This window comes from Cupressus sempervirens, chromosome 7 (assembly GCF_028749045.1).
Source record: "Cupressus sempervirens isolate cs-2001-9-10 chromosome 7, ASM2874904v1, whole genome shotgun sequence".
NCBI lineage: Eukaryota > Viridiplantae > Streptophyta > Pinopsida > Cupressales > Cupressaceae > Cupressus > Cupressus sempervirens.
Genome location: NC_143124.1, coordinates 210525724 through 210814081, shown reverse-complemented (window position 1 = coordinate 210814081; position 288358 = coordinate 210525724). Strand labels below are relative to the sequence as shown.

General features: G+C 35.4%; 1 protein-coding gene across 1 annotated transcript; it reads right to left on the bottom strand.

The window, feature by feature from the left end:
- Positions 1–71999: 71999 nt before the first annotated feature.
- On the bottom strand, positions 72000–176393 carry LOC149546232 (uncharacterized). Its single transcript, XM_089791072.1, has 7 exons — positions 175801–176393; positions 88100–88189; positions 87732–87832; positions 87378–87424; positions 87203–87279; positions 86950–87080; positions 72000–74633 (listed from the first exon to the last, which is right to left on the bottom strand). The coding sequence occupies exons 1-7, from the start codon at positions 176350–176352 to the stop codon at positions 72197–72199; spliced, it is 3435 nt and encodes a 1144-aa protein (XP_089647198.1). The 5' UTR covers positions 176353–176393; the 3' UTR covers positions 72000–72196.
- Positions 176394–288358: the final 111965 nt, after the last annotated feature.

Here is a 288358-nt window from a genome sequence, read left to right as displayed (position 1 = left end):
TTCTAGTAAGCAGTTCCCATGTTCAACCTGTGAGTATTAAAACTCGAAACAAAGGAAGCATACTCTAAAGGTAGCCTCTTCAAGATGTGATGAATCAACTTTTCATCCTTCATGGAATTTACACAATCTTTAAGTAGTGCCCTATACTCATTAGCTTTGTTGATGTAATCCTGAATTGTGTCAAAGTTCTTTGGATCCAAGAGAAGTAGTTCATCCTCAATCTGAAATCCCTTTTCTTCATCCACCTTACCATACAATGATTCAAGTTTGTCCCAAGATGATTTAGATTCTATACAACTGGCAATGTGAAAGAAGAGATCTCGATGTACAAAAATCTTGATAATTCCTAAAGCTTGTTGGTCTTGTTTTTTCCATTCAATGAGTTTTTTAGCATCAGTAGGTTTGGTAATTGTACCATCAACATAAAGATTGTAACCTTTTTCCATTAATCTACTCCATGCAATATCTTTCCATGTAGAATAACTGCATGAAGTTAGAGGTGGACATTTAAATGAACCCATGATGCAAAAAATGAAAAGAGCACAAAAGAGAGACACAAAAACATAGTACACACCCCCCCTTCACTCAATCAAAAGACCCTTGAAAAAAAAAATGTTTTTGGCACTTTATGAGTAGTACATGTATAGTGGGCCACTTGTCAAAATAAAAAAAGTATACTTTCTAAGTTTTCTTTTACAACTTCCTTTTGAGGCTCAAATCTGTAACTAAGCACTGTAGCTCAATTGTACAACAATTTTGAAAAGAAATCAAAGCTTTACAATCTAGAAAAAACCTTAGTTCTAAAAGTGAGAATTTTGTCCACACAGCCCTAGAATCTGACTGCAGATCTAGAAAGTAGACAAAAAAATGTACTTTCAAAAAAATTAAACCTGAAAAAGTGACAAGATGAGCTCGTACCGAGCATTTGAAGTTGCAAAATGTAGGGTTATGTAGGTACAATCACCAAAAAATGCAATTTTTAAAAACTCCTTGCACCAAAACTAGAAAAGAACACCACCACTAGAAAACTCAGGAAATTCTACCCAATTTCAAAAAAAATTGCACCTGAATCAGAATCTGAATGACCAAGTTATGGGCTCACAAAGTTAGGCTGCCAAATCAAAAAGTAATTTGGAGAGGGGTCTGGTAGGAAAACCGTGTGCTTAAATTTGATGATCAAATGGCCATTGCAATAGTTAAAAAAGAGCCTAGTTTTGATGGTTAGATGGCCATCAATTTTAACCTCGTAAAAAGATGACATCAGCAAAAAAAACCCCCTATTGATGTGGCAGCACAACTGTTGACATCACTCATATGGACTGGGCACATGGTGGATGATGTGGAAATATATAGAGACCTATGTATGCACTGACTAGGCCGTACGGACAGCTGACTATACTGCTAACTAGGTTGGGTGATGTCAAACCTATGTTGCTAGTTGAATATGATGTGGTAGTTTAAACAGGTCCATGTAGAGGTGGCTCAGTGAGGGAATGCTAACGTTCACAATCTGTGTGGTGCAAAGCGATGATGTTGCATGTCACTATTTTTGGACACCGTGTGTGTGTAGTCTAGAGAAGATGTGGGCAACTCTCAGCGTGTCGCATGGCAGGTATTAGGCTTGCTGCGTGGACGTTGTGCAATCCAACCTACCAAATTTTTAAAAATAGTGGGCGCCATATACAACTGTTAGATATTGAGAGTTTTCAACACATGAGGGGCTAAAAAATGTAAAAGGCACCAAATTTGGAAACGCGATGGTCAAATTTCTAGCCAAAAGGAAGAGTTGAGATTACAAGTGGATAGACTTTAGTTGGCCGAAAAACAACAATGCGACCAAAGTTTTAAAAATGGTCGTCAGCTTTGTTGGGATTAATCCCACATTGTTGTAGTGAGGGTTTGTACTATGTTTTAAAAACAAACACTTGCCACTGTTTAATAAAAGAGCTGCCAGCTGATGCACGTCGCACTGGCCGGTGAGGTTGCTAGTATATGTTGTTGAGGGGGCCAAAAATGTTTGTCATTCTTGGATAACTTTGCCAAAAATTTGATCCACTGCCTGTTGTGTTGTTCAAATGTGTTTAAACCAATGCCAAAAAATAGTAGAGGAATATTCCTCTAAGTAGGGCTAGGATCTATCAGCCCAGTACTTACAAAAAAAATTCTCTACAACTTTGCAGTAGGGCTAAAAAATTCAAAATAATTGCAGAGAATTAAAAACGTAGACCTGAGTTAAACTAAATTAGGGCCTTTGGGTGCCAATTTGCAAAAAAAAATTGCCTTACGATCAACTTGGGACTAAGTTAGTTGAGTTTATAGTCGATCTTTATCGAATCAATGTTCTGGATGTGATGGCAAGGTCAAATCTAGCTCTAGATGCTCTCAATTTCTATAGTACTCTAGATTCAAGCTGAGGTGTTGAAGAAATAATGGTCTTGAATAGCTATGTGATGAGAAAATATCCAAGCTCTGATATCATGTAAGAATTTTTCTTAAGGAAAAATTCACCCAGGAACCTTGAACTCAAACACAAGCACAACTGTAGACCAAAAAGAGAGAGTATGATCAAAATGATGATATATTCATTCAATATGTGTTATGAAAGTACACTAGGAGTGCCTATATATAAAGGCCTCTGAGATGCATCTAGAATGCCTCAAAATTAGCTATATGATAAGTCATACAATTAGGCACATGTCCACCAGATATGGGTTATCCTCCATTAAGCACAGAAGTAAGTGCAATGATGAGAAGATAAGCCTACAAGGGTGTAACACAGAAATCGATGTTGTAGACAACATGTGCTAAAAAGGGAGTGTGAATAATTGTGTTATCTACATGAAAACTTAGTGAATGATGCAAACTCAACATGATAACTCAAAAAGGTGTGCAAATTCCTAAGTGTCTCACAAAATAAAATAATAAAATAATGCATTGACCTAAGTAAACTTAAGTAAGTGTAAATAGTAAATATGTATTTACACCAATAGAAAAGTAGAGACTTATCTATCATAGTTAGGTGATCATTGTTATTCAAAGGAATCTCATTTAGCAAATTGAGTTACAGATCAGAGATCAGCCACTAATTCATCCTAATAGGTGCATCAGTCAAATCCTTTCACAAGGTAGACTTAATAGTCTCATTCCAAATCTCTTGAAAAAGTGCATACTTCATTTTATGTTGTAAATCCTTTCACAAGGTGGACCTAATAGTCCTTATTGCTCCTAGTAGGGCAGATCACTAGAAGTGGTCAATTGCAAGCTTTAACAGGCTAAATTTATACTACAGTAATAAAGCTTGTGGGTATCCCCACCCTAGTTTTACTTTCTATTTGGAAGGTTTCTAGGTTACCAATATTGTGTCAAAGTGTTATGAATTTTTTATTGTTTTCATTCTTTCATACATGCAATTAGAGCAAATTACACAGTGAATGTTTAATTGGTGAATTAAAAAATAAGTTTCGTTAGTTCCTGATTCACCACCACCACCACCCCACTCCCCCCCCCCCAACCCCCCCGCCTCTCAGTCACTTAGTCTATATTACATTTCCTACATAAGTTTAAATCTTTGATATAGGAAGACATAGTGGAGAAGGAAAAATATAATGCACTATTAATGAGTAGGAAGGAATTCCTAAAGGATTTGAAGAAGGATGAAGGAGTTGGCTATGCCATATTGGTGAAACCAAGGGAGGAGGAAATATCTAAACAATCACCTATGCCAAAAGAGGTGAAACAACTACTAGATCACTTTAAGGACATGATCTATGAAGCTACACTAGCTACATTACCCCTAAAGAGAGTAATCAGCTATCAAATTGATTTTGTTCCAGGGGCATCATTACCTAACAAGGCTACATAAAAGATGACACCAAAACAAAATAAGGAGATAGAAAGGCAAGTCCAAGAGATTTTGGTTCAAGATCTAATTAGGAAAAGTATAGCCCATGTGTTATTCTAGTGTTGTTGGCTCCTAAGAAAGGAGATAAGTGGAGAATGTGTACTAATTCTAGGGCAATAAATATTATAACTATTAGATATAGGTTTCTTATTCCTAGAATAGAAGATTTGATAGATTCCTTAGGGAGTAATAAATACTTCTCCATGATTTATTTAAAAAGTGGATACTATTAGATTAGAATGAAAGAGGGTGATGAGTGAAAGTCAACCTTTAAGACTACATAGGGATTATATGAGTGGCTAGTAATTCCATTTGAGCATACAAATGCACCTAGTACCTTTATGAGGGTGATGAATGAGGTTCTAAAGGACTACGTAGGAGTATTTATGGTAGTCTATAAGATGATATCCTCATCTTTTCTAAAACAAAAGAATAACACATGAAGCACCTACAACTTGTGTTGAAGAAACTCCAAGAGGAAAAGCTCACCATAAACCCTAAAAAGAGTGAGTTCATGAAACATGAACTAGTCTACCTAGAATTTTTAGTATCACAAGGCAACTTGAAGATGGACAAGAGAAAGATTTAGGCCATTTTAATTTAGTCTAATCACAAGATAGGGACTAAAGTCAGAATTTTTAATCGGTTGCCTCAGTTCTATAGGAATTTTATAAGAAGATTTGATAAAATTTGTGCACGGGTTCTTGACACCATAAAAGGAGGACATAAGAAAAAGTTTGTGTGGACCAAGAAAGCCAATGCAAGCTTTGAGAGAGTAAAGAAGGAAGTGGCTACCCAACCTATACTAGTGTTTCCAAGTTTTGATAAGTCATTCATAATATAATGTGATGAAAGTAACATTGCAGTGGGTGTAGTCCTAAGCCAAGAATGCCAACCAATGGAATTCTTTAGTGAAAGGTTAAATGAGGTCAAGTCTAGGTATTTATCCTATGACTTAGAACTATATGCTTTGTAAAAGCCCTTAAAAAGTGGAGGCATTACCTATTGCCTAAGAAATTTATGGTTTACATTGATAACTAGGCCCTAAGTTACATCAAAACTCAAGATAAACTGAGTTTGAGGAATATCAATTGGATGGAACTATTGCAGTCCTACATCTTCACCTTCACAATCAAGCACAAGAAAGGAGTTAATAATAAGGTTGTAGATGCCCTTAGTAGGAGGTTGCTAACTATTTAGGAGATCAAGTTATAAAGCATTGGAGTTGAGGAATTCAAAGGCCTCTACAAAGGAGATGCAAACTTCTCAGAGATCCACAAGGTATGTACTAAATTTGATAAATCATTTTCATAGTGAATATGTTGACTATGCATTGTAGAATGGGATACTATTCAAGGGAGCGTATTTTTGTATCCCAATAGGCTCTATGAGGGAGAATCTTATTCAAGATAAACACAATGGGAGTTTGAGTGGACACTTTGGGTTGAAAAAGACCCTAGACTTAGTAGAAAGGTTCTAGTATTGACCTAAGATGCAGAAAGATGTAAGGAAATATGCGGCACAGTGTGGAGTATATCAAAAGGAAAAGAGGACATTATCAAATGTAAGTCTCTACCAGCCATTACACATCCAAAATAGGACTTGGAACATCAACATGGACATTATAGTAGGACTACCTAGAACACCAACTAGCTTGGATAGTGTGTTTGTGGTGGTGGACAGGTTTAGTAAGATGGCTCATTTTATTCAATGCAATAGAACACATGATGCTAGTCACATTGCCCACCTTTTCTTCAAAGATATGGTCAAGATACATGGCTTACCCATGAGCATAGTGGTAGATATAGATGTGAAGTTCATGGGCCATTTTTGGAAGATATTAGGAACCAACTTGTCTCATAGCTTTACCTATCAACCCCAAATAGATCGTCAAAAAGAGGAAGTCAATAGGGTACTTTTAACTTGTTGAGGTGTTTGAATAAGAAGTATGGACAAGGATGGGAACATGTCATTCCTCAAGAAAAAATTCCTTATAATGATAGTATAAAGATGACTACTGGTAGCAGTCCATTTGAAGTCATATATGGGCTACATCTAAGAGGAGTTCTTGAGCTCAAAGACTTGAAGGGTTATGAAGGAATCAGTGGTCATGTTGATGATTTTTTTGAGTCAATGAAAGAGGTACATGAGCAATTAAAGTAGACCCTAATGGAGGAAAACCAAAATTTTAAAGATAAGAGAGATGAAGGGAGAATAGATCTACAATTTGAGGTAGGTGATTTGGTGATGGTATTCTTGAAAAAGGCTAGATTAAAAAAGAGCATACAAGGTAAACTATAGATGAAAAGGGTTGGACTATGTAAAGTGTTGGCTAAATAGGGATCAAATGACTACAAGGTGGAATTATGCAAGGATGTGTTCATCTCTTGTACATTTAATGTGAAGGACTTGATCAAATACAAAGGACCACAGATGGATCATGAATAGTATAGTATTGAGGTAAATAGGGATGTGGAAGAACTCAAGGTACCTAATCACATCAAGCCACAAGTTGAAAAGATTTTGGATTCGAGGGTGAAGAAGAAGACTAGGCATGAGACATACATGGAACACTTAGTGAAATGGAGACATCAACTAGAGTTAGAGGCTATTTGGATGGCATTAGTGAAGAGTTCTTAACACCATAGGTTCCCTAACTTGTTTGTTGTTGGGGGAATGGTGCAGGAGCACCTTAAAGTCTTTTGAAGATCTTTAAAACATTTTGGCTTGTGGGTTGGTTTAGCCAATTACCAGATAATAAGGATTAAGTTATGAATTCCCAAGTTTTTTGTGGGTGTGGATATCTATAGGGTTGAGTTGAGTCAAGTATTTTGAGTGTTCATTTAGAATCTAGGTGTTTAAGTCTTAGAAAGTCAACAAAGGGTCAAAATTTTCCCAAGACCCCAAAATGGAGTGGCTTTTGAAAATTTGATGGTTATAGTTCTTTTAAGGTCATGTGTAATGCTTTGAAGTCAAGTTGAACCATTGAGTTTATTGATTTGACAAAATTGTAAAAGATGTAAAAGTTGCTCATGACAACTTTGCAACTTTGCAAAGTTATCATGACAACATTTCCTAAAAACTAGGAAAGGGATTTTATGGTGACCAAATACTAACCTAAGGGTCCAAAAATGTGGGAGTGGTATATATAAAACTAATCAAACCCTAATCTGACAATTAATGAACAAACTATACGGATTAAGGATAGTGAAGAGCAAGAAAAGATTGTAATTATGTGATAGAGCCTTCATCCAATCATATATGGATTCAAAGGACTGAACTAATGCATTGAGACTTAAATATATTTTTTGTTCTTACCTATTATAGAAATTAAAAAATTGGGATAAAATTGCAAGCTACATTAAGTATCTCTGCATGAGGGAGTGTTTATCATATAAGATGTACATTCCATATTGAGATGTGATGGTGGTTTTAGCAACTGGGGTGTAGCATTCAAGATTAGGGTTTAACATTTGGGATGGGCAATTAAAATTTGGGGTTAGGGTGACATTTAAATATTTTTTTCTTAATAGTTTGAGATTTTTCTTATATATTTTGTGTTCTTAATCATTTTTTTAAATTTCTTATGTCTTGTTGATTCCCTGTCGAGTTTAGAGCTAGTTGTGTAAATATGCCTCATACTTGAGTTCTCATGGTTGAACTTCCATGGCCTCTTTGAAATAAGTAGGAGACTTTTCAAATAGTGTAAATATGGATTTTGGATTCATGGTTTGTAAGGAAGGAAATTTTTCCATCGAGCCCTAGGTGACTGTTAAGGCATTTTGGCTAGGAGCTTACACAAAATAGTACCAAGGAAAATTGTTAAATGGATTGGGCTAAACCAATCAATGGTGGAAGCATGTAGAGGGGTATGTCCTTGTTTTGTGTATGCAAGGATTAGAGTAGTAGATTTTTATTGAGAAACCATTGGAAGCATAGAAGATAGACTGACATACATGCTCTTGAATCCCTAGAAAATAGGGGTTTCTAAAGAAGCCAATGTACCGATAGTCTCAGGACCTAAGGCCCAAGAAATATTTCAGTCTTGATTGATGGTAGGAAGAAAATACAATTTATTCAAGGGGTTGTTTGGAGGAATTTAGAGATATTCCAAGAAATTGGGTCTGAGGAGGCCTAATTGGGGCAAAAAGCCTATAAGGCCTAAATCCCTAAAAACTTAGGACTCAATAGGAAAACCAAGAAAGAATTCAACAATATGGATCTAATTGGATGAAGACAAGTCAGGAATAGCAAGAACCCCTATTCCTATTCCTAGGAGAAGTTTGGGGAGAAAAATGGCTAAGTTGAGCCCATGAGTGCATAGTAGAGTTTGAAGTATGGTGGATGTTTGAAATTGGTGGAGAGTTCTAAAGGAGATAGGGATCTTGTAAATGATCTCTTAGTTGGGCAAGGAGTAGTACCCTAGTAATACCTGTAGACACCTAAATTTGATTACACCGCTTTAGTAATCCTATTTAGTTATCTCTAAAGGCATCATTAATTAAATTTCTATTTAATTAATCCTTTGTCATCCCCTAGCTGATTAATTTAATTAATCATCTATAGTCCTAATTGATAAATCAAATAACCTATCATTTATCAATTAAATCCTATTCTTCTATCTAATTCCAAAAATTCCCATTTATTAAATAAATCTATTTGATAAATAAAATCCTCAAATCTAAAAACACCTAACTTATCCCTAATCCTCCATTTAGCCTAATCCACCCCATCCACCCATACTAACCTAGCTTAGCCACTAACTCACCCACCCTCATTAATGCCATCCACTTGCACATCTCTAACATCCTTAATCTAATCCTAAACCCAAGCCTAATTCACCCCCTAATGTTGTCACATTCCCTAAGAAAGTTTAAGATTTTCCTAAACTAAATCAAAGTCTCCCCTCAAAAATCCCAACCACCAAGTCATGAGTGCTCTTACAAACCATAAAATACTCTTACAAGCCCACTCATGACTCTTACATCCATCTTCCACACTCTTCCCTCTTCCACACTCATTCCTCTTACATCTCTCTTACATACTCAACCCCACTCATCATGTCTTTAACCAACCCTTTACCCTACCCTCTCACACTCATCCTCCTTGTGACAAGTGTCACCTTCCCATTGGTGCTAAACAAGCACAATCTATGTGCTCTCTTTTGAGTGCATCCTAGCCCTCCTTAAGCCTTCATCTCTCCTTGCATCTTAGCCCTCCATCCCTCAAGCCCTTAGCCTATAAATTGAATCCCCTCCCAAGCCATTTAATCACAACCATTTGAGTAAAGTTATCATGCCCTTTTGAGAGCCAAAATCCATACCCACACCCTTATAATGCCATATTGAGAGCTCACAAAGCTACCAATTTGCCATTACCCATCTCCATTGAAGCCATTTTGAGCATTTGAGCATACATCCCCAATCTATACATAGACACATCTCAAAAACAAGAGAACAAATCTCATTGAGAGAGCCTATCCATGGCTCACATTCTCATTTGAGTTTGTCTTCTCTTTGTCTCTCTTATATGTTATGTTAGTTTAATGTGTAAATGCTTTCATTAAATTAGTATTTCTAGCATATTATATTAGTGTATACATTTTGGCACGCCCAGTGGGACCCCGCTATGGGTCATTTTTTTATCCATTTCAATCTACACTTTGCTTTTAAGAACTAACAATCTAATGATTTCTTGTCATTTGAGTTGTTGCAAGGTGTTTTTTCTTGTTTTTGCAGGTTGGAATTTGCATTAAAGAGAAGGAAACACCCTTTAAAATTCAAAAATAATCAAGAAAACAAAAAAATTTGAAAAAAACTCATGACCCGTCGGTTCATTACGCGTAGTGTCGTCTCCACAAACTAGCATCTCTGCTTGTCGTCTGCGCAGAACGTCGTCTACGAAAGCTCTACCATCGTCTCTGCCATCTCAACTGTCGTCTGCGCAAACTCAATCGTCGTCTCCGCAAGCTCAACCATCGTCTGTGAAAGATAAACCATCGTCTGCACGAGCTCAACCGCCATCTCCGAAAGCCCAAACTGTCATCTGCAAATTTTGACATCTTCGCCTGTTTTTCGGCAGCCTGTGTCGGTAAACTCAAATTGTTGTCTTCGCTTATCTTCTCTGTCATCTCCGCTAACTAGCGTCTCTGTAGTTCAGCATCTCCGTTTATTGTCGTCTCTGTAGTTCAGTGTCTCTGTGGATTGACGTCTCTGCCTATGGACTATCGTCTCTGCCTGTTGTAATATTTTCTCGAATTTGTCCCCTGCTTTTTGGCTGTCTTGTCCAAGTCATTGTCTTTGCATGCTTTCAAAACTCTAACAAATGAACCTGTATGTTTAAGAACACCAAAAAATACTTTTAAAAAAAAAAAGGGAAAAAAAAAAAGAGTATAAATCAAAATTTGACTTTTAGTAGTTTCGTAGGAAATAGACCATTCTAAGCATTTTTACGCATATCAAAAAGAACAAAAAAAGTTTAAAAAAATTTCTCATAGTTAAGCTTTCATTTTAGAAGATTTTGGGTAACTAATCAAATTTTTTTTTTGTCTTATTGCAGGTTGGAGCAATGAACTTAATCATGTTTCTTAGGTTTTCCTTGGAATGAACTTGAATGTTTAAGCATTTTTCTTTGAATGAATGTTGTTCAAAAACAAACTCTTGAATGTCATGGATAAAAATCAACCTTTTATTGGAATGCATGCTTAAAACAAATGAACACAATCTTGAATGCCAAAAATCAACTAATCATTGCAATATCTAACACTTCCAATTTGGGCTTAAAACACTCTAACACAATCTTGAATGCCTAGCAGTCAATGAACATTGCATGGTTTTGACGCATCTCAATGACGCTCGCATTTCTTACGTTGACGAATTCTCGATTTCCATTATGTTGACGACATTGTCAAGTTGGAATGAACATTGTATGCCATAATCACGAGTGTCTTCAATCATAGCTTACAAAATCTAAATCATCAATTGGAAAAGAACTCTGCTTTTTAGCCCAAGGTCATCCAAGTCTTCTCTCCCTTTGTCATCTTTTGAGGCCATCTTGGGTGCATAAGATTAGGATCCAAAACCTTGTTTTTTTTTAGGAGGCCTTCTTGGGGATTTCATCACCCCTTGGACGACCTCAACTCCAGCGTTTCACGAAGTATAAGAACCGGGAGGTGAATCGAAAGACACCTCTCTTGGGATCAAGATTTTTTCACTCGAGCTAAGCCTCAAGGAACTTTATACCCTTGAGAAGTGAAAGAGGAGAAGTGGGTTACCACTCCTCTCAGCTGTGTGACATCTTTTTGGTTTCATCTACGGATGTGGGCCTCACGTACCTTGTGTATATCGAGGACTCCCTAGCTAAAACAAATTTCATCCTTGTAGAAAGCTTCCAAGGATGTTGGTGTGTTTGATGTGCTTGCTCCAAAATTTTGTCTGCTTGTTTGTTCATAGCTTTTGAAAGAATGTTTGCCAACTTTGGTCAAAATCCTAGAAAAGCAAAAATCTCCTAGCTCAAGGCATACTTAGTGTAGTCACTGCCTCATGAGAAAATCATCCAAGCTCCCCTGCCGCAATCGAATCTACCTAGTTCTTTGCTTTAGAATAATCTCAAATCCAAATTCCATCCAAATCACCCCCCCCCCCCCCCCCAGCCAACTAGAAACCCAATCCAAAATCACACCCAAGGCTTTAAAGAGTTGTTGTCACTTTGCCAGATTTTGCTATCCAATCAATCCTACCAATCAACCAATCTCACCAAGTTTATCCCTCTGACAGAGCATTGTCTAGGGTAACCCAGCTTTGTCACTTGTATCCCTCATCACCTTGAGCTAAAGGTTGGGATCCACAAGTGGTCAATCTCGTGTCATGCCCAAAGGATCATCAGTCTATCCTTAAGTCGACACAATCTCCACCAATCCTGCACATAGGAAAGCAAAACTCTCACTTTTTGACAGCATTCCCTTGAAGTCTTCCATCCACAGGAAAGCCAAAAATCTCTATCCAATCCTCCTTAGGTCTGTCATATAGCTTTGACTCTCCCTAGGAAATCCTTCATCAGCCAATCCAAAATCTGAGCTTAATCCAAATCCAACCATGAGCTTCCATGTTCATCCATATGCAAGACCCCATCGCCATCAAACTCATCGTCAAAGTATGAAGTACCAATCCTATCATGATGTGTTCGATCATATTTTCCTTGCTCTTGCCACCTCCTATTCCAATGATGATGAAAATCTTGTTGACTATGAAGGGTATCTTGAGAGCCTTAGAAACATTCCACCAACCATCCCCCAAAATCCAAGAGTTATTCCAAACTATCTAGTCATGCCATCTGATATCCCAGCTTTTCCATCACCCAATCAACCAAGCTTCCAATCTTCCACCCCCATCACACTAGCTATTCCTATCAATTCACCTCCACCTCTGACACACAAGTCTCCAAGGAATCTCCCAGAGAAAATACAAGAAAAGTCGCCTCTAGCAGTCGATAAGCCATGTCATCTAATCCAACCATGTGAAGCAGTTAGTAATGAAGCTTCCCTATCCATAATGTTGTCTCCATCTCCCATAGCTATCATCCCCATACCATCCATCAAATTGCTTAAAATTCGTCCACTTCCCGCAAGCATCAAAATCCCAACACCTGTCAAATCCCTTCAAATCCTATCCACATCACCTCCAAGCATTTCCCAAAATGACCCTTATGCATCCATCCTCTACTCACCCATCTCCACTACCGAATCTCCCCTCTATACCTTCGCTGCCTTTGAAGAATCCATCCCTTCACCTCCTATCGCACCATCCACTCCAAACCAATCCTATCAAGATCCTGCCCAAAAGCATGTTGACATCCCCCAAAGCATAAACGAAGATATCCTCGTACCATGTCTTCCATCCATAGTGCAGTCACCATGCCCTCCATCTCCAAAACCTCAAGCCATACCTCCTCTACTACAGGATATCTTTTCATCCCATCAGCTAAATCAAGATCCTATCCTACCATCTCCTCCGCTCCATGCTTCCATCTTACCACCTATCCAAGCTATTCCACCATCTATAATCTACCCTCTTGGTTCACTTACATTCATCCATGGTGGCCTCCTCTCAGCAGAAGAATTAAGAATAGTATCTCCCTGTTGCAGTACATCTGATAAAGCACTTCCACCATTTTTTGCAAACAAAAAGTATCCTCAGCTAGTTCAAATGCTCAATCGATGGCATTATCAAGGTCAAGGTTTAGGACTAGAAGAGAAAGGAATCAGAACGCCTATTATTGTGCAAAAGAATCCAGGATTTCATGGTCTTGGATATGTATCCAAAGGCTCACCATCTAAAGGTGTTGGTACACCACACCCCCAAAACAAGCCTATCTCCAAACCCACCATGCCAACCTCCCATCATTCCTTCAAGAAATCTTATGTCATCCCCCCTCCACCATCCTTGCAACCCAAAACAACCTACCATATCCCCCCTTCATCCGCTAAATCCATTTTGGGTCCCTATGTCCCAAAATCTACCATCATCCATCCTCCTATCAGCCATCATAAAAATCATATTCCCTCCATTCCTACACAAGATCAACAAAGGCACATATCAGGGCACATCATCCATCATCATCCCCCTACATGCTCTTCCATATCCTTTCCATCTCACAAAGCTTCTCCTAACCATCTTTTCAAAGCTTACCATAGTAATGTGAATGCCAACTTCAAAATGCATAAAGCTAAAAATCCACATCCTAGGCAATCATATGTCTATTTTAAAAGCCATACTCCAAAAAGGAAAAATCCAATCAAAGAATGCAAAACAATGCAAAAGCCTATGAAACGAAAATCCAAAACCATGTGGATCCCAAAGAAAAAAGTTGAAACCCAATGCATAATGGCATCCACCATTGCTAATCCTCCATCCAGTGACTCATGTCCCCCATCTCCTAACTCCATCTTCGGTGCCTATATCCCTAAGCGCACTTCCACAAATCCTCCATCAAGCTCACATCTACCATCTATCCCCCATATGCTCTTTTCACACCTGTCCCAACATGTGCTGATGTTGATCCTGCAAGCATCCCCATCTCATGCTCCTTTCCAACCTTTTCATCCCTCCATCTCCTACCATCAATCCCATCTAATCCAATCTATTGCATAAATCACACATCCGGTGTACCAACAGCTAGCAACAAAATTGAACATTCCAACAGCTAGTGAAAAATCCCAAAAAAGCAAAAAATAGCTGAAGAAAGCCAAAATCATTCTAGCTAAGTCCAAAGTCAAAAAGTCAAAAACAAAAAAATAATAAGAAAAATAAAGCGTCCACTGGTGAAAACTTGGCAATTCAACCACCTTGGACAAGTACCATGATGAAAACTTGGCAAACAAGTGTCATGCATAATCCAGCCTTCCCCAACTTAGCCTATCACCCTCATGCTTTTGGTCATCTCTTGACATCCAACTCCATCTTCCAATCTATCCACCTATCCTCCACCCTCCAGCTTCCATCTCACACCATCCACTTATCTCCTGCAGCTTCAGCCAACCATCACAACTATCATCCATCTCCCTAGCGCCTTCAGCTTTTTCATCCTAGCTTCAACCCTATCACATGCATCATAAGACCTCCTTCCACATGTCATCTTCTAACTGGGGGCATTGTATTCCTTGGAGATCTTGTCTTGTCCATCTTCCCTTGACATTGGTATCTAGCTCTAGGCTATCCTCATGCAAACCCAATGTCAACTCTTTATATCCATTATAATCCTAGCTATCTACCATCCTATCCAACCATCTCATCCTGCTCCTCTAGCTATCCTTGGTCACAAAATCTCTCATAATCATTACGATGCATCCTCCTCAAATCCATATCTTCCGCTATCCCCTCATCCTTAGTTTCTACACCTTGCACCAACTTGAGCCATCCCACTATCCTATCATCCTGAGCTTTTTCCTGCTTGTAACTATCTTGGTCAGCTTCAACTTGTAAATGTGTTGGTCCGTCAGCTTGTACATCCTCTTTAGCTTGGTACCATTGTATCTATCCAGCGTTCGTGTCAGTTCATCCTTGATCAACATCTTGCACACATCGCACAAACCTTGGTTAGCTATTCCAATGCATCCTTTAGCTAGATCTCCTATCACCAAAGTGTTATCTTTCTTAGTTCAACTTGCCAGACACATCACTCATCTAGATCCATCAGCTTAGGTGCTCTCTGATAAATCCTTGCAAGATATAGCCTTCCTCATGTCTGATCTTGGTCTGTTAGTACCTCGTCCTACCCATCTCGTTGGCAAACAGTTCTCTTTTGGATTTTTGCTTTCTTTTGATTTGGGATCTTCCCTTTTGGGTTTTGAAATATCTTTTCCAAGCAATCTCGATCTTCCATATCATGGTATGCTGCGAATGGGGCAATCAGAGCGTAAGGTCTTGATCATGTCTTTTGCTTGTTTTCTTTTTTTGCTTGTGGGTTACCCAGTGTCGTTTCCACGCTGCTTCCTCTGGGATTCATGTGTGATACTGGGGCAATCCTTGCATTTTTTTTGGGTTAGTTTTTAAGTCCTCTGGATGGTTGGTGAAAAGGCCTTGATGTTCTTGGTAACCTTGGCAATTAACCAACAATCCTATAGCAAATCTAGTGCTCAACTACATGGTGGTACTTCTCTTTGAAGTACCCCCCTACTCAAAAGACTTCAATGGATTCCCTTCATCTCCATTATCCCCCATCCATCCCCAGCATCTATCACTCCTACCCCAGCTTATGCATTAGTATCTCTTTGAATCACTCCTCACGCTTAGCTTTAGGGATCCACAATCCTAGTCTTAGGGATCCACCAATCAAATCAATCCACCAAGCCTCATCTTTCGAGATCCACAATCCTAGTCCTAGGGATCTCTGAAACCCATCTTCCACCAATCTGACTCTTTGAAATCCTATTGCATCAGCTTTATAATCCCCTCATCCATCTCCCTATCCTGGATTCCTTTTATATCGCTCCGCTCCTCCATCCCTCCCCCAATCCTGGAAAGTCTTAAGCTTGCTTTACTATTGTGCCTCTGATTTCCCTTTATCATTCTCTTGTAGTGAGAGTTTGAGCTAATTTAGCCCCTTCTCTTCGCCAACCTGTGTCTTAGCTCATCTCAATTTCTTGTACTTTTCAAGAAGTCGTCGAGCCTCATTTCTCTCCTCGTTGCCTTCTTGAGGGGGCATCATCTAAGTCTAGTCTCTCCTCTTCTTATCCGAGACTAGGGAAACCTTGTTGCTAAAACATCTTTCTCGTGTCGTCTTCATTCGAACTTCTTTGAAATAGTGTTGTCTCAACACTATGTTAAAGAGGATCAAAATGTAGACACCTAAATTTGATTACACCGCTTTAGTAATCCTATTTAGTTATCTCTAAAGGCATCATTAATTAAATTCCTATTTAATTAATCCTTTGCCATCCCCTAGCTGATTAATTTAATTAATCATCTATAGTCCTAATTCAATTAAATCCTATTCTTCTATCTAATTCCAAAAATCCCCATTTATTAAATAAATCTATTTGATAAATAAAATCCTCAAATCTAAAAACCCCTAACTTATCCCTAATCCTCCATTTAGCCTAATCCATCCCATCCACCCATACTAACATAGCTTAGCCACTAACTCACCCACCCTCATTAATGCCATCCACTTGCACATCTCTAACATCCTTAATCTAATCCTAAACCCAAGCCTAATCCACCCCCTAATGTTGTCACATTCCCTAAGCAAGTTTAAGATTTTCCTAAACCAAATCAAAGTCTTCCCTCAAAAATCCCAACTACCAAGTCATGAGTGCTCTTACAAACCATAAAAGACTCTTACAAGCCCACTCATGACTCTTACATCTATCTTCCACACTCTTCCCTCTTCCACACTCATTCCTCTTACATCTCTCTTACATACTCAACCCCACTCATCATGCCTTTAACCAACCCTTTACCCTACCCTCTCACACTCATCCTCCTTGTGACAAGTGTCACCTTCCCATTGGTGCTAAACAAGCACAATTTATGTGCTCTCTTTTGAGTGCATCCTAGCCCTCCTTAAGCCTTCATCTCTCCTTGCATCTTAGCCCTCCATCCCTCAATCTCTTAGCCTATAAATTGAATCCCCTCCCAAGCCATTTAATCACAACCATTTGAGTAAAGTTATCATGCCCTTTTGAGAGCCAAAATCCATACCCACACCCTTATAATGCCAAATTGAGAGCTCACAAAGCTACCAATTTGCCATTACCCATCTCCATTGAAGCCATTTTGAGCATTTGAGCATACATCCCCAATCTATACATAGACACATCTCAAAAACAAGAGAACAAATCTCATTGAGTCTATAAACTGGTCTAAGACGTGTTTTTCTGCAAACATACAAAAAATGATTGATTTTTCTTGTGTGCTCTCCTTCCAGTTTCCTCGTGGTTGAGCATCGATAAAATCAGGTTACATGACATTGTAGGTCTCTGTGTTAGCTACACAACCATATAATTTGTTTTTTATTTGAACTATTTCAATCCTTTCATTTATAATTTATTTTGAATGTATGTCCATTTTTTGTCAAAAACCAACATGTACTAATTGGGCTGTAGATTTTACCTCATTCATCAAATTTTGCAAAAACTTAGTTTTTTAGAAACTAGACTCCATTCTACACACTTTGAAAAAAAGAAGTTTTGATTTTAGATTAGCTTTCAATCATTTCTAGGGGGAGCACACAGATATTTCACATTTTTGGGATGTGTCTGATTAAAAAATTCATTAAAAAAAAATACACATCAAAAAATTACCCAAAAAAATTGGGATAAACTACATAGTGTTAGGTAACTTTTGACCGAAGCGATTAAATATTTTCAAAAAAAAAGTTAAAATTTTAGGGGAGCCACACTTTGTACTATGTTATGTTTTTCTGGAATAAACAGTACCACTTTTTGTGGCCCCTTTTTTTGAGGACCTAAAACTAAACCATTTTGAAAAAAAATAAGTAGTTTAGAAACTAGATTCAGAGGACTATGACTTTTTTTTTAGTCATATCTTAAAATTTTGAGCGTAACTATCTTCAAATTCTTGTTGAAGTCCAAAAATTGGTGATTTCAGGAAAAAGGTGTCCACTTATACCCCCCTTTTGGCACCACAACTTGGTGCACTTACCCAACATTGCCTGTGAAAGTTGGTCTGGCGATATTGGAGATTCATATACATGTTTTGCCTAGACCTCTCAATTATAACCTTCTCTTAGAAAGACCTTGGCTACATTCCATGCATGTTGGAATGTTAGATTCATTTATGAAAATCGTATAAATACTCTTCATGTTGATGATGCAACTAATCCTTGTTTAAATGTAGACTATGCATAGGTTTCTCCTCTTATACAATAAGTGAGGAAACTTAAACCTATAGAAGACCCTTCTTCTTCCTCTTTATCCAAAGATGATTCAGAAACCTTAAATTTTAATCCGATTTTTATTTGAGAGTGTAGAATTAATGATCTTTCATTCATGAGAAATCGAGTTACTCCTCTATTTACTAACTTTGTTTCTACTTCTTGTCATGGGGAACCTATTAAACCTAGTATGCCCTTAGGTGATGGGGGGCATAAACATTCTTTCAACACCATTCCCACTTATACATTAGGATGTGTACAAAAATTTGATCCTTTGTCCAAATCATCTCCTTTATAATCTTCTACTAATCAAGAACTTGTGTTTCCTATGCTTCTTCATGCTAAGGTGATTACTAGACCTAAATGTCACAAGAAACATAGTCAAAAAATTATGAACCTTCCATTTTGCATCTATCATCATTTCCATGATCACTCTACTAATGATTGTCAAGCTTTGTATTTTAAGATTTAGAAACTTGTTGATAATAAGGTTATTTGTATATCTCCTTATGATGAGATCTATGTTAATCTACATTTCATTAAATAACATTTAGGTCCCTATTATGTTTCTTTGTCATGTAACATTGTTAGCCTCTCTCTTGAGGGATCATTTTCATGCATGGTACACTTTGTGAGAAGAATAATAGGTCATCTTTTCTTTGTTCCTACACTTGGGGGAAAGAGAACTTTATTCATATTTTTTATTCATTCAAGGATCCATTATTTCCTTTGGTTGAGGGTTATTTTTTTATCATGTCACATCCAATCTTATTATTAGAAAGTGGATTTTCATGGTAGATAGATCACTTACCTTGGAGACTCATAATAATGTGTTATCCTTTTCAAGGATTTACTTTTTCACTTCTTCTATAATGTCTCATCACATTCTACCCTATCATGACCTCATAGGAGCTATGACCTTTTTCATTTGGACTAAGTTTTTCTTGTGGAAGCTATATTAATGTTGAAATTGCTTTATCCTTCTTCATTGCTTCCTTGAGAAGCCAAAATAAGAAAAGAAAAATATCATATTAAGGGGGACCGGGGGGGGGCAAGGGGAGCATACATGTTCCCCTTCTTTTCATATGTCTTGGATTTGATTGACTAGCATGATATGCATACTTTCTTGAACATTTTAACTATCCTTGTGCATTCTCAAATCATTCTCATGGGGTAGTAAATATGAATTATGAGTATTTCTTAGGGTAATTTAGCCTTGTGTTCTTGATATGTTGCCTAGGTTGTTCTCAAATCTATGCATTGTTACTTCATCCTTTGGTTTTGCACATCTTTTCCCTTTATGGATTAGGCATAATCCTAAAGAATGGATTCTTTGTGGGAAGAGAGCATCTTTGACACTGGGTCTCTCTCTCTTTCTCCTTTGTACACACAAATGCTAAATTTTGTCTATAGGCTATGCATAAAAATTTGCTAGTATACATGAGTAACACATCCTTACTAAACCTTACCATGGTGATACGTAGAATGTTGATCTATGGGTGGGCCTTCTGATGGGTTGACTAGTAGCTTATCACCTTGTTGAACTATTTCAATGTCATCTTTAGAAACAACTCTTTTTAGTGAGTCATAGTAGGGTGGGAACTCTACTGGGTGAGATAATAACTCCCCTTCTATCTCTTCTTCTTTCTAGTCAGTAATTTCTCTCTTATTATAATCTTGGAGTTATCAATGGCTTAATCCCTTGGGGGCCAGGGTGATTCTTGGTTTCCTTGATCATAATAAGGTTATCGTATGTCTTGTGCTCTACTTTACCAAGAGTTTGGATCGAGTTCATACGCTCATTAAAGTGGGGTCTAAATGTACCATCTTAAATTGGAAGCACTCTAATTTAATGAAGGTTAAGCACCCATTTAATGTGATTCTATCATTTATTTGCAATTATCTTCTATTTTTCCTCTATTTAAATAATTTATTTCATCTCATTGAACCTTTTAATAATTTAGAATTAACATAAATATGTTTTATCTTTATTTCTCTTAAATATTGTGTCCTTGTTTATTTATTTATTTAAATTAACACCTAAAATTTATCCTATCTTAGATAATATTTTATCTCCCCTATAAATTAATATTATGCGTCTCTTGTTATTTTATAAATTAGGGTAGACCTTTATTAATTCAAATTAATAATCCTTAATTTACTCACCTATGGAATCTCATTTATTACTCCACTTTAAGATGGGTCTCACCTCATTTTAAAGTTCAAGGCATTGTCCACTTTGAGATCTCTATAAAAGGGATTCTTCTCATTTCATTTTCACATCAAGCTTTCACAATATCAAGCATGTCTCACATTAAGGAAGCCAAGCACTCGCACTCAAGAACTCAAGCATTCAAGTCTTCAAGCATCATTTAATAAATTCCTCCATTGAAGATCAAAGATTCAAGCATCAAAAATTTGAAGTAGTTTATCTAGCAAGATCTTCTTCAAGATCCTTTGTTGCATCTTCTACATCCAATATTCATCTTCATCTTCTTGATCCAAATCAATCGGTGAAGTAAGCACACTACATCCAATTTGAGATATAATACTATTGTAAGGTAAATTCATACATATACTTTACATGTTATTTCAATTCAAGGTTAAGTCCTAAACTAGGGTTCGACTAGGGAAAACCCACCTATCAACAACAATCAAACCTTTCTTATTACAGGTTGCGGATCTAGGATTGATGAATATATTACATATATAAGTACCCTTTTCAGCTTTATTTGAAACTATGAAATTAGAATGAGTGTTAGACATTTTCATGTGGGGTGCATTGCACCCCTAATGACCTAGTTCACTCTTGAAAAACTGGCTCACCCCTAACAGTTTTCCACTGAAGATCCAATGTGTCCCTGATGAGCTAATTAGGGTCACAATGTGCCCCTAATTTGACTAGGTCACTCTTGATTTCTCATTGAAAATTTTTTGGATTTTGTCTGCAATGTAGTTTCAATTTATTTTGTTGTAATCAACCCTTTTAGAGGTTTTTTGATAGCCCATTTTTTAAGTTTTTCACAAGGTATATTTTTTCCCTCTTTCATTTTAATACTTTTCATCATTGTTTTATATATCCTAGTTCTACATTGTACATCTACTTATATTTTTCGTAGCTCTTGCTAAATTAGGGTTTTAAGGACCTTTGCATCATATCTCCAACTCTTTGACCATTATATCTTTGATTTCATTAGTACTCCTATATCACTCGGTTAGCATTAATCTTCCTGGATCTAGTTACCTTAGAGTTGGGATTGAGAAGATCAATCTCTTTAACTCCCTCTTTGAGTTGTGTAAGTGTGGTACTGTGATGAACTTGGAATTTTAAATCCTTGATTCACATTTCCCCCTTAACAATATGTTAAAAGAAAGACATTAAAAGGAGAACAATGTCATGTTTTGACCTTGTACAATAGTTGTGCCCATACAACCTACCACTTAAGCATATAGAGTGTAGAAGACATGAAGCAAAACCAAATATTATGCAAAGGTAACATCATGAGGAGTCAGCTTCAATCCCAGTTTGTGGGTCATAAATACCTCCTTAAAAGAAGTTAATACTTGGTAAACATACCAAACATGGCAGTGCAAATACATTTGTAGCAATCCAAGAAAATTAGCAAATCCTTAAACTTGATCAAAATAGAAGTTATATGAATGCTTTGAGATATTTAGTTGTGAAATGAATATTATGTAAATGAAAGTAATAGTGTTTATGAGTTATGGATATGGAAAAATATTGAACTTCAAGGCCTCAAACATCAACCCAATTTCACAAAATAGTTTGTGAACTAGTTAGTCTCTTATCAACCTTGGGTAAATAGAGTCAAAATTTCTCTAGATCTTTATACACAACCCTAAGAGACAATATTCTACCATCCACTACTTTATAACTAAAGCTTCAATTGGAAACACAATCCCTAGTGTAATTGAGTTTAATTTCTTTAGAAAAACTAATTAGACAAAATTCCCATAGACAACATTTTATATGCAAATTCTAATAATCAAAGATTTGTATTAAAATCAACTTCTTCATCATTAGTAGCAATTAATTTTAAAATGAATAATCATGGGGGATAAATCTGAATGAAATACTTTGAACTTCATTTTTCAAGATGAATAAGAAAAATAAGGCTCTTGCATTAATTTCCAAAATAAGTACAATAAATTTGTGCTTTAGATACAATGTCATAGCTACCAAAAACTGCATAAAACATCTATCCTTTTCTATCTCTATCATTTTTCCTTTATTCATTGCAAATTCTTTTTACTTATTTATCCATTGCTCTCTTTTTTTTGCAAATAGTGGATTGACTATTTATATATTTTCATTTCAATTAAAAGATACATCTTTTTGAGACTTAAAAGAAAGTTATATCTTTTTATTGTAATAATCTTAACCTTTCACAACTTTCCATTTTAATGAATTTCTTTTCTTAAATTAACATGCTTCTAATGACACAATGAATTTATCAAACCAAATATAAATGTTCCCCTTTTTAATTTAATATGAAAATATTTCCTTCATTTGGTTCATGCTTTTGTCATGGATATAGATCATATTTTGATAAGTATGAACATATATATCATTGTGATTCATATCATATTTTCTATTTAAGAAAAATCTTTGACATTTAATATTATTGAGTTCCTTAAAAGAGAATTTTTGGTATCATATGTGATGACTTTTGTTTCACTTTTCATCAGTATTAATCCACTACCTTTGATTAGGCACAATTTAAATTGCATTAGTCATAAATCAAATTTTTTTGTGTGTTTGATGGTGGACAACTTAAACATTACACACTAAGCTTGATTCCTAGACTAAAAGTGTTAAATAGTCAAAGTTGATGTTATTTTATTATCTATGTGTAGCTTTTTTTCGTTCACGAATAAAAATACTAGTCTTCCATCTTCGATGCCACTTTATTTTTAATTATAACTATGTATGCATATATGATGATAATTTTGTCTTGCAAACTCTCAATGGTACCTTACCATTCACTACATATACCACCATATTATCTATACTTTCCTCAATATGATTTGATTATCTTTGTTTCATCATCAAAGCTGACAACATCACTAGAATAAACTCATTGTGATATTGTTGTCTTCTAATTGTTCTACTCGTTGGGAGATGTCTTTGAATGTTGTAAACTTTCTTATAAGTTTCCTCGATTTCTTTGATGTATATCATTGCAATTCATTGATTTGAATGCTAGAAAAAAATCACATTTATCGCCTTCAATCCTTTGGGGAACTCCTGATGACTCCTATCTTCTTTCAAGTTGACATGTTACATTCATCATTATGTTTTTCTTAATTTCATATTCCTCAAATTTCTTAATAGAAACACAATATATAATTCAAAAACTCATTCTTTTTCAGTGTCTTCATTTATTACATATTTCTATGTACTTTTCTATAAACCTTTACTACTTTTATGTCACAAACACTCTCCTCATAACCCAAAAATAAATGACACCTTATTGTCATTTGGATTTGATATTGCCATGTAGATTTGATATTGTGACTAAGTAGATAGATATTGTGATTTAACTTCATTCCTTACTTCTTTCATTAACAAATGAAGTATTAATGATATTTCTTAGTTCCTTAAAAAAAAAAAAAAAAGAGTTTGTGAAGTTTTTCTTTTTCTTAAGTAAATAATGACTGAAATTAAAACCGTTATTTTTTTAGTTATACAGAGCTCATTATTGAAGGTGGAAAAACTTTTTTGGGGGGAGGGGCTAGTGGGGGATGAGGGGAGTAATGGGGGATAATCATCAAAGCATGTCGATGGATAAGTTTGGCAGGTATCTTAGTCAAATTTCTCAGTCAGATACAGATACAAAAATTGGGAATCGTAGACGGGTTGGGTGACAAATGATACAAGTGAACTCCTATCTCATGGAGGGAAATATACGTGTGCAAGACGTGGGGATGCAAGAATGAAGAACAAGGAGGTAGCTGGAAATGGGAACTGGAAGAGCTATTGAGAGAAGTGTTGACAACTATTGGATTGTCCAGGTTCTCTCTAGTTTTTACACACACTACTAAATTTCTCATCTTAAATCTTAGAGATTGTATGCATGTAGAAAGATTTTATTGAATGATGGTAGATTGTATTTAAAACATGGTTTTGAACCTGCTCTTATTGTATTAAGAGATTTCCATTGGGATGGATCGAATATAAATATGGATATCAATGATTGAATTAGCTTTTGTGTTGGTCACCTTAGCAATCTTTGTCGAAACATTTATCAAAGTTGTACCTATAGTGATACCTATTACATCAATCCTTGGTGGATCACGATGGTAATGCGTAGGTTATTATGGCAACCTGGGGTTGTGATAATCCTGTAGTAATTTCCCATGCATGAGCTCGATAGGACAATGTCATTCTACTATAGCAGGTTGGGTTGCGGGAAGAGGTATGTGGGAGCCATCCAGTGGCTCAGTACATTGTTAAATCCTTAAGCTCTAAGAAGTGGAAATATACTCACCTATGTTGTATCGCCATGCTCAAACTTTGAAATGAGAGATTCCCAGTGTTCCTGAATTGGTGAACATAGGAAATCGATACTCAAAATTGGGAAAGGCCCAAGTTCTATTATAATTCAAAATTTGATAAATGTAATTGTCGAGTGTACATAGTTGAGTTCCTCCACTGGTGTCGGATGAGCCGTAGGTGATCTTCTGGTCTAGAATTAGTAATGGATGATTATTTAACCCAATTGTGGTTGCTCAGAATGTCTATAATCAGTTATGGAAGGATCGATTTTCTGATCGCGTGGATCATGTTTTAATAGACTCCTATGAATTCATTAAATGGACACCAACAATATTCTATGGTTAAACAAATATGACAAACCTTCAAGCAAATTTCGTACGAATAAAGGTGTCCCTGTGTTAGAAATCATATATATATATATAGTCCGCATTGTGAACTACTGAATCTAGGAAGCTAATGAAAGTGTTATCTTAAATTTCCTTGGTAATGATGATGAATTTCTTTACCTTATTATACGTTGGGTTAGTGACTGAAAGATTATAAGTTACAAGATGACACACCACCCCACATTGCACAGTGGCAGTGTCTAATCTCATGCAACTACTTCCTGGTATACACCGTAAAGTTCTCCTTGGTGTTCTCTTCTTTACATGGAATGAATCATGTTTCTGTTTTGGATCATAAAAGGGTGCATATAACTAGGGTTGGTTTTCCACAGAAATATCCTTGAGAGTGTGTAGAGCTGAAATTTGAACTAATACTATTGCATTGATGTAGGAAACTAGAAAAGGCCTTGATTCTGGAAATATCAAATGTTATGCTTGGCAACACATCATATGATTTTTGTACTATACACAAATATGTGAAACTTAATGTCATTTCTGAAAATGGTTGCCAAACAGAATTTATTGTTATTTCATTAAAATAAGATGCATGTCCATAATACTCACACCCAGTTTTCTATTCACATGGGAACAACATTATGAATTCAGTATTGTGTGATATTGTGATAGTGCATTGAGATTTGTTCATATTGAAGTATTTATAAATGAGACCATCATTGTACTATGTGTTCCTCGGGAATTAAACTTATCATACTTTTACCTTGATTCAATACTTTAACAGTAACAACTTATGGTAATGTCTATGATAGAGCACCTGTTGGAATTACAATAGGAAAAGTAAACTCTAGGGGGGGGGGGGGGTGTTGGTGAATCAATGCTTTAAACTTTAACCCATAAAAACATTCACCATACATCCATCTCGCATATTCAATAAGTAAACCGAAATACCATGTAAAACATATATATCTAAAATATGTATACAACTAAGCATTCACACATATATGACACAATATATGATTACCCAAAAACCCTCCAATGAAAAAGTAAAACTTGGGTGGGAATGACACTCACAAATCTTTGCTACTACAGTAATAAAGTGTATCCAATGAAGGTTACAATGTTTGATCATGAAACATGATCTACCCTCTGAAAGGTATGCCCTGTTAAAAGCTTACAAAGACTAGTAGGTCTTGCCCTATTATAGGATTTCAACACCCTGCTAGAAGTGTGCATGGTTAGAGGACTTCAACTCACAATTGAGTAAGCACCTTGTTAAAGGATTTCAATATAGACTATTAGGACTAATCTATTAAGAGATTTAGTTGATTCACCTGTTAGAATGTTTCAGCAATGATGGACTGTGATTAGCACTTTGTTGCTTGATGTCAGATCACCTCTATCCTATTATGTACTTGATCCTTCTTGATTAGATGTCTCTCTGGTGTTTATTGTTTCCTTCCTATCTTCTCCTTTAACTGATTATGCAATGTAATTCAAATCATAATACCTTGGTCACCATGAATGTTCTATTTGCGCATGCAAAAAATCTCCTGACTCTCTCTCTGATTAGTCATAAAGATTTTAGGGTTTGTCCTCCTTAAGAAGACCTAGGTGACTTAGGGTTAGGTATGAATCAATGGCAATGATTCATCCATATTGCTACTTAAACCTTCCCTTTACCTAATTGGATGCATGTAATACATAGGGATTCACCCTTAAGATTCATCCTTATCAACAAAAGATTGTAAATCAATCCTCAAGTCAGCTAAAAAATGTTTTACATAGTAGTTTGTGCCAATACAAACAACTATGTCAAAGTTGTGTTACTCAACATCTGAAGTCCCTAGTGCTCGGCGCTAACTATGACTTCAATGTTGTCACTCTGCAATTGAATGACTCACACGCATTTCCTGCTCGGCTCCTAAATCACTCAACACATACTGTCTGCTTAGCACTTGCATGACTCATCACTCACTATTTACTCAACATGCTCTAACTTACATGTTGTGTTCGACATATGTTGCTTACTTGGCATGAACTAAGTAAATGACTTAAGTGTATAGACACTCACTTGTCAAAATCAATCTGAGATTAACAATCTTCCCCTTTGACATGAGTGTCAAAAACACTTGGTCATACATTAGTAATCTTATTCTTATGAGCATAGATGTCTATTCAGCTTCTATACAAAATTTTAAAATATCAAAATTTTGCAACATGACTTATACCTCAAAATTTATAACTCCCCCTAAGTTGTTTGATATGTTATGTACTATATACCATATCAAAATATTTCTCCTACTAAGTAGATTTTTCTCAATGTATACTATTTCTCTGTTTCTATTCTTGCTCTTTTATTTCTTACTCCCCCTTTGGATAGATATCTCTTTGTTCTGCTTGTCCACTCCCCCATGGCTCTTGCTCCCCCTTTTTGACACTAATGTCAATGGGTTATACACTAATAGTGTATTTGTCCAAAAATGATTTATGGACCTCAAGTATAATTTTAAGAGTTGCATCCCAATTATCACAAGCTACCTCCAAAGACTTAATTTGGATGGCCAACTTGACAGCAAGGTGGACTAAGTCATCTAATGTAGAAAGATTGGATTTTTTCTTCATAAGTGTTTCTACATAGCCTAGTTCCTTATGCAAAATCTCCATGTGAGGAGTCAATGTCACCTAGATGTTGATCAGTTTAGCCCTTATGTTGGCTTCATCTACTTGTAATGATGCTAACTGACTCTAGGACTACAATAGGGTCCTAAAGTGTTTCTCACTTTGAGTTGGAGACTTGGGAAATGTTGCACTGGATGACTGCATTTGGCTCTCCAAACTTAGAATGTGATTCCTTATCTCTTGTGTGAAGAGTGTAGGATTACATAGTTTGGTGTACAGAGAGAAAATTTTCTCTAGTACCTTATTCACACTATATATCTTAGTTGCCAACGCAACCTATGTCAGTGCAATATCACTAGATATCTTCTCATTTATCTTGTTTTGAAATTTCTTTTTAGACCATTCTAATAGTTTGAGATTAGTATCTAGGTCTATGTCACTAACTATTTCCAATATACTGGTCAATTGCTCAATGATTGGCTTGGTTTCATCTAGAGTAGGCAGAGTGAATGCATCTAAAAAAAATTCTTTCATATCAATCAAAGCTTGCTTCTTCCTATGCTCCCTTTTTAGCAATTCTTGATGTTTCTTCTTTGCTAGGGCCTTGTAGTATACCCATCTACTCAATTGTGATTGTTGCATAATCAAATTTAGGTAGTACAATCTCTTCATCTAGGCTAACATCTCCATAAGTAATTACCTCTTCTACCTTAGATGAGCTAGGATTCAGCACTGAAAATTGTAATGGAGTTGCCTTTGTGCTCAGTCTCTAAAGAGCTTGACTAGAAGGAGTACCAGGATCTAGTAATGTCACCATTACTTGTATTGCTACTAGCTCCTTCAGCTTGGGTGTCAAACTTGTCCTTTTCTGCCTCTGTAGTTTTAGTTGCACCTTGATCTTGTGTTGGAGGTGCAAGTGTATCTACCTAACCTATTTGGCTTTGACTCCCATCATTTTTTGGTGTTTCCACCTTTTCTTCTCCAATTGTCTCAACATTATCTTTTCCAATTTCCTACTCATTTCCTGAGACTAGAGTGTCTTTCATGATTGTACTAATAGTGCAACCTGTTGTCTCCTTCCTTTAATATACAACTATGGGTTATAAAGGTTGTACACTTGTGACTTGAGGAGTGATTATAGGTGTTTCTTGTGTTTTCACTTCCTCCCCTACAATTATGGTCTTTATCTTATGAAGTTCATCTACACTCACCAATACAAGGTTGTCACATAATTTGGCCTGGAGAGTGGACTGGACAAGTATTTTTTCAAATCTTCTTCTGTAAGGGGATTGATGTTCTTATTAGTAGTATCAAAAACATCCTTTATTGTGGCAGTTTCAATGTTTACACTTGTCACTTGTGGAGGGCTGGCACTCAACATTTGTGTATCTTGTACACTCTATTCTATTTGTTACTCTTCCTCAGTTGGTGCCTGCTCATCAATATTCATATTAGTGTCTCCCTCAACTGTGCCTTGTTCATTATCATCTTCTTCATCTTCTCCTACCTCAATAGGTGGTTGGTTATCTTCTTTTGATGTTGTCAATCTATATGTTAACTTTCACATTTGTTTGGACTTCTTTACAATATCCTCTATATTGTTTTGCAATATGCTAAATTCCCTATACTTAGGTACAAATCTTGCAACATATTTCTTTATGGCTTTAGACATTTCATCCTTACTAAGTTCTAGCATAACTTGAGCAAGGGATGTCTCCCTAATTTGTCTTTTAATGTTTAAACAATAATGTCATTTTTGCTCAACTTTATCATATAAACTTTTAAGTATGGAGTTGGCAAGTTCTAGAGGAGTCTTTTTAAATGTAGCCATCATGGCATATACTACCTCTTGTACTTGGTTCTTCTCAATCTTACCAAGATTTTCAAACTCAATGTGAGAGAAAATTGACAAATCAGCATTGTTTCTGACATTCTCACATAAATTTTCTAGATCTAAGGAGGGACTGTGACTGAACACTTGGAATTGGTTGTTGTCATCTGATTGAGTCTTCTCCTCATAAGATTCAGCTTGGGCAACATACTTCCTCTTCAATCTCTTCTATGCTCCAGCTTCCATCTCTTTTGGCTTGGCTACTTCTTTAGCCTTTTGCATGGTGACTCTTGTACTACCCCTTGTGGTAGGTGATGTAGGTTTGGGTTGATTAGGTTTTGCAACCTTCTTTTTTTTTCTCACTACTTGAGTCTTTTCCTTTCCTTTCTTCTTATCAGTAGTCATAAGTGCTTCACCAACTTCTTCTTCCTTGGCACCTTCTATAGTTTCTACTTCCTCCTATTGTTGGTCTTCTCCCTAACCTTGTGTTAGTGCCAGTGGTTCTTGATCCTATGCGTCCTCTTCTTCTTCATCATCATCATCATCTTCCTCTTCTTTTTCCTCGGATCCTTCACCAAATGTTTCTTTCAATTTCTTCACAAATTTTTTCTTCTTTCTCATTGTTGAAGTAGTCTTCAATTCCATTGGGATTTTTTATTTGGCCAAGTCATAATTACTAAATGCTTTGGCTTCCTTATCCACTTCTTCTGCAAGTAATTTTTTGATTGCTATAGAGGCCTCATCAATATTGATTTCATAACCTAATGGTCCTATCCATCTCAACCTAGGATTTTTTCTTGTACATAAGTGAAATTAGTATTAACTAGGAAGCAAACATCATTAAAATGTTTCTCCACTAGTGAGGCTAGTATCCTTAGTCTGTTCTTCATTCTTTGCTTAAAATCTTCAAAATAACTAGTCATCACTAACTCAAAGTTATCACCTAATTGCTCAATAAATTCTCCTATTTGAACTGCAATTGATCTATTCACCTTCCATGCAACCTTGCCAAATGTAGGAAATATATTTTGCACATAGCAGAAAAAACATATCATAATAGATCCAAATTTACACTGAGCACTCTTGGTTTTCCTTATGGCTCCCAAATTCTTAATCAATTGTTGCAACTGCAACTCGGAAAGATCATAGGTATGATCCTTCTTCACAATTTTGTAGCTCATATCCACTACAATGCAAGGTACATTGTTTAATTTTCTTGAGTGATAAAACTTGTGTGCTATCACCCTCACTACAAAAGCTATCAAGAGATTTGTGATAGTATCAATGGTCATTCCCCTTTTATTCCATACAGCCCCTTTGTTCTTTTCAATAACTTCCCTTAATTCGTTTCTCATGGTCTTTGGCTGATCTAGGGTTGGAAACCCTATTACTCTATGAAAAATTTTCTTTGAGATTTTTACTAGCCCATTTTCCAATCATACAAAGCTATTATGAATTATGCTTAAAACAATCTTAATCCACTCTATTTGAAGATGTTAGGAGAATCTAGGGCACAAGTTAACCCTTTCTTCTCGGCAATCTTGAATTCTTCCATCAACACTCTATTTTTGCATAATTTCCCATATGCTTCTTTGATTTCCATGTCTCCTATGCTTCCAATCTTGCATGTGTAACAATTCATAATATTTTGAATCATCGAGACTTGCGGTGGTATCATAGACAATGCACTAAAGGGATCCTGTTTATAAGCTATTTCTAGGATAGCCTTGAAAATAGGTTGTTTGGTTTCATTGCTAATCAATTGAACATTTAAAACCTCTTTTTCCTCTACACCTTTTTCTTTAGAAGAACTAGATGCCATTACATATATCTAGCGTTTGTAAAATTTGAAACCACATAGCTCGGCACATGGTAAATACCTTATAAATCATGTTGGAATGGTATTGAACAGTCGTTTACATCTCCTGCAAATGCTCAGATCAAATTCTCCAAATTGCCTTTAGCTCTTCGAAATCTTGTTCAAATTTGAATAATGTTAAATGAGCAGAAATTGATCAAATAGCCCTTAAAATACTACATTTAATGCTAAGTGCTTACACAGTTGTAAGCTTGGCATCAATTGAATTTCTAGCTCACTTAGTATCCATGTGTCCTTTCATATGTTCAGCAACCACTATGAGCTTAGCCTCAACTAACAAGTTTTCTTAGCTTGACATCAACTAGCATTTCACTCGGCAACCACAATAAACATTTCATGCTCAGCACTATGAAAACTGACAAAACCTAAAGATTTATCCTTGATTTCTAACAACATTTTGCATCTCTATTCATGCGTGTGTAATCTTTTCATAACTAAATCCTTGGAACCGATGTATGGTAATATCTTTTAAATATTAGTCCCACATACCGATTGATTGCTTAATTTGAAGAGGTGTGATCACCCGACCCATTGGGTGAAGTGATCTCATCTACACTTGATGTGTTGCAATCTTCCTTTCTCTTCCATGTCTTATTCATCTCATCTTTGACATTTTCAATATCTGTCTTTTCTTTGCCTTTGTTGAACTCACAACTTGGTGCCTTTGACCTTGTTGAACAATATATCCTTATGTGACCAATCTTCAAACAACTAAAACATGTGGTTTGATTTAACCACCTTTTGTGATCACTTCTGAAGTGTGTTCTAATACAATTCTTAGGAGCATGTCCATACTCTTGACAATAGTGACAACTATACCTTGTATTATAATTCCAATTATAAGAGTTGTCATTATTATTTACCTTTGTTTGCTTGTATGATGACCACTTGGGTTTGGATTTGTATTCAAAAGCTCTATGTCCATACTTCTAACGATTATAACAATATCCTTCAAATCTTTGAGTGTGAATGATCTTGGTTCTGCATTCATGTGCCTGATGACCTTGTTTGTTGCACTTGTGGCAGTGACCCATATTCTTCTGCTTAACATTCTAACTTATAGTCTTGCTCCTACACACATTAGCAGTATGTCCTTTCTTACCACAATTATGACAAGTAGGTTTGGAGTTCTTACCTTTGTTACTTCTTTTTTCGACAACACTTTTAGATGATTCTCCTTCTTTAGTAATAGTGTATCTTAGTCCAGATGTATCATTGTTAGATCTAGGGGATCTCATCAATTGTTCAAAGTACTTGACAACTTCACTGAGTTTATTGAATCTTTTAGCAAACTCTTTTTCTCTTTTTAGATCATTGTTCAACTATTCATTTTGCAACTTTAGTGTTGTGATCTCAATGTCCTTGGCATTCAGTTCATGATTTGCAATCATCATTTGACCCAATGTTTCTAGTTACATGTTAGCAATCCTAGTTACCTATGATGATCTCTCTTCCAGTCTATTGTTCAAAAATATTTTGTCATCTTCAATCATGACTTTGTCTTCCATAGATTTATTTCTTTGTACGGTCACCTCACATAGTAATATGGCTTGTGATTCTTGCTCTCTCTTAAGATTTATGAGCTCTTCAACTAGGGCTCTATTCTTTTCCATTAGATCTACAACTACTGCATCAAATTTGTTGGACTTTCCATTTTCAAATAGATTAGTAGTGTCCATCTCTTGGTATTGTCTGTCATTCTCCTTGATAGCAATTTCCTTCCTTCTTCTCAACAATTTCTTTAGATCTTCTCTTGCTTCATTCAACTGATATAGAATGAATTATATTTCAATCTCTTGGTTCTCAATAACTTTTTCCAACTTGTAGATTTCCATTTCTAAGATCTTTCCTAAAAGTTGCTAAGCTTTGCTTTCAGAGAACTGAACTCTAATACCAATTGTTGGAATTACAATAGGAAAAGGTAAACTCTAAGAGGGGTGGGGGGGTGAATCACTACTTTAAACTTTAACCCATAACAATATTCACCATACATCCATCTCACATATTCAATAAGTAAACTGAAATACCATGTAAAGCATATACATCTAAAATATGTAAACAAGTAAGCATTCACACGTATATGACACAAGATATGATTACCCAAAAACCCTCCAATGAGAAGGTAAAATTGGGGTGGGGATGACAGTCAAAAATCTTCACTACTACAGTAATAAAGTGTATCTAATGAAGGTTACAATATTTGATCATGAAACATGATCTACCTTGTGAAAGGTCTGCCCTATTAAAAGATTACAAAGACTATTAGGTCTTACCCTATTAAAGGATTTAAACACATTTTTAGAAGTGTGCTTGCTTAAAAGTCTTCAACTCATAATTAAGTAAGCACTTTATTAGAGGATTTCAATATAGCTTCTTAGGATTACTCTGTTAAGAGATTTAACTGATTCACTTGTTAGAGTGTCTCAACAATGATCCTATGATTAACACTCTATTTTTTGATGTTAGATCACCTCTATCCTCTTGTGTACTTGATCCTTCTTGATCAAATATCTCTTTTTTGTTCACTGTTTCCTTCCTCTATTCTCCTTTAACTGATTTTGCAATGTAATTTAGATTATAATATCTTGGTCACCATGAATGTCCTATTTGCACACGTAAAAACTCTCCTTCTCTCTGGTCATTCATAAAAAGTTTAAGGTTTGTCCTCCTTAAGAAGACCTAGGTGACTAAGGGTTAGTTATGAATCAATGGTTGTGATTTATCCATATTGCCACTTAAACCTTCCCTTTACCTGGTTGGATGCATGTAATACATAGGGATTCCTACTTAAGATTTGTCCTTATCAACAAAAGATCGTAAATCAATCCTTAGCTCAAAAATGGTTTACATGATAGTTTTTGCCAATACAAACAACTATGTCAAAACTATGTTACTCGACATCTAAAGTCCCTGGTACTTGGAACTAACTATGACTTCAATGTTGTCACTCGACAACTGAATGACTCTGCATGCATTGCCTGCTCGGTGCCTAAATTACTTGGTACATATTGTCTGCTCCGCACTTGAGTGACTTAGCACATGAGTGACTCGAAATTCACTATTTATTTGGCATGCTCTAACTTACATGTTGTGCTTGGGATATGTTACTTGTTCGGCATGAACTAATTAAATGACTTAAGTGTATAAACACTAGCTTATGAAAACCAATCTGAGATTAACAACATGATGACCAAATCTAGATTTATGTTACACTTTATATTGAAATTTGTGGTTCATTGTGATATGAAATGAATGCATTAAGGCAATTTATGTAAAAAAAATTGTTTCCTTTTCCCAAATCCATGACTATGAGAAGATAGAAATTGGATAAATTCTAAACCTAAGCTACTCCTTGATTTAAGGTGAATCATTATATGTTTGTGCAAGCATGTCTTAGTTATGTCTATGTGGAGATAGCACATTAAAATTTGTTAAACATCTGAGATTACTATATTCATAAAATATATGGTTTAGCTTAATGTAGTTGAGTGCATTCATTGTGTTAATATGGAAATACAATATGATTGTAGGTTGTTCTGAGTGGTGTTGTCTTACTCCTTTATTAGATAGATGTAATGTGGCAAAAATGGAGGGTTAGAGATGGATACATTATGTTTTGTTTCTCTCTACCCATCATATTCTGATAGGATTGATTCATTATGTTTTATTTCTGCTTTTAGTTAATTCTAACAAATAAGTGCTTGGCCAAGCCATTTATCTATTGCATTTAAGTATGTTGTTTCTGACATGAAGCATATTTGTTTGACTATGCTTATTTGTATCTTGCATATAACTAGATATGCTTTAATTAAAATAAATGTACATGTGGGTAGATATGTTACAATTTTTCTTTCACTGCATATGAGTAGATGTGTATTTTTCTTTTTTTTCCCTGCTACATTCTTTGATTAGGCTACTTGGCACATAATTATATATAGTATGTTTCAAAGCTGCACCGGATCCATCTGATTCATCTTGTTCTAGGAAGCTAGGCTTCTCGTGCCAAGGTTGGGGCATTCTTCATGTCAAGAAGAATCTCAAGGGAGTAAACACTTTGTGGTTGGCGTGGTAAAAGTGCATGGGCCACACTCCCATCTCAAATAGAAGATGGATGACATTTGATGGTTTTGGAGATAGCGTCACAAAGATGGACATGTGCTGAGATTTTATGTATATCTCTTCTTTTTGGATTGTACAATAATCTTTGGATGATCATTCTGATGTAATCATATAAATGGATAATGTATCTTAATGATCTAATTTTAATTGTTTAATGAGCATTTTGACAGATGTGTGACATGTAGATCAGCATCTTAGATAATGCAATTATGTACTTTGTTATGATTAACGAATTGATTAATCTTGATTATGGTTAAAGCAAATGGAATTTGACTTTTCAACTAGGCTTTTCTTATCTCTTCCACTTTTCTAGCATTTTAAAGATGTGGCATATGTTGAATAGGATATAATTCTTATATTCTATCATTGTTTCTTGTCCTTAAGTTGCTTGTCTCTGATATTAATAATACTCAAGAATTCGCTAAATGTGGTCCTATAGTGAATTTCAAACTATTTTTGGTTGTTGCTCAAATAGATGCTCTATGTACTAATTGAATACTAATTGTGTGCCAATAATGCTCATGAAATATATTAAACTTGTGTTTCTTCATCATTGATTGAAAGAGATGTATTGTCTTATAATAGCCTCAGACATTTGACAAGTCATTACCTGCAAATAAACTCTCCAAATCCAGCTACGAGATCGAATTTGCAATGGGAGTTTGTGATGATGATAACCAATCATCTTGTGTAATACTCTATTTTTTGAACTTGAATGCTCCTTAATACAAAGGTACAACATTCATTGCAAAGAAAAGAAAAGAAAATTAGATAAAAAGTTTGGGTATATCAAAGAAGGTGCTCAAATGGAGGTCCTAATTTGCAAAAAGTAGGGCTCCATCACCTCACTCTAATGGTGGGCATTCTATTATAATGTTGCAAGGGATGGTCACCCTTCAAAAAAATACTACCATTGGTATAAATAGTTTTGCTCCATCTACTAAAACATTTTCTACCATCCCTCCTATGGTGAAATCTCATCCCATTGCTTGTGTCAAGATGTCATATGTGGTTGTATGCGTACAACCTTGAAGTGGTGGAAAATATTGGGTTCTACCAACAACATTGATTATAGGTTTACAACCTTTGACCGTCTCTCTCAGACCTGCATGTTTGGATTTCTAGCTCTTAGCAACCTCTTGTCTTGGGTGATATTGAGCTATATCCATGTACTAAGATTTTTTTAATTGTCTATTTTCTTCTTCTAGAGATACATGATTTTATTTATAACAAGTTGTATGTTTTGAGAAACTATTATCTTTCTGCCAAACCTTGGACAATCTCTTTCAACCCTCTCAGTGAACCACTTAGTGTGTGATTAGTGTGGGTACATCTTCATGATCTCCTACTCCATTTTTGGGAGATTTCCTACTATGAGGGTATTGAGAACTTCCTTCATCGATTCTGAAGTTGGACATACCCACGACAACCTTGAGCCATCCCTTTCACTCATATTTTGGTTTATATGGTTATTTCTCTACCACTCCCTAGTGGTGTGTTGCTCATGGTTAGGGATAGGCCATAGTGTTTTCCTTTCCATTGTCACTGCTACTTCTCTACTAGTCACATGGCTACCAATTGTGCTCTTCTTTGCTGCAAAGGTTATGTTTCTTAGTGTTAGGATGCATGTAATAATCACTTGACATTATAAGCTACTAAGTCTCTTTGGATTCATAGACTAGTGACAAAGTTGAAACGCATGGGTACAATCTTAACAAAGCCCATGCTATAGAACTTGTATGGGCTTTTGTGGCTAATTCAGACCTTTCTTCTAACATAACCCTTTTTGTTGTTCCTACTCTTCATGGTGCTTCGGCTAAAATTAAGAAACCTGGTCATGTTGATCCATTAGTATTTATTTGATTTCCCTCACACCTCACATGAGAAACTTTGAAGGCTAAAATTGGATCATAAGAGGACATTGATATTTTTTCAATAATTTTTTCAACTATGATGCTCTAGGTTATCCTTTCACTATTGCATTAACAACAATATTTGAGTCCCCCTCTAGATGTAGTTTTTCTACTCTCAAATTTGTTGCCATTATTATCGTTGAGAGAGCAACCTACACTTCCACTTTATTATTTGTTCCCTTACAAGTTGCATTTCTCCAAGCATGAATATGTCCCCCTTCCAATCTCGAGCTTCATGTCCAACTCTAGACGAATTTAGCTTGTTCTAAGAGGCCCCATCAAAATTTATCTTAACCCATCCTCTCTTGGAGGTATCAATTATCCTTCACATCTATCCTACTAGCTGGATTAACCCAAAATTTCCATTTATAGACCTATACTCTTTTTATTATTGTTAATATATAATCATATATAAAGATCACTCAAATAAATTATATTAATATAAAACAAAAATTGAATTACAAGAATAATTAGTCATAGAGATAATGACTTGGACAACACATAAGAAGTTTCAAACTTGATTTATATCATGTTTGAAGCCTTAATGAAGATTGACAAAATCATTTATAAGAGATACCAAATATCTCATCATTAAAGTAAGAGACTCATTACTCAACTTTCTCTAATTTGTTATTGTTAAAAATCACTTGCTAAATTCTATGACAAAGATGAGTTGACATACATACATATACATATACATATACATATACACACACACACACACACACACACACATGTGTGTGTGTGTGTGTGTGTGTGTGTGTGTACATACATACATATATGCAATAGGGTGTGTGTGTGTGTGCGTGTATTAGTCATAGAGATAATGACTTGGACAACACATAAGAAACTTCAAACTTGATTTATTTCATGTTTGAAGCTTCAATGAAGATCAACAAAATCATTTATAAGAGACACCAAATATCTCATCATTAAAGTAAGAGAATGTATATGTATATGTACATGTATATGTATGTGTGTGTGTATATATGTATAAATATGTATGTATGTATATGTATATGTATATATATGTGTATGTATATGTATGTGCATGTGTATGTATGTATGAGTTAGACATACAAATTTAATATAATTTAATCTAATTGACGAAGGAAAAGGACACCATATAAGGGGATATTAGTTTAGTTTAATATATAGAAAGAGGCTTTAAGTTATTATAGAGTATATGGAGATTTTATTTTTTTAATTGGATTATATTAGTGCTGATATTTTTCTTTAAATGTTTAATTAGAATATTGTGAAAAAAAAAATTTGAATTCTTTTATTGTATTTATAAATCTAGGATACTTAGTTTGTTATAATTATTTCTTAAAATCTAATTGTGTGATCAAAATAATTTAAAAAACTTAAAATTATTAAAATACAAAGATCCATCAAGTGTTTTAAGCAATAAAAAAAATGTAAGAAAAACTTCGTTTTTTGTTATATTTTTTATTTTGTAATTATTTTTCTTTTGTTCAAAATGTAATTTTTGTTCATATTATTGTGACTCGATATCCAAGGACTATTACAAATCAGCATATATAAGGTACACTTAAATTATTCAAACTAAATCAACCATTCTTATGCAAGGGACAATTTTCTAGACACAAAATCATCTAGTGGATATTGCAATCACTACCAACTTGTCATGTAAGAACCAAAATTCACAAACATTGCCACATACACAAAAACAACCACAAAATGTGGAAATCTAAAGTTTGAAAAGTTAAGATAAATGGTGTATTACAATTTTATTCCATTTAAATTAAGTTGGAAAATTACACATAATGACATTTAGTTGAATTGAAACTGGTATCACATATCATCATTACATAAGCACCATAACTTTTCCATTTTACTAATATTACATTGTTGACCACATGTTAGTTTCATAATAGACAATGTCATAAAGTCTACAAATCAAACAAGTGTCAAAAGTATGTCAACCTATACATTGAACATAGGAATCATGAGTACATTAAATGAGATAAATGTACAATAACATAAAAACACATAAAATAGCATGCCATCAAACCTGTGAGTCCATCTTCATGTAGTCTTGTCTCCGAGCCATCAGAATGTTGTCCATCTGCTATCATAAGACGAAAGAGTGGTCCAAGCACTTTTACCACCCAACCATGGAGTGGTTAGCTCCCTGAGGTTCTAAGGTTAAGAAGAACTACCTGACCTTGGCATGAGAAGGTTGGCAACTCGACATAATTGGATCAGAAGGATCTAATGCAGCCAAGTGTCTAATTCTACTTTACACATATGCTTAGTAAAAAATGCTGGTGTGAATAAGTATTTACTATTTACACTTTACTTAAGTTTACTTAGGATAATGCATATTCATATTAGTTGTCCTCTAGACACCTAGGAGTTTGCATAATCATATGAGTTGTCATGTTGACAAGACAGTAGTTTGCACTCCATTGAGCACATGTTGTCTACTACATCTCTTTATGAGATACACCCTTGCATTCTTATTCTCACTTTGGTGCACATACATTCATTCACAATGGAGTTTGCATAATCATATGAGTTGTCATGTTGAAAAGATAGTAGTTTGCACTCCACTAAGCACATGTTTTCTACTACATCTCTTTATGAGATACACCCTTGCATTCTTATTCTCACTTTGGTGCACATACATTCATTCACAATGGAGGATCATCCACTCTTGGTGGACATGTGCTTAGTTGGTATGCTTATCTCTTTGCATGACTCCTAGTCATCTTGATTGCCTTTATATACAAGGCTCTTCTATGATGTATTCATCCAATTATTTGATATCCATTCTCATTTGATCATCATTTGCCTCTCTTGTGCTATCTATTGAGCTTCTTGATCTTGGCATTGAATTATTGCTTTAGGAAAATTCTTACATGGTATCAAAGCTATACCAAATTCTTACATGGTATCAGAGCTATACCAAATTCTTACATGGTATCAAAGCCATAGGAGTTTCATTGCATATCTATTGGAGAGATTCTTTTTGCAAGTTAAGGTTGGAGCTTTCCGATGCAATTCAGATGTTGGCATCACATTCAAAAGGTCAGAAAACCCCCAAATTGACTTTTGTTTCATCAAAATTGAACATCTAAGGTGAAATCTAAAGTCATTTGATTTTTGGAGGTGTGATGGTAGTGATTCAAGAAAAATAATTATAGAGGTTATTTTCAAACAACGATATCTCCCTCATACAGACTCATTTTTTTGAGAATTTTTTTTTTTTGTTTTGGGGTAGAATTTTGTGATCTACACATTGATGCAAGTTGTTTGCAATCCTTGTTCCTGAATTTTTCTAAAAATCGCAAATCCTAATTTTTGTAACTTCAAAGGCTTAGTTCAGGCTCATCTGGACACATTCAGGTGCTATTTTTTTTTGAAAGTGCATGATTTTTGTCTACTTTCCAAATCTGATATCAGTTTGGAGTAGTGCTAAATAAACATAGTACTTTTAGCATTTGGTCAGTTTTGGCCTATTTTGGCACTTGTAATTAGATCCTTGAGAGATCTTGTGTCTTATCTTTATGAGTCATATAAAGCTTCATTTTTTTGTTGTAACCATAAAAAATAGAAGTCTACTTTGGTTTATTTTGACAAGTGGCAATTGTACATGCACTAAGTATAAAGTGCCAAAGCATCTATTTTGGGGGGGTTCTTTCTTCGCATTTTGGAGAGTGCATTAATTTATTTTTCTTGACATAAGCACATCATGGGTAAAGTCATGGAAATGACAATCCATCCTGGAGTTGTATTTTTTACTAGGGATAATTATGCATCATGGGCAAAGGGAATCATTACATATTGAAGATGGATAAAATTCTTACCTAATCTTTATGGACTTATTCCTAAGCCTAAGTCAAAGTTCAAAAAGTTAGCTTGGCGTGATAGGAATATGCATATAAGGGGATTGATTGCTTATAGCCTTAGTCCATCTTTCTTCTTTGAAGTTGACAGCAAGCTAGAAGGTATTAAGTGCCTAAACATGCATTGGATTATTATTTGGGAACACTTTGGAGATCCTCGTGTTCCTCCATTACCAGAAGATCTAGCTGCAGATTGTCTCCTTCCACTTGATGATGTCGATAACATTCCCTATGATGAGCATACCTTATGGGAGATTCAAACTTTTGTTGATATTGAGAGTCTTGATGATCCAAAGACTCCGATTCCAGCTACTAATTCTCCTATTGATATTTCATCTACTGTTGTTCCTGATGATTATTGTATTCGCACATTCATGGATTCAAGTGATTCAGTGCAGTAGGATATTCATTGTCTTCCAGAATCAATTCTATGGGGTGACTACTTGACAGACATTTCTAGTTTGTTTGTGGAGTCCTACATTACATATTTGGGAGACACTATTGATGACATTCATTTTCTCTTTGGTGACGATGATTCTTCTTCAATTGTTGCGAGGGAACACTCTGACCCTCATCTTCATTCTCTACTTGATCGATCTTTTGAGGTTGACATGAAGGTAGATCCTTTGATACAACAATTAGAGGACGTCACTTTCTCTTTAGAGGAGACACTTGAGTCTTTGATACATGTTCTACATTCATCCTCAGTTGAGCCTAATTTGTCTTTTTCAGAAAAGTGGCATAGTACACATGATTTGGAGGAGGCACCTTTTAGTATTGACATGGAGACACTTGAGCAAGTTTCAGAGATTTCATACATTTTGAGGTTTCTTCCTATAGATAGGAGAGGCTCCATTGGTACACCTTTGGTTCTATTTCTTCCTAAGGGGAGAAATGTTGTTATACACGCATGGAGCAGTTTCTACATTGAGCCTTGTGCATGGCGGTTTATCTTCCTCTTCTTCTCTCTTATGGGGGAATCTTTTCCTCGCATGAGGTCTTCTTCTCTCTCTTTTTCTTTTATTGTACTTATCTCTCTTTTTGGAGGGGGGTTTTTGCCATGTGGTTTTCCCTCTTTTTCCACTTTATGAAAGATTTCATTGCATCTATCTTTTGCACTTGCATTTTTTAGATAGGTACCTAACATGTCCTAGTAGTCCGGACCCATCTTGTATTATTATCTAACTTTTGTGAACTTAAGTATATTTCCCTAAGTTACACTTAAGAGTGGGGGGTGGGGGGGTGTAAATAAGTATTTACTATTTCCACTTTACTTAAGTTTACTTAGGATAATGCATATTCATATTAGTTGTCATGTGGACACCCTAGGAGTTTGCATATTCATATGAGTTATCATGTTGACAACACAGTACTCCAATTGAGCACATGTTGTCTACTACATCTCTTCGTGAGATACATCCTTGTATTCTTATCCTCAAATTGGTGCACATACATTCATTCACAATGAAGGATAATCCACTCTTGGTGGACATGTGCTTAGTTGGCATGCTTATCTCTTTGCATGACACCTAGTCATCTTGATTGCCTTTATATACAAGGCTCTTCTATGATGTATTCATCCAATTATTTGATTAATCCAATTATCTGATATCCATTCTCATTTGATCATCATTTGTCTCTCTTGTGCTATCTACTGAACTTCTTGATCTTGGCGTTGAATTATTGCCTTAGGCAAATTCTTACATGATATCAAAGTTATACCAAATTCTTACATGGTATCAGAGCTATACCAAATTCTTAAAAAAAACACACACATGGATGTGGAAGAGGGAAAAAAAATGTAAAATAACCAATGCATTTCAATCATATGCATAAAAATTTTATCGAGCTTGGTCAAGCTTTAAGAACCAACATAATTGTAAAAGACTAATAGGTAATTTATAAGGAATAAAAATGCAAATTTTGTTAGACACAATAATTTGTACATAGGATTAATTGGCTGTCATTAGATGTTTCTAAATTATTAGGTTTAGGTATTTTGGTTGTGTCAGCTATAGTATTTTTTAGAAGTACGTAGATATTTTTCCTTGTAGGCTAATGCTAGATTCCTCTAGAATATTGTAGACTTGCCTATAAAAATGCACTATGTATTCATTTGAAATCACGGTCAATGAAATACAATCTCTTTTTATTGTGTTGCAGCACATCGAGTATTGTGTTGCAGCACATCGAGTATTGTGTTTCCACTTTCTTGTGCCTTTGCCCATCCATCAAATTGCCAGGGCTTGGTTAAAAGAGGAGTTTGAAGGATTGTGCGTAAGGAGGATTGCAATAGAGAAGGGGATAAAAAGTCATATAAAAAATCTCATTGTGAGGTTGTAAGTTTCTTGTTGCCCTATTTAGGGTTTGGTATATCTATGTATTTTTTATGAGTTTTTATCAAGCATGGCTTCAGGGAGTTTGCAGCATTCAATTCAAATGCTTTTTGGAAAGAATTATGATGATTGGGCTTTTAGAACAAAGCTTATATTTGATTCTTAGGAGTTATTAGATATAATCTTAATGATTATGTTGAACCTGTAGATGAGTCTACTTTAAATGCTAATCAAAAGAAAAAGCTTGATGAAAATAGGTAGAAGAATTAAAAAGCTTTACATATTATTGGACAAGCATTAGATGACTCCATTCTTGGAAAAATTAAGCCAATTGTTACAGTTAAGCAAGCTTGGGACATTCTTGAGATTGCATATCAAGGTACAAGTAAGGTAAAGATTGTTAAATTGCAAGCACTTAGAAGAGAATTTGAGAATTTACAAATGAAGGATTTTGATTCTATAGAGAAATTTTCAAATCGTATTATGAATCTAGTTAATCAAATAAGGATGAATGGTGATGAGCTTATGATCAGATGATTGTATAGAATACTTTAAGAATTTTGCCTCCTAAATTTGATAATATTGTGGTTGCAATTGAAGAATCTAAGGATTTAACAACATTATATATAGATGAGGTGTTTGGATCCTTGTATAATCATGAAGATAGGTTGAACAAGCCTAATGGTAATTCACTGAAGAATGCATTCAAAACAAAAATGACATTTGGTAGACGCAAAGGAAGAGGAAATTCCAGATTTAGAGGAAGAGGGAGAGACAGATATAATTTTCAAAAAGAAGAAGGAAAGAGTCCAGATTCAGGAGGAAGAAGAAACCAATACTCTAACTCAAGGGGATGCAATAACACCCAAACATCATAGAGGTATGATTAAGAAAATGTTCAATGTTATTATTGCAAGAAGTTTCGACATTTTGCAAACGAGTGTAGAAAGAAACAAGCTGGTATGAGTATGCAAAATGTATTTTTTTCTAAGAGTAGTTCTAAGACATTGTTCATTACTTGCAATGTAGCCCAAGAGAGTTCAAATGATTTTTAGTTTCTAGATAATGGTTGCAGCAATCATATGATAGGAAACAAAGAGTTTTTTGAAAGCTTGGATAGATCAATTAAATCAGAAGTGAAGTTGGGAAATAATGAGATAGTAGAAGTAAGTGGAAAAGGGTTTATAAGACTAGATTTAAAGCTAATGGAGATGTAGACAAATATAAAGCAAGGTTAGTTGCTAAGAGATTTTCACAAGAATATGGGGTTGACTATAATGAGGCATTTGCACCTGTAGCAAGACTTGATACTATCAGAATAGTATTAGCTATTGCAGCTCAAAACAAATGGATGGTTCACCAAATGGACATCAAAGTAACATTTTTGAATGGATATTTGGAAGAAGTCTATGTGCAACAACCACCAGGATATGAAGACAAAGTTTATAAGTTGAAAAAGGCACTCTATGGATTGAAGCAAGCTCCAAGAGTCTGGTACAACAGAATAGATTCATACATGGTAGAGAATGGATTCAAGAGAAGCACCAGTGAACCAAGATTAATGAACAAGGTCGGATTTTGATTATTTGTTTATATGTTGATGATTTGATCTTTACAGGCAATCTATCTATTGACATGTTTAAATCTACAATGAAAAAGGAATTTGAAATGGCATATCTAGGATTGATGAAATATTTTCTTGGCATTGAAGTTACTAAAAATGATAAAGGAAATTTCATTTGTCAAAGTTAATATGCAAAAAATGTTTTGAAAAGATTTAGATTGATAAATTGCAGTTCAGTTTTTACACCTATGGTTGTAGGCACCAAACTAAATAGAGAAGATACTAAGAATTTTTTTGACTCAACTATATTCAGAAGATTGGTTGGTAGTTTGATGTATCTCACAACAACTAGATTAGATATTATGTATGGAGTGAGTTTAATCTCTAGATTCATGGACTCACCTAAGAATTCACATTGCTAGGTAGGAAAAAGAATATTGAGATATATTGTAGGAACTATGAATCATGGCATATTGTATTCTACTTCAGATGATTTTAAATTAGTTGGATATACAGATAGTGATTTTGTTGGGAATATTGAAGATAGAAGGAGCACATCAGATATGCATTTCATCTTGGGATAGGTGTTGTAGCCTGGGCATCAAAGAAGCAACCTGTAGTAACTCTGTCATCAACTAAAGAAGAGTATGTAGCGAGAACAATAGCATGTCAAGCAGCATGGATGTGAAGGATTTTGAAAGACTTAATCCAACCTCAAGATGGACCTACTACAACCTATTGTGATAACAAGTCTGCTATTGCACTTTCAAAGAATCATGTGTTTCACAAGAGGACAAAACACATTGACACAAGGTATCACTTCATTAGAAAGCTGGTTAGTAATAGAGAAATTTATCTACAGCATTGCGGATAAGAGGATCAACTTGTGGATATCTTCACCAAGGCTTTAGCGCAGGAACAATTTGAGATTTTGAGGGAAGCATTGGGAATTGTAAATATTAATGATGTCGATAGTTGAAATTAGGGGGGAGTAAGAGAAATAATAATTTCTACTTAGGATTAATTGTTCATCATTAGATGTTTCTCAATTACTAGGTTTAGGTATTTTGGTTGTGCTGGGTTGTAGTATTTTCCAGAAGTATGTAGATACTTTGTCTTGTTGGCTAATGCTAGATTTCTCTAGAATATTGTATACTTGCCTATAAAAAGGCACTATGTATTCATTTAAAATCACAATGAATGAAACTCAATCTATTTTTATTGTGCTACAACACATTGAGTATTGTGTTTCTACTTTCTTGTGCCTCTACCCATACATCAATTTTTGCCTTAAATTACCCTCCTCTTTAAACCCACATTCAACACCCTTCCCAAGAGTCAAAGTTTTATTCCAAATACAACTTTATGTAACCTGATAAACATCTATCTCAAGAGGAAAACTTTAACATTTCCTAAGTTATCAAAGTAAATATACAGCCAAATGATTTCCACCAAGCTCTCAAACAACACGCGAGATTCACTTATCATAGATCTTAATTTTCATTAAAATTTTGTTGGATTCCAAATACCTTCCCTCAACTAACAACCTGGCAACCCAAGAGACATTAGCTACCAAATCCACACATCAAATACAATTCAATCATAAAGTTTAAGAGCTCGTGTAATGAATCTCATCATCTAGATGGAAAGTTGACTAAACTTATGCTAATGAAGAAAAGAAGCCATGACATGTGGCAAACAACCATACACCATTTTTACTTTCATTGCCAACAACCGATAAGAGTTAAAATATTGATTGCAAATCTAAGAAGGAAATTAAAGGAACCTGGAAATGGTTGCAACAAACATCAATGATTCCTTGCGCTTTCTCAAAACAATCAAATCTTCACCTGAGTTGTTTCTCCTTTCCTTGCCGATTGTCCTCCTCCTCCCTAAACCACTACCCTTCGAACAACTCTTTTCCTCATTTAGCTAAGCAATTTACCCCATCCTTTCAAAGAATAATGCCCCTCCCTCTAAAACAACCTCTCCCACCTTACTTTACGCAACCAACCACCCGATTCATAATTGTAAGTCTCCTTCTTAATTTCCCACTACCCATCGAATGAGGATTTCGACTACCACTTGGTGCAAGAAGTTTTAAAAAATTTAAGTTTTATTAATTCATCCACATCTAATTCATGGTCATATATTTCGAATTTGAAAACTATAAATTACAAATTAATAAATGAAGGAGTGCCTTTTCTTCATAATTATACTTATATAAATTAATTTTTTGACTGTATTAGAAAATAAACAATTCCACACTTTTATTCATCATTTATTTCTAAATCAATCCAACTTTGTATTCAAATGATAATAGATTTAATACAAATAAAATAACTACATGTGTGTGTGTGTGTGTGTGTGTGTGTGCATACACCGTACCATCTAAACCAACCTTGCCGAGGAGCTAAACTCCTCTACCTCAACCACTCTTCCACCTTCAATACTTGCACACTCACAACCTCAAACATGCAAATGCATTAGTACTGTCAACTATAGTATTAAGATTACATCATAGAATAAAATACACAAAACATCTCATATAGTAATTCATAATTTCCTCAACATTTATATAATGCGAATTTTTAGCATTCAACTGCCATATACAAACAAATTTGTAACATGATTTTAAATCATCCATTTTTACATAATCAAATAAAAAAATAGCAACTTGTAAATATAACCATACAATATCCATCACTAAATAAATATTACACAATATCAAGAAAATACTAAGCTTAGTTTTAAACATCATAATTAATCCTTGAGCATGTACAATAGCTAGCATAATGTCATCATAATCAATCAACACTAATAATCGAACAAGGTCTTCATCATATAAAATAAAGATACCAAAACCACAAGTTATATAGTCAGAACGCATATCGACCAAGAACATATCAACTATAGTTTTAAGTCGAATGCATAATGACTTAATGTCTAGCTCACACAAATTGATGCAAAGATAAAACTCTCTAGTCGAGGTAAACCAACCTAATTGATTCAGTCAAAACCTATCAACATCATCCTACATAGGAGTCGCACAAAGTGGGTTGTGACATGTCCTAATTGAAATATATTTTTCCCACTTTCTTAAACCACCTCTTTTAGATAGTTTAATTGGTACACATTAACTTATATGCAATATAGACCAAATTGAACACCAAAATTCTTACAACAAAGACAACACCCATGTCATTAGTTCAATCAAATCAAGTGTACATTTCATCATTAGGACAGATTGGACCATAACATTAGGATCTCAATTGCATTATATTAGCACTTGCATTTAATGTTTACTTCAATTTATCATCTAGGTATGTCAATTTTTTGTGTGGTTTTCCTTCTCACCTAGTATATCAACAAGAAATGATTACTATCAAGAAAATTGAGAAATTCCCTCTTATCTATAACCACATTTAAAGACACTTCTTAGAACTTCTAAGTTTCTAACTATATGAATTTGTTATGAGACATTTAGAAGTTTGCAATAATAGAATAAACACTATAGCAAATCATCAAATATTCAACAATATGGTTCTAATTATAACTACTAACTATATTTATAATTGGTTATCAATCATTCAACCATTAAAATCAAGAAACAAAATAAAATTATTTTATTAAATTTTGAACTTTTTTCTAATCTGGAGGATGTTTCTATTTGTAATAGTCTCAATTTTCATTTTCAAGGAGACGCTTCACCATTTTATGGTCAAGTTAGGTGAAATATATGCATGCATTCTTCGTAAAGAATTAGTTGGGAGGGTCACTATACCCCCACGCCTTAGATTGCCTTCAAAGCAAATAATAGTGGCTCTTCATGTGGGAAATCTAGTCATATTGATAGAGGAGAGGTTGCTCTTGATAGTTTCGATGATATTTAGTTCATTTTTTCTATCAATAAAGGCCTTCATACAAATAATCTTATGAAGGCTCTAGCAATCTTATACGACTTTGAGCATATAGCTATGTTCTTGGTTGGACAAGAATTATTTGCGAGTCTAACTCTCAAGTGGTGGTGACTTTTCTTACTAGGCAACAACTTAATGGTGTAAGGTGGCTATTGGCTTTGGTTATTCATTAGATTCTTCGAATATCTAGCTCTTTGAATATGTTGTTTTTAGGGACATTCTTAGGGAGTGGAATGGTGTGATCGATTGTTTAGCCAAATGGATTTCTTATCAAATGCATGCTTGGATTAGTATGTATAAGAGGCAACTGCCTCCCTAAATGGCTAATATGTTAGATCATTTAGTGAGCACTAGTAGGATTCCTTAATGCTTCTTGTTGAGCACCCTATGTTTTTTCTTGTATTTTTCTTGTTATTGAATAAATTTTTACTGCTCTTTTAGTATTAATTTTACTCTAACAATTTCTTAAACATAAATTTCCAGATATAGATTATTTTCAACCCAAGGCAAAGTCTAATATTCAAAATAAAACTTGTGTGATAAGATGGTCATCCTCACTATTACAATAAATGATTAAAAGTATTTTTATAACTAAAACTACAAAAATTCTCCCCACTCTAAAGTGAGAAGATGTACATTTAATAGGATTATCCCGTAACCCTATCTCCTTATTCAAAGTACAAAAGTCCTCCCATTCGGAAAAATAGCCTTTGTCTTGCCCCAAGATTTGAGTCCTCCATCTTAAGAAAGAAGTTAAGTCTTTTCATGGCTATTATAATATTATTGTTTCAGTGAAATAGGTTTAAGTATTTATAATGTTTATGATAATTGTTATGATGGTTAAGTAATGAATATTGATTATTGTATTGTCTAATTGATTAAAATAATAAAACTTAAATAAATGTTAATATTTATTTATTGATTGATTAAGTTTGATCATTTATAATGATTTCATCAAAGATTAAATCTTAAGTAATGAATATTGATTATTGTATTCTCTAATTGATTAAAATATTAAAATTTAAATAAATGTTAATATTTATTTATTTATTAATTAAGTTGGATCATTTATAATGAGTTCATCAAAGATTAAATCTTTTTGAATTTAAAAGCTTTGATGTTGAATGAAAGATTGTGCAAGATTTAGGAGATGAACAAATTATTGGCGTTTAGCCAAAGAAGTATAATCTTTGACTTCAATTTTGATTGGTTTCATATGGTGGTATTAATGGCACGTCGATGCTTGCAAGGAGGTAAGTAAAGACTCCATTTGGAGCAATGATTTATATCAATAAGGCCTATTCTGGTAGCAGACCACATGGAGAGAAATCAATTTCAATACAGGGCAGTGATTAATAACATGTCAATCAATCTGGCCTTAGATGCTCTTTGCTTGCTTCCCAAGTTCCTTGTTGGCTTGAAGGGAACCCTGCATGATCTAATCTACAATAGAAAACAACGGTGTATCTGGAGTTGCATTGCCTATATTTATAGTTGTGTTAAATGCAGCTTAAATTATTCTTTTATGGTCACTAGTTTACAACACGTGAGCCTAGGAGTATCGTTTCTCTTGTAATGGGGGAACAATTCATTCTTTTGTAAATCCTCAGCCTTGAGCAAGTGAGTTGGGTACTATTTTTACATAATTTTAAAAAACATGTACTATTTAAGGCAGGTTTCTTGAAATGTATGTAAAGGTCGAATTGTGATTGTATTCAAAAGATTTCCAAGAAAAATTCATTTGAAGGTGCAAATAGAAAAGTTCCTATTCTAATGAAGGCAAAAGTTGGAAAAGAGTGCATTACGTAGCTTAGTAATTATTAGATAATGAATAAAAAATTAAACTAATATATTTTTAAAAAATTATGAGGTGTTATGTTAGTTGTTGGACTGTTATATAAGTTAAAAGGCTTTGTAACGTCATTGCAATGTAATCATTTGGTATTGAAGATGGATAACTGATTTGTGGCTCCCATTTGTTTCCCATTTTCAATACATGAAAGCTTTAAAATTCTACAATGTAAATTTAGGTAGAAATTGGAGGTTGGCAAGCAATCCCAAACAAGGTGCAAAGGGAATAAGTGTATGGGGGTAAAGTATGGCAAGGGAGTGGACCGTAGAGACTGAGATGTGATTTGCAAGGATTGCAAGATTGTGCAAAGACTGTAGTGTGGAAGAAAACTAAGTCAGATCATTTGTAAGAATTGCAATGTTATGCTAGAACTTTAAAACCCTAAGATGCACATGCCCCCAAAATGGAAATTCAACACAGGCATAATTTCAGGACTAAAAGAAGCATAACACATAATATAAAGCAAAATTTTACAATTATGGCTCATTTAAGGAAATCTCAGAGCAATTGTCAATGATGAGCGAACTGAAGATTAGGGGTAAAATACTGAAGGCAGAAGACATGTAAATAAATGGCAAGCCAGCACATTCTTTGATGATGGTTCAAATCCCTTGGAGCTATGATTCAACCAAGTGCATCCCCTTGCTCATGATAGCGTAACCAAACAGAAACTTCTAGTTTAGATATATGCTCCCTCATAATGTTATAATATATGAAAACAAAGATACCAATATCTATATATAATCTTACTGTTTCCACAAATAATGTTATAATCAAGGTTGCATGGGTACGTGGGTACGGGAACGGGAACGGGTACGGGAGCGGGTACGGGTACGCATATTTTTCAAAATAGGGGACGGGGGTACGTGTGTAAGCCTAATTTTTTCTATATAATTAATATTTTATAGAAAATATAAAAATCAAAATATCTGTCATGAGTCATGACATTGAGCATTCAAAACAAGAAATTTGAAAATATAAGCCATAAGTCAAATATATATATATATGCTATTGCTGAATGTTTAAAGTATTTTTCATAATTGGGGATGGAGGTACTTGGGTATGTCAAACTTAAAAATTACACTTTTATATTTATAAAAAATCTGATTTTATGAGTCATGACGATGGTTTTTCAAAACAAGAACAGTGATAAAGTTTGCAAATGTAATGTACTGTTTTCAGTTTCAGATTTGCTATATGTTTGAAATAATAATACATGATAAATGCTTAGATGCATAACAAAGAAGGCAGACTTTAAACATGAACAAGAAGATCCTAAACCATATGACAATGACATATTGCAAATGATAAACTTTTAACTTGAACAGTGATAAAGTTTATTGTTAATGAGTATCAAAGTTTCAAACTGATTTGGTATTGAATTAAGTTTGATAAACAACAAGCTAATACAAAAACAAAAAACCAAAAAAAAAAATCAGAATCTTAATCAAGGTCCTTAGCTATGATGCTCTCCACCGAGTACCCGGTACGTGGGATACGTGTACCCGGTACTTGGGTACGTGGGTACGAGTACCAGGGGTGTGGGTACGAGTACCCATGCAACCTTGGTTATAATCTTTCTGTACTCTAACAAATAACGAAGATATAGGAAACTAAAACAATGAAGACACAAAAGTAGAAGTAAAGATTTGGAACTCAAACTTAAAACACATAAAAAGCCAAAACAATGTGTACACCGGAACATCACCAATAAAAAAGAACTAAACCCTTTCATACCACTTCCTCTTTAATTTTAAGGTCTGAGTTTTAAAACCAGTAATCCCAAGATTTGATGGAACTTGGGCATGTTCGTACAACACTTAGCATGGAGATTCTCAATATGCCCTTAATCCAAGAATACAAACGTGAGGTATTTTTACCTTGGTAACTGTCACCAGAATGCAGTTTTCAAAAGAGCATTTCAGGTTGTACAAATGCTTCAATAATATCAATATCAAAGGTTACATGGGATAATACAAGAGGAAATGTGTGAACAATAAAGCTCAGAGATCGAATCTTTTTACATGGACAAAATGGTCGGTAAATAATATTAGTTCACATATATATAAATATATATACACACACACATGTTTTTGTGAGAAGAAAGATAAAGACTACTCTTCATTATATACATTTCAATGAATTAGTTAATGTACATTCCATGTAGAATTTTTCCAATAGTGTTTGAAAATATTGCTAAAAATTGATAATTTTTTTGCAAAATTTGTCTGAATTAGCCTTTTGTATAAAAATATTGTACATAAAAAATTAGCATTACGATATCCTTTTTCTCCAAAATCTGGTCTCCATTTCTTCGTGCATGCTTAAACCAAGCATTTTAGGATGTCAAGAATGTACAGGGTTGAAGCAGCATGCTTAAATCGAGATACAGCACAGAGAACAAACATGCCTAGATAGTAGAAAGAGAAACAGTTATAATGATTAAACCTTAAACTAGGGAAGGAACATAAGATATTACTATTGTTCATAACCACCTGAAAGCGTGAGTTTGTTTTCCACAGTTTTCTAAAAAGCCTTGCAGCTAGATTCCAATTCCAGACAACCTAACTTCAAGTTCAATTAGTACATATGACATGGATGTGATAATACTGACCAAAAAACAGATTACGCTGGGTGCATAATAGATGAGATTGGGTGCAAGCTATATGAGGTTTTGTTGAAACCAGGTGATTTTATGCAGAATCGATACCTCTCAGTTTGGAATTTTTTGTGGAACAGCAGTATCCAATGCTTGATCAAAGACAGAACGATCAGTATTTTCTAATGAGAAAATTCTCAACCTTCAAAAGAAAAAATCCTTGATTACATTAGAAAGAATCCATTGAAAAGAAAATCCTTGATAGTGATGGAGCCCTAAAATTCAAAATTTTAGGGCATCCATTTGAGCATATTTTATGAGTATCAGCCTCCATGTTTTAAATCCATTTCTGCGATGCATTTGAAGATGATGACGATCATGTTCACAAACTGGTGGAGTTATGTAAAGGTGGAAAGTTCCTTGACCAAATATTGAAGTCAGAAGGATATGTGCTAACGTAAATCTGATGCAGCCGGCCTGTTCACTAGTCAAAGGAAATTTTAGCATATGTTGTGCAAAGTCAGGACTGAAGAATTTACCTTGATCATTTATCCACTCTATGATGTCAATATGGGCACAATTTAAATGGCAAATACAAAATTTTATCAAACAGCAACGACACCTCCTGAGACTACAAATGACATCGAAGGAAATTGTTAAGAAGCGAGTGTTTGAGATTAAGAAGAATGTTGGTTTGTGTTTGATGGAGCCACTGTGTTGTTAACAAAGACCAAAAATTCACATAAAGACCGTCACAATATTCAAATGAGTACACAGTATTGAAGACCCGATAAAAAACAAATACTTCAATGCTATAATAGATTAGTAAACACAGTGAGTGCCAAAGGCATCCTGAATCATCCATGAATCAGCGGTGGAGTTCTAACAGGTGTCAAGGTTGTGCAGCAACAAAAGCATTGATAGGAATGAAGTTCAAAGTTGGTAGGAAACTCACCCGCTGAAAATTGTTCAGAGATAAGAAAATATTACTGCATATTTGTATCATACGATGATATCCCTCCCAGAATGCAGCTTCAAAGGAACAATCATATCATATGGCTTGCAGTCAATGTAATAATACAATTTCACAAGATAACACCAGACAAAGATGAACCAATCAGTGGCATGATACTCATCAAACGACATCCAGATTCATGTTTGAATTGAATGCATCAGAACTAAATGAGTTTCGATGGAGTATTATGTTCGTAAAGTATCATTCTCAAGTGGAAGGATGTTTATCGTGGGCCATGGTGAACAATTCCAAGGATGCATGATGTATTCAGCGTTTTCCACACGGCTTTTTAGTATTGTTTCCCATCAATCATTACTTATATATTTTACTTACAGCGCTCTGTATATTTTTGGCAGGTGTATGTTTGGATACAGGAGTCCATCATTCGCATTCATATGAAAGTTCCATGCGTTGGAGTCACAGCGGGAGAAGCAAGGGCTGGGACCCACGATTCTGAAGGACACCTGTCATCAAGATGTTCGAAGGTGGATTGGGAAAATGAAGTCACGCGAATCATTGGAAAGGACACACTGTAACATGTCATGGATATGGGAGGAGTGTCTTCGCAGATGAATGACAAATTAAAAGGAAAGCAGCAGGAAGCCTCACATGACAAAGAAGCCAAGTTTGACACCTACATGCCTCCAAGAGACCCCGTCCCTATATTCCCGCACTCAAATGTCTAGAAGTATACACTTGGAAAGACTGTCAATCAAAGCTACGACATGCAATAAAGCCTATGCGGATATGGAGCTTCAGCGATTCGGTTTCTTCTGACAACTATAAAATTTGAAATGGTGGAAAGCATAAAAAACCGATCATTATTAAATGATAATTATGTTAAAATTATATGATCGGTTATTTGCTACAGAAGGGTGCGATGGTTAATAATGCCCCTTCATCCTTTATAAATAGGACAGGAGATGTAAAAAATGACAATTCATATTGATATTTTTTTTTTTAAATTATATATTCCGATGCACTTATGACATATTATATTCTCTAATTGGCGAAAAAATGAATTCTTGTTCAAAGCCCGTGGATTGAATCATTAAGTGAATTGTGTGTGATCCAAATAAATTCGCAGAAGATTGATCCTATGTAAGGAGTGTCTTTTTTATTTTATTTCTGGCATAATTATTTATTTTAAATTTTAGAGTTTTAAATTATTATTAAGTTGTGTCCTTTATAAATATTGTTATTTATTTTCTATAAACATTTTAATGTTTGGATAAGTGGACTGGATCATTATTGCATTTTAAACTTAATAAACATAAATGTGAAATATTCAAATTGTTTTTGTATTTATGTCTAGTTTGTCTCCATATCACAAGAGCTAAAGTGCATCCTAGACTAGTTTAAAATTGTGTTTATATGATTGATCCATTGCGTCTGAATTGTTGAAATTGTTTATAGTTTAAGTACATTGAACTTTATAAAGTTGTACGTTTCAACTTATAATATTGATTCTAATTGCGCATTTAATTAAGCACTGGTCTTTATATTACTCTTGATTCATAATCCATATGCTGGCAATTGTTTTATTTCTTTCTATTGAGGAATTAATATATTTATTTGTTGTGTTCATTCTTTATTTAAAACATTATCACATTTATACAATCATTTACTTTTATTCTTAATTCGTAATTTGCAATCTTAAAGTTTTCTATAATTCTTGCCATTTTGAAAGCTTGCATTATTTTTGCTTTCTAATCAATTTTCTATAAGCATCTTGGGCTCAAGTGTTTTGTTCAGGATTAGGTACACCCGCCTTGGTTTTGCAGAGCCAGAAGCGCAGGGGATTTGGATCACATCGATCAATCCCGTCAAGTTGACCATTACCGGTTAGATATCCCAGCATCGAGCGAGCAAGGCTCGTAGGATTCCAACCTATGGTTTTGAGAACCAATAGATAGCACCATTGGGGTCAAACAAGGCTGTCCTCTCTCCCCTACTTTGTTCGGCTTATATATTGATGAGCTTGAGGACTTCCTTTCGAAATCATCACTCCCAGGTGATGGTTATTACTTACACCAAGTTTTGATCTCCATTCTTCTTTTCGCGGATGATGTGGTTCTTATTGCTTCTTCTCCAGAGAGTTTACAGAGGTTGCTTGATGGTTTGGCTTCCTTTTGTGATCGGCGACAGCTTGTGGTTAACCTGGGTAAGACTCGGGTTATGATCTTTAATTGCTTAAAGACTTCTCATCTTCACTTCTTTTTTCAAGGACAGGAGATTGAGATCACTTCCTCTTACACGTATCTGGGGGTGAAGTTTTCTAGACCTTGGTTCAATATGAGACCAGCAATTCAATCCAGAGTTAATAAGGGTATGGGTTCTCTTGCTATGCTTGAGAAACAGTGGTTTAGACACCACTTTCAAGATACCTCGTCCAAGTTATCCCTCTTAGACCCCCTTGTTCGATCAGCGGTTCTTTATGGCTCTATGGTTTGGGGGCCGACTCTCGTTGGTTCTGATTGGGCCTCGATCAAACGGGTTCAAACTTTGCTCTTACGGTGCATCATTAGATGTCACAGGTTAAATCCTCATGGTATCATTCTTGCTGAGTTCGGCGCTCATCCCTTTAGTCTTGTGGCCATATTTGATCTAGTTTGGTTCCTTCATCATCTGCATGGTTTTGCAGATTCGATTGGTGAACATGATAGATATTCCTACTTGGCGTATTGCTCTTTTGTTTCTACTACAAGTTCTGATACTTGTTCTCGAGCTCGTTGCTGGTATGCACAAGCTTCTTCTCTACTAAGATCGATTGGGATTGATATTGATAGCCTCCCTCTTACCAGTTCTCGCTAAATGCCCTTGCTCATCTCCTCCCCTCGCAGCAGGAGTTGAATGAGCATGTTAGACTAGATATTTACAGACAGTACATTATCACTACCTGGACTAACCCGCCTAGTGGCTTACATATGAGGATGACCTTCTATACGGAGCACTTTTTGGAGATCTATGATGGGATTATTTCGTCCTAGTTACCTATCTCGGTGGTGGTCCCATGCCCTGTGTATCTGCCAAGGGTCCTTCAGAGTTGGTTCTCGTCATTTTCAGGCTCAAGCCGACCATCATATTGATAGTGGGGAGCGGATTTCTTCAATTACTGTGACCAACGGTGTCTTGCACTCTATCTTCAGAAGGCCACCCTGCTCCGTGATAGTACTTTACAGTCACTGCTTCCTCACCGGCATACATCTACTTAGCTCACTACTGCCTTTTTCAAACCCTTATCTCCTTTACTTGGTGTGAAAAAGTCATCTAGTTCTACCCATTTTTTTGGGCATTCCAAGTCTATCAAACCCCATACTAGCTTCTTGCACCAGCGACACTCCTCTATGAGCTCACAGAGACAAATCAGAGCTTCTATCCATCCACAATCGTATCCTTTTGTGACTGATTTCTTTTTGCCAAGAAAGGACTCTTAGTCCTTGTCTTGGCCTCTCTCTTTGTATCTTTTCTTCTGCTTAGTTTTGTTGTACGCTCTTCTCTGACACCATTTGGTGCTCCTGCTGTTGTCAGCTTTCTTGTTGTAATCCTCCAATCTCATAGACCTTTTGTTGATCTTTTGTTGGACATTAATATTATTATCTTATCTTCTCATTTTCATTGGTCGCATTTAATCAATGTCAATTGAGGTTAATTCTTAAAAACTCTGGCCCTATTTGTTCAATACATCATCCTCGGTCAGGCTGGAATCACTATTATTTTCAAAATTATATGATCCTTTATGAAAGACTAATGATGTATGTGTGAAGGCATTGTGGGTCTTCACTGAGACCTAGGCATATATTAGATCAAATTCATATGCCACAATAATGGAAAAGAGACCGAGTCTGGTACTGAATAATCACAGTAAAATTGTCTTTTTCTTGAAGCAATATCTAATAAACACATTCATCTCTCCTAATACACTACTAATAGAAGGCCAAATGATTTCTGCAACGGCACATGTGGTTCTCATTTAAATTAAGGTACAGAGGTTTGAAGAGGATGTGCAACAGAGAAATATTTGCCCTGTAAAATTATATCCATGGGTCTGGATATGCAGAAGTGCATTGTTAACTGTCCTAAACAGGCACAACACTGAAAAACAGAAAAATTATTCCAAGACACAAGGTCAGAATTAATTGAAATGTTTGAAATACAATCTGTGGCTTATACAGTATGTCTGGATCCATGCCATGACCAACAACCATATTGAATATATGCATAAATATAATGAATGCTTGTCTGAAGTAAGGAAGTGAAAAATACGAAAAATCAATTTATTGTCACAGATTTTTGCCAGTGACAAGCAATTGCTCTGAGTTCTGTTGATGCTTGTTGGAAACAAAGATATATAATATCTGAGTTTTGTAAATTGCAGTTTAAATTTTCTCACACAAGTATCCAATGAAAGTCTGAAATGGATAAAAAGAGCAGACCCAGAATCAGATTATTATATATGCAGTTTTTAAAATGAGTTAGTAAAATGTAGAATGCAGTAAAAACGAGCAATTAATGGTCACTGGAGCAATTAGTGCTTTGATGTATTGAACCATTCACAAGCTTTTGTTGCTTATTTGTTACTATTCGCACAGATGCAAACACATCATGTTCACAACAAAGTAAAAGAAGTATTCTTGATATCTTAACCTTAACATATTCTACAGAACAATGGTTAGCAACATGTAACTCAGTTTGAACTATAAATGGGGAATGATTTATGTGCCCAAGATAGTTCAAAAAAGCCTTAAACCTGCCTTTGTTCTTGCAAAACCTCCTATTAGCTCATTCATTGGCAATTTGGCATCCCACAGAGTTTTACTTTCAGCTGGACCTTCAAGTTTAAATAATTTAATGCAATCATACATCCATGAACAGAGTTAATGTTGCTAATGTGTCTTTTCTGTGATGTTGAAGGAATTTACATAACCATGCAGATTGACACTCTTATCAGATTGATCTGTTCACCTTAGTGAAAGCTCCAACTCTGTCTATAATCTTATGAGGAAGTTATCCAGATCTGCATATAAATAACTTCTTGCTTTTATTATTTTGAAAATTATACTCAAGTAGACTTCAATTTATTTACCCTTCCTGCTTCACACTTGGTCAGCTTCTTTGAATAGTTTGATGAGTTTCTCTTATCTGATTTGAACATCCTACTCTAAATCAGGATCGCATCTTCTAATCCGCACATTGGTTAGGTTTACAATTTTATTACATGAATTAGAGGAGTTTAAACTACCATAAAAATCATGATCCATATAATAAAATATAGAGACTACAAGAATTGTAGCTGGACAAGTAAGGGTCAAGACTCAATAGTCGAAGTATAGAGTGATAAGAATCAAGTCTATAGTATATACATAAAAAGAGAATCAATCACTGAATCTTCTTTAGAAAATAGCGAACAGATATGACATAAGATAAGATAAATTTATTAATGTCCAACAAGAGACCACAAAGAGGGTCTAAGGGACTACCAAGTACAACAAAAGAAATCAGCCAACAACAGGAACAACAAACAGTGTCTACAAAAAAGTGTTACACCCCAATTCTTACTTAAGTTTTTTAATTGCTCATATAGCCGTTGTGCTTTCATGTGAAGTTGACAGTTAAAATTAGTTATGATCATGTGAAATAGTAAGATGGTTAATTGTTAGGATTTCATGTGAAGATGACATGTTAGTTAGCAGTTAAGATGTTATAATGCTATCTTGATATATTTGGACGTTAGTTATTCTTTCATGAGAGGTGAAATGATAGTTAGCCATTACGATTTATGATCAATAGTATGTTAAAATGATTTTGATTATTTTCAAGAATATGATATTAGTGTGAAGCATTTCCCTCTTGTAGGAGCACGTCAAAGGGGAGCAGCATTGCTAAGAAAGGAGTCAAGCAAGGGACAACACTTCACATAGGAGTCGACGGTTATGAAATCTAACCACCAAGGCTAACCGGTAAAATGGCTAGGCAAGCAAGAGTATGTTAAGGACTACTATACAAAGGGTGACGAAATAAATGGCAAAGAAGTAAACCGCAACACACTATTAGAAGACAATAGAAACTAGGTGGGAAACCTCACTCTCGCACTGAGGGAGGAGGCAAGCGGGGTTTGAGGGAGAGAAGAAGAGGTCAAGGATGGTGGTGCAAGCGATATCAGTGTAGCCACGAGTGTCAGAGGGATGTAGAGGAATGATAGCCAAAGCAACATATCCGACTCTAACACATCTAGTTCTAGAACCCACGCTACAATAGTGGTATAACCAAAATCATCGTCATGTCTCAAAAATAGAAATTGCCAAAATTCATCGGCAACAAGAAGATTACATGCACCATTGTAGAACCTATGAAAGCATCTAGTCTACCAACAAGGTAACAAACCAAGATGAGTGGGTGGAGCAATTCACAACCACATTGACGAGAGTGACAATAGAATGGTACTAGAACATGGACAAAACTAAAGTCAACTCATGGACAAATTTGAAGAAGGAATTCTAGACCGAGTTGTGACTACTACGGGACGACAATGAAATCATGGCATAATTATACAATACCAGACAGGCCAAAGATGAGATGCTCAGAGAATACGATCGATGGTTGAAGAAGTTGTTGGGAAAGATGGACAATGAAATAGTTGATGGCTTGAAGAAGCAGTTGTTCATCGAAGGGTTGAGACCTTCATTGAAAAGAAGATGAAAATTGTGCCCATGCCATCATACGCACATGCATACGAGGCAATGCACTAGAGCAAAAAAGAAGATGAAAATTATGACCCGCCATCATATGCACATACATACAATAGAGCAATGCACTTGGAGAGAGAGAAAAATAACCAACAAAAGAAGCAAGGATCATCATCCGAGGATGACAATTCCTCCGCACAAAGAAGCGACGTAGAATCAAGCAAGAAGGTGCAGGCCCTTGCTGAGGATGAAACGGCAATTTAAATCTACGAAGGCTAGTACAATCAAAGATGAGGATGGAGATTGGTGGTGTACGAAATGTAAGGAGGAAGGCCACACCAAGGGTGCATGCTCGAAAAAGAACTTTTATGACATTTTTCAGATTATGGGACACTCCACTAAGGAATGCCCATATAACATGAAGGCATGGGGTTAACAAATGTTGTTCACCCACAAGTCGTCCACATCAAGATCAATGAGCAACCCCTTAGCCAAATAACATCACGGCATCCTCTAGCGGCTAGTAGAACAATAGGTGTGGAGAAAGGAATAATAATAATAATAATAACAATAACAATAATAGCTAGAGCCACATTTAGTACAATGCCAAAGGACAACCAATGATCCAATATCGTGCATGCAACCAGTGGGGGCATTTTACCCATGATTGTCTGCAAGAACAAACACAACTCTTGTGTAGATGGTGTGGACCAAGGGACCATGAGGATGCTAGTCCAAGTCAGGTGTTAATCTATTGAATATTGAGGTGGTGGGCACAAAAGAAAAGGTGTTGGAAGTCACCCATGCGCAGGCAAATAAGGCCACATTCCCCAACCCTTGTACAAAGAAGTAGAGAGTATGGGATGCCAAGGTTGACATAGAAAATGAAATGATGGTTAAAAGGAGGGGAACATGCGAAATGGCGAGCGCCTCACTGCAGGCTGATGTTGAGCGAAACATTTTACAACAAATGATGCAGATAGAAGTTTCGGTCAAACTTAAAGACCTAGAGACTATGCCTCAAGTACGCATGACACTTCTAAACACCACAATGGTTCCAAACTGTATGATGCACCATGCAGACCGAATAGAAGATTCTGTCAACCCTTCCACAGACCCAATGTTGTTGGTGGTCAAAAGTGGTACACGTCCTACGATGGTGGAGATGTGTATCCTCAACACCATCCTAACAAACATAACCATGGACAGAGAGTCTGGTGTCAATGTGCTTCTTGAATACACATAGAAGAAGTTAAGGAAACCTACATTGTGGCCACCAACTTTCCACTTGGTGGGAGGAGACCAACGGGGCATCAAGTCGATTGGGACGCTAATGGCACAAAGAGTAATGATCGGCACTTAGTCGCTTGTGCTAGACTTTGTAGTGATTCCACTCAAGAATAAGGGCTATGACCCAATCCTTGGGAGAGGTTGGTTGGTGGCAACAAAGGTGAATCACAATTGGAAATGAAGCACTCTATCCATGAAGAAAGGTAGAAAAAAGTTCATCATTGATCTCAAAATGCAGATGGTGAGAAACGACTTGGCTTCCTTATCAAAGTTCGAGTTTGAAGGGGTACGAAAGGCAGAGATAAAGGCAAGCAAAGGATGGAACCCAATAACGATGGTATCCTGGAATTAGAAGGTTGCTTGAATAATGACCTAGATTCAATGAATGGCCTCTTCAATTGGCAAATGGAAGATTATGAACTATCCCATTGCAACATGCTTTAGGTGGTTGAAGGAGAGGAGATCTTGTTTCCTCCAGCCTATGGAGAATACATCAAAGGGGAGGCCTAAGTAAATAAGACACCGTGTAACAAGCTAAAATTTTCACTTCTATTTAATTGATTTAAATAACAAAATAACATTTCTTTTCAAAATCACTTGATCATATACACATGAAGTATACATACATCCTCAAATTATATATTCAAATGATAAAAACAACAGATTTAACTAGTTCTTAATCCAATGAAAGAATAACTAATTTAACTATAATAATCACCTAAGCAATACATAAATTAGAATGCGGTAATATAAAAGTAAAGTACCCAAAAAGTAATTATCTTGCATGCACATTATATCCTTGTGTTGTGCAAGCCTTGGCATCCAAAAGAGAGGAGAAGCATTGCCAAGGGCTTAATCTCCCAACCGTGGACCCTTAAGTATCCTCACACAATCTCTACTAAGAAAGGACCTCCCTACTTTGGGATTAGGCTTGGGACACCACTATCCAGCCAATAAGCATCTTGGTGTTAGACTGTCAACTAGACAACCAACTAGGTTGTGGATACCTTCCATCAACCTATCTGCCGATTATTAGCAACCCTGAACTCTAGTGATCAAAGCAGCAATCATGCCACTAACCTACCTTGGTCAAGGATTTGTGTGGACACTATGTACCCGATCATCCACCGCTCGACTTGACAATAAGACCTATACAATGGACTACCATGAGTTGACTCAATTTAAAATATTTTCATTACTTGCATACTTTTTACTGACTGTTCTTTCTCTTATCATGCGGGATAACCCGTGGCTCAATAATTATCAGTACACACCCTTTACCTCGCCCTTGTTGGTCTTCCTTGATGAATTCCTAGGGTGACTGCCCAAGCATTGTGTTGTTTTTCTGAGGACCACTGCAAATGTACTAAGCACTGTCATTTAATTTTTGGTATGTATTCTTCAACTGCAGCCTCCCATTATATTTATAAGAGAGTGAGAGAATAGAAATGTCCCTTCATAAGACATGTTTGTTCATATCATAATTAAACTCTTATAGTTATATATAATATCTCTTAATATATTATTGTATATATATACACACATATCTTAATGTAATTTATCCGAGTAAAGCTACAAAACATCAACACTCCCTCTTAGCTAGGGAGGATAAACACATGACCATATATTACCTCAATGTAATATAAGAATATCTTTGATCAGAAGATATTCAACATTTTGATATCACATTTTAGTCTTCTAGAATATCAACATATGATATTCACCAATTACTTAATAAGGTTTGATATCACATCTGATATCATGAGTATTGGTCTCCCAGAATACATAATATTCACCAACTACTCAAATATGTTTGATATCACATCTGATATCATGAGTATTGGTCTCCTAGAATATCAATGATATTCACCAATTACTCAAAAATGTTTGATATTACATCTGATATCATAAGTATTGGTCTCCCAGAATATCAATGATATTCAATAAATACTCTTTGAGTAATAGCCTTCCAGAATGTTGAGATGCAAGATATTTACCAAGTTTTGTGAGTAATATTGGCCTTCCAAAACATCAAGTCCCATGATATTCACCAAGTACTCTGTGTAATGGCCCTCCAGAACATCAATTTGCATAACATTTACCATGTACTTAAAAATGTTTATAAGATATGTGGAAACACATTCTCATAATGCTTACCATATAATCCACCATGCAAAGTATAATCTATAATGATTGTCATAGACATCATACGACATCTATCATTATAGAAAATTAAGTTATTGTAAGATTATCAACTTTCAATAACTTCTGCAAATATAAGTGATAACCATTTAGAAGTCGTCACTTCCTCATGATGTACAGAGGTGTTAGGCCCAAGTAGTCATGAAGTATATTCATAATTTGCAGTCCTCTTGACTACTACAATTTCTTGATCACTGGAGAATCCATCTTGATATAGTCTTACTCCCTCTGAATCAATACGATTGAGATCACTAAAGGTTGACTAAACCATATCCTTTATTTGCCCCCGCTCTTTCGAGGTTGCCTTCTAATGAAACATCAAGCTCCCTCTAAATTCCAATCTCCCTCCTTTTCCTGTAAGAACATTCTTGGGAAAAACAACTCTTATAGTACATATTGAAATAATAAGAGAAAAACTAATATAATATTCAAATAATATAAGATCATTCCAGTAAAATATAGATAAAAATCTAATTTAAATATATACTTTGAACATATATGCATCTATGTATATATATTCAATCTTCTAAGTATATATCGTTAATCTATATTTTAACACATTGTTTTCTATGGTGACCGATTTCCCAATCTATAATCACCTATATTCATCAAAAATTATTTAGAAAATATATTCACTTTATATACATATATAAATCAATTATATTTATATATATAAAAGTCTCTATTACATAAATTGATATAAAAATAAATAAATTCATAAACTTACATCTTGCATCCTTCCACGTAAATCTTACCATAAATTCATAAATTCTTAACCTTACCTCTTATACCCTACCAGATGAACTTTACCTCTATTCCTTCCATCCAATATCAATAGTGGGTCCTTGCCTTTGGACTTCTCCAAGATCAATATCTTCATGGTTATTAGACTCCTTACAAAGCTTCAAATTTTTTTGTCGACCGTATTAAATATTCAATATTGATGCCCCCACTCTAATACTGGTTTAAGGTTTCCATATATACTTTGGAAGTGTCCTCTTATTGATCTTGTTAGTCGATGCGGATAACACTGCCAAAGTGGGAGCACGTGAGTCCACCCAAATCATATTAAAGTTGCATGCCTTCGAGGGCATTTGCATCACTTCCTTTGACGCTTTCTTTGCATTGACCATCATGTCTCCCCTACTCGAGTGTTACATAGATGCCACATAATGATCAAAATTGAATTGTGGCCTCCCTTGTCCATTAATTCTTCTTCCTATTGTCTGTTTGGTGGGTGGTCACTGACTATCGCATCCCGTATTAGCCATCCACATCAGTTTTGTTCCAAATAAACATAAAGATAGTAAGATGTACATTTGCTTGTTGGTACCACTCTCTATGTCTTTCTTTTTCCTCTGATGTTACTACTAACTCTAACTTATGAATAGCCAGCTTAAACAATACCCACAAGAAGATGAGTGACTATAAAAATGCTCAATATAAAGGTATTGATTGTAATATAAGACCCTCCATAAGAAACTCGACTATTATAATGCTCACAATCTATTATTAGGGCCATCCTTGTACGCCGAGAACACCATTTCGACTACTAATACATATATATGTATTTGAATCATATACAATGACTTTATATTCAAATATCATCCAGAGAGGCTTGCTTCCTATTTTGATCCCTGTTGTTAATCTAAAAACATATATATATTTTTAATCTCCCACAATTCTGACTCGATAGAGTTATCAGGACTCATATAGTAGTGGCGATTGACATTTTGTTCTGCTATTGAACGTATCCCTCCTGATCAGTATTCTTGTTTGTCTTCTAAATGTCGCTTTATATATATATATATATATATATATATATATATATATATATATATATATATATATATATATATATATATATATATATATATCAATCAATCTCCAATGTCAATTGATAATATATATTCTGCAATGAGATAATAATATTGTCTTATGTGATATACTATCATGTGTAATAATGATATTATCTTCTTCATATATACGTTATGTGATTGTCTTCAATGAGTACCCAACTATCCAATAACTGTAGATTGTCATGATAATTATCAATACACTGAATGTTTTTCCCCAATAATCCTTGATGATGCAGTGTATTGGTACTTAATAAAATCTCTCCTAAATATATTAGGTTTTGTTCTATTCACAAAAGGATATAATCCCTTGGTCATTGATATATATATATATATATATATCAATCTCCAATGTCAATTGATAATATATATTCTGCAATGAGATAATAATATTGTCTTATGTGATATACTATCATGTGTAATAATGATATTATCTTCTTCATATATATGTTATGTGATTGTCTTCAATGAGTACCCAACTATCCACTAACTGTAGATTGTCATGATAATTATCACTACACTGAATGTTTTTCCCCAATAATCCTTGATGATGTAGTCTATTGGTACTTAATAAAATCTCTCCTAAATATATTAGGTTTTGTTCTATTCACAAAAGGATATAATCCCTTGGTCATTGATTGATATATTATTCTTTGAATGTAGATCATGATGCCTTAAATGATGGTATACCATTGTATTAATCCCTGTTGTCCATTCTACATGGTTTAAAACCGATTCCTCATGCAATCTGATGTAGTTGTTTTTATCGGACTTATTTCTAATGTTCTTTTTCAGCTATTTCATCCGCAACCTTGCTTTGATACCATGTTTTTTTTTGAGGACCGATGCTTATGTATTTTCCAACCGCAGCCTCCCCTTTAGCCTCTGTAATGCGTCAACGACATTTCGAAGGACAATCTTGCCCATATTTGATAAAATGTCTAAAGAAATCTCAAGATGTTTCTAGATGACTGGTCCATCTTTACTACGCAGGACACACTTGGTGGCTTTATTACAAGATTCAAGAATTGGCAGATTAATAGATTTCCGGATGATTGATTGATTAACAGAGGAACAAATGTGTTCCTTATAAAGAATTACAAGGACGTAGATTGAAGACGAAATTAGAAACAAAACTAGAGATAGGATAGGAAACATTTCTATCTAGACTAAAAGATGGACTATAGACAAGTAGTTGACCATTATAGAAAGTATTTATCTAAGGAGATAATATCTTAATACCCTCCCTTAATGGTCAATGTACGGATGTCGAAACATCCTGGGATAACTGAGACCCTCCCTGGATCTACAGAGCTTTGCCAGAAGAGTGCTATGACTCAAAATAGATTGCAATTACAAAACTTCATTTTTTGTGGAAAAAACAGTAAAACCTAGAATCTCACGCAACCTTGCATATTACAGACAACATGAAATGATTTTTAAGGAGAAAATCAACAAACTTAGAAAAAACAGAAATAGATTCAGAAGGTGAAAAATGCAGCTTCGCCTTGATCAGGAAGCTTGACAACTTGTGCTGTTGGTTGGGAAGCATTTTTCCTTGCTTGGGTAGCCAAACATTTCTGGCACTCTAACTTCATATGGCCAAACTTGTGAATCATATACTACCCTCTAACATCAGATTAGTCAAAGATGCCATTTCAAAGAATTCACGTACAAACTTCAACACTGAAATTCAATAGGCACGGATTTCAAGGAAAATTCCAAAAGACCCAAAAGAATTAGAGTGACCCAAAAGAGAGCTCGAAAACCCAAAAGGAATCTGCTATCAATTTTTGGATCCGCTAGCTCGAAAAATGAGGCACCTAGAAAAAACGGACGACAACCTAGTTGAGCTCTCGAAAAACCCACCAAGAATCTACAATAAAAAAAAATTATGACCCCAAAAGTTAGGGTTTCGAGCAGAAAATCCAATCGGTGGCCATGGAGGTCAAAGTTGTAGGGAAAAAACTAGTTTTGTTCTTCAAGAATGGATGTACATGGACGGACGTTGTTGAAGAGGGCAGAACTGACACCAAAGAATGGTGTAATAGGCACGCATTTGGAAAAAAATGTTTACAAAAAATGGCACTCGGTTCACCAAAAAATGTCACTAAAACAAACTCGCAATTTATGTTGATGTCTGGTCATGAACAAAGGAGCCGTGATCACCAAAGACTCGCAATGTGTAGCTTAAACTAAGCCCCCATACAAGCAGAAAACACGAGCAATAACTCGTGTGATTTTAGAAGTCGCGATTTCCAATGCAAACATTCTCATCGAAAAACCCTAGAACGGTTATAGAGAAAAATGATTTGTTGTGCGATTAGCTATGAATTTCTCACAAAAACAGAAACCCTAGACGGGTTATAGAGAAAAGCTCATAAATAAATTTGAAAAATTTGAGCAAATAATTTTGAAAGAAAATATAGATTTTTCAAAAAAAATTGGAGTATTGGCTCTGATACCATGTTACAAGATTCAAGAATTGGTAGATTAACAAATTTTCAGATGATTGATTGATTAACAGAGGAACAAATGTGTTCCTTATAAAGAATTACAAGGACGTTGTTAAACAACGTAGATTGAAGACTAAATTAGAAACAAAACTGAAGACAGGATAGGAAACATTCCTATCTAGATTGAAAGATGAACTACAGACAAGTAGTTGACCATTATAGAAAGTATTTATCTAAGGAGAATATCTTAATAGGCTCTTAGGGATTACATGTAGAGATGCAAGAGAGGGAGATTGGCACTAAACCTGAAGAAATGCAAGTTCATGATACCACATGGGAAGTTGCTGGGGCATATTGTGTAAATGGAAGCACCAACAAACATAACAGGGGTCAAATCTTTCATAGGGCACATAGGGTACTACAAGAGGTTTATAAAAAAAAGCTCAAGTATCATACCCGCTAGACAAGATTACACGGAGGGAGAGTCGTATACCTTGGGGATTGGTGCAAGAACACATGGGAGTCAAAGGAACACCCATGAAGTCACACTAAAGAACCGTGACGATATGAAGATAAACAAGACCTACAAGGTCATTTTGCTATGTAATGAGGCTAATAAATCCATTTATAGTCATGTTTGAGTTATTTGTAATCAAATGGTTGAATGTTGCCAAAATAGGCAAATAAGCCAAAAAAAGGGCTAATGTGTGGATTTGAAGTTACAAGTAGGAATTTGGTTTATATCTTGAGCTACAAGGTCTTTGAATGTCCATTTAAATACATTAAATACATGTAAAAAACAATGTAAGTTGTCACATTGACAATGTTGACAACATAAGTATTAAGAGATAAACGACCAAATATTAGTTTTTAGGTAGTTGCATGGTTAGTATTCAGTTTCATAAGTTGATATGGGTCTACAAAGGTTGTAAAGCCTCGAGAATGGGGAAGAGAGTCAGTGTATAGACATTTAACATCAATAAAGTAAAGGTTTTCTGCATATTCCATATGTTTGCCAGTATTTGACAGTCATAGATAGTGATTATTCATAGTCCAGAAGCTTTCTTTCAGAACATTTATTGTTAGGTCATGTTTAAGCATTGAATGCACATTATTTTGGTCTTTGTGAAACTTCATTTGGATAGATATTAATAGAGATATCTTTGTTTAAATAAAAACTGTCAAAAACCTGGAATAGGGTAAACAGTAAGATAATATAACAACTTTCTTTGTCACGTGTATGGAACCCTCAAAACCTGTTAGAAATAGGGAATGTTGAGAGGGGGGGGCGGGGGGGAGCGGGGGAGAGGCGTGTGAATCCATGTTCTACAAACTTTCTCTCAACTATGGATATTATTATTAATCTTTAAGCATGCATAAGTGATCAAACTAAAAAGTAATCATAATAGCAACACAATGCAACTCGTAATACCACTATTTGTTAACTAGGGAAACCCTGACCAAGGGAAAACCCCATTGAGGATGGTACCCACAAAATGATCCACTAATCAAAAATATCTTGTGCCAGATATTGACCATGTTAGAAGTCTATTACATCTGTATAGTGTATCTATCCTTGTTAGAGGACTAAGCCATGTGAGAAGCCTCAACCCTGTTAGGAGTTGGTATTACAATTTACAAAAGTAGCAAGCTGAGCCCACTGCTCAAACATGCATTTACAATAATACAATCTGTATACAAAAGGTATAGATACAAAAACCTTTCTCACTGAGCTGATATCTTCAATATCTGATTTGTCATTCGTAGCTCTCTTCACAAAACTTCACATGCACTGTCTTTGCTTTGATATAACATAAAATTAGCATCATACAATAATCATATTACAATGTCATAGTCATCACACAACTTCGCATACAAAATTCTTTTTCTTTATACCCAAATGTTTTGTCCAATCGGCCTTCAAGTCTTCACATGTCTCATAAAAATCAAAATGGCCTTTTTCCCTTAGGGTTAACATCTAGGATGTCATCCCATAATTCTTAAGTAATTATTTTGGTCAACCAAAATAATTCCTTAATTCAATTTACTCTTTCCTTCTCTCTGCCATATTTTGTGTGCACAGACCTGTTAGTAGTAAAACAATGATACCTCTATCCCTACGACTCCAAAACTCAATGGCACTTGCAGGTGTGTAGTACACTGTCAATTCTAGCTTCTAGTAACTGCGCATGTGCTAATCTGATCTCTGTGAAGCTTGCCATCCAAAATGCTAACATTTTACATAGTCTACCTTAGTTAGACGATTTTCTAAGTCCACATTACCAAACTATATCCTGATACCTTGCTTTCTTAACATAGCATATGTGTTTTTCCATAAATGACAATACCATATGTGTTATCAGGATATAGTTTGGTAATGTGGACTTATGGAAACACATAGCATATGTGTTTCCATAAGTCCACATTACCAAACTATATCCTAATACCTTGCTTTCTTAACATAGCATATGTGTTTCCAAAACTCAATGACACTTGCAAGTGTGTAGTACACTGTCAATTCTAGCTTCTGATAACTGCATGTGCTAATCTGATCTCTGTGAAGCTTGCCATCCAAAATGCAAACATTTTACATAGTCTGCCTTGGTTAGACGATTTTCTAAGTCCACATTACCAAACTATATCCTGATACCTTGCTTTCTTAACATAGCATATGTGTTTCCATAAATGACAACCCTAAAACATCTGCTTAGCCAAATTGAGAACAATCTCCCCCTTTGGCATTTATGGCAACATATGGGAAAATTAGCTAAGTCCCAAAATCTTCAAAATTACAAAACTTGTAAAGTTCTTCACATGGCCAAACAAAATTTGCAAAATGTGGATCATTTTATATATTTACCATCTTTACATACTTTTACTCTCCCTTTCACTATACTTTATCCTACTTATAACTCCTTACAATAAAGTATAAAATTTTCCTTAATACTCTCCCCCTTTGGCATCAATGGCAAAGGTGAAACAAAAATTTATATACATGTCAAAATTATGGATCTACTTGTTGTCTTCATGCTAATGGTTTGGTGAGAAGTAAAATACAATCAGCAAAACTGACCTTTAGACTGTTAAGACCTTTCTTCCATGCTTCCTTGACAGAATCTGTCACACTGATTAAGGCACACAATCCATAGGATGCGATGTGTACTGCTTGAAGGTCTGTATAAGAAAATGTGGCATAGTGTTCTTTGGCCTTCAAACATTCTGCAAGCTGCTGTTGTACGGGATCAATCTTTAAGGATAGATGTTCTCTAAGTAATGCAAATCTTTTCATTATCTTATCCTTGCTCATTTCCAACTCACTAAGCTCATCATGAGCTTTACTGATTCTTTGCTCTAAATCAATGACTTGAGCATCTACATTTTTTAGCTCACTGACAACACTTGCAAGTTCATACTCCTTGCTCTTTATCTCTGTACTGATGGTTGAAAGATAAGTATATGGGAATGCACACTTTTCATATAACTCTTTACCTTCTGTCAAACATTTACTTAGCTCCTTGATGCATGTATCAAGGGTGGACAAGTCATCTTTAATGTTCGTGCATACCTTGCTAAACATGGTTGCATCATGTTCAGTTTTAGCTTTAATAGTAGCGACCTCAGCTAGGGTAGCGAACTGGTTGTCAAACTCCTGCATAACTTTCTTTGCCTTCTTTTGAGGATCAGTCTCATTAACCTGAATAGAGAAAGTGCTTTGGAGTTTATTAGTTACCTCTGCAAGTGTTCCTTGTAGACTTTTGGCTTTCTTACTCTTTTCAATGATTTTATTTATTGAGAAGGTAGATATTAATCCAAGCTGATCATCTTCATCCATTGGTCCTGTTCCACTGCTTGTTACATTAGATAAAAATGATTCCAAGGAAGAACTAGGAACTTCCTTGCCAAACACCTTTTGTGGTGTTGTCATTTGTATGCGCAGAGCTTGGCTGATTTGTTGCTGAGGTGCCACGCTGACCTGTGGTAGTTTTGTTCTGCCTTCTTGCTGACTGACCTCTTGGATAGGCTCACTCTGGTGAGGTTCAGTAACCTCCTCAGTCCTTTTCACTTCTCCTGATCTTTCCTCTTCTCTTCCCTCCTCTTTGTCATCCTCTATTTCTTCTTCTCCTTCAATCTTTCTTTCTTCTTCTTCTGGACTAGAGCCGGAATAATCTACAATATTCTTAACTGCCAAATTGCCAAGACTGAATTTCGATGTCTCTGCAGAAATATTTGCAAAGGGGTCCTCACTGGTGTCAACAGTGATGAATTCTCCCCCTATCATCAAGTTTCCTTCCTCTTGATGTGGCATATTTATCTGACTATTAGTCTCTATCTGTTCAGGTGTATCCAAGGTAGTACCAATTACCTTCTCTTTTGTTGTTGTCAAGGGGGTTTCTGCTGCTATCATAGGGGTATCCATTTCTGACCTTGTCTCAAACAAACTGGGTGGCGCTGATACAGCCTCTTCAATATATGCTTTGTTTATTGGATCACTTAGAACTTGATTGACAAGTCCCTCTGTTTCCCTCATTACTTCTTGTTTCAGTCCTCCCATGAGTCTTATGACTCTCATTTTATCTACCACAAGTGGATAAAGTCTGTGCATGATTCTTTCCATCTGTGCAGTGTTCTTTACATCATAACATTTCCTAATGATCTCATCTCTTAAGGTTTTTTCTTCCTTCTTGGTTTCCAATCTAGTATTATTCAATCTATCATACATCTCTTTTGGAAGTTCTCCATGGATGCTAAGTAAAGGCTTTTTAAACTTAATCATATATTGAATAATAGTTACATCCAGATTTCTCTGCTCATATGCTAGATATCTATCATAATATTGTAACAACTTCTTGAGATTACCTTCTTTCAAGATTAAATCATTCATGTTCTGTATCTTCGGTTTCCAATTGATTTTCTTCCTACCGCTGCTGCCCTCTTCTTCTTGTGACTGAGCTTGTGGGAGCATTATCTGACCTCTCATTTTCTTTACTGCACCTACTTCCTCTTCTTGACTTCTCTTCTCCTGGCCTTCTTGACAATATAAAACTTTTTGCTTCTTACTAGGTCCAGTAGCCTGCTCCTTTGCTCTCTTAGGCTTAGGAAGGTCTGATTCTTGTTTTATGTCAATTAGGCCAACTGTGGGTATTAATCTTGATGATCTCCTTGTAGCAGTGCCAAGTTGTGTACTTAATATACTCACTTCACTTGATTCCTCTGGCTGATCAAATGTGGTTGACGGTGCAGGAGGTGTTGTTTCCAAAGGTGTTGTCATGGATGCTGCAGATGGTGATGCTACTGTGGTAGGCATGTTGGGTCCTACTTCCTTAGACAAGGGCTGAACTACCAATACATTTGACTGACCACTTGCCCTTACCTCTACTGCTATCTGCTTTGCCTCAAGATATTCCTCAGGTGTCATATTGGTTTCTTTTAACATATCTTTTATGTGAATGTCAACCTTCTTTCTGGATATGAGCAATGTTAGTATGCTAATAGAAACCAAATTTAAATAAAGCCTCTACAAACTAAACAAAATTCATAAACTTCAAGATAGACTAAGATGAGCTCTTAATTGATAATATGAGCCATTAATGGGCTCTCTCAATGAGAAGCTCTCTTGTTGAGTAGCTTTGTCTAAATAGATAGGATGTATGCTCAAGCTTTATGCTTCAAAAAGGGCTTCAAATGGAGTTGGAATTTGGGTGTGAGTGTATGGTTTTGATATAAAATGGCTTCTTAAAATGACATTATGACTTTACTTCATGGATTGTGTTGTTTTGCAAAAAGGAAAGATCCAATTTATAGGCAAGAGGCTTGAGGGATTGAGGGCTAAGATGCAAGGATGGGGAAAAGCTCATGGAGGGCTCAGATTGCATGAGAGGAGAGCACATAGATTGTGCTTCTTTACAACCAATCAGGGAGTGACACATGTCACAGGGTGAGAGGATGGAGGAAAGGGGAAGGATGAGTCAACAAAGGAGGCTCAAGGGATAAAATCTTCATAAAGACCCTCATAATGGCTTGTAAGAGCAATGAAAGGGCTTTGGAAGAGTCATTTATGGCCTAGTGGGCTTCATAAAGTTTTATGGTTGGGATATTTTGAGAGAGATGAGAGGAATTTAGACTTGGGTTTGATTAGGAAGGTTTTAAGCTTGCTTAGGCTTGTGCAAATGATTAGAGAATGGATTAGGATGGTTTAAGATTAGCTTAGGGATAGGCAAGTGGATGGCATTTACTGAGGGTGGGTGAAGGAGGAGATATTTGTTAACTTTGGCTTGGGTTAGTAAGTTTTAACCCATGTTTAGGGAATGTGACAAGGTTAGGAGGGGATTAGGATTAGGTTTAAAGACATCTTTTAGAAGAGTCTAGAACTTCTTAGGATGAGGATAAATTAGATTTTTAGGAAATAAATAAAGTTTTATTTATTTCAAGGGTTTGGGTTGAGGAGATATTTATTAAAACTTTTTTAATAAACATGAGGATTAATATTTAATCTTAATTAAATATTTTGAGTTGGGATTAGGGGTAGGAAATGATGGGATTAGCCTTTAATCAAAATTAAAGAAGGATTAGAAGATTTTGGAAGAGGTTAGTGGTCTTAAAGAAATTGGCCAAGCTTTGGGCAAAAAATAATTTTTTTATTTATTTTGAATTTTTTGGTCAATTTATTAATTAAATAATTAATAAATAAGGAAATAATGTTTAAATAAGATTTAAACATTTTTGGGAGGGATTCCTTAATTAAATATTTTTAATTAAGATAAACGGATTTAATGGCATAAAAATAAATTAATTAATTAATAAATGATGATGTCATCAGGGACTTTTTTCAGAAAATAAAAATATTTTATTTTCTAAAAGATTTTTAGGTGTCTACACTTTCTAGCTACCTTTTCAATCTTAATTTTATAGGCCTCCTTCATATTTTCTTCATAAGCGCCAAATCTTGTGCATTTAGTATCAATGTCAGAGTTCAAAATTCTACGTGCATATCCTTCTATCATTTCCTCAGTAATCTCATATCCTAGAGGGTCTACATACATTACTCTAGGAGTGACTGCCTCCATGATTGTTTTATCCGTGTCAACCATAAAAAAAATATTATCCTTGTACTTTTCAACCATAGACCTGGGAATTCTTGTTCTCTGCCTCATCTCAAACTGAAATGTTTTTATCATTAAAGTTGCACTACTACCAATCTTGTCAAAAGGATGTTTTTTGTACAAATCAGTGATCTTCTCCATTGTGCATTTGTCACTGCTCCAGTCAGACATGTTCATGAAAGGAAATCTTTTCAAAAGGTGGAAAAACATAGAGGTTATCAGTGATTGAAATCTGAATTGAGCATTCTTAATTTTCTTTATCTTTTTAAGATTGTCAGTTAGTTAACTGAATTCGCAAAATCTCACATAAGTTCACTTGTACTTTCTCAACACACAATTTGTAAGCTGCATGTACAAAACCAGCTGCTATTTCATCTTCTCTAGAGCTCGCACACATCTTAGTAACCATGATCTTGCTTACATACCGTACATCATCTTGTTTGATTTGACTTATCACTACACCTCTACCATTATAAATTGTTTTAGTGTTTTCTATCACAAACTTCTTTACATTCTTCTCATTGAGTGGTATTGAACCTTGATTACATAAACCAGTCACATCATGAATTAGTGCAGCAGTTATGTCCTCAACTTTGTCTCCCATCCAAAATTTGCCATCATGGATCCTACTCAGAATGATTCTACTCCAATCCTCATTGTCAAACTCATGATAAAACATATACTTAATCACATCAACTTGACTCAAGTGTTCAAAACCTTGTTTAAATGTCATGTCATGTTTGTAAATGTTCTTGAATTCTTCAGAAACACTATATTCTCCTAGTGTCCCAAATTTGCAATGAATGTAGCTCCTAGTATCTTCTAGGTATAGAACTCCGTCGGGAATTTGTGAGAAAGCTGCGTTAGGGTCATCCTCCATAGGTGGAATAGGGTTTCTCCTAAGTTTAGGTCTTGCAACTTCCATAATGTCATGTAAAAGTGATTCCTCCATTATAACAGCTTAAACTTTCAACAAGACTTCACAAATAAACCTCGCAAAAGTAAAATACCTCTAAAATCACAAATTAGGGCTTTCTGCGTGAACCTTGCTAAAATTGCTTCTCAAACACTTTAATTCACTCTAAATCTCCTCCACAAATTTCCTTGGCTGCAAATTTTCGAATGGTGGCTTATTAGTTAGATTTCTGTCCTTTTATTTATGTGATGCCCCCTTTCTTATTGAGTTTGGAAAGTCGGGACAAATATCTAAATTTATCCTTCTTGGTCAATCAATGTTTGCACTTGAGTCCAATATGTAAGTTACATGAGTTATTGATTACTCTTACTGTTATAAACTTATAAATATATGCAAGACGATATGGACTGAATAGTAATGTCTAATATACACATAAATTTCCTATACATATATTTAGCTTTTCATTTCTATGATAATCGGATGATGGTATATCTGCAGTTAATTACACGTCTATGAAATTGTTTTAGTTTCTCTCACCAGAATAGTAAAAATTTGTATATGATGAAATAATTTAAATAAGCCAAAATGTGATATCCCTGCGAGCGACCTGTTACTTGAATGATATCAAACTACTCGTAACGTTAAGTGCAGACGTAGGTTCTGATTTGACTTTGATTCATCTGTCCTGGGCGTCGTCTCTAATGACTTATATATAGCTTGCAATCGTGATGCTTAATAGCAGATGCGTGAGTGAGAAAATCTAATATGGATAAGAGATAATCGGTTTAACCTTGCACTACGGTGCCTTCTTTAATCTTAACTTCAAACTCATGACATCGATAATACCAAATGACATGTACTTACTTGAGCAAATTATAAATTGGATAAATAAGAAGAGAGGATTTTTCGTATACCTGAATAATACGGATTAAGTCCCTTCTTATACCTTGCCTGATTGAATTGATGCATATGAAAAGGCACGTCCTTGCCTCTTCACCGTGACCCTTCTCTTCATTCACACTCTTAATCGATTTTATGATAATATGTGCTTCTTACATTGTGTCATTGATCAGAATAATATCGATTATCAATAACAATCTATTCCATTTACCGTTGTAATAATCTTGACTAAGTCTATCTTGGCAAACACTGAAACTCTTGATGACGTTTCAGACTTCCTGTACAAAGATGGCCCGAATAGTCTGTATGAAACCACTGAATATTAGTTACGCAAAGGTTCTAGATGAGTTTTTACGTTATCGCTGATGGTCTCTTATTATTATTATTAGAATATCGTCAATCCTTTTGTAAGGAAATGAATTTCTACTCTTCTCGCTATAGTCAATATCTTTCTAGTTTTCATTAGTTTGCTAAGTAGTTACATATGATATTTATTCCTAGAAACAATAAAGGTATTGAATTATAAATGGGTTTTATTCGATACATTTAAACTGATATATCTTGGTCTTTAGCTATGTAAGAATGCTTTGGATTTGTATAAACTATAATTTATTATTGGAAACTTATTTATATATCTATATGTTTATTTGTAATTGTTTATTTTATTTTATTTTATTTTATTTTATGATTATCATAATGATTATATTATTTATCATTATAATATTATAATATTTATTGACAAATTTGTGATGTTATATTATAACATATTATATTCTTTGAATGAATAATATATATTATTATTTAATATATTTATTTATTTTTTGGTTAGTAATAGTAATATTTTATTATTAAAATAAAAATTACATCATTGGTAATTCTTCAATATAATTGAAATTTTTGTTGACTTCCACATTAAGAAACTAAAACACCTATCCATAAACTCACTACTACTGCACTATCCTATCAACCTTAAAGATATAAAATATACATCATATTTTCAGCATAAATACATTGACAATAACCACTATCCATGGCACTGGTTAATACAAACTATGGCAACTACAGATTTCTCAAACCAGTGTCACACGAAATGCTAGATTAAATCCAAAGAAAGTAACAACTGTTACCGGAGCCAAAACCATCCTTTGACTATCACTCCCTTTGTGTCTGGTTCCCTCCAAAAATATCTGCATTTGATTTCTTCCTTGCTTGCTTCAGACTCAGATTCTCCACGGGCACATATCTCTGCAATTACATATCAAAACGTAGACGGCTGCCTTCACTTTGACCTCCGTTGATGCACAAAACCATCAAAAAGAAGCCAAAAAGAGACCTCACCACCCCATTTAAGTCGATCATACTTGTAGCTCTCCTTCTGCATCGGCTTCTTCTATGACGAGACACATTCCTAAGCACAACCCTAGCCCCTTCACGCTCAATCAACTCAAACCTCTCCAGTTCTACCTTCACTCTTTGCCATGCCAATGTTGCATTCTGATACATAAGCGGTTTATCCACTTTCACCCTCCATCTCAGAAACGGCACATACCCATAACTCCTACCTTCATCCTCATCTTCAAAACATTCACACAAGTCAGCTCCCACACCCGGAATTGCCCACTCCAAGATTGAATCGAGCTCACCAAGCATATTACTTTCAAACAAGGCCTAAGTAATCCTTCCCACCTCCTGTGTACTTTCATTTAACACCAAACCCCATGCCACAAAAATGGCAATGACATTCAAATTTGTGCACCGTTTGATTCACCTCTCTTGGAACTGCACACCCAGAACACCAGTGACTGCAGTGATCATTTCATCTGTTTTCACCTTCAACAATCCCTTCACTCGGTCCCTGCTAGTCGGGCCTTTGAAGGACTTCATCTATTTGTTTGAATTCACATTGAAAGATGCCTCCATTTTTACTCCCTCAAGCTTCAAACACAAACCATTGTTCCTTACCAACGTCAGCTACTTACCACTTCCTCAAATGAAAGCCACCTTCTTGTTGAATCATTATATTTCCAATAGCTTGTTTATCACACTATCTCCCCACACGCAGAGTTGTCTCATCAAATTCATCGGGCGATATCATTCATCAACTTGCTGGCATTATTTAAGATGTCACCCATCAATCTAATCCACTCGATGTCAACCTTCAAAAGGTTAAACTAAATTCCATCCCCTATGTCATCTATAATTAAAGACTCGGACATGCTCAGCTTAGTTAACATTTATAACTAAAATTCTCCCTTACAATACTTCATCAAATATAAAATTTCTAAAATTGTCAAAGGCTTCCTATCCAATATTTTTAAAAGATAAAGCCCAATTTACCGATTTGTCAACCTCTTTATTGCCCTCTCTAAGAATGACTTATCTTATAATGTGTAAAACTATTCAATTTGCCCACCGCTTCACTATTTAAATTCTCAATATACCAAGTCTAAGAATGATTATACTTCAAAGCTTCCACAATAATCTTCGAATACCCTTCAAGATGTTATCCAAACCAAGCTTATGCCCCAATCTTACTTCGAGCAAAGCCGCTTGTGCTTCGGCAACATTATTTGTCCCCTCTTGTAATCTAATAGCAGCTATTGCTACAATCTCTCCTATCGAATAACTTGCAATAGCACCTGCTCCTGACACCCAAGGGTTTCCTTTAGAGCAACCATCAAAATTGATTTTAATCCACCTTGATTCTAGTGGGTTCCAAATCACCTCCTTCTAACACTTGGTTTAACTCACCTTAATCCCAAGCCAATGCCTTTGTATCATACTATCCCAATAAGAAAAAGCCCTATTGGAATTAAAATTACTAGTAATAGTGCACATGACTTTTTCTATAGACATTAATTCTATAGAAATTGTCTACTGATTCAAATTCATCCTGAAAAATCCTTCTATCACGCTCCTTCCACAGCTCCCAAATGACAATTGAAGGACTTATAATCCATATCTTTGACATAGTCAATTTCTAAGAATATGTAGGCCAACACTGAAATAAACTTAACAATGAATTAGGTAAGGGGCCAACCAAATTCAGTTCCCCTTTAATCATATCCCAACATGATTGTGTCACTTCACATTGGACAAGGAGATGATCAACCTCCTCAGCTGCCTTTCTACACATCATACACATGGTTGGGCCTACAAATCCATACTTTTTCCTCCTTTCACAAGTTAAAATCTTCTTCTGAATTGCTAGCCATGCAAAGGCTTTGGCTTTTTGTAAGCAATCTCTATCCCAACAAAGTTTATAGGGCCAATAGTTATCATGCTCTTCTCTTGCCAGTAGAATATACCCAAGTTTGGCTGAATAGTTACCACACTTTCAATAGTTCCTTTATTTGTTTCACAAAATATAAAAAGTAAGTTATTGTCCCTGGTATTGTTCTTACGTCAATTCCAAAGTCACCGGTATTATTAAAGCAATAAGGCACTTTTTGTTAACTTGGAAAGTTGTAGTTGTATGCAAATCGTTAATGAAATAAGAGCAATTGATTAAGAAAACCACCCTTGATGTAATTTTAGTTAAGTTCCTGTTGAAGCCACCTTCAATAAGAAGGGAACCTCCCCTATTGCTGAGAGGAGAAGTCTATGGTCACAATTTTGTAACCTGTGATCATAGTGACACACTAAATTTTAGCCAACAATGAGGTAGTGGAGATGGAGGTGGCTATTGCACCAGAGTGTATGAGTGAGGATGTGCCCCGGCACGGGGTGGTGGATTTGGGGGTTAGTGTGGGGACTGCATTGGAGCTGAACGTGGATACTTGGCTCAATCAGTTCTAGCTTGTTTGCATTGGACCTATGAGGCCTACGGTATGTTTACCACAACGACCCACTAACACTGTAGATTTGGAGGTTGGATCTTTGCATGTGAGGGAGGTTCAGATAGAGAAGGTTTTTGGGGTTGTCGATAGAGTGGAAGGTGTCAATGTAGGAGAGACACCACTCCCACAAATATCTTTCCAAGAGGAGGTTCTAGGAGAATCTAGTGACATGGAGAATCTAGTGACATGGACCTTGACCACTAATTGTAAGACATGGTTACAGGTGCTTGAAGGGCGGTGGCTTCAGTGAAATTGTAGGCTTGTGAGGAGATAAATCAGTAGGTGGAGCATCTTCTAGCATTTGTTATTAGAGGTTGTGCAGAGGATTTTACTAGGTTTTTCAGGTCTCGAGGGAGTCTTACCACTGAGACCCTTGCGATGTTGGAGGATTGGGGCCTATGTGAGCCTATGGGAGAGAGTCACACACAGATATCCTTACAAAGAGTTGAATAGATCTTTCGCAAGGGATATTACCAGTGGAGGCAAACTCAGCATATAGCCTAAGGAGATGAAGCCCAATGGTTGGCCATAGTCATAGCTCAAGAGGAGCTAACCAAATGAATGCATTAGGTAGAGGATGAGTTGGGGCAATGCAAAGATCAGCTTGCAAAGAGGGAGGCCATGTTGGTAGAAAGGGAGGCTTGATTGGTCGAGGAGAGAACCAAGCAAGCATCATTGGAGGCTTGTCTCACCATGACTATGGAGTTGGTAGATAAGGACAATGAGATTCTGGAGGTAGTGAATATGGTGAAGTCGCCTAGGGAGGATCAGATGGTAGTTGAGAGTAATATGAAATATAGGAAAGAGAAGGTATATAAGCTCAGGGAGCAGCTAACAGCTTCTACACCACCGATTCATTCTGCAGAGATGCATCCTTGGCCCTTTTTGATGTCTTTCTTGTATATATGGTTGTGTCAAAATTTTGTTTTGTGTCGTCCGGAGATGACTGTATTGGGGGCGAGGTTGATATTGTCAATAAAACTAGTTGTTAACATGCGATTAGTGTGTTCAAAGGGGTAGGCAGTTCAGGTAGTTGGTTGGTCACAACCCTTCGCTACTTTATATTCTATCTAATGTATTTGATCATCATCGTGATTGTAAAAAAAAGAAGTAATGTTGTCATTCTGAGTCCGAATATATGAATGTAAGCATTACCTGAGATTAATAAAGAAATTGGTGAGTTCTTTGATATTGTGTTGTGTTGTACTATATTACTTTCCTTGCTAATTATTTTGTATGTACTAAACTTGTTACCCAAATTGGTAAACACAATTCACTAGAGACTGCCTTAGTGGTATTTTCTATACTGGTTTCAATCATATTTTCACATGATTTTCTACTCCTAAGCAGGGATCTGTATTTGTTGAAGACAGATGTACAGGCAAGGAAAATATATATATGGCATGTAAAGTTAGTAACTATTATGTGTCATATATATTTTTTCCTTGCATGTACTTATGATATAAAGTTAGTAACTATTATGTGTCATATATATTTTTTCCTTGCATGTACTTATGTGATGGATGCATGTTTATGTATATGATCAAATTAGCTTCTATTTGATGATGTTATAGTGTCTTTAAGCTTTACTCAATAATGGGTGAATGAAAGAAGTTTTAAATCGTCAAAATCTGCATATTTCAAGGGTTTTGTCATTTTGCGGAGTAGTAGCCGAGTTACAAGCCAAGTTGACCTTGCCAAGTCACAGTCGAGTTCGAGTTATGGAGCTGTGATAAAAACACATTAGCAACATTAAAAATAAATGCTATTTCATCAAACTTAGGAAAACTATTTGATATCTGGTTAACTGTGGCATTTAAAATTAATTCCACAATTGGCCCCCTTTTAATGATAACATGACCTTCAATTGTAAAAATAATTTATAACTTTATAATAAGCTCTTTTAATAATTTGATATTGCTTTGGCCACTTGAATATTAATAACTCTCTAACTACTTATTATTTCACTCTGTTGTCTGATCGTAGAGTCAACATTGTCGATCCCCATGTGACCAATTGCTGCTTTAAAAATTAGAAAGGGTACTTGTCAAACAACCCAAGGCTTACTATAAATACTAAGTTTGAAGAACCGAGAACCGAGCCATGAAACCCATTTAAGTATCAAATATTCAACCACCAAGCTATGGAGAAGGCAAATATCTCATCTGCTAGCTAGGTGTCTGCAACAAAATGACCCTCTGTCAAATCCAATAATAAATAGGCTAATCCTCAAATTTTGATGCTCATGAAAATGGAGACATGAATTTTTTTTTCACACTTGTGGTGCTTCATGTGTGTGGTGTAAAAATGGAAGTATGAGTAGATATATAGTGAAGAGAAGATGATTAGCATCGAGGATGTCATGCAGAGGTGGATGAATTTACTAAGCACAGCAACATTTTGATTCAGCAGGTTAAAGGAATCTATGGTGCATGTTGGAAGTGGGCTGTGATTCTGTTTTGAAGAACAGTGTGCTTCTACTATGTATTTCTGATAGAGTTTTTTCCAGAGTTAATGATTTTGAGTTGGTGCTCAATTGAGGTTGGTGTCTCAGTTGGAGTTGGTACTCCAGTTGTTCGGAGTTGGTGCTTTGAAAAGGATTAGTGTTATCCAAGAGTTTCTCTCTGAGAGTTGCCGCTCTCTGTGGGTTGGTGCTCAATTTTGTACTCTGGGTTGGTGCCCAGTTTGTTAATGAAAGCTTTGTATGCCATAGTTTCTACTCGCAAGGGTATTCCACAAGAAATTTGATGTCCTTCATGGTTGCAGTTATTATGTTTTATATGGCTTTATGCTTTAAAAATTCTCTAGTTCTGCAATACTGATCATCTCCCCCTCCTAGTATTTCCTACATGCTCTTCAGCAAGGTTATAGCTAGATTAATGATCTAGAATATGCATTTCATTTTATCATAAACAATTATTGATGCCACTATTGCAACCACTGTAATTGCAGACTATAAGATTATTGAAGGTTGTGTACTTTCAGTATGTTGTTGCAATTTAGGCTGATCAGACTGGACGTCATTTCCCTCTTTGATCCTGATCACTGCTCTCTTGGATGAGTGTTATTGCTTGTCAGCCGACTGGATGGTTCCGGCGGTGTTTCTGTAGCTGACGGATTGACTGTCGTCGGTATTTTGTATTTTGTAGCCGACGGGTAAATAGTTTGTAGCGGATGTAATGTTGTGGCCGACGGAACCCTTCGGGAAGGTTCGGCGGTAGTATTTATTTCCCGTCTGGGATCATTGTAAATCATCAATCATCTGCTATTGTGAATATTATGAAGCCTAATGTATGTTCTGGCATATGCGAATATTATTCTGCTATTATATTCCATTGTCTGTATGCATTCATTTACTTTACCTGTGCGGTAAACATTGCTCAGGTATTCGATGCCATTCTTCAATCAAAATCTTCTATCTTTGTATCTCCATCTCTTCAAAGTGAAACAACTTTGGAAGTTGTTGTCCCTAAGAGAATGGTCACAACCTTTCATAATCATGTCTCTTCACAACTAAAATCAGCCGCTGCCTCTATTATTATTATTCTGATCATCGTCTAACATAAACTGCTTCTTATTAACAAAGGCAATTGCTGCCTTTATTATAAATCCTTGTCTACATGATAATTAAAATGCTATTCTCGAGGTAATTGCTGTTTTCTGCTCTTTATTTAGGATATTCGCTGCCTGCATTTGGTTTGATGATCCCCTCTTTAGAACTAATTCTGCCTTAAATATATGTCCTTTGGCTTTATTCAAAAGGAAGTCGATCTTAGTGCAAAATAGATTTAGTTTATTGAAAACATCAATAGGTCGGCTAGCATGGTTAATATACTCAGTTGGCTCCCTTTAAATAAATCACTGAAAATTAATCATGTTCACCTGGAGACAGGGAGACTTGGAGGTCGCAGAGCTGGTACTGGTACTAGTACATCTGTTTTTCAAAAATAGGAGACGGGTACTTGGAGACAGAATTTTTTTAATATAATTTAATAATTTCCAAGAAATATCATAACAGGGAGCTTTGAAAACAAGAATAATGGAAAGTTTAAAGTTTGAACATCAAAACCATTGAATCAAAATATCAAATCTGAAATTCAAGTTACTAATAGTAATATCATTTACTTATTTAATATTGTGTCACATAGTGTCAAATAGTTCAAAACTCGCACTACAAACAAATAGAAAATTTAATGTTTTGTTTTTATTACTTTTTTATATACTTTTCCAGACGAGGCGGAGACGTTAAAATTCATGGCGGAAGACTTGGAGATGTCAAGAAACTCACACACAGTCTCTACCCAAATTTGAAGTTGCTGGGTACACGCAAGGTCTCTGAGACCCATCTCAGCCGCTGAGACATGTCTTGGAGGAGGGAATCGCATCTCCAGGTGTCTATGAAATTAATGTTCTTTTTTCTCGGTCGGCCTCTTACAAAGGAACATTATTGTAATTTATTTCATCACCTGGTTAAGTATTAAAAGGGCTGCAATCTGTTTTGTATAACCCTTGCCTTCATCGTGGGGCATAACAAGAAGATAGAATAAGTAATGGATTTAAATTGACAGGACTTGACAAGGTCAGTGCAAACATATATGCAAAACTCATTCAAGAATTTACCTTCGATAATTGGCCCAAACTGGTTCAAGTGATTTTAATTAAGCCTCTGTGTGTGTGTGTGTGTGTGCGCGTGCGTGCGTGCGTGCGTGCGTGCGCGTGCGTGTGTGCGTGCGTGCGCGAGTGTGTGTGTGTGTGTGTGCGTGCGTGCGTGTGTGCGTGTGCGTGCGTGCGTGTGTGCGTGCGTGCGCGAGTGTGTGTGTGTGTGTGTGTGTGTGTGTGTGTGTGTGTGTGTGTGTGTGAGTGAGTGATTTTAATGTGTGTGTGTGTGTGTGTGTGTGTGTGTGTGTGAGTGATTTTAATTAAGCCTCTGTCTGTGTGTGTGTGAGTGAGAGAGAGAGAGAGAGAGAGAGAGAGAGAGAGAGAGAGAGAGAGTTTAAACTCTGATATTTTATATTTTTCTTACCCTGTTTTCTTATCATTTTCTGATTGATGGATGATCTCATCCTCAAGCAATGTAGAGAATGAGCGAAGGCCAATTCTATCAATTGAATTGCTTTTTGCCAATTGGCTTTGAGCCTTTTTGGCTCTAATTATCTGCATTAGAAAAAACATGCATAAACTTATATCAGGATACACATTATTAATAACTTACAATTCTTTAATAGATAATCTATGAAATGAACAAGAGGCAGTGATCCATTAAGAGAGATACTCACATATTTGTTATTTGTTACATCTTTGTAAAGCATGACAAAATCTCCTGGTCTAAGACCATGTGCTTTGACAAATCCTCCTAAAAGATAAGATTTCTTACAACTGAATGTAAAACAATTCTATAATAAGAAGAGACGTGTATGTCCTCTAGGTAATGAACTAGAGTAAGACACTTACCAGTATTTTCCATGATATACATTCTACTTTTGTTGTTTGGCCAATACCTACTTGTCAAAAAGGCAGTATTTGTACATCAAATTTCATATATTTTAAGAAACACCAGGTCTCAGATGAAAGAAACATGCAAAATTGTCATTACATGGGACTGAAAATCACTAGTTGAATCAAAATGCTATACCATAGAAAAATCTAAATCTTTATCAGAATAACTAAAAAGTTCCTATAAGAAAACTTTCCAATTTACTATTGATTGACCTGTCAACTAATTAAAATTAAAGCCCATCTTCAGCCTCAAAAAATAATAATTTTATTTAGATGTTTAATATTAGTTTTAAGTAATTGATTAATAACCTGTACTTGAAGGTCCATGTTTGATTTGAATGTATCTCCTCCATACATATTTGTATTCCCTCTTTTGCAGTTAGAAGTGGAAGATTCACCTCTGCTTCTTTCTGTGAATTTTAAATCATATCCTTCAAATAACAAGATGACAAACTAGAGATTTTTTCCAATAGCATGCTAAAAAAATTCTTCAAGGGAACAAATAGAACTTTCTTTGAGTTTCACTGATTCACTGACCTTCTAGCTACAGATATTTTACAATCATCATTAGTCTTTTTCTCATGTGAGCAGAAACTAAAATCTAAAAAATCTTTAGAAAAATCAAATAAATTCTCAAACCTATACAATAGACTTCTACGAAGCGAAGAGTTGCTAACCTTAGGCAGCACCATCCTTCCAAGAGGGCTAATATCACTGTTTCGTAACTCCTTTTGTAGAAGAAAATTTAAATTCTTGTGTTTGAATTCCTGAAAAGATCAGCAAAAGATGATAGTAAATATGCAGAAGCAGGAATTTCAACATGGCTACAACAGATCTATTTTTCATATGAGAATTTGAACTGAATATGAAACAACCTCAGGATTTTTTGGACAAAATCCGTACTTATCCAACTGTAGCGATACCTTAATGAATGTTAAGGGCTAACTTCAATTCTGCTTTACAGTTTTCAGAATTTGTTGATAAAATTCAAATCAAAAAGTGAAAATAAGAACAAATCAAAGAAGATAAGCCTTACCACAAAGTACAAATTCAGAAAATTGCTGTTCAATTATGCAATATGCTAAACTACAACAAAAGAAATTCTAATTTACCAATAAATTCATATTAAATAAATTATTTTCTTTAATTAACTTTATAACAGAAAATAAATCGTTTCTCTCACTTGAGCATAAAGCCTTTCCAACAAGTGAATTAACTACCTTAAATTAAAACAAAATAAAGTATAGATAAAAGAAGTCATGAGAAGTGAACAACCAACAATCTATAAGTTATTCGCATGAAACAGAATATAACTAAATAACAGAATTAACTAATTACAATCAAGAGATAACATGAACTTGTATGAAGGAGAAACTATGCTTTGATCCATTCTGGTAAAATTGTATCTGTAATGTCCTCCTAAGGAGAGCATCATCAGAGGCTTTCCCCATCCATTGACCATTGGTCTCCCACACTCTTCCTTCCAAAAGTGGTCCGGCCCTACACAAGAGGTGCAGAAATGAGATTCAATCTTATTGCCATCCGATTCTTTAGTGTTTAGGACCTACAACAATCTTGGTCAGTCACACCTTCTAGACTCCACAGCTATGAGTACCTCCCTGACTAGTCATGTATTTCCGGTTCATGTGACTGACAATCACATGTTATTTATTGCATAGCGCTACCTTGGACAAGGTTTATAAATGCAAGCATTATACTTTGTGCTATCAGTATCACCACCTTACTCATATAATTGTGTCCTTTAAACTCTTTTGGGTCTCCACAACCCATCCCAGACTTGATTTCAGGCAATATTCAATCTCATGACCTTAAGGAGTGGTATCTCACTGGCAACTGCTTTAACATATGTGGTGCTTAATGGCCCAAGACCAACAGGAGACCCTTCCCAACAGTTCTTCACCATGATAATTCATTTACATATGATGATTTTATTTCATTCTTACTATTTTCCTTCCCAGGATAAGAAATGGATGCAATTATGCTTTCTTTTCTTGTTTTATAACTTATCTGATCGGGGTTGATCCATTAATTCAAGTAAGATGATTCTACATTCTTGTCAATGACATGATGTCAAACTCATGCAATAATATAGGTTTACCCAACCAAGAGATCATTCAACATTCATAGGAGCAATAATTGTATTAAATTGTCAAGCTATCTATGCAGATTAAGGAATGAGTGAGTACTACTTCACAGTTGAGGCAACCCTTGAGCAAGCTTAGATTATGCTTGATGAAGAAAGGTTGGGGTGTTATGAGTCATGACTGCCATGATTATCCAAGAAAGGGTTGACTTTTTACAAATTCGTAACTAAATTGCAAATCATATCAACTTCAAAGATTTACAGTTGATATGCAGTTTCATATTCAATGTACAGAATTCAAATCTGAAATGCAGCTTCCTAAGTCATACACAATTGCATAAGAAAATTATGAGCTCAACAAGACACAAATTTCTTATCTAAATTGCACATTATAGATGATTTATGGTTTCATAACCAGACTATAAATTCTCGTACGATATACTGATTGTCTTCAAAATTGCAAACTTTACAAATGGTATTCACATTCATCCATGAAATGCATTTGCATTTTAGTATGCTTTACATGGATATCTGTCTTCTATTCAAAAACACAAAAACAGGGATGCTAATGCAGGATAAGCTCTATATGCAAGCCTGTGATTCAAAGAATATCAAATGCATTATAATGCATCATAATGAAATCAATCCAAATAGACGATGCAAGCTATTTACATACAATGCAACTCTTCATTCCCTATAGGCGATGCATTATAATGATTCTATTCCGATTAATTCTTCTATTCAAAACAAGAATTGATTTTCTAATTATTAATTTGTAAGAATCATAAGCCTAAATTAGAAATAATGTCACTTAAGACTTGTGAAAAGATTGCTTGCCTAAGTAAACAATGAAGAATGATGTAGCAGACAAGGATCAAATCCCTCAATCCTTGCTCAATGAGATTCGTAATGTCCCCGTTTTTGGCTAGTCTGTACAATTGATGGAGTTAGCTCATTACTGTGACCCTCGTCAGCTGACAAGATGATCTAGGGGTCTTGGTTGTGAACTTACTATTTTTAGTAAGTTTATTTCTAGCAGTTGCCATTTTTGGCAGTGCAATATACGTCACTGGAAGTTGGTCGTCTCTTGTAGTGGGTGTGGTTATTTATTGTGTGAACTTATATTTATTACTTAATTTTTAAAGTTGCATTATTATAATAATGTCACTAAGAGATATTATTAGGAGTTGTGTTGGAAAGTTTCTAGAGTTGAGTTCTTTTTGGAAACTCTTGCAATTTCTAGAGTTGAGTTCTTTTGGGAAACTTTTGCCAATAGGGAATTATAAATATTATCTCATTTCATTGGAAAAGCATCCAATTAAATATTATTTATTTTTATTGTCTTGGTGACTATTGAGCTATCGTTTTGCACAATGCTTAACGACAGGAATCCTTTCGAACTCCTCTCTTGAAACGCTAATCTGGGATCAACTCCAAGGTTCCGGGCAATCTTGCAGCCTACTGGAATCCACTCAATTGAAGATAAATGTGCATATTCACGAGGAGGCCTTTGCTGGCTCCAACTAATTTCAGATAAGATGTTTGATCTACTGTTTTGTAAAGTAACCACAAAAGAGATATTTTTGGTATTTTTTGTTTTATGATGAATGCAATTTATCGATGCAACTATATGAATTCCTATTTTAACCAAGTGTTAGCAAAGCAATTAACAAAGATAAGGTAACGAGAGATTAAAGCAAATAACTTGAAAGGGAAATTCCTCACGGACATAAACCACGATACCAACACGTCTGTGAGTTAAATCGTCGAAAAGATCGGGTAGGAAACCAATGAAAATAGGAGCAGCACTTCCTCAATTCCACTGATTCAATCGTCAATGGGAACTGAATAATAACCGAAAGATGTTTCACTTCTCATCAAATTGCAAGGCCACGGAAAGTGCGCTCATGCGAGACAAGAAGCTATGCAGGAACAATAGGTGATATTTTCTCCAACTCGGTACATCAGCAGAATTCGTTAACACGAGGCAAACACCAGAACTAAAAGGTCGCACAATCAAATCAACACAACAAAACCATTGGCTCCATTATTATTCATGAACATGCATTCACAAAAATAACACATTTCGGCAAGAATAACTACACTCAGAATGAGTGCACCAATAGCATATATTTTTGCATCAAAATAACGTCCTAGAGTACATATTACATACATGTATTTATAAGAAACCATCTCCTCCCTTTGTACTAGGAGAGAAAGTTCTTAAAATGCAACTCATGCTAAAAACTAATAAAACAAATCTAATTATATACAAACTGACTCTCTAAATGGTGCTAAGTAGGTCTCCATCCTTGTTTATATCAATTAATGGGTGCATGAGCCTTTACGTGACTTAAAAACAATGAAAGAAGAGATAGATAAGAAGAAGGAAGCTGCAAGAGGATCTGAGAGTCACTGGAAGCTCTAAAAATGGAAGCTTGGCCTTCTCTGAATGTTTCTGGGAATTGAACTGTCGTCAAAATGTGTTTCCGGTTCATGGAATGCTCTTAAAATAGCAACTAGCCATTAACTGTCGGTGCACTACTACTTCAAAATTGTCGGCGTACCTCTGAAAAATAGCACACCTGCACACCTTGATGATAGGTTCCAAAAATCCAAATTTTTCCTAAGTGTCAAAATTGAATTTCCAGCATCTAGGTTTTTTCCTTCCTTATCCCAAAGCGATGTTTGGATGCTTATTCTTGAATTTATCTATGATCTTCGTTACTTGGGAAACCTCAGGCAAATCCAAAGCCCCATACTTATTCTTCATTGTTTGCTAGTAATTGCTAACCTTTATATGAGTTTCCACAAAATCCTCAAGTTTAGTGTCCAATTCCACCAATACCTCTTCAGTCTTAAATGCTTGCCTGATATCTTCATCTGACGAAGCATCCTCGAAAGTTCTTCAAAATTGTTGAACTACTAATTGTACTGAATTGAGCTTAATTTTTGACTCATCTTCAAAAATATCAAGGCCGGCAGCATTGTAATACCTCTATGCTTCCAAAATTTGTTCTTGGGTCTAATCCCTCAACCTTTCTATATCTTCATGCAGTTCATGCATAACTTTATTCCCGATCGAGCTTGTCCAGCTCCTCCGCAATATATACCTCCATGAGCGTACAATACCTTTGACCTTTTATTCATGTCAAAGCCTAAAGGTCTTTTGCCCAGGTATGTACCTCATCCAACAACCCAAAATCCTGGTTCACTATGGACACCAGTTTATCCGCGCTTGAGTGAATAAGGTGTAATAGGTTCAAATTGCCCTGTATTATTTGTACACCCTTTTCCTCAAAATTGTCACGCCATTGCTAACATGCTCCCAAAGATGAATCCAACTATACACTTCCCTTTTCCTTTCTCTCTAATGTCGTAGCAAAAGCGATCTTTGGATTGTCCAAATCTATCGGGCCCACAACTCCATGCAGATAGCCTCTCAAAAGCCTACTGACATTCTTTTGGCATAATCGCCCTCTATGAATCAGATGATTACAAATATAAAACCATCATTCAGTATCATCTACTCCACACTCTGCTCTGAGAGCTTCTTCTTAACCAACTGAGGATACACCACATAAGGCCATGCATTAGCATCTTGCATGCTTCCCTTCTTATAAAGTCTTGGGTAGTCTGTTGTTCGAGCCGCCAACAAGTACACCAAATATGATGTCATGTAGAATTTGGGATCGGCTTTAACAACTACCAACTGCTCATCAAGGTTGTCACTCAGGATTGTAGCCCAGTCAATTGGTATCTTCGCCGTCCTGATTGTCTCTATGAAGTAGACCATCCAAGTTTGAAGATGTCTAGCCGCTGGTAAACCCATCGTTCTACTCAAAAGCACAATTGCATAATCATTATCATCCTTCATGTACCCTCGATTCATGTCGACTTTACCGACTCTGCGGCCTATCGATGTTCTATCAATCAAGAAGGATGATTGAATTATCTCTTTGGCTTCCTTTTCGTTCTCACGGTACCACCTCTCAGCTCCTTCATATATGATTTGTAGGTATTGATCCGCTCATGGGAGATGGAAAACCTTCTCAATTTTTTTTAGGTCGAAGATCGAGAAATATTTCTCCAATAACACTCTTGACAACCTTTTCTTTAGAGACATAGTGTTCCACCAAGGTCATGATCAACTCTGAAGATTGTACTGAAACTTGATATAAGGCTATGTTGACTAGGCCAAAACGCATGAGTGCAAATACCATAGTGGACCTTTCCTTAGGCTTGCTACATATAATGAGGAAGGCATTTCAATAAATGTGTCCAAGCTCGGTGTCTCTGATTTAGGCATGTCCTTTTGGAAACAGTATTTTCTAGGTGCACCTTAGTATTTGAAAACTACAGGTTTGGGAGCAATCTTTTCTGCCATTAAGGATGATTAAGACGCCATTTTATCTACACAAAAGAGGAGACATTAGTTAGGAAAGCTAAAATTTAGACCTAAAACAAATCCTAACCATCAAAAACCTAGCCCAAAACGCCTGAAAATAGTTAGAAACCAATCCAATCCCCCCATAAGCCCTGATATGCAAAATAGCGCACCTAGCGCACCTTTACAAGTGCGCTAGGTGCACAAAATGGTCCCTATATGACCATTTTGGCACAATTGCGCACCTGCGCACCTTGGTGAGGTGCGCACATGCGCAAATGCAGTGCTTTGGTGGAGAAAGACTTTGTCTTTGATGTGCACAAAGGGTGCGCACTTTATGGGGTGCACATTTGTACACCCTATTATACACTTGGTGCTTTGAAAAGGTGTGCATGTATGCACCTTGAGAAGGTGTGCACATGTGCACATTTCTTTAGGCTTACTTGACCTAGTTTTAAGGTGCAAAAGTTGTGCACATGCACATCTTGAATAGGTGCACACATGTCTTGGTTTCTTATTTGTTGTTAGGTTCTCTCTTGTTAAGGATGAAGGTGTGCACATGCGGTGCCTAACCTGTTTGTGTGTCTGTAGGAAGCGGTGGGAGCACAGTAGCAAGGGTGCGAAGGTGCGGCTATTGGGAGAATGTGGAGATTAATGGAATAAGGTAGGGGGTCCAGGGTTTATATAGACCCCGGGCCCTGGGTGCGCACAAGTACGCACCCTTCGAAGGTGCACACATGCGCAAGTGTGCTTATGCACATCTTCGAAGGGAGATAAGTGTGCACTTGCACACTGAGCGCCCCTGTGCACCTAGACAAGGTGTGCTAGTGCACATTTATGCATTAATACACTTAAAATCTCCAATTTTCTCCCAATTTTGACACCCTAGACTTCCTCAGTCAGATACTGAGGTTTGACCTAGACTTGTGACAAGTCCCAAAATGACCCAGGCCCTGGACTAGGGCTCTAGGAAAAAAAAAAATTACTACAGGGTCCCCATTTTTTGGAGAAATGGGGCATGCATTGTGAAACCACAATAGTGACATTCCTAAGGTTCTAAATTTGTAATGCCCTTGTTGAAGTATAAAGGTTGGAGTTTCAAGTTGTGCATTGAATCCAGAGTTGAAGTATTGTGAATCTCTAAGAATTTGTTTTGAATTGTCCTATTGTTCTTACTATTGCTGGAAGGCATTAATCTTGATATCTGGCTGAGGGTTTTTTTGGAATTATAGAAATTCTTCTAATTTGTATTCCCAATTGTTGCTAGGGTATAACAATTGAAATTTATTTTCTTCTATGGTGACTGTAATTGAGAAGGGTACTGGTGTAAGACTCTGATTTAATATTGTAAGCCATATGAGGGTGGCAATTGCATAATCACAACTATGAGTACCGGCGATTTGCAAATTGGTGATCAAAGTGTTGTAGGTTGTCATTCACTGATTTCTCGACAACGTTTATTATCATTGGGGACACCTATGATCGAATATGTAGACTTGCATTCATCAAAAAGTGTGAGTTACTTTGGAGGCCACGCCAAGGGAATTGAAGGCCACATGAATCAATCTGACTGTGTATACCACTCACAGTAGCAGTCTTTTGTCTATTATGTGTTGCGATTAAGACTATAGGGCCTGCATTTGGTATTCAAAGGGCCTACGTTTTGATTTGGGGGAACATACACCTCTGTTTGAGGCACACACAATAGTGTATGAAGGTTGTGAACTGTTTAGAGGCCATTAATGTGTTCAATCTGCTAAATATGGGTAATGGAGGAGATTATTATGTACCACTACGAGCCCGATTGATTAAAACATTACATCTTTGGTTCTACCAATGGTGTTTAGCTCTTTATCTCCAAGAGATCTCCCAGCTACGGGACCATACTTTACAACTCATGTTTCCTCATAGTCAAGCCTCCGATCAACTCATCACCGTCTTTTTTCCGTCATTGCCTCCTTCGTGAGGTATGAAGCAACAACTCACTACACCCATCTCCGGACATACCAAATCAGTTAGACCTCGCTACAATTTTCTTAGACGATGGCACCCTACTTCCAATGCTTCTCTGAGATGGACTCGGACCTCTATTTGTACTGAGCTTTAGCCTTCAATGCTTGACTTCTTTTCACCAAGCAAGGATCCCTAGTCCTTCTCGCCTTTTGTTCCCTTTGGTTGGTTTCTTGTTTTGCGCTTTCCTAGACACCGTTTGGTGTACCAGTTGTTTTGTTCTTTCTTGTACTGTTGTATCCTCCAGTCCCTTAGACCCTAGTTGGTCTCTTGTTTGACATTAATATTATTATCTTATCTTATCTAATTTGCACATTATCCAGGTTCTTTATGTTGACTGTTTTTAATTATGTAATAGAAGACAGTACTAATATTTATGCAAAATTCATCATTGAGCAATTAAGAGGTTGTTCATTCTTGCAAAGTATTTCATAGTATTGCTTTCCTCTTTCAATTTCCATTATTATCTTATATCTCAAAAAAGCGAATAAACCCAAAATACCAAAATTTGTAAACACAACATAAAAGAAACATCTTGTTTCATCGGCATTTCAGCTCAAAACAATTCAAGGTCTTCATAGTGGTACGAGAGCATGCCTGCCAAGTGTTTGATGAAATGTCAAACCACTGATTAGCAGAGGAAATTGGTGTTAATCTAAGCCATAACCAGGCGATAACCAGGCGGGGTTATTACAGTGGTATCAGAACAGTTTCCTGCCAACCTGTAGGAACTGGGCTCATTTATTATTTTGGTTAGTCCTTAATTCTAAAATTGTTGGCATTTGATTTGGGGATTGGTATTCAGCAACATGGATGGTGTCAGGAGAATTGTGTCAGGTATGCACTGTACCCATAGAGGTCATACCACTCCACCTAGAGAAGGTGAGCCCAAGTTACAGTTTGGTTCTATTGGTGGTCCGAGTGGTTTAGCTGGTACAGGATTTAGAGATGTTGATGCAAGTTCTAAGATCAACAAAGAGGCCTTACAGACATTCAAGAACTTGGCAGTCGGACAACAACAAATGGCAAGTGTGTTGGAGCAACTCTCTAACACTCTGCAATGCATAACAGTTCCTCGAGGACGAAGTAGGGAGAGAGCTCAAGATGTTTTTCATTAGTTCTCATAGATCTCAAGTCAAAGATAGAACCTAAGATGATGATAGATATAGAGATACAGATTGGGTTCGAGTTGAGGATCAAGGTGGGTTAGAATACTGGCACTCATAATAGGCTGCACAGGCCCATGTTTCTAAGACCCTTGGTGGATGCGGTCATTTTTGTGTCTAAGGCCGCTCCTTTTGCTGATGACGTGGCAGCACACTTTGCAAAGTGGAATGCTTTACCACAGGCAACTAAAGAGCTTTTGAATTTTGATAGGCTCTTGACTCAAAAACAAGAGCATTCTAGGGCAAGGTTGACACCTAAGAGATAGAGGCCTCGACAGACAAAGTTAGAACAAGTTGTCAATAAGATGACATTGGAATTGATGGTAGCGAGAGAGTTATAGCTCGAGCTTGGATCCATAAGCTCAACATGTATTTGGCTCTGCATCCTATGTAAGAGGTGGACGCTATAACGTTTGGAGTGCTACATTTGGATGGAGTTTCCCATGACTGGTGATACCATGGGTCAGTTTCTTTACGGCATGATCAGATCACTTCCTATTAGGAGATCGTGGATCGTTTGATCGAGAGATTTGATAGGAAGAATCCTAAGGATTACTTTTGCTAGTTGGCTTAGCTAAAGCAATCTAGTTGATTAGAGAGTTAAATTAATGAGTTCCAGAGGCTCTCAATTATGATCTATGACATCTCAGAGCGCAAATGAGTGACGTTATTTATGGAGGGATTGATTGAACCTCTCTGTGGATGGGCGAAGTCATTGGACCCATCTTCTTTATAGGTGGCGATAAGGAAAGTTTGGGACTTAGAATAATCTTCTCCAAGCAAGGTTGCTTCAAATTCTTTCGTTCCTCCACCAGTTGATGAGGAGTCTCCACTAGTTGTTAAGGAAAACGGGAAGTCAATAGGGAAGTCTTATGATACTTCTAGGGAGGATCTAAGGAGACAACTCTGCTATTGATGCAAGGGACCTTTCTCTAGAGGTCATACTTGCGGCAGCAAACCGTGGTATGTGGGTCTACACCGATGTGGCTGAGAATGAGTCATCATAGCAACATGAGGATAATGATGGGGATAGTCATAGTAGCAATAGAGTTTATACTGTGATGAGTATGTACAATCTTGTACTTGACTCTCATGTTCGAGATTTGCATTAGATGCAGTTGTCTGTACCTAAATCAGATTGTTGGAAGGATGGTTGGGTTGATTTAGTTGAGAGTGAGTTGAGATCTTCTACGAGATTGTCTACTACAGGGTTCACTTAGGCATCTTTGGTACAAGTTTTGTATGCCATGATGCAGTTCACTTTATTGGTTTTGGTGATGTTTCTAGCATTCAATTGCAGTATCACGTGCTTCTATGAGATCCTAGTGATGTTTGCAGTGTATTGCCAGATTTCTTAAGGACAAGCAATCTTGGGGAGGGAGGACTGTAATATCCCCATTTTGGTTAGTCTGTGCAGTTGATGGAATTAGCTCATTATTGCGACCCTCGTGAGCTGACAAGATGATTTGGGGATCTTGGTTGTGAACTTACTATTTTTAGTAAGTTTATTTCTGGCAGTTGCCATTTTTGGCAATGCAGCAGGCGGATCTGGCAGTTGGTCGTCTCCTGCAGTGGGTGTGATCATTTATTTTGAGAGCTTATATTTATTACTTAATTATTAAAGTCAAATTTTTATAATCATAATATTTTATTATAATAATGTCATTAAGAAATATTATTAAGAATTGTGTTCGAAAGTTTCCGGAGTTGAGTTCTTTTTGGAAACTCTTGCAGTTTATGGAGTTAAGTTCTTTTGAAAAACTTTTGCCAATAGGGGATTATAAATATCAGCTCATTTCATTGGAAAAGCATCCGACTAAATATTATTTGTTTTTGTTGTCTTGGTAACATTCCTGAGGTTCTGATTTTTAATGCCTTTGTTGAGCTATAAGAGTTGGAGTTTCAAGTTGTGCATTGAATCCATAGCTGAAGTATTGTGGATCTCTGAGAATTTTTTTTGTCATCCTACTGTTCTTACTGTTGCTGGAAGACATTCGTCTTGATATTTGGCTGAGGGTATTTTTGGAATTCTAGAAGTTCTTCTGATTTGTATTCTCAATTGTTGCTGAGGTATAATAATTGGAGTTTGCTTCTCTTCTATGGTGACTGTAATTGAGAAGGCGGCTGGTGTAAGATTCTGATTTATTATTGTAAGCCATCTGAGGGGGACAACAGCATAATCACAGCTGTGAGTACCAACGATTTGCAAATTGGTGATCAGAGTGTTGTTGGAGGTTGTCGTTCACTGATTTCTGGGCAGCGTTTATTGCCATTGGGGTGACCTATGATCCGAAAGATTGTGAATTACTTTGGAGGCCGTGCCAAAGGAATTGAAGGCCACATGAAGCAATCTGAGCGTGTATACTACTCACAGTAACCGTCTCTTGTCTATTCTGTGCTGCAATTAAGACTGTAGGGGCTGCATTTGGATTTCAGAGGGCCTGCGTTTTGATTTGGAAGAATTTCAATCTCTGTTTGAAGCACACACAGCAGTGTATGAAGGCTGCAAACTGTTTAGAAGACATTAATCTATTCAATCTGCTAAACATGTGTAATGGAGGAGATTATTATGTGCCACTAGTAGCTCAATTGATTAAAAAATTGCATCATTGGGTCTGCACATTATCCAGGTTCTTTATGTCGGCTGTATTGTAATAGCAGATAATACTGATATTTATGCAAAATTCAGAATTGAGTAATGAAGAGGTTGTTAGTTCTTGTGAATTATTTCATAGTATTGCTTTCCTCTTTCAATTGCCATTATTATCTTAAATCTCAAAAAAGCGAATAAACCCAAAATTCCAAAATTTGTAAAACACAACATAAAAGAAACATCTTGCTTCATCAGCATTTCAGCTCAAAACAATTCAGGGTCTTCACAATGGTATGAGGAAATTGGTGTTAATCTAAGCTATAACCAGGCAGGGTTATTACAAGATTTAGAGCTAATTGCATCAACTGACTTTCCATGCTTGAGACAGATTCTCTATGTAGTGCGATATAATTGGTTGTTGTATTGTGAAATGGAGAAGTTCAAAGCCAAGTATCTTATGACAAATTTGTTAGTTGATAGCCTCAAGAATTTTGAAGTTGAAAGAGATTTTTTCTCTCACTCATAATCGATGTCTTCTTCTAGACTATTGAGCTCTACCCTATCAAACATTTGAGAGAATGAGTAAATAAATAAATGAATAGAAATCTTGCTGAGCACCAACAAAGCTCAAATCCAAAACAATATACCACATACGTCGCATGATGCCATGTAGATCTCCCAAGGTTGAATGGTTTCCTAAACTAGAACCATTTTCTTAGTTCTAGAAGCTCTCCAACTTAGCCGTTGATGATAGAATACTTGTTCTTGTAGGATGGATGATGGTATGGAGAAGTTGTGGCCTTGTGAGGTGGTGCCCCCTCCACTTCCTTATTACCTTCTTGACACAAGAAACTCTCTCCCCCAAATGACTTGTACCAGCACAATTAGTTCCCCCAAAGGCAAGAAGGAAATACATTATATATATATATATATATATATATATATATATGAATAGAAGATTTTGTGGTTCCCAAGGAGACCATAACCAATAGATGTTCTTGATTTGAATGTACATATACCACCCAACAATCTCCAAATGTTGTTATTCTTCTCAATTCCAAGAATCAAACAACTATCAAGAAACATGAGAGGAAGAGTTCTTCACTTGAAAGTTAATATACTCCAAAATGGTTAGATCCAATAAAATTCAAATTCTTGAATTCACATTTATCTTTTCATTTATGGATATGAAAATAATCATGTACTCTTCAATATGAAAATATAATGTATGAAACTAGCAATGTTTGAAACATAGCATAGTAACGAGACTTGCCGGGAGTAGGGCGAGTTCTCCAAGTCAGCGAATCAATTTACCTCAGCTAGGTCAAAATGACCCATGACCCTGACTCGGCAGGTCAATTGAGCTGACTCGGCTGACTCGGCTGGGTGACTCGGCTGACTCATCTAACTTGGCTAATTTTTATTTTTTGTTTTCAGAATTTTCTTAATACATCTAAAATTTGCATTTGTACTTACGCAATCGATGTATGTTATGTATGTGATCAAATCACCTTCTATTTTATGATGTTATTGTGTCTTTAAGCTTTATTCAATAATGGGTGCATGGAATTAATTTGAATCCTAAAAAATCTCTAAATTTCAAGGGTTTTATCACTTTGTTGAGTCACAGGCGAGTCCAAGCCAAGTCACGAGTTACCCTTTCCGAGTCTGAGCCGGGTCCGAATCTCGTTACTTTGGTTGAAAGGTTAATTGAGAAATAAGATATTCAAGCTTCAATTCAATTGCTTGTATGGTTGATCAAGTGTTTCGGTCTATAGTCAAATAATATGGATTTGAAAGAAATCATGGTCTTTATTTCAATAAAGGAGATCATTATGAGGTTGCTCCATTTAAATCAACAAAGGAGGTGCTAAGGATAAATTCCTTCCATTTATAATGTAGGTATAAAATTCTTACTAAAGAATATTATTTCATTATCATTAATCAACAAACAAGGCAATGACCTCCTATCCCCACCATGACAATAGATGACTAATGGCCAAACCAAACCCTAACACCCAGATGACCAAGATACTTATCTATGGGTTTTGACGTGGATGGCGGTTTCAACCTTTTCCATGTACCTACTTCTCTCCTTGAAGATTCTCTCCCTTGTTTGAGGTAGACAGTTCTCTTGCATCCACTGACATATGAGGTAGCCTGCCACAAATCTGCAGTAGAATGCATATCGACCAATAAACCCTCTAAGTTGTGTCAGGTTCTTTGGAATAGGCCATTCAAGTATAGCACGGAGCTTATCAAGATCCATGTGAACCCCCTCTACACTAATAATATGCCCAAGATAATATAACTCTGTCATACCCAAGGCGTATTTAGACTCCTTGGCATACAAGAAAGCCCTATCCAAGATATCCAGCACTGTATCCAAATGAGTTATATGATCATCGCACGTCTTGCAATATGCAAGAATATCATCAAATAAGACTAGAACAAATCTCCTCAACTGAGTGGAAAACTTTGTTCATGGTAGACTGGAAAGTCACAAGGGCATTAATCAAACCAAAAGGCATGACTAAAAACTCAAAGTGTCCACAGTGACATCTAAATGTTGTCTTCTCCACATCCTACTCCCGAACTTTGATCTGGCGATAAGTAAACCTCAAATCAATCTTGGAGAAGTAGCATGCCCCATATAACTCATCAATCAGCTCATCGATGCGCAGGATAGAATACCAGTTCTTAATAGTCCTCTTATTCAACATCCAATAATCAATGCGTATCTTGAGTGTACCAACCTTTGTCTTCACCAAAATAACTGATGAAGCAAACAAGGACTTACTTGGCCTAATGTGACCCATAGCAAGAAGGTCCTAAATAGTGTTCTCTATCTCATCTTCCAAGCACTTACGGTGTTGGTAAAGAGTAATAATGGGCTTAGCACCCTCCTCTAACTCAATGATGTGCTCTATACCTCTATTAGGTGGCCTTCTAGGTGTTTAGTTCTGAATTGTTGACTATCAAGCATAGTAACGAGAATCGCCTGAATCGGCGATTCCGCGACCAGATTCATGCTGGGCAATTTTTTTTGCATCGTGAATCGGTATCGCCGATTTCTGGGCCATGAATCGGCAATTCATTTAAAAATCGCCAAAAATACCTTTAAAATCGGCCATGAATCGCCCGCGGCATGTAAAAAGGGAAGTTGAAATTTTTTTTAAAATCACTTGTTTTTTTCACTTTGTTTTTGACCTATTCTCTTTGTTATAACCCTAAAGGGCCTTCTATTTGTTAAGCATGAGTAGAAGAGAGGAAAAGTGAGAGAGAAGAAGAGAAAAGAAAAGCCATAGGTTTCCAACCGGCAACAAGGAGGAGCACCAAAGAGATCAGCAAGCCATTTGGGGAGCCCATCAATTGCTTTGGGAGCATTAAAGAGCCAATATCAACACTCCTCAACTCATTTGCAAGAGGTAAGTGCTTTTTTTTTTTTTGGCATGTTAGTGTATTATGCATTTTTTGTTAAATTTTTAGTGTATTATGCGTTTTTTGTTAAATTTCTATAGTTTTCAAGAATTTTAGTGTAAATCTTGAATGTTCTTTATTTTTACTAAGTTGCAAGCTAGGGTTTGTTGTTTTCTAATTTTTATTAGCTTCAAACTTTGATATTTTACATAAAAAAATTTATTGCAGCAGCCTTTGCTCTCATTTTTCGCAAATTCCAATGGGTAAAAAAGATGAATGTTGGAAATATAATGAAAAGTTTCCTGGAAGAACCAAATATCAAACAAAATGCATGTTTTGTAAAGAAAAAATAACTTCCGAGAGTATTTATAGATTGAAATTCCACATTGCTGCTATACCTGGACACGATGTTACAGTTTGCATTCACCAAACTCCTGAGGCAAAATGCACTTGCTTAATGGCATTAGAAAAAATTGAAAAAGACAAAGCAAATAGGAAAATGCAAGTTGAAGGGTTAAGGGGTATTGGCTCCCATGTTCCCGCATCCGTAGCCACATCCACATCTGCATCTGCATCTGCATCAGCTTCCGCATCCGTAGGTTGTGTTGGAGAGGGTTCTTCTAGGCCTCCTTTTTATCCTAGTTCTTCTGCTCGTGCTAGTGCTAATGCTAGTCGATCACATACTGAGACAGAGTCCCACACCAACCTATTGCAGCCTAGAGTGCGGAAAAACAGAATGGATAGTTACTTTGTGCCCTGCACTACTCCTGGTTCCCAACCCACGCTTGAGGGCATGGGTTTGAACAAGGAGATTCACGATGCTGCCAAAAAGGAGATATGCAAATTTTGGTACTTTTGCAACATTCCATTTATTGCAGCCAGGTAATTGATTCTTTTTTCTTTGTTTTCTTTAAAGTTAAAATTAAAAGTAAAAGTAAAACTTTAATTATATCTACTTGTTTTATAATTTGAGTCTTTGACATCTAAACTTTTATTTGTGACAGGGCTCCTTATTGGCAGAATATGATAGATGCGGTTGCTATTTGTGGTCCGAGGTTTAAAGCCCCAACTGAGGCTGAGTTGAGCAAATACCTCTTGGATGAGATGGTAGAGGACATGAGGATTGACCTCGAGGAGAACCAAAAGGAATGGATTGCAAAGGGTTGCACCATCATGACTGATGGTTGGACCGATAGGAGGAATAGAACACTCCTCAATTTTCTTGTATCTTGTGGTGGTGATTGATCATTCTACTTTTCTACATACATTGTAAATTTTGATTTGTTGAATGCTAATTTGTTAATGATCCATTTAATATTATAATTCGTTGTTTTGTTCCGTGTAGGATATACCATGTTCATAAAATCCATTGATGCTTCCGCACATGTGAAAAATGCCACATATTTATGTGAAGCTATTGAGGAAGTTATAGCAGAGGTGGGGGAACAAAATGTGATCCAGGTGGTGACGGATAATGCAGCAAATTATGTTGCAGCAGGTAAACTTTTAACTTTGCAAGTTTTGAAAATAAATTTATTTGAATTTTGAAATTTGAGTTTCTAATTGACTTAAAATTGTTGTAGGTAAACTTTTGATGGAGAGGCACCCCACCATATTTTGGTCCCCTTGTGCGGCACACTGCATTGACCTCATGTTGGAGGAAATTGGCAAACTTGAGTTTGTCAAGTCATGTGTGGAAAGGGCAAAAAACATATGCAAATTCATTTATAATCATGCATTTGTCCTTAGCACAATGAGAAAGTACACAAAAGGCAAGGAGTTAGCTCGCCCAGGTATCACAAGGTTTGCCTCGAATTTCATAACCTTGCAGTCCTTGTTGACATCAAGGGATGGATTGAGGAGCATGTTTGTTGGGCAGGAGTGGATTTGCTCTTCCTATGCTACGACTACTGTAGGGTTAGATGTGGCGGATTGCATATTTGATGAAGATGATTTTTGGAAACCCGCTAGAGAAATCCTTAAGGTAAATTTATTGCAATTTAACATTTAGTATTTTGCTTTTACTTTAAGTTATATTATTTTATATTTAAGTTTTGACTCAATTTTTTTGTTTTACTTTATATGTAGGTCACTGAGCCCCTTGTAGCTTTGCTACGAACTGCTGATGGGGAGAAGCCCTCTATGGGCTACATTTATGAGGGCATGGATAGGGCCAAGGAGGCCATCAGAGCCCAATATGCAGAAGTGCAGGAGAGGTATGGCCCTATTTGGGACATCATCGATAGGAGATGGCAGAATTAGCTCCATCGACCCATCCACGCAACAGCTTACTATTTGAATCCGGCATTTCGTTTCCGTCCTGAGTTCAAGGCGGATGCGGAGGTTCTCACTGGCTTATACACAGTGATTCAGAGATTGAGTAGCGATGAAAATAGCGCTGCTACGATTGTTGAGCTAGACCAGTTCAACAATAAGGAAGGGCCACTTTTCTCTGGCAGGATGGCCATAAATGCTCGGACAACACTACAGCCAGGTAAAAATTAAATAATATATTCAATGTTCATGAATCTAGATTCTAAACTTAAAGTTGATTATATAATGCATTAATTTTAGAGTTGTAATTTGTAAATGAGACTAATTATTTTTGTTTTTTCCTTATTTCAGATAGATGGTGGCAAATGTTTGGGGCCACAACCCCAAACCTTCAAAAAATTGCCATCCACATTCTGAGTCAGTCGAGCAGCGCTACTGGATGTGAGCGCAGTTGGTCCATGTTCGAGCACATCCACTCGAAGAGGAGAAACAGGTTGACAGTGCAGAGGTTGAATGATCTTGTCTTTGTTCATTACAACCTTCGTCTTAGGATCAGACAGATTTTGGGCGCTGACTCCTCTCCGATCATTCTAGAGGAGATTGATCCAGAATCAGAGTGGATCACAGAGACCGTGGACCCAGTCTTCACTGAGGAAGACCGCACGTGGGTTGACCAGGTGGATGTAGAGGCTGAGGCTATGGCCAGGGCAGAGGAGGCAACTAGAGCACGTTCAGGCATTGGTAGACGCACACGCGCATGCACAGACGCAGGCCCTAGCGACGTTATTCATGAGCCCATTGCCCATGCAGGGGACATGGCTCAGCGGTCCTCTAAGACCTAACTTACACGCCTTTCTCATAGGCAAACTGGATACTCAGAGGCTGAGGTTGAGGCTACAGCAGAGCTAGAGGATGATGATGAGAATGATGAGGCTTGAGCTGGAGCCTTGTTTTTATATTTTGTATACACTGTATAGATATTGATAGTGATACTGAATCACTGATAGACATATGTTTCAAACTTTTATGGATCTTCATCTTAGATTTATACATACATTTATGATTTGATGTCTTATAGATCTTCATGATTTCATCTTACTGATTCTATGATTTGAATCATTATGATCATTTGATTTTTATTTACTTCAGCTAGCATACAATTTACATTTTAGTACATAATGATAACATAGTTACGTATGTGATGGATTTTATGTTTCATGTTTATGTATGTTAGATTCTATTTGATGATGTTATAGTGTTTTTAAGTTATATTCAATAAAGGGTGCATGAAATAAGTCTTAAATTGTTAAAATCTTTACATTTAAAAGGTTTTTTCAAATTTGCCGATTCACCGACGATTCACCCCCGATTCACGATTCGATTCGGTCGTGCTGATTCCGATTCACGTTACTTTGCTATCAAGTATCTATCCCATCAAGCATAGGTAACATCCTACACTCTACTGCCCACTCAACTGCATCATAATCAATGAGATGCTACATATGTCTAAAAGAAATCACCTTCAAGTTATTGTCCCTGATAGCCTTAAGGATATGAGTCTTACCATCAATTACAAACTTCATTTCCATCTACTTAAGGCTAAAATAAATATCCTCAATAGTGTGTGAACAGCTCATCCTAAGAACTACATCAGTACTTCCCGTGTCAAAAACATAAAAATCTGCCTTAAACTCATAATTTAAATTATTCAACTTCATGAGAAGCTCATATATTATCTTGTTACACTTGAGAGTGCAACTATCAGCCACCTTAACTCTAATACCCTCAAACTCCTCAGCCTTGATGCCCCTTCAAGATACCAACCGAGAATCAATGAAATTATGAGTAGCACCTGCATCTAGTAAAGCAATAACTCATTGCCCTGCCAGGAGACCTCATAAATTGAAAGATTCTTCCTTTCTCATGCTAGAAAGGTACCCTACCTTAAGGTTGGAATCATCAACAACCTCTTCACAGTTAATAGTTCATTCACGAGTCTCTTGTTTGTTTTCAATTGGCTATTTTAAAAGCATAACTTTGTTCATAAATCCACTCTATAATCTTGTTTTTACCTCGAGGCTTCAAAGGGCAATCATGTTTTCATCATAAGGTCTTGCAATAAAAACAAAGTTTTTTCCTCCTTAGATCATTTAGTCTTTCTTGATCTAAAGGGGCTACCAAAGGTCTTATAGAATCAAAATTTGCTACCTTTGGGGTTGCTTTGCTGTCATAATGTAATGAATGACTGGAAAATAAATGGTACAGCAGAACTAATTCCAGGCTAGTGTCATTTATTAAAACACTTGGTAAGCAATTCCCAAATTCTCAAACAGTATAAGACATCCAATAAATTAATTGAATCTAAATGTCAAACAACACTACAGCCCTTCAGAGATGATGATTTAATTTCCACATGACAGTTACGTATTTCATTAACAGTTTTAAACCCAACCACAGCTCAGTAATTCAAAAACTACCAGTAAAAAAAAAAAAACCAATACATTCAATCCAACACTACACCAGTATTATGCAATTATACAGAATACAGCCCATACCCCATCTTAGTCCCAGAGCTTGCTGTAGATGACATCTTGACCCTCTGAGTTGAACACTCCTCTTGGTGATTGCTGGAAAGTTTACGCAGACTAATCTTGCCTTCTAAATCTGCTCCAGAATGCTCATGTAAGTTGTGTTGATGGCAAACCAACAACCGAACTGCCTATGACATTAATACCAGCGGCATGTATGAATTAATTCTCCACGCTGAAGGTCTAGTTTTTGGCGCCAGGTTCTTTCCAATATTTATCAGACGGCTGCTACAAGTCGTGATAATCCTTGCTTATGAGTCATTCCTTGCTGGGTTCACAATAGTAAGTCGGGTAACGGCTCACGTCCACTTAACTGAGGAAAAATGCCAATATGATAACTACTTCCCCACCCCGATAGTCACCATTCCGGCCCGACGTTTTAGAAGATTGTCCCTGCATTCAAGTTTAGGGTATTTATAGTGAACCGTGGTTCAGATTTAAGGTCACGTCACCAAGCTACAATCCTTGCTTATTCACCCGCAGAAGATTAGAAAACCCGTATAAGGGCAAACACAACCAGTATACGGAAATATGAATGTAGCCAGACGGTTATGCTCCTAGACGTATTGTTCACTGTTAACAGATAGTCTGCAACCAAGACCCTACGAATTAAACTCTACCTGATTGTAATCCTCATCCCAGATGCAATAATCAGATAATATAAAGCTCCCTGTTAAATATTCCAACACTGAATCTAGCTGCCATATTTATGTCCAGACCAATAACATGGATATGATATCCAAAAAAATGACTGCCAGAAGAAACAACAGGTGAATTCACGCCCTTAACAAATTGATAATAACTTACTTAATGCCTGAACTAGAATTCCATTATTTGTCGATTTTTGCCCACATCCAAATAACTGCAATCTAAAGGAAGCATAGGGTAACGTCCAGCTCCTTAGTGTTTTTCAGACTCGAGGGTTTTCATCCTCAAAGCCTCCGACCAGTCACATTAAAGCAACCAGAACCTTGTTATATTTGTTTTCATAAATCTCTTCCGTGTTAATCCCAATGCAAACACGTGCATATATAGCCTCAGAATGAGGGAAAGTACAAGGTACAAAGAATGTGGGATTAAATGACATTTTCGTCCTGTAGTCACTTAAAACTATTATAAAGTAAATAACTTTAAAAACATTAAAGTGACTTAGCTCTGCTATATTTAATAAAGTTCTGGAATAAATTAAATTAAATTCCTCATTGTGACTGGAAAGCATCCTGTGGAAAATTGATATTAATCTATCCGGATGTGGAGATAGATTAATCCTATCACCCGGAACTAATATTGAGAAGGGGACATGACACATAAGAAGTAGATGGTTTAGAGGTAAACTTGCTTCATGGAGTAGACATTTCCAAAATTCTTGCCTTCTTCATGGCTTCCTATAAGGTAGGTGGATCAAAAGACTTAACCCAACCTCTAAGAGACTCAACCAATCCCTCTATAAAAAGCATCACACACCTCTCTGAAATGTCATAAACCATCACTGATAAACATTGAAACTCACTAATAAATTTATGAAGACCTCCAGTCTGCTTCAACTGGGCTAACTCGCGGAAATAGGACTCTAGATCCTTCTTATCAAATTTCTCTACCTATCTATCCACAAACTCTTGGTAGGATGTAATTTGATCATTATGTAATGAAACTAACCCGTGGTACCACTAGTCATGGGCTATACTGTCCAAATGCAACACAAGAAACCGTTTAGCATCCTTCTCAATCATAAGATGTACTACCACATACGTATCGATCTTGCAAACCCAGGCTCTAGCTATGACCTTCCCACTTCCATCGAAGTGAATTAAAGTCATCTTGTTGGTTGCCTGCTCCAGATCATTCAGTCTAGGCCTCTATCTCATATTAGGTCCAGGCCTACCTCTAGAGTGCTCTCTCTTCTGAGTCAAAAATCTGTCAATGTTCTAATTTTGGTCAACTTCATGTGGTTGTGCATCTCACTCTACAAAATGAGCTACCATATCATCAGCAAATGGTGCTGCCTAAGTCTCAGTATAACCACATCTGACTCAAGCCTCATGAAAGTAGGATGTAAAGGACTCTCACATGTACCTGTATGATCCACTCTGTCATCATCTCTAGACCTATGGGAGCTAACTGAAAAATTGCTTGTACCCTTGCCTCTGCTACAGCCTCTAGGTAAAGAGATGCGTTGTTATGTGTTAGTAAAAGAGATGTGTTGTTATGTGTTAGTAAGTTGTTGTAGAACATCGGCAACCTGGTGTTGGTTTGTTGCCAATTGATGTTGTCCCTCTAAAATATCTCTAAACATATCCCTAGCCTCTTTGTCTATGTCACTACCTGAACCACCAGTATCTTTGTCACCCATAGTGCCAGACTGTATCTCTTGTTCACCTTCACCTAGTGGCAAATTTCTACCCCTACGAGTATAATGTTCTCCTGGTATAAATCTTTGTGCCATAAATGAACTTAGTTCCCTATAGGCTAGCAAGAAACCACTCTAATACTACTAGAAGAGCCCTACTGGCTCACACTTTATCTATGTACAAGAATTGATTATTTTTGTGGTTTGAAAGTTTTGTATTTTGAGATTATATGGTTTTTTTCTCTGTAATTTTCAGATTGCAAGATAACAATGCACATCAAATTGTAAAACTGTCACAAATTGCACAGCTTTATTTGCTATAATGAAACTTACTAGTATTTACAAATGCCAAAGCAATATGCATAAACTTTCAAATGCAAGAACTTGGCGGTGAATTTGTTCAATGTTGGATCCTCATTGATGACGAAAGAAATTGAATTTGACCTTTATCAACAAATTGCAAATCCTATATGCTCAAACGCTACCAAAGAAATACTGATCGCAGCCAAGTATTATGAAATGCTGCTTCACTATAGAGAATGCAGCTTGAAGTAACTCAATGCTGCCACTGTAATTTGCACGAAAACTCACTAATATGCATCTAAAGGCATCAAAGGTTGTTTGTAATAGCAGAATTATAACCTCCTTTGATAGTCATCCCTTCTCTCAACAATTAACAGCAGTGATAAACATTTCTTCGCACAGAAAATGTCTGAATAACCCTGGATTGATTAGCAGCAGGAAATCAGAATGTCAGCAACATTCATTAGCATTAAAATCCAACTCAAAGTGCTGAAAGACTGAAGAAATTCTCAATTCCTTCAGCTCACACCCAAACCCTTGAATGTTCACAATTCACAAATTTCACAAAACATAAATGCATAATGAGGTATATCGATTGTTTCGAAGGCATTGTATGTATAACTTTAAATTCAAAAGATTCTCCTTCACAACTCAATGGCTAGAGTCTTCTTGTGCACACTTTTCACTAAAGAGGCTTCTTGGTCACACCATTCAATTAGAACATTTAATTTATTAAGTTATTTGATTAAGTCAAACTTAATTAATAACCTCCATTATGCTCTTATTGTCAAAGCTAAATGAAAATACTGAGATAACCTAACCCAAGGCATCACCATTGTGCACTGTTAAAAATAGAAACCAACTCTCCTAACTTACTATAAATAGTAACTTGACCAAATAGAGACCCCCAAATCCAAGTGTTAGCTCATGAAGGTCGTGATGATGAGCTAACATACCCAAAATGCTGAAACCTGCTAAATTGGGGACATCACATTGACAGATGCATAAATGGCATTGAACTCATACAGAAAGTCACCCTCGGCATCGATTTCCTCTAGGATTCCCTTAAGATCGAAAGATGCTAGTGTAACACTACTTGGTAGAACAAGAAGCTCTTCTTGAACTATTCTCTTTACTATGTCACCAATTCTTTGCTCAATCTCCTCCATATCAACGAAGAAGGGAAGCTCATTAAAAAGGGGCACCGAGTCTTCCTCCTCTTTGTTGTATTCCTCATTCTATCTCTATGAAGAGATTTTCTTGGGAAAAACCTCCTCAATGTCCTCCTACAACTGTTCCTCTACTTCTCTTTGTTTTTCTCCCTCTTCCTTCGAAGTCATTTCCTCTGGCCTGTCAGCAAATAGAAGCTCATGAACAAGTGGCTCTGCATTTTTCTTTAAAACCAATTGTCTTGTCCTTTTCTTCTCTAAGAGCATCTTGCATTGCAAGGAACTGCTCTTGTTGCTCTACGAGGACATTAGTTTGTTGTTGTAACATGTGATCTTGGTAATCAAGCTCTTCTCATCGGTGGCGATATTCGTGCTTCTCTTGAATAGCTTTCACCTTTGCCTAGAGATTTAACAAAATCTCCCTGCAACTGATATTTTCCTAGCTTCTCGCATTTAGGTTGTGCCATCAAAATCAGATTGACATTTTTGGGCCATGAGAAATGCCAAGTGCCTTGAACCTGCCTCTTGAAGGCTGAAAATATTGAAAAAAGGCACTACTTCGTCTTTGAAAGCTCTATCCTACAAACTATGCCAGGAAAACTGCTGATCCTAGATCTAGGCCCTACCTCAATGAGGGCAGTCTAAAAGTTGTTGAACAGTGGAACAAGAATGTGCCTTGCAAAGCAACCTTCGGGATTTTAGAGAAGTGGACTCTTCTCTTGTGGATTTGGGAGAGGGAAAGAAAATTCAAACAAAACCGAGGAGATATGCCAAAGATTTTGAAACCCTTTGATTTCTCGTTAGTGATAATGAAAATGTTATACCCCAAAAATGAGCACCAGACGCTACACACTCTTCATTGATGGAAAAAGAATGCGAAGACAAGATCCTGGACACAAGCCAAAGCATTCATATCTTCCCATGAGAAGCACCTGTCAAAGATCGCATGGAAAATACCCTATAATCCCACTAAAATGAGTATTCTTAGAGCATCTTATTCACTATAATGGCATGGTATATAACTTTAGACCACAAGTATTGAAAGAATAACCAGATATGATCCATTAACTTGTAAACCAAAAAAAAGGTTATAAGAGCCTAAAAGCAACATATGGTAGCTATACTTTCTCATAAATGAAATGAAACCTTAAAACCATCCACAAAACAAAGAGAAATATATAGAAAAAGCAATGCTAGGCATAGTCCAATATAATTTTTCTAGTAAATATGCATAAATTACAAGACTAGGGTCAAAAGAATGCAAATATAGTTATATTACAATGTTATGCTAATGAAAAACCCTCCTAGAATAGAAATCCTAGCTCTGACTGAACTCTTCAAAAGACTCCTTTATTGCAAATTTCCTATAGGCTTTATTGAAAGAAATCCCTCAACTGAATCTCGAAAACACAACTAGAGGAGCCTGGATTTTGCCACCTGGAAGGATCAGCATGCCATTTGTTACAGTTGTTCAAGCATGCAAGCCTTGTAATCATGCTCCTCTTTTTTGTGTCGTCTCTTGAAACTCCTGTTGTAAAGAAACCTAACAGGTTCTAACTCCAACAACATCAAATTAGTTCACTTTTTAGATGTTTGACATTTTGTCAAACACTTTGCATGAATCCTCTATCTCGCTGTCCTGTATTTTCAGATTACTTTTGCTTTCTTGAAATGATGCCAAATGTGATTTAAATACTTTCAAATGGTTGTTAAGATGACCAAGCAATTAACTATACTGCAAATGCAATTCTTTTGACATTTTAAATGCATATAGATGTTATAAACAAAGTAAATATGCACCTACAACAGCTTGACATTAATACAAACATTTGGCATGGAAACAAAATATCACATAACATGTTACATCCCAATTTTTGACCTAATTTAAAATATAGCCGTTGAGGTTCACATGAAGTTAGTTGGCAGTTTAATTTGTTATAATCTTGTGAAATGGTAAGATGGTTAGTCATTATAATTTCAAGTGAGGATAACAAGTTAGTTGATCATTTATCACAAATTCATGGAATTGAAAAGATGGCTAACCGTTATGATTATTTATGATTAAATAATTTATTATGATAATATAATTTAACTATGGAGAATTTCCTTGCAGGAAACACATCGAAGGGGTGGATGTATTGTCAAAAAAGAATTAGGCACAGGAGCATCACCATCACTGAGCAGGTGGGTTGAGAACCTAGCGACTTGAAACAGGATACATCTATGGGACCCGTATGAGCTATTTAAATAAATAAACTGAGAAACATAAAATAATTGAGTTAAAATATAAAACGTACCTCTAAGGATTTAATATGATCTTTCACCTTATTATTATAATAGATATATCTATATACATACATATAGATATAAAAATGAGATGGCACCATTATATTATAGTAATTTAATAAAGTGATGTCACCCCATTAATATTTACATGTACATATATAAATATAAGATTATAATTATAACATTCGAATTATTATAATATTTGAATTATAATCTTCCAACTCTATTCTTTCCATTTTAATATTCTTGCTTTTAACTGATTAACACTTGGCATGATAAATCGATTTAATACTTGGAAATTCGAATTGACAATAATCTTTGCAACTTTATCTTCCAACCTTGTATTTATTTTTCCCTCTTTTTGTTTTAATCAAATTAAACACTTGGGAATTTGAATGGCTTATAATCTTTGAAAAACAGAGGGAGCCTATTTATGTTGTGTGTAGTAGGTGGATAATATATATATTCACACCCAACTTCCTGTCTGCTGCAACATATATATCTTCCAATATCTTTTCTTCCACTCTTACATACCCCCGTTTTCTTATCTATTCTTGTGACGATTTTCCTGCAATATCTTTTGCTTTAAGCTGTGATCAAGCAGCCCTTTTCATATACTCTCTCATACAAGAAATTTTGCTGTGGAGACATCATCAAGCAATTGGAGAGAAACTGATTTTAAATCAATTTGCAAAGTTCTCAGATAAGCTCTGAATTCTTATCAGATGAGTTATCATTGCAGATTTTGTTTTTCAATGTTTTATTTTCAATTTCTCCTGTCGCTGGCTAGGCATAGAAATCCAATATTAAGACTGAGATTATCACATGTAGCTTTGCTGATGGCCTCCTATGAATTTCTTAGAGTTTTCTTTTTTTGTTCTTTATATAATATCATTGTATCTTGAACCACCATTAAGAAGTCCAGTGGTAACTATAGGAGTCTTATAATTTTGTATGAACCATCACAAAAATTATGGATATCAATAACAATAATTATGCAATCTTAATCCATGATAAAAATATAAAGAGTAGAATGCTCATAAATTTTCTAACACCTGGGATTTACCGGCAATATAGCCATGAAATGGTGACAAGGTGTAAATAAAAGGGCAAAAAGCTCATGGGAAGTCACTGGCTATGAAATCACATATAGTGAAGAGGTGGAATGAACCTGCAAGAATATAGAAAAGAAATCAGACATGAATAACTTAAATAAAGAAATACTTATTAGCTCATGCATGATAAATACTTATTAGCTCATGCTATGAAACCACATATAGTGAAGAGGTGGAATGAACCTGCAAGAATATAGAAAAGAAATCAGACATGAATAACTTAAATAAAGAAATACTTATTAGCTCGTGCATGATCCCATTAATTGCATCCTCCTGTTGTCAAGTGGAATGGTGCGTTTAAATACCAGGATGCTCAGTAGATGACAAATGTTCCAAGTCCAATTCCAGGTAGGGAGGGCCTTTCTCATTAGAGATTGTGTGGGGAATAAGTTAAGGTTCGAGGTTGGGTGGTTAAGCCCCTGACAATGTTTCACCTCTTCCCAAGTTGTCGAGCGTACAACTGACAAAGATAAGTTATACATTCAATTGGTTACCGAAAACAGGTATTTTACTTTTATGATGTATATGCAAGACTAAGGTAAGATTAATTGAGTTTTATCATTATTACAATTACTTTACACTTAGTTGCGAGAGCTAGATTTATCAGATGGATTGTTATCTCAGTCTTTTATTTATATGAATATTGAATATGAGCATATCTTTTAATCTTAAGTTATTGCCACAGTTAAGAAATTGGAAGGAAAGGAATGATACAATGGTATTTGAAGCCCTAATTGAATCAGTGGTATTTGGAGCCCTAAATGATACAGTGGTATCTGAAGCACTAATTGAATTTCGTGGTATTTGAAGCCCTAATTGATACAATGGTAACCGATGCCCTAATTGATCCAGTGGTAATTGAAGCCCTAAGTGATACAATGGTATTTGAAGCCCTAAATGATCCAATGGTAATCGATGCCCTAATTGATACGGTGGTTGGTGATGCCCTAATTTTATATAGTGGTATTTAATAGTAATTGTCATCTGATTTTGTTATAGTGGTATTTGTGGACTAATCTGGGTGATTGCAGAAGCCTTCTTACAATGATTTATCGGTTCAAATTTCACGATATGTGGATTTTAATTTCTATGGTAAATTCATTGATGGTGTTTTAAGTTCTTACTTAAGAAATTTTGTCTAACTAATTTTAATAGTAAGTCTCATTCACATGAACATGACTGATATAACTGTCTTCCTATGAAATTGAAGTAATAACTGTATTTCTATGAGTATGTTAGTTGTTAATTAAGACCCGGGAAAATTGGTTGTTACATAACAGCTTTTGATATTCAGCTTTGTGTGACTCCAATGATATTAGAAAATAATGCAATTGTTTACAACATGAAATGTCAACGAAGACAAGGACTTGCAATTACAAATTTGCAATTAATTGCATCACAATTAGGAAATTACAATCAAATTGAAATGAATCTATGGTGAATGTTGTAGATGTCTAATTTGTAGCAGAGGAAGCTTGAAATTTATACACACTAATTCCCACATCCAACTCTCAACAAAGTGCAGATTGCAGCTAGGAAAATAACGCCAATCAGCAGCATGATATGTAGTCCACTAGTAGGGCAATTCAAATGCCCAAAACTCAATGCTGGTTACCAGTGAAACGCTGCCGAGTCTGAAATGAATTTCAGTCCAAACCCATGCCCAAGCTGTAGTGAAAAGTGACACCACAATGCTGAATAGAATTTACATTCTACAACGCAGTAGCCATGGACTAGAAGGCCAATCAATTTTGTATACAACAGCAACAAATTGATGCTCAAATCAAGAGGAATCAATCCTCAAGATTTCGCAAACTTCAAACCCTCAAGAAACTTTGGAAGTGATTAAGCAATAGACAAGAATGGGCAGTTGTCATAATGGGAGCCATATTTATAATCTCTATTGTGCAACAGAGCCTCAACTACACACCTTTCACTTTAAAGCCTTTTTGCTTTATACTTCGGCACATGATATAATTTATTAATTTCCTTTTGGCTCCCAAAAATGACCTTTTCGAACATATCATGATATTCAGACTTGCGAGGTCATTGTTTCTTGTGCCAAAGATTTAAAACTTTTCAACCCAACTCCAACAAGCTATAACACTATGGTGGCCAACATACAGTACCAGCAAAAATAGCAACCTCAGCATATTTACTTGAATAATAATAATAATTTACCCATCTTGTGAAAATGACTGAAGAAGCATCTGGATTGAAATCTATCAACACAAGAGTGATCCTGATGAAGAGAAACGATGAATGAACTGACAAGGTGACTTACTAAAAATAGACACTCTCTCTAAGATTCTTGGAGCCCAAACCAAAAGCCAAAAATAAAAAATGAGAGCATCACTCAACTCCTCTAACTCAACTGAGCTTGTCAGAACCAACTATTGATTTGCTATAAATAGTAAGTCCCTCAAAATGAAGTCAAAATTCACCATAGGCCACTGGAAAGCCTAATAACTCCTCAACTGAAACTATTAAATCCCACTTGTAGCTCACGAGGGTCACGATGATGAACTGACTAAGCCAATTGTAGGAACCTACTAAAAATGGGGACATTACACTTGTCATCATGGCAGAGAACATGCCCTTGTAATTTGGGAGTACCTCAATTTTTTGTTGTTTGGATGAACAAGCGGCATCATATACATCTAAATGGCAAGCCCCATTGGTTCTTCTGGGTAATCCAATGACAAGCCGGACACATGGCGAGCCATCAAACTTTTCTTTGATGTTGACTCCCTCTTTTATCTTAATACTCTACAGCTTTGACACATAGTACTCTCTGCAATAAATGCATTATGGGAAGTATGATGAAAGAATCGTCTGACTCTAAAGGATGTCTAGGTTCTGCACAGTGTTGTTGGTGAAGGTAATCCTTAGATGGCCTGCTTTGAGAACAACAGTGGGTAGACCAACGAGATCAATGGCCAAGATCATGCCAACATAGCCCTGATCCAACTAACAACTACAAGCATTAAATGCCTGTTTAATTACATCAAAGCACCACCTTGTAGGCAATGAGAAATTTATATTGCTTTCATTATCCAATGAAAAAACGTGTAAGGTAGACTAGATGGACTCCATATGTACACGTAACATGATGTGATTGGGTGTTCCTGGACACGTGCAACTGAAGTCTTCTGATTTGTTGAAGATGAGTGGGCACCACCTCCGCATGCTTATCTTACAAACTTGATCAACCCCTTGGTGATGAGAAAATATCCCTTGATACTTATTGTGAGGTTTTCACACCAATGCTCCATTGCAAATGGGGACCCCCTCTTTTGTTCCAAGTCTAAGGACTAGAGCAATTTTGGCAATGATTGAAATTTTTGCAAGCCTTTCAAAGTCGAATTGAAAAAGAAAAAAATAGAAACTTTGGCTAAGCGATAAAAAAAGGAAGAAGGGGCAAAATCTAGCCATCTGAAAAATTTGAAATTTGATAAAATTTGGCTCAAAAGAAATAAAAAAATTGAGAAAAATAAAACTAAAATTGAGCCAAAAATACATGTACTTGCCTAAGTGCATGGTGATCATCACTATACATGTACATGCCCAAGGGCAACGTCTATACAGCCACGAAAAATGCACTTTCATACAAAGGAGAGGACTTAGTCAATTTTTTAAAAAGTTAGAAAAAGCAATGTAAATGAAGTGCATTTTCGTGGCTGTATAGCCACGGGCCATGCCCAAGTGCATGGTGACTTTCGCACACTAAATGTACTTACCTAAGTACATGGTCATTTCCACTTCACTTAACATATGTTTTCCAATGTGTATGGTGACTACGCACACTACATGCAATTGTCTAAGTCACCCTTAATTTCCACCTAGAAAATGTGTAATTTTTCCTAAGTCATGAGTGGTTTCTTTCATGCATAGAGGTTTTGCCTAAGTCCCTAGTGGTTTCCCCTTATTGATGAGTGATTTTGCCTAAGTCACTAATGGTTTCTACTTGATGTTTGATGGTTTTGCCTAAGTGGGTAGTGGTTTCCACTCCAAGATTAATAAGAGATCTCAATTACATAACCACCCTACCTCTCCTAGAGTTTAATGAAACACTTTGAAATTTTAAAATTTACTGGGAGATTATGAAACATGATCGAATTTCAAAGCTGAGTAACACCAAAAACAAATTTAAAAATAATAAAAATATTGAGGAGAGAAAGTGACAAAAATTAAAAGAAAAGTAAATAATAAATAATCAATATTAAAAATAAATGGTTTTAAATTGGGTGAAGACTAAATTTGCCTTAAAATGCAAAATATAGATTGATTTTAAAAATTAATTAATTAATTCATCCATTGTTGCATTAAAATCATCCAAATGGCATCAGTTTTAACAAATGAAAAATTAAAATAGTGGAAAATAAATAACTAGCATTTGCACCAAAAGGTGCAACAATTAAGCCAATAGTATAATATATTGTGTAATATTGTCTATGTAGTCTCTATAATCCAATGTTTGCTTAATAATTTATGTCTTCCAACATCTTCTTGGTAGTAGTACTCTAAAATAAAAATAGCTACTCCAAAGTAATTAGCAACTAAAAATAAATCCACAGTCAATCTAGGAAAGGATCTTCTAGATTTGATAATACTAGAAATCAAAGAACTGAATATACTATAACAAATTAATATCTAAATTTAGATTTCCTATTACATTGATTCATGGAAAAAAAAACTGAAAATTATATTTAATAATTTATTCAATCTTTGAATAACTATTTTTTTAATTCAAGGTTCATATTAAAGGTTCATAATGCTAATTTAAGCTATATAAGCATATTTCATTTTTTGTAGATTTATTATTGTAATTTTTAATCATTTTTATATTTGTGAAAGATGCAAATTAGTTATAATCGATTTAGTATTATATTTTTTCTTTTTAAATTTCAATGTAATATAAAAAATAATAAAAACTTTTCATTATTCATTTTTTAAATGTAATTATCAACCTTTCCATTAACTTTCTAAATTCCCACTTTTAAAATATACAACTTCTCAACTATTTAAATTATATTAGTGACCCCCGCACACACATATTAAACATAATATATTATAAGTCAATACATTGTAATAAATCTATTAACAATTTTATTGATTTATGAACATTAAATTCTCAATATATCTTTTATGAAGTTTAGGAATTTATTACTTGATTTGTTTTTGAGTTTCTCTATTTTAAATTCACATTTTTCTCCATTAAAAAAACATAGGTACTAACCCAAGCTCAATTATATATTCTAAAAACTAAGATGTTTTAGTTACACATTATTTTTAAGTTTTTTTTAATATTTTTTAATTATTTTGAACTATTGCAAACATGATTGAGCAATTGAATTATAATTTTAAAAAGAGAAATTACAAATTTTAAATAGTTATACTCCAAAACAAATTTTTTTAGAAAAACTTCAGTGGGAATGCATACCTACAGGACAGCATTAGAAATTTTAGATCTCTCTTGATAAATATACCTTTTGCCTCAATCTTCAGCTGTATTTCTAAAAAAAAATTGAACTCACAAAACATTTCCTCAAGAAAACCTACACTGAAAATTCTCTACAATGTATTTTCAGGGAACACTCGGATAGGCAACTGAATCATTTTAATGAAAAAAATTATTTCTCACATAAAAATAATCTTGATGAAAATTTGTTGTTGTACACTCAAGCTCTGATGAGCACAGATAAAGAATAACGTATTGTAGATCGATCTTTGCAAAGCGGGGATGTATAATGAATAAAAAATAGGAGCACTCTTTACACCACTCGATTTGAAGATTTTTGTAAACCCTAATTGAATAAGGAAAACAATTTGTGTGAGCCGAAGAAGAAAGAATGTTTGGTGTGCAATCGGTGCAAGAAATAGGTGAGGAGCAAAAAAGGCAAATCCAAGTTTTTTGCCCAAATTCACTTGAAAGAGGGCTACTTGAATTTCAAGTCCGACCCTAATTTAAGAGATTTTGACTATTCTAAAGCCCAATCTTTGGCCAAAGAAAATCCACAAAAACTTAAATGCTTCATCTTGACTCTGGTGACAGGCCAGCATGTGTGACAAGGTGAGCATCAAATTCAATAGCAGGCAAAAATCAAATCCCTCCCCCAGAAGATGATGATGGAGGTCTTGTTAGCTGATTTGATTTCTTCGTACAAGAAAGGAATTCCAAGAGCCGTAGCAGCACCAAAAAACCTACGTGTGGTTGTTCTGGCACCGTCTTCCCATTTCACGACCATTATGTGAAGCATTTGCAATGATTTCTTTTTCTCCTAAGATTATAGTTTCCTAAATTTTGGCTATCTTTTAACTTTTGCAGTTGCTAGAATTGTTTTCCGATATGAGATATCACAAGCACCAGCCAAAGTCTCTCGTATAATAGCGTATCGGCTAATAAATGGTAATAAAATCTATATTTTCCAATCAAATTTGCATTGCCCTATTAAAAAAAAATTGGGGTAAATTAAAGTGACAAGTTTGTGGTGATTTTCTAAGTTTTATTGCAGTTATCATTTAAAATTTTACAATTATTTACAAGCGGTGGTCTACGTTGCTAGTGAAGATGATGAGGTGGGGTAATGGCCTTTTTTCTTATTGGTTATTGGTTGTACTTGAATTTTCTCATTGATCTACTAAGCGGTGGCTTCTTCTACAAGTGCTCCCTTCTCATTGGCCTATTTGTTGGTACATCTTATCAAGTGATTATGCTGAATTTATTTTCTTATTGGCCCGTAAAGACATTGTAATTTTTCATTGGCCCACATGGTGGTGCTTAATTGTAATTGGGTGAGTATTTAATGCTTGTAGCAGGTGGTTATGAACCTTAAATAGGGCTTATGTGGATTAATCTCGGCCCTTGATTTCAAATCAATCTTGGCCATTCATTATATTTGAGCTCCCTATATAAGGATTGTTCCTCTCATTTGTAAAGGAGAAATTTTTGGAGAATTGTTGATAATATAATGTCAAATTTGCTCTACTTTTCATTGTTGTGTCTTGCATGGTTAATTGTTGTGATCAAGTTTGTATTATTGCATGGTTATCCATATTTCCTCACTTAGCTTACGATTTCATTTCATGTTGATTAGAAGTAGTTTGCTTAGATGGAAGTCATTATAGATACTCACTCGTATGACTTGACAAATCCGGGCCTCTAGCATCTTGCTAATGGTAAGAGTGCCTTGTGTGGTAAGTCAATGATCGAATGCACTTAACATCAATTGATATCTAATCTTTAGTTTGCATTCATTGATGGGATTGAAGAGGGTACATATTTATTTGAGAATCATTGGAGTGTATCCTTCGAAGCTTGCACTAGATGGGTGGAGTCATTGGTGAGATTACATAAGGTAGAGTCCAAGTTCATCCAAGATTCCTTGCATTCTTTATAGAAGTGGAAGTAGAAATGGAGGTTAGAAGTTGGAGTTGGAGTTGAAGTGGAAAAGTTGATATATTTTCATTGCACGTCTTAGAGCCAAATCTTTAGATGTGCAAGAGTTGATACCCATTGATTGGATAACATAAGTCCCTTTATGGTAACCAGCATATCACATTATAAAACTGAGTGAAGTCCGCGATTAAGAAAGAACCTTGAAGTCATTTCATGATCTTACTTTGCAAGCTTAGCGTGAGAGATGCCCTTATGTCAAGAGAGGATTGAGTGTTGGTGTTTCTCCTCGAAACATCAAGTATTTGATTCTACATGTGGCAGTGGAACAAAACTCATATCAACAATACTCAACATTCTCAAGTCTTTAATTGTGATGGCTAATATTCCCAAATTGCTTCATCTTCATGAGTCTCTATCATTTGGGAATCTCCTCATTGGAATGACCCTGAACTTGTACTTGAAATATCGATGTCTTGACCTTGATATCGTAGAAGTGATATGGGTGCTTCATGTACATGAATTCTTTAAATTGAACTTGGGTTTCCAAAGGAAATTCAAATTGATCATAACTTCCTTTACTTGTAGGTTTGATCATTTTCTTGCATAACCTAGCCTTGATCTCCATCTTGAACTTGCATCTACACATTGTCCTTGATCTCAAACCATCTTCTTTTCAATCCTCTTTGATGAACAGTTAGCCATTTGGAGATTATCGCTTAAAGTCTTTGAGCTTGATCTTGTCATAGTTCCTCGTTCTCCAAGCATCTCCTTCTTCCATAGTCATCATTTCTCATTCTCCAAGCGTCTCCTTCTTCCATAGTCACCTTGCAAAACAAAAGAGTTAATTGCATTAAGTTGGCAAAATGATGAACATGGATGGATAGGATTAGAATATTGTCAAGACTCGAGATAAAACAACCCTTTTAAAATCATGATTTCAAAGTGATGCTTAGGTGAAAGAAACTTTACTTATAAACCATCTTACAGCAACCAAGCATAATTTTCTATTTCAGACCTGATTTCCTTTCAATTTTTTATTAAATTTTGGCCGACTTACCTCCCCTATATACCTTATTAAAGCCAACCTGATCAAGAATGTTTTAACAAATGAAGGGGTGAATTGATCTTTGAACTTGATTGTAAGTGGAAGTGGGAGTAGGTTCGCTGAGTGTTGGGTGCAAGTGTCCAAGACAAGTGCGGATTCCGCACTGTCCATGGCCAGCTGTATGTAACGGTAGCACGGAATCCACACTATCTATGGACAAGCTCCAAGCCTTAAAACTTTCACAACTTTGTTCCATATTGTCTTTTCATCTTTAAGCTTGAGCTGAGAGTTTATTATGCACTTACCTGATCAGGGATCTGATTTCATATTTTTTATGGAAAATTTAATCCTTCCAGTTGGATCAGACTTGCCTTGGAGGGGAAACCTAGGTTTCAAACTTGAAATTCCCACACCTCAATGAGAGAATCCGCGCAGGATTAAAGTTTTCTCAAACTAGGGGAACAGAAATTGAAGGTTCTTTGGACATGCATATCCACGAGGAGTGTGGATTCTGCACTCGAAGTGTGGGTTCTACACTTCCTTTGGACAACCTCCAAAAAATTGCTTAAAATCTTCCTTCTATCTAAACATCAACTTTCCACTTGCTCTTTCAAATTTTGACCTCCAATTTTCTCCATTCATCCTTTGTTCAACTGCCATACTCAGAAGGTGAACTCCTTTACTTGGCAAATGCCTTCTTTTTCTTGATCCTTTCAGATCTATTTTGCAAAGGTTCGAATTTCATGCTGCCATGCTCAATTTCTGCTCATACTTTGTAAATTGCTCACTTCATCCCATGAGACTCCTTCAATCCTCTCCAATCAGACCTCTCTCTATTCTCTCTTAACAATCAGATTTTGGGCTTCAAGTCAGACTCTCCACTTCCATATCAGATTTCAGTCTAAGGCTCACTCTTTCCTAAAACTTAGCTGAGAATTTTTTGAATGGTCTCATCCATCAATTTAACTATCTATATAGGTTGTGATGACGAGGTGGGTAATGATGTAGAAGGTCCACTAGAAGTATCCTTCCCTTTGTCTTGTCTATGGAAGTGGAAACACCAACATAAGGGTCCAAATTTGGCAGGCCTATAAAACAAACATCCCCAGATTTTGCACTTGCAAGTTTGAATAAATTGTCAATACTGTCAGGATAAGAAATATGTTGACATCAATGACAAAACATTAATGCCAGAACATAAAGTGCAATGATTCTCCTATAACAATCCCAGCAATCTCCTCCTTTGGCCTAGGACATAAACAAATAATTTCCAACATGCCTTGATCCATAAATCATGCTCGCAATCCAATGCAACATGCTAACCAACCAAGTTGGCCAGGAATAAATTAACAAACTTCATGAAATCTTTTGAATCCAATCACATAAGCCAAGGTTAGTCAATTCGGATCAAGGCACCCTTTGGTTAAACCGGACATTATGCTAAATTTTGCAGATCTAAAAGTGTTTCAATTAGTGATGTAAAGGATGTTCAAAATGCTAAAATCAGTGAACCACAGACATAACATCCCTGAAACCCTGAGTGGTGATCTCAAAATAGGCTAAGACACAATGCAAGATTGGGGTTTCGATTGATTTGACCCTTTATCAGGCATGGCCTGCTCTCAAATTTGCTCAAGCTCATCTGACTTGGCTTGGAAGCTTTGAGACAGCAACTAAACTAAGGCCACCCAAGACAACTAGTCTATTGCCAAAGTGAGAAGAGGGGGTCCCCATTTGCAATGGGGCAATGGTGTGAAAAGGTCACAACATGACATGGGCTACAAAATGGACAGGTTTTGAACTGAGTTTGTGATGCATTCAAAACAAGGTGGGTGATGTAAAGAGATATGAGTTAATGAGGTGGAGAATTCAAAACCAAGGGCATAGAGATTAAAGATGGATGTGTGAGGTTGTAGAGTAGTGAATGCTACTGAAATATGGGCAAACCAGCCTGTGAAGTGTATAAAAGGGGTGTCATCTGTACTGAAAAATATACAAGCATTGAAGAAAGGCCAAGTATTATGGAAAGTAAAGTTGTGTATTACTGAAGACATGGTGCAAGGCATATTAAAATATGAGACAGTGAAGATTTAGAGTACTGAAGATGGGGAGTAGGGTATACTAAAAATATGAGCAAGCAAGGTTGTAGCGTGTTGAAGATGGGTGAATTTGAATCAAAATATGGTTAGTGATATTGTAGGTGTTGAAGATGGGTTAGATGGCAGATTGAAACATGGGCAAGTGAGAGTGTTGTATTGAAATATAGTCAAGAAATGCCGCTAAGTTGCCTGTTCGGATCCTGATTTGCATGCGGGTTCGATATTTAGGTTCGACATTTGCTCGAAATTTTTCTGGGCTAGGTTCGGTTCGTTTTGAGTTCGTTTGTACAAGATTTTTTTTTTTAAAAGAAAAATTATATATATGTAAACATATGCTGCAACAAATAAATTTATACACCACTATGCTAATATTATAGCAATTTAGCAACATACTATATATATATATATATATATATATATATTCACAATTTATACACCACTATATCAATTCAAAATACACCACTATTTGAGAATCTGAGATTGATTACAGTCACATAGGTCTGTTGTGTTTGCAACATCTTAGGCAGTTAGACTGGTGCATCCCTTTTGTTGAATAACAAATATAAATATTAGATTATGATATTTATAATTTATTTATTAACTTGTGCCTCTATCGTGAATGGTGACTATGTACCTTTGCCGTGAATGGTAACTGGTGCCTTTGCCGTTAGCTTGTGTGTCGCTGCCTTCAATGGTGACTGGTGCTGCTATCGTTAATGGTGAAGTCACTAAAGGACTTTACAAATGAATCATTGAAATGTCTGGCGACTCAGCCTCTAATTGCAAAATCGCAGCGGAATCAAGTAGCTCCTCTTTGTCAATGAAATGTTTGATTGCATCCCGTGTTTTTTAGGTTTATCACAAGTCTTTACATTATAATATTAGTAAAATAAATTTGAACTATTGCCGTTGAAGTCAACCAAAACAAAAATCGTTTTAAATTCGCTCCCGTGCTTTCACATTCACTAAAAATGGAGCAGTATTCGACCCGGGTCCTTATAACCGACTTCACATTGAATTTTACCTTCAAATTGCAATTTGGAATAAAATATGAATCGACTTCACATATACAACAAACCAACTTGCAAATTTCCAATTGCCAGACTAAATACGATAACTTAGAGAAATGGTATTGTATTGATAGAATAGTTGAAGATGGGGTGTATGAAGTTTAGTGTTACATCCCAATTTTTTACCTAATTTTAAATGTTCATATAGCCGTTGAGATGTCACGTGAAGTCAGTTGACAGTTGAAATTTGTTATAATCATATGAAATGGTAAGATGGTTAATCGTTATAATTTCATATGAAGATGACATGCTAGTTAATCGTTATGATGCTATTATATTGTTATCTTGAAATCTTAGAAAATTGGTTATCATCATGGAAAGTGGGATGATGGTTTATAAATAATAATTTCTTATGGTAAATTGTCATTATATTGAGGAATATAATATAATCGTGGAGAATTCCCTTGTAGGAGCACATCGAAGGGGGCAAACATTGCCAGAAAGGAATTGGGCATGGAGGGGCACTGCCATCACTGAGCTAATAAGTACAAGCCCTAAACCACCTGGGCTAAGGATAACGACTAGGCAGGCAAGAGTGTACGTTGGACAACCATGAGCTAACTTGTTAAATCACATATCATTTAATAGTAAAAGATATTACTAAGCATGAATTGGAAATTGAACGAGTTTGTACCTTTGTAATTGTGTTGTTGGTTGGAGCCTTCTAATGTATAATCATGTCTTATCATATCGACATCATGATACCTACATATCTATACATGTACATACATGTATATGCATACATATGTAAACCAACTTGATATATGTAAGGACGTATATGCATACTTGATATTTGGCGTATACGTAAGAAATATATGGTTGGGGTTTACACATGTACACGTATATGCATACATACATATATAGGTATCTATAGATACCATGATGTTAAATACTAAGACAATATTATTTCTTACACCTTGGCTATGGCCTAATATTATTTCATGCGTGACAACCTTTCATATTCTATTTTATTTTCCATCGAGCCTTATAATTTGAGATGGCCATTTTAAATATTGGTGCCGATGTCTTCTTGTTTACATTTGAAACTCTCATTGTCACCCTCTTCTTGTAATTAACATATGTATGACTTTTCTTTATTATTCTTTCCGCTTTGTGGGAAGCGAGTCTCTTCCTCTCGCAAATTGTTTGAGTTTATATTGTTTTGCAAGGCACAAACTCTCGACATCATGGATTTCCTTCTATTTTTGCATCATTATTTCTCAGAACTTTAGCCAGAGCTCTTACATCTGCTATATACAAATTCTTCCTACATTTTGAGTTCATATTGATCCCGAGTAGAGTCACTGAAAAGTGATGCTTGTCGTGCACCTCGGATTGATTGAACATGACAGCGAATTGTATGAATCGACTCCAAGCGGAGCACAGTCCAAATCATGGTTTGCTTTTCATATTTGAATCTTTATGTAGTCTTTGAAATATATGTATCTAAACTTGAAGCCTTTTCATGGCTCGGGCGGTACAAGCAACCACCCACTGGGTGATTATGTAAGTGCATAAGGTTTTTATTTCTTGAAGCTCTGATAGCGAATCAGATTGCCAAAATCGATGTCAAACTCTAATTCATATCCGACTAATGTCCACAGGAGGATACATCCAATAGTTTGAATAATGAATTACAAATGTTTGCTGATGATTACCATTTAGAAAATTAATCGCATAATGATACATGATTTTGTTTAGTCAAATCTGTGAAATACCTTTAGAATAAGGATCTCTCTACACTTTAGTCATTGATTGTGACTATAATACAGAAATGACACTTAAGCATACACTCAGAAATTCATCCAGGAGAGCCATCTTGGTTGTGATGAAGGGTGAGTTGAAAATCATTGTACTATAGAATTATTTCCTGCATGAAAAGAAATGAACCATTATTAATAATAATTGTAAGCTCAAAAGAAAAGAGATATTAATCAACAAGAGTCGGCTCATGGTAGTCCAATATTCAAATCCTTATGCTTAGTCAAGCGATGGGAATGATACCCTAGTACCAAGATGCTTAGTGGCTGGTTAAGTTGTTCCATGTCTACTTCCGAGTAGGGAGGGTATTTCTCGTTAGAGATTGCGTGGGGATAAGTTATGGTCCGAGGTTGGGTGGTTAAACCCCTGGCAATGTTTCCCCTCTCTACAAGATGTCAAGACATGCATCAGATAAAGATTAAAGGTATTTTTACTTTTATGATATTTATACAAGTAGAGGATATGATGGATTAATTTATATCGTTGAATTTAGTTATTTCCTTTAATGAATGCATCCTTTCTCATCAATGTAATTGGTAACCATTTAGATCGGCGGACCTTCCAATTGAATATGGAATATATCTATAGGATTTTTATTTCAGTATTTCATTTATAAGAATAATGATTATGAGCATTTCTTCTAATCTTATGTTATTGCCACAGTTAAGCAATTGGAAGAAAAGGAATGATACAGTGGTATTGACGCCCTAAATGATACAGTGGTATCTGATGCCCTAAATGATACAGTGGTGTCTAAAGCCCTAAATGATACAGTGTTATCAAAAGCCCTAAAGGATACAGTGGTATTGATGCCCTAAATAATATAGTGTTATCTAATGCCCTAAATGATTCAATGGTAATCGATGCCCTAATTGATATAGTGGTATTTGATGGTAATTGTCAATTGATTTTGATATAGTGGTATTGGATGGTAATCATCACTTGATCCTAAGTGATATTTGTGGACTAACTTGGGTATTTGCAGAAGCATCCCTAGATTGATTTCGGTTTCAAATCTCATGGTATGTAGATTTTAATTTCCATAGTAAATTTATTGAAACTGTTAATCTCATTCACATGAACATAATTGATATAACTGTCTTCCTATGAAAATGAAGTAATAACTATATTTCTAAATGAATTGAAAGATTATTTTATGTATTGAATAAAACAATGAATGAATCACAACGAGCTTACATGCTCATTTATACAAAAAGGATATACAATAAAATAGAAACTATCTACATACGATAGATAGAGCATTATTAGAATATTTCTAATACCTTCCCATAATGCTTAATCTATCAATAACACCAATAGCCTCCCTGAATTTTACAAATTTATCAAAACCGAGAGACTTGGTGAAGATATCAGCAAACTACTCTAAGGTGGGTACATATAGCAATTGAATAGATTTGTCTTCAACCAGCTGACGAATGTAATGACAATGTGTTTCGACATGTTTGGTTCGTTCATGGAAGACCGAATTCTTTGCCAGTTTGAGTACTCCCTGATTATCACAAAATATAGGAGTCGGTCTTGATTGAGGAACATACACATCTACAAGCATCCGCCGAAGCCAAATTGCCTCACAAGCTGCCTTAACTGCTCCCCGATACTCTGCTTCAGTCAAAGACAGGGCCACCGCTTGTTGCTTCTTACTAGTCCATGTCACAGCAGCAAATCCTAAATTAAACACATATCCAGCGGTAGACTTACGATCATCAATAGAGCCGGCCCAATCTAAAACTATGTAGCCACATAGTGTAGAATTACACTTCTAAGTGTATAGAAGACCATAACCAAGAGTACCACTCACATAGCGCAAGACACGCTTTGCAGCTGTCCAATGATTAGTCTTGGGTGCTGTGATAAAGCGAGAGACATAGCTTACAAAAAAACTAATGTCAGGTCTGGTGGCAATAAGAAAAATGAGACTACCCACTAGTTGTCCAAACAAGGATTCATCTACAACGGGTGAATCAGACTAAGCGGATAATTTGAGCCCGGGTTCCATAGGAGTGAGAGCAGGTTTGCAATCCTGCATTCTGAATCTATCCAAAAGGCTTCTAGCATACTTGGACTGAGAAAGAAAGATACTGTGTTCAGTCTGCCAAACCTCAATTCCGAGACAATAGTGCAAGAGTCCCAAATATGTCACATCAAAAGTACTACACAAATCCTGTTTGATTTCCGCAATCAAATGTGCTAAACTTCCAATGATGATCAAATCATCCACATAAAACAAGACATCACCTATATGTTTGATATATAGGTTTGAATCTCATAGACTCCTCTGAAAACCATGGTCGGTTAAATATTTATCAATTTTCATGTACCAAGCCCAAGGAGCTTGTTTCAGACCATAAAGAGCTTTGACAAGTTTACAGACTTTGTGTTCCTAACCAACAACCTCAAATCCAGAAGGTTGCGTCATGTAGACCTCTTCCTATAAGTCACCATTCAAAAAAACACTCTTGACATCCATCTGATGAACTTTCCAACTGAACTGAGCTGCTAGAGCAAGAACAAGCCTATGGTACTCATTTTAGCTATAGGAGCAAAAGTTTCCTCGTAGTCAATACCTTCGCTTTGTGAGAACCCTCGAGCAACAAGACGAGCCTTATACTTGTCTAAGGTGCCATCAGCTTTATATTTGACCTTGTATACCCATTTGCAGCTAACGGGCTTCTTCCCTGGAGGAAGATCAAAAAGAACCCAAGTTTGATTTTTTTGAATGCTCTGAAGTTCAGCTTCCATAGCCTGTTCCCATTCAGGAATACCTTTAGCCTCGTAATAAGTCTGGGGCTCATAAACACTATGAATGTTAGCCATAAGAGCAAAATTAACTGTTTGCTTGCACTTATTTCGAGAAACTCTACCTTCGATGAGCTCATCATCCCTTAGATCACTAATAGTTTTAACCCACCATTTGGGTCAAAGAGTAGAAGAGTTGACCTCTGGAGGAGCTGGGGGAGCTGGAAGAGGTTTAGGAGCAACAACAGGAGAAGGATCATTCTCAGGAGCCTCAATCGGAGCACCAACAGGATCAACATCAGGTGGCCTAGGACAAGCATTATCTATATCATTCTACCCATCAGATGGTGCTAAAGGAAGGGGAACACTGTGAGGCTGTTCCTCAAAACATTGCTCAGAAGAGGACAGAAACGGTCCTCGAGTTTCATCAAAAACATCACGACTAAAGATAAGATGATTAGTGTGGATCTCTATCAATCTGTAGGCCTTATGGTTGTCACTATACCCTATCATCATGAGTCTCTGAGTCTTGGACTCTAATTTGGAACGTTTAGCATCAGGAATCCAAACATAGGCAAGAGAGCCAAAAATCTTCAAGGGGCTGATCTTGGGCTTACGACAAGACCACAATTCTTCGAGAGTTTTGTTCTTGACAGCCTGAGTAGGGGAATGATTCAGAAGGTAAATAGCAATAAACACTACTTCTACCCAATACTTATTAGGAACACTCCTGTACTGTAACATAGAGTGAGCCATCTCAACAATCGTACGATTGCAATACTCAACAACACTATTTTGCTGAGGAGTGTAAGGTGTGGTGAATCGGCGCTTGATGCCATGTTCAGCACAAAAATCGAAGAATGTATGAGAACAAAATTCCCCCCCATTATTTGTTCTAAGAGAAACGATACTGGAGCCAGACTCATTTTCAACCAATAATTTAAAGTTCTGAAATGTACTAAGTGCATCTGATTTTTGTTTAAGAAAGTACGCCCATATTTGTCTACTAAAATCTTCAACAATAAGAAAAAAATATTTGCAACCAGTAACTGAAGATGTATTTATAGGACCACAAATATCAGCATGAAGTAATTGAAGTACCTGAGACGCACGCCAAGAATCTCCATCTTTGAAGGGAGTCCGATGTTGTTTGCCAGCTTGATAGGCGTCACATACTCCAAGATGTTGCAACTGAATCGGAGGTAGTCCAGAAACAAGATCCTCCCGAGATAGTTGAGAGAGATACTGGATGTTGAGATGTCCATATCTCTAATGCCACAAAGTGTTGAGAGATAAATCACGAGCTGCAATAGCTATTTTAGGAGAATCACCAGTGTCAGTAAGCCAATATAAGCCATGATCCTCTAGACCAGTAGCAACAGTAAGACGAGTCTCTCAATCAATTACAGAGCATTTGTGCAAACTGAACACCACATCCAACTGAGGAGAATTTCTCATGATTTGACTCATAGAGAGAAGATTGAGTGCCATACCAGGAACATAACATACATTGAGAAGGATGAGTTAACACCCACCAGACTATATCTGAACATTTCCTCTACCAATAATTTTGAACTCCTCCCCTCCGCCAAACACAATTGAATCGCTGTATGGATAGAAATCCGTAAACTAGTCACACCGATAAGAGAAATGATGTGAAGCACCAGAGTCAATATACCAAGTAGAGGATCGGGGTAAATCGGAAGGGCTTTTAGCCATAAAAGCATAGAACACAGTCTGCTGATTGGACCCTCCTAGCTTCTTCTGTTCGGAAGCGAGTCGCTAACAACAATCTTTCTTCATGTGGCTGTACTTACAACAGTGATGACACTAAACACTCTTCTGCTGAAAACTGCCTGAGGATTGATGGGAACTACCCTATGGAGATGATTGAGATGGCTGAAACTTAGCTGCAAAGGCTTGTTCTGATGAGGGTGAGGAAGCACGACTATCAAACTACTGCTTCCAGCAATCCTACTATAGGAGTTTGGTGCACAACTCTGAAAATTTCAGATCAACATTAGTTGAGGTAATGTTGAGAGTCTCTATGAAATGCTCATAAGATGTTGGCAAGCTTTTTAGGGTAATAACTACGATATCTTCTTCCTCCATTGTCCAACCAATGGCTTCAAGTTGATCACGAATGTCCTTAATCTTTGTGAGATGTTCCTGTAAGGACATACATTCATCCATCATAATGGAAAACAACTGATTCTTTAGAAAGAATGCTCGACTCTTGTCAGATGTTTCATACAGCTCCTTTAAATATTTCCGGATGACTGCAGCCAACTTGCTAGAGGGATTCTGAGGGAGCTAATCATCTATGACAAAGAGCTTGAGAAGCATAACAGCTTTGCGATTCCGATCATCAAACTTATCTTGATCTACTATAACAGAGGTCCCACCAGACGTGCTAGTAGGACGAGTTTTTGTGCCTAAAACAAGTGCATCCAAATGACAATACTCGAAGATGGTTAACATGTGCTGCTTCTAGTGGTTGTAATTGCTGCCATTAAACCGTTGACTGTTTTCCAGCATCAAGTTGGTGAAGGATGCCATGTGCATGACATTCGAGGCAATGATTAGGTTTACCTAGAAAAAACAAGTACCCAGAAGAGTAGACGAAAAACCCAAAAGGAATCTACAGTCACAATGTAAATCTGCCGGCCCGAAAATCAAGGCATGGAAAATGAGGTACACAGAAAATTCTGACGAAGACCCAGATGAGATCTTGAAAAACTCACCACAAATATTAAACCAAAAAAATTCTCAGACCCCGAAAATCAAGGTTTCAAGCAAAATATGTCGGCGGCCAATGAAGGTTTTGAGGGCAAAACAAAATGGCAGATTTGTGCTAGATGAACACCCGAACCAAGAGATATAAAAATGACGGATTGTGTTAGTGAAGAAAGTCATGTGTACTAGATATACGCCAAAAATCCCTCAACAGTGATCTCGGCATTCTTTAAAAAAACACGTTTTTGGCAAACAATGGGCCCTGGATCAAATCCTATCGTTTTTTATTCAGACCCATTCTGAAGAGACGAGGTTGCTAAGAGACGAAGGATTCAAACCCTGGACTTCTTAATGTGCTAATGGCCTATAAAAACCGAACACCCAAAACCGCAATTTTTGCGAAAGAAAACACGCAATTTCCAAAGTGAAAAAAATTCCATGGGTTGCAAAGAAGAATCACGAATTGCAAGTGAAAAAAAACCTTCGATTTGCAGACCTTGAAAGTAAAAAACTTCTAAAAAAAAATCTCCACGATTTTCAAAGAAGAAACCTAGCCAAGTTTCAAAAAAATTGAGCAAATAATTTTGAATGAAATTATAAATTTTTCAAAAAAAATCAAGTATTGGCTCTGATACCATAAAAGAATAGAAAGATTATTTTATGTATTGAATAAAACAATGAATGAATTACAACGAGCTTACAAGCTCATATATACAAAAAGGATATACAAAAAAAATAGAAACTATCAGAAAATAGAAATTATTTACATACGATAGATAGAGCATTATTAGAATATTTCTAATAATTTCTTTGATATGTTAGTTGTTAGTTAAGACCTGGGAAAAGTGGTTGTTACATATGGTATCAGAGCGTTGGGTTCAATGCTGAAACCTTGGGCCCAACACTGTTTCTAGAAAAACTGATAATGTAATGTGGAAAAAGATTTATTTTACGTAACTGGACATTTTACAATCAAGCTGGAAAAAAAACATCACACCGAGAAACCATCCAGAATAGTCGAGGAAGGGCTGAGATGACGGTGTGGTCCATATGAAATGGACAGATGGATAAACTACAATATCATAAAGATGAATCAGAACTAAGAAAATGACACGATTGGCAAGTCGAGAGGTGGTGATCTGGCTGTTCATTTGTCCATCTAAATCCTTGGCCAACGTAGATTAAAGGCATTCTTCCCTAAAATGGATCACTAAGAGGTCGGTAGTGCCAGCTGACAGAGAGAAGGGTTTGTGGAAGTGTATCCTCAACCTTGTCTATTGCTGAGTGGACACTCTAACACCAGGATGCTCGGGTGGCAAGACCAAAATGGTACATGTGCCTTATCCCAAGAGGGAGGGTCATTCTTAGTAGAGAATAAGAAGATTAAACTAGGTTCAAATGCCGAGGCTTGCACAATACAAACCAGCTGCTATAACCTTGATGAGATGTTATCTAAACCTTAATGGTGACTAAATATTTCTTTTCAGTTGAATGTTCTGAGCATTTACTTTATGCAATTATATTCCTATTCATATGAAATGGTAGTAATATTTTGTTATCTATTTTGTACTCAAATTGAAGGAAAAATAAAAATAAAAATTGTGAACCATGAATTTGAGAACTCTTTTAATTTAATAATGGTAATCCCTTCTGATGTTGATTAAATGACAAGAAGGCCATTTTGTGCTCCAATATGGAGTAAACACACTTGCATAACTGAAACTATTAATGCCTATTAATTGATGTAACTTTTGTTCGGCTTAAGTTTTCCTTGAAATATTACACTGACAAGATGGGCATGAAAGCCTAGGTCACACTAATGGAAAAAATAAACTTCCAATTATTTACAGGTGAATGATGAGCATGCTCAGATGAGCTACTCGATAAGAATCTTATGAGAATTTGTTTCAGATGCTTATGATCAATTCATGACCCAAGGATGGGTTGAGCTAAGAAAACTCAGCATGAAAGATAAAGTTCCATGAAATGTAAGAGTTTTGTAGACTTAGAGTCTAAGCCACAATCGGAAGATGGTAGACAAAACATACAAACATTCAAGTTGCACCTCGTCTCAAGAATTGCATGTGGGCATGTAGTGTGGTACCATGTTAAACATAACCTCTATGATTTTGATTGATGTATGATGATATTTCATACTATATCATGTTTTTACCCTTTTACACACTGCTATACATGTATAATACACATGCGATGTTGACTTTACAATAAGGAAATAACAAGACATATTGAGCTATTGTATATTGTTTTAGAGATGAACTATATATTCTATCATGATATGATTATTCTAATAAAATGTTATTGTGATAAGATGGGCATGAAGGCCGAAGTTACATAAATGGAAAAACATGGATCCACTAACCTTTTTCAAGTGATCTGTGAAGGATGATTTATTCATTAATCAGTACCATATGTCAGACGTTATGTATCAGTGATTTAAATTATGTGATCAAGTTATGATCTAGAACATGTTAGCTGAATTACAAATTTTGAATACTTATCTTACCCTCAATTATTGAACATTGCCAAATTCTCTTATATGAGATATTAATATGAGAATTGAACTAACGATATTGTGAGTGTCTACATGAGTATGACAAGAATATGAAATAGAATATCCTACAAAATAATCAACTCAAGTGATGCTGAGGTGATCACAAGTATGGTAAAGAAAACTCAGGTGAGTGTGTGTTTAATTTCATGATATCATGCAGGCATTTTTATGGAAGCATTGAGGTAAAAGAATAATAGACCTTGAATTTTGACCATGATATAGATTTTGATTCAATTTTGAAAAGAAATGATATCATGATGCTATATATACATCTCGTATTTTGAATATTCTTTTAGTGTCTAAAAATTGCAAAGATCATCGAGGACAATGAAACACAAAGGGGAATGGTACGTTACATTCCAATTTTTGACCCAATTTTAAATGTCCTTTTATAATGTTCATTACAATTTCAAGTTCATCGAGGATGATGAAACACAAGGGGAATGGTATGTTACATCCCAATTTTTGACCTAATCTTAAATGTTCATATAGCAGTTGAGATGTCACGTGAAGTCAATTGACAGTTGAAATGTGTTATAATCATGTGAAATGGTAAGATGGTTAATCATTATAATTTCATATGAAGATGACATGCTAGTTAATCGTTATGATGCTATTATATTGTTATCTTTAAATCTTAAAAAATTGGTTGTCATCATGGGAAGTGGGATGATGGTTTATGAATAATAATTTGTTATGGTAAATTGTAATTATATTGAGGAATATAATATAATTGTGGAGAATTTTCTTGTAGGAGCACATCGAAGGGGGGAACCATTGCCAAAAAGGAATTGGGCATAGAGGGGCACCGCCATCACTGAGCAAATAGGTATAAGCCCTAAACCACCTGAGCTAAGGATAACGACTAGGCAGGCAAGAGTGTATGTTGGATGACCATGAGCTAATGTGTTAAATCACATATCATTCAATAGTAAAAGAGATTACTAAGCATGAATTGGAAATTGAACGAGTATGCACCTTTGTAATTGTGTTGTTGGTTGGAGCCTTCTAATGTATAATCATGTCTTATCATATCGATATTATGATAGCTATATATCTATACATGTACATACATGTATATGCGTACATATGTAAACCAACTTTATATATGTAAGGACGTATATGCATACTTGATATTTGGCATATATGTAAGAAATATATGGTTGGGGTTTACACATGTACACGTATATGCATACATACATATATAGGTATCTATAGATACCATGATGCTAAATACTAAGACAATATTATTTCTTTCACCTTGGCTATGGCCTAATATTATTTCATGCGTGACAACCTTTCATATTCTATTTTATTTTCCATCGGGCCTTATAATTTGAGATGGTAATATTAAATATTGGTGCCAATGTCTTCTTGTTTACATTTGAAACTCTTAGTGTCACCCTCTTCTTGTAAGTAACGTACGTATGACTTTTCTTTATTATTCTTTCCGCTGCCTTGGAAGCAGGTCTCTTCCTCTCGCAAATTGTCTAAGTTTATATTGTTTTGCAAGGCACAAACTCTCAACAACATGGATTTCCTTCTATTTTTGCATCGTTATTTCTCAGAACTTTAGCCGGAGTTCTTACATCTACTATATAAAAATTCTTCCTACATTCTAAGTTCATATAGATCCCGAGTAGAGTCATTGAAAAGTGATGTTTGTCGTGCACCTCGGATTGATTGAACAAGGTAGCAAATTGTATGAATCGACTCCAGTTGGAGCACAGTCCAGATCATGGTTTGCTTTTCATATTTGAATCTTTATGTGGTCTTTGAAATATATGCATCTAAACTTGAAGCCTTTTCATGGCTCGGGCAGTACAGGCAGCCACCCGCTGGGTGACTATGTAAGTGCATAAGGCATTTATTTCTTGAAGCTCTGATAGCGAATCAAATTGCCAAATTCAATGGAAAACCCTAATTCATATATGACTGATGTCCACAGGAGGGTACATCCAATAGTTTGAGTAATGAATTACAAGTGTTTGCTGATGATTCCCATTTAGAAAATTAATCGCATAATGATACACGATTTTGTTTAGTCAAATCTGTGAAATACCCTCAGAATAATTACCACTACTCTTTGGTCCATGAGTTAAGGATAGCAAGCAAAATAAGATGCAACTATAGTGTACTTCATAATACTATGATAAGTCTGAATAGGGTATAAGAATTGATTGTGACTATAATACAGAAAGAGCAATTAAGCATACACCCAAAAATTCATCTAGGAGGGCCATCTTGGCTGAGATGAAGGGTGAGTTGAAAATCATTGTACTATAGAATTATTTCCTGCATGAAAAGAGATGAACCATTATTAATAATAATTGTACGCTCAAAAGAAAAGAGATATTAATCAACAAGAGTCGGCTCATGGTATTCCAATATTCAAATCCTTATGCTTAGTCGAGCGGTGGGAATGATACCCTAGTACTAGGATGCTCAATGGCTAGTTAAGTTGTTCCATGTCTACTTCCAGGTAAGGAGGGTCTTTCTCGTTAGGGATTGCATAGGGAGAAATTATGGTCCGAGGTTGGGTAGTTAAGCCTCTGACAATGTTTCCCTTCACCACAAGATGTCAGGACGTGCATCAGATAAAGATAAGTTGAGCATTCAAACATTTATTGGTAATAGGTATTTTTACTTTTATGATATTTATACATGTAGAGGATATGATGGATCAATTTATATCATTGAATTCAGTTATTTCCTTTAATAAATGCAACTTTTCTCGTCAATGTAATTGGTAACCATTTAGATCGGCTGACCTTCCAACTGAATATGAAATATATCTATAGGATTATTATTTCAGTCTTTCATTTATAAGAATAATGATCATGAGCATATCTTCTAATCTTATGTTATTGCCACAATTAAGCAATTGGAAGAAAATGAATGATACAGTGGTATTGACGCCCTAAATGATACAGTGGTATCCGAAGCCCTAAATGATACAATGGTATTGGCACCCTAAATGATACAGTTGTATGTGATGCCCTAATTGTTATAGTGGTAGTTGATGGCAATCGTCAATTGATTTTGATATAGTGGTATTGGATGGTAATCGTCATTGGATCAGTGATATTTGCGGACTAACCTGGGTATTTGCAGAAGCATCCCTAGATTGATTTCGGTTTCAAATCCCATGGTATGTAGATTTTAATTTCCATAGTAAATTCATTGATGGTGTTTTCAAATGTTAGTTATGAGTTTTCCGTTTAAATAATTGTAACTGTTAATCTCATTCACATGAACATAATTGATATAACTATCTTCCTATGAAAATGAAGTAATAACTATATTTCTTTGATATGTTAGTTGTTAGTTAAGACCCGAGAAAAGTGGTTGTTACATTTAAGAATACTAATGGGCGATAATTTGAATGTATGATGCATCAGAATATGGGCTTGAAAATAGAAAAGATAGTGCATGTGGTGTGGTGTATTGAAGCATGAGCAAGTAAGGTCATAAAGAAATCTATATAGTATGTTTGCTACATTGAAACAAAGGTACGTTAAGTCATAGAGTACTAAAGATGGAGCATATGGCATGTGGAAATATAGGCAAGTGATGTTTTAGAGTATTGAAGATGGAATGTGTGGTGATATGGGCAAATGGGGCTGTTGAGCATTGAACATAGAGTAAATAATGTGCTAAACTAGGAGAGAGGCTAACAATTGCAAATAGGGTGTGTAGCATATCATAATATTGGGGTAGTGTAATGTCCCCATTTTCGATTTGTGGCGAACTTGACAGATTTGGTCTAGTATTGGGTCCTTGTAGGCTAATACTGGTGTTTAGGGGACCTTGTTGTGGAGTTATTAGTGTAAAGACCCGAATTGGCTTCCAATTTGTACTACTTATTGTTTTTTCAATTTCCTCAAAGTTTACTAATTATTGTATTTTTTTTCCTTTGTAAATATAAATCGGCAACTTCAAGAAATTTAAAATGAAATATAGATAATCAAACAATAACTGAATGATATACTTTGCACTTTATTTTGGACAAACATCAATCAGCTAATCCATCACGATCCTCAACTCGAACCCGATCTGCATCTCTGTACCTATCACCATCTCAAGTTTTATCCTTGACTCGAGATCTATGAGAACCAACAGAAACACCTCAAGCTCTCTCCCTACTCCGTCCTCGAGGAAGTGCTATCTGTTGTAAAGTATTAGACAACTGCTGCAATACACCTGTCATCTGTTGTTGTCCGACTACCAAGTTCCTAAATGTTTGCATAGCCTCTTTGTCAACATCAACATCTCTAACTCTAGACCTTCCCGAACCGCTTGGACTACCAACAGAACCAAATTGTATCTCAAGTTCACCTTCCCTAGGTGGAGTGGTGCATCCTCTTCGGGTATAGTGCATACCCGGCACAAATCTCCTATCATCGGCCATGATACTGAATAGAAAATAATGGATCAAATACTAACTGCAATTCTAACCAATCACTGACCACTATCATTTGATTCGGAGCCCAATTCCTGCAAGCTAATAGGAAACCGCTCTAATACCACTATAAAGATCCGAACTGGCTTCCAATATGCACTACTTATTGTTTTTGCAATTTCCTCAAAGTTTACTAATTATTGTATTTGTTTTTCCTTTGTAAATATAAATCAGCAACTTCAAGAAATTTAAAATGAAATATAGATAATCAGCCTGTAACTGAATGATATACTTTGCACTTTATTTTGGACAAACATCAATCAAAAGAACAAATTTATTTTATTGGCACCTGGAAAGCAAGTGTTTTCGGCTAGCTGACCCACCAACAATGCCTTCTTTATTATCACATTGGCTCCTCAATTCTAAATGGCAACCACAAATGAAGGTTGCTATCCAAAAATGAATTTTGCACCTTCCTTCAAACACAAATCGATGCCTGAAATGAAATTGCTGGCCGGCCACAATTACGGGTGCTCTGAGTGATTTCGTGACCTCCAAAAGAGCAGCCGCAGGTAACAATTCCACATCCAGCAGCTGGAAGAATGGACGCAAGTCTAGAATTAAGCCATCTACAGTCCCCAATATGCAATGCTGCCCTCTTGGGCACAATACTGATTTCACAAACGCTGCCACACTAAAATGCCGACCTCAGAAACATTCTCCACAATCAGAATTTGCAATTGTCAGTTAATTCAAATTACTACAATTGAAGACATCCACAGATATCTCTCACAAGGATACGTTGGAGACTCAGCCAATCTATTTGCAAATGCAATCCTTAAACCACCTTCAGAATTTAATCTTTCAGCCAAACAATAGCTCCCAACCACAGGAAACACAGTTAGGAAGATATAATAAATTTTCAAAATATCACAAATCACGATACCTCAATAGTGAATTGCCCACTCAACTTTAGACCCTTATACCACAGCAAGGGCGAAGAAATCCAAACTCAGGAAAAGGCCACAAAGGCAACAAAAGCAAATTAATTCTCAAGAGTGCTTTTCCAAATGAAATGAGCTCTCGTTGGCCAAAGTTTCCTAAAAACTCCACTTCAGAAATTGTGGAAGTTTCCCTAAAGAACTCAACACTTTAAATTTTCCAACTTTTTAGAAATCTCTTAATGTTATTATTATAATAATGCAACTTGATAATTATTGAATGAATAAGAGCTCGTGCAATTATTAACCTTATTTACTGTAGGTGAGAACCAACAGCAAAAGCCACCCACTGCACTGCAAAAAATAACAACTACAAAAAATAAACTTACTAAAAATAGTAAATCCACAGCTAGGACCCCCAAAACACCCTGTCAGCTCACAAAGGTCGCTATGATGAGCTAACTCCATCAACTGCATGGCCTTTCCAAATCGAGGATATTACAATTAGGCTCTCCAATGGCCTATGGTGAGTTTTGGTTCTGTTTTGAGGGACTTACTATTTATAGTAAGTCAACAATTGGTTCCAATGAGCTCGGTTGAATTCGAGGAGTTGAGTGATGCTCTCAATTTTTATTTTTGGATTCTAGTTTGGGCTCCAAGAATCCTAGAGGGGGTGTCCATTTTTAGTAAGTCACCCTATCAGGTTTATTCATCATCTTTATTCATCAAGATCTCTCATGTGTAGTCAAATTTCGAATTTGAAGTTTCTTCACTCATTTTCACAATACAGGTGAATTATAATTTTTATTCAACTAAATATGTTGAGGTTGCTATTTTTGCTAGTATTGTATGTTGGCCACCTCAGTGTCATAGCTCATTGGAACTAGGTTGAAAAAATTTTAATCTTGGGTACAAGAAACAATGACCTTATGTGTCAAAATATCATAATATGGTTGAAAAAGTCATTTTTCAAGCCAAAGGGGATCAATAAATTGTATTATTCAATTATGTGCCCAAGTGTAAAGCAAAGAAGCTTTTAAGTGGAGTGTCTTGAAGAAGTTGTTTATTTATTATAAAAGCAATGCTTTGTGAGAAGGGAATTCATTCTTGCCTATTGCTTTTGATATTTTTTTGGTGAGGGTTTGAAGGTTGTGAATTATTGAGAACTGATTCCTCTTGATTCTTGCATCAATTTGCTGTTGTTGTATAGCAAATTGGATTAGCATTCTTGATCTGAATTTCGCATCCAGTTCATTGCTTAGGTAAAGTGAATTGAATTATTTCTTGAATCAGAATTTGGGTGCCTTCATTTAATGTGTCTACTGTTTCTTGGAGGGCCATTTTGTGCTGAAGACTTGGGGTTATATTCTCTTCCATTGAACGATCTTTATCTCTGCAAATAGGCTTTCAATATAATTGCATTTAGCTGCCCAATATCTTTGCATTGTGGCATTAGAAAATCTGTTATTAAAATACCAGCTGCGTGGTATTCTCTTGGCATATTGGTACTGCGATTTGAACAGTCAGATTACCCTATCGGGTTGTTTTGATTGATGCCATAGCTGGGCGGTTCCTTGTTGCATTTATACACCAATATAAGTGTCTCCTGCTGTTTCCATAGAATGCCACTGATTGGCATTATTTTCCCTGCTACATCACCATTTTTGCTGGGCGTTTTGCATTATCACGGCACCCAGTTGGCAGCTGGGTGGGAGTTTCCTAGGATGGTGTTTGCATTTGGAGAGAGCATATTATTGTTTGACAATCAATTTCATTGTCTGCTGCAAATTGAAGAATTTGAATTTGCAGCAGATTTGTAATTTTTTGGGCATTAAAATTATAATTGCAGCAGTAGATTACAAATTAATTAATGGTATTTTGCATAGACAATACTTGTATTTGCATTTTGATATCTCTTCAGCATTTTATGTTCATAGAAATTTCAAGAAATCGTATATTCTGAAAAAAAAAACACAATTGTGAAACAACAAAATAAAGAAGAAACATATTCTCTAGCATTGTTAGTAAGAGCCAGTTGGATTCACTATAGTGGTATAAGAGTGGTTTCCTGTGCTCCTGTGGGGTAGGAAAATATTTACTATTTTGGATCTACTGTTTTAATTTGAGTGACCTGCACTCTTGCACTTATTTCAGATATGGATAGATACAATAAATCTTGTAATTATGGGAACCAGTTGAATAGCAAGGAAAATCTCAGGAAGCAAACAAATGCCTGATGGAGACCACGGAAAGGTTTAAACAAAATCAGAAAAAGATGGAAACGAGACTTTCAGATCCAGCGACAGCTAACAAGGCAGCTAGATATATGGTTTCCATATTTAAAAGGACTTCTTCACCAAGAATGCAAGAGGAGAATCTAGAGGTTTTCATTGGTGAGACATCCAGAAGTCTACACCATGAGTTGTCAGCAGCTTATGATCTTGGCTTTATGCTTAGTGGGGCAGCCACTAGTCCCATCTGTAGATATGATGTTGGAGATTCTACACAAGGACATGTGGATGTGTCTATTTCATCAGTGGGCAAGAGGATTGAGTTTCAGCAGTTTGAGGATTCCAAAGTTAGTGCTTTAGAAGATGCTGAAGACATGTTGACTACCTTTTATTGCAGTCTTACATCAATACGTAGTAGTCGAGATATAGGCCATACAGGGTCCAACTGTCAAGACGCTAGTCCCTTATGTGAGCATGTTGATGATGTTGTGGATAGTGCAAGGGTAGATGACACAATCATTACCTTAGTTTAGACTCTCTTGAGGAGGGGGTTGTTTTTGAAGACTACGTGGAGGAAATGAGCACTGACAATTCTTCTCTTTATGGCAATTGTCACAGTGTTGAGTCAATGCAAGAGGCAACAGTCTTCTCAAATTGGGACAAATGAGGGCATGGAGCTACCCATGTTTACCGTACAAGGTAAATGGATACTTATCACATTAATAGATTAGAATGTAACACAGAACAGATACTTTATTCATATAAGCACATATGCAACTCCAATTATAATGATGATCCATAAATCCATTCGGATGATGTATATATACTTCCCGAAGGGGTGACTCAACCGTTACACAACCTTTTGGATACTAACTCAACCCATCAGCTACAATAAAGTTTTTACAAACAAAATCATCCCCCCCAAAAAGTAAAGTCGTCTCCGAACGACAATATAGAGACAACTTATACATCAAAACTCAAAAGATGACTCAAACTAATAATTACATTAAGACTCATAACAACTAAGAATTAGAGGGATGCGTCCCTCGTGTGGTAGACGTCCCCTATTCTCATAGCTCGTTCAGTTGTGCTCGTAGTTCACGCACTTCCTTGGTTCGTATCTCCAAATCTGCTTCAGCCTGCATCTAAATCTCCAAGGCTGATTTCATCATCTTGGCAATCTCTCCAAGCTCTGCCTCCTTTTCTGCTGACTCCTGTTGCTGACTCTTCTCCTGCCTAGCCTCATCTAGCTGAGCCATAAATCCTATCCTCTCGGACTCCCAATCTGATCTTTTTGACTCTTGAGCTGCTCTCTACAATTAGGTCCACCTTTACTCTTGCTAACCTAGTAGTTGACTCCTCCCGAGCCCTCTTTGTCGCTACTTGGTCTGCTTGGCTCCTCTGAAGGGTATAATATGCATCACAATATATCTGGACTGCCTAACAAGTTAGAGTCTCTATGCGGCTCTCCACAATCGACTCTCTAGTGGTGGCCCAATCCTAGCGCATCATCGAAGTCTCTAGTCTAGGCCACCCGCTTTCCGTAGACTGAAAAGGCAGCTAAGCACTGTTGCCTCACTTTTGTTTTCTAATTTATTGGCAAAAGTGAGTTCTGCATGTTTAAATGAAGTCAGTTTTGTTCCCGTGAATGTTTGAGTCTAGGTCTAGATTCCAAAAGGCTAGGCAGTCTTTATCAGATTTTCCCAAAATGCCCTCTCTATCTACAAAGCCAACTGGGTTGTTTTTGTCTTGTAATTTGTGGTGTGAGTATAGTACCCAATCCAATAGAGATCAATTTTCACTCATTGCAGATGAAGCATACTCACTATTTCGTTCCCATGCTCTTGAAAGTTTTCTAAAATTCACATGTCTTTACAACACTAGCAATGTGGAAATCTAATGCTATGATTTTAGTAAGAATCAGCAGTCAAGTGAAGCCACTTTACGTCATATCAATGGTTGATAAAATAAGCATTTGCAGAAAATCCCATGTTACCTTTTCCACGGTGAGTTTTCAACCCATAAAGACAATTTTCCGCAAAATAGATAAAAGTGAAATACAAGATGTTAAGTGACATCTAAGTGGATCCATGCACCTTAACTAAACATCTTTAACAACCAAAAATGCAGTTATTAAAGATTCAACCAATAAAGAAGCATTGGCGGAAAAATGGGAATTGCCTTCTCTTTGGCAGGTTTCCAACCCATGAAGGCAACTTTCCGATTATGCAGAGAAATCAGGTTAACAAGTGAAATTTGGCTCCCATGTTGAATCTAGTACATGCTAGGATGATATTGGATTAAAACAAACTGTTGTAGAAAGAAGATATGGCCAAGATCTTACTTGGCGGATTTTCATCAACAGAGTACTCTAGGGGCAACTATCCGAAACTGAGGAAAACGGAAAAGTAAATAACGGGTTAATATAAAGTTACCGTTACAACCAACAGAACAGTAAAAAGACTTTTAAATGTCCGTTGAACCTTTGCATTCATTTTTAACGGGTATTTCATTAAATTTTAACTTGCGTGGTGTGAGTTATGAAGTTTAACGGATGAATCAAGGCCCTTATATAAAAACACCCAGACGGTTGAATAAGCTACTTTGTTTCCTTAATTCCTCATTTTTATCAAACTGCATAGCTTTTGAAAGCTAGTAATTGTATCTGTAAGTTTGTTGTTTGGATTTGTCCTATTGAAGTAGTGATTGATCCAGGCACCATTGTATGCAGCCATTAGAGTTGCAGGTTTAAGAGTTTATTGAAGTTTGAAGTATTATCAATTTAGGGTTATTTTAGGGTTTTTGGATAGAAGTCTATTGTCCTATTCGCCTTTGATTCAAAATCCTATCTGTAAGCTATGGCCATTAAGTTCGTGGGTTTTGATAGTTTGACTGGGATCAGGTCTCAACTATAAGACTTCTTACACACGTCCCTCCATTTCTATGATATGGAAGATTTCCAAAAGAGGGTAAAATCCAAACGCATCCATCCTATCACTGAGAAGCTTTGAGGATGTGGTTTGGTCAAAGCTGTTGGTTTCCCGATTGCGGTTCAAGCCCCAGAGCTCATTTACGAATGTGTCCACCATTACAATCTGGAAACCAAGCAGATAGTTCTGCCTAATGACACCATATTGATTTCAATCGACAAACGGTGGTGAATTGCCTTCGTGTGCCAAAATGGGAGGAGTTTTCTGACCTTACTGTCGGTGGGGTCGTTTCAGAATTCTTGGTGAAGAAGATGCTCTGGAGGAAGGAGATCATGTGAACATGGTTCCAAAAGCCACGGAGCGACAAGAGCAAAGTCCCCAAAACTTTGTTCGGAACCAACCTCAAACTGGAGATAATCGACATTTTGGTTCTTCTGCATAGATTGAGAGGTGAAACCGAAGCTCTAAATTTTGTTGAACAGTACTTCTTTTTGGTTCAAGTTATATGCTCAAATACACAATTTATTGATTGGGCGCAAGAGGTAAGTGAAATTTTGTCCAATGCACTCGAAGCGGCCAAGTTTTACAATTCATTTTATATGTCTTCGTTCCTGATTTATATGCTAGCATCTTTGCAATTATGGCCCGGTCTCCCATGCCTAGACGATTTCCCTGATGATGTCAAGTCCTATGAATTTTATCCGTGCCTCCAGCTGCATAATAGTTATGTAGAATATATAAGAGTGAATGACGCATTTACCATGAAAATTTGTAGGGAATTGCAAGGGTGCCCAAAAAGGAGATTCTCCCCTAAAGCCATGGCTGTCATCAGTCAAAATGGTCCGGTACCTATAATCGATACAGAGACAGAAGCCGAGAAGAAGGCAAACGAGCAAAAAGACACTACGGTTCCAATAGCTCTGCAATCTCAAAGCAGTCCAATTCCATCTATAAGTGCAACACTACTCTTACCAAGTAGTCCCCAAATACAAGTAGTTGACCTTGGAGATGGCGGGAGCAACGAAAGCGAATCCACGGAATTGGATGAAGCAATGAAGAAAACATCTAAAGTAGAGAAGATGCCTGAAGCACCAAAATTCATTTCCCCTGCTCCAGGAAATCTTTTCTCCTCATCTTCGAAGGCCTTGACTCCCATTAGAAGAAGGATGTTCAATGTGGACACATTAGGGACTGCATCCAAAGTAATCGGCATTGAGTCATGGATCGAAAATACTTTGGACAGAAAGAGGAAGAGGATAGAAGATGGGCTTCGAACAAAGAGACTTTGTCTCTGGCCATCCGCTCTAGGTCGGCATTGAGAAAAGTGAAGAAGTCGAAGACTGTCTATCCTCGACCAAGATCCGAATACGAGACACCTAACTATGGAGATTGCCGAGCCCACCAAAGAAGGCAAAATCGAGGACCTAACTACAGCTGACTTCCAATTACAGTCTCTGGATCTAGGAGAGGTTAGGCATGATACCAAAGTGGGCTTATAGAGAGCAACTAATGAAGTAATAGAAGAACTTGAAGACCTCAAGCTTGCCAAGGTCAAATTGAAGGCGGAGATCCATGAACTCAACTGCTTCATCAAGCCATTAGTTACCCCATTAGCAAGCATTTTGGGCATACCACCTACCAGTGATCCCATAGCTACAGACATTCAGGCCATCATCTCTCAACTGCAAGAGGACAAGCATTTTGGGCAAATTGGCAAGAGTTGGAGTGAAAAACTCAAGTCTGAAGGACTTGTAGTTATAGATCAACTTGGTAATGCAGTGTTGAGGCTTGAGATAGAAAAGGATAACATCCTAGCTAACCGAGCAACTCTGTCAGCAAAAAAGGAAAAATGTGAAGGTTGCATCTCTCTCCTGCATATAATCATCCAAATGAAGACCAAAGAAGTAGTTGAAGCCAAGATTCTACAGAAAGGAGACGAGCCTTTATTTGAATGGCAACAGAGCTTGCAATTCAAAGCTAACATGATCTCTTCAGCGGAAGAAGGGTTGCAAAAGACAGAAAGTAAAGTTAAATAGGAGCAAGATAAGGATTACGAGTTGTTGAAAGGCCTACACACTGAATCCCAAACAAGTGGACAAGGGAAAGTAGTAGGAGTCACTGTTATGCAAAAGGCTTTCTCCAACTACTTGGATAAATTAACAGACATATCTACTAGCCTTTAGGACAAAGTATCAGACCTCCAACGGCTCAGTAGATGCATACATGTAGCGACAAAGGAAATGCAAGAGCAGTTGAGTGCAATCAAAGATTTGGCCAGAGAACACTCCAAGTGGCTTATTAGATACACCAACGTCCACGTCAACAGACACGAGAAGCTCATTCCAATCATCGTTGTTGCTAAGGCCCATAAGGCAAAATTAGAAAAGGGGAAGAAAGTGAAATGATATTTCTCCCGCTCTTTTGTATTTTGATATGAAATTGTAACTAATAGTTGACTTCTTGTCATTTGTCATTTTCAAGAAGATGAACTGATTCAGTTACTTTTTGTAACGTTTCATCTCAGAATCCTATATGTACTCGATGGAAAGATTAATGAAAGGTCGGCTAAATTTTGGTGTGAAATGCTCCAAATTACAGAGACAACTTGAATGTGTTTTGTATCAATTATTTACGGTTCCATTATATGTCTTAGTTAGAAATGTCTCTTTGATTTGAATTAAACTAATGAACAAATAGAGCTTTGTTCCCTTGTTTTAATACAGCAAACTGAAGATAATCATAGTATTGTTAGAAGTTAAAAGAGGCTTTTTCCAATATTGTTTCTTAAGTTAGTTTCTTGTGTTTTAGAAGTTAAAAGCATTATATTAAGCATCTTATTCCTATAAATAGAATTTACTATTGCATCACCATATTTTGCTGGTTCATAAGATGTATGGGTTCACAAATTTGGTTAGTATTAAGACCCAGATTCTAGTTTGAGTTAGTTCCTGTCTAAGCCTAACTTGGTTTTCCTCTCTTGTTCTCTGGTCAAGAACAAACCCCATCTTAGATTTAGAAACAAACAAATTCATTGCAAATCACAAACTCAAGGGAGTTGTACCTAGAAATTCAGAGGGAATTTAGTTTTTCAATTATGGTTTCCCAACTGTTGTAATCAATCATTGTTCATAAGTATTGGGCATTTAAAGAGTTAATTAAAAAGGAACAATATGTTTACCAACAATCACCCTACTTTCATGAAGGATATGACATGCTCCAACTGCTGTACTACTGAATCTAAAGCCTCTCTTTGTAGTAACACAAATTCTCAACCTCTGGCCAATATTGATAAAATGGTGCAAGGAAAGATTGAGGATGAGCGTGTGAGGCGGGTCCGTGAGCTCAATCTGCGGGTTCGTGGACTCCCCTCTACCTATGATCCTCTCGCAGCGGGACGCTCTTTCCTCTGTGATCAACTTGGTCTTATCGAGATTACGTTGGATAGGTGTTGGTTTGGACATGGGGATGTCCTTTTTATCAGATTCTTTTCACCTGCAGACAGGCTTCAGGCTCTCCGTGCTAAGAGGAAGTTGTTTTCCCTTCCTTCGAAGATCTTCTTGGATGAAGATCTCACGAAGTCCCAGGTTGCAGAGCTTAAACATGCTCGTGGTATTGTTGCTAAAGCTAGCCAGGATGGTAAATGGGTTGTTATCAGAAATCTGAGAGCTATTATTAGAGATTCTCCCCCAAGTGGTTGGGAAAAGAGGCAGGCCCCCAAGGCCAAATGACAGTCCCACCAGCAGTCGGACAAGAGGGAGGCCCCCACTTGCTCCCTTCTTGGTAACTGTTGGAATGGTAATGGATCTTTATGGTCCTTACCTGGTCTTCTTCTTGATGCTGTAGGTTCCGCCGATATTCTTGTCATATCAGAGACTCATGAGAGTCTTGTGCGTCCTCTGCCAGGTGTCATAGGTTTCCAGTGGTTATCCGTTTTTAGGGAGGAGGTTCGCATTTCGGGTGGTGTGCGGGGTTCAAGGGGTGTGGCCTGTTTGATTAAGGATGATATTTTCAGTAGCACTTCTATCGTACACTCAAATTTGTTTGCCAGATTTATGTGGGTCCATATTGATCGTAAGTGTTATCATCAGAGGGATATCTACTTGGCTGCTTGCTACTTTCCACCGGCTGTCTCTCACTATGCTATTCATGGTACCGATGACGGTGATCCTGTTATTGATCTTTGCGAGACTATCACTCAGTTTTCTGCTTTAGGGGACATTATTATTCTCGGGGATTTCAATGCGAGAACCAAAGCACTACAAACTCCACTTTATGATTGTCGCTCTGACCCCATGTGCTCCACCGAGATTGATCCTACTTCTTTAGGGCTTCATAAACTTTCTGAGGATGCTCTTGGGCCGTTATCCGTGTATGGTAGACATTTGTTGCAGTTTTGTGAGTCTTCTGGTTTGGTGATCCTGAATGGCCTCTCTTGCTTCCCTGGTTCTGAGATCTTCACTTGTTGGCCTCATGGTGGTGGTGCTAGTGTCGTGGATTATGTTCTTGCCTATCCCTCCTTCATCCCGTGTTTTCGCAGTTTCACCATTCATTGTAGCCTCTCCCCTTTTTCTGCACCCTCACTCATGTCACCTCATCATTCTTCTATTACCACTCACTTGCCCATTCGCTTCCATTTCATTGATGGTGACTGTGAGCTCTTCTCCGCTCATCTTTCCAAACTCCTCAGCCCTTCGGGGTTCTCTGACTCGTTCAAGGCCACCTCCATGTTTGACTTACTCGCATCGGCTATTCTTAAGTCTGCCACCCTTTCCATCCCTCATCGCCCTCCCTTGCTCCTTCGCAGCAAGTGTCGTAATACTTGCCCCATGAACCAGTGGTTTGATTCAGACTGCAAATCCTTTCATTGTGCTATGCGCTTTGCTTTTGAGGCTCACTCCACTGACTTGGCCAGTATTCGCTCATCTTATCTTCGCTTGCTTCGGAGTAAGAAGCGTAACTTCACTGCCTCAAAGTGTAAGTCACTTTGCTCCACACTGGTTAGCAATCCCCAGCTCTTTTGGCATACTCTTTTCCCCCGTCATCCCCCTCCGCCTTACACCCTTGACTTTCACTCCCTTGCATCGCATACCATGGCTCTTTCTGATATTCCTGGGCAGCCTTCCATTCACTCCCCCCTCGCCTCCTTTCATCCGCCTTTTCACCCCTTCCCACATTTATGAGGCTATCAGATCCATGAAATGTAGTAGAGCTGCTAATGAGGAAGGTTTTCAGGCTGAGCTTTTCAAGTTCGGTGCCTCAGTTTTGGGTCCCTATCTCTCTAGTCTTTTTAATAGAGTGATTCACACTGGGTTTTCGGCTTCCTAGTCTAGGCACTTGATTCATCCCATTCACAAGACTGGGCTTGTCTCTGATCCAAGGAACTACAGAACCATCATGATTGGGCACACTTTTGCCAAACTGTATGCTACTGCTCTTAACATTATGCTATCAGCGGAGCTTGACAGGATTGGTTGTAGGGCTAGAGGTTAGGCGGGCTTTCAGACGGATTATCAGACTATGGACCACATCTTCACGCTACGGGCTATTATTGAGGAGGCCAGACACAGATCGGAAAAGGTATACTGTTGCTTTGTTGATTTTTGCAAAGCTTTTGATTATGTTCCTAGGGTGGCTCTATTTGAGAGACTTAGGGAGATAGGTATTTCCGAGATGCTACGTATTGCTATTATGAGATTATATGAGACTGTGGTCGGCAGATTTCGGACTCCTATTGGCTTCTCGGATCCGATCCATTGTACTATCGGGGTTAAGCAGGGTTGTCCTCTCTCTCCTACTTTATTTGGGTTATATATTGATGAGCTAGAGGACTTCCTCTTGGAGTCTTCGCTCCCAGGTGATGGTTGTTATCTTTATCAAGTTATGATCTCGATCCTTCTCTTTGCGGATGATATTGTTCTCCTTGCTTCCTCTCCTGACAGGTTACAGAGACTTCTTGATAGATTGGCTTTATTTTGTGATCAGAGACAGTTGGTGGTTAACTTGGGTAAGACTCGGATCATGGTCTTTAATTGTTTAAAGACCTCTCATCTTCACTTCACATTTCAAGCCCAAGAGATTGAGATTACTTCATCCTATTTGTATCTAGGTGTTATGTTTTCCGGACCGTGTTTTAGCATGAGACCTGCTATTCAGCCCAGAGTTAATAAGGGCATGGGTTTTCTTGCTTTGCTTGAGAATCAGTGCTTCAGAAATCACTTTCAAGATACCTCGTCTAAGCTCTCTCCTAGATGCTCTTGTTCAACCGACTGTTCTTTATGGTTCTGTGGTTTGGGGTCCTTCTCTCCTTAGCTCTAATTGGGCCTCGATTGAGCGGGTCCAAACTTTGTTCTTGCGGCGCATTATCAGATATCATAGATCTACTCCTCATGATATCATTCTTGCTAAGTTTGAGGCTCATCCTTTCAGACTTGCGGCCATTTTTGACTTAGTTTGGTTTCTTCATCGCCTTCGTGGGTTTGCTGATATGGCTGAAGACCGTGATCGTTAATCCTATTTAGCTTACTGTTCTTCGATTTCTACTGAGTCTGGTGCTCGTGCGCGGTGTTGGTATTCATAGGTCTCTTCTTTGCTGAGTTCAATTGGGATTGATATTGATTGTCTCCCCCCTTTTCAGTTTTCTTTGGATGCCCCTGCTCATCTTCTCCCTTCTCGGCAGGAGTTGAATGAGCATGTTTGTCTTGATATTTGCTACCTGGGTTAACCCTCCTGGTGGATTACGGCCATGGATGTCGTTTTATGCGACACACTTTTTGGAGATCTCAGATGGGATTATTGCCCAGCCTAGCTATCTTTCACGACGTTGGTCTCATGCCCTACGGATCTCTTTAGGTTCTTTCAGAGTTGGTTCCCACTGTCTTCGGGCTCAGTCGGATCATCATATTGACAGGGAGGAGCGGACCTATTTGTTCTATTCTTTAGGGGAGTTGGAGGATGAGGCTCACTTTCTTTTTCGATGCCCTATTTATTATGAGATCAGAAGGAGGTTCTTTTGTTTGTTCAGAGAGTGCTTCTCTCTCTATGATTTCTTCAGCTATTATGATCAGAGATGCCTTGCACTGTATCTGCGTGAGGCCACTATGCTCCGAGATAGCATGATTCAAACTCTACTTCCACACCGGCACTCATCTACTCAGCTCATTACTGCCTTTTTTACACCTTTATCCACCTTGCGTGGTGTGAAAGGCCCTCTAGCCCTATTTGGCCTAGTGAGCTTTCTAGATGCGTCAGATCCCGTTCTGCTTATAGGCACTAGCGACACTCTTCTGGGACAGGTCCGAGACAATGTAGTACCTCTACACATCGACACGTGTACCATTCTGTGACTGATTTCTTCTCACCCAAGAAAGCCTCCTAGTGCTTTCTGTTGTTTGTTTTTGTTTGTTGTTGTTGTTTTTCTATGGACACCTTTGTGTGCTCCTGCTAGCTTTAGCCCTGCTTTGTTGTAATCTTGCAGTCCCATAGACCTGTTTTTGGTCTTTTGTTGGACATTAATATCATTATCTTATCACCACTTGGCGAGCCTAAGTTACCACGTCGGCCAGAAATGTCTCAACATCCTCTCCCATCAATGTCTCCAGCCCTACTGTAGGTTACTGGGTACCCATAACCATCTTCACTGCCTCTATCATCTTCTTTGCAGTGCTATCCATCAAGGGATGTGGTATCTCATCAATCTGCATCGGCCAACTCTCCTCCACCTATGTCTGTGTACAAGTAGGGGCTCCTTCTGCGGCTACTTCTCGTGCAGGTGAAAGAATGCATGACGGTCGTGGTACTGGTATGCGGTTAAACCTCGTACTCAAGTATGTGCTCAATTTCTGAGATTTTCTTGCCCTGCTCGGCTACTTTGCTACTAGCATTGCTAAAAATGTTGCGTCTACTGTAACCACTGCATCCAAGCCCACTACATCTAAATGAACACCGGGTGTCCTCAAATCCTCACTTTTTTCTGCCTGCATAGGTACCTCCATCACAACTTGTTCTTCTTGTGTAAGTACCTCCATCACTTCTTGTTCTGCCTGTGCAGGTACCTCCATCGCTCCCTCTGGTAACTTCATCGCTTCCTCTAGTACAATTGTTGTTGGTGACGACTCTGTCCCAACTATGACCGCAGACTCCAGAATGGTCGAGGTTACTACATCTGGCTGAGCCGCTACGGTGACCAGGGTCATCATCACTAGTTGCTTGAACTGTCCAAACCCTGGGATATGTGTGTTGTGCATACCCACCAAAACCAAATGTGTTGTCACTGAAAGTGCAGATCGTGGAAATAGTAGTGGCGTTGACGTAATCACTTCCACTTCCTCCTCATCTTCTACCTCCTCTCCGTTGGCCCACTCTCCTCGGAAGAATTCTCCTACTGACCACTATCAGTAGCTCCTGCATCCTGTCTTGGTTGCTTTTACCCGACCGTGATCTTGCTGCCAAGTGTGTCCAGGTGTCTCCACTGCATGATATGGAACTCGCCTAGTGCGAGTGGCCCAGGCTTGGCCTCCAGCTTGTTGTGGGAAATCATCTGAGTTGTCACCTCCAAGAATAACCCAATTGTGTAGTGAGGCATGTAGAATGTCTTATGTTGCAATGTCATGAATTCGTACATTCTTTCTACCAATAGTGTAGTTTGCGATAGATCCCCGCATACCAACTGTATTAGTTGCACCTTGCTCTAAATGAAATTACAAGGTTGTGCCCTAAATAGGCGAACGAACTGGTTCGAGGGAACCTATCAGAAGTCTCTATCATCGTACGCAGGAAGCCTTTGTAATCTCAAATGCAAAATATCGGCATTTGTATTGCTCACTCCACCTATGCCTTTCGAATGTTGTTTTTCACAAGATGGTTCTTAGGTGTTTCGTGCAACCATTTCCTGCATTCCACTCCATTCAAGCCCTCAAAAGAGATATTTTGTGATGTGGGGTGATTGGTTGCAACTGGCTGTGTTGCCTACTTGCCCTTCTTTTTACTTGCGCTAGTTGTTGAATCTTCATATTTTTGTTTATGGTTGTGTTGGTTGTTGAATCTTCCTCTAACTTCTTCTTCTAAGCCCTCTTTCTGGCTGATTGCATAACTATCACCTCTTTTATCTTTTTGTGTAAAGAGGACAAAATATGGTTAGGTCAGTTGCCCATGCTCCTTCACAACTCTATTGTACACTTGTTGATGCATGGTACGGCTCCCCATTTTGAGTTTCAACCAAATGCGTTTTTCCCTACTTTTGTGTATGGTGAACTTATAACTTGTTTTGTGGCCGTACACACTTCTTCCCTATGCGCACTTGATTTTGCTAGTCATATGGCTGTACCTGCGGTTGCACTTCCTCCGTTATACTAACATAATTATCGTTCGGTGTCCAAGCATCAGCATGCTTTCATTATTGTCATACGGCCACCCCAATCAATTCAATGTTCTCTACCAAACTTGCCCTATAGTCGTACGGTCGTACGGTACACACCTTGTCCTACATGTTCGTACAGGAGTTTTTGCTTATGGGTAACATATCATATGGTTGTTTTATGCCCTCCTGTCAACATTGTACGATGATGTTGTTTCGTGCCTTCTAGTAGCCTTTTGTTCTGTCCATACAATATCCTTGGTGCCCAGGCCATACGGCTTACTCTACTCCTGGCACTTCACCTGCAACATTTGTACGGCTCAAATTTCTCTGTGCCCTTCCATTCATTTTGTAGTCTGTACTATCAGGCTTCAACTGCCTAAGGAATCATAACGTTTTCATACGGCCTACTATTGACCGATGCGTCAACGAACTATGATTACTTTCAAGCACGATCTGATCCAAAAGAGCCTAATGTGAAACTTTCCTTGCGGTATCACTCTTTCGCATATGCTTGCTACTCGTATGGTGTTGACCTTATGCTATTCACCATGTGACCGTATGGAACCTTTCTCTCTATCTTGGTCTTTCATTGTTTGATCGTACGGTACCTTAGCCTTTCCTAGCGGTAGTCATGTATACTTGACCATACAGTATCTTTTTCCTCTGCTCATACGGTATCTTCACTAGTTTTTCGCTAATCACATGTGTAATTTTTCTTCGTACAGTGCGCTTATACAACTTCAACATGTTCCTCTTGCTGGTCGTACGATGGTATTCCTCCTACTGACCATACGGTGGTAGTCGAACTCATATGTTTGCTCTTTTTACTAGTCATACGTTGTGTTTATTACTCCTTTTTTTATCTCATTACTCACCTGTCTCGTATGATATGTAGATTTACTTTTTACCTCTTTATTTATAATTACTATTTTTATTTATTTATTATTCTTATATTATATTTATTTTACTAATTATTATATTTTTACATTGCCTTTGGTTTATTCATTCAGGGAAGTCTATTTTTCTCTTGGAACCTTTTTTCTTTCGTGGTAGATTTTTTATTTTGACCCATTTACTGCATCGGTCACCTCCTTTCCATCCAACGTCCATAGTTTTATTGCTCTATTATCGCCCACTTCACGAATTTTATATGGCTCGACCCATTTCACCTTGAATTTGCCTGGTTTGATTTCGTTGCACCTATTATATTTTCAAACTAATTGGCCTGGCTGGAACTTGTTGAGTTTTAAGTGTTTGTCATGCCATACATTGTGTTTGCACTGTGAAACTTCAGTAGCCCATTGTGCTTGTAATCGTCGTTTGTCAAGTTTTTTCAAGTTGTGCAATCTTTCCCTTAGACTTTCCATATCTTCCAACTTGTTTTCAATCGCTATTCACAAACTTGGTATCATGAACTAAGTCGGTACTATAGCTTCCTGGCCGTACATCAGCTAGAACAGAGTGTGTCCTTTGGTGACTTTGTACGAGGTACGATATGCCCATAATGCCGATGGTAGCTTTTCCTCCCAATCCTCACCCTCAACTGCACAAGATTTGCATATTACTACAACCAAGATTTTGTTTGTGGCTTCCGCTTGTCCGTTCGCTCTAGGGTTGTACAGACTTGATAGAGTGGTATATTTGGAATTATGTGGTCAGCAGCCAAATGACATGATTGACAAAATGTCCCCTACGGTCGCTTGTCAACTGTAGCAAGATTCCATACCTTGTGATGATTTTCTCGTAGATGAATCTTGTCGTTCTTACTGCAAAATTGTCTGGTAGGGCCCACACCTCTACCCACTTGGTAAGGTACTTCGTTGCTACCGCAATGTACCTGCATCTCCAACTTTTGCTCACCTTGAGGGGTCCGATAAAGTTCAACCCCCAATGTTCAAATAATTCTTGTGCGTGTGAAGGGTTCAGAGGCATGAAATCCCTCTGTAGTGGTTTCCCTGCCCTCTGACATGTATCGCATGCAACAACCCACTCCCTAGCATCGTTGTGCACGCTTGGCCACCATAACTCTGCAAGGAGTATCCTCTGTGCAGTTGTATCTGGCCCCATATGTCCTCATGTTGGTCCTTCATGTGCTTCCTTCAATACCTTTAGGACTTCCTCCTTTAGAACACATCGTCGTAATATCTGGTCAGGTCCCATCTTATATAGCAACCCATTAATCAATTGGAACGTCTAACTTCTCAGCACCAATTTCCTCCTTTCGCTTAGAGGCATTTCCCTAGGAAATTGCCCTGTCGAAAGATATTCCCTAATACTCGTGTACCAAGATGGTAGTATGGAAAATCTGGAATAGATGTGCGTCGGGAAAATCATCGTTGACTCCCTCTAGTGGTTCTCCCGATTTGATCCTTGATAAATGATCCACACTTACATGGCTTTTCCCAGGCCATACTACGATTTTAAATGTAAACTCCTGCAACAATAGTAATCATCTGCTTATCCGTCCTTGGATGATCAGTTTGTTCACGAGATATAACAACGCTTGATGATCTACATAAAATACGAATGGAGTCGCCAGTAGATAATTTCTAAACTTCTGCACGGCATACACCATTCCGAGAGCCTCCCACTCTATTGTATTATAATTCTTCTTTGCTTTGGACAATAGTCGACTTGTAAAGTACACTAGATGGTCCAATCTATGATCGCATGTCTGTGCCAACGTTGCTCCAATTTTGTAGCTCAATGAGTCGACATGTGCATGGAACTCCTTATCCCAATTCGGATAAGCCAAAATCGTTGTTCTGGCTAAGCGTGTTTTTAATCCCTCAAAGGCTTTGTTCTAATCAGTTTTCCCATTTGTAGAGTTCTCCTTGCATGTTAGTTTGTTGAGCGGGTAAGACATTTTTGCAAAGTTCTTAATGAACCTTCGGTAGTATCCTGTGTCCCAGGAATGATTTTACCTCCATCACATCCGTCAAAGGTGGCATTGCCAAGATTACTCGGACTTTGTTAGGATCCATCTTTAATCCTGCTTTGCACACAATGTGTCCCAATAGTTCCCATGTGGCACCATGTATCTGCAGTTCTTCGGGTTTAGTACCAGTCTTGTTCGTCCCCATTTTTCCATGCATTCTCTAAGTGCGGCAGATGCTTGTCCAAAAATGCTTTGAAGTTTTCAACTGACATCTTATCGAAGATGTGCAAGATAATTCTTTGAAACATCGTCGAAGCGTTGCACAAGCCGAACGACATTCTGTTATAGGCATATACCCCATCTTCTACCATGAAAGTTGTTTTGAGCCTATCTTCTTTTGTGATGGATATCTAGTTGTATCCAGAAAATCCATCCACGAATGAATAAATCTCATGCCCCGCAACTTCTTCCAGAATACTGTCAGTGAACAGTATCGAGAACATGTCCTTAATCATTACTGCATTCAAGCATCGAAAGTCCAAATATATCATTATTTGAGTGGTGCCTTTCTTCATAGATATCACAATCTGTGATACCCACTCACTCGTCTGTACCCTAAAAATAATGCCTGATTCAAGCATTTGGTTGATCTCGTCAGTGACCCGTGCGGCATAATTTTTGTTCATCCGATACGGCCGCTTCCAAATGGGTACTGCTTCTATCAGTGGTATATGGTGGATGCATAATTCTGGCAGTACCCCTTTTAGGTCCTTATACGTCCATGCAAAAACATCCTTATATTCCATAAATATTTTAAAGGTTGCCACTTTCAGAACTAGATTCCAATCATCTCCCACGAATATATTTTTCAGGTTAGCCTTGTCCCCTAAGTTCATCGTTTTCACCATGGGTTCTTCATATTTAATAGGCTTTTCCTCACTAAATATATGTGTTGGTGTTTCATTTATTCGTGCCCCTCCTTCCTTCACTTCTCTGTATTCCTTCGGAAATTCATTTTCCTCTCTTATTTTCATCCTCGACCCCTAACATGTGGCATCTCGGAAAGAGTTCATAGTCCTCCATTTGCCAATGGAGTAGGCCATTCACCGAATCCAAATCGTCATCATTGGACCCTCCTTCCAGTCTCAGATAACTTCTTCATTGGGTTCCATTTTTTTTTTCCCTTCATCATCTCCTTCACTTCAAAATCTAATGATGTTGCCTCCTCTCCTACGATCCGTGTATGTAGGTCAATTACAAATCTTTGACCTCCACCTTCCCTGGACAGAGTATTCCGTTTCCAATCATGTTTCACTTTTGCTTGAACTAGCCAACCCTGTCCGAAGATGGCTCGTAGCCCTTTCTTTTTAATGCTATAACCACGAAATCCAATAAAAATGGTTGTGTCCCAATGGTTGCAGGTTGCGTCATCAAAGTCCCTAAAGGCTTGATCCCATGATGATCAATGGTGAGCAGTCAAAATATGACTAGCCATAATGTAGTTGCCCCAACTTCTTCCATATATCTTCCAATAGTACATTCACTCCTAATCCTCTATCTACGATTTTGTCCATGAGGGTGGTTCTGAGAATACCCATTTCTACTACTACAACGTATCTTCCTCTAGTGAGTGCAAGTAGCATTGGGTATGCCGCAGTTGTTCTACTTCCACCTTGTATGTCTTTCCCTAGGTCTTCCATCACCTTCGAGACTGGTGTCATGTTCAGAATTGCAATCCGTAGCTAAGGCATTGTAAGGTCATTCAGCTTCATGGGAACCTCAATTTGCATTACTTGTCGTATTATATTTTGTTCTGCCAAGTTCCTCCTTGAGGTGTAGACAGTGTCCTTTGTTTGTGATTTTTCAGCCTCCATTTCTTTTTATAATTATGCTCGCGCTTGCTGCAACTTTTTCTTTTCCTCTTCCGAATCTGGATACATTTTCACTTGCGCGCAAGTAATGGCTAATGTCTTCTCATCATCACATGTTTCTATACTTAACATGTTCACCCCAAGCTTAGGGCATTTTGAATCCTCATGGTCTTCAGGGCCACACCATCTGCACAACAGCTGTGGTGTTCCCTTCGTAGTACAGTCTCTAGCGAAGTGTCTGTTGTGAGGTTTTCACACCATCGCCCCAAAAGTTTTGGGGACCCCCTTTTTCAGGCAAGCCTTAGCAATATTCATAGGTGTTGGGAATTTTTGGGTTGCCTTGGCAATTTTGGAGTTGTCCAGAAGTTTTTAAATTTACAATTTTACACCTTGGACATCTTCAGGCCAGGAGGGGATTTGGTTTGTTTGAAAACTTGGTGCAAAACTTGATTTTCTAGAACATATGATTTTATCCTCAGGCCAAATAGATTCAACAACAACATTTTGTTTCGATGGTTAAAATAACATTTGGCAAGACAAATTTGCAAATTTTGGACTTAGATGGATTTTTGAAAATTTGATATAATTGTATAAGCCTGTTGTGGACTTAATCGTTTTGGAAAATCTTGAATTTTTTTGGTGAAAAGAAATTTTGATAGTGAAATTGAATTTAGAGCTTGAATTTTGAGTGCCAGGAAAAAGATTAATTTTGTTAAAAATTGAAATTGTATTGCAAAATTGAAATTGGATTAAATTGCAAAATCTCATTAATTTGGTTGAAATTTTTCTTAGAGGATTTTAGAAATGTTCAAGGAAATTGATAATTTGGAATTGAAAATTGATTTTGGCTTGTAGACTCAATGTTAATGATATTTTAATTGCCAATACGTTGTTAAATGAAAATTTTGACATCTCCTAAGCTTACCTCATTTCTATTTTGCAATTATGGATCAAATTGGCAATTAAATGGGTCAATTTTGCTATTAGGCTTAGTTGTTTTAATGTTTTATTTAAAACTGGGTCATCATTGGAAGTATAATTTAATTTTTTGTTTCCCTCGAGACAGGTCGGCCCACTCTGGAGATCAACTGGAGAATATAAGAAGGGGCTTCCCGCCTCTTATTTCCTCATTCATTCTTTCCACCTCCTCTTGCAAGATTGAGTGATTTTCTTTTAAAGGGGCGGGCGAATTTTCAGCTAAGGCGATTTTTGGGGATCTGACTTTGCATTTTTGGCAGCAATTTATTCTTCCTTGGATGGGCAATTTCTGCCCGAGGGCGAATTGGAAGGAGCAGATCTGATTTTGCAAGTTGGGCAATTTCTGCCCTAGATTGAATATGTGAGGTAAAGCCTGATTTTTATGAGATTGGCAGCAATTTTGGGGTCTGATTTTTCTTCCTAAAGCTGCAATTTTCTTCTTCCAGCTATGGCGATTTTATTTGATGAAGAGGCAAAGCGATTTAAGGTCTGATTTTTTGCATTTGAAGGTGAGTTTGGGAAGTCGAAATTCTGATTTAGGGCAGATTTTGCAAGCAATTCATTGGCTAGGGCATCATATTTTGTGGAGAGACTGAAATTCGGAAATCAGATCTAAACTTGAAGAGGCCCGATTATTGGTAAAGGCAGATTTAAGGTAAAATTCTCATTCATTTTTAGAGGTGAAGATTGGTTTTAAGGGCGGCTTTTATTTCTTGTTCTTGTTTGGTTCGTTTCTCTTATCTTCTTCTTACACTATTCATCCACCACTTCATCATTTCCATTGATAGGTAGAAGTTGGGAGATATAAGTGTAAATTTCATAATAGGACACTTGGAGAGGCAAAAAAAAGCTAGACCACTCTAGGATTGAAGTTGGGAGATATAAGTGTAATCCATCCTAAGGTAACTAAGAGGCAGAGATAAGTGGTAGTCCCATCCCTAGGATTGAAGTTTGAAGATTGATAAGTGTACAGATAGAATTTGGAGAGGCAGAAATAAGCTAGATTCCATCGATATAAAGAAGTTTGGAAATTGATAAGTGTAGTCCATATCATTAAGAATGAAGGGGCAGAAATAAGTGTTTAGGATGGTAGATGTTAGTGCAAGCAAGAACCCAAAGGGAACGAATACCAAAAAAGACAAAGAAGACATAATGCCTAAGACCGCCTTCTCGAAAATGAGGCGAATAAGTGACACCAATTTTGGCACGATGAACATGATACAGTTGAGAGATGGATTGAAGAAAGGACAATCCCCCATGGCGAAGAAAATCTACAAGAGCGGAATTGTACACACAGCGGCTTTCCCTCCTACCTTGCCTTGTCCGGAATTGGTAATGGAGTCTGCATCCCAGTTTGATATTGTTAACAAGTCCATCATTTTCGATGAAGGGAAGAGAGTGTTGGCTAACATTAGCAAACAAGTGGTTGAAGAAGTATATAATATTCCCCAGTATAAAGGCATGACAGTGGTAATGATGGATCAAGTGGCCAAGTTATTTTAAGATAATCAAGAGGCCTACTTCATTCATCTAAAGCAGAATTGGTTACACGCAGGCAAGAAGGGAGTTACCAAGTCGTCAAAGCTCACCAGGTCAGATTTCAAATCAAAGTATGGTGACCTTAATGTGCTTCTCAACCGAATCATGGGTGTGGCTCAAGGTATGCAATTCGAGAACTGGATGTACTATTTTATTGATGAAATTAAAAATGGAAAGAGAAAATTTGATTGGGCTAGAATTATAAGTGAAACTTTAGAGTTGCAACTTAGGACAATGCAAAATCAAAATTAATTCTACATGGGATCCTATCTTTTCTATTTGATTGCGAGACTATATGAAAATCTTGGACTTAAGGCCTTAGGAATGATTGGCAATGGGTCGGGGCAATGTTTGGTGCATGAGTGTTATCCATAGCTTCATTTGCACAACACCAAAACTATAAGATGTTTTATGATGCCTTTTCCATGAAGACGATAAAGATACTACAAGGGACACCTACTAGGAGGCTCTCATCGAAAGTGGAAGCAAAAGTTAAAAAGTATGGGAATTGGTTCATCCAATTTTCGCAATTTACATACATTAGAGTGGTAGGAAGTATAGTTTGTCCCAAGAGCTCCAAGGTACCCACCCGACAAGATAATTTTGATGGAGTTGGCTAGGCAACTTAAGCATTATGACAAGATGATGAGCCTTAAAGGTGAGATAGGGATTACCTTCTCATTTGGAATAGGCAATGATACTTGCCCCAATCCTATCGCCTTTGCAGCTACGGAGAAAGAGTTAGAATGGTATCATCTAGGAAGGTACAGAGAAAGAGAAGGATTCGATCTTAATGGTCTTATCAAGGCATCTCATGAAAACATATTCAAACATATTTCTACTATAGAAGATTTTTGGGCCAATGTACAAGATGACTTTCATGTGAGAAAGCTAGCTTTCTCAAGATTGTCAGTGGGCATGATGAGGGCAATCAGATGGCGAGGCCTTGATATTCCCGATCAACTAGAAGATGATGAAAATGTGCTAAGAGAAGATCATGATACAGTGGATGGAACAGAATTGGGTCTAGTGGATTGGGATGATCATCAAGATCCTTCCCTAGAGGCAGATACAAGGACAATTGATCTACACACTAAGTAATGGTACAATGAGGAGTTAAGGCAATTACAAAGTCGGAAAGTATGCCTTACTTATGAGAAGATGAAACCGGAGGAAGAAGGTCCAGCGGAGTCAATCGGACAGAAAGATAGGGGCAATAGCCAGCAACAAAGAGCAGTTAAGAGCAAGAAGAGAAATTTGGAGGTTGAGAAAAGTAAAGAACATCAGGAACCTCCAGCAAAGAGACAGAATGCAACACCATCAAGGGAGAGCATAATTGAGGCTAGGAGCCAAGGGGTTAATACAAGTGGACGAAGGGTCTCGATAGAGGTGAGCTCTGATTCGGAATCCAATGGTTACAGTAACAGTACCGAATACTCTCCTCTCTTGGAGAACCAACACGGAGATGATATGACAGTCATTAGTGAAGAAGAGGATAAGTCAATTGATATTGAGGAAGTAAGTCAGGCGCCTGAGGCCATTGGTGATGCTTTGCTCGTCGAACTGAATCCAGATTTGGGGAGATGCACTGCACCACTGTGGTTAAAGCAAATGCTTATGTCAAGAGGTGAGGTGGTGACTGTCTAAACAGTTGAAGATATTCAAGTGTTAGTGGAAAAGGAAGATAGTGAGAAACAGAAACAAATTGCAAAAATGATGGCAAAGGTAATCAGGAGTGATGATGAGGGTCACCGAAGAGTTCAGATTGCTATGCCAAAGGTTAGCAAGGCAGTGGATGAGATTGTAGCCCAGGAGTATGAGATAGTAGAGCATAACTTGGGAAGAATCACGGATTACATGGAGTGTGAGGACATCCAAGAAGGCATGGTTTCAATTAGAGAAAGGTTGAGGAAGGCAAACAAGAGGATCGTAAAGTTGGAAACCGAAAACAAGTATTGGAGAGACTACCAACCTATCCAACAATTGCATCCAACAACCCTTTCTCAAGACAGTGAGAGCAACATAGAATAGATATCAGCTCAACTGCACGAAATCAAAGAATGAATCTGTGATATAATTCAAGATGGGCGAAATTTCTTGCCTTCCTTTATCTCGACATTCAGGTCATTGGTGGCTATTAGAGACAAATTCAAAACATTCGAAGGGGAGTGGAAGGATTTCCTTCCAGTCAAAGACTTAGCCATTCCCAGGCTATGGACATTTATTGGGCTACCGGAGAGATATTTGGAAAGAACCAAGTTGGTGGATAGAGGAATGAGTACGGTGGAGTCTCGGTATGTTGCCTTGACCATCAGATTGAGAATACTTGAAGAGATACAGAATGAGATTGCACAACACAACCCAGGCGTTGACACTTCTATTTCAACTATGATGAGCGATGTTGGGGTTGCACTTGATTTTGAAGATATCAAAGAGGAGAACATTAATGAGACAGAGTTTGGGTCGAGATTGGATGAGTTGGCGAAGGTTGCCATCAAGAAGAAACATTTGTGCACCCTTGCCCCCCTCAATGCCTTTATCGGATATGCGAAAGAGCATAAGAGGATCATGAGAAGACACTGCAAGTAGCGAGCAACATGATGAATTCAGTTGAGCTCAAGATGAAGCACACGCCTTGCCCTCCCATGAAGGAAGTCAACAATAGGCTAGCCAAGTTCATTGCCTTGGCTAAAAAGATAAAAAAGGGTAGAATTCTATTAGAGGATCATTTGATGTAAGCCCAAGTGGCAATTTCTCCTTTCTTCTTAGGTAGGATAGGTGTCTGATTCTGATTGGCTACCATTTTGGCGCCTTCTCATTAGTTGCCACTTTTCCTTTTTTTCAATGGTTCATTGATGAGGTGGGGTCTACTCATTAGCCAATGGGATGGCAACCCTAATTAGGGTTTCTGGGATTTAATCTGGATCATTGATTTTGCTTCTTAATCTCTACCATTGGTTGTAATTTTGGCCCCTATATATGGCCATTTGCTCTCATTTGTAAAGGGTTGAAGAAAATTGTTGCTTAAGCTAATACCAAAATTGCTTCTCTATCATTGTTGCGTCTTGCATGGTGATTAAGATTACTTGGTGTTATTTCATGGTTTCTACTTCCAATAGTTAGAGTTAAAATTCCATTGAAGTTGTTAAAGTAGATTTGATCTCGAGAAAGTTGTTAAGTAAGAGTAAGAATAGATGGATAGTTGTATGGTGATATTAGTGGATGTTTGATAGGCATCCGTAAACTAGGCCACTAGCATCCTAGCGGCTTGTCAGGAGCCTTGCGTGGTAATCTAATCTTTTTTCCCTTGAATCATTGCATCTATGGAGGTAGAGCCGCTAGTAAGCTTTCATCAGCTTTGATCCCCGTCCATTTGCTAATCTTTCCATTCATAAGAGTAGAAGTAAAGCAGCAAGTAGTTCAGTAATTGGATTTCATTCTTGGAATAACTTTGAAAATTAGAAGGATAATCAAAGGTATAAGTCATTTGAACACGCACCCTCCATCATCATTGCCATAACATCATTTGACACTAGTATACATTGCAACGCTAGATTTCATCACCATCATAGCAAAAGTCCGAGATCCTTGAAAGAACAACGTAAGCCCACCTACATGATTAACCAACAAATCACATAAATATAACTGAGTTAGCATCCACAAGTGTAAGGAACCTTGGAGTTTTTCTCATGTTCTTCATGAGTATTTACTTTTCAAGAGACGGATTGAGTGTTTGATATTCCATATCAAGTATTCAATTGCTATATGTTATGTAGTGGTACAAAACTGACATCAACAGTGTCCCCAGAGGTTGCACGCCCAACATTGTATCATTGGTTGTCCACTTGAATTGTACTGTATTCGGCTTTGGCCCCCATTATTGTTATTATTATCATTGTTGTTACCACCTCGTCCGCGCTGGTTGTTACGGTAGCCTCCTGAGGTTGCATCATTGTTCGTATTCATTCTTGCTCCCGAGGTGGATACTTCTTGTGTTAGTAGTACCTATTGGTGTCCCTTCGTTTTCATATTGAACAGACATTCCTTGGTGGAATGTCCCACAATTTGGCAGATATCGCAAAATTGTTTCTGAGGGCAGGAGCCCTTTGTGTGGCCCTCCTCCTTGCAATCTGTACACCATAGTTCCCCTTCTCTCACTAGGCCAAGATTCTTTTTCATGTTTTTGAACTCTTTCATCTTACGTAGCATGTCCTTTTGTAGTGCCTGAACCTTTTTACTTGATTCCTCGTCGCTGCTGCTTCCAAAGGATGAATCTTCCTAGTCTGATGATCTATCCTTCTTTTTGCTCGTTTTCTGTTCACTCTCCAACTCCATTACCCGATTATATGCATCCAGATATGATGTTGGAGGTACAATTTTCATCTTCTTTTTCAATGCTAGTCGTAGCCCTTCGACAAACCACCTTTTCTTCAATTCGTCCGCTGGTTGGCTTTCCATTTTAGCTACCGGCTCTTTTAGCCTACTAGCGTATACGTGGATTGTTTCATTCTTTCCTTGCTTAGTACCGTAGATTTTCGCTACCATCTCGTTATCATCCCTCAATAGTCGGAACTCTACTATGAATTCTTTCTTGACATCCGGCCATGAAGTTAGCTTCTGCGGATCGACATTCGAAAAACCAATCAATTGCTACACCGTGTAGGGTCGCCGAAAACTGCCGAACCTAATCATCCTACTTCGTTACACCGTTTTCCGTCCAAATTATTTCACATGTTTTACAGTGTCTAACTGGATCGGTCATCCCATCGCCATTAAATTTTGACAATTTTTCTTTCGGTCCTACCATTGTTAATTTCTTCTGAATCTATGGTACTTGTTGTGCACCTACATTGTTTTGTATACCTGTGTTGTTCTAAGTACCCCCGCTGCTCTGAGTACCTGCGTTGTTCTAAGTACCCGCATTGTTCTGCACAACCGTGCTACTTCAAACAATTGCCTTACTATGGACAACCATGTTATTCGGTGTGAAAAGATCTTCAAGCGAAGTTGTTCGATTCTCTACTTGTATCTATTCATTAGGTGTATCGGGAATGAAGAGTTCACCCCACACTCCTGCTCCTTCGGCACCTCGAGCCATGCAGGTTCCTTCCCTTCCATTCAAACTCTTTACCCTTGGCATATACAAGTTTAAGAACTCCTCCCTTGTCTCTTCTACCAAATTCAATCTCTAGCACATTTCTTCAAGCAAGTCCTCGACACTCCTCGGTCTGCTAGGTGAATGCACTCCCTCTCTCTATGCTCCTTCACCACTTCAGTGCTCATCAATGAGCTGCTGAAACTTTTGTCTGCACTCCGCCTGTTGTGTGAGTATTAATGCTTCCCGTGCTTCTCATCCTTCTCTTTTATTTTATTCCCATCCTTATTGAGTAGAATCAGCATTAACCTTCATAACACCTATTGTATACCAGGTTTGACTAGCAACGGCACCAAATGTTTACCATTCGGGGTAAATGGATACTTATCGCATTAATAGATTAGATGTAACATAGAACAGATACTTTATTCGTATAAGCACATATGCAACTCCAATTACAATGATGATCCACAAATCCATTCGGACGATGTACATATACTTCCCGAAGGGGTGACTCAACCATTACGCAACCTTTCGGATACCAACTCAACCCGTCGGCTACAATATAGCTTTCACCGACAACAACCCAGTTATGACACTCATGGTTTGAGTGTTATGGAAGAGTTAGGTGGTGTAGACTTATGCCCTGGAGATGTTGAACATGATGGTGTCGAATCATGTGGTCTAAAATGGACATTATTGATACTAGTGTGGTAGAGACCTCTAATGAATCACGTGTTGATGATTTGTGCTACAGCAAGTCTGGTATTTCATATCAAATGCTTGGTAATAACTTAGAGGGGTTACTAGATGATGATATGCCCCAAGATCGCAATTTAGAGGGACTTATTGATGAGGGGGAAATCGAGACATGAGAGGAGTTTGAAGTTTCAGTAGCTTCCACTTCTTTAGAGGAGGTATTGGTAGAGATACCCAATAGTAGTACCTCGTTTGTTGATGTGTTTGAAGATGATAGCACACATGATGTTAGTGATCTTGTGGTGAGTAATACATATACAGTTTCTTATCACAATGCAATTAGTGAGTCAAAGAACTTAGGTAGGAGCCAAGGTTTGCAGAGACATTATGTGACTAGGCAGCTGAAAGTGAGTGATAGTAGCATCTTTTCATCTCTTGAGCATCATGATGCTATTCGATAGATGTTAATTGTATCTGATTGGGGTGCACCTATGTCAGATGAGCATGGTGGTAGTTCTCTTTCCCTAATAGAGATTTATTCACTTGGAGAGACTGTCAAGATCTTGAAGCATAATTTTTACAGTTGGTAGCTAACAAGGATTACCTTCTTAAGTAGGGTAGCACTTGTTATGAGACATTGTTAGGGAAAGAGGAGGAGGTAGTTGAGCTCACCTCTGAGCTTGAGGTGATTGTCACCTCTTTGTAGTGTACTCAGTTGGCTTTTCAGGAGTCATAGTCACATTTGGATGAGGTTACCATGGAATTGGAGAGTGTATAGTCGACACCATCCACAGATCCAGTTCAGCTACATATAGCAGTGGTTGGTGGGGAGTTGACTTGTATGAATAGGGATAATGGATGTGATGAGGATGTAGTTGCATCCATCCTAGATATGGGTTTAGTAGTTACAGAGGAGGTGAGTGCACTAGTGGAAAACTGCAGAGAGCTTCTTATGGTACTAGGTCCCTCAGTAGTTAGCATGGCAGTAGTGGACTCTTTGGAGGGATGTGTGTCAATTTCTAACACTACTCCCTTTTCTTCACAGGACTTGGGCAGGGCAGCATCTGATTTGGAGAGGAGCTATCATGGGGATTTGTTTCCTTCTACTAGAAGCAAATCTTTTAGTCCATCTCATACAACTAGTAGCATTGGACAGTTGGCAATGCCACAATTTCAGAGGGATCAGTTGCGGATTCCAAGGGAGTAGGTTGATGCATCCTCATAATTTCTACTGCACGAAGTCGTTTATGGAGTATCTTCTTAAGAGTTCGGAATTGCAAGAGGGACCATACAGAGCTCATGAGGGTACTCTCAATTGGGGCTCTCGTTGTATTCGGAAGTTAGTGGGAAATATTGTAGAACCTTGGTTACAATGCTTCCCCACAGGGATTTTAAGGTTGAATTTGTTGAGAGGGTTACCCAGGATCCTTCCCGACCAGTTATTCGGAGTCAGAGATTGGAGACATCTCTTGATTCCCAATTTGATATTAATGAGCCTCTGATAGAAGTTGAAGCTTTTTACTGCAATTACAAAGTGGGGAGTGCTAATCATTTCTCTTTTGACCCACACATAGGGGAATTGGTTTAGTGCAGGTGTAAGTTAGCACCATCCTTTGCAAATGGAATCAGCAACTACAAGTTAGATCACTTACAATATCGACACACCCAGGGAAGCTCAGTAGAGGATGGAGATGGTGGTTGTGTTACAAGCAACTATGGTTGTTACTATCTGCATAGTACAACTAGATATGAGTATCAATAATATTGGGACTCGAGTGTTGACAAAGTCGATGCTTCAGTTATATTGAGTTCTAATGAGTTGTCTACTTCGTCAATGCCTACAATAGTTTCCAAATGATTATGTTATAGATGTCGATTATTTGGGTGTTGGTGCTACAGGAGTCAGTTGTGCACAACAGGGATATTACACAATTTTACCCTTGGAATCCAAGTGGACTGCGATATGCTTTTTTTTTTTTGCTCTGGGAACTTAGGGAGGGCATACTGTTATGTCCCTATTACCTAAATTTTCACCCCTTGGCTCATTTTAGGTAGAGTCATAGTTATGTCAATCAATGGTGCATTTTTTGTTTGAACCAAATACAAGAGTCAGATTTGCAGCAAATTGAAGAGTTACAAAGCAGCAAGGATACATATATAATATATCATTTTGGTCATAAAAGGGAATAAAAATGAAGCAGCAGCTACAGACTCTACCATCAATGGCAGCGAAGTAAAGGAAGCATTTAGAAGTTTCAAATACCATCTACAACAGCTGTAAGAGGAAGCAGAGCTTTTCCTGTATAAAACTTTACCCCAAGGTTTCAGATCTAAAGAGAAATCAACAAAGAGCTTCCAAAATTCTAGAAACGATAACAAGCTTCAAATTTTTTTAAAGTTTGTATTGTATTTTTTTTATAATATTTATGAATGATATTTTATAAATCATTTATTTGATATTATTTTAAAAATACAAAATATGGAAATTGGCTTTAAAATAAAAATAAATATTTTATTTTGCATCATTTAATAAACAATTATTAAATAATTTACAATCTATTATTTTTAATGAAAATTATTATATTAATAATATTGTTAAGTGATTTAATTATCAGTCAATAAATATTATTAATATACTTAAATTTGTTTAAACAATAAATTATAAATTACCTAATAATTGTTAAATAAATGTATTAAATACTTTATAGCTCATTACTTAATTGATATTTATTAAATAAATGGATTATAAGTTATTTAATAATTATTACTTAAAGTGCAAGATAAGATATTTATTTTTATCTCTAAAAGTCAAACAAAGATATTTTGGAGAGTTATGACAAGGTTTCTAAGGTCATATTGATGGGATTTGAAGGTCAGAAAGTGATTATTTTTCAGAGACTTTTTGTGGGATATTTTGAGAGATAACAGTGTGCATTAATGAGGGATCTTTATGTTGATATTGTTGAGGCGTGACTTTTGGGCCATATTTACACCTTTTTGAAAACTTTTAAGAGGCTCAAAATTGGACTCAAAAGCTTAATTCGACCAAGAAGTTGTTGTTTGAATTAATGATGTAGTTGGATGGAAAAAGGCATAAGTATGAGCTGAAGTCTCATTTGTAAGAGGTTCTAGTTTTGTGCAGATTGGGGACTTGTGATATTTTGCAATCCTTCTCCTCATTCTTGCTATATTTCTTGTAACTCGCTTTGAGACATGCAGATTTATAACACCTTTCAGTAGTAATACAAACTGTGTGTCTTCTCATTTTCTTTTTATTGTGTACTTAGTGTTGATGCAAGTTCATGTGATGTTATGTCCTTGGAGTTGTATTGCATATTGGTGCCTTTATGTAGAAAGATACAATTCTTTGCAGGTTATAAGTTGTGTTGGTCCTAAGAATTAGTCTTAGTGTGTGAGAAAATCTTTCTCCTCCTAAGGGTTGCTCTTATTAAACCATCTTATAAATTATTAATGCAAAGACCATGTTATTAGGTTGTGTACTAAGGTTCTTGTATTATCAGTTTTTGTTGTGTGTTGGTTATCTGTTAAGGCTCAAGGATATTTTTAGGTGCATCACCATAGTTTTAAGTTTTATTTCGGTTATCCTCCTATCCCATTTCCTCCAAGATTTAAGTTAAGAGCCTAAGGCGAAAGAATATCATAGGAACCGGCCTAAAACCCGGAGATTTACTCCAATTTTGGGTAACCCACAGACTCAAAAGTATTTTCATGTTTCTCGAAGTGACTGGGTTTTAGAACTCAGTCTAGGTGCAACTTTTAGAGATAGCAATCCCAATTTTTGAGTTGTGGCAGATTCGATGGATTCGCTCTATTCCTGGGTCCTTGTAGGCTGATACTGGTGTTTAGAGGACCTTGTTGTGGAGTTATTAGGCTCTCTAGTGGCCTATGGTGAGTTTTGGCTCTGTTTTGAGGGACTTACTATTTATAGTAAGTCAATAGTTGGTTCTGATGAGCTCAGTTGAGTTAGAGGAGTTGAGTGATGCTCTCAGTTTGTATTTCTAGCTTCCAATTTGAGCTCCAAGAATCTTGGAGGGAGCGTCTTTTTTTTGTAAATCACCTTGTCAAGTTCATTCGTCGTCTTTCTTCATCAAGATCACTAATGTGTTGCCAAATTTTAATTCTGATGATTCTTCAATCATTTTCACAAGACAATTGAATTATAACTATTATTCAACTAAATATGTTGAGGTTGCTATTTTTGTTTGTATTGTATATTGGTCACCTTAGTTTCATAGTTTGTTCGAACCGGGTTAAAAAGTTTCATATCTTGGGCACAAGAAATAATGATCTTGTGTGTCAAAATATCATAATGTGGTTCGAAAGGAAATTTTTGGAGCCAAAGGAGATTAATAAATTCTATTATAAAATTATGTGTCCAACTATAAAGCAAAGAGGCTTTTAAGTGAATGGTGTCTTGAAGAAGTCATCTTTATTAATATTTATTATAAAAGAAATGCTTCGTGAGAAGGGAATTCATTATTGTCTTATTGCTTTTGATATTGTTTTGGTGAGGGTTTAAAGGTTGTGAATTATTGAGAACTGATTCCTCTTGATTCTTGCATCAATTTTCTGTTGTACAGCAAATTGGATTAGCATTCTGAATCTGAATTTTGCATTCAATTTATTGCTGAGGTAAAGTGAATTGAATTATTTCTTGAATCAGAATTTGGGTGCCTTGATTTACTGTGTCTACTGTTTCTTGGAGGGCCATTTTGTGCTGAAGATTTGGGGTTTATATTCTCTGCCATTGAGCGATCTTTATCTCTGCAAATAGGCATTCAATATAATCACATTTAGCCGCCCAAAATCTCTACATTGTGGCACTAGAAATTCTGCTGTTAAAATACTAGCTGGGTGGTACTCTCGTGGCATGCTCGTACTGCGTTTTGAGCAGTCAAATTACCCTATCGGGCTGTTCTGATTGGTGCCATAGCTGGGTGATTTCCTGTTGCATTCATACACCAATATAGGCATATCCTGCTGTTGTCATAGAATGCCACTGATTAGCATTATTTTCCCTGCTACATCAGCGTTTTTGGTGTGGGCATTTTGCATTATCACGGCACCCACTTGGCAGCCGCATGGGAGTTTCCTAGGAGGGCGTCTGCATTTGGAGAGAGCATATCATTGCTTGACAATCAATTCTATTGTCTGCTGCAAATTCAAATTCTTCGAATTATAATTGTAGCAGTGAATTACAAATTAAATGGTGGTATTTTGCATAGACATTACTTGTATTTGCATTCTGATATCTCTTCAGCATTTTATGTTCATTGAAATTTCAAGAATCATATACCATGAAAAAATGACACAAATTGCAAAACAACAAAATAAAAAAGAAACATATTTCTGGCATTGTTAGTGAGAGTCAGTTGGGTTCATTGCAGGTAGTCAGGTTTTCAAATATGAAAGATGGGAAATGTAGCATCTTGAGATATGGACAAGTGACTGTTGAAATGGATTTTGTGATGTTTCGAAAATGGGTTGTATGATATATTAAAATAGGGGTCCCAGGACATTATAAGTATTCAAAATAGGTGCATCGTATATTCAAATAAGAGTTAGCAAGATTGAGCATGTAGTATTTTCAAGTGTGTGTGAATGAGGTTCTGAATTATTCAGAAAGGAGATTGTGGGCAAGTGAGGCTGTGCAGTATTGGAAACAGAGTGTACGGTGATCAATTGAATTTGGATGAGCTGGGGTATGAGCATCGATAAATTAGTAAATTTGGTACAGCGCAATGAAATATGCACAGGTGAGGTTGTGGTATATTAGAAATTTGGGTATGGAGCGTCTGAAGTATAAGTAACTTGTAAGTGAGACTGCAGAGCAACAAAATGGGCGTGTGGCATATTTAAGGCTGGAGTATTGAACAATGAGGCGAGTTAGTTATTGAAAATTAGAACTGAGATAATGAAGTACAATAGACAGGGGAGTGGTGTATGGGAAAATGGGTTACCGGATTGTGAAATATTAAAAATGGGGCATGGGGGTGAATGAGGATGTGAATCATTGATAATAGAGTGAGCTGTGTATCCAAATATGGATGAAGAAGGCTGTGAGTACTGCTTACCGAGGTTATAGAATATATAAAAAATAGGGTGCACTTCTACCCTGCCCAGAAACAAAGAATTGTGCATAATAAAGACCTAATACAGTTCTCCTATATGGCCTAAATCATTTCAAATATAAAATTACAGATAAAAATTTGCGCAAGTATTCAAAAAGCTACTGACCATTTCCTCGTGATCAGGGTAAGCACGAGCAGAATCAAGACCTCCCTGCATCTTGAGGGATGTAATTGGACGAGAACCATTGTTAGGAAAACTAGGAGTTGACATTTGCGACGTTGCAGTCTTACAACCTTGCTTTGGGGTAGTTTCAAGCGGACTTGTGGCACCAATTCGTCTAAACTTTGCCATTTTTCTCCTCATCTTCCGAATAGCCCTCACATTTGCATACGACTCAGCCTTCACCTTCATAGCAGCCATATTATCTTTGTCACCGACAGAAGCTGGCTCTCTTAAATCAGATGGGTATTGTGCTTCCGACATCCCCAATCCAGACCCACAAGAATTTGAGTCATTGACTATGTTTTCTATTAAAGGACTTAAAGCATGCACAGGTTGGCAAATGGGTTTTATTTCTATGGTTGTGTTTGCTGGATCGTCACAAACAATATCGTCATTATAGTTGAAATATAGGCTTCTTTCTAGCTCTGTTGCTGTCTGCCACAGGCACTCTATATTGTTCATGTTGCCAATGTTGCCAATCTTACTGCTAGGCATGCAGATGTTGGTCGTACTGATCCATCCTGTCTCTGCCGTCGATGCCACCTAAGAAGCCTGACAAAAATCATTACTAAGAATTCAGGAAATCCTATTATAAAAATATTATACCTTAGAAGATTCCTAGGATACACCTCGGAAAGGTCCCGATCGAAACTAACGTTTTGTTATTTGTGTTTTTTTGTGTTTTTTGTTTTTTTCGTTTTGATAAGAGAGATGAATTTTTCTCAAGCTTAATTGTTGCGTAGCATTAGTTATTTTAATATATTTGAAAAGTATTTAAAATAATTACTTAAGAGAATTGATAAACATGGGTTGTTACAAATATTTTTTATATATTTGAAAAGTACTAAAAAGAATTAATTAAGGATTACTTTGGGAATAAGAATATGGGATTAGGAATACGTATTCTGGAATTGTTATTGTAGAATAGAAAATAAGAATATTTATTTTCATTCTTGTTTGGTTCAGTGGAAATTTGATGTGGAAATTTGATGGGGAATTCACGAACCCAAAAATTAATGTTTTCAAAAATAAATAAAATTGGAATATGACTATTATTATTCCACCCATTTTGGTAAAATAGCAAATGCTCATTTTTGGGCCAAACTTGGAATACATATTCCTATTCACAATTCGATTTGGTGCACCCAAACGGAGAATTCAAAATTTTAAGAATTTACATATGTCTATTCCACTCATATTCTCGCTCCAAACAATTAATAAACATGGGTTGTTACAAATAATTTTTAAAAGAGAAATATTGTTATTATTGAATATCAAGATAAATTTTTAAAAGAGAAATATTGTTATTAGTTAACTAATATATTTATATTGAATATCAAGATAAATTTTGTTGAAAGGTAAAAAAAGAAAAGATAGCATCAAATTAAACTAGTATAAATATCTCAAATAAATCTATCTAAAAAATGTCCCATTAAATTTTAATTTACTATGTCCAAAACTATTTATATTTCTTTTTATCTCCATTTTTTCCACTAACTTTACCTTTTTACTTTAATTTCTTAAAAAAATGATAATTTATATCTAAAAGATTATAATTTTAACAGATATTTTATGTGGCTTTTATTAAATATTATTTTTAAAATTATATTTTATTTATAATAAAATTTAAAATTTTGGCATATATATGATTGTCAAATTTAACCTAAAAATATCGAAGTTAACATTAACACATTCACACTCCACCCTTTCATTGTAAAATGTCTATCGATATTAATTATATTTTGATAATACCTTCAAAAATAATTTAGCTAATAAAATTATTAGTTGTGTGAAGCACACTCACAAAAATATCATGTCGTCGTTGTGATATTGTTCGATTGGGTCAGAGAATCTTTGTTTGGCCAATCGGAAATAGAGTTTGGGATTGCAGACCCATCTTTGAACGAAAACTTGCTTGCAAGGGCACCACCAAGAGATCTTCCACAAAGCTAATTGCCGAATTATGATGGGGTCACTTGGGATTTATTGTCATCACATGAGGCAACCTACTTGTAAGGGCACTACTAAGAGATCTAACACAAAGTTGCTTGTCAAAATATGATGAGATCACTAGGGATTTATCATCATCACGCCAGCTAAAAAAACTACTTGACATAGAGCTTTTGTCGCTTTGCAATGAGATTAGGAGGGTTAAACACCACAATGTAATGTACAAAGGATGGCCCTCGTTGTTGCCTCAACAATTTTGCATGCATTCTCATTTTCACCTCTGTAGAATTGTACCCATTTCAAATACCTCATATGAACATATGTGTTTGAAGTCCTCAACTTTTTGAATGTTTTTCAAACTTGGTGTGAAACTCATGTGCTTTTTTGGGTTCTTGTAGGACTCTAGCTTGCATAACCACTTATTTGCAGAGAGACAGATGGTAGCAAAAACATTTTACAGCCTTGGAACTATTGCAAGACGTCTTTTGTTAGTTCTCCCCCTATTTGAAATCATTTGTACTTATTAAAAAAACATGTAGTGTTTAATGATCTTTGCAAAAGCTCAAGCTATGATATCTTGTTTGTTAAATACAAAACAAAATATTAAGATTTACTATTTGTAATCATTATGAAATTTTGCCTTCTAATTTATCTAAATTTTCAACTCAATCTTCATCTTCCCCAATCCACTGTTGCATATATATATATATATATATATATATATATATATATATATATATATATATATATATATATATATATATATATATAGAGAGAGAGAGAGAGAGAGAGAGAGAGAGAGAGAGAGAGAGAGAGAGAGAGAGAGAGAGAGAGAGAGAGAGAGAGAGAGAGAGAGAGATTTAAATATTTTATCATTTTCCTTTCTTTACCCAAATATGTCAGTCTTGATTAATGCATTATGATAATCTAATTTTTTTTTCCGGTTTTAAGTTCTACATGATAACTTTACACTAAAACCATAGATACCCTATTTGTAGGCAATTCTCAAGCATTTGTGATCAAATTTTCATATTATTTATGTAATTGTGATGAAAGTAATAATTATATTTGGTCATTTTTTCAATTGAAGTGTCATATGTTAGCTTTTGCTTATATCTATTATTCAAGTGTTCAATACTGCTTATGTTGATAAAACTATGTTTTTTTCTCTTGATTCTCTCTATCACAAAATATCTTATGTTGTCTTAAAATAGAGAAATAAAAGTATAAACAAATTTAAAAAGAAAACCTCAACTTTGTACAAATCAAACTTGGTTTGGAAGGGTACTTAAAACACTTAATTCCAATTCTAAGCACTTAGCTCAGAAAAGAAAAAAATTGTCAAAAGATATGCAATAAGATCGTAAACAAAAGGTTAAACATTTTGAAGTGATTTTTAAATGTGTAAGAATTTAATCATTCTCTTGCCAAGAAGGATATTGTCTAAAAGAAAAAGTAATGATCATCATGCAAAAAAATTATAAGAGAGATAATACTTGGCATAATTATAGCATAAGTTAGTTGAGATTCAAGCTTTTTCACAATAAAATTGTAGATCCCAATCTCATGAACTACCTTGTATGTTACCAACTTTTCCATTTATTTCCATACCCTCTTCATTTCCATGTCCAACACATCATCAACTTTGGGAGGTATGCTTGTTCCATGACATATCCTCATAAAAACATAGAGATTGTAGTTTCTATTGAGAAAACCATATTTAATAACGATTAATAGTAGTAATAATAACAAGAGCTCTAGGAGTGTTTGAGTCTATGCCTTGTGCAACTATTTATATTTCTTTTTATCTCCATTTTTTCCACTAACTTTAGCTTTTTATTTTAATTTCTAAAAAAATTGATGATCTATATCTAAAAGATTATAATTTTAACAAATATTTTATGTGGCATTTATTAAATATTATTTTTTAAATTATATTTTATTTATAATAAAATTAAAATTTTGGCATCTATATGATTGTCAAATTTAACCTAGAAATATCAAAGTTAACATTAACACACTCACACTCCACCCTTTCTGCCATTCTAAAATGCCTATTGACATTGATTATATTTTGATAATACCTTCAAAAATAATTTAGCTAGTAAAATTATTAGTTGTGTGAAGCACACTCACAAAAATATCATGTCATCATTGTGATATTGTTTGATTGGGCCAGAGAATCTTTGTTTGGCCAATCGGAAATAGAGTTTGGGATTGCAGACCCATCTTTGAACGAAAACTTGCTTGCAAGGGCACCACCAAGAGATCTTCCATAAAGCTAATTGTTGAATTATGATGGGATCACTTGGGATTTATTGTCATCACATGAGGCAGCCTACTTGTAAGGGCACTACTAAGAGATCTAACACAAAGTTGCTAGTCAAAATATGATAAGATCACTAGGGATTTATCATCATCACGCCAACTAAAAAAACTACTTGGCATAGAGCTTTTTGTCGCTCTGCAATGAGATTAGGAGGGTTAAACACCACAATGTAATGTATAAAGGATGGCCCTCATTGTTGCCTCAACAATTTTGCATGCATTCTCATTTTCACCTATGTAGAATTGCACCCATTTTAAATACCTCATATGAACATATGTGTTTGAAGTCCTCAACTTTTTGAATGTTTTTCAAACTTGGTGTAAAACTCATGTGCTTTTTTGGATTCTTGCAAGACTCTAGCTTGCATAACCACTTATTTTCAAAGAGACAAATGGTAGCAAATATATTTTACAGCTTTGGAACTATTGCAAGACATCTTTGGTTAGTTCTCCCCCTATTTGAAATCATCTATACTTATAAAAAAAACATGTAGTGTTTAATGATCTTTGCAAAAGCTCAAGCTATGATATCTTGTTTGTTAAATACAAAACAAAATATTAAGATTTACTATTTGTAATCATTATGAAATTTTTCTTTCTAATTTATCTAAATTTTCAATTCAATCTTCACCCCCAATCCACTATTATATATATATATATATATATATATATATATATATATATATATATATATATATATTGTGTGTGTGTGTGTGTGTGTGTGTGAGAGAGAGAGAGAGAGAGAGCTTTAAATATTTTATCATTTTCCTTTCTTTCCCCAAATATCTCATTGCTACATGTGAGTCAGTCTTGATTAATGCATTATGATAATATAATCATTTTTTTCCGGTTTTAAGTTCTACATGATAACTTTACACTAAAACCATAATACCCTATTTGTAGGCAATTCTCAAGCATTTGTAATCAATTTTTCATATTATTTCTGTAATTGTGATGAAAGTAATAATTATATTTGGTCATTTTGTTTCAATTGAAGTGTCGTATGTTAGCTTTTGCTTATATCTATTATTCAAGTGTTTGATGCTACTTATGTTGATAAAGCTATGGTTTTTTCTCTTGATTCTCTCTATCACAAAATATCTTATGTTGTCTTAAAATAGAGAAATAAAAGTATAAACAAACTTAAAAAGAACACCTCAACTTTGTACAAATCAAACTTGGTTTGGAAGGGTACTTAAAACACTAAATTCCAATTCTAAGCACTTAGCTCATAAAAGAAAAAAAATGGTCAAAAGATATGCAATAAGATCATGAACAAAAGGTTAAACATTTTGAAGTGATTTTTAAATATTGTGTAAGAATTTCATCATTCTCTTGCCAAGAAGGATATTGTCTAAAAGAAAAAGTAGTGATCATCATGCAAAAAAAATATAAGAGAGATAATACTTGGCATAATTATAGCATAAATTAGTGGAGATTCAAGCTTTTTTACAATAAAATTGTAGATCCCAATCTCATGAACTACCTTGTACGCTACCAACTTTTCCATTTATTTCCATACCCTCTTCATCTCTATGTCCAACACATCATCAACTTTGGGAGGTATGCTTGTTCCATGACATATCCTCATAAAAACATAGAGATTATAGTTTCTATTGATAAAACCATATTTAATAATGAATAATAGTAGTAATAATAACAAGAGCTCTGGGAGAGTTTGAGTCTTTGCCTTGTGCAACCGTTAGGATGTGGAAGAATGCAAAAATAATGTTCTATAACAAGTTAATAGTAAAAATTAAAGGGGTAAATATAAGATTAACAACTATAATAGTCTAATATCCATTAAAGAAAATTGAAAATCTATATAGAAATGCAACATATATCTCAAGATAATATAGACAAATATACTATTCATAACATGTACTCTTAATATATATGAAATAAGACCTAAACTATACATTCCCTTATTTATATTTTCGCTTTATTTTGTTACATGTCCACCCCCATATAAATGTGCTTATTAATAGATCCAAAAAATATACTTTTAATGTATAATATTAAAACAAAGGATGAAGAAGATCAGACAGCATATGGGAGAACCAAAGTACCTATTGAATGATTCATGGCTCATGTTAACATGAGCTCCAAATCATAATAGTGAGCATGCGCTCTCAACAAAACCTCAAAGATTATGGAGATTAGGTGAAAAGAGTGGTTGGGCTTATGAAGGACCTACATAATTATTTATTTATTTTAATGACAAAGAAAATGAATTAATAATAACAAGCATAAGGAGATGAATCATTGGGATGCACAATATTATGCAAAATAACAATTTAAAGACTAATAACTATGACACAAACATATAAGATAGAACATTTAATGTGCATTGACATTTTTTATGGGAAAATATTGTACATTTCTTCTACTTGACTCAGTTACTATAAAAAATAAAAATAAAAATGTACACCACAAAATGTTGTCATGTATGTCAAAATTACTATGTCGACATTAAGATGTCCTAAAATATCAACTTTTGTCTTACAGTTCATGTCTATCTAATATCTACCACATCACAAACTGTCACAATACCATTGAAGTATTTGTCAAGATGTTATTAGATATAGAATGACCTAATTTGATGTTATCTTCTTTATATCATTCTTCTCTATGTTGAGCACACATGATTACTTAGTCATCAAGGATGTATTGTCAGAGAGATTGACCCAATCTATTGTCAGGAGAATCAAATCTAGTTTTCCATGACCTATTATGTCAGTTAATTACTTGTATTCCAACTACCTTAATCATTATATCTTTACTTGTCCTTATAAAATACTAGATATATGTATTGCCTCTCGTGTTACAGTCTATACCTTGTTGTTTATTTTGATTTGAGATACTTGATACTCTTATTTTGTACCTTATGATGACCTAAGGGTTGGATGTTATACTTTGATTCAATACCATAGATGTTTTACTACTATACTGTTTAGTTTATCATATTTGCATGTTGATGTTATTTTAAGATGAGAATAGATCTATGAGGATATCTGGTTATATGGTTTATTGGACATATTTATTGATTATGTTATGAGATGAATTTTATGCCATGGTTATTTACTTCATACTTGTATCTTTGTGCTTTCTACAAATGTGAGTGATGTAAATGGATTAAATAGGTATTTTAATACATGTTGCTTTGGCTATGATATTATATGCAATTGCATTTGATCATGTATTTTAGAGTGCAAGAATTATATCCCTAGCAGTGCACATGAAGTTAGTGATTCAACTGTTCATATTTTACCAATGTCATCCCCATATGGTTGACGTATCCTTATTTTAATTATTTTAATTAAAACCTTTTGATGATTAGTAAATCCAAACTCATTTGCATTATGTGATTAGACCCGTGAGCGTGTCTGTGCATTTAGAAGTTTGCATTGTCATGAAAGTGTTAAGTGATTTTATGTGATTTTGGGTTTTCAGGCTTTAATCTTTTCAGATTTAATTTTTGGCAGCTTTGCCTTAGGTGAATTTCCGTTACGGAGAATAACCTATTTTCATTTAGGTCAATTCGAAGTCTACTTGCTATAGTTGGCTATTTTCCCTAATCAGCTATTCACTTGAAAAGTGAATAAGTATTGAAAAAGTGAATTCATTATTCACTTCTCACTTTTTGAAATAGAAAATTTGAGAGCTTTTGAGAATCCTCTTCTGAAGGATTCAAATTCTGTTCATTCTGGGAGCTGTAAGCATGGGTTTTTTGTGAGGTCAGTCTCATTGGATCCGGCTCAAGGAGTTTATGCTTTTCCATCACTTTCAGCAGATTTGGCAAGTTATTTAATTTATTGTGCGGGTTTTAGTTTCTGGCCCTTTTGCTGTCAGGTAGAAACTTCCTATTTTATTATTTTTACTCTGTTTTAGCTTTCGTTTCTTATAGCAGTATGTTAGGAGGCTGAGAACTAGTGTTCCTCTCTGTTTATGTTTGTTGGTTCTGCCCAATTGGTCGGGTATGAACATTTTCCCTATTTTCAAGATGGGAGTTTGGGGTTTTCAACCATTATGCTGGCCATTTTTGCATATGGTGTCCAATTTCATTTAATTTTGGATTTTCAAGGTTTTTGCACCCAAAGGCCAAATGGGTTTTAATTTTAGAATTTTTTTAAAATTTGGGGTTTTTACCTCATTTTGCATGTTGTCCTGTTTCTTGGGTTTTCTTGGCATGAGTTGGGTTGTGGACTTGGAGTATCTACTTGGATATGGGTCAGACCTTTATTGCACTTTTATGTTGCATTGGGATGTGTGTTGCATCCGTCCACTCGATTCTATTTTTAGTTGAGTGACTTTCTACTCTATGTTCTCATCCAGTCCTTGTGTTATGATCTTCATGATGGTGGTGCGCCACACACAAGTACATGCGCATACAATTGTCAAAGGACTTGTGGATCTTGACCTTCTATGGTACTTCTGGAAGTTATGATCATTGGGATTGGGTTGGGAATTTGCATGCCTACGGGCACTCATCATTGGATGAGCATGGGTAGGGTAGGGTAGCATATGGAGGGGGCTTCTATCTCGCAGCTCGGTGTTCATAGCACTAGAGGTTGGTAGAGGGAGCTTTATATAAGTGATAACTAAATAAAACATTGGGTGGTAATAAAACTTAAGATAATGAAAAGTTCTACAATCGTGTGATAGTTCCAAGGGAGTCCCTTGAGAGTGTTGCCACACGTGATCCGAGCTTGGAGCATCTTTGATGCCAAGCAACTCTCCATGATGTCAACCCCTACTTAGTAGCCCATTGATATTTTTGACCACAACCTATAGTATATGCATTGTCTTTGTCTTGGATTCAGTCATCATATTGCTTGGCGTGTGTGTTAGTCATGGATGTTGTTTTGCATGTGTTTGTGGTTGGATCATTATCTCCATCAACATGGTGGGTGTGGACCCGGGTGCCATGTGGTTGGGAGGCGTAGCTACCCTCACCACTGCTAGGGACCAGTGTACAGAGACGGTCTTTTGTTCTAGTGCGACCATTGCTAGATGTTGTCACTTGGTACTTTGAGTTCTAAAGTATGCTTTCTTGTGATTTATGTTATCATTGGAATGCTTGTATATCATGTTTAGATGATGTTATTTACTGACACATTCCTTACATTGATGATTAGCATGTGATAGGTGATGTTATCTACTTTGTAGGATTATCTTATGCTTTACACTAGCATGTTAGATTTTCTTATGCTTATGATTATAGTATGTTTTAGTAGTGACGTCCCTATTACGATAGTATCGATGATCTGGTCGGTGGTTGGGATGTTATGCGTGGGGGATGGCTAGGGCCCACGATGGTCTTATGATGCTATTGACAATTGGGAGGAACCACATACTTAGTTGTTTTATTCATTGCAATGTTAATTGTGTTATTACAACATTTCTTTCGTACACTACGATGTTTCATTTTGTACTTTTACTTCTTACTATTTTTTAGATGGTTAGCTGTTGTTCTTTCCATCTTTCAAATTTAGTTTGAGTGTTCTTGCCTCAAAATGTGGTTCCAGTACTCCTCGATGTGGAGGTTTTATACTTTGTTTTACCTTCTTCTTTGTCTTTTTAGTGTTTCTTGCTTTGCCTGGGCGATCATGTGTCAGCATGGTGTGATACAATAAAGTATCGCATGCCCATTAGGATTCTATTGTGCGATACTGGAAAGTATCACATCCCCTAGGAAGGAATATCATGCGATACTGGAAGGTATCGCACCCCCTTTTAAGAACTATCGTACGATACCCTTAATGCATTGCATGCCCTTGTGAGTTGTATTGCCTCATCCTTGAAAGTGTCACCTTGCTTCTTTAGAAGTATCGCCCAATGCTGATTTAAATCATCACCTCAAAATTGCAAAAACCTGTGCGAGCGGGCAACGGACACTTTTTGGTAAGACCCAAACTTTTTGGGAAGTGTTTTGGATACCCTCTTTGGTGTTCTTCAATCCTTTGTTGTCACATTTTGGATTCAGAATGTTTCTATTCGAATTCAGAGTTGCGTTTTTCTATTGTTAGTCATTTTGGTCAGTAGTGGCATTTGGAGATTCATTGATGTCAACATGATTGGTTAGTCTTCCATTGCGATCTTTGTGATCCTATTATTGTTGTTGTTTGCATTCATACTTACTTTTATAAAAAAAATTATCTTGCTTGTATTTCATCCTTGTTTCCAAGGATCTCCGGGCGGGGCATTACAATATATCTCTTTATAACTATTCCCCTCCCCCCTCTTATTGTTGATTTCTCCCTTTTCTTATAAATACATATCTTTCTATTCCTTTCTATGTTTTGTTTATATCTCATCTATTTCTTTACTTCAATTTCCATTTGTATATCTCTACTTTCCTCCCTCTCTCACTATCAAAACTGTGTGTGTGGAGCTATGTGCTTGATTGTTTGCTAACCTAATCCATTTGTATTAACATATTATTGGCATGATTGTTGAGGTTACATAGCTTCATTATCATACTCTTCCTATGTCACCAAGGTGAGTAGCTTCATTGTGATCTTTTCCATAATTGTTAGCAAAGTAAAAAGAAAAATCATCTTAAGAGTTGTCTACTTTTGTCCATAAGACTCAATATAAGAAGTCAATAGTATATAATAATAACATAGTTTAAATTTATGCAATATTACATTAAGATCATATAATTAATCATAATTTGGTTAGTTATTAATTAATTTTCTATAATTAGTATGATTAATTTAAAGGAATATTATAATTTAATAAACATATTAGATTAAGTTAAATAATATATAATATTAATGGATGAATGAATGATTAATCAATTTGTTAAAAAGATTAAAAATAAAACTCAAAATAAATATTTATATGAAAACATTAAAGAAAATGAACTGAAAATACAGTCAGTCAGAAATGAAAAAAGAGTTTGAGTGCTTCATCAACACGAGTTTAGTTTGAAGCAAATTTTATCCTCTAAAAACATGAGCAACAAATGGAGATAAGATGTTATGTCGGTGGGAATGAACTGGAGGAATTCTTTAAAATCATATCATGTCAGATTTTAAAATATTTACTCCAATTCAGACAAATTTACTCTAATTCAATGCAAACTTGTTATCCCCTATTACAAAATAAGGTGTTGAACTGGTAATAGGAATAGGGAAGAAGTTTGATCTTTTGGAGAGCAAGCGGGTAGAAAACTTAGTAAGAGGGAGCAATAAAGGAGTCAGGAATATCATTTGTGATTTGTAGTGGCAAGTGTAGGGACTAATAATAATAGAACATTGAGACACACCTAGATTCAATGAGTGTTAAGTGTTCCATTTATTCTCATGAAAGATGGATTCATGTTGAATCACTACTCATGAAACATGGGTCAATGAGTTTGACTCAAAATCACACAATTAAATCCTGATAGCAATATCACAACATTGAGACATTAGAACAATACATCAATGTTAATAACCTTAGAACAATATATTTTAATATCAATGTTATTCAATATTTATACATTGAATAATATTTAACTTGATAAATTAAGAAGCATTTAATACTAAATATCAATATTACATATGATAAAAGTCATGGTAATTAGACAGAGCGGGTAATCAATCCCCATATAAATTTTTCTAATTTAATAACATGTCATTTGAGAACATATAAAAAGAATGGTCGAGTTAAATAAAAGAAAAGAGAAGAATATAGAGGGAACATAGGAGAATATATAGGGAAGTAATTACATGGGAGCTTAAAACAATAGTTAAAGAAAGATATAAATCTAAATGTGGAATAGAATGGGTCATAATAGAATCTAAAAATTATGGAAGAGAAGAAACAAATGAGGAAAAGATGTATTAAAGAGAACTTTCAATTATAGTATATTAAAATTTAAAATCTCATTGGACCAAAAAGCAAGGAAATACACTTTTACATAAGAAAAGAGGGAGCAAATATTAAGAGAGGAAATAAGTGATACATACACCAAGATTGCAAATGGGTGATAATAGAATCTAAAAACTATGGAAGAGAAGAAATAAATTAGGAAAAGAGGTATTAAAGAGAACTTCTAATTATAGTATATTAAAATTAAAATCTCATTGGACCAAAAAACAAGGAAATACACTTTCACATAAGAAAAGGGCATTGGCTAATCTAGACATGATTCTTTTTTTAGATTCACGAAAATACAATGAAATTTTTTCAAAATTTTTGTTGTTTTTTATCACAAAATATACAGATAATGAAGATCAAATTTTGAAAATTTCAAAAAAAATTATTGTGTTTACGTTTTTTTTTAAAATTTAGTCAATGGTGCAATTTGTAGGGAGGATTGTCGCGTCCTAAGAAAAGAGGGAGCAAATATTAAGAGAGGTAATAAGTGATACATACACCAAGATGAATTTAGAGGGCAACAAGGAAATTATTAAAGATTTGTTGTACTTGGTGTAGGCTAATACAATGCAATCATTTACTCAAATGTAAGCATTTTTTGTTTCAATTTTAAGTTTTGATTTTCTAATGTTTAAATGTAAGATTTTTAATTTTTAAAATCGTCAAAATTCTTTTACTTTAATTTCATTGGTACATATATTTTGGGTGTTATAGGAGCATATTTTGAGGAACCACTACCCATATTATAAGATGATATTTGAGGATGAAATATATATATATATATATATATCAAATGAATAGAACATATTGTTCATTATGATAGTTTTTATATGAGAAAATGTTGTTTTTTAGGATATTTAAATATGTATGTAGTTTGAATAATATTTTTTTTAATCTTAATAAATTTAAATGAATTTTTTAATGAAGAATCAACTCGTTTTCAAAATTTTGGTAATTTAATATAATTCTCTATAAAAGACTTTATACATAATCATCATGATGGACTTTATAAATATAATTATAAAATGACTACAATCACTAGTTCACTCATTATTCTAAATAAATATTAAAGTAGCTAACAACCTACAACATCAATTATTAAACCTCGTAACTAGTTTTTATATTTAAAATCATATGTTTCTTTAGAATATTTATATGATGAATTAAATTCTATACCTTATATTTTCCAAAAGAAAAATTAAGGTATCAAAACAATCTTATCATTCATGCAAATTTAGAACTAAAGAATGGGAACAAACCTAACCAACTCCTAAATGAAACACATATTATGGATATTTAAACAAAGATAAAGTATACTAAAATTTTCAGATTTGTGCAAGTATGAGAGAAAAATACAAGAAAAAAATATTTAAGAATCAATGTAAAAGAAATAAATAATGGTCAAGGGGAAGAGAGATGTGGTAGAACCACACATTGTCATTTGCCTAATTAATGAACAATGGTTTATTTTAACAAAATGATTTTTGAAAAATATTCGCTACAACCATTAAATCCCAAACTCGTCTTCATATTAACTTCTCTTTAACCTAGGGAATGTTGACTATGAACATGCTATCTTTATCTCTTCCATGTGTCATCTAGTATGTGAATTACTTCAAACCCTTTGCTACATTCTATTTTTTTTTTTTCACCCTCCTTGCTACCTTAGAGCTAGCGATACTTTTTTTAGCATTTCCTATTTTTTTGCACCCTCCTTGCTACCATTTCTTCAACACTTCATAGAGGTTTTATTATTTTTGTTTATTGTTTATATGACATCATTCAAATTCAATAATAATTACAATACAACAAATACATTTTTTTACATCATATCAAAATATCAATTTGACTAAATATACTATAATTACTTTTGTTTAGTTAGTGATTACCTTTTGCTACTTTTGTGATTGTTAATTTTTAAAATCATCAAAGCATTTTACTTGAATTTTATTAGTTCATATATTTTGAATCTTACTAGTCTAGTGATATTTGAGGTTGGAATATTATCAATTCATGCATCTCTAACTACTAAATTTTTAATCTTAAACTATTGTAACTTACAACAAATACAAGTCACTATGTGGCACTTGTTCTTTATGTATTTGATGTATAATAAAGAGAAGAATTAGTATGGAAGAATTAGGAAAGGCAAAACTAAATAAATAAAGAAGATTTATGGATAAGAAAAAATATATAACATAAGGAAAAAACATAAAGGATATTCATTCAAGGAAAGTAAGGGAATACAAATAGAAAGAGATTTGTGATAAATCACTTGGCATTTATAAGATAAAAGGAAAATAAGTTAAAAAACTAAAAATTATAATTTGTAGTAATAATAAAGGGACTAAAATTTCATAAAGAGGAATTCTCTCCAGATCTACCATGGATAGAGTTGTGCAGATCAAGCACAAATGATGGAAAGGAAGGTGTGTTGTGAATGATGCTTAAAATGTTTTAATTGTAAGTATGCATTTATTTATATAGATAATTTACATCTATACATATATTTGAATGTATATATGTATATGTAGTTATGAAATTCTAAAGGAATGGTACACATGGATTTAATGTTTAATGTTTTAAGATCAAGAGAGTCCTTTTTGAGGGAAGAGAGTGATCTTAACATAGTTAATGGTCTAAGATCAAGAGCATCCATTTTTAGAGGGAATAGAGTGATCTTAATATAGTTCTTTAAGGCCAAAATATTTTATTGAAGATAACATATGCATATGTGATAAGGGACTTGGATAGAGGGTATCTCTTCTAGGAATGACCTTCAAGGAAGCACTCCATAGAACATGTAGAAGTAATTGAGGATGGTATTAGAATTGATGATATATCATTCAAGACCTGGGAGATCCTCAAGATGGTTATTGATCCCAATGTGGAGACGTCTTTAAGGTTGGGGTTAAGATAGAGGGTAAAATAGTGAAATTAGATGTATTCTTGTATAAAGTTTAACATCAGTTTTGCAAGTATCCTTGTGCTAGCTAGTGGGGATGTTATACTCCATCTCTCAAGAAAAAGGGCTAGTGGATCTACAAGTTTTATGAACTACATATTTATTAACTCATAAATTATTTCCATTCCCATGGGCTTACATAAATCTGCATAATCAATTGAAATTTAATAATATTCCCTACTTAAATTATGAATTGGTAGAATCAATCATAATAATAAAATTGGAATCAACGTGTATGAAATTCAACATTCCAATTGTACACTATGAAAGGTGTTGAGAAAAAAAACATATCCTATCCCTACTTAAGTAGGCCTCCACCATATCATTCTTGCTATTTTCACCATCACATGGGGCAATACCCTCCTAAATATAACTTCTCCTTCCTTGTCCTTTTAGTTGTCCATCAGACTTTAGAGTTTTGCTACAAAAGTGGACATAAGGTGCTACATAAGAGAGGTTGTTAATTTTTTTAATCTATCAGACAAGTTCACAAAATTGTAACCTTTCCAAGGTGCCCACTTTAGTATGTGCAAGAAAAGGATGTGCAATTTTCCTGTAAAGGATGTGCAATTTGCCTTTGAATGAGTGGAGGCTTTTTGGCAAATTGGATGTGTGTATATCTTGAATTTTTAGCATAAGTTAGATGTTGGAGAATAGAACATGACATTGACAAGAATCCATAAATCATGTAACACCTCGCCAAGAGATCCAAAAGAATTAACCTAAAGTTTTACTAAGTTTGCCACACATTTTTTTTTAAAGATAACATATAACAACAATCATAAAATAGTAGAAGCAATAACATACAATCATACATAAGCAAACATAACAGATTACATTCCTTAAGGATCCCAAGACATTGAGTCACATCTAAATTTAATTAATACTAAGTCTAACAAATACCACATCCACATGAAAGAATAATTACAAGTCCAAGTCCATTTAAATAATATACATTTATTTAGAATGCCACCTGATAATAAAAATTGGAATGCACAATCATCCACTGTACATGCCATAGGGTATGAAAGGCTAAAAGAATATACATTCAAAATAGGTTACATCATCCCTTTCGGATCCATGAAACAAAGTACAATACAAAAAGTAAAGATCATCCACCATAAAGATATAACCATCCATCATAATGATATAACCATCTATCATAAAGATATAATTAGCCATCATAATACACAAAGATAGAATAAAAGGAAAAGTAGAAAAAGAACTCTATCCATGGCATCAACAAACGGATCTCAATGGTAAGAGTAAAAAGCACTACCACCTGACCACATGGTAACCCAAAAAGGCCCACTCCCACCACACTAAGGAGATAGTCTCAAGTCCCAAACAGGATATCAATCCAAAAGTCAAAAGTAATATCTAAGTCAAGGAAACCCTAAAAATAATCTAACTCAAAGGTTCCAAGATAAATCGACATCTAGACCTAGAGGCAAACACAGACACGTAGGAAATCTATACTGCTAGTCGGCAAGTGTCATCGCACGAACCAACTCTAGGGTTACTCAGCTAGTCTTTTAATCTTCCAGCCCCCTAGTGACCCTATGCAGCACTAGTATCCTTTTGTACTAACAAGGCATACTAACGAGTCAACTCTAAGGTTACCCGGCTAGTCTTTTAATCCTCTGGCCCCTTAGCGACTTTCTGTGGTACTAATATCTTATTAATTCATTTTAAACCCATTTAATGAAATGTTATCACTTACTAAATAACCTACAATAGGTTACCTTGGCATCCACTTTGGGCCCCTCCCTTCATTACAAGCCACTTCCCAACTTAACATACATATTACCTACCCTAAGTTCATAAAAGTACAGATAAAAGAATCACAATTTTCACCTTAGTCCTATACAAGTGACTGGAAAGCATCAAGAGATAATTCACAATAACCCATCAGTTCTTTACAAGCAACTGGAAAGTATCCCAAAAATACTAATCGAAGACTCAAAAAGGTTAAGTCATAACATCCATATCGTTATCCCATAAGGACACTGAAAGCAATAACCAATAAAATAACCAAACTCATCATAGAGCATACCAACACATTACCATGGTTGTGTTTAAAAGATCAAGATCAAATCATCATAATACCACAATCAAAGAACTCCCAAACCACTGCTAGATGTCCTAAAACTGGTCAACACTCTAGTCAACCTAAACCCAAAACATAAACAACATATAGATAATAGTGAAGTTTCAAAGTTTGGTTTGATTTTGAAGATGCATAGTTGAGTTAACAGTAAGGTTTCAGTTTCCGTTTTAATGTATGCTTCAAGTAGATAAAACTCACAGTTTACCTTTACAAATTAACCCATCCTTATATTCGAATAAAATGCACAATTACCCCTATTTAATTTTAAGTCAATTATTCTAAAATAATTTAAGGGTAATTATTTATTTAAATTATTAAAATAATAATTATTGATTTTTAAATAAATTAATTACAATTTAATTAAAAATAATATCATTAATTAATAATAAAATAACTCCAACACTTCATTAAATTATTTCCATTATTGCTTAAACTTAATTAAAAAAATTTAATTAAACTAATTAATAATTACATAAATTAACTATATTAATCATTTATTAAATTTATAAATATTAATAAAATTAATAATAACTAAAAAATTAAATTTAAAATTATTAATTATCAATAAAGAAACTTTTAAAAAATTTAATTTAAAATCCATTGCATAATACAAATGTGTTTAGATTTAAAAGGCTTGTCAGTCTTTAACCTATGGTGGTGGGTCTGATTGATGCGGCTTTAATGCCAAGCGAGTATTGAGGGGGGTGGTGGGATTCCCCTCCCCCTTCCAATATATTTTATTTATTATTTATTATTTATTTATTTTTATTTTAATAATAATTTCTATAAACAAAAGCCCTTCCCACTTTTATTATATAGTTCTTTTTTAATACAATTCCAGCAATACCCTAATAGGGAAAATACGGCAAACCAGCCAAATTTATTTTCTACGTTTCCATTTCTTCTCAAACCCTTCCCAATTAAAGTAATCATTCTTAAATCTACAAAATGAGGGTTTCATTGATCTTTTAATTCTCACGTATATAGAAGAAATCAACATGCATATCTGTAATTTCAAATTGAAATATTGAAAGATTCATCACAAAGAAATTTGGATAAACAAACCACAGTCACGAAGAAGATTGAAATATTTAAATAATGTAATTAACTGGGTGAACAAAACATAAGAATCTACCTGGTTCTGATGCTGCAATTTGCAAACACCCAAAAGATTGTGAGAGAAATATTTTCTCTCAAAACCTTCTTTGAAAAATTTCTTCTCCAAAATACCCAGTCTCTCAAAAATGAACACTCAATTGCTGATAAGGATTCTCTCCTAAATTTGGGGCACTAATTGTGTGATCACCTGAGGGAACTCCTTGATCACAACATTTTAACTCTTTTTTATCTTTTCAAAACTTCATGCATACTTTATGCAATTTTAAATATCTTTAATAAATTGATTTCCTCTTTCACTTTTTAATTAATTTTATTATATTTTAATCTCATGCATAAACTTTATGCAATTTAATTAAAATAAACTTTATTAAATAATTGCTTACTCTCCCTTAATAATTTTTGAAGCGTTTTTAATTTAATATTTATTAACTTAAGTAATAATAATATTTAACATTTATTTAAAAATGAACTCCTAAATATATTATTATTAAATTAAATAAATATTATTACGCTCTAAAATTAAACTATAATTTTATCTTTAAATTCAATTCTTTTTATTTAATTAATTTTGTAATTTATTAAATATAATTAAATATTGAAAATATCATAATAATTTTCCATTAAATTAAATCATTAATTAATCTTTTAATTTGACTTAATTAATAGAAAAATCACCAAAGACCTATAAGATGAAATACAAAAACCCATCATAAAATACCACATACAAGATCAAACTCAAGGGTTATAATCACGAATTTACATCATACAACACATTTGGAAGGGTAAACATCACATATACTTGTCCTAATTTTCTAGGACAAATGGTTTAAAGGTTAGGATTTGGACTCAAGAATTTATCTCCCCCTCTCTTACCATTGAGATAATGTGATTGGGTACGCTCATCCTGGCAATTCAGGGAAGTGGATACCTAGTACCTGTAATCTACATTAAATCCATGCATGTACAAACACATATATATCTCGTATAAATAGGAAATGGTAGGAAGTGGTGCATTGTGTAGATCCTGACTAGCAGGTGACTATGACTCCCTTGTTTAACCACATCAAAAATGTCATACATAAAGAAAATATACATGCACACCATACACATACAGTATAAGGTAAGTATCCATAAGAAAACACATATGACAATCCCTCTAACTAATCATCATCAATAACTGAAATCACTGTAATAATCATCATCATGCATACATGAAGTAAATAGTACCAAGTAGTCTCATTATAAAATCAATTGAATATGAAACAATATCTGATAATTAGAAAGTTAATGCTACTAATCATCAAGCATAAAACTGGCCTAAAAGAGTTCAGTAATAGTAAAAAAATGTAAACTAGGGGCAGACACTACAAATCAACACATGAAATCCTAGAAAGTAACAGTGTCATGTTCTTAAACATAGGATGCTTTGTTATAATTGCAAAGAGTTATCAACAACATTTATAGGTAGATATGATTTATTGAATTGCAAACTCTTGTTTTACTAATTATTAAATAGTTTATGTTTTTTTCTTTTTATTATATAATCAGTGTAGTATTTGAAGTCTTATTTGTATAGACTTCTTTTATTTGTTTCTATGTCAACATCTCTTATATCTATATAACATACAACCAAATTTGCATGTTTCAATGGAACATGTGATCAAAGTGTCAATTGCTCACTTGTAAACTATCAATTAGTTAAGTAAAATAATGAGGGAATAAACTTATACATGGTAAACCATGGGTTGTAAGAATGATATGAAATAATATTAGTTTAGGTCCATTCAATTTTACCTTTCTTGTCTAACTAATATCAACTAGTCATTACATTTATAAGCATTATGGTTCTAAGAAAATGATCAAAATCATGATTATTATATATCAATTATCCTTGTAGGATTAAAAGCCAAATAATATTAGAGCAGATGCTCCTTGTTTAATTACAATAATCAATTTTCATTATGCTATAGTGATTCTTTATACTTTATAAAGCTCCCGGGTTTCCTTGTTAGTATGATACTAATAGTTAGCTCAAAATGTATCACTACAAAGAATTATGGTATAATTGTTATGAACAAATCCAAACTTAGCTTCCACTAGGGTCTATCAAGAGAAAGTATTACATTATCCTAATATTCTCATAGATAAATTTATGTTCCACTAAAGTGTTGAATCAACTACTTTTCATAAATGCACATCGTTGGATTGTATGTGTTAAATTGTTAGCCTTTTTTGCATCATTTACCATCCATTCCTCCATCACAACTTAGAGAAAAGTTCCATATATTCCAAGAGAAATCAAGGTGATGGTAAGTGTTGAATTATTCTTTTCATATAGGTTCCAAAATTCTTTGCAAACCAGGGATATAAATGACAAAAGAAGGTGGCTATATCTATTTATTATAATCCAAGTTGGTGCCACATGTCTTTGAAACTTAGAAAGAAAAATAAATGTTTTAAGAAGTTTAAGAAGCTTATCATTTAGCTTAGCTATAAAAATAACTATTAAATGACTTAATAGGACCATATTTTAGAATACTTCTACATTCTTATTTATATAAGAGAAGAATGAATGCATTTTGGCCCAAAGTGACATTTAGTGCTCCTTGCTTTAGCTAGTCACTTACCTTTTGATTAATTTATGTCTATACTATCACACATGGATGTGATAACTAACCATACATATTTGAAATTAAAAATAATAAATTAATTAATATTGATGGATTTCCTTATTTGTAAGGTTGGTTAGTAACTTGTACTTGTAAGTTGGCTACTATAGAGGCCATAGAGCTAATCTAGACAATGCCAAGACAATATGGTTCTCAACCTTAAATCTCATCTACCCAAGTAGGGGACTTCTATTTTTCAATTCACTACACTATAAAATGTTTTAAATTCATATTGAGAGAGTAACATTGTACACCTAGTGACAACAAAGAAATGACATATCTCCTGTGTAGATATTTAAATTCACGGGATGTCTCCTTTGTGGATATTGTATACCCAAAAGTATTTTGTTACTTTTTGTTTTAATGGTTGTCAAGTATGTTGAGTCTTGGTCAAATTAGTTATGTTCATTGAGCCTTGGCCGAATTAGTTATGTATCATGATATTCTTTAGGAGACTTTTTGAAGATCCACTTTCTCATTTTAAATCTTTGTGGTGTGAACCAAAACCATCATTACTCAATGCTTGAACCTAACTACTTGATTACTTTGTGGTATAGACAAAAACCAAAGATGTCCTCGCTAAGTTCATTGTACATATCATGTAGAATCCATTATAAAGAAACTCTCATGCACTTCGCATTGTAATAGTGGAGCAAGTAAATAATGATGCGATGTCAAAAATAGCCTTGGCATTTGTTGATGGTCCTCCAATTAAAAAACCATGAGATAGAGTAAGCCTACCATCATATTGTTATATTTGCCAAGAAATTGTAAGAGATGTAAGGCATGCATATGGTATGGCATAGACAATTAAAAATTTTTGAAGCAAAAAGGTACAACATGTCATGCACACTACAAAGAGTATGTGTAATTTAGTGGATACATTTTACAAAATAACTCATGAAATACAATACACCCAGTTCTATGGAATGGATGTCTTGATTGTGTGCAGATCAAAGTTTTGCCATTGATTAGGCATATACTGGTCACTCGATGATTACTAATATGTTCAACTATGAAATTATGTAGTGCCTAAATTCTATGGGGCACAATTTCTATCAATATAGACAAATATGTACAAATTTTTATATTATGTAACTGAATAAACTCTTGTATGTACATATTAGTATTTTAGATGACATGCAATTACAAATGTATTATATTCCTTTCTAATGAAAAAATGAAGGCTGAAATATTGATCAATATAGGAACCTATGTATAGATTTGTAGATTACCTAACTGATGTAGTTCATGTATGTACACATTTTTGTTTTGGCTAAGACACAATTAAAAATTTATTATGTTTCTTTCTAATTAAAAAATGGTATTGCACTTCTTGAATCATATAATTTACCTTGATAAATAAATTATCTTAAATAAGGGTCGATCTACTAAGGCATTTGTGTTTTTCCTTATGTTTTGTTAAAATTTTCCTTGATGTGTGTGTCATACTCTATCAATGGCATTGATGACTATTTAGATGTTGTTTATAGATTGTAATAGAATTACAAATAAGGTTAATAGATTTATATATACTTGCTAGAACTACTAAATATGTATAGTATTTAGATTTTTATCTTGAGCAACAAATGTGAAATACAAGGTGATGAGATGGGGCCAATTTTATAAAATTTTAAGCATATTTATTTTTAAGAGAACTCATTTATTGTAGAATTCTACAATCTTTTCTAATACATTGCATTCTTTGTTGCAAGGCGAATGCTTATAAGTTATTAATGGCAACAAGATACTCATATACAATAACACCATATATGTTAACTAGGGAAACCCTTGATCAGAGGGATAACTAATGAAAACATGAATTCATATTTTAATCTATAACTAGAATGTTGACATCGTTCAATCCATACCGTCATCCAATCTTTGATTGTTTGCAATAAACAAATGTATTGCATCCCACTCTTTAGCAACTGTACAAAAGTAAATAGATGACTGACAAAAGATTTATTTTGAAGATTAAGAATTAATTAACTACAATAATATCTCATAATTTATTACCTTTCACTTTCCTAAATCTACCGTTCCCCACCAAGTACGCCCCTTCAATTTTTTTAATGGAGTTGAGATCCCAAATGCAATCTATATGGGTCTTTGCTGCAAGATTAGGAAGATAATGAGTAAAATACACCATCATCTAGTATACCATATATCCCTCAACCATATAACCCTTGGGATGTGCTCTTTGTTGAACAAAACCCTTCAAACATTTCAAGTGTCTCTTAACCATCCACATTGACCTAGTCAGTATAGGTCCACACAATTCAATCTCCTCAACTTGGTGTATGAAGTAGTTTTCTTGTGCATTGAAAAAAGTTGAAGGTAAACACCTTTACATTTCACACATTAGTAGACAAATCCTTTTCTTCCAATATTTTATATCTTCTTTATGGATTTCTTTAAATGACAACCACCTACAAGGGATTCAAGATACAAAAATATATAAATATGAGACTTTACAATATATTACTTGTTTGATATATTAAACAAATATCACTGCTTACCTCATGTATTTTTCAAGATCATATATCAGTTGTTTCATATTATTGTCAAAGTTTTCTAGGAGTGATAGGGATAGCACATACTACAACAATTGTCAACTGATCATTTCATTCTTTTGTAACATAATACAATGAAAATTGAATGCAGTTTCACAAATATATTGTAAATACAAAAGACCGTGACTTAACTTGATGAAGGTATGCCAATCATGCATTTTTGACCCTGACCCAAGTTCACTTTTATTTGATATGAGATTACTTATATTTGCAACAAATCCTATAGGAAATCAATTTTTTTGTATGACTTATTTTATGGCATTACTTTGTTGCTTCGTTAGTAACCAAGGAAGGGCACTTGCATTAATCCGGTCTTAATTGCTATTTGATTCAATGATTATTTTCATTGCATGGTTGGAATCACAAATGCCACTACAAATTTTGGAAATTTTTTCTTTGTCACGCCTTCTATTCAAGATTTTCCACAATGTCTCTAGTACATTCTTTCCAATATGCATAGTTTCAAACAAATGTACAATTTGTAGCTGCTTGTAGTAGGGCAACCTACTAAATTCTTTGGGATAACATTTTAGTCCCTTTGGAAGGTGGTCATGTTGGAAATGGAAATGAATAACTAAGAGGGGAGGGGTGAATCAGTTACCACAAAAACAAATCCAAAAGTTCCTTTAAGATGTCAACATAATATAAAACCAATAACTTGTTGTAACTTAGTTAACATTGAATATTTTTTTGTAGCTTAGTTAACACTGAATATATTATTGTCATTCAGTTAGTACTGAACATAAAAATCTTAAGATATTTTAAATGTGATTAGCCTTAATTAACTTAGTTCCAGAAACATAAAGCAAATAACATGAACACAAGAGACACCAAGATTTAACGTGGAAACCCAATTTGGGAAAACCACTAGTTGTAACTAGTTACTATTTTTCACTCTTCTAAAGTGAGCCCTATTAGGAGCCAACCTAGTTAAATGTTACAAAATGCACTATTAGGTGTGACCTTATTAGAGTATTTAATTCACCTGTTAGGAGTAGCCTTGTTAGAGGTCTTCAAACACTTCAATCTAGAAATTCTACCTTGCTATAGTATTTACCAAATAATTATTAGACTAACTCTATTAGGAGATTTGATTCACTGCTACAATTATTAGAGAGTAACAATGGCTTGACTTGATTGTTGATGTAACTATTTTTTCTTATTTCAAATCTATATTATAGCTTGAATACTTGATCCTCTTTGATCAAAATGTTCTTTACAGATCGGTCAACTCGGATGCTCTGATATCCTTCTAATTCACTTCCTAAATTTATCTTCTTCAATTTCATATGCAAATTCCACTTTTTAATCGTCACTTGACCTTATAATTATATGAATAATCATATCAAGTTAGCTTGAATATACTTTTAATAATAATAAAATTCATCCTTTAAGTCAGCTTGAATTAACCCATAGATTTATCTAACTCAATATGTTGTCAATCGACTAATATAGAATTGAGTACTTAGTCAACTCAAAGAAACTCTTCATTAACCAACCCAACTCAGTCAATACTAATTCTGAAAGGTCTTTCCTTTGGTAACTAAGTGAACTTGGTCAACACATGATCCATGCCAACTTTCCTTTGGTAACTGAGTGAACTCGGTTAACACATGATCTACCTTCAATGCCCAAGTGAGATCAGTAAGGACTAACTCTGAGCTTGGTTATAACTAAAATGCTTGACATATATAGGAAACTATCTTCAATGCTTGAGTGAGCTTGAAAATCACTGACTTGCTTGGTAAGGATTGATATTTGTGTAACATCAAAGACAACATACAATTGCATAATTGTTTTCAATAATCCCCCTCTTTGGCATTAATGGCAACATAACATGTCATAGTACAATAAAATTTTAGAGAAGAATAGAAATAAGGATAATATCCTTTTTTTCATTTTGATTCTCATCCATGAGAACTCCCTCTATTAGTAAGAACTCCCTCTAACATCAATCTCTTCATGTGGAATGATTCTCAGATTTCTCTAATTGTAATTTCTCCCTCTGATTGCAAACTCTCCTTCTTTACTGATACACAATTTCTTTGATATAATATGACAACAAACTCTCCCACTTTGACATCTCATGCCAAAGACAACAATCAATGGGTTTTTTATACACTTGATGTACTAATTCATATGCAATTTGCTTTGACAATATTGCATCAACTTGTCTAATCTTCAAAGTGCTCGGTTGATGCATTACTAAAATTTGATTAGTGAGCTTTAGATAGGGGAATGAACCCTGTCCTACCTCTTAGATACAAAAATTCATCCTTAGGTAATGGCTTGGTGAATATGCCTACAATTTGTTCCTTTATATTCACATATTCCAATCTCACCTCCTTTTCTTGCACTAATTCTCTCAGAAAATGATATTTTAGTGCAATGTAATTAGTCTCGGTATGCATCACAGGATTCTTGGAAATATTAATTACATTGGTGTTATCACAGAAGATAACTATTGGATCCTTGATTTCTTCCTTCATACCTATCATTAGTGACTTGAACCAAATGATGTTGGAACAATTAACTATTTTTGTAACATATTTTCCTTATGTTGTAGACTGAGAGATGCAATTCTATTTCTTGATTGTCCAAGACACTAGCCTCTTTCCAAGAAAGAATGCTCCACCACTAGTGCTTTTCTTGTCATCAATACTTTTCCTACCAATCAACACCAGTGAAGGCTTTCAATTCATAGTCGCCTCCTTTCTTATACCACAAACCATAATCTTTAGTACCTTTTAGATACCTCATAATTCTTTTTATTGCCATCATATGGTTTTCCTTTGGATTAGCAAAAAATCTTGCTACCATACTAACTGCTAATGCAATATCAGGTCTTGTGTGTACCACATATTGAAGTTTTCCAATCATTGATCTATATGTAGTTTGATCTACCTCTTTGAGCTCATCATTTTTGGAAAGCTTATGTCCAATAGAAATAGGTGTTGCAACTAGTTTGGAGTCTTCCATTCCAAATTTCTTCAATATCTCCTTGATGTACTTTGATTGATTAATGTAGATACCATCTTTCTTCTATTGAATTTGCAAGCCAACAAAGAATTTAATTTCTCCAAACATTGACATTTCAAATTCTTTACTCATCTCCTCAGAAAAAAGATTTGCATAAATCATCATGTCCAATGAATAATGTATCATCTACAAAGATTTCTGCTAGCATTATCTTCTTATCTAGTCCTTCCTTGATGTATAGGTTATTGTTGTCATTTGTCCTTTGAAAACCAATCTTTACTAGATGACTGTGCAATCTTTCATACTAGGCTCTAGGGGATTGTTTGAGACCATATAAAGCTTTGTGTAGTCTACAAACCATATCCCTTTTGCTAGGATCTATAAAACCTTCAGGTTGCTCAATGTAAACTTCTTCTTCTAGGATTCCATTCAAGAATGTTGACTTCACATCCATCTGATATACTTTGAATCCTTTATGAGCAATATAAGAAAGTAGTGTTCTAACACCTTCTAGTCTTGCAACAAGAGAAAAAGTCTCTCCATAATCAATAATTTTTTCTTGAGCATAACCTTTGCAAACTAACTTTGCTTTGTTTCTTGAAAGTTCTCCATTCTCATTCAACTTTTTTCTGAATACCCATTTTGTATCAATTAGATTTTTGTCCTCGGGTCTAGGAATAAGAGTCCAAGTTTTATTCTTTTTAATATGATCAATCTCTTCTTTCATTGCCTCAATCCAACTTTCATTTTCTAATGCATCTTTAATAGTTCTATGTTTAAATTCAGTAAGAAAACATGTACCTTTTAATGTGTTCCTTGTCGTTGTTCCTTCTAACTAATCTCCAATGATTTTCTCAGGTGCATGATGCCTTCTAACATATCTAGCAAGTACAAGTACCTTCTTTCTAAATTCACTTGGTTCACCATTCTCAAAATGATCTTTTGAATCATGCTTGGGTTCCACTATCTGTGACTCAGGTCCTTCAAACCGTGAATTAGTTTCCTCTTGCTGAAACTTAGGTCCTTCTTACTGCAACTTGGGTCCTTCAGACTATGACTTAGGTTGCACTAGCTATAACTCAAGTTGAATTGGAGATTTAGGGGACTCGCGTGGTGAAGACTGCTGATTTCCAATTGTATTTTCTTGAACTTTAGGTAAAATATCAGGTTCATAGTAGACAAAGCTTATGTAGTTTTCTGTTTCTTTTCTACTTTGTTCTTCACTCTTTTCTGCAAACTCATCAATTTTTACATGTGCACTTTCTATGACTTTTTGAGTAGAAAGATTTAGACATTTATATGCTTTTCTCTTGTTGGAGTATCCCAATAATATTCCTTCATCACTTTTCACATCAAATTTTCCTTTCCTAGATTCTTCAAGATATAACATTTGCTTCCAAATACTTTGAAATATCAAACATTAGGTTTATAGTCATACCATAATTTATAAGCTGTTTGATCTGAGTCCTTCTTTATCTAAACTCATTTCAAGGTATGAATTGATGTGTTGATTGCTTCCTTACAGTATTTGATTGCAACATTTTTCTCTATCATCAATGTTCTTGCACAATCCATAATGGATCTATTTCTTCTTTGTGCTATGCATTTTGCTAAGGTGTAGATACCTATCTTTTTATTCCTCTTTCATTGTAGAATTCATTGAATTCATTTGAGATGATTTCTCCTCCTCTATCCAACCTTAGACACTTTAGTTTCATTTCATGTTTCTTTCTCCACTCTAGCCAGATACCACTTGAATTTTTGAAATGCTTCAGATTTATCTTTTAAGTACATAATTGTCATCATCCTAGAATAATCATCAAAAAATAAAATAAAGTACTCATGTCCACAATAGATTTCTATGTCAATGGGTCCACAAAGATCTGTATGAACCAACTCCAAAACTTCTTCAGAATGATAATTCTTGCTTTTGAAACTTGTCTTTCCCATCTTTCCAATTTGACAATTTTTGCACATGCTCATATAAGATTTCTCTAGACTAGGAATGCCTCTCACTCTTTTGTTCTTACTTATGTTGACTAGGCTATCAAAATTTACATGGCACAACCTTTTATGCCATAACCACATTTTTTCTACTTGAGCTAGGAAACATGAACTTTCAGTTAGATCTAGATAGAATAGATTAACTTTTGTTTGATTGCCAATCCCAACTAGATTTCCTTTCCTATCCAGCAACTTGGCCTTGTCATTCATGAATTCTACCTTGAATCCAATGTTGTTCAATTGTGCCACATTAAGTAGATTGTGTTTTAGTCCTTCAACCCAGTAAGCATTGTCACATTTGAGTTCATCAGTCAATGTAATGCAACCTTTTCCTTTTACATAACAAGGTTCATCATTTCCAAATCTGACACTCCCATCGTCATAGTGTTCCAAGTGTTCAGATTTAGATTTATCACTTGTCATGTGGTGAGAACAACCATTATCAATAATCCATGTGTCATTCTTGCTAATATGAGAAACGAGGACCATCTTATCATTTTCATCATATGGTTCATCTTTTAAAGCAATCCAACCATTTCATCTTCATCACTACTATTAGTCTTTAGCCATGTAACAAGGTTTCTTACCTTTATCCTTGTAGTATTTATAGCTTTTGAAATATTTCTTGCCTTTGTACTTGTCATGCTGCTTTTCTTCTTTGCCTTCTTTGTTTGGACACCTTGCAGCAATGTGACAAACTTCTTCATAAGAAAAATAGGTTAGAGGTATTTTACCTTTGTACTTTCCTTTGCCTTTAGGAAATCTTCTTGCAACTAGTGGCTTCAATGACTTCAAGGTCATCATCATAATTATCTTCATCTTCACTATCAGACTTTTTGCTTTTAGATTTTTCACCTTTCTTCTTGAGTGATAGTTTATTTTGAAATGCAAACTCAATGCTACTAGAGTTAGGAACATGATTATCAAAGTAATCTAACTCAAAGGCTGTCAACCTTCCCACTAGTGCATCCAAAGATATATCATTTTTAGGATCACATCTCATCTCTTGAATAGTTGACACTCTAATTGCATAAACATATTGAAGAGTTCTGAGTACCTTGCTGACTACTATCACATCATCTATTTTACCTCCTAAGAATCTGATTGCACTTACACTTACTTTGATTCTTTCTTTCTATTGTGCAATATTTTCATCTTCTCTCATCTTTGTCTGATCAAATTGACCTCTTAGACTTTCTACCTCAGCTCTCCTCACATTGTCATCTCCTCCATAGATATCTTTTAGCTTATTCCACATGAGCAATAGGACAATCTTTGACTTCATCAAATTCAACATAATTGAGAGTAGAGGCAATGTCAATCATCATTATGTTATGATTCTTCTTTTCCACAATTTGATCCATAGACAAAGGTCCAATAGGTGCCACATATTTTTTATCTAGATATTTTAGGAATGTGTCTCCAATAGTTGCCAAATGTAGCTTCATGAGTTCTTGTCATGTTTGGAAGTTATCTCTATTCAATTTAGGAATCTCCCTTCTGTAAGACATTTTGATCTTTAGCTTAGGTCCTTGAAACCTTATCTGTAAGCACCAAATGCTTTGATACCAATTGTTGGAAATGGAAAGGCGTAACTAAACAAATCCAAAAGTTTCTTTAAGATGTCAACACCATATAAAACTAATAACTTGTTGTAACTTGGTTAACATTGAATATTTTGTTGTAGCTGGGTTAACAATAAATATATTACTATGACTTGATTACCGTTGAACATGCAGATCTTAAGATATTTTAAATGTGATTAACCTTAATTAACTTAGTTGCAGAAACATAAAGAAAATAACATGAACACAAGAGACACCAAGATTTAATGTGGAAACCCAATTTGGGAAAACCACCAATTGCAACTAGTTATTGTTTTTCACTCTTATGAAGTGAGCCCTATTAGGAGCCAACCTTGTTAAAGGTTACAAAATACACTGTTAGGTGTGACCTTGTTAGATGATTTAATTCAACCTATTAGGAGTGGCCTTATTAGAGGTCTCCAAACACTTCAATCTAGAAATGTCACCTTGTTAGAGGATTTACCAAATAGTTGCTAGGCTAACTTTGTTAGGAGATTTAATTCACTGCTAAAATTATTAGAGAGTAACAATGACTTTACTTGATTACTGATGCAACTATTTTTTCTGATTTAAGATCTTTGTTCTAGCTTGAATACTTGATCTTCTTTGATTAGAATGTTCTTTGCAGCTTGGTCAACTCAGATTCTTTGATATCCTTCCAATTCACTTCCTTAATTTATCTTCTTTAATTCCATGCTTCCTCTTTTTAATCTTCAACTTGACCTTATGATTATATGAATAAACTTGTCAATTTGGCTTGAATATACTTTTAATCAAACAATTTTCATCCCTTAAGTCAGCTTGAATTAGCCCATAAATCTATCAGACTCAATATTTCGTCAGTCGACTAATATAAAATTGAGTACTCGGTCAACTCAGAGGAACTCTTTGTTAACCAACCCAACTCAGTCAATACTCATTCTAATCTGTCTTTCCTTTGATAACCAAGTGAACTCAGTCAACACAAGATCCATGTCAACTTTTCTTTGGTAACTAAGGAACTCGATTAACACAAGATCTACCTTCAATGCTTGAGTGAGCTCGGTAAGAACTAACTCTAAACTTGGTTATAACTAGAATGCTTGGCATACACAGGAAATTGTCTTCAATGCCCAAGCGAGCTCAACAATCACTGACTCGCTCGGTAAGGATTGACATTTTGTGTAACATCAAAGACAACATATAATTGCATGATTGTTTTCAATAGGTCAATGATGCTTTGGCGACCTTCATGATCATCAATTACATAATTAGGAAACAAAACACAATCAAAATATATAATTTCCAAACATAAACCATTAGGTGGAGTGATACTGCCTCGAATTCTATTATATTCCAACTGCCATAGGTGAGGTATCATTCTTCATGGCTTTGATGCAGGCTCTTCTTTCCCACTGAAAAGATTTTTTTTGGCACTTCAATACTTATGATTTCTGTGGAGGAAGTTCCTATACTCATCAAACACTTTCTTTCTTAAACTTTTGGAATGATGAGATTTCATCTTTGGACCACACATTGGACATGTAAATTTTATGTTTGTTTGAAGACCTACAAGATAACAATACAACTAGATTAAATATGTTAAATTTTAGAATATGATTGCGTACAACTAGATTTTAACATAACATACCACAAAAATGTGTGAACCCTAGGGCATCATGAATTGTCCATACAAGCATTGTATGGAATTGAAATTATTTTTGTCCAATTGGTCTAGAGATAGCATACATAGTGAAACCATTCCATAACAACAACAAATCGTCGATAAGAGGCACAATATATACATTCATATCTTTCACTTGGTACTTACCTAGTTGAATGATCAACATCAGATAATTATTGTAGTCATTTCACTCCAAGACTTATAACTACATGTAGATAACAATAAAATAATAAAATACTTGGAACAATCATTGCCAACATAATGTGCTCCCTCTTTATTGACATCCATGGAGGATTGTTATTGTTGATAACAAAAATAGGCCACATTGAGTAAATGGATTAACACTATTAGTTTCTAGAAAAAGCATGAGATTTTAAGGTTTTTCTTTAAAGTATGGACACTTTTCCTCTATGTACATAAATGCCGAACCATCCGCAAGCATTTGAATAATATCATCTCAACTTCTATTGTGTGCCTGGTAATCTATAAATTGTGTCAAGCTACTATACTTGAATAATCATTTAAGATGTGGAAAAATGGGGATGTAATGAAGAACCTTGTGAGGCACCTTTTTTGTCACTTGATCATCTCGATATCTTCTCACATGGCCTTCAAGTCATTTTGTTGTATTTTCAAATTCTTTATGATAAATAACATGATCTTCAGGATAAACATCTATTACTTGATACTCCATTCCAATATGTTTCATAGTGGCACATACTTCTTGGTACGAGTGAGGGAGAACATTTGATGGTGGTAACAAAAATCATAAGTCATTAGTATACACAATCTTAATGGTACATGTTTCAATTTTTATAGACTATAATGACATATATGAATATGTGACATTGTTATGTTAGATAAACCATTCATAACCTTCAAATTCACCAACAACAATATAACAGAGAGAAGAGTTGATTGGGATCCTTTGTAAAGGGTCATGTTTTCCTTCTCAAGTAGAGGTATATCATGGACAACCTCAATATCATCCTCATCATAATCATTATCATCATCAACTATAGCAACAATAGTACCAAATGTGTCATGGATCAATGCATTCGTACCATCATCTTCAAATATGTTTTCTAGCACATGATCGTCATCTTCCATGGGATCATGATCTTCTCCTTCAATACTCACACCTCCATGTTCCTCCATATTTACACCTCCATGTTCCTTCGAGATGTGGTGGTCCATATCACATACTACCTTGGGGTGATCAACCTATATAAAAATGATGATAATCAAACCCCCATTTTTTTGTTCATATGTATATTAATTGTGAAAACAATATAACAAACAACTTATCAATGGATGATAATGAAACCCCCCTTCAATGTGACGATTCTCCCTATAATGTCTCTTAGTTGTTTTGATTTTGATTCTTCTTATCTTTAAGCCATTATAACTCTTTCAACGAACATAACATTTTTCATTGCCTTCTCTTTGAAAGTTAGACTACAATCTAGCGATTGTCTCCCTATTTTGATCAAATTCCCTTGTATTATCTGACATGATCCTTCTCCACGAGAATAACTTATTCTTGTACCCTTATTGAGTTTGTTGTACTTGCTAGATCTATCATTGATAACCATTTCAACATACACATTGACATTAGAGACAAAACCTTGAAAAAAAATTGGACATGGTGTTCTTAACGTTTATATCTACAAATATGGTTTTGAAAGAAAAAAATTGGTGTACTTAATGTGTATATCTGCAAAAAAATTAGACATATTGTACTTAATGTTTATATCTGCACATATGTTTTTGAAAGAAAAAATTTGGTGTACTTAATATGTATATCTACAAAAAAATTGGACATGTTGTACTTAATGAACTTATATCTGCACATATATTTTTGAAAGAAAAAATTGGTGTAATTAATGTGTATATCTACAAAAATATTGGACATATTGTACTTAATGTTTATATCTGCACATATGCTTTTGAAAGAAAAAAATTGTAAAGCCCGCTAAGTATGATGATGATGTCATCATGAGGTCACTAGAGTTTGGGATGGATTAGGATGTTGTTTTTACTTTAGTTAAGGTTCTTGGTTGAGTTTGGGAAGCAATGGAGGTAATTTGGCTAAAGTTGGGAAAAGTTGCCAAAAAGATGTAAAAAATGCATTGTGTAACTTTGCAACTTTGAAAAGTTGCTTGAGCAACATTGACAAGAAAGTTGCAGTATTCTAGAATTTGATTGTGTAAATTTTTTTTAGCATCAACGTTTTGGATCACACACAGTGATCCATCTTTAGGATGAACAGCAAAAGAATGGAAAAAATAAGTTAGTAGACCAGGGGAGAAACAAAGATAAATAAGAGAGGAGGGAGTGGGGGGTGGGGGGGGGGGGGGGGGGGGGGCACACAGATCGAGAGGGAAGATCCAAAGGTGAAAAAAGAAGAAAGAAGACGATGAGGTGGGCTTGATTGAATGAGAAGAAAATTAAAATTAAAGGCAAAAAGAAATAACTAAGAAAGACACCTAAATAGAAAGAAAAAATAAAGATAAGAAAGACGAGATAGATAAAATAAGGACCCTATAATCCTACAAATGGAAAAGAGTATAAATAATACAATGGACATAGAAAATGAATGAAAAAGGAGGTGAAAATCTAATGAGTGAAACACAAAAACATGACAAGAAAATAAAAATGAGCTATAACCAATAATAATAGAAATGGAAAAAATAATAATGAAAAAGCTAATAATCATAATCAAATTAAAAATAATAATAATATAAAATAAAAATAAAAATAATGATACTCATATACAAATAAAAAATATAATAATATATATAATCAAATCTATAATATAAATAATCAAACCTATAATATAATAACTAATATAATATATAAAATCAAAACTATAATATAATAAACTTAAAAACATACTAATATATAATAGTATTAAATTTATTATTATTTTTTTGATTATATATATATATATATATATATATATATATATATATATATATATATATATATATATATATATATATATATATATATATATATATATATATATATATATATATATATATATATATATATATATATATATATATATATATATATATATATATATATATATATATATATATATATATATATATATATATATATATATATATATATATATATATAGATATATAAAACCAAAGGATAGAAGATGCCTCAAAATGAGAAGGCATAAATATACAAACTAATGGAAACAAGCTAGGAAAGTGAACCCAACAAACCACAACTAACTAATAATAAAGCAACTGAACCTATGAAGAAAACATAATAAGTGAAACTTAAATAACTTGACTAGAAAAGACTCAAATTAAGTAGATAATAAATAAATTAAAAAGGAGAAAAAACCTCTAAAATCTAAAAATAATGAAGATAAATGAATCAAAAGCAATGAAGACAAACTAAAAAAGAGAACCTCAAAATGATCTACGAGCTATAAAAATACAAATGGAAAAATTTGAAATAATAATAAAAAACTTGAAAATAATAATAAAATAATAATAATAATAATAATAAGGCTACTAAAAACAAGGCACACAAGATACATGAAAGTAAAATCATGAAAATAAAAGAGCCAAAAGCAATGAAAAGAAACTCATAAAGAGAACCCAAAAATTCAAAAATTAATCAAGAAAAAATAATGATAATCGACATAATAATAACAAACTAGAAGTAATAATAATAAAAATAATAACAATAATAATAATCATAATAATGATAATAAAGAAACTAATAATAATAAACATGAAAAAAAATAGTAATAATAATATTATTATTATTAAAAATAATACTAATAATGATAGTAAAAAACAAGAGGAAAAATTAAACAAAAAATATAGAACCCGCCTAGGAATGAACCACAAAATAATAATAAAGATACATCAGAAAAAAATGAGGGTTATAATACTACTACTACTACTACTACTACTAATAATAATAATGATACTAAATAAGGCTAATAACACAAGGACACCAAATTCAAATAAATAAGAATATTAAAAAGAAAAAACATCAATAATATAACAAGACAAGGCAAGAAGAAATAAAAATATGACGAAAAAACTCCTAAAACAAAGGGTAAGAAACAAAAAAATTAATAACGAAACCAATAAAGCATGCAAAAGGAACTACAAATATAAAAATGAAGAAAATGAAAAAAGATAAAATCATAATAAAAAACATAATCGGTGAAAAAATTAAACTAAAGGATAACAACACAAAAAATGAACAATAAGAGAATGAAGATAATCAAAGGAAGTAATTAAAAACCTAGAACTAAAAGTAAATAAAAAAGACGAAATAAGACTACTAGTCTAAACATATCTTAAGACTGAGAAATGAAGAGCAAGGAAATAGAACGAAAGAAGTGAAGGGAAAGAGAGAGAAGAAAAAATAGAAGAGGGGGCCCTAGAGAGCAAAACTGACCTGGGATGGATGGGAAAGAGGGAAGAACAACCACCAACTAGAAACGACCAACCAAGGAGAAAAACAGCTAGGAAAGACCCACAAGGCAGGAAGACACAAGTTTAGGAACGTTGGCACTTGGCCAACAAGGGAAGCCAAGAGGGGTTTAAGGCCCATCCTTCATCTCTGTTGAGGTTGACGGGGTGGCCGATGATTTCAACAACTTCATTGAGTTTCCTTTTGAAATAGTTTTCCTCCTTGGATAAGATTTGAGCATCTTCTAGACAAATGTGGTGCTTAGTAGTTGACAAGTGCTCAGCTAAGGCAAAATTTTGCACCCTGTCATGTCTAATGTGAGCACAGTGCTCCTTGATTCTTGTGCTAAAAGAAAGACCAATTTTCCCTATATAAGGTAAATTGCAAGAGCAAGAAACTTTGTAGACTCTTGATTCTGAAAAAACCTCTTTGGAATCTTTAAGAGTGGGGGTTCAATTTTTGAGCCTATACCCGGGTTTGAAAGCCACCCAAAGGCTATTTTTGCTCAAAATCTTGGCTAACTTCTGGAAGATACCATCTACAAATAGAAGCAACATGAAAGAGGGAGGAGAAGAGGGGGTGGGTTTGGGCATAGAGAGGGAAAGAGAGAAAGAGTGAACTTGGGCCAAGGCCTTCGAAATTTTCTTGTGTGGGTACCCATTTAATCTAAAGACATGGCGAAGGTGGGTAAGCTTCGAATTTAGGTGGTCATCATCACAAATTCTGTGGGCCCTTAAGGCTAAGGTCATGAGGATGCCAACCTTTTGGCTCAGATGGTGGTGAGAAGAGGCATGAAGGTACAAATCAGTGTGCGTGGCCTTCTGAAACACCCATTGTCCTAGCGAGCCATCAAGTTTCTTGATGAGTAAAACATTGAGGGAGGGCAATTGGTTAATGTTAGATTCCAACTCTTTGGTGAAAGCGATGCCTAGAGAAATACTATTGATATGTCTATGAAATTCTTCAAGTTTCTCTATTCCATGGCACAATAGACATTGTTATCATCTATGTACCGCTTCCACCATTCTGGTTGAAGGGGGAAAGAATAGAGGGCCATTTCTTCAAAGTGTTCCATATAAAGGTTAGCAATAATAGGCAATAGTGGGGAGCCCATTGCGACCCCATCTACCTGTTCATAGATAACCCCTTGGAAGGAGAAGAAGGTTGACCTTAAGCAGAGATCAACAAGGTTAGCAATCTCAACATTGGTTTTTCTCTCCACAATTCCAACCACATTTGGAATAGGGACCTTCGTAAAGAGGGAGACCACATCAAAGCTAACCAAGATGTCATTATCCTCTAGCTTGGTCTCTTTGATGAAGCTAACAAAGTGGGAAGAATCTATGATGAAGGAATTGGAGTGGCCAACAAGGGGAGCGATTAGCTTGGCAAGATGGGTGGCAAGAAGGTAAAAGGGAGAGCCCCTAGAGTCCACTATGGATCTAAGGGGGGTGCCAGCTTCTGAATTTTTGGGACACCATAGATGTGAGGGGTTTTTTGTGTTTCGCTCATTAGATTTTCACCTCCTTTTTCATTCATTTTCTATGTCCATTGTATTATTTATACTCTTTTCCATTTGTAGGATTATAGGGTCCTTATTTTATCTATCTCGTCTTTCTTATCTTTATTTTTTCTTTTGGTTTAGGTGTCTTTCTTAGTTATTTCTTTTTGCCTTTAATTTTAATTTTATTCTCATTCAATCAAACCCACCCTATTGTCTTTTTTCTTCTTTTTTCACCTTTGGATCTCCCTTCTTGGCCTGCGTGCCCCCCCTACTCCCTCCTTTAAAAAAAAAAATTCTCTGTTTCTCCCCTGGTCTACTAACTTATTTTTTCTATTCTCTTGTTGTTCATCCCTATGATGGATCACTATGTGTGATCCGAAACGTTGATGCTAAAAAAAAATTACACAATCAAATTCCAGAAAATTTATAGAATACAGTAGCAATGGATTGTGGAAATCAAATGTCTATAAGAAAGTTGCAATTCAATGAAGAAGGGAATCATGCTCCTTTTCCTACACCATTGGGGTAGTCAAAGAACACAACTAATAGGTGAAGAACATAACCAATAACAATTGATCCAACATGGAATCATATAGCCCCCACTCACAACAAAAGATGAAATAAAACTACTGTTAGAATATATAGTCCACTGATATGATTGGGGGGTGGGGGGGGGGGGGGGTTGAATCAATCATCCAACTATTATCACAATTATCAACTTTAAAAAAAATTAACCATATGTGCAATATAAAATGAAACCTCAACAAGATACTCATACACAATAACACTAGATATGTTAACTAGGGAAACCCTTGATCAGAGGGAAAAGCTCTGTGGGGTGGTACCCACAAGATGATGTACTAATATAAATATTCCTTGTTAGAGGATGGACCCTATTAGGAGTCTATGAATACATTTAGTACATATGAGTCCCTGCTAGGAGACTTTGAATCCCTACTAGGAGTTGTGCCAATCTTGTTAGGAGTTGTGGAAGATAGCTGGACCCACTACCCAAATAGCTTCAAGGGAAATACCAATGAACCCACTATCCAAATGAACTCTATATTATTCCTTGTAGAATAATAAAAATGAATAGTACTTCCTTCCTCTTCTTCTATCTTTTCAACTAGACCTTTGCTCCTTCTGATCTTGTAACCATATCACAAAACTTGCATCCAATAACTCCTTGGATTGCTTACTCACATTCAATGAGCACTCTAATCCTCTTCACACTTCATACAATGATCACAACACTCATACTCTACATAACAAACAAGGAAAACATATTTCATTTATACCATATCTTTAAAATAATTTCTTTAGTCAACCTTGAGTCTTTCCTAATTAATTATAATAAGATAATTAATTAATTACAATTATAGTAACATTGTCAACTCATAGTCTATACAAAATTTCACATGTGCAATACTAGGGCTTGTGCACTCGTTGACATCACCAACTGACTATCCTCTATCACTACTTGACTACACATCTTCTTATTGCATCTTAGATGTAAGATATAGGCAGACATCAGGAACTTCTTTCTCATTACTCTGTCTCTGAACTGCTCTCTGTAAATTAGGTACAACTTTTGTACATCTTTGACTTAGAATCTTCACACTCGACCACATCATCAAGACAATATGTCAAACATGTCCATAACTACACATCACCAGACAATCAAAATATTGTTTGTACCATTAAGATCTTTGTCTACTACTTAGCCAGTCTTTACAGAAACCATGCTATGTTGACATCAATGACCAACACAGTCATGAATGCAACATGCCAATACTCTCCAATGCTTAGGATACTCCCCCAAAGTAGTATCATCAGAATTCATGCTAATAATCTCCCCCTTTGGTATTGATGGAAACATAGATGAAAAACCATCTAAGTTCCAAGAATACCAAATAGTGTTCTATTGCTAATCAACATCAGTTGTCCATACGCTAAAAAGTCTCAACACAACAGGTTCATACCCCTGATTCTTCAACAACAATTATTTACTTCACACTAAAAAATTCACAATACATCAAGTGCATATTCTTGCTTCCTTACATGAATCTTTCTAAATCTCCCTAAAGAGATACCTTCCCTCATTCATATAGTTTTTATCTCCCATTGCTTAGGAGATGTTTTTCATGCATGCATATTCTCTCCCCCATTCTTAGGAGTGTTTTTTCATGCATATTCTCTCCCCTATTGAAATCATTGTCAAAGGCCTCAATGTTACAACATACCAATTGGTGATATGAGTCTTCAACCAACTTGAGTGTCTAGAGGAACTATTCAAAACCAAATACCAAGAGTCCTTAATGACTCTACTCATCATAGGTACTCCCCCATATGAGAAGCATCAACATTCAGTCCAATCTAAAAATAGTGCTCTATACCACTAGATTGATGCACTCTCTGCATCATCTACTCAATAGTAGGTAGGGGCATAACCCCAAGCATACCTCTCAAGTAATCAAATTTATCTTTAGGAAAAGGCTTCATAAAGATATCTTCAATCTCATCTTTAGTACTCACATACTCCAATTTGATCTCCTTTTTAGTTGCTTTCTCTCTCAACACATGATACTTAATAGATATATGCTTAGTATTAGAATGTAATACACGATTCTTTAACATACTCATTGTACTTGTGTTATCATAATAAATGATAACAAGTTCTTCAAACTCAATTCTAATATCCTTCAACATTTGCTTCATCCACATAACTTGATTACACTCATTTTCTACTGCAACATACTTTGTCTCAGCTGTACTATGAGAAATGCAATCTTGATTCTTGCTTAGCCAAGAAACCAATCTTCCTCCAAGAAAAAATGGTCCACCATTGGTGCTCTTCTTATCATCCATACTACCTTTCCAATCCACATCAATATATGCACATAGGGTGAAATCACTCAATCGGTCATATCAAATTCCATAGTCAAATGTTTCTTTCAAATATCACTCAATTAGTCATATCAAATTCCATAGTCAAATGTTTCTTTCAAATATCCAAATATTCTCTTTATTGTTACAAAATAATACTCCTTAGGATTGGCTTGAAATCTAGCTACAATCCCAACTACATTTTCTATATCTGGTCTAGTGTGAGTTAGATACTGCAAACCTTCAATCATGAATCTATACTTCTTTTGCTCTACTGTAGGTGTCTCATCTTTACTAGATAACTTGTGACCAATTACCATAGGTGTACTAATAGGTTTACAACTTTCTAAACCAAACCTTTTCAACAAGTCTTTTAAGTACTTAGCTTGTGAAATGAAAATACCATTAATGTTCTACACAATATATAATATGAAGTTTTCTCCTATCATGCTCATTTCAAACTCATTCTTCATTTCTTTAGAAAACTTATCACTTGCTTCATCATTACCTTCAAAAATAATGTCATAAAAAAATATTACTATTATTAGCAAACCATACTCAACTTCTTTCAAATACAAGTTATTGTATGTTATACCTTTAGCAAATCCAAGCTTTGCCAAATAATTGTTCAATCTTGCATACCAGGTTCTAGGTGCTTGCTTCAGACCATATATATCTTTCTTGAGTCTGCATACCATTTCTTTGTCTCCTGATAAAGGAAAACCTCCAGGCTGCTCAATATATACTTCTTCTTCAAGTTCTCCATTTAGGAAGCCGATTTAACATCCATCTAATAAACTTTGAACTTATTATTCATTGTATAAGCCAAGAACATCCTTACTACTTCCATTCTGGCTATAGGTGCATATGTCTCCTCATCATCTATGCCTTCTTGTTGTGAATATCCCTTACATACAATTCTAGCCTTGTTCCTCACAACTTCACGTTGCTCATTCATCTTATTTTTGAATACCCATTTGGTTCTTATCACATTCTTGTCTTTCAGTCTAGGAACTAATTCCCATGTATCATTCTTCACAATTTGATCTAATTATTCCTTCATTGTTTGAATCTAATGATCATATTTACATGCTTCATCTACGCTCTTAGTTTCAACTTGAGATATCAAACATATCTCCTCATTTACTCTATTTATTTTCATCACACCTTTGTCTTTGCTTCCAATTATTTTCTTAGGAGGGTTATTATTTTTCAAATTCCTACTAGACATAGGAGTTGGCATTTCAACTCTTATCTCTTCTCTAGGTTCAAATATCTTCTCTCCTCTTTGCTCAACAATTAACACATCATTCTGCAAATCATAGTTATTCTCAAAGAAAACTTCAACATTTTGTCTAACAATTCTAGAATTATCTTCTTCTTCATCTAAACTATAATCTACCATCTTTTCCTTTGTTCCAACCTTTTCATTAATCCTTACATTTGCGCATTCGACTATTGTCTTAGTTCTATAGTTAAAACATTTAGATGCCTTTCTTTTCAATGAATAACCATGAAACATACCTTCATCACTTCTTGGATCATACTTACCAATGTCATCATCTCTTTTAATATAACATTCTCTCACAAATATTCTGAAATACTTAATTGATGGTGAATGACCAAACCATAGTTCATAAGGTATCTTGTTTATACCTTTTCTGACCCGTACTTTGTTTAGAGTGTATACTGTTGTATTGAGTACATCTCTCTAAAATATCTTAGAAACATCATTCTCAAACAATATCACTCTTGCTGCTTCTGCTACTAACTTATTCCTTCCTTCAACAATCTCATTCTATTCAAGTGTTCTAGGTAAAGATAGTTGTCTTCTGATTCCATTCTCTTCACAAAATATGTTAAACTCTCTAGAGGTGAATTCAACCCTTCTATCAGATCTCAAACATTTTATCTTAACACTAGATTCATTCTCAACTTTATTCTTAAATATCTTAAACTTCTCAAAAGCTTCATATTTATCTTTAAGAAATGCTACCCACATCATTCTAGTGAAATCATCAACAAATATCATAAAGTACCTTTCACCACAGAATCCTCTTGTTCTAGAAGGACCACTTAGATCTGTGTGACCGATCTCCAACTTCTTTGTGGTAGTGAACTTCTTACTAGGAAATGACACTTTCTTCTATTTAGCTAAAATACATTCTTTACACGCAACATTAGTAGGCTTTGTAATCTTAGGAAAGTCTCTAACTGCAGATATGCTACTAACCTTCACAATATTATCAAAGTTTATGTGATAGAATCTTCTATGCCACAACCAACTATTGTCCACTTTAGCTACCAAACATGTCATTTCAGTAGGATTCAAATGAAATACATTACCTCTAGATTTTGTGCCAGTTCCAATCATCTTACCATCTCTGTCTTTGATAATGCAAGTCTTCTCATTAAATTACAACTGATAACCCTTTTCCACCAACTGTCAAACACTCAACAAGTTATGCTTCAATACATCAACAAAATAAACATCATTAGTTTTAGTTTTACCATCAAGAGTAATGGATCCTGTTAGATTGTGGTGACTGATCAGGAAAGTACTGTACATACTTCATAAATAGTGGGGTTTAGGGCATCGCCCCGAAATTTTTTTTTTTTGGAAGTAGCCGACATGGTAGCTGACATGGTAGCCGACATATTATGGCCGACATATGGCTGACATGTTATAACCCTAAAGCAGTTTAATACTTGTATAAAAAGGGCTTAGGGTTGGGTATTTATATATGTGGTGATACGAAATTGGTTCTTGCGGCAGTATTGAGCTGTAAGGGATTACGGATTGTAATCAGGTTGTAATCACTGGATTGTAATAAGATCGGACTTGCTGTTTGGTGGACGTAGCCCAGGGATTGGGTGAACCACGTTAAATCTTGGTGCCTTGTGTTCATTTTTGTGTGTTCTATTATTTTCTGTTATTGGTTATATTTGCATGTAGTTTTTATTTTTGTCTGTGGTTTATCCTAACAGATCCAATTCCTATTATATGACAAGATGCATTGTTACCAACTCTAACAATACGTCCATCATGATTCCTAAACTTAATAAACTCATTCATATCACCAGTCATGTGATGTGAATAACCACTATCAATTATCCAATCAAATTCCTTTTCCACTTGGGAAACTAGAGCTCTTTCTTCTATAATTTCTCTATCAAGATCATCTTCCTTGATAGCCACAAATCCCAATTCATCATCACTTTCACTTTGACCTTTCTCATCAAATTCTTCATCTTCATTAGCATATAAATTTTTTTTTATCTCTTCATGGCTTAAACTTTCCCTTATACTTTTTCTCTCTTTTAGGACATTTAGATGCACAATGACCAAATTTATCACAAGTCCAACATTTAAAGATTTTCTTACCATATTTTTCTCTTCTCACAAGAAGGGTTATTCCTTCCTCAATATTCTTGTCTTCATCAGATATGTTGCTACCAGAAAATCTCTACTTGTGCTTGCACTCCTTGTCATATTAGGTTGAATGTTTAGGGCATTGAAAACTATTTTGACTCTAGCTAGATCTTCAAAATATATCAGATCTACTTCTATGGATTCCAATCTTCCAAGTAATGTTTCCTTTGTGAAATATTTAGTGCAGGGTATTACTAGCTGAATCATATGAGCTACTTGCTTGAATGATGGTGTCAAACTTTTCAATATCTTCCATATTACTTCATCTTCTTTCTTGGTTCCACCATGAGACCAAATTCCTACAACAATTTATGATATTCTACTAATATAAATTCTTATAGATTCATCTTCCATCATTTTAGCATCTTGAAATGCACATATCCAATTCTGTAATCTCATTCTCTTTGCATGTGTATCACCTTCAAATGTAGATTCTAATACTTTTCAAATTTCATAAGATGTTTCAAGTGACTTTACCTAACTATATTCATTCTCTGGAAGAGATGATAGTAGGGCTTCTCTAGCTCTCATGTTAGACATGAATAAATCTCTCTCTTCTTCATTGCATCCTTCAAGCTTTTCTTCTTCAACAATTTTCTTATTACTCTTTGTCAAGATCCAATATCCTGGACCCATGCACAATGGATTAGTCTTCATCTTCTCCTTCAAACTATCATAGTTGGCCCCATCAAATCTAGGACTATCCTTTCTAAAAAGATTCACCATTGATCTCCCAAAGTTGTTAATCTTATCCTTCAAGGACTTGATGTTTTGATACCAATGATTACAATATATTGTCCACTTATATAATTGAGAGAGGTGGCGGGGGGGGGGGGGGGGTCGTGGATTAGTTATCCAACTATTATCACAATTATCAACTTAAACAAACTTAACCATATGAGCAATATAAACAGAAACCTCAACAAGATACTCTTATACAATAATACAAGATATGTTAACTAGGGAAACCCTTGATCTGAGGGAAAAAATAGACCCTGTTAGGAGTCTATGAATACATTCAATACATATAAGTCCCTGTTAGGAGACTTTGAGTCCCTGTTAGGAGATTCTAACTTATTAGGAGTTGTGGAAGACAGCTGGACCCACTGCACAAATAGCTTCAAGGGCAAGATCAAGGAACCCACTATCCAAATGATCTCTATATTATTCCTTGTAGAATAATTGAAATGAATAGTACTTCCTTCCTCTTCTTCTTTCCTATCAACTAGACCTCTTCTCAATCTGATCTTGTAACTAGATCACAAAACTTGTATCCAATAATCCTGTGGATTTCTTACTCCCATTTAGTAAGCACTTTTCTCATCTTTGCACTTTGTACTTCATACAATGTACTTCATACAATGATCACAACACTCATACTCCACATAATAAATAAGGAAATTATCTTTCCTTTCTACCATATATTCAAAATAATTCCTTGAGTCAGCCCTGAGGGGGCTTTCCCAATTAATTATAATAAGATAATTAATTAATTACAATTGTGGTAGCACTGTCAGCTTGTAGTCTATAGAAAACTTCACACGTGCAATACTAGGGCTTGCACACTCACTAACATCACCAATTGACTATCCTATGTCACTGCCTAATTACACATCTTCTTATTACATCTTAGATGTAAGATAGAAAACAAACATCAAGAACTACTTTCCCAATATTCTATCTCTGAATCTCTTTATAAATCAAGTAAAACTTTCGTACGTCTTTGACTTAGACTCTGTGCACTTGACCATGTCATCAAGACACTATGCCCAAAATATCCATAACTGTGCATCACCAGATAATTAAAACATTGTCTGTACCATTAAGATCACTTTTTGCTACTCAACCAGTCTTTACAGAAACCATGCTATGTTGACATCAACAACAAAAATAGTCATGAATGCAACATGTCAATACTCTCCAATACTTAGGGTACTCCCCCTAAGTAGTATCATCAACATTCATGCTAATAACTACTGTGCTATATTTTGGATACTAACTTATCTTGCATAATGAAGGATGATGGTATGAACTATAATGAACCTTGTGGCATACCAAATTGGAGAAGCGTTACAAGGATAGGGGATAAAATTGGTGTTTCCTCCTAGATAAATAGATAGGACTACATTGATCTTATGAATTCCCTAAATAAGGATCTAAAAGGGCATTTGAAGCATTAGCTTAATAATCACTACAATGGTATATGAAAACCTAAAATATTTAGTAGGTAGATTAGGTCTTGTGACATGCATGTGTCCTAACACAAGGCACTCTAACACAAATCAAATGGTATAGATGGTTTAAGAGTACAGTCTTTCGTGCCCTCTTAATATCATAAATTGCTACTATGTGCATTTGTATGCATTGGGAGATGATCACGTCCACCCCTACAATTTCACAAATGGGTATATCTAAAGAATCATCATACTTTCTTACTCCATACCATTACTAGTGGATCAACATACCTGTGGACTGCTTGTAGACATTTTCTCTATAGATCGCCCTAAGGTAAACAAGCTCAATGAAATCAAAATAAAATGGGATTGAATTCATTATGAGAAAGTAACATCAACAAATCATCTATAAAGCATACCAAACAAATGCAAAGGCAATTTTAATGTGAGGCCAAAATATTGGGGATCCAAAAGAATTTTTATAGCAATTTGAATATATCAAAATTACTTTGATCTTTTTAAATGTGAATTCATTACATTTTATTCTATTTATTGTAAATGATTTTGAAATTGGGAAGATTCTTCTTTAAAGCTTTTTCTACATCTAAATTTGCTAGAGTTTTTGGGAGATGTCTTCTTGAGCAATGACAACTTCTTCTCACATATTATGTGATATTCCCTTTTCATTAGATAGTTCCATAATGAGCTGATATTATTATTCATTTTAAGCTTCATTACTGGTTATTTTTATATTTTCATGTAATATTAGTGATTGTGACATATTCTCTTTATATTTCCAAACTTTATTCTCTTCTATTGAGTTGTGAATATTTGAATTTCTATGAGGTTTCACATTTAGCTTTCTACCTTCTTGGATAATCAATGTTGATGGAATCCTCTATTAATAAAATTCATGTTAAATTATTGGGCAACCATTAAATTCAAATTAGTCTGGTCTGCATTCATTTTTCTCCTATGCCCCTCTATTAATCAAAGCTCATTTTCTCTAGTTCTCTGTAAAACTAGATTATTTAATACCCATAGGTCACTTCCAATAGTGTTATTATTTATCCAAATAAATCAATTCTTAACCTTTGAATAGGAAAATGTAGACATTGGTTGAATTCAAGTTTGGTAATACGTAATGAAGATGCAAATGACTTGCATGTAGACTTTTTATTCAATGGTCATTAGTGCCTATCAAGCAATTTTTGATCGATCTAAAAGAGTTTAGTATTGCAATCTACACTGTTGTGACTTCTGATATTAGATAGAATAAAAGGGACAACTACTACTCATTTAAACCATTTTGGATATATGCACTTAGGTACCTATGTTATCTTTGATTCTTCACATCATATTTTACATGCAATGGGTATGTTACTAAAGTGTTTAAATGTCTTTGGAGCTATGGACAACTCTATTCCAATGGAGTTCAATAAGATTTCTACAGATTTTTATAAACTTGTATTTTGTTCAGAGAATTTATGAAAATGCTTATTAGTTGAAGAATTTCAACCCAAATCATGTGTTAGCAACTTTCTTTCTAGACATTTTACCATAAGTCATACATGCCTCTACCTATGGCCTTAACTAGAATTTGTGACTTCCATTCAAAATAATTATATGGTGTACGAAGAGAAAATCCTTAAAAATTCATTCTCTTAGTTTCTACTCTCTAAGAACATGCAAAATTTTGTAGCTGATGCTAAAATATGAATAATAAATCTATCTTATATAAGAAAATAGGAACGCCTATAGTAAAATAATCAATATAAAAATATGTGAAAATAAAGTAGATTAAAAAATAGTTGTACAACTCAAAACTTAGAGCAAAAGGAACTCACTACAATCAAAATTTTACTAACTTTGCTTGGAAGAGGAGAACACTAAATCAAGTAAAAAGAAAAAAAAGGACATTATATAATTAACTATTTAGCAAGATGTATAAGGAAGAAACGATGCATATAAAGTTGTGTTCCTTATATAATTTTCTAAATAATTGACTTTATAATCATTTCCTATAAAGAGAGAGTAAAATAAAAAATAATATTTTTTTACTATGATAATTTTTAGTAGAATAAAATCAAACTCTACATGTTTATGTCTATGATAAAGTTTTGGACATCTATTTTAGTATTAGATGTCTCCCATTTTATTTGTAAAGAATTGTTTGACAGTAATTTGTACCTTAAAATTTGTTCTAGACAATGTGGATTAAATGGAAACCATTCATTCACTAGGGGTCCTTCTCTTGTTCTATTGCAAGTGATGTACTTAATTTACCTAGCAATAAAGGCTGAGAAAATGGGAAAACATTTAAGAGATTTTGTGGATGAATTGTAAAACCTAACAGACGATTCTATTAAGGCTTACCATTGAATGTATGCAAGGTGTGACAGTTATTTGGTGACCACCATCATTTTACTGACACAATAGTAAAGAAGTATACAATTTTTAAATGTAAATGATTTTTGATAGAAATAAATTATAGTACTAAGTTATTTGACTCATATTGCATCACATGTGTTTGGAAAAATGCTAAAATTTTGTAGCTAATGCTAAAATGTGTTTGGAACAATTAGCCCACCTTCCATGCTTTATTGAGAAACAAACATAAATGCAACGTCCCTTGCAAAATGAGATGAATACTATAAATAAACCATAAGCTATTATGTGTCATCAAGATAGATTGTGGGCTAAGAGTTATCTTAAATCTTCACTTAATGCTTACCCTATGTTCCAAAGAGGAATGCCAAATGCACATGAGACTTCATTATTTGAGATGCCCAACAAGGTGAAGAGACTAGACTTCTCAAAGCTACCATTATAAACCCTAAGCTTGCTAACTAAAGTATTATGCAATGGATTCCTACATCCTTAACATATTGATATCCCTTAATTTCTGAGAGCATCATTGCACAAATATTCTTTGATGAAAATAAAAATTGCCACATACAAGATGCAAAAGGGGCACCTAATTTGAGAACCTGAAATAGCATTGATGTAGTGAAATGTGGAAGGAAAAACTTCCCTTCGTTGAAACTCACCATTGGTAAACTAAGTCCCTTTTCTCTACAACACCCACTTATGTATGAAAAAATACTACAACACTAATATACTAATAAACACAAAAAATGCCTAATGCAATAGGTAAGGGCATATGAATGACAAGGTAATGATAGAGAAAGGGCACATGCACAACAAGACCTTCAAGGGCATGGGTGTGGAAAATGCGGCATCGATCCAACTTATCTCCACTGGCATCTTCGCAACTCTCCAATATAGAAATAGAAAATGGGGAATGATTTTTATCATTTTTTTCTTTTAGTACTTGTTTATAATTACGTGGGCATCACAATTACAATTGCAACATCTGTATTGCGATGAGGTTAGGGACAACTGCAAAAACAAAAACAAAAATCACCAACAAATTACACTATTGTCGCAATTTGAACCCAAATGTTCTAGTGACAACATATGCCTTTAGGGTCTTAGGACCCCCAGGGACATATGTTGTATTGATCATATGTTCAAATATGGGTTGAAAGGGTCATAGGTTCACCTATGACCCTTTTTGACGCATTTGATGACAACATATGTCCCCAGAGTCCAAGGACTCCTAGGGACATATGTTGTATTGATTGAATATTCATGTATCGATGCATTCATTAACAACATATGTCCACAGGGTCTTGGGACCCCTAGGGACATATGTTGTATTGATTGTATTGGTTGAAAGGGGCCATGGGTTCACTTATGACCCTTTTTCACACATACAATAAATACAACATATGTCCCTAGGGGTCTTAGGATCCCTATGAACATATGTTGTCATTGAATGGGTGGAAAGGAGCCATAGGTTCACATATGATCCCTTTTGATGCATTTACTAACAACATATTTCCATTGGGTCCTAGAACCCCTAAGGACATATGTTGTATTGATCTTATGTTCACATATGGGTTGAAAGGGGTCATATGTTCTTTCAACACATTCGATGACAACATATTTCCCCCAGGTCCTAGGAGCCATAGGAACATATGTTGTATTGATTGTATGTATGGGTCAAAAGGAGTAATAGGTTCACCTATGACCCTTTTCAATACATTCATTGACAACATATGTCCTCGGGGTCCTGAGAACCCTAGGGACATACATTGTATTGATATTATGGGTTGGAAGGGGCCATAGGTTCACCTATGACCCCTTTCACTACTTTTGCTGACAACATATGTCCCTAGGGTCTTAGGACCCCTAAGGACATATGCTGTATTGATCATATGTTCATGTATGGGTCGAAAGGGGTCATAGTTTCACCTCTAGCCCTTTTTGATGCATTTGATGACAACATATGTCCTTGGGGTCTTAGGACCCATAGGGGTATACCTAGGGAAATATGTTGTATTGATTGTATGTTCACATATGAGTCAAAAGGGGTCATAGGTTCACCTATGACCCCTTTTAATGTATTCACTGACAACATATATCCTTGGGGTCCTGGGACCCCTAGGGACATATGTTGTATTGATTGTATGGGTCAAAAGGGACCTATGGCCCCTTTCAACATATACAATCAATACATCATATCTCTCTAATGGTATTAGGACCCCCATGGACATATGTTGTCATTGAATGGGTTGAAAGGGGCCATAGGTTCACCTATGACCCCTTTTGATGCATTTAGTAACAACATATGTCCCTAGGGTTGTAGGACCCCTAAGGACATATGTTTTATTGATCATGTGTTCATGTATGGATTGAAAGGGATCATAGATGAACTTATGACTCCTTTTGACATATTCAATGACAACATATGTCCCTAGAGTTCTAGGACTCCTAGGGACATATGTTGTATTGATCATATGTTCATGTTTTCAATGCATTCACTAACAATATATGTCCTTGAGGTCTTGGGAATCCTAGTGACATATGTTGTATTGATTATATGGGTGAAAGGGGCCATAGGTTCACCTATGATCCCTTTCGACAGATTTGCTAACAATATATGTCCCCAGGGTCCTAGGACCCCTAGGGATATATGTTGTCAACACATGTCAAAAGGACTCATTCAATGACAACATATGTCCCTGAGGTCCTAAGAAGGACATATGCTGTATTTATTGTATGGGTTGAAATGGGCCTTAGGTGAGCCTATGACCCCTTTTGACGTATTTTCTAACAACACATGTCCCTGAGGTCCTAAGACCCCTAGGGACATATGTTGTATTGATTGTATGGATTGAAAGGGGCCATAGGTTCACCTATGAACCCTTTCGATGCATTCACTAACAACATATGTCCTCGAGGTAATACAACATATGTCCCTAGGGTTCCTAGGACCCTAGGGACATATTTTATCAATGAATGAGTCGAAAGGGGTCACAGGTGAATCTATTACCCCTTTCGACACATTCACTAAAAACATATGTCCGTAGGGGTTCTAGAACCCCAGGGACATATATTGTCAATGAATGAGTAAAAAGGGGTCAAAGGTGAACCTATTACCCCTTTTTACACATTTGCTAACAACATATGTCCCTAGGGGTCCTAGGACCCCAGGGACATATGTTGTCAATCGAGGTCCCTAGGGACATATGTTGTTAGTGAATGCATCAAAAGGAGTAATAGGAGTGAATGTGTAGAAAGGGGTAATAGGTTCACCTATGACCCCTTTCAACTCATTCATTGACAACACATGTCCCTAGGGTCCTGGGAACCCTAGGGAAATATGTTGTATTAATTGTATGGGTCAAAAGGGGTCATAGGTGAATCTATGACCCTTTTCGACATGTCCATTGACAACATATATCCTTATGGTCCTAGGACCCCTACAAACATGTGCTATATTGATTGTACGGGTCAAAAGGGCCATAGGTTCCCCTTTTGATGCATTCACTAAGAACATATGTCCCTGGGGTCCTAGGAACCCTAGGGACATATGTTATATTGATTGTATGGGTTGAAAGGGTCATAGGTTTACCTATGATCCCTTTCAAATCATTCAATGATAACTTATGTCCTTAGGGGTCCTAGGGGTCCTAAGACTCTTATGGATATATGTTTTATTGATTGTATGGGTCAAAAGGGTCCATAGGTTCACCTATGATCCCTTTGAATGCATTTTTTGACAACATATGTCCTTGGGGTCCTAAGACCCCTAAGGACATATGTTGTATTGATTGTATGTTGATGTATAGGTCGAAAGGGGTCATAGGTTCACCTGAATCCTTTTGATGTATTTGTTGACAATATATCTCCCTAGGGTCCTAAGACCCCCTAAGGACATATGTTGTATTGATCATATGTTCATGTATAGGTTGAAAGGGGTCATAGGTTGTTGACAACGTATGTCCTAGGGTCCTAAGACCCCTAGAGACATATGTTAAATTGATCATATGTTTATGAATGGGTCAAAAAGGGTCATAGGTTCACCTATGACCCCTTTCGATGCATTCACTGACAACATATGTCCTTGAGGTCCCAAGACCCCTAAGGACATATGTTGTATTGATCGTATGTTCATGTATGGGTCAAAAGGGGTAATAGGTTCTGTTATGACTCCTTTCGACATATTTGCTGACAACCTATGTCACTAGGGTCATAAGACCCCTAGGGACATAAATTTTATTGATTATATGTTCACGTATGGGTTGAAAGGGGTTAGAGGTTCACCTATGACCCTTTTTGACACATTTGCTAACTGTTAGAAATGCTTTAGAATAACTAAGAGGGGGGGGTGAATCAATTATTCAAGGTCCAAATGTCCTATTCAAACTTTTCACTAAGTATAGTGAGCCCATTCAAATATTCATTCATCCAAGCTTTAACTTTTCTAACCGACAAGTTCTTGTAAATCAACATGCAAGCATAACACATAAGAAATCAACACAACACAGTGATTTATGTGGAAACCCAATTTGAGAAAAAACCACTAGTAACATGCTACTCCATTCTCACTCTTCTAAAGTGATGCCCTATGAAAGGCCTAGCCTGTTAAAGGCTTACAACACACTATTAAATGTGACCTTGTTAGAGGATTTAACCACCCTATTAGAAGTGGGCCTGGTTAGAGGACTTTAGAACATTCACTTGGAATGCCACCCTGTTAAAGGATTTACAAATGGCTATTAAACCAACCTATGTCCATAGGATTTTTAGATCTAATACAATTGCTAGAGAGTATTAGAAAATCTTTGACCTAACTACAACATACAACTTATCTTGCAGATCTCAGATCACTTCTTAGCTCATACCATTGCCTGGCCTTCAATCACTACAACTCTTAACAACTTGCCCTACTTTCAAGCTTAGTCTCCTTGAGTCTCCATGCTCAATGTACCAGTGCAATCATCTCTTCATGAACACTTGTAGAAGAAGAGCCTTCATGCTCTTCCTTCTCCTAGACGTCTCCTTCTTGACACCCTTCTAACCACTACGCAGTTTGGCTCATCAGCAACAACAATATCAGTAGCTCTTTGCTTCTTGGTCTATGACTCCTTAAATAGAAGTCTTGAAATTCTTTTCCCACTTGATTCTTCCATTATTTAATTTCAATTCATATGGATTAGGTAGGATTCATTGCATCTAACCCATATTTGTTTCCTCTAGAAACTTCTTGAATAATCCTTTAGAATTCACTTAAAAATGGTTTATATAGAATTCTGTGCCACTAGCTCATCATCCTTATCTTCCAGCTGCTTCACAAAATTCAAGGTAGCCAATTTTTTGGCTCAGATTTGGTGAATCTATGTCATTTGAAATAATGTAGTAGGTCGGCACTATTGAAATACTGATGCTTGGCACATACTATGTTACTCGACATCAACTATATTTTTCCTAATGCTCGACACCTAAAGATCACTCAGCATGAACTAGGATTTCATGTTACTCGGCTCAAACTGAGAATTTTCTTGGATTGAACTAACTTTCTCGGCACCCACTAATGATCTTAGTTTAAGTTTTGTAGTCCACCTTGTTACAACTTCTTCCTCCAAAGTTTCTAAGTGTGACCAACCTTTATATCTTTGAGTATGTTATCAATATATCATTTAACCATTGGCTTAACTAATCCTTGCACTTCATTACAACATCATAACTCAACCTTTCCCTTAGGTTCTCTTGTTACATCTTTTTGATCAAATCCTCTTCATCAATCAACTAAGTGATAGTACTTGGATCTTATAAGCAAACGTCATTCCTACAAATAGCAAGTTTGACATCAATGACAAAAAAATGATTGAAAACATTCTTTTAACAACAATCTCCCTCTTTGATCTTCAACAATGAGCTTTTCAATCAGATTCCCAACAATCTCCCTCTTTCGCATTGATGGAAAACCAAATTGATCAACCATCAGACTAAACTATTTAACCATAGGCTAACTAGGTTAGAACAGTAAGTCAAATGCCAAAAAGTAAATTGTAACTTCACATCTTTCTCTTCTATTCTGATTGCTTCATTTCTACTTCTCCCTCTTTGCTGCTGTATCCTTATTCTTTGTCTTTCTCCCTCTGTATTGCTCATCTTTTGTTGTGTTGATCAACATCTAATTACTTCAGTCAACTTCTCCCTCTATCTTCTTTGATCACAACTTCTCTTGTTGATAAGTTTTCTGCTATTTCTCCCTCTTTGAAAACAATGCTAAAGACATATTAGCATCTTAATATGCAAGTGTAGCTTTTTCAGGTTCATTCTATTTCTCCCTCTGTCACCTTGCTTGTGACTAATTTGGGACTTTTGTACTTCAATTACTTTAGACATGAATCCTAAAGTAAACATCCTCTGCATCAATGTGTAGAATCTTCAACAATAAGCTTATTTGATGCAAGGCATTCTTGCTTTTTCTTCAAGTAGCCTTGGCTAGGGGTATCACCACTAACTTACCTCTAAGATACTCAAAAGAATCTTTAGGTAGTGCTTTTGTGAAGATGTTAGCAATCTGTTCCTTTCAGCTAACATATTCCATCTTCACTTGTTTGTCTTCTACTAGTTCTTTTACATAGTGATACTTGATTGCAATGTGCTTCGTTTTAGAATGCATTATAGGGTTCTTTGATATGTTAATAGCACTTGTATTATCACAATAAAGTATCACAAGATCAATTACCTCTTCCTTCATACCTTGCAACAAATGTTTGATCCATACAATATTGGTGCAATTTATAGCAGCTACAACATATTTAGCTTCAGTAGTGGACTGTGAGGTGCAACTTTGCTTTTTGCTGGTCCATGTAATCAACCTTTTTCCTAAGAAAAGTGCTCCTCCACTAGTGCTTTTTGTATCATAAATGTTACCTCCCCAATCTGCATCAGTATAGGCTCTTAGTTCAAATTTTTCACTCCTCTTGTAATACAAACCAAAGTCATAAGTTCTTTTTAGGTACCTCAGTATTCTTTTTACTACCATTAAGTGATTTTCTCTTGAATTTGTAGAAAATCTTTTCCTTATTCCAATAGCTAATGCAATGTCTGGTCTACTATGTACAACATATTGTAGCTTTCAAATCATTGATCTATACAATGTCTGATTCACTTCAGCTAATTCATCATTCTTGGATAGCTTGTCTAGTTGCCATAGGTGCGCTAACTAGTTTAGAATCTTCTAACCCAAATGTTTTGAGTATCTCCTCGATGTACTTGGATTGGGTCACAAATATTCCATGCTTCAATTGATGTACTTATAATCCAACAAAGAATTTGATCTCTCAAAACATCGACATCTCAAATTCATGCTTCATTTGATTAGCAAAATATTTGCATAGAACATCTTTTCCTCCAAATATTAGATCATCAACAAAGATTTTTGCTATCAAAATGTCTTTACCTTTTTCATCTTTGATATACAAGTGGCTGTTGTCATCTGTTCTCCCAAAATTGGCTCATTGCCATGATACCAATTTTGATCTATCTTGATAATTGCTAAAGTCCTATTTCATTAGGCAAATTCTTGTTTTGATATTCGTTACTTGACTTAATTGTCAAATGCAAAAAACCCTAATCTACATTCATCATGGTTGTTATTTAATTCCTATAGTATTTACTCATATTAGTCACATTAAACCTATTTTATTTTAAATTTAATTTAATCTAAAGTATTCATACTTTATTAAATTAAATTATCTTCTAAGGCTAATGTACTATGGGACTAAATTTATTTAATTAATTAAATATGCCTATTTTTAATTAATTAAACAAAATTATTTAATTAAATAAGAAAAGGTATTTATGAGAGCATATCTCATTTTATTAAATTAAATATTCTTCCTAGTTCTACTTGTTAGTTCAAAATGGAAACTTTGAGTGAACTACTTCTTAAAATTAGAATCAATTCAGTTAACTTACTCTCTCACTCATGGCAAGTTCAGTTGACTACTCATCACACTCAGATCAGAAATAGTTCACTTTACCTACTCAAGGAAGTTTCCATCTTAATCGAATCTTTGCTTCAATCCTGACCGTCGATCCAAGTTGATCTCACCCGTTGATGGATTCTAGGAATTCTATTGAAGGGACTCATAATTCCTTATCAAAAAAAGGTTGTATCAAATTTCTATCGAATTGTTGTTGCACTTCATACTCATTTAGCTCATACATTTTCAAAACTCTACATTCTTAGCTTAATTTCATTTAGCTCTTAATATGCATACATTTAATATAGTTTCTTTTACAAGTTCTTAAATTAGTTGCATAATCATTCTAGATTACTTTGCACACTCATATAGAATAGTTTTCTTTAAATCCTTCGTTCTTAGAGGATCTGGTTGCCTACACCTTAAATCTGAGGATATTAAACAGGTAAAATCTCTCTAGATAGAAGGCAACAAGTTGCCTTGCCAGACTATTCTTGGGTGAACAATCCCATGTTCATTCTAGAATGAATCCACAAATAAGGATTGTGTTGAAGTGTGTGTCTTAACAGAGGCCACATATTCATGCATACATTTCTGGTGCCCACTGTGGGGCCGAGAAAATTAATTTCTCAGGCCTTTTCTACATTTTTAAATTAATTTTCAAGCTCTCTGTCCATACAGTTCCATACAAATTCTAGAATCTTCACGCGAGATAATCCATTTTCGCGCGAGGATTCTAAATTCTTGCACAAAGATTCTTTTTGGTTCACGTGAGAAAGTGCTCGAGTGCGCGAGTCTTCACTTGACACCTTATTTCTTTGTGTGGGCCGTAAAAGGATTTCACACAGCTCTGCTAGAGATCTCATGCGAGATCTTTTAACAACAGCCTCTGTTTCAAGCATTTTTACTTTGCAATTTACTTAATTTCCTTATCGTACTTTTCTTAGAATTTGTGTTGCTCTATTTCTCTAATTTTTTGTAGCTTAATTGTTGTCTGCAGTACGATTTGTCAAAGATTCCTTATACAACTCACTCAAACATGGACTAACTATTTGCTTGCAAGACGATTGCCAAAGATACGTTTGACGAAGACCACTTTTAAAACCCACAAAATAGCATGTCTTATTTATTTCTTTCAAAACATAGATTAATTAGGGGCTTGTGAACTTCCTAGGGTGCAAGATAGAAGAATAGGGGATTATGCTCTTCACCACTTGGAGTTCATGACCAAGGGTGAATCAAAAACCTAGACACTTTTGAAAGACGGCATTTTGAAAAAGGCAAGCAACTTAGAGGTTCTCTAGTATGGGTCCTTTTCTATGAAGAGATGATGGTTTCCTTTTAGGGAATCAGAATCTTGAGAAAGGACAAGTCTAGATTGATTAAGCTAAGTCGATAATCACATTGTTTTGCGTGTTTGGGTGAGAAAGTAAGGTAGAGGAGTATGCTCTTTCCCCTTGGGGGAAATCAAAAACTTTGACCCTTGCGATCAAACCACCAGTCCGAGTCAATCCTTTAGAGGGCCTGTCGGAGTGATCCAACCTCCGAGAACAACCCAAGTGAGCACACTCCTTTCATCAAAGATTCCAACTCACTATAATCAAGATGCTTTGTAGAGAAAAAGACTCCAAAGCCAGATTAATTTCTTTCTCTTGATTCTTGATATCACATATCAAGGGGAAGCTCTGTCTGTGCATTGGTTAGCACCAACCCTTGGCTTGCTGAGCAAGTAGTGTGCACTTTTAGATGCCGTGTGGGCTATTGGTCTCAACTCCACTTGTGGAGCCACCAGGAATTAATACGAATGGAAGCCAAGTAAAAACCTTTAGTTAGAAGCCACTTGGTTCACATCCAAAAGGAGGCATAATCTTTGTGCAAGGAGGGTGAAGAATCTCTCTTGTAAAACTCACCATAGGCATGCTACTAGACATTTGAAGGTGGTATACATGCTCATCCCCTACCAAAAGGGTGCTCATTCAACATATACTATTGAGTCCTTTGAATATACCAAAAACACAGGCGCCCCCTAGGGGGTGACACAACTATGTGAGGTACACGTATGCACATAAGATGTGGGACAAAGGTTTTTCCTTCTCTACCAATTTTTGTTTTTAGGGATAAAAGTGTGTTTGTTCTCAAGTCATAAACAAGTCCAAAACTATCTACAACAAACAGAGGTCAAGACTTCCCTATCTTGTCGAGTTGCTTTGTCCTCAGCAGGACTGTTTTCGACTACTGCTTGCTTCCCACTATCTTGTTCAAACACATTGCCTTAATTGAATCTTGAAACATTATCCAAATGTCTTACTAAGTTAACCTCACTATTTTTCCAATCAAATTTGTCTAACAAATCTATCCAATCTGTCTGAACAGTCTAAAAATCTCTTCAAAATGCAACGCTATTGTTAATCTGGTCCTGATTTTTGCACACAAACTTGCATTTTCTCACGTGAGAATTTATCTTTTCGCATGAGATCTGACCACTATCTTAGCTATCTTGTCACTTCTTTGCATGAGCCATAGAAAGTATTTTTATGAAATTAAATTATTATTATGAGTCTTTGCGCGACTCAATGAACTTCCTTGCGTGACTTACAAAGAATCTTCACACAAGATCTTGTTCCAAAATTATCAAATCAGTCTATTTGACCAATCTTCGATCTTTTTTTAGTTTGATTCTTGCATTAAGTTGTCCTTTTTCTATCTGTACATAGTCCTGAATAGTGACATTTAGCTTAATCAAAGATTTGTGATCCACATTTTGACTAGTCTTATCTTTTACTTCTCTGGATTCCTTTTCCTTAGTGCTTGTCATACTCCGTGTTACGTTAGTCATAACCTTGGGTTGTTCTAGCCTTCAAATTAGACTACTCATGCCTTAGTATATAACATTATTGTCTTATCCTATTGAGACTTAGTCTTAGTGCAATCCTTGTCCAGGTTCTTGCCTTTTGTCCTTGTCTATGATTGTTGCAACTAGGAGCGACAACATATTTTATCTTCTTAGATTTAGGTGAGGTTGTGCTAGGGGTCATAATCATGGTAGAGGTTTCCTACCTTTCATTACACAATATGTATCTAGTTCAGCTAGTGAGGCATCTTCACGATCTCCCTCACCTATTAGTTCACCTCGAATTCAATGAACATTTTCCATAAACCTGCAACAAATTAGGAATCCTTTGTATCAAGAGGATACTAAGATAGGTAGAGGTCCTATATCACCAAACATGATATCTGGCTCCTTTTTCAAAGGACCTTTCGAAACACAACACATTGAAACTAAACATGTTCCTACAATGATTAATTGTGAACCTGAACATGGTAGTCATAGTAGACATCAAGAACCACCTAGGAATGACAACGAGAAAGAGAAAGAGAAAGACCATGACACCGATGAGGAACAAGAAGAGGTGGAAATACTCCCTGAACACATAGCAAAATGTCAAAGAGATAAAAAATTTCAAAAGGTCATGGGAATCCTGCCATGTAGCAAAGTTGTCTTTGTTGAGCTTGGGAACTTCTCGCTTGGACATCTTGATCTTCCTGCTTCTAGTACCTTGAAACTAAATGAATAGATGGATCTGATACCAATTGTTATAAATGCTTTAGAATAACTAAGGGGGGGGGGGGGGGGGGGGTGAATTAGTTATTCAAGGTCCAAATGTCCTATTCAAACTTTTCACTAAGTATAGTGAGCCCATTCAACTATTCATTCATCCGAGCTTTGACTTTTCTAACCAGAAAGTTATTGTAAATCAACATGCAAGCATAACACATAACATAGTGATCTATGTGGAAACCCAATTTGGGAAAAAACCACCAGTAACATGCTACTCCATTCTCACTCTTCTGAAGTGATGCCCTATGAAAGGCCTACCTTGTTAAAGTCTTACAACACACTATTAAATGTGACCTTGTTAGAGGATTTAACCACCCTGTTAGAAGTGGGCCTGGTTAGAGGACTTTAGAACATTCACTTGGAATGCCACCCTGTTAAAGGATTTACAAATGGCTATTAAACCAACCTAAGTCCATAGGATTTTTAGATCTAATACAATTGCTAGAGAGTATTAGAAAATCTTTGACCTAACTACAACATACAACTTATCTTGCAGATCTTAAATCACTTCTCAGCTCATACCATTGCTTGGCCTTCAATCACTGCAACTCTTGACAAATTGCCCTCCTTTCAAGCTTAGTCTCCTTGAGTCTCCATGCTCAATGTACTAGTGCAATCATCTCTTCATGACCACTTGTAGAAGTAGAGCCTTTGTGCTCTTCCTTCTCCTACATGTCTCCTTCTTGACACCCTTCTAACCACTATGCAGTTTGGTTCTTTAACAACAATAGTATCAGCAACTCTTTGCTTCTTGGTCTATGACTCCTTAAATAGAAGTCTTGGAGTTCTTTCTTCGCTCGATTTTTCCATTCTTTTATTTCAATTCGTATGGATTAGGTAGGATTCATTGCATCTAACCCATATTTGTTTCCTCTAGAAACTTCTTGAATAATCCTTTAGAATTTGCTCAAAAATGGTTTACATAGAATTTTGTGCCACCAACTCATCATCCTTATCTTCCAACTCGTTCACAAAATTCAAGGTAACCACTTTGTTGGCTTAGATTTGGCAAATCTTTATCATTTTAAACAATGCAGTAGCTCGACACTATTGAAATACTGATGCTCAACACATACTATGTTACTCTACATCAACTATATTTTTCCTGATGCTCGACACCTGAAGATCACTCAGTACCAACTAGGATTTCCTGTTACTTGGCTCCAACTGAGAATTTTCTTGGCTTCAACCAACTTGCTCGACACCTACTAATGATATTAGTTTAAGCTTTGCAGTCCACCTTGTTACAACTTCTTCCTCCAAAGTTTCTAAGTGTGACCAACCTCTATATCTTTGAGTATGTTATCAATATATCATTTAACCATTGGCATAACTAATCCTTGCACTTCATTACAACATCATAACTCAACTTTTCCCTTAGGTTCTCTTGTTACATCTTTTTGATCAAATCCTCTTCATCAATCAACTAAGTAATAGTACTTGGATCTTATAAGAAAATGTCATTCCTACAAATAGCAAGTTTGACATCAATGACAAAACAATGATTGAAAAAATTCTTTTAACAACAATCTCCCTCTTTGATATTCAACAATGAGCTTTTCAATCAGATTCTTAACACTAACAACATATGCCCCTAGTGTCCTAGGATCTCCAGGGACATATGTTGTGTTGATTGTAAATAATGAACCATGATCTTAAACATGAAACCCTTATTTCTTAACCATAATCCTAAATGCTAAACTTTAATAAAAAATATTAAACCCTAATTTTTTTTAATCTAGGTCTTAAATAATAACCCTAAATAGTAAATCCTAAGTGTAAATGCTAATAGTTAATTCTAAATGTTAAGCTATAATTCTAAATACTTAGCTATAATAATTAATCCTAAATATATTATATAAATTTATTTGATTTTAGTATGTAAAAAATATAATTTTATATTTTAACTTCAATATATTATTTTATAAAAACATTTTTATGTTTTAAAATTATTTGATTTACAATTCTATAAAATAACTAAAGTTATATTACATTTGCAATTCATAGAATTTAACATAATGAAAAAATATAAAACTTAAAAAAAAATACATAGAAAAATTACAAATTTAAATAAACAAATAAAATAAAATATTAAATTATGTGCACAAATAAATGTTTATACCAACTCAAGCAAAAAACATTATAAATTTGTCACTTCAATGCTTTGCACTTTGCACATGTCTGACGTACTTCCCTCTGTCATGCTCAGGCATGAGTATGACTGTAGGACGCAGAATGGCATGGACATGAGGAGGCATGAAGATGGGGGGCATACCCAGGCAGTTGAATTGGCTGCCTGGGTAGCCGTTGCCGCAAGGATTGGGGAGGTGTACGTGTCTTCAAGGGGGTGGTGGGGCTATGTCCCCTCACATCATACCTACCTAGGTGAGCACTCAAGAAGAGGGGGTCTGACCCTTGTCAAACATGATAGCACATTTATGGTGCTAATGAGGGAATGCGTGAAGTTGGGGCAAGACATTATTGGGTGCTTCCCACATCTCAGTACTAAGTCTCCCTTAATTTATTTAAAAGCCATCCCTTAGCACCAATCTCAAGGGGAATACGATATTAGTTTAGGGTTTAATTGTGTTTAGTATTATTTTATTTTATTTTCAAAGAGGTATGACCAGGCATGCAATTTATTTATGACTTTTTTTTTCTTTGCTTAAAAGATTAGTGATGTCCTTTTTAATTCACATGACTCCTATGAATCTTCTTGAGAATGTATTTATTATTATTATTATTATTATTTTCTTAAATAGGTAAATCTATAGGTCCCCCTAGACTTAATTATTCTATTGATCTTCATGTGACAAGAATCCTAGGGACATACCCTAGTTGAATATTATAATGGTTTGTATTAGATAGTGGTTATTTTCTCCAATCCTCATACAAAATCTAGAACGTTTGATAGCCATTCCCAGGTTATCTAAGGCATGTTTATTTCATGTTTTCTCAAGCTATGTTTCCTCATTTACTCCATTAAGGTGTTATGACTTTTTATCAGTGTGATGTTATTCTAACATTGTAATGGATATGCCTCAATTACTACATCTATTCAATTCTACTAAACCATACATTTAATTCATGTAATACAATTGAAAAGATGGGTTCAATGAATCTCATTAAAATCTACTAATTAAGATCCTCTCTTAACAATGAGGATTCATATGATATTTCTTGTTGGGCTAACTACTTTATGAATGCTAATTTCATCAATAACATATTTAAAAATACAGTCTCCTCATATTCTTGAAAATTTCTACAAATCTCATATATTGGATACTTTCCAATGATCATTAAATGCAATGGACTCTTTACTTGGAATGATTTCTCTCTACATCACTAGTACACCTATCAAAGAAAATTCAACATCTCATTTCATAGACATGCAATTGTAATACTCAATAACATAAATAAAGGTTTTCAACTTTCAAGTACATTACAAAACTAACTTATCCTTTCCTTGTTACCATGCATTCATTTAGTGCAGCAACATGAATAAGATAGAGAGAGATTCTCCCATAATGTTAAGTTTCCTTCTTCAAGAAATGTCTTCTAGATGATCATTCAAGATTTTTCCTTTGCTCCCTTGAGAAAAAAGTCTGTAACACATAATAGCAAACAACAAGGACCATGGGTGCTCTCCACCCAACCATAGGCCTCCAAAAAGAGACCACCCCCGCGCTAGGGGCACAAGGTTCAAACCAGGATTCACATACAATCTTTGCACATGCATAAACATTACATTTCAGACTTGAACATTTCCCTCCCAAGGATATCTCACAAAGATTCACCAATGGAACCTTGAACATAGGGTGAAGGTGTGCTTTCAAGGAGGTTTGCCATATCATATCATATTTTCCATAAACAACCTTCATGCCCTTTCGGGGCTTCACAATTCAACAAATATCATGTCCTTTCAGGGCTTCACAAATCAACAAAATATCATGCCCTTTTGGGGCTTCATAAACATCCTCCACCATACATACCAACAACTTTAGCTTCCTTCAAACCCATACTTCATTTACTTCCTTTCTTCACCATTTTTCCCTTATCACCCCTAAGGAAAAATATGAATGAAAATGACATACAATGGAGCACATCCTCCAAGGTCCTCAATCATGCAGGCCCAACTTATGCCCATTCACCCTGGACTTCTCTTTCCTTCCCACAAGGGAAGAGAGTGGAAGAAGTCATGTGACACTCCAATTTCGAGTTGTTTTGAAAGTGACTTGTTTGGAGGGTTCCCAAGGTCATCTAGGCTTACTAAAGGTTGGATTTAGACCCCCCAACTCATACTACTATCATGTGGATACTTATTTTTCACCATGGTAACCCCCTAGAACCACTTTTTGATCCCCAAAAGTTAATGGAAGGTTGGAATTCGAATTTCAATGGATAGGGACTTATCGTAACACTTATAAATGTAGGGTTAACTTGGATGCTATGTTGGGTTAAGTTTAGGTTAAGTTACCTTCCAAAACCCTAAATGCCAAGTCATTACCACATGGACAAAACAAGTGTCAAGTGAAACAAAGACAACATATTACATTTAGAATTACTTGTCTTCAATAATACATGCATTCCACTATCGCCCACATACCATTCACATTACGAAATAAAACATATTACAAAGAGGTCTGAATCCTTCCAAAGATCCAACCTTGGCCATGTCATGTTTCACATGGGTTTGAGCCTTGGTTCCTCACTACCCCATGGTCAAATTCCTGCACACTAAACTTGAGCATCAGTAGTCCAAAAGAATCATGTAAGAAATAAGTAAATATGTGCGATAAATCATTATCCCATTCAACACTAGGCTTGCATATTTCATCATTTCAAATAAAACATTCAAAATATTAAAATATCAAAATTTTCATATCATATTTAACATTTGGGTACGATGCTTCATCATTTCCAATTAACTTACTTTTTCTAATAATTTTCACATAAATGTTCAAAATACTATACTATCAAACTCTGCTTATCAACATTAAACTTTACTTAGCATGATCAATTTAATATTCTAAATAACTTCATAATCTACTTTACATCCTAGCAACAAAATGTTAAATCCATGACTATTGAGTCCCTAAGCATGCGTAACAAGCCCTAGTGCATAACACAATCTATCCTTTACCTCTAATTTCCACTTAAACATTACATTACAAGCATTTCTACCATTCAGTTCCCATTTAAGCAATTAAAATAGTTTGGAACATGAAATGAAATCATTAAATACATCAATTAGGACATAATATGCAGAGGTAAGTGCAAATCATCAAAATGCAGATACTAAAATGACATAACCCTATAGTCTCAAAAGTGTATCAAAACATAGAATTAGAATCATCATAATGCAATTATCTCATCTATACTATGATGGTTCGGGTGGGACCTCACACGTATGACCATGTCTCTTTGAGGTGTTCTTCATGACTAGTTCAGATGTCTTGCCTATACTTTGACATTTGCATTCATGTCTATTAGGCTAGTTGAAATTACTATATCCTAATAAAAAGTAAAATATAAAACATGCAAATATTGAATAGAAAAACATAAATTAATTATATTTAAAAAAAGAGAAAAGTCTATATATTTTCTAAATTCAAAATGATTGTGCATTGCTTTTTATTTATTTTATGTGTGCAAAGGTCTCTACTCTAGAAATAATAAAAATGCCTCTACATTGGAAACTATAAAATTTGAACTCTATCTAATGTAGGTCTCTTTTTCTAATCATATACATAAATGACTCCTATCGGCTAATCATTGCATGTACATAAATGTACAACTACTAGCTTTAAAAAATAAATTTTTACTCACTATTTTAAACAATCCTCATTTTATGAAAAAATATTTTTTCCCAACATACCACATCAATGATTCAAATAAAACTAACAAGTAGTTGTGCATTAGGAGTTCTAATTTTAAGAAAGTAATGTTTTGTACAATGTCTAAAATAGATCATTAATGGTAAGCATTTGTCAGTGAATATTAACCTTAATCAATATATTAATTTGATCTAAGTCAAACCATAACTCAATGTATCCATAATTTCAATCTTAATTTGAGTATGTCAAATAGTAATTTGAAATTTCTATTTTCTAGTATACCTATTTGTGTAAAATATAGTGTTATCAAATTCTTAATTTAAGTTTGACTTACATTGTGTAGCACTTGGTAGACATCATTTTAAATTTATTCTAAAATTAATTGTTGCTTCATTTAAGCCTTTGTAATTGACCTTGGTTTGGAGAAACCCCAACCCAAATCTAAACATAGAACTGCTAGTGCCCAAAAATTTGCTCTTTAAAAGATTAGGAGTCTATCTTCAATTAGGTTTAGACCAAAGTATATCAATTGCAGTAGCATCAAAGGATTAACTTGGTTTGCACCTTGGAGAGGCTTATCAATAGGAGAGATAATGGAGTAACACTGATAGATGTTCCCCTAGAAGTAGGGCATTTGAGCACCTTAGACACATTAGGGAGCTCCAAGAATTGTGGCAATAGCCTTTTAGAACTCAAATACAACTATAAAGCACTTGATAAGCTCTCTAATTTTGTAGTAATTATAATCCTTGCTAAGTTTGTAGTTCAAACACCCAAGGAGCATCCACCTATGGAATGTAGTGTCTCCCCTATTGTTTCCTCAATATCCAACATTGATGATATTATTAATCCTTTTGTTGATCACAATAAAGAGGAAGGAATGATCATTGATAGATTTTATATTAAAGAAGGTAACTCTTTGTCTTCAAAGCTTTAAAAAAGAAGAGAGTGCCTAGAAATGAGAGTATCTCATTAAAGTGTGATGAGAACAAAGAAGAGGGAGATAGTTTGGAAAAATCTTCTAGGAATAGAGAAAGACCTAAGGGTTCCCCTAATATCTCTAAGGAGAGAAAAAAATATAAATCTTGGCTTCCTAGTTTTTTTAAAGACTTTAAAGCCCTAGAGGAGATCATCACTAATGCTAGTGCTTAATGGAATTCCAACTAGCCTCTTGGATTGTGAGGGATTTATAATCCCCTAACAAAAAATATGTTATCAAATGATTCTTAAAATCTTATAGAGGAATAGACATCGTGCTAATGCAAGAAGTCAAAGCAATTGGTTTTAGGCTTGGCATTGCCCTCAAATGCATCTAGAGAGATGTCGATGCATTCTCCACCACTCATCGAAAAGGAAGGAGAGAAGCCTCCATTTTAGCTAGACCTAACTAGAACAAGAATATTCTTGATTGTGGGATCTCACAGTGCAATAGAGCTATTTGGATTAAACTTTCCAACAAAGATAAGGAATTTGGGGTTTGCAATGTATATGCTCAAAATCACTACGAGGAAATAATTGATCTTTAGAACCAACTGAGTGATTTTCCTAATATACCTTTGATAATGGGAGGTGACTTTAACATGGTTACACCAACCTATGATAAAGCTGGGGTTAACAAATTTGAATGGAAAGGAAATGAATATTTTTATTGGAATAGAATGAATTAGACTCTTTGATCCTCTTGAAGGCTCTAAAGGTAAAACAAGGGTATTTTGTTCACATAGTCTAATTTTTAGCATGGTGAGAAGATAATTTTTTTAAAGATTGGATAGGTTTTATGCAAATAAAGACATGTTTAAATTCAAGTTGGGTCCTCATGATGCTCCTATTACTATTACCCCTTATTCTATGTTATACCATCATCCAATTCTTTCTAGAATCTCTTCTATAGGGGACCCTCCTAAATAAAAAGGTAAGGGGGGTCATTTCTACCTTAACATCTCCTTATTAGAAGATTAAAGTGTTGAGAAAGCAATAAAAGTCATCAATTGGTTCAATAAAAAATTAAATTGTAAAGGGAATTCTATTCAATCATAGGACTGCAAGATTAGATCATGGAAGACTATATTCCAAATAGTAGGGTAAAAATATCCATGGATGAGAGGAAAGGATAACTAAATGTAAAAAATAAGCTCCTATTACTAGAAAAGAGGTTTAGAGCAGCCAAGAAAATGAAAATCTTTGTGAGGAAATTACATTAACCAAAGAAGTGTTAAGAAGATTCCAACAAAAACAAATCTAGGGTGTCAAAAATAGATCTAGACTCAATTAGGTCAGCATGGATGATGGACGATCAAAATATTTTTTTAACATGCTAAAGGAAAAAGGAATCTAGAGTTAGGGTCGATCAAATTCAAGACAATGGCCAAGATATCTATGATCAAGAAGTAATCCTACATGCTTTTGAAAATTATCATAAGGAATTGTTCACATCTAAAGATAAGGGCAAGTTTATGGAATCTACCAAGGACCAAGTATCTAAAGTTATCCCTAAGAATCTTGATCTAGAAGACACTCTAGAACTAGATAAATTAATCCCAGAAGCTAAGATTAGAAAAAAAAACTTTAAAGAGCATTAGTAATGAAAAGGCCATTGGACCAGATGGGATTCCTATACTATAAATAAAATATTGAATGGATTTTCAAGGAATCATAGATGGTATACAATGAGGCTTTTGCAAAAGGAACATTGGGAGAAAATATTAATATAGGTGTGATTAAGTTTATTCCAAAAGAATGAGATAGAAGGTTGATAAAAAATTGGAGGTGCATTTATGCTTGTAAACGTATCTTATAATATTCTTGCAAAAATATTAGCCTTTAGGATGGAGAACATATTAACCAAGGTTATCACTAAAACCCAAACTAGTTTTTGTAAAAGCAAGATACATTCTAGAAAATATATTAACTTGCTAGGAAGCTTTGGATTGGGAAAAGGAGACCAATTAACAAGCAAGTATCTTCTCCTTGATTATGATAAAAATATATGATAGAATTGAATAGGGATATATTAAATTGACAATGAGGAAGTTAGGGTTCCTAGAGTTTTACTGTATTATGGTGCAGGCATTATTCGAAGATTCCAATGCTTGTGTGGATATTAGTGGTAAAAGGTCCCAATCATTTTATTTATCCAAGTCTATCAGACATGGGTTCCCTTTAGCCCCTGTCTTATTTATTATTATTACCAATACATTGGATTATATCTTAAGAGATAACCTATTTTCACCATGTCTGAAAGGCATCATGCTTTGTAATGGTGAGGATGTTATCAATATTCAATTTGTTGATGATACTTCTATTAACTTGATTTTGGAAGAAATGAATATTAAGAATTTAATAGTTTAACCAAAAATTTTTTATTTAGCTTCTGGCAGTAGAATTTCCATTCCTAAATCCATCTTGCTAGGATGGAAATGTAATACCCCAACTTGGTATGGTCACTTTGGGTTTTCTAGGGGGGTCCTAACTTTAGAAAGTAAAGTCCACCAAGAAAACTGTGTGTGTGTGTTGGGGGTGAATCAATTATGCAATTAAAACAAGTCTCAATATTGTTATTATTTCTTAAACATATAAATAGTAGATGCAACAACCATATAAATATAACCATACACAATAACACCAAAATTATTAATTAACTAGGGAAACACTTGATCAAAGGGAAAACCCTGATGGGGATGGTACCTGATGCAACAACCACAGAAAGATAACCATACACAATAACACTAGACTTGTTAACTAGGGAAACACTTGATCAAAGGGAAAGCCTTGGTGGGGATGGTACCCAAAAGATGATGTACTAATATAAAATGTCCTCGTGAAAGGATGGATCTTATTAGGATTCCACAAAAATACATTCAATACATATGAGTCCCTGTTAGGAGACTTTGAATCCCTATTAGGAGATTCCAACCCTGTTAGGAGTTGGAAGGAAGACAGGTGGACCCACTATCCAAACAACTTAAGTAATGTCCTTACTAAATAATACAAGTGTACATCATAAACTATCCAACAACAACTTATTTTCCAAATATATTTCCTTGTAATCTCATTGTTCCTTAACTGCACCAATCTCTTCTTTGGTACAAAAGATATTCACATGTAAACTCGTACATTCTCTCAAGTTCACATAACATAAAAATGATGTCAGTGCTTACAAAACATAGGTAGTAGATGTCTATCCAAAAGGAAATGATAATTTATTTATACCAATTCATAAAAAAAATTATTGAGTTAGGCTTGAGGTTTTCCCAATTTACAATAATAATATAGGACATGTTAGAAAGTAAATTCCACCAAGATAACTAGGAGTGGGGGGGGGGGGGGGGGGGAACAGGGGGTGTGAATCAACTATCCAATCATTAAAACATTTACCAACCTTATTAATCCTTAACCATGTGAACAATATAATTAGAAACTATACACTAGTACATTAGGCCCCCATTTTTGACCAAAGGCCTATTTGGGTTGTTAAATTCATTTTTTTTGAAAAAAATGGGCCCGATATGGTCAAAATTTTGACCAAAATTTGACTATGGTAAAATTGTTTAAATTTTGACCTTCAGAACATAAGAAAAAAGGTCACGACAGTGTTAATTTTGTTTTGGGGCGCACCGTGACTGCAATGGGCAGGAGTTTGGTGCAGGGTCAATAGGAGAGGAGAAAGGAGGTAAGAATCTAGTCATTAGATATCATTCCAAGTTTTTTATCTATCAGAAAGTTGCAGAGGCGGATTCCAAAGCTATTCAATGCTTTTACATTTTATCTTTCTCTTCTACTCATCACAATTTAAAAAATAGAGCCACTGTTAATTCTTTTAGGTCACAAAGTTGTTTTATAGATGATGTTTAGGTTTAGGGTTAGCATATATTTAAGTGCAAGGATAAATCTATGGAAAATTTATATTTCTGATATAATGCACTATTCATTTTTTGTATTTCTTTTGCATGCAGGGAATCTCGAGATGTCTTGGTGTTGAAAAAATTTGGGTCGGAAACAAAGAATGTAATATGCCATAGCTGCTCCCATTTTCTTTTTCTCTCAAATTAGCAGCATTACCTCTGACAAAATTTTATCTAGACCCATTCACACAGGTTTGTGGCCATTTTACTGTAGATTGCTTTGCAAGACATTAAACAAGAACTCAATCTTTGGGAGGATTGATATATTGTAGAACATCTGTATTTGCATTCCTTTCCTCTTCATTCCAGTAGTTTATTTTCATCTTTCTGTATGGCTTGCATCCACAACATGACCTTGTTGAGTCAATAGTCTTTTTCACTACTTTATTTAAAGAAGAAAGGAAGCTTAGCTTGCAAGTTTTCAAAAGAACTTCATTGTAGAGTTTGGAGGCCCAGTAATGTAAATAGTATGAGGAAACTATACGAGATGCATTGTTATAAGTTATACAAGCTTTCTTGGTGCAATCTAGAAGTACCATTTTAAGGAACTGTTTCTCCAAAATAGAAAATTTAATGTAGTGATTCTAGCAGATGACGTGCAGATGGGTATGCTTGTGTGGGAGAAAAAAGAAGAAGAAAAGAAGCAATTTGCTTTATCATCTCTGGCTAAAGATGCAACTCATACTCTTGAAGCTGTGTTATATTCTCTCATAGATAGTCTTGCTATAAATAATTATTCATTTTTCCCTTATGCTTGTGCTTTGAATGATTAGGAGTAGCGTGTATCTTGTTGGTGTTTCAAATTGCTGAAACTATCAAGCAACAAAATGCTTAATGTCACAGTGAAATGACTCACACAATCTAGGGATTAGCCAATTCCCAATATCAACTATATGAATGAATCACTATAACCCAACTTCAACAAAACCAAACGATGGTTTCCTACTCTTCTAGCTCTGCTAAACCAAGGTGAGTATACCTAGGGATAATTCTAATGCAATTATGTATGAAATTATCTTAGTTTCATTTTGATTCTCATCTGTTACCTTTACATACATAAATAGCTCACTTCAATTCTTCAATGCTCTCAAACTTATACACATCCCTTATCAACAGATCTGGTCATAATTCTCCTAAAATTTACAAATATTCTTGGAAATAATAGCTACCTAAGACTCAGGAATTAGATATAAATGAGTCGAGACCAGTATTTATAATTCTTGAATAGGATTGAAATAATTTTGATTTTATAAGATGACTTGATATGCAGTAGCATAATTCATCCTTGTTTACTTCTGATTTATAGGACCAGTGCCTTATCCATTAGGCAAGAAATTGACTATTGGCGGGAGATATAATTCAAATAACTTATATAAGAATTAATCAAATGCAATCACCCATGTCCATTCTTATGCAATATCCCTTTTATGAACTCATAAACCCTACTGATTTATTGAAGCATTTATATAATTGCTTGAATTAAAACCAATAATAAAACCAACATACAACCCATCCAGACTGCATTTAGCCAAATAAACCTTATTTAAATGACTTCAAAGTAAACAAACCCATAAACTAGAGACAAAAATTGATGAATTAGGCAGGCTTCAAGATTTAAGTTTCTAGGTATTTATTTGACACCATTTCCCTATAGCCTACTTCCACTCTCCCAACTACACCTAAAAACTACCAACTGCACCCTTTAGGACCCCAACTACACCATGGATGTAATATTCATTGTCTAAGCACAATTGGGGGCATCTTGAGTCATTTTGGTCTTTTGGGGTGTAATCTACTCTATTAGAGCTCATTTGGTTCACAGAAAGCACCTATTTTGATCAAAATTCACATCTAGGGTTTCAATTTCATGTTAGGACCTGGAGTAGATGACTTTTTGTTACTGATGGTCTATTTACAATATGTGGCAATCATTGGGAGAACACATTCATTGAAAAACTACTAATGCTTGTTTGCAGGATGTTGTTGAAGACTTGTGTGCTTGTTCAAATTCTATGCATGGTTTTTGTAGATTAGATAACACTTTATTTGGTTCACCAAAATTAGCTTTCTATACTACTTGGTGTTTATGCATTTTTTAGAACCCTAGGAGTTGCATGGAAATATCCCCTCATTATTCATAGATCTTGGGTACAAGAGAAATTTGTGTAATTTCTATAAAGAGGCCTATCTTGGACACAAGACTCATCACTTGGTGAGCCCCAAGGAGCAACCTTGAAGCGGTGATGGGCCAAAACTAGGTTTCAACATTCCAACCACTATAATAGACTTGATACAATTAATTTCATGTCAATGGTATTGTTGTGTGATAGCTCTCCTCCAATATTTGTGTGGTGTATCAAACCCTAGTTCTTAGGGCTCGGAGACCTTCTGAGGAAGTTTATCATTCACTTTCCAAATGAAATGACCACACTAAATACCTTCTTTTAGAGACCAAAATCCTTTCTACCCACTAGCTCAAGGGGTCACTAATGCCGATGAAGACATCCCATATTCTCACATCCTTAGTAGAGACAATAGTCCCTAGGGAAGTAATGCCCCTTGGGAACCAAATCTTGGTGGCCCCAAGAAGTGAGTTCACTATAAGGGAGAGCCTATGGTGCCAAGATTATAAGTTGTCCACTCTAGATAAGCATGGATGAACTTCAGTTCAAGTGGGAATTCAATGGAATATACAGTCTTAAATCCTAGGTTGTGATGTAAAACTATTCTTGTCTTATTGTGCCTTGTGTGTGTGTAAAACATTAATCAAGATAAAGAAAAACTTGCAAATTTCCACCTTGGATACTATTCAAACACTTGTCAAAAAATTTCAACATTGTCAAGACATTGTAAACTTTGGTCCAAAACACTTGAAACCTTGAAAATATGGAGGCTTGTAACCTTAGGAGTGCTTGACATGACTTAGATTACACCTTTTCATAAAATCCACTTACATTTATCATTCTTTGAGCTTCATGCTTGCATCCTGTTAGTAAAAAGATTAGTCCTTTGGATAGAAAAATAAAAGAGAACTCAACATGCCCAACTACGAAAGACAAAATACACTAATAGTTGGATCTGTTATCATTGATTGATAACTATCCTCTAAATTAAGAGTTATAGCTCCATCATTTATATGTTTTCAATGAATTTAATGATAGGATATACTTTTAATCCGAAGGTACTAAGGTTTTCTAACATTTATCCATAGACAGAATGAATACGATTGCTAGATTTATAAACTGAATAGGAAGAGAAAGCCAAATAAGTAGCCATAGGACTTTCTAACCAATGTTTTGTATTATAGGGGGGAGAGAGAGAGAGAGAGAGAGAGAGAGAGAGAGAGAGAGCTAAAATTGTTATGTTTTGAAGGCAATTTTTGTATAATTACTTTTATTTGTTTTTGTTATGTTTGATATCATTTTGGGACTTAGAAATTTTTTCCCAAATGTTTCCATCGATGCCAAAGGAGGAGATTATTGGAAATATGGTCAGCTATATGTCTTGATGGTTTTCATTTATGGAAACATACATTCAACATTTCATTTATGCATTCAAAGATAGAAATTGTTTAAGTATTAAATAGTTTGCAGCAATTCAGAGAATAGATCTTAAGAGTATGGATGATGCGTTGAGAGTTATCTTATGTGTAGTTGAGGAAAGCTTCATGAAACTATCATGATGATGTGTTCCATTGCATAGATGTGTATGAATAGTATGACACAAGTTATAGTAAGATTAAAAGTGTGGGTATTTAATAGTGCAAAACATAGCATAGTAGTAAATAAAGTTGTATGACTTAAGAAATTATTTTGGTTACAAAATAATTACTAAGTTATGTTGAGCTGACTATGTGGATATTATTCCATAAGTTATTTTATATTACGTCAAGCATGTGAAGACATGAAGGTTTCCAGTGTAGAGTTTTTTTAATGTGAAAGGTATAAGTAAAGATCTTATCTTGCGCAGAGAAGGAGGAACTTGTGTGATTAGATGTGACATACAAACTATTATGAGAAATATTTGCAAGTTTTATGTGATGTGAAATCTGATGTAAGATCGAAGCAATTTTGAGTTATAGTAGCCAAGAAAGTATTGTATGTATACCTATTTTGTGAAGGAATTGAATTGTATAATTGTATGTTAGGGCAGTAAGATATTCTTGCGTGTAATAGTTATACCAACTCCTAACAAGGTTGTAGCAAATCCTAATAGGGTTGAGGCTTCTAACAAGGCCTAGTCCTCTATCAAGGACTTGAAATAATATATGTACTTCATAGACTCCTAATAAGGTCAATACCCTTAATAGGATCCTATTGTTTAGTGAATCATCTAGTGGGTACCGTCCCCACCAGGGTTTTCCCTTGACCAGGGTTTCCCTAGTTAACAAACAATGGTGTTATGAGTTCTCTATGTGCATGTTTATATTTACTATTCAACAATTATGGTTTACTTCCATATGCAAGTTAGAAAGTAATTAACAATATCCTGTTGTGCGCAAAAGTTTGTAGAATATTGATTCACCACCCCCCTCTCAGTATTATCTATTTCTAGCATAATAAAGATCTTTCCAAAAACATAAATAAGAATATATACTTTGAATATATATGCATATATTCCATTTTCATTAATATATAGAATATATTAAACACAATATATATATGTTAATATATATACTCCCACACATGACATAAGCAAAAATTTAAATAGAAATAAGGAATGGGATGATCATTAGCAATAAATTATGCATTTATACCTACCTACCTTTAATGTGTCTAACTTATTTCCTTCTCATGTATGGCCACACCACCTAGTTAAACACCTAGTGTACTTTTCTACTAACATATATACACTTAGGTCACTTTTAGAATGGTCTACCTTTTTTTAATTTATATGCCCGAATGCTTATATTCTAGGTGATAAGGACCAGTCAAACATGCAAACTTGAATGATGTACATGATGTGAATATAACACCAAACCCTTAAATGAGTCCTATCCAAGTTCCTTAATGTGCCTTGATTTTCACCATCAATATCAATTATTATAGTTAGAAGGCCTCCCCTTGTATTTACTAAAAAGATTAATAATGACACATCACTTATTTTATAACTAGCTAGAGAGTAAAGTGATTCATCCTTATGTGTCTCTCATAATATAGGAGGAACTAATACATCATCTAAATGAGTGATAGGAGTGCATGAAATAAAGATTTTCTGTATCGTATTCAATAAGAGAGCATGATAATATTTATGTAAAGGCATCATCTTGGTTTATATAGAATAGAGAAAATTTGTAGATTATTTAAAGTGATTCTTATTGCTTTCCACTCTACATATTGTTAATCTACATCTGCTACCAGTGTGTGTGATTAGCAGAGAACCATTATATATATATGTTAATCCCTTATTCATTTCACACCCCATCACGATCATTAGGTGAGAGTCTTTCAATGCAATCCATTTGGTGTCAATCTTCCACTGGGATTCATTTGGTATGAGTATTCATTTGTTTCTAACCCACATTATGATGCATAATGTCAAGTTGCAACACACCAACGCTGCCACAATACTCTTTGTAAATGTTGGAGATAGACCTTTGTGGACCTCAATTGTAGAGATCCAATATCATTCATTGAAAAATATATTAAAGGGACCTTTTTCTTAGACGAACAAGAAAGTGGTTCATTGTTCATCCATTTACTAGAGCTCTATATTGAAAAAAATGGGTTTGTTCTTCATATAGAATATTGCACTGAACATCCTTTAAGGTAGTTTGTAGTGAAGCACTCCTAAGCATCCTTGAGTTCACACACTTTTGAGTTGAATGAGAAGTCTAGAAAGGATGCTTAGAATATTCAAGGTATTCTTTTATTTTCTTGCATTTATAGTTAGGCTTTGATACCATGTTGAGTAACATGGATCATTTTCTATAAATGTAATAACATTGCCAATGTTATTAATGATTTCAAAATGCAGATTTGGATCTCATATAAATATGAGAGGAGGAGACATGTCTCTATAGTTAATCATCATTATATTAATAATATAAATAACTATATGTATAACTCATCTTTAAGCATATATGTAATATGTTATTATATTAGTATATAATAATATATAATGTATATTATATAAAAAATATATTACATTGCATATAAAATATATAGGATATTTATCTTAAAGATGTTTTACCATCAAATCAATTTGATAGAAGCTACAACCTTAACAAAATGAATCATCACCTCATCACCAACTTCAAAAACATGATGTCTCTTAGACTTATCAACATTCACTGTATACTTTTGATTACTTTTTTCCAAGTTCAACTTCACTTCTTCATGAAAAGACTTCATAAAATCAGAAAATTCTTCCCCTTTTCTCTTCTATTCACTAGCAACATCCCTCAAATCTGATATACCTCTAGGTTACATTCTAATAACAATCTCAAAACATGTTTTTTCTATACTCCTATTCACAAAATTATTAAATGCAAACTCATCTTGTGCCAATACAATATCCCAATCGCTTGGCTTATCTCCAAATAAACATCTCAAAAAATTGCCCAAGCTTCTATTTACAACCTTTGTCCTTCCATCTATTGTAGATGGAATGTAGAACTAAATCTCAACTCAGTACCCATCTTCTTCCACAAAGTCCTCCAAAAGTAACCAACAAACTTACAGTCTCTGTTAGAAATAACACTTTTTGGGAATCCATGCAATCTAACAATATCTTTGAAGAAAATCTTAGCAATATGCACAACATCTCATGTCTTCTTACATGGTATGAAATTTTCCATCTTAGAAAATCTATCCAAAACAAAAAATATGGAATCATACCCTCTTGCTATCTTAGGTAATATAAGAGCAAAATTCATACTAATGTCACTCCAAGCTTTCTCAAGAAGAAAAATAGGTATATAAAAACTAGTATTCTAACTTACTCCTTTTGCAATTTGACAAATTCCACAAATCCTTACAAAATTCTAAACATCATTATACATATTTTGTTAATATAACTTATCCTTAAGCAAAATAAAACTCAATGTCTTATCAATTCGAAAATGTCCATCCAAACCACCACAATGTTTTTTGTTAATCAAATTAACTCTCATAGGACTTCTTGGTATACACAACTAATTATCTTTGAACAATATACTTTCTTGAATGAAATACTCATCATACTTACTTATTTGATCTGATAGATTTGGTGCTCCACACTCTCTCCACACCTTAGAAAAATAGGGGTAGTATCAAAAAATTCCTTCATTTCATCAAAACCAATAACTTCAACCTTCATCTCGATCATCAAAGAACATCTTATGCTCAATGCATTAGCAACTCGATTAGTAACTTCACTCCTATGCTTGATCACAAATGTAAAAATCTGCAAGTATTCAACCCACTTTAGATGTCTTTGATTCAACTTATATTGACTTCCCAAATACTATAAAGCTTTATGATCAATATACCGCATAAACTCCTTAGGAATCAAATAATGTCTCCACTTCTTCAAGGCTTTAACAATAGCATACAACTCTTGATCATACACATAATACTTGCTTTTAGCACACAGATATAGTGTAAATACCCTGTTGTATTAGCCTTTTCATATGACTAATACATTAACCAATAGAAAACCAATTGAATGCCTAGAATAGATTGCCATTTCTGTCATTTCAATTTTCTTATCAGAAAGTACAATGGAAGCAAACTCAAAACCCCTGCATACTATTGGACAGACTGTATATGTACTCTTCTTGAAAGAAAACAAAAAATTACACAAGTCTTAGACCATCACAATGCCTTGAAAACTCACTTATATAGATATGAGTTGCAACAAGCAAAGGGAAAATTTGATTGAGAGGTGTCCAAGGAACAAAACATTACAAAAAAAAACAAAAAGGTCACAACAGAATGCTAGGTGTATCAAATATTCTTTTAGGTAGGCTCGTTCCTGTTATTGCTGTACTTATCAACTTCTGACTTGTCTCTCATTGTTCTAGATCCTCAGAATACATGGCTACCAGGCTAGCCAATGAGGGGTGATCTTTTGATGCCTTCAGATCAATTTGTTCCTATGGGTTTTTACTGCTTTCACCTTGAGCAGACACTATTTCCTTTTCACTTTCTTCTTCCTTCAATTCTGGTGCTGATGTGTCAATGACCTGCACCTCAGCTTCTTATTCCCTATCATTATTTGAACGGCCTTCCTCCAACTACTGGTCCGAAGGAATATCTGCCATCCATGTGTTAAATTGTATGTCATCTGGCCAGCTGAACCGTAGGATATCATATTGTTTCTTTAATATATAATTAGCCTCCTTTTCAAAACCAACAAATTCTTGCCTCAAAGAATCAAAAAATAATTGGACTTTAACCAATTCCTCTGTTGTGGTGGCCCACCAGGCATGCCCCTTTTCATTAACAACTTTATTTATCCTTATGCAGAAAAGGTCATCCAGTTCTTTACTCCATTCATCCTTATTTTTCAATTGGTTCTTTCTATCCAAAGCACAAGGAAATAGACTGAATTTTTGATTCCTATATTTATTCAAATAAGAAACAATTTTTAGTTGCAAAGCAACTCTCCTGTTATCAAAATCTATCAAGTCATTAGCAATATCATATAATTTTTCAATATGTTCATTTGAAGACCTTATAACTAAATAACATAAAAGGGTGATTTCTTTTTCTCTTTTTCCCCTCTTGTTAACAATAGGCTTGAGGATTTTAGCATGGGTTTTCAGTTGCTCCCATATACTTATTACTCTTGCCAATTGATAAAAAAACAAGGGCCATTCAATCTTATCTACCAAATACATTAGGGCCTTTCTAAGCTTATCCTCATATTGCATATTTAACTCTACATCTAAAGCCCATAGCTTATTTTTTTCTTCTTCAAAATCCTTAGTTGTATAATATTTTGGCCTTTGAGGTGTGTCTGGTAGTTCTACAAGGGGGGTGGATTTAAAAGGTTCCACTGGAGGATGGGGGTATACTATTCTTGGCCTTGTGGACTTCCCCATTACCTTTTTTTCAAGTTCAATTCTCCTTTTTACCTTCTTATTATAGGCCTCAAGAAGTGTTTCATATTTACCTTGTAACTTAGACATGGCCTGTTCCTCCTTCTTTGTAGTATCCAAAAGAAACTTGGAAGATTCCACATTCCAAGATGCTACCTGCACATGTGAGGTATCAGCAACTCTTCTCACAATTAAGCTTCCCATCAAGCCAGAGTCATCTGACTGCGATGATGTGGCTCTGGACCCTCTTCTTAGTGACCAACTAACCAATGCAACTTGATCTTCAACGAATGTAGTGCCTTGAAAGTTCTCTTTATTCCGATCTTGCATAGTCAATTTATTTGAAATAGAACTAAAAAATAAAGCATCAACAATATCCCAATTTGGCAACAATAAAATGTTAGATGCCTTGACCATTTTTCTCCCTTCCTCAGGGCTTATATTCTACAATTCTTTTATCATTTCTTCTTTAGTTTGGTTTTGAATGGAAGTTTCTTCCATTTTTGGATGCTTTGCTTTCATGTTTTTACATTTCTCCTCAAAAATGTTCATGTTTTCCCTCCATGCAAATTGCTGAAAAGCCCTAGATTTAACAAAGCTATCATCAGTCAAAAATTTATGACTTGCCTGCTCTAACACAGGGTCCAAATCCCTACCACTATAATCTGCTACAGTTAGATCCAAACTTGGGAGGGAAGGTTCTAGAGGGTTACCCTCATCTAATTTTGCTTGAATAATAAAAATACCTCCCTGTGATCCCATTTGTTCAATTTGTTCACCAGTGAGATGTTCTTCTCCAATCCTCAGAGGGGACTAAGTGGGTGAATATTCCTCAACTTGAGGCCTTTCTTCTATTATTTCCTTTTGCCTCTTAGGACTAGGCTCATCAGGTCTCTCCTCTTGGGCTATACTAGTGGATCCTTTTATTTGTTTGCCCTTATCTATAAGAACCCTTTTATTCTGAATTATAGTATACCCAGGCCTCTTTTGTACAATTATTTTACCAGCTCCCACATTTGGGGTGAAAACCAATCTCCTTATGACCTCTCTGGCCTTATCAGGATAGGAATCAATAAAAATTTGTTTCTTTTGATTCATGACTTCCATTATTTCATGGAAGGTATTCATGAGTTTACTTATTTTTTCAGCCTCTGTAACAACATTATCTAAAGGATCATATTTATTATCAAAACAATGAATGAATTCTAAGACTCGGGAATAAACTCTCCACTTTTCCTTTTTAGTTTCCTACTCCTGCAATGAGAATTCATTCCTTATAATGTCCTCTGGATAATAAGAATCGTGCTTGAACAGTCCCAACTTGATTCTATGCCTCAACATCTGATTGAAAAATCCCTCAGAATCACAAAAATGGGGATGAGAGACAACCATCATATACTGCTCCAAAATTTTATGCAAAAAGAGCCATCCCCCTTTTGTAATCACAAACTACTGGGCCACTGTGCAAGTAGGGAAAATTGACCCTAATTGCCTTTTCAACAAAAAACATTTCTTCAACTCCCCCTAACTGCCAAAAAACTTCAGCCACTCCTACCTTCAAAGGTACTTGGTAAGGAAAAACATGAGGACTCCCTTTATAACCATATATTCTAAAAATAGTAGAAACAAAGTAAGGGATGATATCTCCCCAATTATGTGAAACTTTCAAGTCATGGGGGTTATCCATAAGCCTAATGAGACTCATTAGTGCTTTAGGGATTCTGGGATTGTCACTCAATATAAGGCACCTCAGCTTAGAAGCAAAATATCTATCAAATCTGACAAAACTAGCATTACTTGCATCCCAGGTCATATCTGCACTCCACAACTAGACAGGTAGTATTTCCCCATTCTCCTCTCTATTTAGTTCCATCTCATTACCAAAATATGTCACTCCTTTAAACAAAAAAAAAAAACATTAATAGAGAGTAGTGACCAAAAGTTTTTTCCACCTTGCCCTTTGCAATCCCAACTAAACCAATGTGAATTTCTTCAACCAAAAAGGAAGCAAAATAAAAAATAACATCTACACCAAAGGAAGCAATCTAAACCATCATGTACATGAAACCAATGGGCATAAGTTCTTACTCATCTTCAGCAAAAACTCGGCATAAGGTCCTGTATATCTCTACAGCCCGGGAAGTAAAAAGACTCTTCTTAAAAGGCTCTCTAGAGGCTGCAGTAATTATTGGCAAAGTTCCTATTGTACCAATATGTGCCCTCAATGCATCTCCCCTGATTACAACCTTCTTTGCTTTATATTCATTCTCTAATTCTAGTAGATTGATTTGCACATGGTAATCTGATAATGGTTCGAGGTGAAAAACCTCTCTAATTTCTTTAGGAGTAATCCAGACTAGAGGCACACCATCCTTTCTTCTTACAACCCTAATGGCTTGGTCATAATTCTTAGTAATGACTTCAAGAAAATCATAATCCATGAAAACACTTGGGACTACTAACTTTCCCAAATCAAAATTCTAGACATTAGCATGCGGGGCAAACAACTTCCTTTCTGAAAACCACTTTTTAAATAGGATAAGACCAGTTTGAGTAGTTGTTGCATCCCTTACCCAATTCCCCTTGTCATACAGGCCATCCACAATTTTAAGCCTAGGGTTTAAGGAAATCAATTTTTTAGTTTGTGCAGGCTCTACAGTAGACTCTAGGGGTAATTCTAATAAATCATCATGGACATTCCTATCCATATAGTTAATTTGCCCAAAAAATGGCTTCTTAGGAGGCATTTTGACAGTATTGAGAGAACTCAAATGCCATAGAGGTTATAGTATGAGTACTTACTTGACTTGTTGAACTTGTTCTTCTTTGAACCTCTATAATTGATCTCGAACAACTTAGGAATAGTTTTCACGTTCTTACCAAGCTTAACACGATGAAATCAATAGGCTCTTGTGCTAAAAAAATCTACAATCTTTGTTCGCGTGGGACTGGAATTAATGAAAATATCCTGTATTACACTCTATTTTTTCCACACGCAAAACTTTCATTTATCATAAATGCGCAAGAGAAAAAGATAGAGTGGTGTCACATTTCCTTTTTTAAACTTGCGCCGTTGATCCATGAAAAATCCTACAACCTGGGAATGACAACTAGGCTGACTCAGCTTTCTTCTTAACACATTGGCAGTCAAACTAGTGAAATACCTCCATCTGTACCTTTCCTTCAAGGCTGGCACTTCAAACTGGGCCCACGGATGACCACGGACTTGTTATACATAACTCTCAAGTACCTTTCCACAGCGAGCTAGCGATAACCACTGATCTTACTTTAATCGTGTGGCAGATAATTGAAACAACCTTTAAGAACACAATGGTGGGTCCCTTGCTTGTTAACTCACTATACTTATTTATTGCACATCTTGTCATAGCGAGTTAACGAGCGTCGTCGATCTAGATTTGATCTTGCGGTCAGTAATTTATTGCAATAGTAGTGGGCCACCACTTGCCAACTTGCTATACATAACTTCCAAGCACTTCTTCATAGCGAGCTAATGATGGCCTTTGATCCTAGCTCGATCTCATGATCAGAAATCTTTGTACTTTATACATGGGAAGTGGGTCCATGATACTGCTATCACTGAGCTGGCTCAACACGTTGGCACACATATATTTTTAAATCTCTTGATGACATCACATGTCTTGGGCCTCGCCATTTTTATGACTTTCAGGTGGGTTGCTCTGTCGCTACTGGCAAAAAAAAAAACAATCTGGCAAGTGACATGGCGAGCTTCGATGAATCAATGTTTTTTGGCTCAAAGATATTTCAACAAGATGCCACCATGTAATTTGATCTGCACAACTCAATCTTATCACGTCACTCATTTGGGACCCACCTTTGAGGATTTTTCAGTTACATTACCATTTTTTGAGCAATCGCTACATCGTTATCAGCATAAAAACCACTAATCTGGCTAGTGATATGATGATTTTTGGTAAGCACTTTAAAAACAATGCCTAAAAAAAGAAACTACAAAAGACAATAACCTACAGAGGGACAAAAGTGAAATGTGTAACATATCTTCTTCAAGATCCTCAAAATTACTTCTGATCTTAGAAAGACACCGTCTTTGAAAAATTCAAGCATTCGCTATATCACCACCGGCAAGTTGCAAGTGTTTTCAGTTAGCGACTTGGAGAATTGCCGGATAAAATTAAACTTCGGTGACACCACTTGCAAATATTTCCACGTGCCTTTCTTCTTGAAATTGACTAGTTTGGGACATAGTACATGGTCAATAGATCTTCCCGCCAACACATTTTGCGACAGGGGACTTCGCTTTTCAGTATCACACATAATTCTTCGATGGTCGCTACCTCACTATGCGTAACATACGAGCATCTTGCCATAGCAAACATGCGACAATCGTAGATTCAAATCAGATCAAATGGCAAGATTAAAACCCCTTTTTCAAAAGACTTAACAATGGCGAACAAGCAGGTGGGAAAAGAATATTCACTTCTTGTTGTTTGTTTTTTCTTTTTTTTCTTTTTTAAAATTCACGCCAGGAAAAACTTAAAAGGACAAACCTAAGGCTTTTCACAAATTTTTCAAAGGTATCGAAATATACTATGCCAAAACCTAAAGCCCTATGACTTATCAAAAACTTCTCATCTGATTTTTTTTATGATCCTAAAATCAAACCAACATATCTGATGTACTCATTAAAAGATACTTTGTCCTCAATTGAGGGATCATTTTTGTACAATTTAATATGAATAGCACACAAATTGTATTGCACATTTATCTGCTAGATGTTGGGTACGTTGATTTGACATAATAAATTTCTTAGAGGATATAGAAACTTACGAACTGTAAACAACAAGTATGTTCTTAGAAAAAAAACCCATACTCATTGCAAACAATAGGTATGGACTTAATGCATATTTCATGAGTTGTGGTTCATAAAAACCCATACTCATTAGCTTGAATTGTTTGTTTAATACCCAATGCATTGAGGTGACGCTTACAATTTGAATTCATAACAACTATTTCTCATCAACTTAAATTGTTTGTTTAGTACCCATTGCATTGACGTGACACTTACAAGGTTGAAGATTGCAACTTCCTAGAAGGTCTGCCTACTCAATTCCATGATGATCCAACTTTCCTTGATCCTTGGGAGAATGATGCAGGACCATCAAGGTCAAGGTTGAAGGCATGAGAAGACATTAAGGTCTCAAGATAACCAACATGACCATGTTAGAACAGTTGATGTAATAAGACCCTGTGAAAGTCCTTTTTGATATGTTTGTAATCATTTTAGTTACATTTGAAAACATTAATTAACAAAAACCATATGTGTAGATATAAACATTAATCGCAACATGTCAAATTTATTTTGTAGGTATATTTTCCTATGAAGAAAGACCATGCCTAACAATATGAACCCAAAACAAAACAATGAGACAATGGATGCATTGTGGGCTCAGTTTTGAAGAAAACCTGATAAATGTTATTGTCCTTGCAAAAAGTGTAAGGGCTTAAAGAATCAAAGAATTCTAATCACAATAGCCTAGAGTCATTGTAGGAAATATGGTCATGTTGAAGGGGGCCACAATTTTGGTCCATTGTTGAATGTGGATTTCCTACTAGAGGAATATGGAGGTGTGAATATCCAAGTTGAGGATAACACTCCCATGGAAGAAGAAGATAATGTGCCAGAGGACATGATTGAAGAAGATGGTATTGAGGCAAGTAATGAAGAGGCTCACAATGATGGTACTAGTGAATCTAATAATAATGATGAAGATGGTCTTGATATACCTTTACTTGAGAAGGCACACGAGCCCTTATATGAAGGCTCCCAAACAACTCTACTGTCGACTATAGTGTTGTTGGTAAACTTAAATGTTATGAATAGTATATCCAATGTAGCAATGTCATGTATGCTAAAGTATGTCATTTTTGTCATCTTAAATGTTAGCATACAATTACTATTCATTATATTAACAATGCATATTTGTTGTTGTAGGTTGATTAGTGAGTTTTTGTTACCACCATCAAACATTTTGCCTCATTCGTACCTAGAATTATCTAACATTATGGATCATATTGGAATAAAGTATCAGACAATACATGCATGTCCCAATTATCACATTCTATATCATAAACAACATGAATTTGCAACAGAATGCCCTGATTGTCATGTTAGTAGATATTGGTCAGATCAAATAACAAAAAAAGTGCCTCACAAGGTTCTTTGGTACATTCCCATTATTCCACATCTTGAATGGTTATTCAGGTGCACTAGCTTGGCACAATTTATGGATTACCATGCACACAATAGAAGTCAAGATGACATTATGTGAATGCCTGCAGATGGTTCTGCATTTAAAGAGATAGAAGAAAAATGGTCACACTTTAAAGAAGAACTTCGTAATTTGAAACTTTCATTGGCGGCGGACGATGTCAATCCATATGGAGATATGAGATCTGTTTACTCAGTATGGCCTATTTTTGTTACTAACAATAACATTCCTCCTTGGATGTCCATAAAGATGGAGCACATAATGTTGTCAATGATTGTGCCAAGTATTTTTTACTTTATAGTTATCTAAATTAATTGATAAATAGTGCATGAAAATGGTTATAATAATTACGTAATGTTTATGTTCATTCAATTGCTAGGTAAATACCAAGTTAAAGATATGAACATGTATATTGAGCCCCTAATTGACGAGTTGTTGAAGTTATGGAATGACATCACTATGTATGACATCTCTAGATCGATAGGACATCGACAATTTCAATTTCATGCAATGCTTTTTGACAATACATGATGCCCCTCGGCTAACTCATTTTTGTGGTATGTTATATTGTTAAGATTACATATTTTTGGTATGTTATAGTGGTTACACATTACTATCGAATGCTTAAATTGCACGTGATCATTGTACATGATCCAATTATACATGATCTTTTAGATCTTCAGAAAAAAGGAAAATTTGCATGTCCAGTTTGTGGTCCGAAGATGAAATGTCATCATTAGAGAAGTTTAGGAAAGCAGGTGTTTGATGAGTTTAGACACTTTCTCCACCATAATCATAATTATCAAATTGCCGAAAAACATCTTTTCAATGGGAAAGAAGAGACATCATCAAGGCCATGAAGAATGACACCTCATTTATGGAAGTTGGAATACGATTGACTAAATCGTCGAGTTAATGTCCAATTGGTCATCCAAAGTTTACAATTTGTATTTCAATATTGTCTTATATTTACTAATGCTGTAACTGATGCTCATGAAGATCATCAAGGAGTCAATGACCAACTTCCTAGAGGAATGAAAAGTTATCCTACTCAATTTAGCAGGTTACCATACTACAAGGATCTCCCAATTGTGCATTTGTTTGATGCTATGCATATTGGAAAGAATGTAATAGAGACACTATAGAAAATGTTGGATGGAAGGTGTGATAGAGAAAAAATTGCTAAAATTTGTACTGACATTCATGAATCTAATCATGCACTAAAAGTTTTCATTGAATCAAATAGGAATGGAGACCGCATAAATACAAGTGCCCTTCCTTGGTTATTAACGGAGCAACAAAGTGATGCATTAAAAGAAGTCATAAAAAAAACAAAATTTTTGATAGGATTTGCTGCAAATATAAGCACTCTTCTATCAAAAAAAGGTGATTTTGGGCCAGGGTTGAAGACACATGATTGGCATACCTTCCTCAAGGTAAGTCATGTTTTCTATTTACAGTATATTTGTAAGATTGAATGTAGTACCAGTTGCATTATTTAATAATATATTGAAATGATCATTTTTTAATGATTGCAATTCATCCTACCTCTATCCCTTCCACAACAGTTTGACAACAGTATTAAACAAGTTATATATGATCTTGGAAAATACATGAGGTTAGATGAATTTTTTTTCTTAGATTTATAGCTTTTTATTTGAAATCTATTGTATAATTTTATTTGAAATCTCCTCTATGTGTTTTTGCGTGTTGAATCTCTTTTAGGTGGTTATCATCTACATAAATTGATAAAAAAGATATAAAATATTGGAAGAGGAAAATTCAATAGCTTATGTGTGAAATGCAAAAGTGTTTACCTCCAATGTTTTTCAATGCTCAAGAACACTACCTCATACATCATGTTGAGGAGATTGAATTGTGTGGACCTGTACAAGCTAGATCAATGTGGATGGTTGAGAGGCACTTGAAATTTATGAAGGGCTTGGTTCGACAAAGAGAACGTCTTGAGGGTTCTATGATAGAGGTATATATGATATACCAAACCATGGTGTATATCAGTGAATATCTTTCAAAGTTTGTAGCAGGTATCCATGTAGATCACATTTGGGATCCCAACTGTAATGAAAAATTTAAAGGGGAGTACCTGACGGGGAAAGATAGATTGAGGAGGGTGACAGGTAATTATAAGTTTTTTTTTTTGTAATTTAACAATTCTTATCTATCGTCAATATATATAAGTTGTTTCTAACTAGTTTAATTGTCTTTTTTATAGTTGGTCATGAGTGGGATGCACTACACTTGTACATTGCAAACAATCTTGATTGGATTACAATGTGGATTGAACAGTCTCAAGAAAATGGTCGCTCATTAAGATGGGATGGTGTTGCATTGTTGGTTAAAGAAGCTCATCGTAATGGAGATCCCAATGTTACGCCAATGGTACTTGATCTAATATATGGCTTAAGAGATAAAAAGGTATGCATAAGATTACTAATCATGAGACATAAGTTTAATATCAACTCACAGATCAATGAGAAGTGATGGGGACACAACCCAAGAATAGAATGGACACACCAGGAAAGGGAAAATTGTATTAACTGTGTAAATATGCTATTACATTCAGTACAGAGAAAATAGACTTCAGATCATGCCCTAAGGGCTTACAATAGTATAAGTTTGGAGATAATTTCTCCTTTTAGTACCTCCTCTCACACTCCACTCTGAACTGACTTTTATAATGCCACAAATGTTCTTAAATAGACCCCGGAGGGTTAAGGATTAGGAATACATTCTAGAAAGTGCTAGTTGGCATCCACCGACCAAATAGAAGGCTCTAGAAGTCGCATTAGAAGTCGGCACAAAATTAGAAGAATCCAGTAATGGTAACCGAACTTCTGGGAGGCATAACTTTTGAACCATAGCTCCGATTGACGAACTGTTTACATTTCTAAAAAGCTCTCGAAGTGCTCTATAGCCCTATGGACAACTTCACTCATCCCCCATTTTTTGGCCCTGTTCGAGGTTATTTAATGCCCCTAACCTGACTTTGAAGCATTCTTAGGAGGTCTCCAAAAATTGAAAAATTGCAATAACTTTCAAACCGTGGGGCCTTTCAACCTGATTCTTTTTTTGGAATGCTCTAAATTATAATTACAATCTTCTACCCAATTTAAAACTTCTAGTTCACCAAAATGATGGCTCAATTACATACTCCTATTTTTTTGACATTTACACGTATCCCAAGGTGTTCAAATACTCTATCCTAGAACACTGACAATAGAACTGTGAGAGTTGGAACCTTTATTTTACCCAAATGGGTATCCAAAAATGAAAACACATGAAACATAAACCAAGTCTAAGTACATTTTTTTGGTTGACACAGGATTTCCCTTATACCTCTAGATGCTCCTGCATCAGACACCCAAGGTAGATTGAAAAGTGACTCTGTCACTTTATGAATGGTAGAGGAAATCCTAAATGGGAAACCTCAGCTGCTGAAATCTAAGTTGAGTCCTCTATCGGCCATCCTTTCCACTTGACCAAATACTCTTCATACTACCTATTTCTGGTACTCCTACCCACACGACTATCTAGAATCTCCTCTATCTCCTCCTTCTTAGAAGTAGGAATTGGATATGGCTCTAACATCAGCTCCTCATTTGCACAATCATAATGATACTCTATTAAGTCTGAAATGTTGAAAATAGGAGAAATGTGAATTCCATCTAGCAACTCCACCTCATATGCATTTCCTGAGTCATGTTTCTTCAAAATTTTGCAGGGACCAAATTTCTTCATTTTCAACTTGTTGTAAGTACCGGATGGAAATCTTTCTTTTCGTAAGTGTACCATGACTAGATCCCCTACTTGGAATTTATTATGTCTTCTCCTTTGATCGGCCCTAGTTTTATACTCTTGATTCATCTTGATAATGTGTGCCTGAACCTCCTCATGTAGACGCTTGATATGTTCAACAAATTCTTCAGCTTCAACACTTGTCCTCTCCCCTTGCTCTATCTTCCTCAATTTTGGTGTAGTCCTTGGGCTACTTCCATATATAATTTGGAATGGTGATCTACCAGTACTCCTATTTACAGAGTTATTGTAAGCAAACTCTACTTGTGGTAGAATCAAATCCCACCCCTTGGGTTTATTCCCAACTAAACATCTCAACAAATTGCCCAGACTTCTGTTTACCACTTCTGTTTAGCCATCACTCTGTGGGTGATGTGTGGAACTCAATTTCAAGCCTGTTCTCAACTTCTTCCACAATGTTCTCCAGAAATACCCTACAAATTTAGTATCTCTGTCATAAACTATACTCCTTGGAAGACCATGTAATCTTACCACCTTTCTGAAAAACAAGTCTGCAATATGGACAACATCATGAGTTTTGTGGCATGGAATGAAATGTGCCATTTTGGAGAACCTATCAACCACCACAAATACCGAGTCATTACCCCTTTGTGTCCTTGCCAATCCAAGAACAAAATCCATACTTATGTCCTCCCATGGCCTTGATGGAATAGGAAATGGATGATATAGTCTAGTATTGTGACTAAATCTTTTGGCAACTTGACAAATCTGACAACTCTATACAAACTTCTTCACATCTTGTGAAATATGAAGCCAAAAATAATGTTCTCTAAGAATGGAAATGGTCTTATCTCAACCAAAATGTCCTTCCATCCCTCTACTATTTTTCTCCTTAATTAGATTTTCCCTCATGGAACTCCTTGGAATGCATAATTGACTGCCCTTGAATAACATACCATCCTGAATCAGATAGTCTAACCACTTAGTTCTATCTACAACAACAGGCTGCTTACAAGCTTTCCATGCTTCAGCAAAATTAGGATCCTTAGGTTACAGATTCTTGAGTTCATCAAACCCAACTACTTCAACCTACATTACTATAAGCAACAACTATCTCCTACTTAGTGCATCTGCAACCTTGTTAGATTTTCCAATTCTATGCTTCAACACAAATGTATAGCTCTGCAAGAACTCTACCCACTTCATATGCCTCTGATTCAATTTACCTTGGCTATTTAAGTACTGTAATGCCTGATGATCAGTATACAAAACAAATTCCTTTGGCAATAAATAATGCCTCCATTTCTTTAAGGCCTGAACTATTGCATAGAACTCTTGAACATAAACAGAATACTTCTTTTTTGCATCATTCAATTTTTCATTGAAATATGCAATAGGCTTACCTTCTTGACTCAATACAGCTCCAATAGCACTACCACTAGCATCAAAATCCACCTGGAACACTTTTCTAAAATTTGGAAGTGCCAACACAAGTTGTTCTGTCACCTTCTTCTTCAGCAATTTAAAACTTCTCGCAGCTGCCATAGTCCATTTGAACTCTTTTCTATCCCCTCTTATTGTTTCAGTTAGGGGTGCACATATGCCACTAAAATTCTTAATGAACTTCCAATAAAAACTAACTAGACCATGAAATGATCTTACCTCAGTAGTAGACCTTGGATTAGGCCATTCCAAGATGGCTTTTACCTTCTCTGGATCCATTTTGAGACCTTCAGGTGATATAACAAACCCCAAGTAGACTAATTCCTTTTTAGCAAAGGTACACTTCTTTAGATTAATTAACAATTTCTCTTCCCTTAACCTTTCAAGAACACTACGAATATGCAATAAATGTTCTTCCAAGATCTTGCTGAAAATTAAAATATCATCCAAATAGACAATAACAAATTTTCTCAAGAACTTCTTAAGTACCTCATTCATAAGCCGCATGAAGGTGCTTGGGGTGTTCGTCAATCCAAAGGGCATGACTAACCACTCATAAGGACCTTCCTTGGTCTTGAAGGCTATTTTCCACTCATCTCCTTCTCATATCCATATCTGATGATAGCCACTCTTGAGATCTATCTTTGTGAAGTACTGAGCTCCACTCAAGCAATCCATAAGATCATCCATTCTTGGCAAAGGAAACTGATACTTGATGGTTATCTTATTTATAGCTCGAGAGTCAGTACCCATCGTCCACTCTCCATCCTTCTTTGTGCAAGTACTACAGGTACTACACATGGACTCAGGCTCTCCTGAATCAAGCCCTTCCTCAATAGCTCCTAAATCTGTCTATTTAACTCCTTAGTTTCAGTAGGAGTCATCCTGTGAGCAACCTTGTTAGGCAAACTAGCTCTTGGAATTAAATCTATTTGATGACCGATTTGCCTTACCGGTGGCAATCCTTCTAGAATATTATCAGAGATGATATCTCCAAACTCACCTAGTAAATCTAAAACTTCAAGTGGTATTTCACTACTACCTTCTTTATCTTTCCTATGGACAAAGCATAGCAAATACACTGATGTTTCATGCCATCTAAAAACTTCCTTCCATCAACAAGACAAATCCTAGCACTGCTACATACCTTTTCACCTTCATTTTTCATGGGCTTCAATTTTTGGCAAACTCCACCCTTTGTTAGAGAGTATGTGTTTGCATGACCATCATGTACTGCATGCCTATCAAACTGCTATGGTCTTCCCAAAAATAGATGGCAAACATCCATTGGAATAACATCACAGAGAATTTCATCATTGTAACTCCCAATTTTAAACTTCGCTAAACATTGTTCACTTACCAAGACCTTATGATCATCTTTCACCCAAGCAATTCGATAGGCTTGGGGTGTTTCTCCCTTTTGAGCTTCAGCTTAGAGACCATCTCTTCTGATACCAAGTTATGAGTACTACCACCATCAATGATCACATCACAACATTTATCCTCACACTTGCATTTGGTACAGAACAAAATCCTCCTTTGTCCTGGTTCAATCTCACCACTTAGTAGGACCCTTTCATTTACTAAAGTCTCTCCTCTTTTTGCATCCTCTGAATGTGATGATTGTGCATCCTCATCCACATGAGCAACCCTAGCTTGACCCTCAGCTCTCCTATCTGTCCTTCCTTGTTGTTGAGGGCATTCAAAGGCACAATGACCTTCTTCATTGCAATGGAAATAGGTACCACAGAAGCCTCCTCTTCCTTGTCCACATCCTCTACCTCTTCTTTTGTGATTTCCAAAGTCTTGATCATGGGAGCGATTGAAACCCTCGTTCCTCTGGTTCCTACTAGTACCCATATCTTCATTTTTCTTTTGGGTTTCATTTTGGCCTCCATATGACCTACCACTACCCCTTCCTCCTTGACCACGCCCTCTTTGTCTCCCTTCAAACATCTTATTTAGCTTCTCTTCAACTCATAGGGCAAACTAGTATGCCTCTTCAACGCTGGTCATTCTTACCAAACTTAATTCCTCCTGGATGCTAGGTCGCAACCCACTGACATAATGAGCAACGTTCTCCTTATTTGTTTTTGCATGCCCTACTCTAATCAAAAGTCGGTAAAACTACTCTGTATATTCTTGGACTGATTTTCCTGCTTGCTTTAACCCATGCATCTTCTTAAACAAATCAAGCTCATAATCAACAGGAATGAATTGCTTCTTCAATTTGTCCACCATACGATCCCAGCTTGTGATCTTCTCCTTTCCTCTTCTATTTCTTTCCAATTAAACCTCTTGCCACCAAATTTTGGCATGGCCTTTCAGTTTGGCCTTTGCAAACTCAACCCTATCTAGATCCCTGATATCCTCATACTCAAAGTACTCTTCTAGTTCATTGATCTAGTCGATCAACTCATCTGGTTTCAGATTTCCTGAAAATACACCCACATAAATTGTAGATCTTTTCCCAAACTTAGTAATGGCCCTAAAAAGCCTTTCCTCTGCTTGATTCAAAACTTCCCTGTCAAATTCCCCTTCTGGTCCAATTTCTTCTTCTTCATTGTCTTCCTCACTTTCGTCGCCTGCAGCAACATTTGTTTCTTTACGGAGCTCCTCCTGCAATGCTTTTACTTGCCTTTGGAGGGCTCTAACCTCCTCAAGATTAATAGCTCCAACCCTTCCACCATGCTCTCTTCATGAAGGCATCTTCTTAACTCAAACCCTCAACCACACAGTCCTGGTGCAAATTGCCTCATAGTCAGTGCTTTGTCTACACACTCAGGAAAACCTGCTTTGATACCACTTGATGGGGACACAACCCAAGCACAGAATGGACACAATAGGAAAGAAAAAATTATATTAACTATGTAAATATGATATTACATTAAGTACAAAGAAAATAGACTTCAAAACATTCCCTAAGGGCTTACAATAGTATAAGTTTAGAGATAATTTCTCCTTTTAGTACCTCCTCTCACACTCCACTTTGAACTGCCTTTTACAATGCCAGAAATGTTCTTAAATAGACCCCAGAGGGTTAAGGATTAGGAATATGTTTTAGAAAGTGCTAGTTGGAATCCACCAACCAAATAGAAGGCTCTAAAAGTTTCATTAGAAGTTGGCACAAAATTAGAAGAATCCAGAAACGGTAACCAAACTTTTGGGAGGCATAACTTTTGAACCGTAGCTCCGATTGACGAACTGTTTACATTTCCAAAAAGCTCTTGAAGCGCTCTATAGCCTTGTGGACCTGCTTTTCTCATCCCGCCATTTTTTGGCCCTGTTCTAGGTCATTTAATGCCCCTAACCTGACTTTGAAGCATTCTTAAGAGGTCTCCAAAAATTGAAAAATTGCAATAACTTTCAAATCGTGGGGCCTTTCAACCTAATTCTTTTTTTGGAATGCTCTAAATTAAAAATAAAATCTTCTAACCAATTTACACCTTCTAGTTCACCAAAATGATGGCTCAATTACATACTCCTATTTTTCTAGCATTTACATGTATCCCAAGGTGTTCAAATACTCTATCCTAGAACACTGATAGTGGAACTATGAGAGTTGGAACCTATATTTGAACCAAATGGGTATCCAAAAATGAAAAAACATGAAATAGAAACTAAGTCTAAGTACATTTTTTTGGTTGACACAGGATTGCCCTTATACCTCTGGATGCTCCTGCATTAAGAAGATTCTTGACATATTTGAATAATTTCAGGTCAAACACCAGAAAGCTATGTACTACCATGGCTATAAATTTTGCACAAAAAGTTAGATGAAACAAAGAAAACGTGGGATTCTGGGATAAGTGCTGTCTTCGCAGTCACCAATATTTCATTTAACACTGACATACATCCTCAATAATATGAAAATTGATACCATGGCATTTTGGATGATATACTTGAGTGTGACTTTGATTCATTCAAAATAGTTCTATTTGTCATCAAATGGTTTAGGTTACGATTGAATCGAAATGATCACAATAGGACTGTTATTGAACACGACAGTGGATTTACTATGATTAATACAAGGTCATTTGAGCCAGTTGAAGATGAGCCCTATGGTTTTCCAAGTTAATGCGAGCAAGTGTTTTACTTTGGTGTTCTAGACAAACCAGGTTGGTCATTTGTTGTTAGACATGACCCAAGAGGAAGGCCAGTAAAGTATAATGTGATCGAAGAAGAAGCACAAGAGGAAGTAAATGATTATTAGGAATGACAGTTAACCAGTGATGAAGAAGAAGAAGATGGTGATGATGGTCATGATGATGATAGTGATCAAGAGGATGATGATGGTGGTGATGACGATGACGATCAAAGTGACAAGTTTGATGATGATGATGATGATGATGATGATGACATGGATGAAGATTATGATGATCAATGAAATCTTTAGATACAATTAATGTCAACTATGATAGGGTCTTGTATGACCAAATATTTCTTTCCAAACCATATGTGCACATATAAACATTAAGTAGAACATGTCAAATATTTTTTTAGATAGAAACATTAGTTACACTAAATTTTTAACTTAAGACAAATGATTACATATACAATCTACTTTATTATTAATATTTTTTTTGGTAAGTCTATTACTTTAATTTCGCTGCTGATTTCTAAGACTTACTAATTTTTTTCATAGGGCGATATGGATGCACCATCTCAGACACCTTCAATAGAGGTAAACATTAATTATTGTAAATTTTAATGTTAATATAGACACAAATGTCCTATTATTATGTTCTTTTCTTTATGGCTTTGGAATTATTTTGATGAAATTATATGAATATTTAATGTCACAAATGATAGAAAAAAGCTACAATGATCGCTGATCAAACGCAATTTGAAATACGGACATCATATCTACATGACATTGGCCTTAGTATTGACCTTGTATTCATCACCCAAAAAATTATGCAAAGATACATTGATGAGCTTGTTAGAATTATCATCAAGGGTGATAGAAGTGAGGAGAAAGAGGCACTAAGAATAGAATTGGACCGCAGAATCCAATCTTTGAAAGTAAGCAGTAATAGAAGTTCAATAGATATTAATCTTTTATAGTATCTTATGGATCATGATCTCTAATTTTATGTGTTCTTGTATAGACATATGTGCTAGTTGTGAGGTCAAATGGTGAACATGGTTAGGATTGTTGCGCAGTACCTTCGTGTAAGTAACACTTTGTTTATTTTGATCAACATTATAACACTTACCTTTTTTTTGTGTGGATGTTTCTCGCTAGTATCCCATTTGATATTTATCCATTGTAAATGTCTTTGCTAACAATATTCTATTCTTCAGCTCATGATGAAGTGCAGACTCCTCCTTCAGTTGGCAGTCCACTATTTTTTGCTACATTGTCGGCAACAAGGACCATGCAAACATCATCATCTATGCCCAGTAGAATTGGTAAAACCTTTTTTTGCTATATTTTGTAATCTGTTATATTTTGTAATCTCTTTCTACAAGTTGATGAACAATGAAGTAGCATATTAGTTCTTAAATGATGTCTACATAAGCTTTCATACACACAAACACATGCATACACACACCACACATACATATATATATATATATATATATATATATATATATATATATATATATATATATATATATATATATATATATATATATATATATATATATATATATATATATATATATATATATATATATATATATATATATATATATATATATATATATATATATATATATATATATATATATATATATATATATATATATATATATATATATATAGCCACACATAGAGAGACATGGACTTAGGCAGGGAGGTAGACCAACAGAGAGTAGTACTAAAATAGTCATTTAATTGTATGATGTTTTAGTTGATAGAGCAACAGAGAGTAGTACTACTAAATTTGATCCATATACTGGAGCAGTTCGTGTGATTAGTACTGGTTTGTATGGAGGGACATTGTTGCTGAATAAGAAAACTATGTTTCCATTAAGAGAACAAAAGCTTCCAGGTGCTTTAAAATTGATATTATTTAAAGTGTAAATTTAGCTTACTTTTACATTACTCATTTTGGATTGATAAATCCTTTATGTTTTTGTAGGTAATAATGCTTTCTTTGAACATCTTTTTCATATGACATTGAGACTATTTGGACCCACCATATGTAAAAGGTACGTAGTTTCATATCATTGCTACATAATTTTTGTTTTCTTCTATTTATTGTAATATATTAAAGTTATTAATCTAACAATCTATTTGTTTTTAAAAAGGTGGAATTTACAAGCTATGGAATTAAAAAATCAGTTGATTGCATCCATTGAGGAGAAATTTGGGAAAAAACATTTTTGACACTGGCCTACTTCTAAAAAGAGCAGCAAAGCATATAAAGACTGTGAGGGATCAATATAGAAGGGCTCTTAAGGATAACCCAAAGTATGATCGTCCTCCTATGATTCCACTGATGGAGTGGAATGAAATAATAGAAGATGCAAAGGAGAAAAGGCTATGTGAAGATAGAGATAATGAAGTAGCACAGGGCAAAAAGAGGTATGTCATTATAGTATTAAGTACATTGTAATCATGCACTAATTATTGATATTTGTAAATATATAATCTTAGATGTTTGAAATCATTCATAGATTGCAGGACACATCCATGGCTACAAAAGCGAGAATAGAAAAGGTTGGCCAACACAAACTTGGCTTTGGTGGCTATATGGATCTGCAGTCTTGAGTTGTAAGTAGAGAAATGAATTTTGTATTTTTTTTTTTAATATAATGTTGCAAATAGTTTTGTTTAATGAAACCATATATGGAAAAATTACGTTATCAAGAAAAAAACACAAGGCACAGATTTCAATGTGGAGGTCACAGATTAAGATAGAAAAATTGCCTTGAAGGAAGGCTATAAAGTTGTGGTTGCACGCCTACGTGAAGAATCTGTAAGCCTTGCCCAACAATCTAGTGCACCAAATGATATCTCACAGGTAAATTGGTCAGATCAAAAGTAAATGAAATTAAATAGTTGAGAAGATTCTTTTTTGGTATTAGTTTTAAATGTAAATCGACTACATAAAAATGTGCATAACATTTTACAGCAGCCTTCATATCCTACCATAGAACCTGCTCCCGATGAAGGCCATGATGTGCATTACAGTGATGGAGGTATAAAATTTAAAATCTTCAATTGGAATTTGACGTGTATCCTTTTTTTGAATATTTTAGAGCATGTTGAACATCATGCTGAAGTAGTGGACCATGTTCCAAGTGTTCAACATGTTGACGCGGTGGTAGATCAAAATGTTAATGTAGATGATGTGGCATTGTCAGGTAAGAAAAATGCATTTTATGTTGTACTCGTACTTAATTACAAACTTGTAATGGTTAGAAAAAGAAAAAGAGTATGCCAGTTTATCACATTCACTTATTCTTGCAACAGAGCCCCCTTTAGTGCAACCTCCTACTCCTCCAAAAAGAAGGAGCCATCATAATTTGACATTATACGTGCTAGAAGAGGAGGAGAATGAAGCAGATATGGATGCTCCTATGAGTGCTTTTCTTAAGAGAGCTCAGAAAAACAAAAAAAAACAAATGATGTTTTAAAAATCTTCTTTGATAAACCTTGTTGGATAATGAAAGAATTTTGTTTTAAGTAATTTTGTATGAATGATGCGTATTAATAGCGATTTTTAGTTTATGTTAACGAATATTGTTATGTGTTAATGAGGTTTTGATTAGTATTGTGTATTAATGAATGTTATGTGATTGTATTGATTGAATGTTATAGTTCATAAATGGATGAATGAATGAATGAAGTATGTAATTAAATGATAATGGGTACTTTAGATTGGTGTTAGGGGGAGGGGGGTGAGGCTAGATGAGCTTCCACCTTCACGTGGTTGGCCTTGTTAAGTAGAGAATATTATAGTATTCTTGAAACCAAGTGAAGCTCAAATTTGTTAAGTCTTCAAACACACATCCCAATTCTCTTTAACGAGACTGAAGTTTTTTCGCTTGTAATAGTCTCATTGTAGTCATCTTTTGGTTCCCTAAACATATAGTTCTTGCTTAGTTTAATTCCCAATTATTAGATATTTGTCCACATTGGAGTTAGTTTGGCATAGAAACCTACATATTTTATTATATATATTTAGTCAACTGAAAGAAAGAATTCACATAGTTGATGTCTAAAAAAAGAAGACAAGATGCATTTACTATTTAGCATGGAAATCCTTGTAGGTGAATTGTGTGTGTATGTACACACACACACACACGCATGTATGTATGTATGTATATAACTTCAAACAAATGTGTAGACTCAATTAGCAAGAGACACCGACCTCAAATCTTGCAATGCAGAAGGAACTGACCTTTGAAATGCAAAGTGTTTATAATGTAGGTAGATTTGCCTTAAATCTCCTTCGAGGTCTTCAACAATCTGCCTTGTACTTATGAATAATCCACCAAGATTTGCAATAGTATTTTTCAATAAATGCTCTGAACTTGGAATATGCCTCCATTAAAATTCTGCCTTAGATCTGCTCATCATATTCAAAATAAGCCTTCACATGTCTGTTCACTTAGGTTTGATTTAGGTCTTCCACAAATTTGGCTTATAATTATACTCTTGAATCTCTTAAAATATTGTTTGTATTCAAATGATATTTAATGAATTGATTGGTAAAAATTTCCTTATACTTGAATCCAAATATCATTATCATTGTCAAACATAACACAAACATAAAATCATTTTGGTTATTTGCTTGTTATACAAGTTAGTCTTATCTTTTTGGTTTTCACAAGTCATGAAATTATGCATCTTTGGGATATCCACAAACCATTAGAGACGTTTGGATGGTTCATGTCCTTATTTGTTTTGTGTTGTTTGTAGGGTTTTTGCCATGAAGTCTAAGGACAGACATGTTGGATGTTTGTGATAGACATGTCCACCTATAAGAAAAGTATCAAATGTAAAAAAAATGAAAAGAAAAGCTTGTAAGGGTTTTAGGTGTCTTTAGGCCTAGTACAACTTGTAAGGGTTTTAGGTGTCTTTGGAAGGGTTAGTGAAGTTATAAAACCTCTGAAAAGGTTATTGAAATATATTAAAGGCATAAATGATTGTAAGTTGTCGAAGTTGACACTTTGTGTCAACTTAGACAACAAATTTAAGTTTATAACTAATTGGTAATAGTCAGATAGTTAGACAGTAGTGGTTGTTTACTATTGTTTGGTTATTTAGAAGGGATTTTTCGAGTGTTTGGGGGAGAAGTAGAGTTGGTTTGGTGAGACAAGGCATTGTGAAAAAATTTTAATCAATAAAATAATCCTGTTCTCTTGAATTCAGTATCTGTCCCATGGAACAGTGAGTTCCTATGATGTATCAAATGCATTTTGACTAATATTTAATGTGAGAAAATTTTATTATTTTTTTCATCTTGTATACACATTCTTTTAATTTTAATTGTGGGTTGAGTAAGGAATAATAGACTGGTGCATTCAAACCAGTGACTGGTTAGGCACAGTCAACTGTACTTATTCTGAAGTTTCCAATGTAGATTCTCTCCTACCACCTATAGTCACTGTTATTGGTGGGAGACAATGAGGTTGTGATAATTTATTTTTACTATATTAACCAAATGCAGGAGAGTGGGAAAACTTGGTGTAAGTGCAGTGTTGGATGGTAATTGCTGATGGAGGTTTAGCCTGGATTAGACACCAATCTAATAGATAGTGGATCATTTCATGTTTGAAGATGTTTGGGGGGTGAATGCTTCATGTTTGGGGGGTGTCTTTGTTACCAAAAATGAGACAATAGAGCACTACTAGTGTTATGATGGGCAAAATATGTCTTTCATTGTGATAGACTATTTCTAAGTCATCTATGTTGTTTCTTGCTATTGTCAAGCAGTCTTTGTTTTCCTTGAGACCATGAACAAAATTATCTACCATTTTTGCTAATGATAAAATTTTGACTTGAACAATGATAAAGTTTATTATTAATCATTATAGTGGAACTACTTTTGACTTGTTCAAAAATTTTAGTCGAAGGTGTTGGAATTGATAGTGAACCCGAAGCTCCTAGAAATGCAACCAAAATGCATGTTACATCTATGTCTGAGAGAGAATATGATCCAAAAAGCATGCCTACTTTGGTGATTTGGCTATTATTGTAGTACTAAAAAGTGTCTTATAGTGTTTCTTATTTTCTTAAATAATAGGCAATTAGTTCATGATTTCATCATATCTTATAGTGGAACAACTCCAAGAATCTTGGGTAAATTGCTTGCTATAAGACTTTCTTGTATATGACACTCAATAATGTGGGCTAAGTGGTGGGCACAAAGAAGAACAAGAAAGGATCTCTACAAGTGCATAGTGCAGTAGAATTCAAAAATGAAATTGAAGTGTTCTCATATATTCATTATAAGAATCTAGTTAGGCAAATTGGCTTTCATCTCCATTCATGATGGAACTTACAATGATGCATATCCACAACAATCTTTAACTTCTAGAAAACAAGTTAAACCTAAAGATAAGTTGTTTGAAGACCTGGTTGACTTTGCCAAGGCAAAAAGTAAAACTTCACCTAGTAAAAGTGAAAGTTTTTAAAAATTAGAGGTTGTTCTCTGGGATGGTTTGTACTACATATCTTCAAGTAGCTTGCTACAAGTGATGGTTTAGGTGTAGCATCAGTTTTATTGAAACCACTATATAGTCTTTTGTTCAATTGAGGTTTAGTATTCATTATGTGTTATATTATTCCTAGTGCACTGCAATTTAATTTATTTCTTGTTACTTTTTTTTTCTGATATGAAATTCCTTTTGAAGATTTGTATATTGAAACAAACTTATGTTCTTATATATATATATATATATATATATATATATATATATATATATATATATATATAGTAATGTATTGCTGAAACTTGTTCTATTTTAGATCTCAAGTAGTGTGTGAGCTGTTGGTGTTTCAAACTATTGAAACTATCAAGCAACAAAATGATTAATATCACAGTGAAATGACTCACACAATCTAGGGATTAGCCAATTCCCAATATCAACTATATGAATGAATCACTATAACCCAACTTCAACAAAACCAAACGATGGTTTCCTACTCTTCTGGATCTGCTAAACCAAGGCGGGTATACGTAGGGATAATTCTAATGCAACTGTGTATGAAATTATCTTAGTTTCATTCTAATTATCATCTGTTACCCTCACATACTTAAACAACTCACTTCAATTCTTCAATGCTCTCAAACTTATACACATCCCTTATCAATAGATCTGGTCATAATTCTCCTAAAATTTACAAATATTCTTGGAAACAATAGCTACCTAAGACTCAGGAATTAGATATAAATGAGTTGAGACCAGAATTTATAAGTCTTGAATAGGATTGAAAATAAATTTGATTTTGTAAGATGATTTGATATGTAGCAGCAAAATTCATCCTTGTTCACTTCTGATTTATAGGACCAGTGCCTTATCCATTGGGCAAGAACTTGACTATTGGCGGGAGATCTAATTCAAATAACTTGTATAAGAATTAATCAACTACAATCACCCATCTCCATTCTTATGCAATATCCCTTTTGTGAACTCATAAACCCTACTGATTTACTAAAGCATTTATATAATTGCTTGAATTAAAAGCAACAATAAAACCAACATACAACCCATCCAGACTGCATTCAGCCAAATAAACCTTATTTAAATGACTTCAAAGTATACAAACCCATAAAATGGAGACAAAAATTGATGACACAGATATAGTGTAAATACCCCTTTGTATTATCCTTTTCAAATGACTAATACAATAACCAATAGAAAACCAATTGAATGCCCAGAATAGATTGCCATTTCTATCATTTCAATTTTCTTATCAGACAGTACAATGGAAGCAAACTCAAAACCTCTGCATACTATTGGACCACTTGAATATGTACTCTTCTTGAAAGAAACAAAAAATTGCACAAGTCTTGGACCATCACAATGCCTTGAAAACTCATTTATATAGCATGAGTTGCAACAAGAAAAGGGAAATTGTGATCTAACAAGTGTCCAAGGAATAAAGCATCATACAAAAGACAAAAACAATCAAAATAGAATGCCAGGCGTATCAAATATTCCTTCAGGTAGGCCCGTTCCAGTTTCTATTGTGAATCATCAAATTTTGATTTGTCTCTCATTATTCTGGCTCCTCAGAATACGTGGCTACCAAGTTGGCCAAAGAAGGATGATATTGTGATACCTCCAAATCAGTTTTCTCCTACAGGTTCTCACTGCTTTCACCTTAAGAAGGAATTATTACCTTTTCCCCTTCTTCTTTTTTCAGTTCTAGTGCAGAGGTGTCAATAACTTGCACCTCACCTTCTTGTTTCTCATCATCATCTAAACTGTCCTCCTCTAACTTCTTGTCCAACAGAAGATCTGCCATCCAAGTGTCAAATTGTATATCATCCGACCAGCTAAGCTGTAGGATATCATTTTTCTTTTTTAAAATATAACTAGCCTCCTTTTCAAAATCAACAAATTCTTGCTTCAAAGAATAAAAAAATAATTGGACTTTAACCAATTCCTCTATCATGGTGGCCCATCAAGCATGCCCCTTTTCATTAATAACTTTATTTATCCTTGTGCAGAAAAGGTCATCCAATTATATACTCCACTCTTCCTTATTTTCCAATTTCTTCTTTCTATCTAAGGCACAAGGAAATAGATCAATTTTTTTATTCTTGTACTTATTCAAATAAGAAACAATTTTCATTTGCAGAGCAACTCTCCTGTTATCAAAATCTGACAGGTTATTAGCAATATCATACAATTTTTCAACATGGTCATTGGAAGACTTTATAACTGAATAAAATAGAAGGGTGATTTTCTTTTCCCTTCTTCCCCATTTATTAACAATAGGCTTTAGGGTATCATCATGAGTTTTCAATTCCTCCCATATATCTATTACTTTTACCAACTGATCAAAGAATAAGGGCCACTCAATTTTGTCCACTAAATACATTAGAGTCTTTCTAAGCTTATCCTCATATTGCATATTTAACTCTACATGTAAGGCCCATAGTTTGGTCTTCTCTTCTTCAAATTCCTTAGCTATATAATATTCAAGCCTTTGAGGTGTGTCTGGTATCTCTACAAGGAGGGTGGATTTAAAAGGTTCCACTAGAGGATAGGGGTATGTTATTCTTGACCTTGTGGATTTCCCCATTGCCTTGTTTTCAAGTTCAATTCTCCTTTTTACCTCCCTATTATAGGCCTCAAGAAGTGTTTCATATTTATTCTATAACTCAGACATAACTTGTTCCTCCTTCTTAGCAGTGGCCAACACAAACTCAAAAGAATCCACATTCCAATATGCTACCTATACATGTGAAGTGTCAGCAACCCTTCTTACATGTATATTTCCCATCAACCCAGACTCATATGATTGTGATGGTGTGGCTCTAGATCCCTTTCTCAATGACCAGTTGACCAATGTAGCTTGATCTTCAATGAATGAAGTGCCTTGGAAGTCTCTTCTATTTGGGTCTTGCAACTCCAATCTACTTGAAACAGAATTGAAAATTAATGCATCTGCAATATCCCAATTGGGCAATAATAAAATGTTAGATGCCTTTATCATTTTCCTCCCCTCCTCAGGGCTTATATTATGCAATTCCTTCATCATTTCTTCTTTAATTTGGTTTTTCATGGAAGTTTCATCCATTTTTGGATGCTCTATTTTCATCTTTTTACATTTCTCCTCGAAAACGTTCATGTTTGTCCTCCATACAAACTGCTGAAAAGCCCTTGATTTCACAAAACTATCATCAGTCAAAAATTGATGACTTGCCTGCTCTAATACAGGGTCCAACTCCCTGCCTCTATAATCAACTATTGTTAGATCCAAACTTGGGAGAGGAAGTTCTGGAGGGTTACCCTCATCTAATTCTTCTTAAGTAATAAGAATATCTCCCTGTGATCCCATTTGTTCAACTTTTTCACCAGTGAGCTGCTCTTCTCCAATCCTCAAAGGGGACTGGGTGGGTGAATATTCATCATCTTGAGGCCTTTCTTCTATCATTACCTTTTGCCTCTTAGGACTAGGCTCTTCAGGTCTCTCCTCTTGGGCTATACTAGTAGATCCTATTATTTGTTTGCCTTTGTCTATAGGAACCCTTTTATTCTAAATTATAATATATCTGGGCCTCTTTTGTACAATTATTTTATCAATTCTCACATTTGGAGTGAAAGCCAACCTCCTCATGACCTCTCTGGCCTTATCAGGATATGAATCAATAAAAAATTGTTTCTTTTCATTCATGACCTCCATTATTTTAGGGAAGGTATTCATGAGCTTACTTATTTTGTCAGCCTCTATAATAGCATTATCCAAAGGATCATATTTATTATCAAAACAATGAATGAATTCTAAGACTCGGGAATCAACTCTCCATTTTTCCTTTTTAGTTTCCTACTCCTGCAATGAGAATTCATTCCTTATAATATCCTCTAGATAATAAGAATCGTGCTTGACTGGTCCCAACTTGATTCTATGCCTCAACATCTGATTGAAAAATCCCTCAAAATCAGAAAAATAGGGATGAGAGACAACCATCATATAATGCTCCAAAATTTTATGCAAAAAGATCCATCCCCCTTTTGTAATCACAAACTGATGGGCCACTATGTAGGTAGGGAAAATTGACCCTAATTGCCTTTTCAACAAAAACATTTCTTCCACTCCCCCTAACTGCCATAAAACTTTAGCCATTCCCACCTTCAAAGGAACTTGGTAAGGCAAAACATGAGGGTTCCCCTTGAAACCATACATTCTAAAAATAGTAGAAATAGGGTAGGGGATGATATCTCCACAATTATGTGAAAATTTCAAGTCATGGGGGTTATCCATAGGTCTGATGAGACTCATTAGTACCCTAGGGATTCTGGGATTGTCACTCAATATGAGGCATCTCAATTTAGCAGCAAAATATCTATCAAATCTGACAAAACTAGCATTACTTGCATCCCAGGTCATATCTGCACTCCACAATTGGACTGGTAGTATTTTCCCACTCTCCTCTCTATTTAGTTCCATCTCATTACCAAAATATGTCACTCCTTTGAACAAAAACATATACATTAATAGAGAGAAGTTTTTTCCACCTTGCCCTTCACAATCCCAACTAAACCAATGTGAATTTCTTCAGCCAAAAAGGAAGCAAAATAAAAAATAACATCTACAACGAAGGAAGCAATTTGAACCATCATGTACATGAAACCAATGGGCATAAATTCTTGCTCATCTTCACCAAAAAATTGGCATAAGGTCCTGTATATCTCTACAGCCCGAAAAGTGAAAAGACTCTTCTTAAAAGGCTCTCTAGAGGCTGTAGTAATTACTGGAAAAGTTCATATTGTACCAATATGTGCCCTTAGTGCACCTCCCCTAATTATATCCTTTTTTTCTATATATTCATTCTCTAATTTAGCAGATTGATTTGCACATGGTAGTTTGATAATGGTTCCAGGTGAAAAACCTCTCTAATTTCTTCAGGAGTAATTGAGACCAGAGGCACACCATCCTTTCTTCTTACAATCCTAATGGCTTGGTCATAATTCTTAGCAATGGCTTCAAGCAAATCATAATCCATGAAAACACTTGGGACTACTAACTTTCCCAAATCAAAATTCTAGACATTAGCATGTGGGGCAAACAACTTTCTTTCCAAAAACCACTTTTTAAACAAGATAAGGCCAGTTTGAGTAGTTTTTGCATCCCTAACCTAGTTCCCCTTGTCATATAGGCCATCACCAATTTAAAGCCTAGGGTTTAAGGAAATTAACTTTTTAACTTGTGCAAGCTATATAGTAGATTCTAGGAGTTATTCTAATAAATCATTGTGGACATTCCTATCCATATAATTAATTTGCCCAAAGAATGGTTTCTTAGGAGGGATTTTGACAATATTGAGAGAATTGGAATGCCACAAAGGTTATAATATGAGTACTTACTTGACTTGCTGAACTTGTTCTTCTCTAAACTTCTAAAATTTCTCTTGAACAACAGAAGAATAGTTTCACGTCCTTACCAGGCTTAACACGACACAATCAATCAGGCTCTTGTGCTCAAAATATTTGCAACCTCTGTTTGCATGGGACTAGAATTAATGAAAATCTCTATGTTATACTCTATTTCTCCTACACATGAAGCTTTCACTTATCATAAATGCTTCGAACAAAAAAATAGAGTGGCGTTGCACTTTCTTTTTTAAACTTGTGCCATTGATCGTTGAAAAATCCTACGATCTAGGAATGACAACTAAGCTGACTCAACTTTCTTCTTAACACATTGGCAGTCAAGCCAATAAAACACTCCACCTGTACCTTTCCTTCAAGGCTGGCACTTCAAACCGGGCCCATGGATGACTATGGACACATGCCATCAACTCGCTAACTCATTTTACATAATTCTCGAGCACCTCTCCACAGCAAGCTAGCGATGATCACTGATCTTACTTTAATCATGTGGTAGACAATTGAAACAACCTTTAAGAACATGATGGTGGGTCCATTGCTAGTTAACTCGCTATACCTAATTTTTGCACATCTCTTTATAGTGAGTCAACGAGTGTCGTCAATCCAGACTTGATCTTGTGGACATCAATTTTACTTCAATAGTGGTGGGCCACACTCGCTAACTCGCTATACTTAACTTCTGAGCACTTCTTCATAGAGAGTCAACACCACCCTTTGATCTCGGCTCAATCTCACGATCAAAAATCTTCGTACCTAGTACACGGGAAGTGGGTCCATGATATCGCTATCGTTGAGTTTTCTCAACACACTGGCACATATATATATTTTCTAATCTCTACATGACATCACATGTCTTGGGCCTCACCATGTCTGAATTTCAGGTGGGTCGCTATATCACTACTGACATAAAACCCAACAATTCAACTAGCAATATGGCAAGTTTTGATGAATCAAAATAAGTGTGCAAATTTGTGTATTAATTTAGTCCATTCTCTTTGTAATGTTGCATGTTTTAGTTTCAATTTTTTTATAAATTATAATAAATATTTAGCATCTAAGATAAAATTAATTCAATTAAATAATGAGAATATGTAATAATTAGAATTGTAATGATAAAAATGATTTTTAATTTATCTTTATATTAATTTGAGCTACTCATTTTTTTTTATGTGAATAGTTATAAATGCTATAATTTGTGTGTTTCATTTTTTTAATAAATTGATTAATTATATATATTTATTATATATATAAACATGTATATTATCTTAGTTTAATTTATTTTCTTATAGTATTTGAATATTAAATCAATTAAAATAATCTCTATTAGTAATCTGATATACGGTTCCTTACTCCTAACATTTTCTACTAACCATTCCTAAACTATACTATAACTATCCCTTACATATTGCTTTACTTCCTACCACCCTTTATCTAATTTTACCACTAATTCGCTATCCACTAGCCATTAACCCTTATATCCTTTAAAAAATAACAATATTTAAACCAAATCTTTTATTTACTACATTTTACTTTACTTATACATCTCCCCATACAAATAACATTAATCCACTTAACGTCCCTATAATCTTAACCAAATGCCAACCTTCCCAGAATTCATGTGACATGGGGTCAAGTGAATCATTACTTTTTTTGTTTTGTGTTTGATGAAATTGAATTACTACAGGGATGTTTGTCAATAAATATATGATAATACTAAGTCCCATAAAATAATTGAAAACTTCATCCTTAAAATCATTCACTACACATCCATCTCACAATCTATGCATGTAATCTAAAATACCAAATTAAGCATAACTATTCATAGCTTGGAAGTAAATAAAAATTCACACATATGACACAAGATATGATTACCCAAAAATCCTCTAATGAGAAGGTAAAACTGGGGTGGGGATGACACCCATACATCTTCACTACTACATTTATAAAGTAAATCCAATGAATGTTACAATGTTTGATCATGAAATATGATCTACCCTGTTAAAGGTATGCCCTGTTAAAGGCTTACAAAGCCTATTATGTCTTACCCTATTAAAGGATTTCAAGACCCTATTAGAAGTGTGCTTAGTAAGAGGACTTCAACTTACAATGAAGTAAGCACCCTATTCAAGGATTTATCTTAGCATGTTAGGACTACTATGTTAAGAGATTTAAATGATTCACCTATTAAAATGTCGCAACAATGATCCTTTGTTAGCACTCTACTGCTTGATGTTAGATCACCTCTTTGCATGTATTCTTGATCCTTCTTTGATTAGATGTATCTCTTCTATCCTCTAACTCTTTTACTATGTTCTCCTCTAACATATTCTATAATTCATGTCTCTAGATCAAAATTCCTTAGTCACACCTTGATTCTATTTTTGCATGCACAAAATTCTCTCTCTACTCATATCCTTACTTACATTCTATATTAGGGTTTACCCTCCTTATGAAGATCTTGGTGACTTAGGGTTAGGTATGAATCAACGATTGTGATTCACCTATTGCTTAATCCTTCTCTTTTTTTTGATTGGTTGCATGTGTTGCATTGGGATAATCAATCAAGATTCATTTTTATCATCTAGGATCTCAAAATATATCCTTAAGTTGGTTCCAAAATAATTTACATAGGAGTTTGTGCCATTACAAATAACTATGTCAAAACTATATAACTCGACATTAGAAGTCCCTGATGCTCAAAATCAACTACAACTTCAATGCCAGAACTCAACATCTGAATAATTCAACATCCTTTGATTACTCAGCTCTTGAATCACTTGACATCATCTATCTACTCGACACTTGAGTGAATTGGTACCAACTGTTTACTCAACATACACTAAGAATCTCACTTGATATGCACTATCTGACATGTTATGCTCCAAATGTATTACTAGTTCAACATGAACTAATCTTGTAAATGACTTAAGTGTATAAACACTCATATGTCAAAACCAATTTGAGATTAACAATCCCCCCCTTTGACATGAGTGAAAAAAACACTTCGTCATGCATGAATATCTTTAACTTAGAAGCATAACTTAGATAATCACCATCTTTACTCGGTATAATACAAAATTTCAAAATTTCAAAATTTTGCAAAACTTGACTTTACTATGATACCTCAAAATCTTATAAATCCCCTTGAGTTGATTATTATATCTTGAATCTTGAATCAATACTATTGCTAAGTAAATATGCATATGCTATACTTTGTTTATGTCTTTGACTCCCCCTTTATTTTGTCTCCCCCAAAACTATATCTATTCATCACTTGGAGTCAATGTCACTAAAAAACTTATTATGCTCCCCCTTTCTTATTTCTCCTCCTATCTTATTACTCCCCCTTTTTGACACTTATGTCAAAGGGTTATACCTGAATAGTGTGTTTATCCAAAAAATATTTATGGATCTCAAGTATTAGCTTCAAAGCTACATCCCAATTATCAAAACCTACCTCCAATGATTTGATTTGGATGGCCAAATTGGCAACAAGATAAACTAAGCCTTCTAGTATAGAAAGATGGGGATCTTTTTGCATTAGTGTCTCTACAAAGGCTAGCTCCTTGTGAAGTATTTCCATGTGTGGGGTCAACATGGATTGGATGCTAATCAGTGTGGCCCAAATATTTTCTTCTTGAGCATGTAGGTCAACCAATTGACCTTGGGAATTCATCAAATTCTTGAAGTGCTTCTAACTCTGAGGTAGAGAATTGGGTAGATTAATACCTGTTAGCTTCATTTTTGCCTCCAAATTGTCAATATGGCACTGTACTTCTTGTGTGAACAAAGTTGTATCACAAAAATTGGTGTAAAGTAAGAAAATATTCTCTAAGATTTTATTTACACTTTTAGTCTTGGTTGCTAACTCAACCAAGACTAAAAGTGTAATAGAACTTGACACCTTGTCATTTACCTTTCCTTGAAATTTTCTCTCAGACCATTCAAGTAGTTTGCCATTTGAATCTAGGTCTGCATCATTGATGTGTTCTACAATGAATACCAACTGTTCCATGATAGGCTTGTCTTCTTCAGGTACAGGTAGGCTGAATGCATCAATAAATATATTCTTGATGTCTTGCAATGCTTGCTTCTACCTATGCTCCCTTTTGAGTAGCTCTTGATGCTTTTTGCTTGCAAGTGCATCTTGTGGTATGCCCATTTGTTCAATTGTGATTGTTGCAAGGTCAAACTTTGGTAGGACAATCACTTCATCCAAGTTGACATCAATAAATGATGTAACCTCACCTACCTTGGATGTACTAGACCTTGGTGATTATAATGGTGTCGCTTCTATACTCGACCTTTGAAGTGCTTGACTTGGAAGAGTAGTAGTTGCTGGTAAGGTAACCATTGTTTTTATTGACAATTTCTCCTCAAGCTTATTAGAAACAATAGTCCACCAAGATAACTGGGGGGGGGGGGGTGAATTAGTAATCCAATAATTAAAACACTTATCTTCTTTAAACAAACTTAACCATTCAACCAAAGTAAATAGCAACAATAGAAAGATTCACATAAACAAATACACTAGATATGTTGACTAGGGAAACCCTTGATCAGAGGGAAAACCCTAGTGGGAATGATGCCCACAAGATGATGTACTAATATAAATATTCCTTGTTAGAGTATAGACCCTGTTAGGAGTCTGTTACAACATTTAGTAAAATTAGTCCCTATTAGGAGACTTTGAATCCTTGTTAGGAGATTCCAACCCTGTTAGGAGTTGTGCTAACCCTGTTAGGAGTTGTGGTACAATGTATGCAAGAAGATCCCATTGCCAAAACATGCAATTTTAACTACAAGAAGAGCTCATTGCTCAAAAAAGTAATTTAGTGTTATTTATCTTCCCTGCTTGTTCTTTCCTCTATCCTATCAGCAAGACCAATTACTATTAGACCTTGTAGACTAGGTCATAAAACTCAAATCCAAATACCAAACCTTGGATCACTCAGAAAAACTTTGGCAATGAA

Bases quoted from the DNA above. Each gene is read 5' to 3' on its own strand.
- LOC149546232 (XM_089791072.1), bottom strand. From the start codon at position 176,352: ATGCCTAGCAGTAAGATTGGCAACATTGGCAACATGAACAATATAGAG. The intron at 87,833-88,099 runs GTTAGCAACTCT...TAAAATTCACAG, and splicing joins GAAGGATGGTGCTGCCTAAG to AAAGAAGCAGAGGTGAATCT. The intron at 87,425-87,731 runs GTTATTAATCAA...TTTGACAAGTAG, and splicing joins ACATGGACCTTCAAGTACAG to GTATTGGCCAAACAACAAAA.